The following is a 286,005-nucleotide window of genomic DNA, read 5'->3' on the forward strand; positions in this document are numbered from 1 at the left end:
TACAAATTGCCCTCTAAATGATTCCAGTCTCCTGGGAATGGCAAGATCCTATTTTTGGATGGTTTTCAATGTGTTCCCCAAATTCCTCCAAAAGTTGTATAGCATTCCCAACGTGTTGATGAGTTTAAAATTAATTTATGAGATCACTAGTGGCCTCTGGAATGTGCCAAAAGTGGTCCCAAGTTTCTGACTGAGAGCCCAGAGGGCTGTGGACAGACCCATAAAGGAAAATAAGACAACTGGATGTGGAGCACATGCCAATTGGATAAAGTATTTAGACTGTATACAAGCCAAAGAAAAAGCACATTTGCGTTTGGAGGCTGTGTGGGGCCCTGCAGGGATTGAGAGGGGTGGGCTGCTCCAGCTCTAAGGAGAGCAGTGGAGTGTACAAAACCTCATCCTATCCTGCCTGCCCTTTGCCTGGGCCTGTGTTCTTGGGGGAAATGGAGACTGTGGCACCAGCTGCACTGCTTTACCCTGTTGCTAGAATGGCTGGGCTCAGGCCCCAGCCAGGGGAGAGATGTCACACAGAGCAGGACTACAAGCTGGGGATGGGTTGGAGCAGAGCTGCTTTTGCAGACTTGGGCGCTCCAGGCAGGTTGCCACTTGCCCTCCCCAACTCAGACTAAATATCCAGCCCTGCTGGTAAGTGAGAAATTCTTGGCCTCAGCCTGCCCAGGCCTCTCTGGCTTAAAATATCTTTCCTTCATAGAACCAGGGCTGCTGTCTGCCCTTGGCCTGTTTTTCCTGTTCCTCACCCCGGGGACTCGAGCTGATTGGCAGACTTATCCAGGCATGGAAGTCTGGGGCATTGGCTTTGGGAAGCAGCCAGGAAGAGAGAGGGAGTGAGAGCCAGGGACCTGGGACAGACATGGAGTCAGAGAGAATGTCTGAGAGAGAGCCAGGCAGAGAGGAAGACAGGCAGTGACGTGAAGACGAAGAGACTGACTGAGAAACAGAAACAGAGAGAGACAGAGAAAGGGAGAGGGAGAGAGAGACAGAGGGGAGGCAGGGAGAACAGAACTATCCCATTAGAGTGCAAGATAAAAGATGCAAAGCCAGGAAAAAGAAGAAAAAAGAATGCAAGAGAAAGAGTGGCTTCTGGGGCAAGAGGGATGGTGAGGAGAGTCGCTTTGCCCCTCACCCCTATGCAAGGAAAGTGCTCTCAAAGGTGGGCCTGAAAACACTGGAGGAGGGACTTCAAACTTCCCCACATCTGCTTCCCATCTGCATCCCCACTCATGGCTGATTTGCATCTCCAGGCTTTCTCTCCAGAGCCACAATCCATTTAAAACAAACCATAGCTTTTCATTTGAATCTGCAAATCCATGCAGATATCTGCAGCTCTCCTGGGTTGCCTGGGGCCCTGAAGGCAACCCAGAGCAGAACCAGAGCTGGAGAGGGGCAGTTACAGAGTAAGGAGAAGGGGAGTCTTGGGAGGGGGAGAGAGTGGCCCCTGGCTCTGACCCGGTGAGGACTTGGAGTCCTTGCTGAAGGTCTGCTGGGAGGCACCCCAAATCTACTGGACCACCTACGTCCTTCCCCAGGGGCTGCACCTGGTGTGCTGGCCATATGGCGGGTGTGTCCTTCCCAAATCGCGGAAACAGGATGTGCCAGAGAAGAGCCCTCAGCTGCCAAGACTGGCCACGTCAAAGCAAGATGAACAGTGACCTTGACAAATAGCACTTGTATTAAAAGAAAAAAAAAGAAAAGAAAAGGTTTTTAAAAGCTCATAAATAAATCTGTAAAAGAGCACAGGCCCAAGCCCCAGTTTTTGATGTAAACACAAGGTTGAGAGATCTGGTGGTATCTTGTTTGTCCTGTCCCTCCTGCCATCCAGCCATGGAAGCTGCTCCATCCTCTCCACCTGTCTCCTTGCGTCTGCTCTGCTTCTCTCCTCTCTGACCTCCCTCCTGCCTGCTCCAGGCACCACCCCCTCTAGAGTTTTTTAATCCTTTTGCTACTCCACCCCAGTTCTATTACTACCTCTTCTCATTTGTCTGCTCATCCATCTGTTCATTCACTTATTCATTCCACTATTCATCCAGATTCATTTATCCACCCATTCATTTCTTCCTTCAGTCTCCATTGAGCACCATGCTAGGCTTACAGTCTAGTCAGAGGCAAGTCTTACACAGAGTGAAAGTTAACATGAGAGGAGTTAGAGAAAAGCTCAGGAAATGTCATGTCAATGTATGATTCAGTGGTTTAAACAGTAAATTCTCTAGAATTTTGGAGAGGGAAGATGGAAATCTTCCCAAAGGAAGTGGAATTTTGGTTTTCCCTGGCCTACCCTTAGGACATAGCTTTCTAACAGGACATTGAGGTGGAAGAGCCAGAATATCCTTGAGGCATCCCTGAAGCTGCCCAGGCCTGGGGTTGCAAGAAGACAAGGGATAGATTAGGTGGTGAAAGCAGGTCCTTCTAAGGTGTGAGCCTCAGTGTGATTCCAAAGGTAAGTGGGGTTTTCCCACTGGCCATTTGGGAATAGGTAGTCGCCTCTGGTCCACAGAAGAATAGGCTTGGAAAGAAGAGTTTGTGAGGGAAACAAGGTGGGCAGGAGAGAGGGGCTCCAGCTCTGTGTCCTTAATTGAATTCTTGAAGGATTCAATTACGTTCAGGGCTCTTTCAGTAACAAATAGTAAAAGGGAACACATTGGCTTGTGTAACTGAAAGACCCAGAATAGGATGTATTTCAGACCTGTTCTTGATTCAGAGGTTTGAACAATGCCATCCCAACTTGTTTTTCTTCCACTCTTGGCCCAGCCTTGGGTAGTGTAGGTTTACGTTCAGGCCACCTCCACCCCCACCCTCACCACCCTGCAGCTTTAGCTCACATTGTACCCATCATTAGGAGCCCCTGCAGCAAAGCGGGGCAGTCAGACTTTCCCCACAGTCACAGCAAAAGTCTCACTGGTTCTGGGTCATGTGTTCTTGCCTGAACCAATCATTGGAGCCAGGGCAAAACAATGTTTTGATTGGTCAAGGCCTGAATCACATGATACCAGAGGGTGGTTCCCAGAGAAAAAGTGATACTCTTATCTGGAAACAGAAATGGGGAATAAAGGCTGGGTGGCAAAAATGTGGCTCTAAGCATCTCCCACCAGTATTGTCTTAAAAGGCATTACAGTCTTTTGTACTGTTGGATTATTTTTGTTCCAGGAGAATGTAAGCTCCATGAGAGCAGTGCCTATTTTGTCTCATTGGTTCACTGCTGAAACTCCAGCACCCTAGAGCATGCCTGCTGCAGTGTAGATACTCAGTACACAATTAGTGAATGAATTCAGCAGGCTGAACTAATTGCTGAAAAGACCAGACTCCTGCTTAATGATTTTTGAATGATTACCGTGCACCGGGAACTGTTCTAAGCAATTTACACATCTTAACTCAGTCATTACACAATTCCACAGCAAGTAGCAAAATAAGGATTCAAATTCAGGCTTCTGGCTCCAGCACATATACTTTTTGTTTTTAAAGCAATTTTGTTGAAACATGTTCATACACCATATAATCCATCCAAAGTACACAATCAGTAGCTCACAGTATCATCATATAGTTGTGTATTCATCACCACAATTTTAGAACATATGCATTACTCCAAAAAATAATAATAATTTAAAAAAATAAAAAAGAATAGTCAAAACATCCCATACATCTTATCTCCTCTATTTATATATATTTTTGTGGTTATTTTGTTACTCATCTTCCCATACACTGGATCCAGGGAGTGTCAGTCACAAAGTTTTCATGCTCACATGATGAAAGCTATATAGTTATACAATTATCTGCAAGAATCATGGCTACTGCATTACAGGTCAACAGTTTCAGGTATTTCCTTCTAGCTATTCTAATACACTAGAAAATTAAAGAAATATCTATATAGTGCATAAGAATAACCTCCAGAATGACCTCTCAACTCTATTTGAAATCTCTTAGCCACTGAAACTTTATTTTGTTTCATTTCTTTCCCCATTTTTGGTCAAGAGGGCATTCTTTTTTTTTTTTTTTTTTTTCCATTTTTTTTTCATTTTTTTATTATTCATTTTATTGAGATATATTCACATACCACACAATCATACAAAACAAATCATACATTTGATTGTTCACAGTACCATTACATAGTTGTACATTCATTACCAAAATCAATCCCCGACACCCTCATTACTACACACACAAAAATAACCAGAATAATAATTAAAGTGAAAAGGAGCAACTAAAGTAAAAAGAACAGTGGGCGCCCTTGTCTGTTTGTTTGTTTGTTTCCTTCCCCCACCTTTCCACTCATAAGAGGGCATTCTTAATCCCATGATACCAGGACCAGGCTCATCCCTGGAGTCATGTCCCACATTTCCAAGGAGGCTTACACCCCTGGGAGTCATTTTCTATATAGGGGGGAGGGTTTTGAGTTAATCTGCAGAGTTGGCTTTGAGAGAGAGCCCACATCTGAGCAACAAAATAGGTTCTCTGGGGGTTACTCTTAGGCACAGTGATAAGTAGGCTCAACTTTACCACTGGAGAGATGTTTCTTAAGGGCAAGCCTCTAGATTGAGGGCTTGGTTTATTAAATTGGGAGCCCCTATTGCTTAAGAGACTAGCAGGAATTCCCTAGAGGGGGAAGTTCAGTAGTTCCACACTTTCCCCTAGTCCCTCAAGGGGACTTTGCAAATACTTTTTTTAATTTTCTACCCCAAATATTCTGGAGTTTTAAAATATACTTGATATCATCCTTTACCCTGTATTTTAATTTACCTTAGTCCTGACTAAGTCGGTCTCATTCATGTCTCTAATTGTAGTCTGATCTCTTTTTCAGTTTTTTTAACAGTTGCTGTGGGGAATAATGCTGACTTTCAGAGCTGCAGAACTCTAATTATGAGTCTCAGATGTCACACAGGTACCCAAATTTAAAGGGAACTAAAGGTTTTACACAAAGAGCTCAGCAACTCAGAATTTAGAAATAACGGTTAAAACTCAGGAATAGGTGTGACTGCTGTAAGAGCTTACAATCTAGGAACTTTTACAATAAGACTTATTGAGCATTCTGTACTCCTTAATTGTTGATTGCTCAATGTCTGACCCCATTCTATCCCAAGATAACCTATGCCCTTGAATTTAATTCTCAGCATTTGCTCATTATAGTTTGTTTATATTAGTGAGGGCTTACATTATTTGTCCCTTTGTTTTTGGCTTATTTCATTCAATATAACATCCTCAAGATTCAGTCACCTAGTTGCATGCCTCATGACTTTAGTCCTTCTTGCAGCTGCTCAATATTTCATTGTATTTATACACCACATTTTGCCCCTTTGTTCATCCACTGATGTACCCTTAGGCCACCTCCATCTGTTGCACATCCTCTTTCAACTATACTCTCACTCAGCTTTGTTCATTTTACTTACAGTATTGTGCTGCCATCAGATGGTATTGTGCTATCCATTTCTGTATCTTTACAATCAATCCTGTTGAACATTCTGCACTCCTTCAGCATCAAATGCCCAATCTCCACCCTCTTTCTATCTCCTTGTTACTTGTGTTCTTAACTTTTAAAGGCAATATTTTCTTCCACCATTTTGTCTTTTGGATTTGGTATGCTATATCTTATTTTTTCTCTCTCTCTTTTTACCCTTACTGATGATCTCCATTTCTACACTTTTCTCCAAACCTCTCCCTCCTGTCTTTTGCTATCTGCCTGTAGTGCTCCCTTTAGTATTTCTTGTAGAGCAGGTCCCTTGTTCACAAACTCTCTCAGTGTGTGTTTGTCTGAAAATACTTTAAACACTCCTTCATTTTTGAAGAACAGTTTTGCCAGTTATAGAATTCTTTTTTGTTGTAGTTTTTGTAATGTCTTTATTAAAATATAATTCATATACCATACATTTCACCCATTTAAAGTATACAATTCAGGGCAGATATAGAATTCTTGGTTGGCAGTTTTTCTCTTTCAGTATCTTGAATGTATCATACTACTGCCTTCTCATCTCCATGGTTTCTGCTGAGAAATCCACACATAGTCTTATCAAGCTTCCCTTGTATGTGATGGATTGCTTTTCTCTTGCTGTTTTCAGAATTCTCTTTGTCTTTGACATTTGAAAATCTGATTATTATGTGTATTGGAGTAGGTCTATTCAGATCTATTCTGTTTGGGGATGCTATGATTCTTGGATCTGTAATGTTATGTCTTTCATAAAAGTTGGGAAATTTTCAGTTATTATTTCCTCCATTATTTTTTCTGCTCCTTTTCCCTTCTCTTCTTCTGGGCCACCAATGACACTTATATTCTTGCATTTCATGTTGTCATTCAGTTCTGAGACTCTGCTCATATTTTTCCGTTCTTTTCCCTTTCTGTTCTTTTGTGGGTAAGATTTCAGATGTCTTGTCTTCTAGTTCACTAATCCTTTCTTCTGCCTCTTCAAATCTGCTGTTGTTTGTCTCCATTGTGTTTTTTATCTTTTCTGTTGTTTCTTTCATTCCCATAAGTTCGGCCATTTGTTTTTTCAAGCTTTCAAGTTCTTCTGTATGGACACCCTGTGTCTTCTTTATATCCTTCATCTCTTGGGCCACTTTTTCTTTCAACTTGTTGAATGGATTTAGAAGATTTGTTTGAACATCTTTAATTAGTTGTTTCAAGTCTTGTATCTCGGTTGAGGTATTAGTTTTTTCCTTTGGGCAATATCTTCATGCTTCCTAGTATGAGTCATGATTTTTCGCCTGTGTCTAGGCATCTGATTTCTGTGATTAGTTTATTCTAGTGATCGTTTTCTCTCTTTTATCTAGGGTTTTCTTGTTGTTCTCTATCTGTTCTTTGAAATTCAGTTCAACTTATTCTAGACCTCTAGCATAGCTTCTGTTTAACTGATCAGAATTTCTCAGCCCTTATTTTTCTGGTTCTTGCCCTGTCTATGTGGATGTTTGTTTTGCTTTTTTTTTTTTTTTTTGAGGAGGGGTCTCCCGGGATAGGATCTACCCCACCCCAGATTTCCCTGACAAGACAGGCCCAAGAGGGTTTAATTGGTATCAAGTTTCCCTGGGAAGGAGACCCTGCAAGGTGTCAATATTTCCTGTGAAAACTTCTTGATTCTATGCTTTTCCTATCCTGCCCAGCAGGTGGTGTTTGTCAGCCCACACTTCCCGCCAGCCTAAAATGGTATGGTGCCATTATTCTCATCAGACCCTGCCCCTGCCGGGGTGTGGTTTAGTCAGCTGAAGTAGAGGGCAGGCTTAAACTGTTTCTGTTTTCCAACCCCTGGGGTCTGGATTCTCTGAATGAGAGCTGCCATTAGTGCTGAGCCTTGCCCCACCCCCTTTCTTGGAAAAGATAAGCCCATCAGGGAATTCTCTCCTTCACCTGTCTAGTTACTTTGTCAGACATACCTTGCCTGGGGGCAATGCTGACAACTGAAAAAGCCTGCTGCTTGCTTTATGCTAAAATGTTTTTTAAAAAAAATCCTTTTCAGACCTAGTCCCAGGCCCCAGGTTTGCCACTCAAGAGCCAGAGTAGGTACCTTGCTCTATGTGCCCCTTTTCTTGGGGCACAGCCCTTTTCCAGTATTCTGAGCTCATCCATTTCCAAATACCTGTGTTTTCTTTCTTTCTTTTTTTTCCATCAGCCCCACCTCCTCTCTGCTGAGGAGCTACCTGTGGGTTCCTTTCATGCTTGCTCTGGGTTTGTCTGTATCTGGAGTTTGTATTCAGCAGTCTGAATCTGATAATTAAATCCACAATTGGAACTTGCTTGAGCTCTCCTTCCCTTACTCCTAGTAGAGGCTGCTTTTTTTCCCTAGGGGAGTGACTCCAAAACAGCTTGTCATGCCTGTGGGGGCACCAGCCTCCAAGCTTGGGAGACTGACTTACAGTTGTATGCTGCAATCTCAGCCCTTCTACCCATTCCAGACTGGTGTATGATGTGTGTCTAGTCACAGAAGTCCCCCGAACAGTTATTCCAGACAGTTCTTGGCTGTTTACTAGCTGTCCTAGAGGATGACCTAAATTCCATACCTCCCTATGCCACTATCTTGCCCCATCTGTAGTCAGCACATATACTCTTTTTTTTAATTAAATTCAGTTTTATTGAGATATATTCACATACCACACAATCACCCATGTTATACAATCAGTTGTTCACAGTACCATCACATAGTTGTGCATTCATCACCCCAATCTATTGTTGAACATTTTCCTTACACCAGAAAGAATCAGAATCAGAATAAAAAATAAAAGTAAAAAAGAACACCCAAATCATCCCCCCAATCCCACCCTGTTTTTCATTTAGTTTTTGTCTCCATTTTTCAACTCATCCATCCATTCTCTGGATAAAGGGAGTGCGATCCACAAGGTTTTCACAATCACACTGTCACCCTTGTGAGCTACATTGTTATACAATCGTCTTCAAGAGTCAAGGCTACTGGGTGGAGTTTGATAGTTTCAGATATTTATTTCTAGCTATTCCAATACATTAAAACCTAAAAAGTGTTATCTATGTAGTGTGTAAGAATGTCCACCAGAGTGACCTCTTGACTCTATTTGAGATCTCCCAGCCACTGAAACTTTATTTTGTTTAATTTCACATCCCCTTTTTGGTCAGGAAGATGTTCTTAAGCCCATGTTTCTGGGTCCAGATTCATCCCAGGAGTCATATCCTGCATTGCCAGGGATATTTACACTCCTGGGAGTCAAGTCCTGTGTAGGGGGGAGGGCAGTGAGTTCATCTGCCGAGTTGGGTTAGCTAGAGAGAGAGGGCCACATCTGAGCAACAAAGAGGCACTCAGGGGGAGACTCTTAGGCACAATTATAAACAGGTTTAGCCTCTCCTTTGCAGTAATGAGCTTCATAAGGGCAAGCCCCAAGATAGAAGGCTGGGCATACCAAGCCATCAGTCCCCAGTGTTTGTGAGAACATCAGCAACAGTCCAGGTGAAGAAGTCCAACCGTTCTGCATTTTCCCTCAGCTCCTCTGAGGGGCCCTGCATATATGTTTTTATTCTCTGCCAAAATTACTTTGGGATGTGTTGCTATTTCACTCTAACCTATACAAACGTACCATATCTCACTTCCTATTCAAAGTTCCATGTAATTGTGGTGTTTGAACAAACTGACTGTAGAAGTTATATTGTTTAGAAAATATAGATCCTGCACCAAATAAACATCTCGTCCCTTGGTCTCACATGGAAGTTGAAGTTTTAAAATACAGTTTCAACCTTTACCCTTTGGCCTGATTTGCCCTAGTCTTAACCAGATCTGGCATGTATACTCTTAACCGTGACACTGTACTGCTTGGTAGATGTGGGAGGTCTATGAGTGGGACTTTCAGGGCAGGCCAATTTTCTAGCCTATAGTTTCCACAGATACTGTCTTCTGGTTAGATGTTTCTCCAGCTTTCCTTGACCCCCTTAGGGGAATGGAGGTGAGGGATTCTATATTGCATCAGAACATCTCCTGTCCCTTTTCTCCCCTGAGATTGAACACAGCCTCCTAGCGGGGGAATCACAGAAAGGCTGAGTTTATATACCTGTGCCTTCTCTTTCATTCTACCATACATCTGATCAAAACTAGTTATTGAGCAAGACAAGTTTGGAATATTTTGTGGAATGAGAAAATAAGGAAGTGCCTGGAAAAGGATGGGGCGTGCCAAAAGGACAAGAGCCAACTTGAAGGAGCTCATAATGGCTGAAACAATTAGAGCAACAATATAAAATAGTAATAGTACTGGGTTATAACTTACAGAATAAAATAAATATCCATGAGTCCCTATTGATATAAATAAATAATTGAACAAAGAAATAAATGTGGAAGAAGGGACAGTCTTTCTTTACAGAAGAATTTCAATTGATGAATGTGGAAGGAATGAAGGAAACACAAAAATCACCATTAAGCAAACACAACAGTAATAATTGTTGTAGACAAGATCCATCAGGGATGTATACTAAAATCAGTGGGAGAAAAATTGAGGAGAATGAGGATGTTTGCATAGTCTCAAAATATCTCCCCCAAGATGTGTATTAATTACAAAGAGAATGGCAGCAATTTCACAGTTGGAGAAACCCAACAGACACAACCTTCACCAAGTGATCAAGGTCAACATCACCAGTAACAAGATATGTCAACATCATGTACCCCTGAGAAGGGCATAACTTCACCTCTGTGATCTTCTTACGAAACATTCACGACCATTATGCATAACCTCAATCTAATTATGAAGAAACATCAGGCAAACCCAAATTGAGAGATCCATCTACAAAATGATGAGTACTCATCAAAAATGTCAAGATCATGATGGACAAGAAGAGAACATAGGAACTGTCACAGATCAGAGGAAACTAAGGAGACTAGACAACTAAATGCAGCAAGGGATCCTGGAACAGTAAAAGGACATTCGGGGAAATGTGTGAAATTTGAAAAAGGTCTGTTGTGTAGTTAATAGTCTTGTATCTGGGTTAATTTACCTATGCTAATTTGATAATTGTACTATAGTTATGTAAGCTGTTAACATTAGAAGAAGCTGGGTGAAGGGTATGTGTGAATGCTCTGTACTATTTTTGCAACTTTTCTGTAAGTTTAAAATTATTTAAAAATAAAAAACAATATTATTTATTTATTAAGCACCTACTTATTGTCAAGCAAAAGCTTATTTGTAGAAAGATGACTCAGATAAGGATCTTGCTTTCAAGTAGCAGTGCTTCTCAAAATGTAATGTGCACTCAATCACTGAGGATCTTGTTAAAATATAGATTCTGATCCAGTATGTCTTAAGTGGGGCCTGAGAGTCTGCATTTCTAACAAGCTCTCAGGTAACGCTAATGCAACTGGTCTGTGAACCACACTTTATGTGACAATGGCTTGAAGTATGGTAGGAGGGCAAAACAAGCACATACATGCCCACAGTAAAAGTCAACTTACCATGTAGCGAGAGGTAGAGATTGCACGTGACAGGGGCCATGGGTTTCTCACATGGGGTACTGAGTGGCAAAGGATCCATCAAGCTTCAAGCTCCTTCTCTCCTTGGCCTAGTTCTTAGAAGTGTCCACTAGTTGTTTTCAAGGTCAGGCCAGGCTGGAGCTAAGTGAAAAGGGACAAGTATAGAGTTACTGACACACTCAGAAAGCTCACTGGTGCCTGTGAGAGCCAAGCCTGGGCCTGGGGCTGCACACATATTCCCATTCAGGCCCCAGCAGGCCAACACTGGCCTAACTTTCCCAAGAGCTGTCCTTCTGACCAGCTCCCAGACAAGGAAGTGCTTCGGTAATAATACATTGCTTTCCAGGGCTGACTGGGATCAAGAAATGTGCAAAGACACAGCCAAAAAACCCAGAAGCATAAATATACATTGTTTATATAGATAAACCTGTATGTTCCCACAGATATGCTCACAAAAACTGTGGAACGATGCTAAGCACCCAATTACTAACTTAGGCCACATTCTGCATAGTGGGGCCATTTTGTTCTGATTCTCAGTCCTACTGAGTGTGCCTATGGCAGCCCCTCCCCAGCCAATCTTCAACTCTGCAGATTTTCAGAGCACATTCTGCCCCTCATGGCATCTCAGTTCATTCAAGGTCACTGCTGGCTTTAAGTCCAGTCTGACCACACTTTAGGCCACTGGGATCCTAGTGGGAATGATCTTCCCACCTAGTTCATCTCTGCTACCCAGCAAGGTTTTAACACACACTCACGCAAGAGAACAGTGTGGGGAGAAGTATATGCTTATAAACCAAAACAACTTGGAAGGCTGGTGAATTTTGAATCTACAGCGAAGCAAGTGAATTCCCAAGATGGGGCCTGGAGAAAATTGAACTATGATGATAGCTTTAAGAAGCACTTGCCACAGACCAGTCCTGTCTCATTTGACCCTTCTGGCAATGCCCTCAGTGGGAGGTGGGGAGGGGATGACTCTAACACTGCTCTTAGCTGGGAGGCTGCCCACCCTTCATTACTGGGTGAAATTCCCTTACCCCACTCTTATGGGTTGAATTGTGTCCTTCAAAAAGACATGTTCAAGTCCTAACCCCTGGGACCTGTGAGTGTGACCTGATTTGGAAATAGGATCTTCAAAGATGGAACTAGTTAAATCAAAACGAGAACATATTGGAGTAGGGTGGGCCCTTCATCCAATATGACTGCTGTCCTTGTAAGAAGGAGAGAAGAGACATAGACAGATGCAGGAGAGAATGCCATGTGATGACTGAGGCCAGCATTGAAGTGCTGCAGCTGCAAGCCAAGAAATACCAAGGCTTCCTAACAAACCATCAGAAACTAGGAAGAAGCAAGGAAGAATTATTCCCTAAGACTTCAGAGGGAGCATGGCCCTGCTGACACCTTGATATTGAACTCCTATCCTCCAGAACTGTAAGAAAATAAATTCCTGTTGTTTTATGCCACCTAGTTTGTGGTACCTTGATACAGCAGTCCTATGAAACTAAAAATTGTCTCTTCCCGCTTACCACAATCCCCTCTACTGACCCCCCATCCCCCACCAAACTTTTATGGCTTAAATGAAGTTAAAGCTTCTCTCTAAGACTTCTGTGACCTCCTACAGAATTGCAGGCCACCACAACCAAGCACAATGTCCCCAAAGCAAATTTTGTGGTCAACGTGGAGATGACAGGGAGGTTAATCGACTCTGGTTGATCCTATGCCCAGGGCCTCCCAGAGGATCTGTTGCTTTTCTCCCTCTCCATTCTGATGCTAGAAACCCAAGCCCATAGATTCCTATTAAAGATCTGAGAACTTCCCTGGACAGTCAAGTTGGCCCAATGACACTGCTTCAGAGGGGGAAGAATCCTTTGTGTCCCAAAGAAGGGAGACTTCCTGATGTCCCATTTTTGGGTCACATGAGACTTCAGGGATCATACTTCAGCTTAAAACCTCTCTCTCTCTCTACCATCTTGTCCTCCTGCAGGGCCCAATAGTGCCCACCCCCTCCAGGAAGCTTTCTGTGACTACTGCAGCACAAATGACATCTTCCTTTGTTGACGCCCTGTAATCTTATTGTCGGACTCATCGCCACAGGAGGTAGTAGAGAGTAGAGGTTATAAGCATGGGTTCTGGATTTGGCTTTCTAGGTTCAAATCCCACTTTTGCCATTTGGTAGTTGTGTGACCTTGAGCAAGTTATTTAGTATTTCCAGGCCTCAGTTTCATCATCTGTAAAAAGGAGATAAAAAATAATCCCTATCTCATTGAGTTGTTATGAAGATTGAATGAGAAAATGTATGTAAACAACATAGGACAAAACCTGGCAGGTAGTAGGTGCTCAGTAAGTATTACCTATCAACAGCTCTTGATAGCAACTATTCAGTTTAGCACTTCCTTTTAACTGGTTTATACCAAGGAAGTCAAGGATCACTTGATGGTATCAAAGTCTCTCTGTAACAATAATTGCAACAACTACAGTATGTTGAGTCCCAATTGTGTCAGACACTGGGTTAAAGTCCTCACTGGTTTTACCTCTGGCCTTTGGGAACCATCAGCCCAACAATTCACCAACTAAATATCCTGGAGATTAAAACATGGCCTGAGGACAATTTGAAAGTGCAAATACAAGGGTTTTAATTTATTGGTTTTTTGCTTTTGTTTTCTTTTTGTCGGCATAAGTGGGGACTAGAAGACAGAGAAGATACAGCTTTGCCAAGGGTTTTCCAGTCTTGTCTAGGAGGAGAGGTGTTCTGAATCTCTCCTGAGCAAAAGCTGAAAATTTACCAGATGGAGCAGTTGGGCCAAACTAAAGCCCCTTCAGTTTAGGATCTGGATAGCTCAGTCAAATCCCCCCGTCAGACCTAAATGAGGACTGAAATCAAGAGGCCTGTCTGCTTGGAGGGCTGTACTGACCGTGCTTGTCTCCTTTATTTAGGTTGTTAAGAACAAAGACTGGTTTAACTCCTGGCTCTACTCCTCATGAGCTGGACAAGTTGCTTAACCTCTCTGAGTCTCTGTTTCCTTGTTTGTGAAATGAAGATAACAATACTTGTCTCACAGGTTACCTTTGAGGATCAAACAAAATAACATACTCAAGAGTATATTATAGTGTCTGATACTTGACACAAATAATAGCTCATTACTTTCCTTATCTTAGGACATAAAAATTGCTTTGTAAACTCCTCCCTTCCCAGATTCTTCACTTTTAATTTTTAAATTTTGTTCAGTTTTCTTCTGTTTCTGAGATAAGCTTCTTTTGAAAAATTCTAAGCATGTCTTGGGAAAATGAGTATGTCCAGAACTAGAATGGTGAATGAGGCCTGCTCTTGAGTCCAGCCACAAAGCAGTTGAGAATCTGGGGAAACTGAGGCAGACGGTGAGGTAAAGTTGAGAAGTGGGCTATGTGGGATGGTGAACAGTTCACATTTTGTTCTCTTCTTATGTGGAGACATTAACCTATGGTCTTGCTTGCCCAACAAATGTAAGCCCCCTGGTTAGGATTCTTAATCTCTTTTTGGCTTCAGTTTCCCTATTTGTAAATAGGAAAAATAATGGTATCAGCCTGGCAGAGTTGTTATGGGATTAAATGAGATAATACACAGAAAGAACTTAGTGAAAAGCCTGTCAAATAGTTTGTGCTCAACAAGCTTTTACTCTTTTGTAGTTTCTGTGATGCCTAGCACTGCAGGCACACGGAGGGCTCCCCGAGTCCCGCATGTCACCCCCAGGAACCGGTGCTCTCTGCTCTGACTCCCTGCGGTCCACCCTAAATTCAGACCTACCTTGGTGATTCAATCGGGAGCTGATGTAAGCAGCTGATGCTGTCTGTTTGGGTTCTCTGAATTTTTTCTGGACATTGTATCAGCAGTGTAAAGGAGGCCAGGTTACAGTCATGCTCAATGAAGAAAACAGGCGCTAAGCGACTGCCCGCACGCAGCAGAGTGCAGAGAAAACCAGCCCTTCCTCTGGGAGGAGACACTGCCTGCCAGGCCTTAGGCAGACGCCTGTGGTGAGAGCTGACTTCCCTCTTCCAATTTTCTTTTTACTAGAGAATAACTTTCCCTACCTCAGGCCCTTGCCACCCACTATCCAGCCTAGCCTCTAGCTTGGAAATGGGATTTGAAACTTTTGGAAGCTACCCCCACCCACCAAGCATCCCATTTTGAAAGTCCAAAGGTCCCCCAATACTTTCCCATTTCCCCCTTCTCTCACCCTGATCCATTAGGAGTATCCACAGCTAATCAAATAGGAGCTAAGATCTTTATCTTCATTTTCTCATTCAATCATTTCTACAGCCCTACGAAGTAGCTCTTGCTTATTCATCTTGTTTTCACCAAGGAGGACGCAGAGTCTCAGAGAGGTTGAGATCATGCTAGAGATCACACAGCTAGAATGGGGAGCAGCTAAGATTTGAATTCAGGTCCTCTTGTTCATTTATACTTGTACACACCCTGGGGGATGGTGGCAGGTGTGGATGCTCACAGAGCTGTGTGCCCAGATGAGGGGCAGAAAGGAGACATGGAAAGAAAGAAGCTGTTGTTCAATTTTGCCTCAATCCAGCCTTAGCTGATGAAACTGCCTTCCAGGCCCCAAGGGACTTCTCTCTCAGGTTGCTATTAACTATCTAGCCCAGAGGTGACTGCCTCTGCCTCCTTCTTCATCTTCAGAACCTTCCCACCAGCAGGACCTGCTAGGCCTTTGACCCCTCACAGGGCCTCAAGGGGGCTGGCACTGCCTGCACTGCCTGCCCCCATGTGGGGGCTTTTGCTCAGCTGCTGTCTCCAGGCTTGTGGCTGGTTTGCCTTCTGCCCCAGGAGCTGCTGGCAGGCTAGGATGGGTCTCCAGGGAAGACAGACCCCAGGGTTAGTTAGATGAGGTCCAGCTGGATCAGGGCAGGAAAATCCCAGCTTTCTCTGCAGGCAGACGGAGCCTCAGCTCAGACTCCTCCCATGCACCCCGCTTTCCCATCACCAGCTCGCTACTTGTATTTCCTTGGCTGAAGCCATTGGTAGACTCCAGGCGCTTCCTCCCAGGAGCCCTTCCCGGCAGCCCTGCTTTGAGGGCCAGTTGACTGCTCTCCTCTCCATCCTGTCTTCCCTGGTAGCTGCCCTTTCAGCTGCGGGTAGTAGCTGTGGATGTCAGGAGGCGCCGCCGTTCCCCAGGGCTTGGGAAAATATCCCCCTCTTGACCCTGACCCCTGGGTGGAGAGGAATGTTGAGGCCGGAGCTGGAGTGGGATCTGCTGTCCTGGCAGGCGGCCTGCCTGTGCCTTGGGGTGAGTGATGGGGAGGGGCCGAGGGGCTCAGGCACTCTCTCAGTATGGGAGTGGGGGGGGGGGGCAGGGGGAAGGGAGACTGAGGGCCCCAAGGACAGGCAAGGGGCAAAATCTCATCCCTGGAGGCCTGTCCCTCATGCCAGAGCCCCGGGCAGGCTCTCGAGGCCGCTCTCCTCCTTCTCAAAATGCTAAGATGGGCAGTGTCCTGGGAGTCTGTCAGGATCACTCCCAGGCCAGCCTTCTCTCCAGGGAGGCTGGATTAGTGGCCCAGAGTTTACAGAGAGGGCACCAGGGGTGGGTGACCCTCCAGTCTCGGCCGGATTAGTGGTTCTCTGTGTTCTAATAAGCCCTGGGTTCCTCTTAGGTGCCTCAGAGGCTTCAAGGCAAGAAGGTGTGTGTGTGTGTGTGTGTACGTGGGAGAGATGCTGTGGTGTGCAGGGCGGAGGGAGGGCCCTGAACTCTGCCCTTCTTCAGCCGAGCAGCTCCCGGGTGGCTTGTTTTCATCTGTGAATCTGGCCTGTGAGGCCCTGGCCGTCTGCTCCCTGCATCCTTCAGCCGTCCTCTCATACCTCCCGGCTCCCCTTGCCTCACTACAGTGGCCTCCGGGAACTTCCTCAAACACAGGGGTTTTCCTTTCTCAGGGTTTTTTCTCCTAATCCTTCCTGCGAGGACCTTTCTTCTTCCAATCTCTTTGCTCCCCTCAGATCTCAGCTCAAACGTCACTTCTTTGGAGACACCTTCCCCAACACCCCCAGTCTATAGTAGTCACCTGGCCATGTACATCTCTGGCTCAGCTCTATTTCAATTGTAATTCATTATTGCTCTACTTATCTAGTTATTTGTTCACTGTTTCTCCACTGGACTGAAAGCTCATGAGGGTAGGAATCAGGTCTGTATTGCATGCTGCTGTATCTCCTAGCACAGAACTTGGCACACAGTAGGTCCTGAATAAATATTTGTCGACTGTTTAAAGACTGCACAAGCCTACAGGTTTATGCTGCTTGGGATGAAAAATGTGTGTATATGTGTGTGTGTGTTTTCCTGGCTTAGAGGCTCTCTAGGACCCTCCAATTCTGCATTCAAATTCTTAAAACTCAGATGCAGTTACTTGGCCGCCAAAGTATTACCAGCTCTCCCTATTAAAACGTTTCCTGGAAGCAGGGACCCAAACAGATATTTTCACACCGATGTTCATAGCGGCATTATTTGCGGTTGCCAAAAGCAACCCAAGTGTTCATCAACCAATGAATGTATAAATAACATGTGGTATACACATGCCACAGAATATTATTTAGTTCTAAGAAGGAATGAAGTCCTGATGCACGCGACAACATGGATGAACCTGGAGGACAATATGTTGAGTGAAATAAGCCAGGCACAAAAAGCCAAGTATTGTATGATCTCACTGATAAGAACTAATTAGAATAAGCAATCTCACTGAGTTAAAATCTAGAATATAGGTTTCCAGGGGATAGATTGGGGGTAGAGAATGGGGAGCTGATGTTTAATTTGTAAGAATTTCTATTTGGAAAAGGATGGTGGTGACAGCAGCATGTTATTGTGAGTATAATTAACAGCACTGAACTATGTATGTGAATGTGGTTGAAAGGGGGACTTTTGGGTCATGTTTGTTACTAGAATGAAAGTCAGAAGATAAAACATGAGACTGTATAACACAGTGAACCCTGTTGTGGATGATAGACTAAGGTTAAGAGAACAAGTATAAGAACGTTCTTTCATTAATTATAACAAATGTACAACACTAATACAAGGTATTAATAATAGGATGGTGTATGAGAAAAATATACCTAATGTAAATTACAGGCTAGAGTTAATAGTACTATCTTAATATTCTTTCATCAATTGTAACAAAGATACCATACCAATGCAAAGTGTCAACAATAGGGGGGCATGTGGGAACACTGTAGTTTTTAAATGACTTTTCTATAAACTTACAGCTTCTCTAATTAAAAAATAATAATAATAATTTAAAAAACATCATGCTAAGTGAAAGAAATCAGACACAAAATAGTATATGTTGTATGATTCCATTTATATAAAATGGAAATATAAATATATCTATAGAGACAGAAATAGATCATTGGTTATGAGGGCTGGGGAAAGACAGAGGGATTGAGAGGTGACTGCTAAGGGGTATGAGATTTTTCTTCTTGGAGTAATGAAAATGTTCCAGAATTGATTGTGGTGATGAACGCACACTTTGGTGAATACACTAAAAGCCATTGTTTGTACACATTGGATGGATTGTATGGTATATGAATATATCTCAGTAAAACTGCTTTTAAAAGAAACAAAAAGCCTTTCCTGGGCCCCTTCTTAACTTCTAGGGTGCTCAGAATGAGGTGAAGTGGACAGGAATGGGAAGGAAAATAAAGGAATCCCAAGAAAGGTAGGGCAATCGCCCCTGCCCCCCACTGGAAAAATGGGCGGGAGCAGGAAGGACGGCCATGTGCTGGAGGAAGAGGACAGGGCCCAGTAGTCAGGTCCCCTGTCCTTTCTGGGTCACAGAGGTTTTGCTTGTTCCGGGGCACACCTGTCCCACATCTGTCAAGCTGCTTGGCCCCAGTGACTACAACTCTCAAGGCCAGCTGTTTCCTTGCCTTTGAATCAGTGGCTGACCCTGTGCTGTCCCCAGCCTGTTCCAGGGAGCCTGGGAGACTTCCAAGCATGTCTTTTACAGGCCAGATGTGTATCCACTGGCTGTGAATTCTTGCATGGAGAACAGGTGGGTGGTAATTACTCTAGCAGGAGCCGAGCATGACTGGAAGCTATGGAGACAATTCTATCATGATGTCAAGAACAGAAACAGCATTCTTTCCCTGAACTTGCTTTTATAGGGGGAGAGGGAGATGGAATTCAAGACTGGAGCAAGAAGAGCCTTGGCCCCTTGGCAGATTCTAAAGTATCCTGGAAATTCCCATACTCCACCCCATGCATCTCCCTCCTCTCTAAATTGACATCCCATGTGTAGTGGAAATTTGTTCTGTGCCCAGTACTACTTCCCCTTCCTTGGGTAACAGAAACTCAATTTTCCTATGGGGAACTCCACCTTCCCAATTCCATGGGTTCCTGGTGGGGCTGCCAACCATGAGGACCCTCTCGCTCCTCCACCCACAAAAGGTGGGCCCAGGATTGAAGGTATGTCCCTCAAACTCTTCCCTGGGGAGTTTGAATCTAGAGTGAAGTCACATACTGACAATGGAAGGCAGGTGGCTTAGAATCATCCTAAGGTCTTGCCAAGGTCCACCTGAGGGTCCTGCTTCCTGGACCCCTGGAGCTGCCCTGATCCTTCGTTTCCTGGTCCAAGGAATGGTTTCCTGGTCCATTCCTGGTTGTTGAATGCCTCCTTCAGAATCCTGTATCTTTCCAATAAACTGTTCTTCCCCACTTAATTCTGCCAAAGTCGGCTTCTGTAACTTGTAACCAAAGCTGATACATTTCCCATTTGCTTGTAGCCCAGCCCCTTTTCAGCGCTCTCTCTTCCTCATGTTCTACCTGAAAACCCCTTCACGTTCACCATGCCCTGGAAACCTTTATGCCCCCTACCCTTTCCTCCTGTCAAGGTTTACTCTCAGGAAAGGGTCCACCCCCATCATTTATGCTTCAGAGTGAATGAAAACTTTATGTTCACTTTCTGAGGGGCAGATGCATGTCCAGCCCTATTTCTAAGTTTTGGCTGAGTGCCTTTGCCTCATGTTTCAGGAATCAGAAGAGGTGGAAGAGATACTTCAGGGGACAGAGTGTACCTTCTTAATACACCCCTGAAATGAGTCCTGAACACTTCTCCCCTACACTCATTAATCATTTGCGTGCAGTGGGAATTGCCTTGTCCCAGCACTGGTGGATCTGTTCAGTAGGTGTTTATGTCTGTCCTCCATATGTTATCCCCTGATACTCATTAGGTTTTGTCTCAACTGGAGTTACCTGTTTGAGTCTGTAAAGACTTGAGTCAATGCATGTGAGCACTTACAGTGTTAAAGGTCCTCAGCCGAGTGCCTGGATACAAATGTGTGTAAATTGTCAGTGTTCAATCTTGAGCAAACAGACCCTGCCCTACCGTGTCTCCTGCATGCGCTGAGTGCTATGGAAGAGCTGAGTCAATTGCCCTTGGACCCCACAGGAAGGACGGCTACAGAGAGGAAGGGCAAAACATCCAATCCACCTGACTTGCTTTCTTAGTTTGTATATAAATTAGAATTCTGTGTTTGCAAACAACAACAAGGATTTTTGACTCATTTGTACATAAAAAAGGAGTGGAGTGTTTTAATTTTCCAGCTGCTAAAACAAATACCATACAATGGGTTGGTTTAAACAACAGAAATTTATTGGCTCACAGTTTTGAGGCTAGGGGAAGTCCAAACTTCAGGCATCAACAAGGTAATAAGTTCTCTCCAAAGACTGTAGCATTCTGGGGCTGGCTGCTGGTGATCCTTGGTCCTTATCTTTGTCACATGGCAAGGCACATGGCAGTGTCTTCTTTTTTCTCTTCTGAGTCCATTGACTTCCAGCTTCTGGCTGCTCTCCGTGGCTGCCCCTTCTGTGTCCGATTTCTTTTGCTTATAAGGACTTCACCCTTGAGTCCATGGATCCTGGATCCTGGATCCTAGGGAGGAAAAAAACACCTGCCGAAGTGATCTGATATCTCTGTAGAACTGTGCCCAGCTCATGGCTCTCACAGGGCTTTCTGAGCTGTCCCTGGGACTCTGAAAGTGACCCAGTCCCAGAGGCTCAGGAGAGTCTGCTGCATAGAATGCCAGACTCAGGCCTCCCTCTTTCCCCTGCCTTGCCAGGCCAGATCAGATCCCTGCAGACCCAGGCAAGCCCTGTCCCTCTTGGTGTTTACAGTCCAAATACTCATGACCATTTCAGCCCCTCTGGCAAGGCTAGGAGGTCTCAGCCACTCTGCCTGCCCTTATTCAAAGTCAGATGACTGTCAAGCCTTCTCTCCTCAGAGGCCTTCACCTGCCACTGACAAGCCCCCTGAGGGCTCCCCTTCTCCAGGGCTGGCAGGGTGCCTTTGCCGTCCCTCTGTGCTCTATCCCCCTATACCACAGTCCTTTGGCATCTTTCTAATCCCCTTTTCCCTCACGTCCCAGCCCCTTCTCCTGGAAGTTCCAGCCTCTGACTTGAGAACCCAGAGGGGTCAGGCCCTGTTTCCACACCACTCGGTGTTCTCTGCTCCAGCTGGCATGGAGAGGGCCTCCCCTTCGCTGGCCCTCACATGCTGGGCTGTTTCCGCTGGCGTCCAGCTCATTAGCGCAGGTTTGATAGGAGCCAGGCCTGCCTCCTGCCCAACGCTGAGCTCACAGCCCCTGCTCCAGCGGCCCCTCCCGCTGCCCTGCCCCAGCCAGCCTGCTTCCCACCCAGTCTAGCGCATTTGGCACTCAGCATGCAGCCTGCCCCCCTCCAACCCCTCCCGGCACAAGTCCCTTCCCTGTCTCTTTGGAAGGCTTTCCCTGGCCTGGCCTTCTTTCAAGATTCTGGAAATGGGGAAGCCTGTCTGCTTAGGGATCTTATGGATTTAGCCAAATCTTCCTCAGCGAACACCAGGCTAGGGTGAAAGTCCATCTGCAGGTTTTGTTGACGCCAGATGAAGAGTCATGAACCCCTAGGGTTCCTGGGACCTCCTCAAGCCATCCAGTCCTTCCTCTGTATTCAAGAAAAACATTAAATTATCCCAGACTGACAAGAATTTAACCAGTTTTTAAAAACAGATGTCTTACTCTCTTACAAAAGGAAACATCACATGAACCCATTTTAATTTGTAAAATCTCTTGCTGCCCTTGCTCCCTGCACACACTCACCCACAAATCCTGTGTCAGACTGAAATCTTTTCCCTTGCGCTTGTAGTCAGCTGCTGTTTACACCGTCCTCAGCAAGCACAAAGAGAACTAGTCACTGTCTTCAACATTAATCAAACAAACAAAGCAAATGCCTTAATATGTATGAGGACCTGATGGGAGCTTCCCTTTGCCTCCTTTTCCTCCAGCCTGAAAGGGCATCTTCTGGCGTAGAAATTTAGCATCCTTTTTGCTTCTTCACGACTTGACCTCTTGATTGGCTCTGAGCTGTCCTGACCTCTGTCCAGGATGCTGGTGGCTGAGCCTATACCTCTAGCCTAGGTGCGTGTTGGCATTTGTTAGTGGGTGGTGAAATTAACTTAGTGAGGAACAACCATCATTTTAAAACCAATGAAGTAGAAGAGAGAGGAGAAAAAACATGGGAGTGCATCACATATAACAAGGTGAGTTGTTTTAGTTATAGATATTGTCAACCTCTATTGAGTGGTGCTGTAAAATGCACTTCTTACTGTGGGTGGTGGTTAAAAAGTTTGAAAGCCACTGTTACCAGCTGCTCTGAGCTGCTGGTGCCATTTGGGATGGGAGGGGGTCACAGCCATGTGTGAACCTGATGGGCCCTAGGACTCCCTTGGGTTCAGCGCATGTAGAAGGAAAGACCAGAGAAGGTGAAACCTGGAGCACGCTGTCTAATGGAATCTGTGGGTTCGATGATGGTTGTTGGGGGAGTGGACGGGCTGAATGCTACATAACCCCTGAAGTCCCTTTTGGCTCTAAGATTCTGCTGAGGTGGTATTTTTGTTTCCTGGCTACTAAAACAAATACCATACAATGGGTTGGCTTAAACAATGGGAATTTATTGGCTCATGATTTTGAGGCTAGGAGAAATTCAGAATCAAGGTGTCAATAAGGCAATCCTTTCTCCCTGTAGACTGTGGCATTCTGTGGCTGGCTGCCAGTGATCTTTTGTCCTTGGCTTTTCTGTCACATGGCCATGTACATGGCAGCATCTTCTCCATTCTCTTCCAGGTTCCTTTGACTTGCACCCTCTGGCTGCCCCCCATGGCTTCTCTCTGTGTCTGAATTTAACTCTGCTTAACCAGTAATACGGGTTAAAGCCCAACTTGTTTCAGTGGGGTCACACCTTAACTGAAGTAACATCTTGAGGATGTTACAATGGGTCCACACCCACCAGAACCCGGAACAAAGCCAAGAACATGTCTAAATTGGGGTATACAATTCAATCCACACAGGCCCCAACCCAAAACTCCTCCCACAGGCTGGGAGAGTGACCTCAGGTCCCTTGGCTCTGACTCCTCGGTATGAGGAGCCACAGCTCCAGTTGCTCGTCACATGGGACACCCCTGTGGCAGGGCATGCAGCAATCTTGTGTCAGCACTGTCATCCACACAATGGGAAGAGCATATCACTCCTCCAGCTGCGGATCTTGTCCGGAGACGAGAAAGACGGAGCATTTGGTTGGACTCCATGAGGCAGGCCCAGAAGCACACACTTGATTCTTCTTCCTCCATCTCCATTATCCACCCCCGTTGGCCTATTCCTTGGAACTCTGGGACAGTTTCCCTCATACCTAAGAATGAACAGATTCAAGCTCTGTGAGGAGGCCTGGCACATAGAAAGTGCTCAAGAAATGTTTGCTGTGAGAATGAATCATTTCTTGAGTGTCTTTTCTTGTGACCAGGCAGCATCTTAGCTCCTCAGGTCCACTCTTGGGTTGTTAGAAAGGATGCCTGCTCTCTGCCGTGGGAATCAGGGTTTATGCTGGAGGAATAAAGACAACTGTGGTCATGACCATCGGCAACTCAGGCTGTGCAGAAGCTCACAGTTTCCACAAGTCCTTGAAAACAAGACCCTTCTGACTTCAAGAAATTCCAATGTTGGCTCTTATATCTACACCATGGTGGCCATTCCCAGTGGGTAACTAAGATAGGATATCGGGGACGAAAAAGTCCCAACTAAGAAAGCTGCATTAAATTCCTCTCTGAACTTACTCACATGACTGGATTCCCCAGTTCCCCTTGTCCTGAGGGGGTGTGCAGATAAAGAAGAGACTGGCCCAGACTCCAAAAGGTAGTCATATAACTTGCATTGTATCTTCCCCTTTTTCCCTCCATATGGTTGTCATGAACTTTGTTTGCATCCTCTGCCTTTCCAAGGCAGCTATGGGATTGGCTTTTAGGCACACACTTAAAAGAGAGTCTCTTGTCAAAATAGTTTCAGTGGCTGAGAGATTTCAAATGGAGTCGAGAGGTCACTCTGGTGAACATTCTTATGCACTATATAGATAACACCTCTTAGGTTTTAATGTATTGGAATAGCTAGAAGTAAATACCTGAAACTACCAAACTCCAACCCAGCAGTCTGGACTCCTGAAGACAATTACATAATAATGTAGATTACAAGGGGTGACAGTATGATTGTGAAGACCTTGTGGATCACACTCCCTTTATCTAGTGTATGGATGAGTAGAAAAATGGGGATAAAAACTAAAGGACAAATGGGGGGGGGATGGGGGGATGATTTGGGTGTTCTTTTTTCACTTTTATTTTCTATTCTTGTTCTGGTTCTTTCTGAGGTAAGGAAAATGTTCAGAGATAGATTGTGGTGATGAACACATAACTATGTTATCATACTGTGGACATTTGATTGTATACCATGGATGATTGTATGGTGTGTGAATGTATCTCAATAAAACTGAATTTAATAAAAAAAAAAAAAAAGTGAGTCTCTTGTGCCATCTCCCTGGCCCTTCAGCCTCTTTTCTCCTGGTATTCCAGAATTACTCAGTTCTCACTGACTTTGTTGACACCCATTGCTCTGTGACCACTGGCGGCTGAGCTCATTGCTCAAGGGAACCTGCAGTTGTTGAAGGACCGCTGGCCAACAGCAGTGAGGACCCTGGGACCTCAGGAGGCAGGGCCACTCTGTCTCTCCATAGGTCAAGCTCTCAATGTCTCAAGCAAGGAGCCCAAAGCCAAGGGTGGAGAGGTGACCTCGGGCCAGAGAGGTAATGCAATCTTAGGAAAACCCTGGGTCTTTAATAGAATCAGACACTCCTCAGAGGTTATCTCAGATGGTCTCCCTTCTGTATAGAAATCCTTTCTATAACACCATCTCCAGCCTCTCTTTGAATACTCCCAGTGTCAGAAAGCTCATTACTCAGCAATAGGATCTGCCCTGCAGTTGGACAGCTCCAAAGGTTGTGTATACTGTAAGCAGATCTGTCTCCATGTTTTTCTCATTACTGACCCGGGGTCTGAAATCTTACTTTGAACCACACTGTGGCAGAGACAATGAACAATGTTCCATTTTATGTGACATCTCAGTAACATTGAATATAGTTGTCTGTGTTTTCTTTCTGAAATCTCTTTCCTTTGATTCTGTGCCATTTATTCCTTCCACTATAGACATTTCTTTATTGTCTCCTTTGCAGTATTATTCTCCTTTCCCCAAACTCCAAGTATTGAACCATTAACTCTTTTTTAAAAATAACATTATTGAGGCATATTTTGTATAGCCCATAATTCACATTTCTCAGTCATTGAAAAAAATCAGTGATAGTTTACTAAATTTACCAAGTTGTGCAGCCATTATCATAAATCAGTTTAAGAACATTTTTATCACTCAAATAAAAATCTCTCTTTCCCACTTACTGTTAATCTCCACCCCTCAAATCCCATCCCTGTCCCAGGAAACCTCTAATCTGGTTTCTAGCTCTGTAGCTTTGCCTTTTCTGGATATTTCATATAAATGGAGTCATACAATGTGTGGAATTTTGTGACTGGCTTTTTTCACTGAGCATAATGTTTTTGAGGTTCATCCATGTCATCACATGTACTTCTACTTTGCTCCATTTTTATTGCCGAATAGTACTGCCTTTTATGGACATACCAGATTCTGTTTGTTCACCAGTTGTTATTTACAATTTGGGGTTATTGTGAGCAATGTTGCTAAGAATATTTGTGTGCAAGTCTTTGTGTGGACATATTAAACCCTTATTGCATCTCACTCCTAACTTTCCCCCTAGGCAGTCTCTTCCAAGCCCACAACTATAAAGCCCAAAACCAAACCTCATTTCCTTTTTCTCCTAGGCATACAGTTCTACTATATTTCCCAGACCCCTTGTTGTAAGGTGTGGCCACATGGCTAAGTTCTAGTGAATGGAATGTATTCAGAAGGGACGTTTGCCTCTTCCAGGCATTTTCCCTCAACTCACTTTCTGTGCAATCCCCACATTGTTTTTCTCTACCCCTTTGTTGGCTGAATCCAAAGGTGGAGGAGTCTCTGTAAGATATTTGTGCTCTGTGATGGAAGGAACCTGGGTCCCTGAATGGCTAGGTGGATCAGAACCCTTCCATCTCCCTGATTGACATGAGCAAAAATAAACTTACTCTTTGGGGGTTGTTGTTACAGCAGTTAACTTGCTATGACTAATGTAAATACAGAACAAACTGAATCCATCTGTAACTCAATAAACTTTCAATCACTGAAGATTGCCAAAATTTCCCCACCAAGATTTCTCTTCTCTAATATCTCAATTGCTCCCTTGGATGTATTTATTTTATATTTATTCAGGTCGCCTTCCCCTGGCATGATTAGGAACTCTAATAAGTCGTCTAAAACAGGGCATCAGAATTAAGCACAAAACTTCTATGGTGTCTGAGCAGCTTGGAGGACACCATTACCCTCCCTGTTGTAAGCCTGGATTCTATCCAAAGTGGCACTAGATTCCTTGGAATGTTGCATCGTTAGCTTATTTCGAACCAGTGGCTAACCAGGCTCTATCTTTTGATCAGGCTCCTCCTACCACCACCACTCACCTTCTCCAAAATCAGGTCATTTCCCATAAACTATTATCAAAGCAAGACTCCCTCATCCTTAACATTATTGATAGTTTTTGGACCAAGATACAAGACTTTTTCACTTATCTATCAAATCTCAACTTATCTAAATCAGTTTATATCTTACTTCTGTCATCCAATTTTATCATTTATTCCTCCAGTTCTACATCATGTGAAAATTAGATAAGAATGCCTTTTCTGACTTCATCCAGACTGTGTGTAGAAGTCTTGTATAGGTCTTGGTTCTGTGTCACATACTCATGTAGATCTCAATGACCTCCATCCATTCAGCAATGTGGGGAATGACTGGTTACACATCTATACATCTATCTCATCTATCTAACCGCACTAACATGTGCTCCACTTTTCCCCAGCCTATCCACATTGAATAACATTTGAAACTTTTAAAAAATATGGCAAGATTTCTCTGATCAGGAATCCCATTCAGAAAAGAACTGTGGTAGATCTGAAGTGGTTCAATTCTTGTGAACCTGGCTCCAGTCATCACTGCTTTGCCTCTTCTTCCCCTCCCTTACATCTTCTCCAGGATGAGCCTTGTCCAGTCTTCAAGACCCAGCTCAGGTAGAACCTTCTTTAGGACCTTCCCTTGCAAATCATTCTATTCTCTCAGTCTTGGTTGGGTGCCCTGTACTTGCATTTGCTTTGTACTCTGAGCTTATCTCCATCATAGCATTTACCGTGACATATATTATTGGCCTTGCTCACAATATTGGAAGCTTCTCAAGAATAGGAACTAAGACTTGTTCTTCTTGGCAACCCTGATGCCTGACACAGAGCGGATGCTCAATAAATGATGGCTGAAATCCTATGCACTATCTGTTTGCCATCAAGCATATGTGGTTTATCTATCTGTGGAGCAAAGCTACAAGGAAGGCTGCAGAGCAGGTGATATATGTTGTGGCACCCAGGCATGATGTAACTTCAACAGCACGACCTTGTGGGATTGGGGAGAACCTGGGGCCAAGCAAGAGGGAGACTGGGGACAGGAGCCTGACTGGGGAGGCCGGGTCCCCAGAAGAAAACAGGGGTCCAGGGGGAGTAGGCAGTTCAGGAAAGTGGAGGTACCTGGGGAAAAGGTCATAAGGAAGGGACACTAGGCCAGATCTGCCACATCAGTAGGTCCACAATTTCCGTAAGAGAGGGGCCATGTGGATGGGAAGACTGGTTGGAAGTGGGGCTGGGGAATCAATTTTAAACATGGCAAGCTTACCTGCTTTATATCAGTTGATGTTTATGTAGGGTGACTTTGTGTGGGTTAATGGAGATTTAGGGTGTGTCCACCCCTTCTCCCATGCAAGTGACCCCTTGGGGTTGCTGTTGATCAGAAGACATTAGTTTCAGAATTCCAGATGAATAGTCTGTCCATTCCAGGGCCAGCTAGTGGCTTGGATGTGGGGAACAGGTTCATCTTGCTGAGAGAGGGAGCTGATTAGAATTAAGTCCCCCAGAAATTGGCCCCAACCTACCTCTCCAGTCTCATCTCCTTCCACAACTCCCTCTCCTATCTAAACTCCAGCCACACAAGCTACTTACAATCCCCCAGATAGCCCAGGCTTTGTCTTAGCCCCATGCCTTTACTCATGCAGTGCCTTCTCTTTGGAATGCCTTCCTCACTGCCCCTTCCTCTGTATGGTGAACTCCTCCTTAGCCTGCAAGATTCAAGTCAAGGTCATCTCCTCTGAGAACTGCTCCTGAGCCTACCCCCTACCCTGCATGGTTAGCAGTTTTTCAGTGAGCCTGAAAGACGGTTAATTCCTCTACTGAAGCACTTAATCATCACACGGACAGTGAGGCTGTCCCATCCGTCCCTGGGTCCTCAGTGCCTAGTACAGTGCCTGGCACATTTTGGGTGCTCAAAAAATGCTTATGGAATGAGGGCACAGCCAAACAGGCTGAGCATTAGAAGGTGGGCAGATGCTTAGAGCCAATTCAGGCAGCAAAAGGAATTACAGACCCAGCAAAGATGTTCCTGAGAATACAAATAGACTTCTTGAGAGTGAGGCTGCAGGTGGCAGGTTTCAGCAGCCAGCTAGGCAGGGGTGAACAGTGTGTGTGTGTTTGTGTATGTGTGTGTGTGAGAGAGAGGCAGAGAGAGAAAGAACAATTCTTCATAGAGCAATGACTCAATCAGAAATGGGGGAACCCTTCTCTGTTTCTCTTTGACAATCAGAAGGGGAGACATACTGACAGCTTACCTCCAGTGTTCCCTGCCTTGTCCCCAACCCCAACCCCATCCCTCCCGCCAGTGGCTTTGGCACTTGCACTTTCCCTGTCGGAGATGTTCCCAGGCTCTGAGGCTCCACTGTTGACATGCCCAGCGATTCTTGGCTTCCTTGGCCCAAATGGCCAAAGAGCTCCCGGCTTCTTGGGGTTGTTGAAAGAGAGAGAGTTAAAAGGCCTGGGAGTCAGGAGACCCTGGTTCAAGTGCTGATGCTGCCAATAACCAGTCATGTGTCCTTGGGCAAACATCTTTTCCATTTTGGGCCTTAGTTTCCTCAACTGCAAATCAAAGGGAGTGGGTTAGCTGGTCTCTTAGGGAGGCTCCCTCCAGCATTCACATTCTGTGGCTCCTGCAATTACTGGATCCATGTCTACCCCTTGCCTGTCTGCTCCTCGAATAAAAATCCTCATGTTGACAGGGAACTCCAAGTTCATCCAGTAAAGTCTTTTCTTTTTACAGCTGTAGAAACTGAGGCCCAAAGAAGGGAAGTGGCTTGATCAGAGAGACACACTGGAAGTAGTCTCAGGGCTAGAACAAGGGTCTGTGCTCCCTGCCATGATTTGCCCTTGGCCTTTAATGACTGCTTTGAACGGAGGAGCCCTTTGCTCCAAATCTGCCCACATGCTGAGTATAGCTTGATGCATTGTGACTTCTCAGTCTTCTTGAGACAGTCAGCTCAGAGCCACATACCCTTTGAGCCTGTAGCTGGGGACAAACACCCTGGATCAAATCCCAGCCTTGTCCAGAGAACTGAGCACTGCCCTTCTCTGTGTTACTGACAGGCTGTGTGACCCTGGGCAAGTCACTTCACCTCTCTGGCTTTTTTGTTCTGTGGTTATATGAACTCCCATTGGACTGTGAGCACCACAGGACAGGGAGTTGCCTATTCTTGGCTGTCAAAGTAAAGTCACGTAGTGCCCATTGTCAAGAGAGAATCTGATTTGCCCGGCAACCAGTTAAGAGCAGTGAAGAGCAAAGAACACTAAGGTCACTGGCCAGCTACGGAAAGGGCTGCCCTTGGTCAGGGGCTCAGCCTCGGACCAGTCATTTGTGACCTGGAGTACAGTGTAGGGTCATTGGTAAATGCAGTTGCTTTCTCCCCCCTGCAGGTGCCATGGGTAGAAAGACAATCATGACAATCTCTGTTCCATTGTGGAGGAAGCTGAGGCTCAAAGAGGTTAAGTCATTTAGCTGTGGCCACACAGCTGCTAAATGAAGTGCTGAGGTTAGAGCTCCAAAGCCCCGTGCTCTTCCCACACCTCCAGGATGGGCAGCTGTGACCGCTCTTGCAGGATGGAGTGAGGTGTGGCTGGGAGCTACAGGCGTTCAGTCGAGGGAGAGAGCTTTCCAGATTGAGGAGCCTGGGAGGTTTTCTCGGAGGAGGTGGCCTTGAGACGGGACAGGCTTGTAACACAGAGACAGGTGAAGAACATCCCAGATGAGGGAAATGGTGTGAGGCAAGGTAATGGGATGAGGGGAGGGGAGAGAAGAAATTGGAGGGATTTTGAGGGAATGAGACTGGGTGAGTGTCAGCATACACAGAGGGGAGGGGTAGGAGACAAGGTCATGTGCTGGGCCTTGGTTGTGAGGTTTGTTGTGCAGGTGAGTGACCTGATCGGAACTGTGCTGCCAGGAAAGGTTTGGTTGGTTGTTTACAAGTCTGTTTCTCACTGTTGTCTTCGTAGCCCCTCCCACAGGGCCTGGCACGGAGCAGGTGCTCTGTGTGAACAAGGGAACAGAAGAAGGTGAGTCAGGCAGAAAGAATGGAGTGGAGCTGGTGGGGGCCACCAGCTTCTTCCATATAGGACCTGAGGGGGAGAAGAGAGAGGGCAGTGGCCGGTGCTTCAGGACAGACTGGATGTGGGGGCGAAAAGGAGGGGGAGTTGCTGGAGACGCCTTTCCCTCCTCCCTTGGCCAACGGCGTCCGCTGGCTAGCGGTCTGGTCTGGAGAGGCAGAGAGCAGAGCATGCCTCTGCTGTCTGTGTGAGTTCCTGAGGAGTGAGATCTTTAATTTTTGTCTGCTGAGCCCTAATGGGCAAGGGGCCAGCCTGTGTTACAACGTCCCGGAGGCCCCTGGGCCAAGGCACTCAGACCAGAGTGGACAGAAACAAGGAATGAATCATGCAGATGGGTTGGGGCCCCCCCGGGATCTGACTGTACCTCACTCCTCCCCTGCCCCTCCTCAGCCTGGTGCTGGTTTCCTTTCCTGGGAGTTCATGGGGTCCCCACCTGTCCCCTAAAGGCTTGGAGTCCTAGAGAGTGTTTGGGGGCACCAGGACAAATGCCACTGAGTTTCCTCATTCTCAACATATGATGCAGTTAGATGGACTTCAGGAGATGATGGCAGAACGTGGTACCCCCTTTACTGACTTGATGATAAGGGGTGGGGCAGGAAAGACCCTCCAGCAGCCCCCCTTCTCTGCCCCACAACCCCTATCCCTTGGAGTGTGAGGGATGTCACCATGTCCCTGCAGGCCAGCCAAAGTGGGGAGAGGCTGGGAGTCCCCTCTGAGAGCTGAGGGAAGTTGCTTCCTGCTCATCTTGTCCTCAGATCCCTGCACATCATCTCCAGAATGCTGGAGAGGCCTGCACAATCCCCCAGCCCATAGGGGTTTCTCCCTGAGGATTTTGGGAGGATAATACAATGTGTGATTCCTCTCCCATCCAAAGACTTCTCCCCTCACCCCCAGTGAGCACATGAAGTCCCTCTGGTCTTACTGGGAGGAAATAAAAGGAGGTGGCCTACTTGGGTGCTCACACTGCTGCCCTGCTCAGGTCTTCAGAGACTCTGCTTGGGGAGAAGTTATGCTTCATGTCCCAGGAGTTCTAGAAGTTTCTGTCCTACTCAGAGACTGAAGGTATTTATGCAGGTAAATAAAAAATGTTGTCTGAGCTTACAGCTAAATATATGGGGCTTTCAGATCAGCCCACCTTTGTAGCAGAGACTGAACGTGAAGGGAAATGGAGTGAAATAAGTTATTGTGAAGAGCGACCCATTTCACATCATTGCAGGACAAACTGGAGCAAACGCAGCGCACTGTAGTGGAATCGGCACGGACTTTGGAACTGTTCACACTTGTGGGTTGAATCCTGGCTTGACTCCTATCTGTGTGAGCAAGAGACTTCACCCTTCTGGGTTGTAAAATGGGAATTCCAATGCCTATCACAAGGGCTGCATAGATGCTCTATTTATGCTGCTTTTCTTCTCCAAAGAGGGAAGCTGAGGGGCGAGGCTTATTCAGCAATGTGCAAACTGCTTGCTTTAGGGTAAGCACGATTCCCTTCCTTCTCCTTGTTGGGTGGGAATCAGATCCACTGAAACCTACCATGGTGACTTCCATCCTCCTCTGACCCACAATGTACCCCTAGCTTGTAAACAGGCCTAAGGGGGGTGGTGGTGGGATGTGCTTGGAGGGAGGGGGTGGGGGTGAGGGTGAGACAGGGGTGCGAAACTGTGACAGCAATTCTGTGTGGCCATTGGCAACCCCCACTACACCACAATGAGCTGTGAATGCTCCTGGTTCCTAGAGAAACACAGCTGAAGGTGGCCCCCTTTCCCTAGAAGCTGGCATTGGTTGAGTATCTGAAACCAGACAAACCAGGAGTGAATCCTAACTCAGCCACATACTAGCTATGTGACTATGGGTAAGTCACTTCACCTCCCTGAGTCTTAATTTCCTTATCTGCCACATGGTGAAATGATAGTACTTCCTTCATAAGATTATTGTGAGGACTCAGCGACAAACACTCAGCACAGTGCCTGGTACATTTTAAGTGCTCAAGAAATACCAGGTGGTAAATGGAGCAGTTAGTGGTCATTGATCCCCTCCCATGACACAGTGAATAGGGCTGGTGTCTAATCTGCTCTGAAAGTGGGGTGGCCAGAACAGTGTCATTATCTCCATTTTCAGATGTGGAAATAGAGGCCAAGGGTAGCTCAGAACTCTGCACCTTCACCTCTCGATGAGTGTTTGTGGGGACCCTTCCCAGAACATTCTGCAATAATAGGCGGCTCACCTGAACCCTGCATGGGCCATTGCATTATGGCTGCCACCACCCAGCCAGCACGTCATGCACACCCGGAGGAGACGGGCATGACAGACCTAGGCAGGGTGGTTGTGAGTTCTGGGGAGAAGCCAGGCTGAGGTGTCTGAGACGGAGTGGTCTTGGCAGCCTCTGAGGACCTTCAAGGCCTTGTGCAGGAGGGAGCCAGGGCCTTTCCACGCAGACTTCACCTTCCAACTGGAGGCTGCAGCTGCACAATGCAGGGGTCTCAGCTGGCCAGTGTCCAGAGCAGGCATCCGAGCCCGTGAACTGCTCTCATCTGGAAGGCCGGGGGCTCAGTTAACCTCCCTGCGGGCTGTTCTGCCCACTGATTAACCGATTGTGTGTTATTTGTTCTGAGCAGGGGAACAAGCTCTCCAGGGGAGAGGAATTCAGGGCTGGAGGTCCAGTCACTTCCAAGGAAGAAAAATCCTTGGAATTCTGTTGGGAGTCTGGGTCTGAGCAGAGGAAGCAGAAAAGCCATCCTTGTTTTTGGTCCTCATTTACCAAATTAGTTAAGGTTCTGGTAGTTCTCTGGCTGCTAGCAGTATTCCAGCAAGACACGGGAAAGCAGTTAGGTTGCCCTGGGTGTCCAGCAGACTGTCATCCCCTCTGGTGATGCATTGGGTCCTGGCAGACTTTTCCCTGCTGGAATCTCTTTATCGACCCCTCCAGATTCTCTCTGCAGGGCTTTCTAGAGATGTTCTCCTTCCCCAGACCCAAGAGAAGGGTGAGTAGGCTCAGCATCATTCTTGTGCCCCTTTGGGGAGGAAGCTGGGGTCAGGGTGGGGAAGTGACACATGGTGAGTCAGGGCCATTCTGGAAATAGTTAGTCTCTCTCTTCTTTTACTGGGAGGAAGGGTAGAGGGGAGTAGAAAATTCTGATATCTCTGGGTCTCCAGGGATTTGAAATATGGGTAAAGGAAAGGGCATTTGTGAATACCTGGTGGAGGAACATTGGTGGGGGTGGCAGTGGGGCTGGCTGGGTGTACTACTTCAGTTGTGTGGAGGGCCACCTGTTCCAAAGCCCAGACTTGAGGCTAGATGGTGCAGTCTTAAAAGTTTGGATTTGGGTGGGAAATGATGGAGGTTTGAATCCTGTTACTTAAAGCTTTGTGATCTTGGGCAGGCCTGTAACCTTTCCCAGCCTCAGTTTCCTCCTTTGCACAATATGGAAATGATAATGCCTCCTTTGTTAGAGTAAACAGGGGTCCATTGATGGAGCATGCTTAGCACAGTGCTTGGGTCATAGTAGGTTCCATAAGTTTTGGCAGCTTGAAAAAAAACCATACGCAACTCAAAGTGTTTATGGAATTGGAGATTCTGAAGAGCCGCATTAACAGGTCCCAACAGTTTCAGGGAAAGGGAGTGATGGAAGGTGGGAGGTTGGGGCTGGGCTGGGGGTGGGAGTAGGAGATGCTTATCTTTGGAGCTGATTATCCAGGCTATGGGTCCCCAGGAGAACAGGGTGGGAATTTCCAAAGGCCACTTATTCACCAAGGAGTGGGAGGGGCACCTGGTGGTGAGGGAAGTTATGTCTGTGTGAGGGTTTTGGCTGAGGCCGAGCAGGGAGACTGAATGGGTGGCAGGTTTCCAGAAGTGCAGACAGAGGAGACGGAGCAGTAATAATGACTTGGACACACGGGAGGAAAAAATAGCTCAGGGACGAAGATGAGGCCAAGGTTTCTGGTCTTGGGAGACTCGTGGGGATCTGAAGTGAGCGTTGAGGAGTGAAGAGGAGAGCTCCTGCAGGAACTTTTAGGCAAGTTGTGGGGAGAAGATAGAAGCCTGGAACTAGAGTTAGGCAGATATCTGGGCAAGGAGACAGAAGTGTGGAGCTGAGGTTTTCCCATAGTCATGAAGGAGCAATGTCTCTGGAGAGAACTGAGCATTCTGGGAATGGAGTTGGCATTCGTCCCAAAAAGCAAGGTGTAGCATTCAAGGATCTTCAAGGCTAGACCAAAAGGCAGCAGGCATGCGAACTTGGGCCAGAACCTGTTTTTCTCTCTTAAAATGGGTCTGATGACACTAGCCCTCCCTACTTGGTTTGTTCTGTGAGTCATTCACTTAACCATCCATTCGACATGTATTTCTTGACTGCCTATTAGAATCAAGCACTGTTCTAGGGGAAACAGTTGAATGGCAAACATTCTTTTAGAGCTATCATTTTGGTTTGGGAAGTCAAACAATAAGCAATTTTGTACATTGTTGAACAGGACTTTTCCTACAGTTTTAGAATTTCTGTTGAAGCCCCAAAGTCTAGAACAATAAGGGCTAAATATCCTTACATTCTAAGGAGAAGTCCTACACACTTTACCATAGGCAGAACAGGTTCAATGACAGTCAAATCCCATCCCTCAATTTCATTCTACAAATGAAAGGGATTGAAGAAAGTCACTGAGGTGGAGAACTATTGCCCTGGTAGGCAAGGCTGAGATCTCCCCTCAGAGGGTACTCCCCAAACGCAAACCGAGCAAAGGGGGCTCTCAAGAAAAATAGTCTGAGACACTGGGCCTATAAGAAGTAGATACTGGTATGATTCCCCATAACTTTACTTCCTCTGGAGCTGGCCAAATTGCTGGAAACTGAAGTGCACCAAAACACAGCAAGAAAGTTCTTGGGAGAATCCAACATATGTCTTTAAGAATTGAGGGTTGTACATCAACAAAGAGACGTAAGTGCACTTCCAGTCTGGAGAATTCTGACTACAGAGCCTCCCTGGAGTAACTTCTATGCAGGGTGAGGAGCACCCAACTCATGAGGGGTTTGCCTTGCTTGGATGTGAAAATCCCATGGAGGGGCAGGGGATGCAGGGATCTACAAAAGGTTGACCAGAGAGTGCTTTGCCACGGCAGTGTGGGGTAGATGTCTGCAGAAAACCTCCCAAGAATGCACAAATGTTCTCCTGTGGCGCCAGTCACAGGAGACCTCACCACTTCTCCTCTAACACCTGTGCCCCACCCCTGATATGGAAAAGCCACAGTAGAAAAGGAAGATCAGAAAAGCAGAGCACACCCCACACACATCCCTCCACCACTGGTTCCTGAGCCGAGGGAGCAGCCTGTGGGAGGAGGGGAAGGGTTTTAAATTACAAATGAGGTTTTAATTTGGAGAGGTCCAGACATTCTAGTGCCTGAAAATTGGTCTTCAGTACTGAAACGAGACTGTTCTTGTGACAGATAGGGATAGGAAAGATGTGGACTCTGCCTGAGATGTCATTAAGGGTGGGGAAGAGAAATTCACCATAATAGGGCAGAAGGCAATGGGTTGAGAAAAATAAAGGCATTCCCTCATCCCTCTTTAGGTTCAGCCCATTCAATAAATCCATTACACAAGTAAACAAATAAATGAAGATAATAAAACAGGGTGATATGTTAGAGAATGACTTGGTGGAGGTGATATTTGAACCGAGAGATGAAGTAACCAAGGTGCTAGTTCTAGAAACATCTTGGAGAAGAGTGTTACAGGTGAAAGGAAGTGCGTATTAACCTGGCTTGTTTGACTAGCAGAAGGCCAGTGCAGCTGTGGTGGTGAGTGGTGAGATTGGGGGGTGGGGGTGGGGGGCATGGGGCCAGTGGTGTAGAGCTTTGTAGGTCAAGATCAGGAGTTGAGGCTTTATTCCAACACTGGGTGTTAACTGTGCATGCCCATCCTTTGTGTGGCATGGAAGTGGGCATTGTAAATTGCTGTCTTCCGTCCTGCTCCTTCATTCTGCCTCTTGACTTAGGGAACAGTAGGCTTAAATAATGCACCAGGAGCAGCCATGCTTTTGGCCAGGGCTTTAGGCATCATGGCAGGGGCCATGAGTGTGAATGATGAGCTGATTGTTGAGGGTACACAGAGGAGTGGCAGTTGGCATTGCACCCCTCCCCCCTTACTGCCAACACAGGAAGTTGTGAGTCCACATCTCTCATCTGGGCTTGATCAATTAGAGGCTCATGAACCACCACCACCACCCCGCCACCCCCCACCCCCGCCCCATGTCGAAATTCCCGAGGGAGTGAGAGGACAAGGGGGGCAAGTCCAGAGGATGGACCCCGGAGCCAGAGGCAGGAGGCTGGATTTCAGCCCCTTCTTTGACACTCGCCGTCTCACTGAGTGGCCTTATTCAAGAGGTTCCAATGCTTATTCCTCTGTGAAAAGAGGACACCTCTTCCAGCGTCAGCCATCACCACCCCAGACCCAGGCCCGACCCTGACACAACAGAAAAGGGATTAAGAACCAAGAGCGAAGGAGTCGAAGGGCCTAACATGAAGGGGATTTGGGCCGGCGGCGAGGGTCACTGGGGAGCTTCCCGTCCCACACACCCCGAGGCCACAAAGTTAAGTCTCCCGCTCCGCTCGCCACGGGACGGCCAGGGACGCGGCCAACTCCGCTAGGGGGCGCGCGCCTCCAGGCGACCTGCCAGCGCCCCCACGTCCCGCCGCCGAGGAGGGGGGCGAGTGCCTCGGTGTTGCCCCAGCGCCCACCGGCACCCGGCGTCCCCAGCGGCCGGGGCGGGAAACCAAGGGGCCGGGCTCCCTTTCCTCGGACTCTAGCCATGTCATGCAGGTCTCGGTACCTCTCTCGGCTTCCTTCAGACCTTCAAGTCTTCATCCTTGGTCATCAGAGCGGGAGTCTGTTTCTGAGGTCGAGCGAGAGATAAACTTGGGACGGCTCGCAGCTGGAGCTTGCCCACCGCCGGAGAGCGGTGGCTCAGTTCCCGCTGCCCCGGCAGCCGCCCTCTTCCCTAACGGCCCTCGGGTCAGCTCTGCGCCTCCCCCAGCTCCTCAGGAGTTAATCCCCCTCGCCGCCCGCTTGCTGCCCGGTGCCAAAGTGGGTGTTGCTGGAATTCCTCTCTCCGTCTCCCGTAATGAGGGGGCTGAGCTGTCCCTCCGAGGAGGGGGCATGGTGTGGATAAAAGAGACGAAGAAACCGGGAGGTTTCCAAAAATAAAACTCTCCGGTTCCGCTTCAAAAGGCTACAGTGAGCTGGGAGAAGGCGCGAAGGTGCAGCCTCTCTCCGCGCCCAGCTGGAGACCCAGAGCGGACGCGAGGCGCAGACCCCGGCGGTTACACCGCCCAGCCCTCGCTCCGGGGAGAGCCGCTGTCGGCTGATTCCGGGCCTCCCTAGACGCGGAGCGCAGCCCGCCGGCAGCTCCGGTGCGCCGACTGAAAGCCGGGGGTGATTCCCCGCGCGCGCCGCTCCCCCGCCACCCCCGGCGCCATGAGGCCGCCGCCCGCCGCCCGCCGCCCAGTGTGCGCCCTGCGGAACCCCTGGAAGGGTTTCCTGCCTCTCTCCCTGGTTCTCTTCGTGGGCATGGGTCATGCCCAGAGAGACTCCGTGGGGAGATACGAGCCGGCTGGCAGGGACGCGAATCGGCTGCGGCGCCCTGGGGACAGCTACCCCGCGGCGCCCGGAGCCAAGATGTACAGTCTGTTCCGGGAGCAGGACGCGCCAGTCCCGGGCTTGCCGCCCACGGAGCGGACTCAGCCGGGCAGGGGGAGCCCCAGAAGTCCGACTGAGGTGGGGACCAGGAGGCCGCCCCGCGCGCAGCAGCCGCGCCGATTCCAGCCACCTGCGCAGATGTGGAGAGGCAGTCCCCTGGGCCAGCAAGAGCCCGCACCCCGCGCCCGGGCCGCCACGGTTCTGCCGCGCCTGAGGACCCCGCCGAGGCCCGGGACTGCGTCCCCAAACCCGCCGCGAGGGCGGCTCACAGGGTGAGCACGCGAGAGGGGCCCAGGGGGGTGTGAGGACGAGGAGTGAGGGTCGGGGCTCGTGTGCGCGCGCTGGTGGAGCGGTGGGCAAGGGAGAGTAGAGGGTGCCGGGCTTGGCCCTTCGACCCCTGGCCTCAGTACTGCGGGGATACAGCACCCAGATCCCGAAGCCGAGGCTGGGAAATCTGACCCGCTGTTCAGGACCTGAGAGAAAAGACCCTTTGGCACCAGCTCTCCTGGAGCCACGATGTGAACTTCTTTCCCCAAGGCGCCTCTTCGTTCGCCCGCTCTCCTTAGCCCTTAGCTAATCCGTGCCAGCAGAGCCGCAGCGCTGCTGGGATCCGAGAGGAAGTGCGGTGGGGGCGGCGGAGCGGGCACTCGATCTTAAGCCGGGATGTGAAAGATTGAGGGGAGGGTTTGGGGGCGCAGCAAGTGAAGGGCGTTCGGGGAGCTAGGGAGGGAGGCAGATGGATCTTCTAGAAGGAGTTGGCAACGGAGCCGAACGTGTTGGGTTGGGGCGCGGGACGGCCTGGGCACGCGGAGGGCTGGGCATGGGAGTGGGGGTGGGCACGGGCTCCCGGGCACGTCGATGTGGCTGCGGCACGGTAGATTTGTGGGGAATTGCATCTTTGTGCACATGTGCATCTAAGTGTCGGCGACTCGCGCACTTTGCAAAGCTAAGCCTCCCCCCAGCCCGGCGATTTACTCTCTGTGGTCCCCCTGGGCACCAACCGCTGCCCGCCCGGAGTGCTCTTGCAGCTTGGGGAGGCTTCCCTCGCCCGCCCCGTAGGAGATCATCTTGGCTGCGGGGCTCTCGACATTGCCTGAGCATGACAAATGTCTCCGGAGTAGAGGGCTGGGTGGGGGCGTGATTGGGGAGGCTGGCAAGGGCTCTGACCCAGGTCTCCATCTGTCTTGGGCTGGGTTTAGTCTGCTGCAGAGCCTGAAGGACATGTGTAACCCCAGTTGTACTCCTGAAGAGGTTCCACCTCAGGGCCTTTGCACTGGCTGTTTTCCTTGCTGGAACACTCTTCTTCCATATTTCAGCACGATTCATTTCCTCTCTGCTCAGAGAGGCCTTCTCTGACCAGTCCTGCTCCATCTCTCCCTTCACCCTGCCTTATGTTTCTTCATAGCACTCATCTCCATCTGGTATATTATATATCTATTTGTTTATGTGTTTATGGTCTGGCATCCCAGCCCACAGTGATGTAAATTCCATGAAATCAGGAACTTTGTTTTGTTTATTGTTGCGTCACCCCATTGTCTAGAACAGAGCCTGGCCCATTGTTGGTGTTCATTAAGTACCTGTTGACTGAGTGGATGGACTCCCTGGAGCCCTTCGAAGGCCCAGAAAACCCAACTTAAAACAAGCAGAGAGTAGAGCCATGCACTGTCGAATCTCTTACCAAGTTTCAGTTTTTGTTTTTGTTTTTGTTTTTGTTTTTTTTTTCCTGACGTGAGCAAGTGAATACATGCTTCCTAACAGCTTGTGTACAGAGAGCATGGGATAGGGGATGGGGACCCAGAGACAAAGGCATTGTCCCTGCCGGGAGAGCAGGTTACTTCAAATTGAATTGGAGAAATGAACAGTTATGTACTAGTGAACGTGCTTTCTAGTACTGGAAGCTTTATGCTAAGTGCTAATTAGTGGGATGGATGTGGCTGAGGAGGTCAGAGGAGAAGGAGACCCTGTGAGTGGGAAACCCCCACCCCACCCCACCCCAAGCTTGATTGGGCAGTAGGTGAAGAAGCAGAGAGGAAAGGGGAGGTGGCAGGAGTGGGGCCCAGAGGTGAGGGTGGTGTGCAGGTGCGGTACTGCCCAAGGCAAGGCCTTCTCATTGCTGGTACTTGCCCAGGGGCAGTAGAAGAGCCATGGGGGCTGAGACTGGAGGGGTAGATTGGGCCAGATCATGGGGGACTTTATGCTATAGGTGGGGGAAGGGGGGTAACAGAAGGGAGGGTGTGGAAAATGGGCTATTAGAAGTCTTGAAATGAAGTGGTGGTAGGCAAATCAGATCCTCGCCAGCATAGGGCTGGTGGGTGTGCACATGTGTGTAAGGGCATGGGCTGGGAGCCACACACAGGCACCTGCTAGATGCAGGTGCACACATCACATCATGTGCTGAGCTTGACTACTCTCCCAGATTATCTTCTGTAGCTTTGGTGAAGAGCGGGTTCCTCTAGCACTCCAGCCAGCCGCTCATGTCAGCCAGGGAGGTGCTGAGTGGCAATCTTGTCCATTGGCTTCCTCTACCCAGGTCCGTTCTGGTTAATGGCTTCTGGCCAGACTGACCAGTATGGCCATTGCCTTGCTTACTGGTCAGGGCCAAGGATCAAGTGCCATCTGGTGGTGAAGCTGGGAACTGCCTTACTACTGTTGGAGAGTCTTTCATTTATTCAACCAATGTTTGTAGAAGGTTTCCCATATGTCAGGCACTGTGCTGCACCCTGGGAATATAGCAGTGCCCAAGACAGAGTCCCTGTTCTTATGAAACATGCAATGTAGTAGACATTTATTGCACACAACAAAGATTTATTAGGTATGTGCTAAATGTCTGGCATATAGCAACAACTAGAGCAGGAACAGTTCCTGTACTCATGCAACTTACAATCTACAGGGGCCTTGTTAAGCCAGTGTTTCCCAAACGTCAATGATTCTCAAACCAGCCTCACAGCATGTACCTTCACATTTTTCCCTTTCTCCCTCTTGTTCGTTCTGTTATGAATATCTTTCTTTAAATTAATACACTAAAAATTACAGGATTTTGTGGCCTATTTTGAAAATATTTTATATTACAAAGTTTTACAACATACAAAAATTTGTGGAAATAATGGAACTCACAATCCAATTTTATCAAGCCTTAATAGTTTGTCATTTTTGCTTCAGCTTTTTTAGTTGACATTTCCTTTATAAATACGCCACTCTCCCCAGAGTTAACCACTACCCTTAATTTACTTACAATTCCCATGTATTTTTCATACCATTTCTAAAGATGCATGGATCCATAAAAATAAACAATGTTGGTTTTGCATATTTTAAACTTACAACAGTGGTACCACATTGAATTGCCCTTCTATGATTTATTTTTTCCCCTTCTCATTTGACTTTTAAGATTTAACCATGTTAATATAATTAGCCCAAGTTTATTCATTTTAACTGTTGTATATTATTCCATTGTCTGAATCAACCATACTTTATTTATCCATTCTTCTGTTTTTGGACAGCTAGGTGAGTTTTTTGTTTTGTTTTTGTTATTACCAACACTTGACTCATTTTTCTACATAAATAAATTTATTTTAAAGAGAAATTTTGTATCACTATCATAAGCTGAAAATACTACCACTTGACATAAAGAGAAGGTAACTGTAGGAAAAGTTGAGATGAAAACAGAATATCCTAAAATTCTAATCAGAAACCATTATCTTAGGAAGCTCAACCCTGCGGCCTGTTTTCCCTGTTGAAAAGGAAACTGGTGGGTGTTGGAGGTGGCTCTGCAGTGAGGACTCAGCCTCAAATGGAGTCTTTCCACTGACCTAATCAGGCCCGAAAGATCACTGAAAAGGGAATCACTTTCTCAACCATGTGATTCAGCACTGTTGAATGCTGTGATCGTGTAAACCTAAAACCCCCTTTCCTACCCTCAGTGCTGCTCATCCCACTTATTGGGACTCACTGGATTAAGTGAAACAAAGATTATTAAACATATACCATGTGTCTGGCACTGTGTTAGACCCTAAAAGCACAAAGAAGTATAAGAAAGAATCTTTAAGATACCCAAGGTAGAGACAGACACAACCAACAACTGGAGACAAAACAGTGCTAAGTGCTCCCAGCAGATGGAGAATGGGGAAGGCTGGATAGACTATGTCAGAGGAGGTTTTACCCAAAGGAGGTGACATTTGATCTGGAAGTCTTGGAGTATGTGAAGGATTTCAATCAGCAAAGAAGAGAGGGATGGCATTCTAGGCCGAGAGAGTAGCTTAAGCAAAGGCATCAAAGCGTGACCATATATGGTACAACTGGGGAGTGACAAACTTTGTATCCCTGGAGGGCCACAGCCTTGGTTTTGGATGGTTGTGGAGACAAGGGAAGGGTGGTGGGGACAACAGGCAGGTTGGCTTTGTGTAGGCAGTGGAGAGCTGTGGGAGGTTTTTAACAAAGGACCAGTATGATTGGATGTCCCCCAGGTGGGACAGCAGCTGTCCCTGTCTGCCTGCTAGGATCTTAGCCAGATGTTCCCCAAGGGCTGGACAGTGATGCTAGATGTTTGGCTAATGTTTGCTGAGTGGTGTCACCTGGGAGATTGGGCTCATGAGCTCTGAGCAGTACCTACCTTCCAGCAAGTCAGAGCTGCTGAATTGGATGCCTCAACTACTCGGGCTCATTTGCTCTCTCCCCCTGCCAGACCCACTGAATGGTCATCTCCCAGGTGGTCACCTCTCCAGACCTGTACCTGGGCTCTGCTCTTGGCCTAGAATGGATGCTCAAAGGCCCCCATTGGGTACCGAATCCCTCTTGAGTGCCCTCCCAGCCCCAGCCTGCCTCCTCAGCCTGGTCAACTTTCATTCTGGCCAGTCCTCACCCTGGCCCTGCCATCCCTTATTGGCAGGCAGAGCATGCCGGGCTGCTGCTTCCCAAAGGCAGCTGCATCGCCGTCCTGAGGGTATGTGGGATGACAGCTGGCTCAGGGGACCTCCTGGGGCTGGGCTCCATGTCATGACCTCCCTGGCTAGGTGGGCTCGGTCCATGCTGTCTGGGCTCCCACTGGCCCTAGTTCTTAGAAAATTCCCACAGAAGGCAGCTTGTTTCCTCTCACAGACCTCTTTTTTTTTTGCAAACCTCGACCCTCCCTAGCTCCTTTCCCTGCTTTATTTCCCCCAATGTGTCCATCACTCAGGTGACACATTTTTAAACTTGCCTTATTTATCTTATTTCCTCACCCATTCCTGGAACACTGCAGGTCTTCAATATATAGTTGTGGAATGCGTGAATGAGTGAATCCCACCCCTGCTGTTTGCTCTTTCCGGTACCCAGTCCACTCTCTACCTCTTGTTGCTCTTCACAGCTGACCTGCCTCCAAGCTGGTGCTTGTCACCCCCCTGCTGTGAAAGCAGAAAGCAGAGCGGGGGTGAGGGCAGAGACAGAGGGGCCACCCGACCTGGGCTGGCTGCGGAGCAGGGGCTGGCACCTGGAGGCCCTGGACCCTGACAGGTGAAGCAGAGGCCTGAGTGGTCGACCAGGACAGAGGGCCTGGGTGGGGCTCAAGAGCCAGGGCAGGGATGCCAGCCCCTCCCGATGAGGGACCAGAGTGTGGAGCCAAAGGACAGGCCTGAGGCACCAGCCAGGGAGCAGGAGGGCCAGGTGGGCAGCAGGCCCACCATGAGGGGTGAGCTGAATCCATCTTCTATTAGGGTACACACTCAGAAACCCTGACTATGGGAACCAGTCCCTTCCTAGAACCTGGTGACTTGGACCCTGGTGGGGAGGAGGGCTTCCTGGGGCCAGAAACAGCTGAAGGCAGCGGTCCAGAGAGGCTTCGAGGTGGGCAGGGTGGGGCTTGGCTCTTGGCCAGGGCAGGGGGGCTGTGCTGGGTGCTCCCTGAGAGGCAGCTCCCCACAGCTTGGGACCAATGAGCCAGGACTGGGCCTCAGCTTTTCCAAGCTGCAGGAATTTATTTTGAATTCTTTGTAAAGCTCCAAAAAAACCACACAAGCTTTGGGGTCCACTCCAATGTTAAACAGACTCCTAAACAGGACCAGATGCTCGTCATGCTGGCCACAGCATTCACAGGAATGGCCACTCTGCTTGGGCCTTCACGTCACTCCCAGGCCTTGTACTTCTACTCTGTGGTTTAGATGCCTGCTGGGTAAACAGTTTCTGATGATGATGATGATGATGATGATGATATCCACGAAGACAGAGCCAGGCCCGGCAGGGGTCACACAGTCATCCCCTAGAGATTCTTTGGGAAGAGCCCTTCTGGGAAGTTACCTTGGTGCAGTCATTTGGGGTTTTAGCTCAAGAATCCAGGCTGGTGAACCCGCTGGTGGGGCAAGGCTGCCAGGAAGGTCTACTGGCATTGACCCTGGTTCTGGGGGACTCCCCAGATACCAAGCAAACACTGAAGGCAAAGTTGGGAAAAGCGTGGGTGCCCTCAGCACCAGCACCAAGGAGCAGCTGGGGAAGGGACCCTAGCCTCCACAAACTCCCATTAGCCTCCCCAAAGCCTCCCCAAATGAAAAGAGCGTGCTCACCATGCAGAGGCAGCGTAACCCAAGTCCCCAGCCCGTTTTCCTCCCAGCTTACCGTTCCAACTTAAACAGAAAACCTAGACCCCTGTGCTGGTTTGGATGTGTTATGTCCCCCAAAATGCCATTATCTTTGATGCAATCTTGTGTAGGCAGACATATTAGTGTTGATTAGATTTTGGAATCCTTTGGGTGTTTCCGTGAAAACGTGATTCAATCAACTGTGGACAGGACCTTTGGTTGGATAATTTCCATGGAAGTGTTGCCCCGCCCGTTCAGGGTGGGTCTGAATTGGAGTACTGGAGCACTATATAAGCTCAGACAGAAGGAGTGAGCTTGCTACAGCCAAGAGGGATACTTTGAAGAATGCTTAAAAACTGAGAGAGTAGCTGCAGATGGAAGACAGTTTGAAGAAGGCCGTTGAAAGCAGACTCTTGCTCTGGAGGAGCTAAGAGAAGACAAATACCCCGAGAGCAACTAAGAGTGACAATTTTGAGGAACTGAAGCCTGGAGAGGAATGTCTTGGGAGAAAGCCATTTTGAAACCAGAACTCCAGAGCAGACGCCAGCCACGTGCCTCCCAGCTAACAGAGGTTTTCCAGACGCCATTGGCCATCCTCCAGTGAAGGTACCCAATTGTTTATGTGCTATCTTGGATGCTTTATGGCCTTAAGACTGTAACTTTGTAACCAAATAAACCCCCTTTATAAAAGCTGATCCATTTCTGGTGTTTTGCATTCCAGCAGCACTAGCAAACTAGAACAATCCCCTATTCCTAAGTCCCCCTCACAGTACCATGCCCCAGCCTGCCTGAGCACTAAGGCTCTTCCTTGGGTGCACTTGTTGGTAGGTGATGCATATGCACGTCCTTGAGTCTATTTTCTGTGTGTCTTCCAGGTTCTCTTGGATTGTCAGCATTGGCAGGGCCGGGACCCTGGTGTCTATATTTTGGTGAGAGTCACTGTGGCGTTAGAGCCTGGGCTTAGAGTTGGGCCAACCCAGGTTGGGTAGCCTTGGCCAGCTGCTGGAGCTCTCTGAACTGCTTGTCTATCATCTTCATGGTCACTGTCACTGCTCCTGTCAAAGGCTTTCTTCGTGTCTGGTACTTTACATCTCCATCTCATTGACCATCACAACACAATTAGGCAGGTCTTATTATCTCCACTCTACAGATGAAGAGAGTGAGGGTGAGGGGTTACTGTACTTTTCCGATGGTACACAGAGAATGGCAGAGTCAGGATTCAACATTAGATACGTCTGATCCCCAAGGGCCTGCCCCTGGGCCATGCGGCCTTCTCTACAACAGGGACAGTCTTCCTGGCCTCACTGTGTCACCTGAGGCCCTGCCTGTAAAGGGCAGGACCACCAGATGGGCTCTGAGTGTCCCTGTGCTGACCGGTTTTGGTGACCCCACAGGAGGAACGTCTGCGGGGGAAAGTGCTGCCCAGGATGGACGACAGCGAACAGCACCAACCACTGTATCAAACGTGAGTGCCCCCCGCCCCATCCATCGCCCCATCTCCCTTGGAGGTGGGCCAGCCTGGGGAACTCCAGACCCTGGAACAAAACTGCCTTCCCCAGGCTCTCTCCTGAAGATGACATCCCTTCCCCGGAGTGGAAGCAATGTGTGGCCGGACGCAGGGGAGTCAAAAATGCCTCCGACCAAGAAAAGCTTCTCAAATGAAATTCCCACTCATGTTCTTGATGTTTTCTGTATTCGCCTTCTGCTGCCTCTCTGTGTCCGGCCCCTTGCCCTGCTCCTAGGGTCCCTTTGGTGTCCACATACCCTTGTGATCTGCAGAACACACCTGGCCCCAGGGCTGCCTCATCGCCCGTTTCCAAGGCCCATTCATGGCGTGTGCTATGGGAACCCACTGCCCCCCTGCCACCATCCCCAACCATCCTGGCCTCTGTCAGGCACCCTCCCCGGATGGTCGGATGAGGCTCTGCCCCCAAGTCTGAGGCAGTCTCCCCTTGGACTGCTCTGAGCCTGGCAGGCCGGCCAGATGAGAGAAGAGAGCTATATGGGAACCAAGGGGTTGAGAGCTAGGAAGAGCTGGGACCTCTACACCCAAACTTTCCACCCATGGTGCCTGAGGAAGTCACAACAATGACAATGATGAGAGTCTATTCCTACATAGCACTCATCTTGTGCAGGGTGCACTTTACATATCCTATGAGGCAGGTGTTACCACTGTCCATTTGGCAGATGAGAAAACTGAGGCATAGCAGTTAGGTCACTTGATCAGGTCATATAGCCAGAAATGGCAGAGCTTGGATTTGAATACAGGTAACCTGACTTCAGGGTCCCTCTTCTTAATCACTACATTCTGCTGCCAGATGTCTTACCTTATCTTTCTGGGCCCCACTTTTTACATCTGTGAACTGGGATGACAGTATACTGCTACTATTCCTTCTCCCCACCTCCCCTCCTCCTCCCCAGCTCCTCTTCCTCTTCCTTCTGCTACTTCTGCCACTACCAGCAGCTGAGTATCTGCTATGCACCCAACACTGTGTAGGCTCTTCATATACATTACCCAATTAAAACCCTCAGTAATCCTACACAGTTGGTATTTAGTTATCACTCCTACTTACAGATGAAGAAACAGGCTCAGGTTGGCTAGGAAACGTGGCCAAAGACACCCTACTGAGATTGCAGGAGCTGGGGTTGGATCCAGAAGTCTGACCCCAGAGCCCTATACCTTTATCCGTGGGGCTTTTTTCCTTCCCAATGCCAACTGCAGCTGGGGCATTCTGGAGTTTGGGATCCCCACACGTGTGGGGTTTTGAGAGAGCTCTTTGGATCTTACTCCTTTGCATCCCAGCTCTCCAGATCTTTATGACAGCTCCAGGAGGGCTCTGCCCAACTGTCCCTCCTGTAGCTGCCACTGCCTTCTGCCAGGCCCAAAGCTGTGAGGCTGCAAACTCTGTCTTGCCAGCACTCTTCCTGCCTCAAGATCAAGTGCCCAGGCCCTTTTCATCATGAAGATGACAGAGTTTATGGAGTTCCCGGAGCACTGATTGAATGCCCCCATCACTGGTTCTCCAGATGCCTCCGGAGATGGGGGTGGGATGAGAGGCCACCAACTACTTTCTTTTCTTGGGGGGATGGGAATGCTGGTTCACCGTGCTTTTGGGTTCTGCCTCAGGTACCATGTCCCTGGCCCTTAACCTGTCTGAAGATGTGGCTCAGGCAGAATCTTGGGTCTCTCTGAGGACCTCCAAAGAAAGAAATCAAAACTCAAAACCCCAAACCAAACAACAAAACAGAACTTCTGCCTCAAAGCCCTTTCCTTTCCAGGGAACCTGGATTAATGGGGAGCTTTCAGATGACATGGCCCTCTGTGGGTAGGGGCAGGGTTGGGGAAGGGACACTCATCTCTCATAATTTTACAGTGAGCCTTGAAGAGCTGGTGACTTGCCCAAGGTCACATGGCTCATTAGAGGAGGATCTGGGGCTCAGAGTCGGCTCTGAGTGACTCCCCAGGGCAGAGGAGCCAGGGATCTGGGTGGCCAGGTGGTTTTACGCTAAGCAGAATCTCTGAGGTTGGGACCTGGGCACTGACATTTTTTTAAAGCTCCCTAGACAATGCTAGCCAGGGCTGAAAAGCACTAAGCAGATCTGGTTTGGGGTCAATCTTAGGAAGATCTGCGTCAGGGCCCAATTCAAACTTGAGTGCTCCCAGGAATCCCTTGGGGATTTTATTAAAGTGCAGAATTTGTTTCAGCAGATCTAGGGTGGGGCTGGAGATTCTGCATTTCTAACAAGCTCCCAGGGGAGGCTGAGACTGCTGGTCCAGGGACCACACTTTGAGTTGCAGGGCCTTCCAGGACTCTGGAGGCCTGGAAAGGGATTGGGGTGGGAGGTGAGATGAGGGTTGGTATGTTCTAGTGAGCTAGACCTTTGCCAGGAGGCAGAGTTGGCTGGAGAGAGTGTTGCTGAGATTTGAGTTGAAGCTGGAACAGGGTGGCTCCAAGGGGGGGAGGGGGTGCATCTCACCGGCTGCCCGAGGGGGTCTAGGCACAGGCCTCAGGCAGGCCCTCAAGCCCTGGAGGTTCTCACTTTCCCAACTTGCTCGTGACTTTCCAGTGTTAGTCTCTGCCAAAATGGAGTTTCAACACTGGAAACTCGGGGTTGGGCAAGTCTCCAGATTGTCACAGTCCCACACTGTGTGTGCACCCTTGTCTCAAGCCGGGTGCTGCTCCAGGATGCTGCCAATACTCACTCCAGACTCACTCCCTCCACCCTGGGTTACTTGCCCCTGTTGGTTCTCTCCCTGACCCCCTCATCCTGCTGCACCCCGGGTCGCCCCACCCCTGACCTGGGCACGCAGGCTGGCAGCTCTTCTGGAGCAAATTGCCATCGGGCATCAGGCTTTCCTACACAGAGCCTGCTTGCCCACTGATGGACTGTGTGCTAATTAGCTGGCCCAGTGCTGTTTGCTTGTTGCTGTTTTGCTGCTAATGAACTTAACAAGAACCACGTGGGTGGCAGGGGTGTTGGCCCCGGATGGCTGGGTCCAGAGCTCTGTAGAACATGGGGCTCTTGGCTCCACACCCCATCAGCTGGCTCCCTTGCTTCCCGCCGTGGCTTTGTGTCTCCCTCTCCCCTCCCCATAGCTGCCCTTCTGGCCTGAGTGGAGACGCCGATGCTGAGCAACGCTCGTGGTTCCATCTCAGCAGTTTCACACACATGGGGTGCCTTCCCAGGCGGCAGGAGAGGGGGGCTGACAAGGAGCAGTGTGTGACATTCCCCACTGCCGAGAGTGAAGTCTAGTCCCAGAACAGTGTGGTCTCTTCCAGATATCTGCAGGGTGCAGCCCACTGCCCTTGACGAGAGAGTAATGGCCTCTCCCCACCCCCTCACCTCCTCCCACGTGATCCTAGATGGCTGGGACACACCAGCCCATCCCTCCCTCTCTCCTTCTCCCTGACATCCCCACTCCTGCATCGCTGCTCAGTCACCGGGCCTCGGGGAGCACCCGTGTCTGCAGGTGCCATGGCTGAGGCCTGCTCTTCCTTCTACCTTGGTGGTGTCTTGTGAGCTGCGCTCTCGGTGTCTGCCTTTCCCTCTGGCTTTGCCAGCTCTCCCGAGTGATTTACGTGTTTGTGTATTTGCACAGGCAGCTGACTCTGGAGCCTGCCTGCCTAGCTCAGCTGAGAGGAAGGACCCTAGGGTGTGGGGTGACAGTGTCCTATCTTCCTGTTTATAGTTGCTGCTTTCGGATGACTGTCCCATCTTCCCAGACTGGCTCACCCCCGTTGCCACCCCAACAAACACGCAGTTTGGGGGCTTCCCCTAATGCTGGGGAAGGGGGTTTTGAGAACTCCCTGAACTCTCATTTTATCTCAGCCTAGTTGCATGGGGGCTGGGGATGCTGTGGCAGGATGGGGGGTGGGGGACAGGCTACAGAAGAAGGTCCCTGTAGCTGTTGAGGAAGGGTCTAGACCCAGGTGCACCCTCAGCCCCGAAGCAGAGAGGCTCTGGATTAAGAACATGTGCTCTGGATCCTGTGCCAGGTCCAAGAAGACTTGGTTTGAGTCCCAGCTCTGGGACCTCAGGCCAGTGACTCATCCTCTCCTAGCCATAGAGCCTCATCCATAAAATGGGTTTAATAATCTCTATATAGAGTTGTGTTTTAGGATTGAAAGCAACAACACCCCAGCTCTTACTTTGTGCCAGGCACTATTGTAAACACTTTATATTATCAATTTTTAATCTTCACAGCAACCCTATGAGCTAGATTTGATTCCTATCCCCATTTACAGATGAGGTTAGCTGTTTGCCCAAGGTTGTGCAGCTGGGAAGCAGTGGCGCCTGGCTGTGGATCCAGGTAGCCTTTCTCCAGAGTGCCAGAGCCTAACACTAGGCCCTCTGCTAAACGAGCAGATATGTGTGGAGAGCCTGGCACAGCTAACTGGAGAATTTAGCTGGTGTTTTTACTGCTAGATCCAGGAGACTGTGCTGGACTGCCCAGGTTTAAACTCAAACTCCACCACTTAGTGGCCGTGTGACTCTGGGCAAGGCGCTTACACTCTCTATATCTCAGTCTCCTCTTCTGTAAAATGTGGCAAATATTAGTCCCTCCCTCACAGAGTTGTGAGGAACAAATGAAATAACTCAGGTCAAATGTTTAGTTCAGGGCTCAGCAACTTCTACGTGCTCTACAAAAGTCTGGCGTTGCTTTGAGGGCAGGGGCTGTGTCTCACTGTCCCCGACATGCAGCCAGTGCCAAGTGTGTGTCCCTTGGGCACAAGGTAAAGGCTCAGTAAGTGTGTACTGGATAATACAGGTCCCTTCATAGAGGACCCCTTCTGCTGCTCCAAGTTCTATTAGACCTTCCAGAAAACACTCATGGAGCTCAGGGGAACCTGGGGATAGAGATGCTGGAGCCAGCCTGGGCCTTCTTGCTCCAGGGCCACCGTGTGCTTGGTGAGCATTGGAACTCCTTGCTCAGCATTTTCACCTCTCAGTCTATGAGGACCCCATCTCTCCTACGTGGCCTCCTCCTTGACTTCCCTGTGGGAGCTTATGAACCTTAAAATGACCCCCATCCCAAAGGGGAAGAATTTGTCAAGGTGGGTAAGAGCACAGCTTTGGAGCCTGATCCCCTTGGGTTCAAATCCTTGCTCCATCACTTATGACCACAGTGGTCTCAGGCAAGTTGCTCAACCTCTCCAGGCTTCAGTTTCCCCCTATAGCAATTGGGATTGAGACTAGTACATACAGTAGTTATGAGAATGAAGTGAAGTGATACATGTAAAGCAGTCAGCCCTGCTGTAGAGGTAAGTGCTTAACATTAGGGAAAAGGATCAGGGCAGGGATGGGATTTTCATGCCCTTTACCGACTTGCTGGGAGCTGCCAGGAGCCAGAGACTTGAATTTATGGGCACCCTAAGGGAGTGGTGGAGATAAAGGTGGGAGGTGGCTAAGGTGGATGATTATATGGTCTCAGTGGAGACCCAGCTAATATGAACTGTGTGGTCCCAGAAAAAGGCACCGTCCATCCCCCTCCTCTCACCACCATGTGGTGGGCACCTGAGATCTTCCTGGTGGGCAATGTGTGTCCCCCTGAAGCTCTTTTGCTCAACAGAGTCTTTAGGGGATGTCCTTGCCAAGTGCTGGGCCCTGTTCATACCCAGCAGAGTGCCCGGCTCTCTGAACAGACTGGTGTGTTAAAGGACTGAATGAGCAAATGTGTGGCCTGGTTCCCCTATCTCCTGAGTTCCCAGCTGCCTTTTCTCAGTCTCCTTCAGTACCCAACATCTAAATGGGACTTTCCCCAGATCTTCCAAATACCCCACACCAAGGAGGGGGTCCATGGGAGCCAAGCCAAGCAGTACTTGCCACCATTTATTGAGCACCAGTAGAACTGCACCGGATAATTCTGTGCCAGGACTGCGATAAATCCTTTCATTATCCTTCCACCTGAGAAGGTGGGCATCTTGTTACCCTCCATCTTAGTTCCCTCCTGGATTCCTGACTGCTACTTCTCCTCTATCCAAGAACTAAATGTTGGGTTTCCTAGGAGTTAGTCCTGAGTCCTCTTCTTTTCTCACCACACTGCTCTGGAATGATCTAATGCATTCCCATGGATGTAAACACCATCTCTGGGCTGATGATGCCCAGATTTATGTGTGTGTATATATATATATATCCTCAGCCAGACCTCTCCTCCAACCTCCAGACTCATACATCCCACTGCCTACTCAACATCCACACTTGATGCCTCCCAGACATCCCAACTCCAACTTATCCAAACAAAACTCACGATCTCCCTCCCTCTAAGCCAACCCTCCCTCTAAGCCAGCCCTCCCATCCAGGTCTTCCCCTGTTAAATGGCACCACCATCTAACTGACTGCTAGAGCCAGGCCCCTGGGGCTGTCCAGGACCCCCTTCCTCTGGCTCAGCCCTATATCCACTCCATCACTAAGCCGTGTTTGCTGTACATCCTAAACCTCTTATGAACCTATTTGCTGCTTTCTGCTTTCCCTGCTACCTCTCCAGTCCAGAGCACTGTGCTGGCTTTCCTGGGTGACTATAGCATCCTGCTGACCCTCTCCCTCTGCCACCATGCCCAGAGGTCTTTCTCTGTATTAGATCCTGACACATCCCCACCTAAAACCCTTCTGGGCTGAGGAACGTGGCTGGCTCCCAGCTCTCAGCCCCTGGCTTGTTGAATCCAGCCTCAGTTCCTGGAATGTGCTGCCTCTGGGCTGTTGCACATGCTGCCTTCTGTGTTTGTTTTCCCTCATCTCTTTATGTGGCTGGCTCCTTGTCATCTTTCCAGTTTCCATTTCAGCACCCCCTCCTCAAAAGGGCTGCCCCAAAGCTGTCCCCTACCAGCCTTGTTATTCTGGCTCTCAGCGCCTTGATGTTTCTCCTCCTGTAGCTTATATCACAATTTCTGTTCTTCTATTTGTTTACTTGTTTAGTGATGGTCTCTCTAATTAGGAAGATCCCATAAGGAAATAGACTGTGTCTGTTGAATTTACCATCCTAGGCAATTAGTAAATACTGAATACATGGCCATTTTCTAGCTAAGACCCGGATGCTCAGGGAAGTTAAGAAACTTGCCGAAGATAACAGAGTTAGAAGTCAAACGTAGATCTCTTTGCCTGCAATGCTGCATACTTCTCAGTGATCCATCCTGGCTTTGGCTGGGTTGTAAGTGGAATGGTGTGCTCCTTCCCTCCTGACCCTGCCAGGTCCTGGACATGGAGCTGGTGCTGCTGCAGAAGGGATTCCATGGCTTCATGTCAGCCATGGAAGCACCTTTCATGCCCTTGGAGCTGCTCCCCAAAAAGGCCCAGGCCCCAGGCTTGTCCCTGATGGTGGAAGGCCCGGGACCCCATTCCATCTTTCTCTCATCTCCAGAGGCACCTTTGGCACTGGAGCCTCCAAAGCCCTTCCTCCTCCAGAGAAGGCCCTCAAGCTCTGGGGATGGACAGGTGACTCTTCTGCTTTGGGGAAGGAGCTGGAGATAAACCCAGGCCTCAGCCCTGGGCCAGGAGCTGCACCCAGAGTTCTCCTTCCTCGTTCCCGATGGAGCTGGTGGGAATCGGGGCTGCTCGCTGCCCCAGCCCCCGGCCCCCAACTGGCCCAGCATTGCAGCATTTGTTAATGCAATTAGCAGGGTGCTCCACACTGAGGGGCTGGGGGCCAAGGTCTGACTCACACCTCCCCTTCCTCCCCTTCGGCCGCCAAACGGTAGAGGGCCGCTCGGCCTGCCAGACGGCGTCTGCAGAGAGCGCGCCAGGGCCAAGAACAGCATCTTTCTCTCATTAGAGGCTTTAATGTGAACACAACTGCTATTTTGGAGCTGGGCACTTGTCCGGGCCCCTGAGCCGAGTGCTGTTTCCAGCCGTCCCAAGCCGCGGCCCCGGCACAGCTGTGGTGGGAACTGGGTGAGTCCCTGAGGCCTTGGCTTGGCCCCTGAAGTCGGGACTGGGGGACACAGACCCCTGGGCAGAGTTTGGGTATAGAGAGGATGAGCCCCAGGGGATCTCAGACATCAGGGTCCCTTTTCTGTGGAAACTAAAGATTAAAGCTGTGGAGAAACAGCTCAGGGCCCCCCCAGGTGTACCTCCTCGTGAGTGAACTCCAGGGGCAATTGAGGCATCTGTGAGGTCTAAGGTGGGGTGCCCAGAGAAGGGCTGAGGTGAATATTGTCGGGGGGGTAGGAAACTGTCCTGTCTGCAAAGGCCTCTGTGTGTGGAAGGGCACATCGCCCCGGCAGTGGGGGAAGAGGGGACAGGTAGGAATCCGGTAGCTCAGTGGGTAGGTTCTTAGTGTTCCATTGACATGGATTTTAGGAAAGTTGGAGGTTTAATCTGGGGAGCAGCTGAGCTTCAGGTGTGGGGTGCTGGGTCCTGAGTCTGGAGTTGAGGTTCATCTCCCAGATAACAGGGTGTGGTGCTGAAAGCCTTGGAGAGGAGGGCAGTGGCTCAGGGGGCCCACCCTGAAGTTGGTATCTCATCGAATGGGTCACATATGGAGGAAGGTGTTTGTGGGGCCCAGGTGAGAGAGCTGATGACAAACGTGCTGCCTGAGGATGGGGTGGGTGGGGGCAGGGGGGGGCTAGCCATATTTAATATCTGGAAAGCAGCCCTGTACCACAGTCCTTCGTTATCTATCTCTCTAACCGTGGCCTGCGTCAACGCTGCCTTTCCCTGGACAAAGGGTCACGGCAAGAAGTTCAAGCGCCATCTTGCCTCTGCCCTTCAGAGGATAGTGGTTTTATAAAGCTTTCTGTGGTGATAGAAATGTTCTATATCTGCACTCTCCAAGCCATGTGTGGCTATTGAGCACTTGAAATAGGGCAAGTACAACTGAGGGAATGGATTTTTTATTTCATTTAATTTGAATCAATTTAAATGTCAATAGCCACATGCAGCTCATGGTTACTGTGTAGGATGGCGCAGCTTTAGAGAGTACAAAGTGCTTCTACATCCATGAGCTTCATTAGGTTGACAACTCTCCAAGGCAGGAATATCAGCCCCATTTTATGGATGGGTCAACTGAGGCACTGGTTTGATGTTTCATTGAGATGAGGCATGCCCAAAGCCACACAGCTGGGATGCAGCTGAGGCGGGGTCAAACCAAATCTTTCTGAGCCCTGACCCTGTGTTCTTTCTGCTACCAAGTAGCTGATCCCCAGAGACTCTGAGCAGATGGTGGGAGCAGCCCCCGCAGTCAGAACTTATTTCCGGAATCTCCCCCAGGCCTGCCCATTCCGAGTTTGGTCTCCTCCCAAAGGTAGGGGTTTTGTGTGGAAAATCTGAACAGACTTCTAATCGACTGCTTTGGAGCAGAGTGAAGGTAGAAGGGGCACAGCCAGGAAGGTGGGAGCTGGGGGAACAAGACCTTATGTTTCTTGCTTTCAAAGCAATTTTAGGAGTTTTCTTTTTATTTCCCCCCTCCTTTTGGCATCCTGCTAACTCCACAGTGCTGACCTCCCAAAGCTGAAACATTCCACATGTCCACTCCTCAGTGAGGCCCTGGAAGTGATGGAAAATAAAGGGCTCAGAAAGAGCCCAAAATATGAAAGCCTAAATTCCGGCACAGGGAGGCCACTGGACAACATGGCCTTTCAATGTCCGAGGGTCTGTCCTCCACAAGGAGGGTTGGGGTGCATTCTTTCTAGTGAGGAGCAATTTCTGATGGCTGAACGTGGAGTTGGGTGCCATGCTTGATAACCCTCTGCCGATAATCAATCAACCAAGATCCGTTACATCCACACACCCCACACCAGCTTGATTCCTCCAATACAAGGCGTGATCTCTGCTCCTGAGGAGAAATGGGAGAAGGGAGCCTTTGCAAAACGTGAAGACCTGCTGGCCGCCATGGTTGGGGTTTTCTCTAAAATGCCCACAGTGCCCCATGGCCCTGCCTCTCCAGCACCCTCTGCATTTCCTTTTTGCTTTATGCGACAAGTCCCTGTCACTCGTGTTTCTGAGATGGCCGATTTCTTTTTGACACTTCTGTTTTGAAATCTGTGCTCACTTGACATGGGAATGTTTTCTCATCTCCTCTACACCCTCCAACAGGGTCCCAAATTTTTGGATTTTCTGTGCCAATAAAATATCTAAAAATATCCTTAGGTATCAATGTATGTAGTCAGCTTTTCATTTTGGAGGTTAGGAAGAAACAAAAACAAAACTACCATTTGCCATCACCTTTAATTCAAAAAGAACATTTTAACACCAAAAACATTGGAAAGACATTATCCTAGAATGAAAACAGTCCTTTGAATGGGGAAAAAAATAATGTCACAAAAATTCAGAAAAATGTATTTATTTTCCTCATTTTATGGCAGACTAGTTTAAACCACCATAAAAATGTTCCCTTTCACAGACAGGCATTTGGAACCACCATAGGGGACCGTTTGGGAGTATTTATTGGGGGAGTGGAGAGAGGCATGTATGCTCCATTCCAATAATGCATATGGCCACAGGCTGGGCCCAGAACAAAAAACGTGTAAACAAACGCTTTGGCGAGGAAATCAGGTAGTCACCAGTGTCTTGCTGAGACTTGTGAAAACGACACCGGGGAGGATACAAGTGAAAAAGGCATTAAACAGTGAGCTGGTGAGGGCTGGTTCAAAACCTTTGGAAACATGAAACTTGTCTGAGGATCTGCCTCAACAGATCAGGCCTCTGTGGAAAGATTTCTGAGTGGTTATCTTCCCAAAATCGGGCTGGTTTGGAAATGGATGACATTTAGAGCTTTTATTTACCATGCCATTATATACATACATAAAATGCCATTTTAACAGTGTTGCCCCAGCTGCCCATTTCCCAAGGGTCATTCATTGTACCAACCGAAGTTTGCCAACTGGGTCCCTCATTGAGGACTCAGCTCCCTGCCCGGCAAGGGGCTTCCATGGTTGGGAGAACATGCCACTGGGCAGAGCTTCCTCCGTGCAGGGACCAGTGATGTTTGTCTTTGTACCCAAGCACCGAAGAAAGTGTTCAATAAATGTTTGTGGAATGTATTAGCAAACAAGACAGGACTGGAGTCACAATGAGTCATGATGAGGCACTGGGACTCAGCCTGTGGGAGCTGGATTTAGGGTCTGGGTTTCTAGAGAGTGAAAGATCTTATGTTGAAGTCAAGGATGGACCGTCCTTGAGGCTTAGGAAGGAGGGATCAAAGCTAAACTGTTTTCCAAAGGCCACCGTATGGGCAAGGACCACCCACTCACATAGGGAGATTGCAAAAGGCTGCAGGATCTCTCCCCTCACTCATGCCAGGCTTGGGTTCGAGAACCTCAGAGTAATGCAGCATTCACGATCCACTCAGAAAACTGCTCCGGCCTTCTCTTTCTACTCCTTCCTCTGTTTCAAAAAAACAAAACAAAACAAAAAAGAAAAAAAGAAAAAACAAACAAACAAACAAACAAACAAAAAAAAACCCATCTCTGGCCAAGACCTGTCCTGGGTACATCTGCTTTCAGCTGTGTTCTCTGGCTGTGATTTGGCTGTGTGGCCACATTTCTTGCAGTGGTGACAGAGTCCTGTGGGTGGGTCAGGTGGGGTCTAAGTTGTCTTTGGCAGATGGAGTGCCAGCCAGGCTATCGGCCAAGTCCTGCCATGGTTGCAGGTTGTGTTTCAGGACGTACTCTAGGTTTCCTTCCCCAGAGGCCCTGAGGAAAATGCTCTGGACTTGGGATCCAGCTAGTGGTTGGGATCCTGGAGTGGGTCTTGTCATTTCTCTACTCTCACCACTCTCCATCCCTGATGAGGTAGACTGGCCTTGGCGGCCTGAAGTGGGCACAATGCCTACTCTACTCAGCATCACCTCCTCCTGGAAGCCTTCCCTGACTCTCCCTACTCCCTGCCTCAGCTGGGTTAGAGGCTTCTGCCAACACAGTGGTGAGTGCTTCTGTGTCAGATACCGTGCTTCTTAATAGGGGTAACTTCTTTTTTGCGAGCCTCATACCTAGTTCATTGAATAATTGTATGAGCTGTTAAATATCCTCCATGATCATCTAAAATTACTGTATGAAATTCAGAGAAGGATGGGGTCCTGGGGTCTCCACCATAGGGCCAACCTGGGCTTGCAGCTTCCCAGGGCAGGTCTCCTAAGGGCTGATTGGTGGCTGACTTGAGGCCTTCAGGTCCCTTTTGTTTCATCATCAGCTCCAGGCTGAGTCTCCGGGATGGTAAGGAGGAAACATCCCAACCCAGCCTTAGCCCAGCCCCTGGAGGTTCAGCAGGATGGAGAGGGTCTGGGCTTTTCCATCTACCAGACCTGTGTTTGAATCCTAGCCCCACCATTGACTAGCTGGGTGACCTCAAGCAAGTCTCTTAACTTCTCTGAGCTTTGGAGGCATTATCTGTAAAGCGGGAGACATAGTGACACCTGCCACATAGGACTGTTGTGAGGATGAAATGAGACTGTGTGTGCGAGCACAGTGCCTGGCGAGTCTAAGCACTCACTGAACAGTGGCTGCCATAATAATAATAATAATTCTTATATCACAATTAAGCACCACCCTAGGAGGTGTAAGGGATGATTACTACATTTTGAGGGGCTGATCATAACAGATGGGGAATTGAGACACACGTCAAAAGCCTGTTGCACTAACGGGCACACAGGGCAGGCCCACTGGGTGGTGTATACAGTAAGTGCTATTTCTAGTTGTTCAGAGGAGGGAGCAGTCACTGAGAGGTGGGTCATCAGGGATGGGGAGGTGGGCCTGGAGGGAACAGTAGGACTTAGATGAGTATGGAGAGGAGTAGGGACAGGGTTCCAGGAAGGGGGCACAGCACAGGCAAAGGCAGAGAGAAAAGGAAACAGAGCTCTCTGGGAGCTGTCGACAGCAGGCCAGTTGGGTGGAGCAGGTTTACTTGGAGGAATTGTTAGAGAAGGATCAGACTGAGAAAGTTCTGCATTGCTGATCTGTGGACTTGAACCCTAAAGCCCTGGGGGCCATTGAAGGTTTCTGAGGGGAAGGGGCCTGTACCAGGTGGAATTTGGGGGAACTTATCCAGACCGGGTCCTAGATTTGGATTCTAGGCCTAATCTCAGAAAGGAGAGTTCAGTTCACAAAATCCCAGGACCCTGGTCTAGGAACTGGTATCTGGTGGTTTTGTCACTGCACTTAGGATAAACTCCGGACTCCTCACTGAGGCTGCCGAGGGTCTGTTTATCCTGCCTCCTGCTTCCCTCGCTGACCATGCAATATGCATCCCGTCCTCACCAGCTGCCAGCCTTCTTGGATTTCTTGAACTTCCTCAAACATGCCAGGTTTCTCCAGGGTCCAGAGCTTTGCACTTGCTTCTCCATCTGCCTGGAAAACTCTTCCTCATCGTTGCCCATCTGCCTCCTTTGCATACTCACGTCTCACCCTTCAGAGAGGATGCCCTGACCACCTTCTTGGCACAGCCCTTTGCATGATCTGCTTTAATTGTGTTCACAGCTCTTGGTACTGACTGCAACTACATTATGCTACTGTTTAGTTGTCGCTTGTCAGTCTCTCCCACTTGACTGCAAGCTCCATGTGGGCAAGGACTTTGCCCCCAGTGCCTAGCACACAGTAGAGGTTCAATAAATGCTTGTTGAATGAATGAGTGACGGATGAGACGTTTGGGGTTAGAGGGTCCAGTAAGAGTCAGACCACACTTTCCTTCATTCACACCTGTCCCCCACATGAAGTCATGGGGAAAGGTGGGGAAGGGCCTTGCAACCCAACGTGGGACCCTGCGTGTGGCTCTAGCTTGGTCACTGATGACTGGATGTGACCCCAGATTTTGGAAGAAGCTGAAGGGCAGCAAAGAGAGAAGTCATGGCCCTTAAGACTGGAAGCTGCTGCAGAGTTAGGGACAAGTTCCAGGCTGGACCCAGGATAGGGGAGCATCCTGGTTAGGAGTTCCACCACTTGCTCAGGGGTGGGAGCTGGAGAGCAGATGCTCTCTCTGACTCAGGTCAGGCGAGGAGAGACTGCCCTGCTGAAGATGCCTTCCAGAGACCCCTAGAGCTCCCCCAGCACTCTCAGCCACTCCTCACATGATTCACAGCTCACGACTGAGAGAAGACACCCAACCAATCAAACCCCCTGGCTTTCAGGCCAACGCTTAACCCTTTCCCATAAAATAGACTGCTTTTCTTCCTTCATCCCTTCACTCATTCACTCATTCAATATTTATTCAGCATAGACTGTGCAACAGTGTCAGTGTCTGTTCTATGTTCTGGGGCTGCAGGAGGGAACAAAACACAGCCTCTGCCCTCATGGAGCTCCCAGTCTGGTAGGAGAGATAGATGACAAGCCAGGGAACATTTAAGTATATAATACAACGTCAGGCACAGAACTTCCCCCTCAGGGTGTCCTGCCAGAAGTGTGGTTGTCCAAAGATCAAAGACAAATCTCCCCCTGGTGGCCTGGGAGTGAGGGAAAGTGGGAAATGGGCCAAGGGAGCCTTCCTGCTTGATTGGGGAGGCCAAGCACCACTCACACTCTCCACGGACCCTGAGAGGAGGGTCCTGGGGCAGCCCCCACCCTCACCCCCCTCCCTGTCTCTGCAGCCGTGTGCCAGCCTCCGTGCCAGAACAGGGGCTCCTGCAGCCGGCCCCAGCTCTGCGTCTGCCGCTCCGGCTTCCGTGGAGCCCGCTGCGAGGAGGTCATTCCTGAGGAGGAATTCGACCCCCAGAACTCCAGGCCGGTACCCCGACGCTCAGCCCAAGTTTCACCCAACCTGCGCAGGAGCAGCGCGCCCAGAGAAGGTGCTGTGGCTGGAACACGGCCACTGGCCCCACAGCTGCCACCGGCCACACAGCTGCCACTGCCCAGGTAAGACCCCCTCCTCTGCGAGACCTCTGGGTCCTGGGGGTGAATTCCTCTCTGCAGGAGCTTCTTCCTCAGGGCCACGAATCCCTCTGGCATTTGGAGAAGATCTTGGAGGAGCCAGCTGGAGCTGCCCTTCCTTCCCCCTCCTCTGCCCTCCTCCCCTGTCCCTACCCCTGCCACAGGTGTGTACAGGAGGTACTGAGGTTGGCACAGGCTTTGCCAGGCTGGATGGGAGGAGAAGTCTTGACCCTTGAGGGCATGGAAAAAGGCTGCGGAGGGTGTATCTCTGGGACCGGGATCTCTTGTTTCCAGTCCTGGTTTTGCCACTTCCTAGGTGGGTGAACTTGGGCAAATTACTTACCTCTCTATGCCTTTAGTCCCTCATCAGTAAGGCAGGGACGATGATAACACCTACTTCATAGGTTTAGATTAGCTGATAAAACCTATAAGAAAAGTACTTAGAGCAGTGCCTGGAGCATAGTAAGCTCTTTATAAATGTCACTTATCATCATTATTAGCTTGTGTTCTCTGTGATGTGGGGAGGCTTCCTTTGTCAGACAAAGCCCCTTCAGTTCACTCACCACCCAGCTGCAACCTCTCTCCTTGGAGGGGAAGAGAAGGCGGGTGTGGGGAAAGGGGTAGAATAAAAAGTGTGCGAGAGGAGTATTTGTGGGCAGCCGGCCCTGGCCTGCTTACCAGCCAATCTAACTAGACTTTTTCTAGCTCAGAACAGGAAATCTGAACTTTGTAAAGGGGGCCATTTCTAGTGGCTGTGTTTTCCTTTTGGTTTTTCCATTCATTTCCTACCTAAGACATTCTTTTAGAATACTGCAATCTTGTCTTGCTGAACTAAGGGGAAAAGGATTTGCCTTCTTGGGGGTCTGGAGAACCAGGGAGAGGAGGGATCTGGAGGTCAGATGTCCAGCAGAAAAGCTCAGCAGAGACCGGCTGAGTCGGGGGTAGATAAAGAGAAGGGGATTGAGGTTGTCCAGCTCCTCTGAAAGGGGGTGGGGCCAGGCCGACCAGGGTCTGGGTAAGGCCTTGCCCTTTCTGAGGGCAGCCAGGAGCCAAAAGCTCTGAAGGATGGACTCACGTCAAGGTCTAGGGAGCTCCGAGGTCAAAGCCAGAAGAGCCAAACTCTGTGACCAAGGCCCGGTCTACTGAGGCAGAAAATAAGGGCAGAGCCAAGGGGTCAGCAGCCAAGTGGACAACATAGGGGGCAGGGCGAAGGGTCGGGATCGGCTGTGAGCCTACGGGCAGGGCCTGAGCTGCAGGTCTGAGGTGGGTCTGCCTGGTGAGAAGGCACTTAGAGGAGCAGCTGGGGGGGCAGCTCAAGGTTCAGCTGAGGGCAAGGTGGGCGCAGGGTCCTTCCAGCTGGTTTTCCTGCTGCAAGCTCTCCTTTGACTTATGAGATCCATTCATTTCGTTCATTTTATAATGGATTAATTGTGTGTGTGTGTTGGAGGGTGGTTGCTGGACAATTTGCTCCTCCCCTCGCACCCTTCAAGCAGAGGTATTTGGAATCCCCTACCCCATCTTCTCAGCCCTTCCAACGCCTCCCCATTCTTAAAGGCCCAATCCCACCTCCTGAAAGCCCTCCCTGATCACTTTGCCCCAGCTATCTGACCCCTGCAGCCCTTACCACCTGCAGCGCGCACTAGGCGCAGTTGTGTGGGTCTGCATCTTGCATCTGCAGTCACACTCAGTGTAGCCTGCGCCCTTGCAGGCAGGGACTCTGTCTTATACTCCTGATTTCCCCACAGCTCCTCCCACAGTTCCCAGCTTATAGAAAGTGCTCAGTGTATTTGCTATCTGACACGTGGTCCAAACTGAAGAGTTAGCCTAGAAAAAGGGACGGCTTGCATTGAGTCCCCACCCCATCCTGGGAGGTGAGGCTCCCCTGCCAAGTCCCACAATGCTCTGTGCCTCCCCAGAAACGCACTATGCACCGTTGGTATGGCCCCTGCATTTGTCATCTGTCTCCCCCACTGGACTAGGAACTGCCTGAGATTGGGAACTGTGCCCTTCTTGTTAATTAATCTATCTTTGGTACCTAACATAGGGCCCGGCACATAGTAGGTGCTCAGTCAACGTATGTTAAATGAATAAATAAATGAGACTAGATTTTGGGGAGAGAAGGAGGAGGAGGATGTGAGGGGAGGACAGAAGAGAGGGATGTGAAGGTTTCACGTGGTGCAAGAGGCAGTGGAGGGTGCATGCCCTGGGCGAGGTCTTGAACCCACAGTGGGCTGTCATCTTTGCATTTCTCAGGCTCCCTGGCCAGGGGCTACTGTGATGTTCTTAATGAGCCACAGCCTCCAGGCCAGCCCAGTCCCTCTCTGTCCTGGGGCCTCAATGCCATGAAACCTGGGAAAGTCCAAGCGGCCCTGCTGTTGGCCCAGCTGTGTTTTGCTTTAGGAGGCCAAATCCCACTTGCCTGGTGGTGTCAGACATTTCCTGTGAGCTTGGCCAGGTTTCCCAAGCAACTTCTGGTCTCTCTCCTGATAGCAACTTGGAAAGGCCCTTTGTGTCCAGATAGAGGGAGTGACATGACCCGGAGGGCAATCTAAGAGTGGGAGGGGAGAGTAAAATGTCCAGGGAGGAGAGACACTGCAGGGATTGGTGATGGCCAGAGGCCGCCTTCAGGAGAGCACTACACAGGCCAGGAGACTTGAGTCCAAGGAGGAAGGTGAGCAGGAGTGGCCAGGAGAGTCCCGAGCAATGGGCAGGATGCCCTACCGAGAGCAAGATGTGGACTGATGTTGTGCAGCTGCAGCCTGAGCTGAGTGCAGGGTCATGGAGCCTCCCTCCAAGCCCCCAGGCCCAGCCTTCTTTCCCAAACCTGGGCAGAGGGCCTGTCCCACCTGGGGAGCAACAGCCAGGCAGCTCTTGAGAGATGGGAAAGTAGTCAGGGAGGTGTCTTGGATTTGCTCCTTAGCCAGACCCGAGATCCTGAAGGCTGAGCTCTAGGGATACCCTAAGCAGGGAGGGTTACAAGAACCTGAGATCAGCAGACTTTGGAAAACAGTGGTTTTAACCAGCATGGCTTAAATGTCAATGGGCACGTGAATCACCTAGGATCTTGTGAACATGCATATTAGATAGGTCTGGGGTAGGGCCTCAGATTCTGCATCTTTAACATACTCCCAGCTGATGCTGATGCTGTGGGTCCACAGACCACACCTTGAGTAGTGAAGGATCGAGTCTGGCTTTGGATTCAGACAATCCTGAATTCCAATTCTGGATTTCCCACTTACCAGCTGTGTGACATTAGACAAGTGTTCTAACCTCTCTGAGCCAACAGTCTCCACCTGATAGGACTGCAGGGAGGATTAGATGAGATCATATGAATAGAGCACTTAGTGTGGGGCCTGACACTAGTAAGTGCTCAGTAAATGTTATCCCTCAGTGAGCTGTGCATGTGCAAAACCAGGATGCATGTGTGTGTGTGTGTGTGTGTGTGTGTGTTTGCATACAGACCTATTCTGGGGAGAAGTTGGAGCCCTGGATCTGGCCTTAGGGGAGATGTGAGTAGCAGATCCTGCTCCAGTAGTGGCTTTGACAGGCTTAGGACATTCCTCCGGGACCATTCTCACCAGCCCTACGGAAAGTAGTCAGGGAGGTATCTTGGCACCTCCTTTGGATTTGCTCCTTAGCCAGACCCGAGATCCTGAAGGCTGAGCTCTGGGGACACCCTAAGCAGGCTTGGTCAATACTTGGGCAACAAGGGGCCTGGAGGACAGTGCTGGGCACAGAGGTGTCTGGGAAGCTCTCAGCAGGCTGCTCCTCTAAGCCTTGGCTGTGGGGAGGGATTGCATGTGAGCTAGCGTGGCCTGTTAACACTGCTCCCCCCAAACCCCAGGGCAGGTCATGTTGGGGAGGCCTCTCTCCACCTTCCCCACACTGAGGTCCTGGGTCTGCCTTCTTTTTACCAGCCCGGCCTCTGCCTCTCCTTCTGGATCCTCCTCTCTGCACACACCCCACCTCTTTACTCACTGTATTTGTTTTCTATCACTGTTGTAGCAAATTACCACAAATTTGGCAGCTCAAAACAATGCAAATGTATTGTCTTACAGCTCTGGAGGTCTGAAGTCTGACATGGCTTTCACTGAGTTAAAATCAAGGCGTCAGAGGCTGTGCTCCTTTCTGGAGTTTTCAGGGGAGACCCTAAATCCTCGCTCATTCTTAGGTCATTAGCTGAATTCAGTTCCTTGCAGTGGTGGGACTGAGGTCACTATTGCTGGCTGTCACCTGCATGCTGCCCCTTAGTTTGTGGCCCCCTTCCTCCAGCCTCTGAGCCAGCAATGGCAGTGGCATCCTCACTCTGTGAACATCTTCTCTGCCTTGCTCTTCTGCTGCACCCCCCTTCCTGACTCTTCTGCTCCCCAACACCTCTAGGGACCCTCGTGATTACATCAGGCGCACAGGAATAATCCAGGATAATCTCCCTAATTTGAAGGTCATCTTAATGACATCAATTTCCTTTTGCCCTGTAATGTGACATATTCCAAAGTGTAACACCAGGAGCCAAAGGTCATGGGGGACCCACCACACCTGCCCACTGTAGCCCATCCCAGCTGGGATCCTCTTCCTGGAGTATAACAGCTCCCCCTGATCAAGGGCCTGCCACAAGGGAAGTCCTACATGGTCTGGTCCTCAAAACCTTTCTGACATCTCTGATGTCAACTCTCATCACTTGCTGCCCCTTCCACCCCACTCCTGCCGCACTGGCCTCAAACATGCTGGGACACTCCCACATAAGGCCTTTGTATTTGTCCCCCCCTACCCCCCCCACCCTCCATACACTCTTCCCAAGGCTCCCTTCCTCTCCCCTTAGGCCTTTCCTTCTCAGCAAAGTCCTCCGAGTTCACCAGATTTAAAGCTGTACCCATCCCCAAACCTCCCTATCCCCCTACCCAGCTATTTGTCTTCTATATTTTAGTTATTTATTTGATTTAATGTTTTTCTTACCCCAGTAAAATGTCAGGTCCAGGAAGACAGGGGTTTTTGTCTGTTTTCTTCACTGATCTATCTCCAGCACCTCAAATACGACTCAGCCCAAGGTCTTGAGTGAATATGAGCTGGGTGACTGGGCTTGGTCTGTACTCACATTATCTCCTTTACTTCTCACAACTCTGCAGCAGGTTCCCGAATGTTCAGTTCCATTGATGAGAGGTGAAGTAGCCGGTCTCCACTCCCACAGCCCGGCCCAGACCCCAGAGCCTGCACCAGCAGCCGCTCTACACTTTAGCCTTTGGCCCTAACGTAGCTCTTGCCCAAGGTCCCACCTTGAGCAGCGAGTGCCGGGGAACCTGTGGAACCTCTTCTTTGGAGCAGCCCCTTCCCAGCATCCACAGCAGGACTCTAGCCTTGTTCGCATGGGCGTTCTTCAGGCCCCCACCTCTCCACCCCGGGCCCTCTTGGCGCTTCCTGACATGCTCCTGCTGAGAGTGAGCCCACAGGTTTCCCGTGGGGGTGCAGCCTCCCTTCCACCCCCAGCCTCCTGGGGGCTATGGGGACTCTGCCTCCCAGCGGGTGGTCTCTACGAGTCTCTCAGCAGATCTCTGCAGCAGGAGCCACTGCTAGGGAGACCCAGGCATCCCTTCCCGGGGGGACAAAGGGTGTGGGGAAAGCAGCCCAGAATGGCGAGGGACTTTCCCAGAATGGTGACGCTGATTCAGAACTTGGTACCAGGGGAGAAGAAAGCTGGGAACAGATGCCCCACACAGTCAGTCAGTTTGGTAACTTGGAAATCATGCTCACTTCCCCCAATACCAGCCACCAAGTGGTCTGGGGGTGGGGGTGGGGGTCAGGAAGAATATAAGACAAGACTTGCTGCAGGGCTGCTGTGGACAAGACTCCCAAGATTATGAACCTAGATTCAGGCTTGGCTGGCAGGAGGGAGGCCCCGTGGCGTTGGTATAGGGGAAGTGCAGACTGGTCCCTGGCTCGGGGCAGTGCTGGGGCACCTGCCCAGTGGAGGAAGCGACAGTGAGGGGGATGCCAGGAGGCAGCTCTAGTGTGTGTGTGTTGGGGTGGGGGTGGGGTTGCTGGGCTTTAGTGTCAGCAGAAGGAAACCCTGGTGCCCTCATGAACTAGTTATATGAATCTCTTTTCCTCACTGGAACTTGGTCTTGGACTCTGAAGTGGGAAGACGAATGCTCATCTCATAGGGTGGTTGGGAGAATTAATTGAAATCATGCATGTAAAGCAGTGGGCTTACCTACTATGTGGCACACAGTTGGTCCAATACATGCTAAACCTCTCGCCCTACCTGCCTGCTCCCCATGCCTGTGATAGATCAATGAGGGATACTCCCCACTTGCCAGGATGGGTTTTTCTCCACTCCACTGCCTAGGTTTATGGATGGGGAAACCGAGGCAGGGTGAAGGGAGGCAGTTGGCTGCCAGACTGACAGATCATTTTGGGGAATCCTAGGAACCTGAGAGATCCTGACTCCCAGGAGTCTGAAGACTTGCCCTGGCCCTCTGAGCCCAGCCCCTGCTCCAGCTGCCCTCCACCCACTCCTTCCCTCACTCTGGGCTTTGAGTGCCTTCTGCTTGCTCCTTGGGGCAACACGACTCCCTAGTTGTCCTCCCTCCTCCTTGTTCAAGCCCCTCCTCGGGGCCAAGATAAGTCTCTGATTCAACCAGGACATGCCAAGAGACCAGCTTGTGCTAGGAGACCTTGGAGAAGTCCCCTACCCTCCCAGAGACTCAGGTTCCACATTTTGTAAATTGGAGGAGTGGAGTGGACCATTTCTAAGGTCAAAAGCTAATGGTCCCAGATTCTGGCCTCCAGCCTGGCTATTTCCCGTCCCTGACAGTGAAATGTGCTTACGCTCCCCTTTGCCTCTTTCCAAGGTCATGACAAGGACATACGATGCCTTTCATCAGGGCAGACTTTAGCTGTTGCTGACACTCCGGCCTCCTTGGCGAGGCTGCAGGGGTTAAGCAGCCTGCATCTTTCATGCTGTGTCACCCCCTTTCTTGTGGCTGTTGAGTGGTGCCTCCCTGCGGGGTTGACTCACCCCTACAATCCTGGCTGAGTCAAGCTTTCCGGGGCACCCGGATGATAAGCGTCTGCCTCCTTCTCCCTTTCTCTATTTTTTTAAAAGGATTTAGTGGGGTTTTTTTTAACTTGTTTTTATAACTCTGAGTGTCAAGCATGCTCCCTGGGGTTTTCTGAAATTCCCCAATCCTTAGAACTTTAAAAAGATTATTTTTTAATAGACTTGGAATCAGGAGACCCAGTTTTGCTCCTAAGCTCTGTCGCTAACTAGCTTTGTAATCTTGGCAAATTCCTTAACTTCACTAAGCCTTAATGTCCCCATCTGTAAAATGGGAAGAGTAAGTATTACCCTTGATGGTGTGTGCAAAACACTGCTTTGTAAACTGTAATGTGCCTTGCAGAAGCTTGTTACTGTTGTTACTTAGCTGTCTTGCAATAGCGTGGGGTATTGGCTTGTGTGTTGTGTGTCGTGTGTCGTGTGTCGTGTGTGTGTGTGTGCGCGCACAGGGGTCACTTTCATGAAGAGGCCCCTCAACAAGGCGGTCCCTGACCATCTTATTTGATACTGTAAACCCCCTCATCTGGGTCATGTACAGCTTTCTAACATAGCATATAATTTTCTTATTTATTGTGTTTACTATTTATTGTCTGTTTCCACCCAGCTACAGTGTGAGCTCCTCAAGATCAAGTAATGTGTTTGTTCACTGATTATTTCGAGCTCTTAGCACTCAGGAAAGGCCCACTGAGCGAGCATCCTGGCAATGCTTCCTCTCTCATAGCCCAGAGCAAAGAAATGTGGTCTTTGGCCCATTCCCTTCCGAGCTGACACTCAGCCTATCCCTCCCAACAGGTGTGTATGTGCCCACCCTGTACCCCTCGACCTTGGGGAGCTGAACCAGGGCAATGAACCAGGGCAAGCCAAAGGGCAAGGCCTCTCTCCTGAGGGTGGCCAGAAGATAGCAAGAGCAAGGCTTAGCAGACCCTTAAGAGTTTGGTAAGGAAGCTGCAGCAGCTGTAAAGCGGTCTCCATGAACCCTTGGGGCTCGGAGTTTGGAAAAGGAAAGGCTCAGGGAGGAGCAGTCGGAGGGAGACACTCAGAGGCCTCCAGACAGACCAAATGAACAGGGTTTTATTTTCCTAAGTTTGAAGCTGCAGAAGCCCTGCTGCTGATTTTTGAGGAGAGTTGGAGGGGAGAAGAGACCTGTGTATCAGCCCAGAACTTTCTTCACCAGCCACCGCCCCCCTCCTGCTGCCTGCGGGGGTTTCTGGGAATGTAAACAGGTCGCGTGTAGGTTTGTAGGGAGCCCTTCTACACTAAGCCCCCTGCTGGCTCAGGCACACCCTGCCCCAACAGGGCCCACTTGGAGTGACCAGTCTGAAGCATTCCTTTCCAACCTGAGGGAGGAGGCCAGGTGGGCCATTCTGTGGTTGGACCTTTCAGCTGCTGGTCACAACACCAGGGACCATCCTTTGCATCATAATCTTGGTGACAACTACCCTGAGAGTTGTGCAGTGTACAACCTGTGCAGCTATACGTGATGACCCTGGGCCGGGCTTCATCCTAGAAGAGAGATGCCGCCCATTTCCTTCACAAAGCATGTCACTGCAAGTCAGAAGAGTTAGTCCTCTCCAGCCAGGACTGGCTGCTGAGATTCCTTCTTGGTTTCTCTGAAAGAGACGCAGCCTCTGAGGTTTGTAGACAGTTAACATACAAATACCCAAGAGCTGCAGAGCTCAGGGCCTGTCTGTGTGTCTGTGCTTTGAACTTGGGCCTAGTGGTCATGAGGAAGGTGGGGGCCAGTGTGCCTCTCCCATGCAGCACGGCCTGCAAGCCTCCTCCTTCTGCCATGCTCAGTTGGCCCAGTGCAGACACGTCTGAGTCAGTGCAGAAGCCGAGCTCAAGCCTGTGCGTGCTCAGAAGAGAATGGGGTACTGGGGCCTTCTACCATCTCTCCTGCTCCTACACAGGCTAACTCAGCAGGTTCAAGGGAAATGGTGTCTGCTTCCCACAACTTCCTCCCACCTTCCTCCCTTTCCTGTTTAAGCTTGAGGGTAGACATCTGGCCTGAGGCTCCCTGAAAGCTCTGATACAGGCTGAGTGACTCCCTTTTCTAGGATTCTTCCAAAGCTGTGCATAATCAGGGCCTCTCTCGGGTTGGTTCCAGGGGGAGCTTCCCTCGCAGCCCAGCCCCAGCCTTCTGCAGATCTCTGAGATGTGAGCTGTGCACCTCCTATCTGCCCACAGCCTTCAGTTCAGTGATAGCAAAAGCTACAATCTCCTTCCTCTTCTTCTCCTTCATCATCATCATCATCATCATCATCATCATCACCATTGTCATCAGCAGGACTGATTGCTCCCCTGCTGTGTTTCAGCTGTACGAGATGCTCTACCCTGCTCTACCCTGTTCCTTGGTCTCCTTGTCCTCCCCAAAAGGGGACGGGGGAAAGGGGATGTTGCACAGACATCTTTTGGTCAGTAGTGTTGAGTCCTTGAGTACAAGCCACTAGCGGGGTAGAAATCAGCACCCAAAAGCAGAGGGGCAGGGAAATTCCCCCAGGGCCAATCACAGCCCCGGTCCTAGCCCTGACGGTTGTCTGGAGTCAGGCTGAGGGGTCAATGTTGGGGTTCGGGATGGGCAGGACTAGGGTTGTGGTTAAACAATACGGTAGTGGTTAGGGTAAAATGAGAGGTTTAACTTTAATGTGGTGTTAGGGTGGGGTTTTAACCTTGGGGTTGTGGTTAGGCTTGGATTAAAGTTATGAAGTTATGCTAGAGTAGAATTTAGGACCGTGGTTTTTTTTTGGACTGCAGTGTGGTGGTTGTTTTCACCGGTGGTTGGGGAGTCTCTGTTGAGTAAGCAGGCCCGGCTGCGTGAAGCCCTTCACAAGCTCCACCTAATTTGGTTTGGGGGACAAGTGGCATAGTGGTAACTAGCATGAGCCGTGAGTCAGACAGAGCTCAGTTTCATCTGATTCTGTTGCTCACCAGATGTCTGATGTTGTGTGAGTTTTTTCACCTCCCGGAGTCTTGGGGTATATTGATGATAGTAATACTGCTTGTGTGGGGTAATGGTCAGAACAAAATCAAAGAAGGCGGTTGAAGTGCTGAGGCACGTAGTTAAGTGCTCAATACTCAATAGCCAATATTTTTTCTTATCAGTATCAGTCAGATTCCCAGCAGGAAATAGGTGTTACACTCCATGGGGACAGTTTAATAAAAGGTCTATTTACAAAGATATGGACAGGGTGAGAGGAAAACAACAAAGGATGGGGGAGTATCCCAGGAGCAACAACATGGGAAAGCCTTAACCCTTGAAGCCTAAAGGGGCAAGGTGCCAGTGGTGACTGGAACCCAGAGAGTAGCTATAGCTGTAGGAGACGGTTGTGGCCCCTAGGTAGAGGAACACAGCCACTGCCTACCTGCAGGGACCCGGAGGGACTGAGAGCCTAGGGACCTTGACTCATTGTCTTCCTGCCCTCTGACCTCTTGATGGGGTCCCCCATTGACAGAACCAGCCTGGGAGGCAGAGGTTGTAGGGACCCCGTTGATGCCTTCCGCGCTGGTCAGCTCCTGCAGCCCAGAGTGGGCTGGAGAGGGGTTGAGAGGGGTTGGCAGGGCCGAGAGGCAGAGCTCCAGCATGTTAGCCAGTCCTCACAGTGACCCTATCAGGAGGATATCCCATTGCCCCTGCTTCACCATGAGAAAACTCAGGTAAGGGCGACTCCAGCCCGACTTGCTCTCCCCTGGGGCCTGTGCTCTCAACCACTTTGCAAACCAGCAAAGTCCAGAACAGATTAGCACAGCGGACGCAGGAAGGGGCAAGTTTGGCTTGGGAGCTTCTAGGACCAGGTCAGTCAAGGCGTCTAGTGTCTTTTCAGAAAAACCCAGAGCCCATGTTCCCCTTGGGTGGGGAGTGGAGGGCAGGTTGGGCTCATTAAAACATTAATGTATGCAGTTTCCAGCATCTGCCTTAGAAGAAAAAAACAGTAACAACAAACATTTTAAGCCTGTAGCCATACTCATGGCATTTAACTGATTTAAATCCTCTCTATGATTTCTGTTTGAAAGGAAAAGGCTAGGGGAGAGATGAAGCAAGAAGGGCATGGAAAGACAGTCAAAGCTCTTTTTCAGATGCCCCAGGGAAGGCCCAGCCCATCTGGTTGCTTTGTACAGAATTCTGGCTACTCAATGAAAGTCACCCTGTCTGGTGTGTGTGCGCGTGTGTGTGCAAGCCTGCGTGCGTGAGATGGAGCGTGGGTGGAAGGCTGTGCCGGGATAACATGCCTCAAAAAACATAACGGAGATTTTTCAGGCCCCATGAATTCTCCTTTTGAGCTCAAGGTTTTCAAATATAGATCAAGTTTCACCCCTTGTCGAGACGTAGAGGAAGTTTCTGATTTATGAGTCCAGTAGTTTTTCCAGTTATGCAATCTTTAAATCTGCCATCAGCTAATTTGCCACTGTTGGAAAAGGCACTGCAAGCTGCCCAGGTGAAAATCACTTTACCAAAGTGAAGTGGCACGCTGATAACAGGAATTAAAAAGCGACACTGAAGCATACAGTTTTTTCCACTTGCGACTCTGAATCAGTGTCTCCGCAGCCCTCCTTATCTGCGCACGCACTGGAGCGGTGCTAAGGGGGAAGATTGGAGCCTTGCAGGATAATTTCCAAGAAAAAGGATTAGAAAGGGAAAGTGGGCTAAATGTAAAGTCATCTGATGACCTTGGTTATAAGATAGGCTGCTAAGGACCCCAGAGTGGGGCGTGTGCATGTGTTTGTCCATCTGTCTGCTTGCCTGCCTACGACATAGTTAAGATCGCCAAATGATTTCCAATAATGAAATATGAAAACACATAGTTCTTTTGTTAGCCACATAGCTGTGGTTTTGTGTCTGTGATTCATTGTGGAAGTGAGTAGCTATGACAGGCATTTTGTGGGTTTTTTCCCTTCTTATTTTTCCTAAAAAAATATTTGTGAAAGGTCTAAAATTCAAGGAAGTTGAGTGCTTTCTGAAAAGAAAAATCCCCATTCCTTGCAAAACAAAGGTTACAAATCAAAAGCTTTGGAGCTACCACATGTCTGCTTCCAATCAGTGCTGACACCGCCCCTTCCTCTGGACCCTCGGCCACTGCCTGATGTGCCCACCCACGCGGTACTGTGGGCACACAAGATCCTCTCGAGACCCCCGCGCTCCAGGGCCCCTTCCTTGGAGAAGAAACTGATTCCACAGTCCTTTCTTTTTTGATGTTCTTGTGTCCAGGTCAGAGCACCTACAGGAGACAGTAGTGCAGGAGGGAGGAATTGTGAAATAATTTACTTGTCAAATAGGTTTGAATCTCAGCTCTCCCGCTTCACAGCTGCCTAGAGCAAGTCATTTGAGCTCACCGAGCCTCAGTTTTCTCATCTGGAAGATGGGGGTGAGAGCACTATCTTATAGAATTGTCTGTGGATGCACCTGGCAGCTTTAGGTCTTCTAGGAAGGGCTAACCCAATCTCACTTGTCTCTTGATCTGGGGTTAGCTGAGCCTTTTGTTTAGATCAGAAAAGCAGTGGCAGTTTTCCCAGACTGCCTCAGGCCTTTCTGGCCCTGGTGAGGTTTTTTGCCAAGGGCAGCAGCAGGGTGGGGAATGTCATCCCCCAAAGGTACCCAGACCCAGGACCCAGCGCTTCCCCACGGGGGTTGACAACTTCTCTGGTCGCTCCTGTATCATACAATTGTACTAATCAAGCGAGGTAACAAATGTGAAGGGGCTAGCAAAACAATAAAATACAAAGCGCCTATGGCAGGTGTCTGGCTCTTCATCGGTTGATCACTGCTGAATGAAGACTTCTCAGGTTGGAGTTCTAGTTCCTGTAGAAGTCTCCTTTTGTTTATGACCCCCAGGGGAGATTTCCAGCCTGGAGGAAGGGCAGACCCACTGCAGGCTTCCAGGGTTTTGGCCAGCAGACCCTGAGGGGCTGCTTTTGTCTACAGGGGCTTGTCTGCACAGGACCAGGAGTGGGGTGAACTCGTCTGGAGTGGTAAGCCTGTGTTTGCAGTGGATGCAGCAGGCCTGCCAAGCTCGTGGCACGGGGTGGGGGTGGGGTGGGTCATGTAATATGGGGGGCAGGGGAGTCCGAAAGCCTACCAGCTGGAGGCTTAAGGTTCAGGAGACGGAGGCATGAACAAGTGGGTGGTGGTAAGAGGCCCCCCACACCCGGTTCCCCATAGCTTTGGGAATTGGTCCTCTCTCAATCCCCTCAGCCTCAAATTCTCTGCTCTTCCTCCTCCCCTTCCTCCTCCTCCCCTTCCTCCTTCTCCCCCTTCCCTGCTCCTCCTCCTCTGAGCTCCTGTGGCACTTGCCAGGTGCCGAAGGCCCTGACTTGTATTTTCATTCCCTTTTAATGGCCTTGCCTCTCCACCCACTTCTTTTTTAGATACTTTTCTTTGTAACTTATACAGCACAACCTTAGCTGCTGGGGTGAGACTGAGCCAGTGGTGGAAGGAGCGTGATGGGTTTAGAGGCCAGCAGACCGGGGTGAGACACTCGTGAGGCATGAGCTTGCGCCAGCTACAGGAATGCTGGGATAGCGAACCCGACCTCTCAGGTCGTTGGGGGAAGTGTATGAGATGATGCTCAGACCGTGCGCAGCAAGTGCAGCTGTCAATTGATCCAGCTGGGCTGCATGGGGAGCATTGTGGTTCCAGAAACTTCACTGCCTCACCCACCCTTGCCACCCCTTTGGGAACACAGAGAGACCCAGCAGAGGAGACACAGCTGCACCTGTCTCCCCATGGGCTCATCTCTGCCCCTCAGCTCAGCTGGCTTCCTGTCCGTGGACTTGGGCAGGAGCAGCCCCTTTCTGCACAGGCAGGCGTGTCCTGATCCAATAGCCTTGGGAGGCCAAGACCCGATCTGGTTTCCAGTGGCGTGTTCCCTGAATGTCCCCGGGTGTCTGCTCAGACTGGAACCCCCCAATTAGCTCCCTTAGCAGCATTCCCCCAAGAGACAAGCAGTAAGTCAGGTAAAATAACCCTCTCCTTGTGTGACTCTCACTCTCCCTCTTCCCTCTCTGCCATTCATTCAGTGTGTATGCAGGAGGGATTTTCAGGCCAGTTAGAAGAAAAGATGCTCACAAGAGGTGTTAACTCTGAGCCAGGTGTCTGATGAGGACTTGGTTCAGGCTCAAGTATGGAGCCCACCTTCCTTCCTTCCTTCTCACCTACAGGGCCCAGGGCCAGGCGCAGAGACCACTAGGTGACTTGGACCCAGGCCTTGCCTCTAAGAGTGTGACTCCAGCCGAGGCAATCAGCCATCCCAAGTAGCTGGAGCACACCCAGCCCATGGGAAGGCTCTGCGAGTGGTCCGGGCAAGTGCTTGGGAGCAACAGCACCCCTGGCCGGGGAGGCGTGGGTGCTGGGGGCAGGCAGGGGGCCTCCAGGGAGGAGTTCTCTGTGATGTCTCCCCTCCAGCCTAGCCTCATGCTGTTGTCGGTGCACACCCCTAAAATACTATTTTAACCCTTGTTACTTACTGGTAAAAATACTCCCTTTCAAGTCTTCCCTTTTATGCAAGACCCAGGCTCCTGGTCAGGGAAGCCTTCTATAGCCCAGATGCCAACTGTAGTTCTTAAGCCACAATACAGTGTAGAAGGTTCGAGTGCAGGCTTTGCAGCCAGAATAGCTGCTGGAGATCTGTGTTTGATTCTGGATCTGTTAGTCGTTGGTTCTGTGACCTTAGACAAGTTACCTAGCCTCTCTGTGCCCCGCCTATAAAATGGGGATAATAATAATACCTATCTCCTAGGTTGTTGTGTTGATTAAATGACTTAATACATGTAAAGTACTGAGAACAGTACCTGGCAGATAATAAGCACTATGTAGCTATTTGCTATTATTATCATCCTGGGCCCCTCCCACTTTCCCTTCCAGACAGGCCCTGTTACCCCATCACCAGCATATACCTGTGTTTGTCCCTTTGTGCTCAAGGTTCTCTGGGCCTTGGGTTTCCTAGGCCTTAGGTTCGCTATGTCCCACCCCTTCCTGTAGCTCATATCACGCAATCTCTGGGAAGCCTTCCCCAAGCATCCAGCTCTAGGGCCACACCTGCCTCTGGAGGCTTGCCTCATCTTGGCTAGACAGCTCACCTGGCCCTGAAACCTGGCACCTGCTGCTCTCCTGCTTTCCCGCTCTTGGACTGTTATGAAACAGTCACATGCAGGGTCTTGTCCCAGGGCCAGCTTGCACGGGTTCCCCACCAGCTGACAAGTCTTCCTGAGGGAACTTGGAACCCAAGGCTTCAGATGGCCTGCGGGCAGTGGCTGGTTGTGGAGCGGGGCTTGTCTCCGGTTTTGGAAATGGCTCCAGTGAGGTGACAAAGCTGGACTCTACCATGGAGAAGTTCCACGTTCAATGGGATAAGTATTTGGAGGCAGCAGTGTGTGCCCAGCCTTGGAGGATATAAAGTGGGGAAGATCCCAGTCCCTGCCCCTCTGGGGGTTCTGTGACCCTGGAGGAGCTACAGCCCTTTAGATGGTCCTGCCCAGCCCAGAAGGAGGAGGAGGAGCTCTTGGATGGGGGTGGGGGTGGCTCTTTCTCCTGGTGGGAGGGAGAGGGCTATTGCCCCAGCAGTGTGACACTTGGACAAGCTAGGTAGAAAATGAGGGGCGTTTCCTGGGGTCCTGGCAGCCCCTCAGAGCTATCTTCTCCTGTGCCTCTGTCTCCTGAGGCACCCCAGGTGTGATCCTGGTCCCTGGGCAGCCTGTGCTGGCTCTCCTGCCCTGCTTTTCTTGCGCAGCCAGGAGAGAACAGAGGCGATGCAAGGGGCGAGGGCTTGGCAGCCAAACGCTGGGCAGGCTGCTCAGTGGAAAAGTGTACGCAGTCGGCCAAGGCGTGAGGGTCCAGAGGGTGGAGGAAAAGGGTGAAGCCTAGAAGAGCTCCCAGACCTTCCGGGGACTGAGGCAGGACCCACTTTGGGTCTGCTTCTGAGGCGGGGATCAGGCCTCCGGCCAGGGCTGGATGCACCATAGACGTGCCCCAGGACACCCAGACACCTCCCAGTGCCTCTTAATGAATTACCTGCAAGGAAGCAGGAAGGCTGCGTTCCCTCCCTAGCTGGCTGGGAGAGCAGAGCCAAGCGCAGTTCTGGGCAGGAGAGACTTCCCCAGGACTCCACCCACTCCCCACCCTCCACCCTGGCAGAGGCAGCCCCTGGGGTCTGTCTCCAGCCCTCTCAGACCTGGGTGTGGCCCCGGAAAGAGCTAGAGGGCAGAGCTGCTGAGCAGGGGAAGGGGGATGTGACTCACAGGCCGGGCGGGTGCCGCGGGCTGACCAGTGAGAGTTGTGGGAGTAAACACAGCTGGAACAGCAGCAGGACTGGTCTTGAGACATCTGGGGAGGATCCGCTGCTGGGCTGGGTGGGAACCAGGGAATGAGGGTGGCAGCGTGGACAACGCCTAATCATGTGCCAGGCGGCTGGTGGTGCCAGGTGCTGACCAGGCACAGTGCCGCAGGTATGCCACTCCCGCCCACTTGTCTCTTAGAAGTCATGAACCCAGCACAAAAACAAAACAAAACAAAACAAAAACTCCCCTGAACAGGAACGCCTCTGCTTCATCCCTGACTGGCGGGAATGCAACCCTACAGACTCCAGTGACAGGGAGCCCCTTTCATGCCAGGGGTCACTACTTACTCTCAGCTCTGGTTCTTCAGAAACCCTTCCTCAAGCTGTGCTGAAACCTACATCCCCGTGACTGCTGGTTCTGTCCTTTGGAAAGCCAGTCTCTCTCCGGCACCACAGCCCCTCTAATATCTGATGACCCAGAATGCAGTTTGGGGGCAGAACCCCAAGCCTTGGGAGGATGCTGATTCCCCCAGGTCAAGACCGTCTGGGAAGGCTCCAAGGGAAGAAAGAATGCGGGGTGGGTGAGAACGGGGACCTTCTGATCACAGTTAGAGGCCAAGGTAGACTTTCTGAGCTCATATCCCAGCTCCTTCATTTTCTACATCTGTGCTGTCCAATATGGTAGCCACTAGCTGCATGTGGCTTTTTACATTTAATTTAACAAGTCCCTTGTTCCCACCAGCTGCATTTTCAAGTGCTCAAAAGCCACAAGTGTATCAGATAGCATATTTTATAGAGCATTCCTATCATCACCTAAAGTTCTATTGGACAGCACAGTTTGAGATGAATGACTTATTTAATCTCTCTTTGCCTTTGTACCTGGCCCCAAAGGTTGCTGCAAAGCTGAAATGACAATGCAAATATAGCACTTAATTCTCAGTTCTTAGCACAGAATTAGTGTTCCATAGATGCTCATTATTACAGTCTAGGACAAGTGGGGCAGGGCTAAAGAGCCTCCCCTCCTCACAGTGACACCACGGAACCCACCTACCTGGCAGCTCTGAGAGTGACGGACGCTCCGTCTTAGCCTAGGTACAGGGGAAGCCTGGGTCTCACCTGCTCAGTCCCCAGACACTCCCCAAGCTCTCTATCCCCTGTAATCAGCTGCCCTCTGGTCCTGTGCCAAAGGCACAGTGTCCCTTCCCTTCCCTATCAGGACTGGGTGCCCCCTTGTTCCTTCCTGATGCAGGGCAGGCCTGGGGCCAGGGTGCCAGCTTTTGTCCCTGCGGCAGGACACTTGGAGTTGCTAACAACCCTGTCTTAGGTCCTGGGGGTTCAGCACCCAATGCAATGTGATCCTGGCCTGAGTGTGTGCCAAGAGGAGAAAAAAGTGTAAGGGCCTCCCCTGGCCTTGCCAGCACCCAGGTCTTCAACAGGGACTGAGCCACTTGTGAGGTGCCAAGGGGTACAAACCTTGCCTGAGCTGGGCCTGCTGGAGGAAGAGATAACAGGCAGGTACAGGAAGAAGCAGGCTCTGCGCCTTTTGGCCAGGAACAGACAGAGAGTTCTGGAAATGCCCTCATTTCCCTCCTACCTCTCTGGCTGCTACTTCTCAGACGCCTTTGTAGCCTTTTGCTCCACCTGCGCCTTACGTGTTGGAGTTCCCCAGAGCCTATTCTCAGCTCTTCTTTTTTCTCTTTACTCCTATATTTCTCAAAGTGTTTAGGTGTCAAAGCACCTGGAAGTCATAAGATATACCACAAACTATCGATCTAGTTAATTCCATGATTAGAGCTGGGAACAGTTTTATTAGCAGAAACTATGACGATCGTCTGTGTGTGCAAAATAAAAACCTGGCCACAGGCACCCGCATGTGTCTATGAAAAGAACAAGCCGTGGGACAAAGTGTGGTGGGCTGTTGCCACGTTTTTCCATTAATATTCACTTACTGCTTGTTCGTTTGTTTTATCACGTGCTAGCAGGCAAGTGGTAGCAGGAGCCGAAGGCTGGGGAAGAATTTATGGGAGCAAACCTTAAAACTGAGATCTTTCTGTTCATTAACACATTTTTCCCACTTTAAATTGGGAAGTGCTTCCAGAGTTAATGCCTCAGTCCAGCCTGAAGTGTAGTTTGTTCTGTGGACTCCTCTGGAGTGATATCACCCACCCCCTTAACTCTGTAATCACCACCCCTACACCTAAGTCTCCCCTGACCGTATCTGCAGCCCCCATCACTCTCCTGAGTTCTGGACCCGTAGAACCATCTGCCTCCAGGGCATTTCTGTCCTGAGGTCCCACAGGCATCTAACACTCAACATGTCCAGAACTGAGCCCATCGCCCACTTCTTGGATCGGATGATGAGATCTGGGCTCCCGGAACCCCCTAGCCAAAGCTAGCTGTTATCTATGCCTCTGTCTCTTAAATGTCTCTTGAATCCATGCCGTCTTCTTGGTCCCATCCCTGCTTGGGGCCTTGACCACTGCTTGCCTAGACTGTAGCCAGAGCCTTCTAAGCTGGCCTCCAGCCTTCCCCTCTTGGTGCATCTGCCACCAGGTAATATTTCATCAGCATAATCATTTCTAAATGCCCATCCTAGACCCGCTTGAAGACCATGAGTGTCTCAAGACTAACCTGTGGCTTCCCAGGGACCCCACCTCTGCTAGAGCACTGTCCTTTTGTCCAGCCTCCATGTGAGCTTCTGCAGGGTAGAGAGGGTCCTTGCCATCTTTGGGCCCCAGTGCCCGGCATGTGGCAAGCACTTCTTAAATGAATGACAGGTGGGCTGCTCCTGGGACCATACCAGTTCCCTGCTCCAAAATCTCCAGGGACTCTTCCTTACCCTTTTGATACAGCCCAGATGCTTCCCCCTGATATTTCAGGCCTTCCACCGTATGGGTCCAAACTTATTCTTCAATCTCTCAAAGCCTCAGTGTTTTCATCTGTAAAATGGCAAGAAAGAAATGAAAGATCATGGGGTAGCTTCAGGATGAAGTTACCTGGTTTGGTAACTCGGCTTCTCCACTTCAGCAAGATAAATACATAACCTCCCTACACCTCCATGTTCTCAATTATAACATGGGGATATCATGTATCTAACAATTGTTATAGCGATAATGCACTAAGGTTGCGGATAAAGTGTGTGACATGCATTCTTGGCAAGGGGGCTGGCACAGGGTAAGCATTCATCAAATTGCGGCTATCCACCCACTACCCACTCCCTCTCCCCACATAACATGGGTAACCACTGTTACTAATTTCCAGGATACCCTTCCAGGGTTGCTTTATGAATATGCAAATAATTGCAACACATCTCCTTTTTGCCCCTATTTTTACACAAAAGTTCCATGCTCTACACAAGGAGCTGGCAAACTTTCCCATCAAAGGCCAGACAGTAAATGTTTCAGGCTTTATGGGCCATGGTTTCTGTTACAACTCTGGCATTGTAGAGTGAAAGAAGCCAGAGACAATGAGTGTGGCTGGGCTCCAATTAAACTTTATTTATGGAAACTGAAATTTGAATTTCATATCATTTTCTTGTGTCACAAGATATTATTCTTTTGATTTTTTTTTGACCATTTAAAAATGTAAAAAACCATTTGTAGCTCACAGGCTGCACAAAAAGAGGGAGCAGGTTGGATTTGGGCTGTTGTTTATTTTTATTTTGCAATATATTTTGGTGACCTTTCGCTATCTGTGTATAAAGAGGGGCTTTGTTCTGTTACTAGGGCATATTACTCTATTTTGTGGCTGTATCCTAGTTTGTTTAACCAGTCCCTTACTGACATTTAGGTGGTTTACAGTCTTTACGAACTATTTTGCTATTGCCAAGTAGCACTGCTATGAATAATCTTAATCAAACATCATTTTGGACATTGACAGGTGTCTTAGGTCAAGTCCCCTAGAAGTGGAAGAGGAGACAGGGATGCTGGGGTGTGTGTGATTTACTGGGGAAGTGCTCCAGGAGAAATTTTAAAGTGAAGGAAATGGAATGGAGAAGTGTATAGGACCGAGCCATGATGTATTCTTAGCCTGACTGGGAGTGGAGTTTAATCACACTGCAGAGTTGCCTCACCTTGAGGCTATGGGGCTGGGGCTTCTGAATTCTGATTTCGGGTAATCACGGCCTGTGTTGGGGGTGGGGAGAGGAGAGGAGACTGGTGGGAAGAATCTCTCAGGTGGCTCTTATGACCAAGGGCAGTTCTCACGAGTGAAGGTGTAAACCTTTAGCCATCACACTTGCAAAGGCTGGGTGGTGCTGGGACCTGGGTAGGGCGGCAGCACCAGCAACCACAGCTAATTTACCTGCAGGACAGGTAAAGTCTTAGAGGTGGTACTACCAGGTTAATGTAGTTGTGTTGGGATTGCATAGACATCACCAAGTTGCTCTCCATAAGCTTTGTATCCATTTACATTCCTCCTGTTGACAGAGGACTGCACCCTTTTCTGCACCATCTTTCTAAACAAGCACATTATCGAACTTGTGGGGTTTTGCTAATGTGAGGTCTAAAAAAGTTATCTCAGAGTAGTCTTCATTTCCACGTCTCATAAGAGAAAGGTTGAGCATATTTTCATGTGTTTAAGAAACATGTATTTCTTTTTTCCCCTGTGATCCATTTATTCAGAACCTTCACTGATTTTTCTTTTAGGACTACTGGTTTCTGTCTTTTCCATTTCTAGGAGCTCTTTATATATTAGGAGACTGGTCCTTTGTGATATGAGTTGCAAATATTTTCCCATTTTGTCTTTAGTCTTTTTGCTGTGTTTAAGACGGTTTTGACCAAATGAGGTTTCTGACCAAAGGGTTATCTGGATAAGTAAATGACATGATACACAAACTACCTAGCAAGATACCACCTCCTGGTAGGCACTGAATGGATGTTATTTCCCTCCCCTGCCCCCACTTCCATATTCTATGCTTCCTTAAACTTGGCTCGTGCTTACAACTCTGTGCATTTTCTTATGTTAGTTTTTCATAACCCCCAATTCAAATGTCACTGAAGCTTTTCTAGGATCCTTCTCCTAGATGTGGTCTTTCTTATATCTGAATCTTCCACCTCTGCTGGCTGCCATTTGTAAAAAACCATTTGTAGCTCACAGGCTGCACAAAAAGAGGGAGCAGGTTGGATTTGGGCTGTTGTTTATTTTTATTTTGCAATATATTTTGGTGACCTTTCGCTATCTGTGTATAAAGAGGGGCTTTGTTCTGTTACGAGGGCATATTACTCTATTTTGTGGCTGTATCCTAGTTTGTTTAACCACATTTTCTAGTTGTTTTTACACATTTTCTGAGCCCCAGGTTGCTTATATATAGGTTCCTTACATATAGGGGGAAAGAGAAAGTTTTCCTCAAAACACACACAGAAAAACTGGAATTGTACTATCCATATTATTCTGCAACTTACTTTCTTCACTCAACAAAATACCAAGGGCAAATTCCATCCCATACAAGGATTCTATGCACTGTGTTGTGATGTTTCCTAACTTTCTGTTAGCAGCAGAACCCCTTTTAAATGAAATAATATTTGGAAGCACAATTTATAAATTAGAGTGGAGCTGCCAGGGTAGGGTAAAAGTGGATGGGGTGGGGTACACAGATCCCTTAACCCACTTACCTACCCATCACTGCTTGAAAATCCTTAGTGTGTTGGGCAAGTTGTGAGTGCACTGTTTACATTAAACCGAGTGGCATCATCAGCACACACACTCTGCAGGCTGTTTTCAGTTGAGATGGGAATTTTTTTCTCCCCAAATTGGTTGAAAGAGGCCCAGAGTCTTGGGCAGAAGGAGGCCTTGATGGATCATGTGGACCAGTGGCTCCCAAACCCCAATCCTTGCATGGGGTGGAATTTGCATTGGTCCATGAAGGCATGAAGAAAACAAAGCCAATGTGGTAACATTTCCATTAAGTTGAGCTTATTGAAATGTTTTTCTTTGGGGCATTGAAATATCTTTTCTTTCATGAAATTATGGTGATAATAGTTGATAGTCATGTGTGTATTTTGTTTCAAAATTTTACTGACTCATGAAATCCAAAGGTCTGGAGACCACTATTCTGGTCCATCCTGGCAGCTTTGCCAGGACTGCCCTGGAGCAATCCCAGAGAGATAGCAAGTTCTCTTCTTGTGCTGCACTAGTTTGGAAAATAGTTTGGAAAATGCTGTACTTTGATGAAATTGCAGCAGCTCCTCCAAGGCTAGTAGTAGACAGAGCCTCCCCACAGGGGCCGTTGTCTAAAAAAAGTCAACTTTTAAAAAAAATAATGTTCTTGCTTGCCTCTTTTGCCATCACTCTGTTGTCCTTAAGGGAGCACTGCCCCCTTTGGACCACTCTGGGCCACACATGGCGTCAGACCCATCTCTTGATGCCCCACAATGCAGCTGAGACTGGGATTGGAGGTGCTACCAGTACTTGGCTAAAGGCTTGTGATTCACTTAAGAAAAATGAGCACAAAGAAAATTGGGCTTACAAACTCCACAGCTCACCATCTCTCCCCCATACGAGCTACCTTCCAGGTGGTGATGGCAGCAGCAACCAGCTGGAGAGCACCTGGTGTGGGGGTGGCGGGGAGGGGGTGAGTAGAGGTGAGCTGAGGCCTACAGCCCTCCACACATGGAGAGCCTCCCTCCCTGGTCACCTCTGAGGACTGGGCTAGAGTTTGTGAAGAGAGATAGCAGTTTTCTGTTAGGGGTGCTTTTGGTGTAAGATTTGGGACCTCTCAAAGACCTGGGGACTTCCTCCTTTACTCAGCTGCGAACCCCTCAGAAGGCAATGCTTTTTAATTCTTGATGTTTAATCCAGAAGTCCTCATCAAGTAGTAGGTGACAATGGATGGGAATCAGAGAGCTCTGGTTATAGAAAAAATGTGTTGCCCTTTATATATAAAACTGCTAGGACAGCAGTAATGAAGGTTTTCTTGGAGTCTTTTATTCCCCTTAGATGAAGAATTTTTAGTGACCCAGCCACATTTTCTTGTTTGGCTTGGGGAGAGGTATTTTGTCCCAACTGTATCTAGCACTTTATTTTTCTTTGTTCATGTGATTTTTTAAAATTCTGGCACAGTTTTCAACCTGTGATCATTTTTACTTATATTTGCAAATTAGTCTCTCCCCAAAGCACGGCATTTTGGTGTTCATGCTCCATTTTACACGGTCTCACTGTTTCTCTTAGTCCTCACAGCAGCCCAGTGAGGTAGGGATTGTTATTTCCATTTTACTGTGAGGACTATGAGGCCCAAGGAAGCTAACTGACTTGCTCAAGACCGTGCCACGAGTAAGACGGAACTGACGTCTGCCTGGCCTGAATCCATCCTCTCTCCTCTGTATGGTCAGGTCCTCTCTACAACAAGAGAATGCAGGATTTTTTTTTCTTCTTCTCTGCAAATCACTGGCCCTTACAGGATTTGAACTCATGAATCTTTGTGCCATTACATTTAGTTCCAATAAGAGAAACGAGCACCCACAATAACAACAAAAATGACAACAAACCACCAAGAAAGAACCAAAGAACCCTTTAGTTTTCATCTTGGCTAGACTGAAGAGCTTTGTCAGGGTCAAATTTGAAAATATGAGAGGTGGTGCTGGGCAACCTCAGAGGTAATCAAACAAAGGGACATGAAGGCAACACTGAAGTACATATTCTTAATCAATTAGCAAAGTATAAAATATTAGGAGGCGGGGCAAGATGGCGGACTGGTGAGCTGTATGTTTTAGTTACTCCTCCAGGAAAGTAGGTAGAAAGCCAGGAACTGCATGGACTGGACACCACAGAGCAATCTGACTTTGGGCATACTTCATACAACACTCATGAAAACGTGGAACTTCTGAGATCAGCGAAATCTGTAAGTTTTTGTGGCCAGGGGACCCACACCCCTCCCTGCCAGGCTCAGTCCCGTGGGGGGAGGGGATGTCAGCTCCGGGAAGGAGAAGGGAGAACTGCAGTGGCAGCCCTTATCGGAAACTCATTCTACTGATCCAAACTCCAACCATAGATAGACTGAGACCAGACACCAGAGAATCTGAGAGCAGCCAGCCCAGCAGAGAGGAGACAGGCATAGAAAAAAACAACACGAAAAACTCCAAAATAAAAGCGGAGGATTTCTGGAGTTCTGGTGAACACAGAAAGGGGAAGGGCGGAGCTCAGGCCCTGAGGCTCATATGCAAATCCCGAAGAAAAGCTGATCTCTCTGCCCTGTGGACCTTTCCTTAATGGCCCTAATTGCTTTGTCTCTTAGCATTTCAATAACCCATTAGATCTCTGAGGAGGGCCCTTTTTTTTTTTTTTTTTTTTAATCCTTTTTTCTTTTTCTAAAACAATTACTCTAAGAAGCCCAATACAGAAAGCTTCAAAGACTTGTAATTTGGGCAGGTCAAGACAAGAGCAGAACTAAGAGAGCTCTGAGACAAAAGGCAATAATCCAGTGGATGAGAAAATTCACTAAACACCACAACTTCCCAAGAAAAGGGGGGTGTCTGCTCACAGCCATCATCCTGGTGGACAGGAAACACTCCTGCCCATCGCCAGCCCCATAGCCCAGAGCTGCCCCAGACAACCCAGGGTGACGGAAGTGCTTCAAATAACAGGCACACACCACAAAACTGGGCGTGGACATTAGCCTTCCCTGCAACCTCAGCTGATTGTCCCAGAGTTGGGAAGGTGGAGCAGTGTGAATTAACAAAGCCCCATTCAGCCATCATTTCAGCAGACTGGGAGCCTCCCTACACAGCCCAGCAGCCCAGAACCGCCCTGGGGGGATGGCACTCACCTGTGACATAGCACAGTCATCCCTCAACAGAGGACCCAGGGTGCACAGCCTGGAAGAGGGGCCCACTTGCAAGTCTCAGGAGCCATACGCCAATACCAAGGACTTGTGGGTCAGTGGCAGAGACAAACTGTGGCAGGACTGAACTGAAGGATTAGACTATTGCAGCAGCTTTAAAACTCTAGGATCACCAGGGAGATTTGATTGTTAGAGCCACCCCCCCCTCCCTGACTGCCCAGAAACACGCCCCATATACAGGGCAGGCAACACCAACTACACACGCAAGCTTGGTACACCAATTGGACCCCACAAGACTCACTCCCCCACTCACCAAAAAGGCTAAGCAGGGGAGAACTGGCTTGTGGAGAACAGGTGGCTCGTGGACGCCACCTGCTGGTTAGTTAGAGAAAGTGTACTCCATGAAGCTGTAGATCTGATAAATTAGAGATAAGGACTTCAATTGGTCTACAAATCCTAAAAGAACCCTATCAAGTTCAGCAAATGCCAGAGGCCAAAAACAACAGAAAATTATAAAGCATATGAAAAAACCAGACGATATGGATAACCCAAGCCCAAGCACCCAAATCAAAAGATCAGAAGAGACACAGCACCTAGAGCAGCTACTCAAAGAACTAAAGATGAACAATGAGACCATAGTATGGGATACAAAGGAGATCAAGAAGACCCTAGAAGAGCATAAAGAAGACATTGCAAGACTAAATAAAAAAATGGATGATCTTATGGAAATTAAAGAAACTGTTGACCAAATTAAAAAGATTCTGGACACTCATAGTACAAGACTAGAGGAAGTTGAACAACGAATCAGTGACCTGGAAGATGACAGAATGGAAAATGAAAGCATAAAAGAAAGAATGGGGAAAAAATTGAAAAAATCAAAATGGACCTCAGGGATATGATAGATAAATATGAAATGTCTGAATATAAGACTCATTGGTGTTCCAGAAGGGGAAGAAAAGGGTAAAGGTCTAGGAAGAGTATTCAAAGAAATTGTTGGGGAAAACTTCCCAAATCTTCTAAACAACATAAATACACAAATCATAAATGCTCAGCGAACTCCAAATAGAATAAATCCAAATAAACCCACTCCGATACATATTCTGATCACACTGTCAAACACAGAAGAGAAGGAGCAAGTTCTGAAAGCAGCAAGAGAAAAGCAATTCACCACATACAAAGGAAACAGCATAAGACTAAGTAGTGACTATGCAGCAGCCACCATGGAGGCGAGAAGGCAGTGGCACGATATATTTAAAATTCTGAGTGAGAAAAATTTCCAGCCAAGAATACTTTATCCAGCAAAGCTCTCCTTCAAATTTGAGGGAGAGCTTAAATTTTTCACAGACAAACAAATGCTGAGAGAATTTGCCAACAAGAGACCTGCCCTACTGGAGATACTAAAGGGAGCCCTACAGACAGAGAAACAAAGACAGGACAGAGAGACTTGGAGAAAGGTTCAGTACTTAAGAGATTCGGTATGGGTACAATAAAGGATATTAATAGAAAGAGGGGAAAAATATGACAAACATAAACCAAAGGATAAGATGGCTGATTCAAGAAATGCCTTCACGGTTATAACGTTGAATGTAAATGGATTAAACTCCCCAATTAAATAGATTTGCAGAATGGATCAAAAAAAATGAACCATCAATATGTTGCATACAAGAGACTCATCTTAGACACAGGGACACAAAGAAACTGAAAGTGAAAGGATGGAAAAAAATATTTCATGCAAGCTACAGCCAAAGAAAGCAGGTGTAGCAATATTAATCTCAGATAAAATAGACTTTAAATGCAGGGATGTTTTGAGAGACAAAGAAGGCCACTACATACTAATAAAAGGGGCAATTCAACAAGAAGAAATAACAATCGTAAATGTCTATGCACCCAATCAAGGTGCCACAAAATACATGAGAGAAACACTGGCAAAACTAAAGGAAGCAATTGATGTTTCCACAATAATTGTGGGAGACTTCAACACATCACTCTCTCCTATAGATACATCAACCAGACAGAAGACCAATAAGGAAATTGAAAACCTAAACAATCTGATAAATGAATTAGATTTAACAGACATCTACAGGACATTACATCCCAAATCACCAGGATACACATACTTTTCTAGTGCTCATGGAACTTTCTCCAGAATAGATCATATGCTGGGACATAAAACAAGCCTCAATAAATTTAAAAAGATTGAAATTATTCAAAGCACATTCTCTGACCACAATGGAATACAATTAGAAGTCAATAACCATCAGAGACTTAGAAAATTCACAAATACCTGGAGGTTAAACAACACACTCCTAAACAATCAGTGGGTTAAAGAGGAAATAGCAAGAGAAATTGCTAAATATATAGAGACGAATGAAAATGAGAACACAACATACCAAAACCTATGGGATGCAGCAAAAGCAGTGCTGAGGGGGAAATTTATAGCACTAAATGCATATATTAAAAAGGAAGAAAGACCCAAAATCAAAGAACTAATGGATCAACTGAAGAAGCTAGAAAATGAACAGCAAACCAATCCTAAACCAAGTAGAAGAAAAGAAATAACAAGGATTAAAGCAGAAATAAATGACATAGAGAACAAAAAAAGAATAGAGAGGATAAATATCACCAAAAGTTGGTTCTTTGAGAAGATCAACAAGATTGACAAGCCCCTAGCTAGACTGACAAAATCAAAAAGAGAGAAGACCCATATAAACAAAATAATGAATGAAAAAGGTGACATAACTGCAGATCCTGAAGAAATTAAAAAAATTATAAGAGGATACTATGAACAACTGTATGGCAACAAACTGGACAATGTAGAAGAAATGGACAATTTCCTGGAAACATATGAACAACCTAGACTGACCAGAGAAGAAATAGAAGACCTCAATCAACCCATCACAAGCAAAGAGATCCAATCAGTCATCAAAAATCTTCCCACAAATAAATGCTCAGGGCCAGATGGCTTCACAGGGGAATTCTACCAAACTTTCCAGAAAGAACTGACACCAATCTTACTCAAACTCTTTCAAAACATTGAAGAAAATGGAACACTACCTAACTCATTTTATGAAGCTAACATCAATCTAATACCAAAACCAGGCAAAGATGCTACAAAAAAGGAAAACTACCGGCCAATCTCCCTAATGAATATAGATGCAACAATCCTCAACAAAATACTTGCAAATGGAATCCAAAGACACATTAAAAAAATCATACACCATGACCAAGTGGGGTTCATTCCAGGCATGCAAGGATGGTTCAACATAAGAAAATCAATCAATGTATTATAACACATTAACAAGTCAAAAGGGAAAAATCAATTGATCATCTGAATAGATGCTGAAAAAGCATTTGACAAAATCCAACATCCGTTTTTGATAAAAAGACTTCAAAAGGTAGGAATTGAAGGAAACTTCCTCAACATGATAAAGAGCATATATGAAAAACCCACAGCCAGCATAGTACTCAATGGTGAGAGACTGAAAGCCTTCCCTCTAAGATCAGGAACAAGACAAGGATGTCTGCTGTCACCACTGTTATTCAACATTGTGCTGGAAGTGCTAGCCAGGGCAATCCGACAAGACAAAGAAATAAAAGGCATCCAAATTGGAAAAGAAGAAGTAAAACTGTCATTGTTTGCAGATGATATGATCTTATATCTAGAAAACCCTGAGAAATCGACGATCCAGCTCCTAGAGCTAATAAACAAATTTAGCAAAGTAGCGGGATACAAGATTAATGCACATAAGTCAGTAATGTTTCTATATGCTAGAAATGAACAAACTGAAGAGACACTCAAGAAAAAGATACCATTTTCAATAGCAACTAAAAAAATCAAGTACCTAGGAATAAACTTAACCACAGATGTAAAAGACCTATACAAAGAAAACTACATAACTCTACTAAAAGAAATAGAAGGGGACCTTAAAAGATGGAAAAATATTCCATGTTCATGGATAGGAAGACTAAATGTCAATAAGATGTCAATTCTACCCAAACTCATCTACAGATTCAATGCAATCCCAATCAAAATTCCAACAACCTACTTTGCAGACTTGGAAAAGCTAGTTATCAAATTTGTTTGGAAAGGGAAGATGCCTCAAATTGCTAAAGACACTCTAAAAAAGAAAAACGAAGTGGGAGGACTTACACTCCCTGACTTTGAAGCTTATTATAAAGCCACAGTTGCCAAAACAGCATGGTACTGGCACAAAGATAGACATATAGATCAATGGAATCGAATTGAGAATTCAGAGATAGATCCTCAGATCTATGGCCGACTGATCTTTGATAAGGCCCCCAAAGTCACTGAACTGAGTCATAATGGTCTTTTCAACAAATGGGGCTGGGAGAGTTGGATATCCATATCCAAAAGAATGAAAGAGGACCCCTACCTCACCCCCTACACAAAAATTAACTCAAAATGGACCAAAGATCTCAATATAAAAGAAAGTACCATAAAACTCCTAGAAGATAATGTAGGAAAACATCTTCAAGACCTTGTATTAGGCGGATACTTCCTAGACTTTACACCCAAAGCACAAGCAACAAAAGAAAAAATAGATAAATGGGAACTCCTCAAGCTTAGAAGTTTCTGTACCTCAAAGGAATTTCTCAAAAAGGTAAAGAGGCAGCCAACTCAATGGGAAAAAATTTTTGGAAACCATGTATCTGACAAAAGACTGGTATCTTGCATATATGAAGAAATCCTACAACTCAATGACAATAGTACAGACAGCCCAATTATAAAATGGGCAAAAGATATGAAAAGACAGTTCTCTGAAGAGGAAATACAAATGGCCAAGAAACACATGAAAAAATGTTCAGCTTCACTAGCTATTAGAGAGATGCAAATTAAGACCACAATGAGATACCATCTAACACCGATTAGAATGGCTGCCATTAAACAAACAGGAAACTACAAATGCTGGAGGGGATGTGGAGAAATTGGAACTCTTATTCATTGTTGGTGGGACTGTATAATGGTTCAGCCACTCTGGAAGTCAGTCTGGCGGTTCCTTAGAAAACTAGATATAGAGTTACCATTCTATCCAGCGATTGCACTTCTTGGTGTATACCCGGAAGATCGGAAAGCAGTGACACGAACAGATATCTGCACGCCAATGTTCATAGCAGCATTATTCACAATTGCCAAGAGATGGAAACAACCCAAATGTCCTTCAACAGATGAGTGGATAAATAAAATGTGGTATATACACACGATGGAATACTACGCGGCAGTAAGAAGGAACGATCTCGTGAAACATATGACAACATGGATGAACCTTGAAGACATAATGCTGAGCAAAATAAGCCAGGCACAAAAAGAGAAATATTATATGCTACCACTAATGTGAACTTTGAAAAATGTAAAACAAATGGTTTATAATGTAGAATGTAGGGGAACTAGCAATAGAGAGCAATTAAGGAAGGGGGAACAATAATCCAAGGAGAACAGATAAGCTATTTAACGTTCTGGGGATGCCCAGGAAATGACTATGGTCTGTTAATTTCTGATGGATATAGTAGGAACAAGTTCACAGAAATGTTGCTATATTAGGTAACTTTCTTGGGGTAAAGTAGGAACATGTTGGAAGTTAAGCAGTTATCTTAGGTTAGTTGTCTTTTTCTTACTCCCTTGTTATGGTCTTTTTGAAATGTTCTTTTATTGTATGTTTGTTTTCTTTTTAACTATTTTTTCATACAGTTGATTTAAAAAAGAAGGGAAAGTTAAAAAAAAAAAAAGAAAAACAAGGAAAAAAAGATGTAGTGCCCCCTTGAGGAGCCTGTGGAGAATGCAGGGGTATTGGGCTACCCCACCTCGATGGTTGCTAACGTGACCACAGACATAGGGGACTGATGGTTTGATGGGTTGAGCCCTCTACCATAGGTTTTACCCTTGGGAAGACGGTTGCAGCAAAGGAGAGGCTAGGCCTCCCTGTGGTTGTGCCTAAGAGCCTCCTCCCGAATGCCTCTTTGTTGCTCAGATGTGGCCCTCTCTCTCTGGCTAAGCCAACTTGAAAGGTGAAATCACTGCCCTCCCCCCTACGTGGGATCGGACACCCAGGGGAGTGAATCTCCCTGGCAACGTGGAATATGACTCCCGGGGAGAAATGTAGACCCGGCATCGTGGGACGGAGAACATCTTCTTGACCAAAAGGGGGATGTGAAAGGAAATGAAATAAGCTTCAGTAGCAGAGAGATTCCAAAAGGAGCCGAGAGGTCACTCTGGTGGGGACTCTTACTCACAATTTAGACAACCCTTTTTAGGTTCTAAAGAATTGGGGTAGCTGGTGGTGGATACCTGAAACTATCAAACTACAACCCAGAACCCATGAATCTCGAAGACAGTTGTATAAAAATGTAGCTTATGAGGGGTGACAATGGGATTGGGAAAGCCATAAGGACCACACTCCACTTTGTCTAGTTTATGGATGGATGAGTAGAAAAATAGGGGAAGGAAACAAACAGACAAAGGTACCCAGTGTTCTTTTTTACTTCAATTGCTCTTTTTCACTCTAATTATTATTCTTGTTATTTTTGTGTGTGTGCTAATGAAGATGTCAGGGATTGATTTAGGTGATGAATGTACAACTATGTAATGGTACTGTGAGCAATCGAATGTACGATTTGTTTTGTATGACTGCGTGGTATGTGAATATATCTCAATAAAATGAAGATTAAAAAATATATATATATTAATACTGCATGCCGGCAAGGTGGCGCTTGAAATGGTACATTTATACACTTTGGTGCAATATACCAGCATGTATCTGTAGTCACAAAGGTTTGTCATCTGTGGTAGTCATTCTATTCCAATAAATCAATCCTAAAGTAATAATCCTCTTTAAATTTTTTATTATGAGAACTTTCAAACATACAGAAAAAAAACTGAATAGTTTAATGAATTTCCCTACACTAAGGGAATACTTTAACAAAAGAAGAAAAATCATATAGAAAAGTATGTCCATGGTAAAAAATTGGAACAATCTAAACATGTAACAGGAGAAAGTCTGAATAAGTTGTAATCCATCTTTGAATAAAATATCATGCAGCAATTAAAATGATAAATTGTATAAAGTATGGTCTAATGTTAAGTGAAAACCAGAATTTAAATCGCATGTATAGTTGATGACAGTATAAAAACATGTATGTGAGAAAGGTTGAAAGGAAATATGCAAAAATATTTGCTGTGTTAGGGAGAGAGGATGATGAAATAGTTTTTTTTCTCCTTGAATACTGTTGTTATATTATTTTAAAAATAAAAACAAATGAAAGGGAGATTTTAGGCTCCTTCCCTGACTCAATCCATGAACATGTATTTGTTGGGAACCCACTGCAGAGGTAATTGTATAAGGGGTTATATTCAGAAGTGACAGGCGGTGAGTTTTTGCCCACAAAAAGTTTTTCCTCTAATTGAAGGAAGTAGAGGACTTGGTTTTGAGGCAGTGGCTGGTCCACAAATGAGCTCTTAAAGACTCTTAGAAAGTCAGGCAGATGGGAATAGGTTAACACTTACATTTTGCACTTGAGGGGCCTGAGGCCCAGAGAGGCTAAGTAACTTGCCCAGGACAATCCAGCAAAAGCCTGGCTATTCCACAAAGTGGTCAGGACTCCCATCAGGCTGGCTGGCCTTAGATCAGTTCCCCCATCCCAACCACCTCCACCTGCAAGCACCTCCATGTCTGGGACTCAGGCACGCACTGGGACAGAAGTCCACCAGAGCAGAGAGCACCATTCCAGTGCAAAGACAGGGACATGGGTGGTGCCCAATGAAGGCTGGCACAGAGAAGCTGCTCCTGGATGCAAACCCCTGTGCCACAATTGTCTCCGCAGGACCCTGAGTGGGCTCAGCCAGACCCTCCCTTCCCAGCAGCACGTGGGGCTGTCTCGGACCGTCCGACGTTACCCGGCTGCTGCTGCCAGTGGCCAGCTGACCTCCAATGCCCTGCCCTCAGGACCAGTCCCTGAGCAAAGAGACAGCCCCCAGCAAGCAGCACATCTGGACTACCTTTCGTCTCCCTGGGGTAAGGATGCCCTGTCTCAAGATCCTAGAAAGCTCTGACCTCTCTTCTCCCCACCTGTGCTTCCTCCTTCACTCTCAAGGAAGGGCTGAGCTGTCATCTTGTCCCTCATTCTTTTAGCCAGTCAACAAACAGTTGTTGAACATCAGCTTTGTGCCAGGCTCTGGGGATCTGAAACCAAGCTGACTGGGACTTTACCCCGCTGAGCTGTTAGAACTTGGCTGCTCTGTTTGTGCCCAATCTGTCATCCCTCTTGCCTTTGCTTCCTTCGTATCCAACTTTGATCCTCAACTCCCTGGCCCTGGTCTTTCCATCTCATCCTTCCTGCAAACTCCAACCCTCCAGGATCAACCCAACCAGCTGCTTTTTTAGCACCTACATCTGGGCCTCTGCTTCCTACAGGAGAAAACCAAGCATCTATGTGGCTGCATGCCATGGGAGATTGTTGCTCTCCCTGCCGCATCCACCCCCTGGTTGTCACCTGACAATCCTTTCCTGTGTGCCTGGACACTTTCTTACCACCATTCCTCAGAGCAGCTATTCCAAGCTTCCCCCACTTCCCCAGGTCCCCATCCCAATGCCTTCCTCTTCACCCCTCCACTGCCCAGAGAGTGCCTCAACTTCTTGCCCATTTGCCCCACTCTCGCCCATGCCATACTCTTACCTAAAACTGTGCCCAGTTGACTGCTCTCCTGGCAGTCTTGAAAGGGAAGGACCACTTTCTTGCCTGGAGCACATCCCTCCAACTTTCTTGTTTCCCTGGGAACTCTTGACAATCTCTTGTGCTCTCCCTTCTGTGTCTTCGACCTGTCCCTTTCCCTTCCCCATAGATGCCTGCTTGCAGCTCTGCCATTAAAACACACATGCACACAAATACACGCCCAGGAAGTTACTTCTCCACTTGCGTCTGGCTTCCTCTCTCCTCCCCTCACAGTCAAGCTTCTTGAACACGTGGTCTATGTGTACTTTCTCAACTTTATCATCTCCCATTCCCTCTTCAACCCTCAGCTTACTGGCGCCCCTGTCTACCTCCCCTTCCTCTGCATCTCCACTGCCAACATACTTAATAAACAATGACCTCAGCTCCTTCTGCTGTAGTGACCTCCAGACTGGCCACCCTACCTCCTGACCAACCCTCCACATCACAGCCAGGGTGGGACTGAATCCTCCTACACTTCCTCTTTGATCTCCGCTGAAAACCTCTCAATGGCTTCCACACTACCAACCAAAGCAAGTGCTTGATCTTTGTCCTGACAGTCAGGGGCCCCCAAAGCCTAACTAATAATTCTTTGAGATTGTATCTTCCTTAACATCTCTTAGGAAACTCTCCAATCTGGCAACCCCAAACCACATTCCATTCTCTGCCCCTGCATCCAAAACCCAGATGTAGCACTTGCTAACTGTGGGACTTGGGACAAGCCATGTAACTTCTCTGAGCCTCAGTTTTCCTAACTGTAAAATGGAAATATTAGATTGAATGTGTAGCACTTGCCGATATTCAACCATGTTTGACCTGCAAAAATGGCAATTTCTAGTGGTTCAACCTAAAATAATACCCACTCAAGGGTAGAGAATTAACCTAATGTGTCTAAAGCATGAGCTGAGTGGCTGGCACACTGGCTGCCCTCGATAAATGTTGGACTGTGAGCTGCTCAAAGGTATTACCCTGATGCCCCCTCCCCCTGCCATCCCCCCATGGGACCTTGCATGTAGTAGGTAGTGAGCAAAGGTCCTTGGGATGGATTCACACCCTGTCCCGCCAGCCGTCCTAACCAGGCTCTGGAGGTCGCGGCTGCGCCTCTCAGCCCTGCCCCCTGGACCCAAGCCCTCTCTCTGCAGGGCTGAACCTCACGGAGAAAATCAAGAAGATCAAGATCGTCTTCACTCCCACCATCTGCAAGCAGACCTGTGCCCATGGGCACTGTGCCAACAGCTGTGAGCGTGGCGACACCACCACCCTGTACAGCCAGGGTGGCCACGGGCATGACCCCAAGACTGGCTTCCGCATCTGTGAGTCCCTGCCCCTCTCAGATGGCTCTGGGCTGGCCCTGAGGGCCACAGCTGGAGGGACAGGCCTGCCTTGGACTGGAGCCCAGCTCTTCTGTAGGAAGGACACCCACTGCTTTTGTCCTGGGCCCCCCGACTTGTCCCAGATCACATGGGGACCTCAATCCTCACCTAGCTCTGCCCTGGCCTCTCCGTGTGACCTTGAGCAACTCGTGTAACCTCTCTGAGCCCAAATTTCCTCAACAGAGAAGTGAGGAAGATTAATAATAATGTCATCACCCCCCTGTCTCCCAACTTATTGTGGGAGGAAAAAAGCTGCAAAAGGGCTTTCTAGAAAGGCAAGGGCTGATTGTTATCTTCCCTTCTTTACTCCTGGCTTTTCCAAAAGTCCCTGCATTTCAGGGGTGCTGGGCTTCCCATGCCATCAGATTCGGGGTCTGCTCCGCCTGCTTCTCTCCTCTCACTTGCCAGCCACTCGGCTCTGTTCTTCTACCGCCGGTCACCTTGGGGTTGATGTTGTAGATTTCTGCCAGATCCCCTGCCTGAACGGAGGCCGCTGCATCGGCAGGGATGAGTGCTGGTGTCCCACCAACGCCACCGGCAAGTTCTGCCACCTGCCTGCACCGCAGCCTTCAGAGAGGGGCTCCCGCCATGGGGCTCTGCTGGAAGGCCCCCTGAAGCAGTCCACCTTCACGTTGCCTCTCTCCAACCAGCTGGGTGAGTGCCGGCTCAGAGGGGCAGTGCTGGGCTGGGAGGGCGCCGGGAGAGGGCAGATGCCGGAGGGGGGCAGGGGTATTTTTTTTTTTTTTTTTTTTTTTTTGCCCTTATCTGTCCTAGGAACCGTGGGAAAAACAAAACAGTATAAGGGCAGGGTCCTACACTCAAGGAACCCACGGTCCTGAACAGTAGACTTGAGGATGGCTGGGAAATAGAATAGCAGCCTAAAACATTTCCTTTTCCCTGCCTTCCATTATGAGATGCCAAAGAAAGAGTACAAAAAATACAGAATTCTCTAGGTGCTCAGGGCTTGGAACACCCCTGAGCCTGGAGTGCTCAGGGAAGGCTGCCTGGAGGAGCGGACTTCAGTTAGACCTGAAACAATGGGTAACACTTAGCTGAGCATTTGGTAAAGGCTTTTCACACCTTTCCTCAACCCCACAATGACCTGGGCAATAGAGGGGCAGGGGCCATGAGGATGAGGTTCCCCTGCCTGAGGGACTGGCGTGAGCAAGGGCACGGAGGGGGAACTGTGCAAGGGGTCCATTTGGCTGGAGCTCAGGGGCTCTCCAGGGTTGCAGGGGGAGGTGAAATCAGGAAGGGCACTCGGGGCTTGGTAATGAAGGGTGGGGAGCGATAGTTTGTATTTCATCCTGTCTTCACTGGGAAATTGTTCCAGGGTTCTGAGTGGGGAGCAAAGGAAGGGAAGGAGAATTTGGGGGAGACACAGAGCCCACAGCCTACCTGACACAGAGCCGGCCAGCAGTCTTCACAGGGTGGGAAAGTGAGGGTGGGGCCCTGTTTCCCCTACTCTGACCCCAGCCCCTCCACCCAGCCTCCATGAACCCCTCCTTGGTGAATGTGCACATTCGGCACCCGCCTGAGGCCTCCGTGCAGATCCACCAGGTGGCACGGGTGCGGGGCGAGGCTGAGGCAGCCCGGGAGGAGAACAGCGTGGAGACCCGACCCGCGCCCCGGCTCCCCACCAGCCCCGGCCACCGCCATTGGGACAGCAACAGCATCCCCGCTCGGTCAGCAGAGCCCCCACGGCCACGGCCCCCAGCGGCACCCAGGCCTCAGGGCCTGCTGGGAAGGTGCTACCTGAGTTCTGTGAATGGGCAGGTGAGAACTCAGCTCCTGCCCCTGCCCTGGAAGCATCCAGAACAGAGCTCATTCCCCATTCTCCCCCTCCACCTGCTCTTTCCTCCACATTTGTTCTTACAGAATGCGAGTGTCTGCAGTCTCCTATTTTCCAGATGGGAAAACCCAGGGCATAGCATTGCCTGAGCATGGAGAGGCTGGGCCCCCTACTGGGCTGCTCAAGTTCCCCTCTAGAGGGGCTGTCACCAGCATCCTTAGGCAAAGGTAGCCTAGAGTCTGGTCCCAGTAAATCCTGGGCCCTCTGGGAGCTGAGCCTAGGACACCCTGGCACATGGAGCTGTTAGGACATGAGGAAAACGAATCTGGTACCCAGTTGAGATTGGGGTCACAGAGATGTAGAATCAGCACATACAGGTTAAACCCTAAAGCCCTGGGGATGCAAAGATGAGAGTCGCTCCCTCCCCACCCTGGAGGCATCCATAGTCGGCGAGGGAGATCAGGTGAGCTTTTCTGAGTCCACCTAAGACTGGGGGCTAGGCCAGACCCAGGATGGTTTTTCTTGGGGTAATAGTTTGCTATCTCTAGAAACTCCTCTTGATGTGTGGGAACGGGAAGAGATAGAGGGTAACCAAGGGATAAAGGCCTGAGCCTCCAGAGCCCCCCTGCCCTCTCAGCTCATGCAGTCCCTGAGCTGGGCCCCTGCTCACAAGATGGGCCTGCAGTAGGTAATACTGGACGTGGAAGGTGGCAATTTGCAGAGCTGCCCACAGCAGGTCTTGCATTGGGGTGTGGTCCTTCCAAGTCGGCAGGGTCTCTGGGGTCTGGCGGGATGGACCCGAGATTTTTCTGTTTCGCTTAGGGACACTGGCTGTTTCCCTTCTCCCCTCCCTTGGAAGGTGGGGGGTGGGGGCATCCTCTGGCAGAATGTGGAGGGGGGTGAGCTCTGTGTCCTAGGCTTTCCTAGGGCCTCCGTGCACAGCAGGAGGGAAAGGAGGATCATGGGTGCCCATGGCCTTTCTCCAGTGTGCAAACCCGCTGCTGGAGCTGACTGCCCAAGAGGACTGCTGTGGCAGCGTGGGAGCCTTCTGGGGGGTGACCTCATGTGCCCCATGCCCACGCAGACCAGGTGAGTGCTGGGTGCCAAGCAGTCAAGGGTTGTGGGAGGGGCTCTCCCTGGGGCCTGAGGGTGTTCTTGACTGGTGGCCGAGACTTCTGGGGGCAGCATGGCCTACCTGCTCTGTCTGATTGCCTGTGAGGGGCTCCCCCTTCTTGCCAGTTGTTTTTGCTCAGATTTCGGGGGCCGTATCCCCTGCTGAGCTCCCTCCCAAATCTCAGCCCTCCACCCAATACACCCCTACCTAGGCACCAGGGGCCCAAAGGTGTCAATTTGGTGACTTGGTGTCTCCCTCATGCTCTCCCTGGAGGATTCCCTGGGCCTCTCCCCACCACAGGCTATCTCCCTGCACCTCCCGCTTCCTGTCTCCCCATCTCTGAATCAGAATTGAGTGCCTGTTCCAGTGTGTCCCCAGCCTTGGGGCATGGGAAACCCAGTATGCCGACTTCTGGATGGTGGGAAGAACCAGACATGTATTCATCCATCCAACCATCCGTCCATCCATCCATCCATCCATCCATCCATCCAACACTCACCAAGTTCCTTGCATGTGCCAAGCACTGGGGATTCAGGGGTGCCCCAAATGCCTGCTGTCCTGCTCTCATAGGCATTGATTTTACAGCGGGAGGGGAGTGCAGAGATGCCCGTGCCTGGGTAGGCCTCTGCCCACTCAGCCATGTTCCCCTCCAGGCCCCTTTCCTGGGCCTGGGCCTGGGCCTGGCATGTATTTATTTTGCCTGTCAGCAGCTGACTCGGTAAGTCAAAGAGGTTGCCTAGAGATGGCTTTGTGGGGGGCCTGGACTGAGCCCAAAGGTGGGACGGGCAGGGCTGTTCCCAGCATCAGACTCAGCTGGGGAGCAGTGACCACATTGTCCAAGCTAAAACTAAGGGTAGCTGGTTTCACAGTGTGATAGAATTTTTGCTGAATTAGCGAAGAGTAGTATTAAGCTCCCAGTTCTGGCCCCTGACCTCTCTCTGCCTCGGTCTTCACGTCTGTGCAGTAGAAACAGTAGTGCTGGCCTTGCAGTGCTACTCTGGGGATTAGGTGAGATGATGCATGTGCTCCGCAATGCTGCTTAGCAAACAAATGGTAGCTTGTGCTATTCTTATCATTATCATTATCGTTATTAGAAAGTAGCCCTCATAGAAGGGAAAAGCGAAGGGAGCCACTGCCCCCATGAGGAGGAGTACATTGAACTGCTCAGCTTTTCCCCTTCTAGGCCAGAGATGTTTCTGTCACTTTTCTTCTTTCCTTGTTTCCCTTCCATCTTCCTGTCAGGCTAACTCTTGAGACATCCACAAACCATATCCCATTCAGTCAACAAATATTTACACCAACTAAGCACCCATTTGAAGTGAGCATGGTGTGCAGGCCCTGACAGACAGTGGAGAATAAGATAGAAACAATCCCTGTCCTCCCCCAGGCTTACAATCTAAGGGGCTGCTGTAGAAACAATGGTCATGCAATGACTGGATATGCATTGAGGGCTGTGGAAACACAGACAGGGCCACCAGAGTCACTGTTTGGCCCTGGCACCTTGTGCAAATTAGAAAAAGATGTCCCAGCCAATTGTTCAGAACAGTCTTCATAAATATACACATCTTGGATGCCGATGATTCCCTTTAGATGTGGTACTTTTGTGCAGTGCACAACTTGCACATCTGTACACCACGGGGCAGGGAATCTTTGCCCAAGTTGGCTCAAGGAAAGCATATTAGAGGAGGTGATCGTTCAAGATGAGACCTTAAGAATGATTAAAGTAGGCCAGTCAAAGAGATGGGAAAGAGCTTAACAACTCAATGAAACTGCATATACAGGTGAGACCAAGAGAGTGAGCAACATTTCCTAGAGCCCCAGCATGCCTTCTGATGGCCCCTGGCCAGCCCTGCCTCTTCTGTGGGAAGGCAGGCATGTCAGAAGGGCTAGGTGGGGTCAGGACTCCCAAGGCCCTTATCTGGGCAGGTTCTGGTTCCCAGGAGCTGGCTCATTCAGATGGGTGGATTCCCCCTATCCCCCCCATCACCTCCCCGCCCCCCATCAACCCTTCAGGGGGCATCTGGTACCTGCTGCTAGCCAAGGTGCTGAACTGCTCAGGGACCATCTGATCCAGCAGGGCTGGCCTAGAAGGGAGCTGGCTCCGCTGGGAGCGAGCAGCAAGGTTTCATCCAAGTGGCAGTCCAGGAGCCTTAGAAGCTTCTCCTTGTCCCGAGGTCCAGAAGTCCTGGAGTCTGAGACATAACGGAGGGAGAAGGGCTGAGGGTGGTGGAGGGATGGAGCAGAGTGGTGCAGCTGAGAACCAGGGTTCTGGGGAGGGTCTCCAACTCCCCACCTCCCCAGCATACTTCTTCGCTGCTGGTTTCATGTCCTGCCTTCCTCACAGCTTAGGCCTTCTCCTCAAAATATTCCTCTGGGTGACTGTCAGGTGCTGAGGTGTCCAAGGTTTGGCCACCAAGTACAATGCTGAACCATTGACAGGCAGCCCTCTGGGTGGGGGGACATTACTTGGGGTCTTAGAGAGTTCTTAGGGTCAGCATGTCCCCTCCAACTGGCTAGGCCAACTTGAAAAGTGACCTTAGTGGCTGGAACCCTGTCAAATGACATTAGTGGGAATGAAAACAGAAGCCACCCTGGATTCTTCATTCAAATGTCCCAGCCACCACCTACAGCATTTCAGTGGAGAATGGGAGCACATGAAACTTCTTCTGGGATGTGGGGGCCCATCAGGGTTCCAGGGACACGGGGATATGGGGATGCAGGCTGTGAGGCCCACAGCCAGGAATCGATGCTCTCAGGGATAGGTCCTGGGCCTGCTCCCCTCAGCCAGGCTAACAGGCACAGTGACCATGGCCCCGGACCTTGGGATCAGTTTTTGTTTGGGGGCAGGGGTGGGAAGTCCTTGGCCCTCACTGGGAGGGTGGAGAATGGGACAGAAGGCCAGAGCCTGCATGTCAGGGGCCGCCTGCCTGCCCAGCTGCCCCACGCCTGGTCCCAGCTGTGTGCCAGCCTCATGATCTCAGCCCACTGATGCCCGAGGACCCTGCCCTGCTCCCCCATTCCCAGCAGAGCTGCCAGCTCTGTTTAGGCACGGCCTGGAGCCCAGTGCTGGTGGGCATGGGAACAGAACTCTATGACTTGGGTAAGATGCTATGCAAGGACATGTGGGTACAGAACACCAACTGCCATCCCTCCACTCCCCATCCCCACACAGGGCTCAGCCCTCACCCATCTCTGCACCCATCCTAGGTAGAGGCCTCCCCACCATCCCTCTTTACCCCTGCTCCATCAGTGTGCAGACCCTGGAATGTCAAGCATTTGAGCACACCCGAGCAAGAAATAACAAAGACCAGGGCAATGTAAACATTTAAAACACATTAAAGTGCAGCTGGGTGTTGTACAGAGAAGGGGCAAGACGTTGGGGAGCCTTGTTTGTGTTGGCAGGTTACCAGATCCCTAACTCCATGCCTGAGCCTGGGGCTGGGGTAGGGGATGTTTCTTTAAGCAGGCATGACAAGCAAGCTACTATACAAGGAACAGAGATGAAGAGGAAGCTGCTGGGGCTGGTTTGGGGCAGGTTAGCGAGACCTCAAGTTCTAGAACATCTTAGCCTTAGTGATGTTGCCTCCCTGAGCCTCTATTTCTCAGCTGATAAAAATAGGGCTGTGTTCCTTCAGAAGGGCTTTGTTGGGCCCAGTGAAGTGATCTAGCAGAATCAGATCATGATGGGAATAATAAAGCCAGCAGCTGGAAGGAATGGACTTCTGGCCTCCATTCACTCCATCCACTCAATCACCTTTAGGCTTTGGGGCCCTGAGCTAGGCTGTTGAAGAAGGTCCCTGCAGAATGCTGCTATCTCTGACATGGACAATGACTGCCTTAATGTTTCGGTTACATGGCACAGACAAATCCCTTTTCTTCCAGAAAAATTCCACGGAGCCCTCTTCCTTGGGGACGTGGCTCAGGGAATCATCTAGGGCAGCCTTTGGTCCCTCCCTTCCCCTTGTCATCCTGAGTGACAGGCACAGCATGTGCCCAGCTGACCTTCCAACCCTCAGCCTCAGCCATGTCTTCTTGATCACTTGGGATTTATCCAAGGTGCCAGCTCAGAGCCGCTGCAGTCCCCCTGCCAGCGTCTGGAGAGCACACGGTGCTCTAAAGCCACTTGGATTGGAGCCACATTTTTGAGTTTTCATCTGAGAAAGACAGACATCTGTGTTGACTAGAACATTGGCTGCTGCCCCATCTGGCTCGGCACTGGCTGTGTCAACCCCAAGGCCACTTTGCGGGAGCGAGCAGGGCTGGCATATGGCTCACTTCCTGTGCTGGTGGACTCCAGCTGTTTGCCACGAAATCGTCTTTCCCTCTTCCTGGTGCTGGCTGAGTTCACCTCAGAACCCAGACCCTTCCCCATATCTCCAGGGAGTGCTGACTCTCCTGCTCTGCCCTCCAAAGAATTCTGCATCGTTCCCTCTTAAAAGCAGAAGTAGCCCCTTGTTGAACTTTTTACACTATATGGGGCCCTTCACCTGCATTACCTCATTTAATTTTCATAACCACCTGCAAGCTAAGGATCTTTATCCCCATTTGACAGATGAGGAAAATGAAGCTCAAGGAGGGCTAAGGAACTTGTCCAAGGTCACACAGCTAGAGAAGGTGGAGCTGGGATTCAGACCACAGTGATGCGGATTCTCAGCTGATCAGGATCTCCCTTATCATTCTGGGGAGGCCTGGGCAGGCTGAAGGCCACAAAAATCAAGGTACTAGACTAGAATTTCACAGCCAGTTGGATGCACCCCAGGCTTGTCCTTCATGAGTTACTTGTGTACGAAGAATAATGTCTCTAAAGAAGACTGGTTGAACACACAGTTGGGATAGTAAGCCCCCAAACCAGGCCCAAGAATTCACAGAGATGTGTTGAAAGAATTATACTGGTAGAAGGGATAGGCTTGCTCTGTGTGGTTCTGGAGGGCAAAGGCCAATGTGGGGAGGCTTCTGGGGAGCATAACTCAGCTTGAAACTCAGTGCAAGTGACAACTTAACAGGAGCTGCAGCCTTTCAGGGGTAAAATGGGTTGTGCCTAGAAGTTCTGAGCTCCCGTCATGAGTATGCCTAGCAGGACTGGGTTTGTAGAAGGAGTCAAGGAAGGAAATTGATTTTTGGGGGAATGGGTGTTTATATATATTTGAAATTTACTTGAAACCCTCAATAGAAAGCAAACTTTGGTTTGGTTTTGCTTTTTATAGCCCTTGCCCATGAGGAGTGTCACAGGTGTAGCTCTGGGATGCCAGCCTGTGTGTGTGTGTGTGTGTGTGTGTGTGTGTGAGAGAGAGAGAGAGAGAGAGCTGTGGGCATAAGGGCAAGGGCAAATTTGGAGCAGAGAGCAGAGAATGCCAAGTTACAGCAACAACATTATTATCATCACCATCATCATGGTTATATGCCGGGTAACACACTAAGCACTTCCTTGTTTCTTTGCATCTGAACAATATCTCTAGCTGTTGGGTGCTGTTATCATCCCTTTACAGATGAGAAAATTGGACCTGAGCCCCAGGTCTATCTGACTCTAGACTCCTGCTTCTAACCGCTCTGTAATTTGCCTCCCCTTGCTGCTGCTTATGCACTTGGCTCAGGCACTTGCTAAACTAGAGGACCCCGGCTTGAGAACAGATGTTTTGGGATGGGGTGCTCATTCTCTGGGACTCTGAGTCCCCTGCCCTAAAGAAATGGGATTTTCAGAATTCTAGTTGGCACCGACGAAGCAGAGAGAGCTCCTTCCCTCCTTCCAAGGGACTTGAAGCCTCCTGGGAACTGGGTCCCTGCCTGAATTTGCACCATTCCTACCCCAGTGGGGGTGTCGCTGGCACCACGGAATCTGGGTAGGGGTGGGGGGATGCTGGAGGGGCGCCTGCCTGAGCCAGGGGTCCCACCAGCCCCCTTTCTGCCTCAGTGTTTGTGGTGACCAAGACGCCCACTTTGGCTTCTAGTGGAAGCAGTCAGAGCCCATCCTGGGGGGAGTTTCCATCATTGCTGGGGACATTCATTGGCACTTGGTCAAGGAGGAGAATCTGGAGTAGTGGACATTATGATAACTACTAACATGTGACAGGTGTTGTATTAAGAGTTTTCCCTCTTATTTAGTGTTCACAGTAACCCCCTGTTTTCATCCCCATCTTACTGATAAGGAAACAGAGGCTCAGAGAGGTTGCGTGCCTTGCCCAAGTCCATCCAGTTAGTGAGGGGCAGAATAGCAGCTTGCTGTCCTCAAGCCTGTGAATCTGGAAGGAAAGAAAGGGGAACAACCCCTTGTCTAGAGCCTCCAGGGGCTGTGCCAGGCGTCGTACTAGGTGTAGCCAACATACACTAGTTCAGTTAAGTTAATCCTCACGACAACCTCACACACTAACAGCCCAGTCTCCATGTCTACAGATGAGAAAATTAAGACAGAAAGAGGTAAAGAGATGTGCCCTGGTTCACACTCACACTGTTATTCTGAGCCAGGAATGGGTCCGGCTGCCCCTGTTCGCTCGCTCTTTCTACCGCCACCTCCCTTACTGCTGCTCTGGGGAGTAAAGCTTCTCTCCATGTTATCAGCTGGAGGTTTGCAAATTGGGAGTCCACCTCCAGCTTGCTCACTTGCCCCTCGCATGCGGGCTCAGCCTCGTGCACACGTGTGTGTCTGTTCTCCGGGGCAGAGGGGGCTGTGCAGGGGAACCGCTTCAGCTCCCTGCCACAGGCACCTGTTGTTGCAGGCCAAGATCATCGTGGCTTGTGAACAGCCCTGTGGCCGGACACAGATCTCCAGCCTCTCCTCCCCAACCTCTATTGGTGCCAAAACTGTCTCAAATAATTCGTTTGCTCTTGTTGAGGCCTTCTTAGGAGTCCCAGTGGCCAAGGGGGAGAATTAGCAGGGCAGGGACTGGCTATAGCCAAGGAGATCCTCAGCTTCTCTCCCTGGTCCATGGACAGGTCAAGGTGCAGCAGTGGGTGGGCAGGGCTGGGGTCAGGGGTCAGCAGACCTGAGTTCTAGGCTCACTTGGCTCCCGTTTCCTTGTCAGGAAAGTTACCCACATCTGCTCTACAAGCTCCACAGTCATTTGGGGACATTCAGACTCCGTGGAGTTCAGGTTGATCCTGACTTGGCCCCTCAGCAGCTCCTTTGTTTTCTCAGCCCTATGAGTCGCAGCTGCAGGGGTCCTTAGCCACGATCTCTCTCAAGAGCCCCTCACAAATTCTCTTCTCTGCTCTCTCTAACCCCTGTTTTAACCTTGATCTGGCTGAGGGGCCATGAGAGGTAGGACAGACTCTTGACCATTTTTGTTGTCATTTCCAAATGGCACTTTGGCATCTGAACTCTGTCTTAGCCATTGAAACTGAAGCAGGCTACAAATGTTGCATGCATTTGGGAGCATATATCAAGTGTCTGATTAGTTCTTCTGGCCTCCCTCTGCGTATCCCTGCCCTCTCTCTTCCTCCATTCACTCTCCTGATCCCTTGGGAAAAATGGGGTTCCTAGGAAGGGCACTAGGTTTCCTGCTGGACAGACATCTCCCTGTGGCCTCTGGACCCTAGAATCCTTGGCCTAGACAGCTCCTAAAGCTTATCGTTAATTAATTCATTTATTCATTTGGAGGCAGTGGAGAGGAATGGTTCAGAAGCTTCTAGAACCAGACTGTCTGGGTTCATAATCCCAGCTCCACCACCTACCTACCAGCTTGGTGACCTTGGGTAAGTTTCCTAACCTCCCTGTGCCTCAGTTTGCTCATCCATAAAATGGGGATATTAGAAACTCTGAAGATTAAATGCGTTAATACCTGTAAAACCTTTATAATAAGGTCTGGCTCATAGTAAATGCTGTTTTAGGGTTTGCTGTTATTATTCATTGCAATTTTTATGGAGCCCGTGACCCAGGAGCTGCACGTGGTACTCAAGACATATCAGTGACTAAGAAGGCAAGCCCCTGTCCTCAGGGAGCTTACACTTTAAGAGACAGACCAGCACCTGGCGTGGGTGACAGTCACACAGCAGGTGCTATGATGAGGGAAGGCCTGTGTGTCAGGAGCTATCGGGACCAGCACCCGGCGTGGGTGGCAGGGACGAGGATACCTGTGTCCCATCACTGTGAATCACACAGCTTGCTGCTGCTGAACTCCCAGCCCGAGCCAGGATTCTCTCTCCCCACGTGACCATCTCAACTTCTACTTTCTTTTCTCCAAGGAGATTTAAGCAGATTTTCTGAATTGAATGCTGCACTTGCTCTTTTGGAAGCTGGGAACTAGCTCCTTGTGGAGGGCTTCTGTAGGAAGGAGCTGAGGGCCCCGGGGTGGGGAGGCAGCTGCTGCTCTTGGCTATTGGCAAAAACTAGGAGTTTCCCCAGACACAGAGGCTTTGGCATTTGTTTCTCTCGAGAGGCCTGACTTCTTGAAGGGTTGTCCACACTCTTCAGACCAGCAAGAGGTCAGAGTCTCCTTCCTAGGGGAGGAAATCACTTTATAGGAAAAAAAAACATGTTTTCAGGCTAATGAAAGAATCCAGCTCTTCTTAGCTTAGCACATTCCTCAGGTTCTCAGAGTTTCCTGCCGGCGTCTACAACTGGTCCCACCCTCGCTCCCAGCTCTGATCCAAAAACTCTCTGCCGCTCCTCTGCAGATCACTAAAGAGGCAAAGTGCTTCTGCCTGATTTCTTCCTCTGAACATCAAAAAAGGGGTTGCTCTGCTGGTCTCCTGGCTCACCCAACCCCCTGAGCTGCCCCTCTCCCTCCCTCCCTCTCTCTCTCTCTCTCTCTCTCAGAGATGGGCGCTGGGTGGAGTGGGAAGGACCTTGCCTTCACAGCCAGAAGCCTGGGTTTTAAGCCTGACTTGGCCTGATCTTTAGCTCTCTTCCTGGGCAAGTTACTTAACCTTTCTGAGCTTCGGTTTTCTTATCCATAAAATGGAGATATTCATCCCAGCTTTGTTGGGCTATTGTCACGAGAAGCAGACAGGATAATACGCACCCATGTCTTTGCTACTCCAGAGCATCGTACAAATGTTAACTTGTTAGTCCTTGGCTGTCTGGCATCAGCCTTGTATAATTCCTTCCCACCTTCTGTTCCTCATAAGGTTCACGGGCTACATCTGACTGGCCTGCTTTCTGAGTTTCCCCAAACAGCTTCTTCTCTTCTTCCTGTCCTCCATTCATAGCTCCAGGCCCTTGTCCAGGGATGCTCACATTTCCCAGCCTCGTTCCCATCCTCTGTCTCAATGTCAGCATCCTCAGAATCACCTTTATATCCACAACAGCGGCCTTTTAGTCTAGCGCCTCATCCCTGTGGTGGGACGTGCAGATCCCAAGCAAGGCAGTCCACAATAGGAAAACAATATTACAACTTTGGTTTACATTTTTTAATCTCAGTATGGCAAGAAAAATTAAACTTTGCTAGTTTGTGTCCTCACTTGGTCTGTCTACCTGTCAGACTATCGTTTGTCATGTTTGGCACCCAAGGTGTCTTCAGGGAAGAATGGGGGTTCCAAGAAAATGTATTTGTCTTCGACATATTACAGCATAATGTAATTCACAGAGCTCAGTTTACGAGCTCCCTTAGAGCTTCTCAAGAAATTTAACACACTAGTGTGTCCCTCCAAAGTGAAAGAGACATTTTACCTGTTTTTATTAGTCAATTGTTAAAACAAGCAAACAAAAAACACTCCTATTTTTTCTGTAAAGTATGGGGGAATGTTGTGAAGTCAAATCAGTACCAATATGATGAGACTCATCTCCTTGTTGGTAAATCTGCAATCAGACTTCTCCCTCGTCTTGTCTGCTGTAAACTTCGAGCAGGGCTGCTTTTCAAGAGACTTGTGCTATGGAAAGAGCCTTTTGAAAATGGATGTTTGGAAACAATTCCATCATTTCATGATTTTGTTGCTGTAATCCATTTGCACACTTGAAAAATGGAATTTTCTAACTTATTAAAAAAATCTTCCAAGTGCAGCACTTCCATGGATTTGAACCCATTTGTTAAAAAATAAATAAAAATGCAACACTCTGTTGAATTTGTAAGAACAACTAACCAACCTCAGGGAAGATGGAAATTGACTAGCCAAATTTCAACAAAAGCATTGCCTGGTTGGTAGATTGGAGTGGAAATAAATAACATGGTTTTATAAGTGCAATCACCGATGAAGTTCTTCCATCTTGAACTAGGATACTTTGTCAGCTAAGACAGCCATGCAAATCAAGTATCAAAATAAATATAGAGGATGATTGTATGGTATGTGAATATATTTCAATAAAATTGCAAATAAATAAATAAATAAGAACAAAACTTAGAAACTGGATGATGGGTACATGGGACTTCTCTGTACTATTCTTACAACTTTCTGTGAATTTATAATTGTTTCAAAATAAAAAGTAAAAAAAAAAGCTCAGTCACGTACTTTATAGTATAACATGAATATAGTATGATATATGTCATATGCAATGTTGTAACTATGTATCACATATGTAATTAGTAATAGTTTTTAGTAAAAGCAAGGCAGGTGAGAGGAAAGGAAGGGATTGCAGTGTAGCCTGGTGGATGGGAGCCTGCAGCTGCTGAGCGGGCTGGACATCCAGGCTGCACCTCACTTCCCAGCAGGGGTGACAGAGGAGCCCAAAGGCCCTCCACTGAGACCCTTATCTTAACTCCTCAGCCTTCCCAGTGATTGAAAATGGCCAGGTGGAGTGTCCCCAGGGGTACAAGAGACTGAACCTCACTCACTGCCAAGGTAAGGCCGGCTGGGTCAGGGCTGGGCTGGCGAAGGGTGACAACGGGGCCTGATGATGTGTCGGACCAAGCCCCACACCCAGGCAGGAGGAGCATCTGTCAACGCCTGAGTAGTGTCTTCTGGGCACTTCTGAGCCCCAGCTCGGGGGATCTTTGGGGGACTGCTGGTTCCAGGGAACGAAGGAAGTCAGGGGATTTGTTTGAGAGTGAAAGAGGAGCCACAAAAGGGTCTGGGAGCCGAGTCTCCCCTCTCCTCCCCATCTCCACCCACCAAACATGGGCCAGGTGCAAATCTAAGGCTGTGAGGTGTCTGAAGGGTGGCACTCCATCCACTGCACATCCACTCACCTCCTGGGCTGCTCTCCCTGGAACATGATGGCTTTTGCCTCCAGCGTGGGAGATGATGTCAGCCTGAGATAGTGGGGGACCTCTATGAGCTTTTCCCAAGAAAGCTCCTTCAGCTGCTCAGGGCTCCCTCCTACCTGCCTCAGCCTCCAGCCAGGGGTGGGAAGGGTAAGGGGGGCAGGGTGGGGGGGAATATAAAGGGCAGCTCCTGCCCTGGCCTTGCCAGACTGGCTGGCGGCGCCGTAAGGCCAGCTGAGTCCTAGGGTGGTCTGCATTAAAGAGTCCACAAGGAACAAGGCCAAATTCCCCTTGGAACAGAGGGGTGGGTTGGGCCTCAGCTATGGCTTTTTCACTCTAGGGGGTTTGAGTGAAGCTGTGAAAAGGGCCAGAAGCCTTCACTGGAGGGGCAGCTGCTATACCGAGCTGACTGGGGCTCTGAGCGGGGAAGCCCTTACTGACTGAGAGCCTGGCACTGGGTTGAAATGAGCTGCCTGTGAGAGGCTCCTGGGACTGGTCAACACCAGTGGGAAGCTGAGGGATCTTCGCCTTTGCAGAGCTTTGAGATCTGGACAAACACTCATTGGTGTGGTTTGCTTTGGATTAAGCCAGGTTAGGGACAGCAGATTCGCCCAGATGGCTTCCTAGTTGCCCTCCCCCCTGGAACTTTCTTAAGGAGACAGGAGTCTGGGGAAGGCCTGAGGTTGCTGGGTTATCTACCTGTGGGGTTCCAGGTGTCTACCTGTGGATAAGAAAGGGTGCTCAGACCCAGGGTCAGACTCCCTCAGGGCCATGGGCCAAGGGCCGAGGGGACAGTAGCAGTGAGGAGCAGTTGGTACTTTTGCAATAGAGGTGTCCACATCTAAAACTGTCCCCGGTGGCCTCTCCTCCTAGCAGGTTTCCCAGTCAAGAAGGTTAAGGTTATTCCCAAGGTCTCAGATAAGCTCTGCCCTTCCAGGATACCAAGGGCCCCCCACCCGCACCCACAGGAGGCCCTGCCCCTGAGACCATTCCCTTCCCATGTCTGGGGCCATGGTCCCTCCCGCCTTCCCTCTGTGCCCACATGTGCTTTCCTCTTCTCTTTCTCCATTCCCCCCAACCCCCTTCCCTCCTACTTCCTAAGAGTACTGCTTTGGATTTTTACCATGAGCCACATTATGCTGGGTGCTGAGTACATGGTGGTAGATAAGATGCAAACAGACGCTTAGACAATTACACACAGTGAGAAAAGTGCTCTCGAAGGAAAGAAGCACAGGGCGCCATGGGATCCCACAGTGGGGCACTTCCAGACTGGAAAGATCCCAGAAGCCTTCCTAGAAGAGGTGATACCTGAGCCAAGGGTTGAAAAATGAGTACGAGTTAGCCAGCTAAAGGGCATTGCAAGCAGAGAAAGCAGCAGAAGCAAAAGAACAGTTTGGGCTTGTGGAGAGGCACGCAAGAGCACAGTGTGTGCAGGGCCTGGAGGAAAAGGGGGCTGAATGGGGCTGAAGGATTCCCAGATGGTGGAGGGCCTTGGGAACCAAGTTAGGGTTTGGGAGCTCCCTCTAGAAGGTGATGAGAAGCCCAGAAGCCTCTCAAGCAGAGGGGAGGCAAGTCTGGGGGCATATGGAGAGGTTCCCCCTCCCAGGGGCATCTTCCTGGGCACCTCCCTCCCAACAGGCCATCCTACCAAGGAGTAGCTCCCCTTGGTGCCTACGCTGGGTCATCTTCCAGCCCCTTCGATCCCGTGCTCAGTGCCAGTTTCCCTAGAGCTTGTGGGTGAGCAGCTGGCTCTGATGACAGTGGGCTGCCTTGCTTTAACAGCTTATTATCTCCTCCAAGAGGTGGCATGTCCCCCTGAGGTCAGTAGGGAGCACAACCTCCTTTGTACGTCCCCCTGGCCCTTTCACACTCCTCACCTTCACTGATCGTCAACAGAGGCCATCATCAAGGAGACCCCTGACTTCCTGGAGCCTAGTGTGTGAGGGCTGGGATTTCCCTTGGCAGGAGGAAGTTCCCAGGGTTAATGGTTTGTGGGATCACACAGAAGAAACGTACCTCCCTTATTTGAAGAAGAGGATGAGCATCCACTGGTCTTAGGGGGGTGGGATGTGGCCTGCCTGAGGCAGGGATGTCCACAAGGACCCGAGGCTGTGGCCTCATACTCCTTTGCCCCATGTCCACCCTGGCTCCAGTCCCCATCCCTCCCTTCCCCAGCCTCTTTGGTGCCTTCCTCCTGCCTCCTCCTTCCTCCTTCCTCTCCAGCTCAAGGCAGGTGTGTTCCCAGAGTCCTGGGCCCTGCTTTGGGGACCTTCTAAGGAAGGCTGGAAAGGAGGATCTCAGCTGCCTACTCTCGGCCCTCCCACCCAACCCATCCCCTTTTACCTGCTTCTCTGTTTGCCTCCCAGCAGGCCACTTTGGGCTAGTTACTCCGGAGCCTCGGTTTCTTCACCTATAAAACGAGGATGAGAACCTACAACATAGACTTGTCTGTGAGAATTAAATGGGGCATCATAGGTAAAGCACCTAGCAAGATAACGGCATACAATAGGCGCCCACTAAATGTTAGCTTGTACTATTACGCTCTGATTCCATGCCAATGTTTGGACCAAGTGATTTGTAATTTTTATCTTTTGTCCTCATAGCAACCCTACCTGGTAGGTTCTCTCATTATCCCCATTTTACAAACGAGGAAACGAAAGCACAGAGATTTGGGGGTCACACTCAATAAATAGCAGCTATTTTATTGTTGTTGTCGCCGTTTTCCTTGGAGAAAGTATTGGAAGCGCGCTGCTCCAGCCCCTCTCCTCCAGCAGGCCCTGGTGGGGCGGGCACTTGGTCATCTCCTCCAACCCTGCAGATATCAACGAGTGTGCAGCCCTGGGCCTCTGCCAGGACTCGGAGTGTGTGAACACCAGGGGCAGCTACCTCTGCACGTGCAGACCTGGCCTCATGCTGGACCCGTCACGGAGCCGCTGCGTGTGTGAGTGCGGGCCGGGTCCGGGGGTGGGGGGCACCGGGAGGCAGGATGGGACCCTCAGGGTCCACGGGCCAGGCCCATCACCCCCCACTCAGGACCCAGTGTCTGCCCTCAAACTGGCGTTGAGCCCAACATTCAAAACCTGATCTGCCCCTCCTGCTGGAGACGGTTACTGCTTCACTTCTACTTTAGGCATTTCTTTTGGGGTGTTGCAGTTTGGGATTAATATTTCCTATTTCTTCTTTTGTGTCTCTAAGCATTTCTGTCCCATTTGCTGTCTCATTTTCTTTGGGGGTGTCTGTGTTGCCTATTGTCTGGATGAGCCATTGCTGCCCCTGCTGGCCCTGAGCTTAGCGGTCCGGTCACTGAGCTGCAGACTTTTCTTTAAGGGCCGCTGTGATACACAGGGCCTGACCATTGCCTCAGTGGTGCTGCTTCTTGGCCCCAGGGCCTTTCCCTAAGGCTGTGGTATCTCGTGGCTCTGAAGTTGTCCCTGCACCCATGAACATATGCTTGTCATGAGTCTACATGCGTGCGTGCCTGGACGCTCAGCTCCGTTCCCAGGGACGTCTGTGTTTTGCAGCTGGCAGAGGCCTGGGCGGCAGGCATGGCACCCCCACAGCCCCCCCAACATGGTGGAGCTGACACCATGGCCCAAGCGGGGCTTTCCTTGGGCAGGGAGGACAGACCCAAGCTGAACGGAGCCAGTCCTGATCTGTCTCTGCAAAGCAGCAGCCCAGGGCGGTGTCAGATTGGCCAAGAGCTGGGCCCAGCTCCCATCACCCGCCAGGCCCCCAGAAGGCAAACTGCCTGGGGCTGGGGCTGGGAAGGCCAGAGGGATAAACAAGACTCCAGCACGGCCACAGCCAGTGCTCACTGTGAAGGGGAGATGATTCTGGGCCCAGTGTCTCCAGCGAGAGGAGCCCTGAGGAGAGGACACCCAGGGAGTGGGGGGCCCGGAGAGGGGAGAGCACGTCAGGCCGCTTGCAGGAGGCCTCGGGGGGGTAGAGGCCTTGAGGGGCTGTCTCGCTTCTTCCTCCCCACCTCACTTTCCTTTCCTTTATAAGGCAGGAGTGGTGAACGTCTGAGGTAGCTTTAATTTATTAGTCCCAGAAAGAGACGGTGTTTCAGCCAATGCAGGGAAGCAGAGATGGCCCTCCCAGTGTCACTCCCTCCACCTCCTGCGATGACTCATCTCCTGGGGGAGGCAGGGGGCATGAAGTTTCTTTTCCCTTCCTTGCCCTCTCTCCCTGCCACCTGGCCAGAGCCAGAGCCAGTAGCGCGGTCTCCTGGGGCCCCTCTGTGCTGGTGCAGCCTCCTGATGTCTGCATTGGTCATCTCCACTCTGGGGCTCAAAGGTTTCCCAAGGGAGTTGGCTGCTGGAGGCAGAGATTGCATCTGGAGATCCAGGGGGCTCATGGACTGAAAAATTTACCCATGTAGATCACGTGACCTTGTACAAGGCACTTTCACGTATGTCACTTTATATCATCTCCACGGCAACACAGTGAAGAAGGTTTATTAGTCAAGAATATTTGGGTAGCAGGTAAAAGAAATCCAACTCAAAGTACTTTCAGCAAAAAAATAATGCATTGCGCCACATAGCCAGGAAGTCCAGGGGTAGGTGTGGCCTCAGGCTTGGCAAGATCCAGGCACCCAGGGTGTCTTTAGGCCATCTCCTGCTTGGTTTCCTCTGTGTTGGTTTCATGGTTCCTTCAGAGGTGGCCACCAGACACTCCAGGCCTACCTCCTACCAGCTTTGCAACCTCGGTCAGGAGAGAGCCCCTCTCTTCTCATAGTAGAGGAAGTCCTGAAGCTGGTGATTATTATTGGGCCAACTTGGTCTTATGCCCAGCCCTGACCCAATCTCCGGGACCAGGGGAATGGACTACACTAATCGGTAGTGTGATCCCATGCCACTCCTAGAGCCAGGAAGTGAAGTCAAGTCCACTCCAATCATTTGGAAAACTAGGATGTTGTTTCCAGGATATGGGGGCATGGGTGCTGGGCAAGCAGAAATACAGTAGTCCACAGCCCACGGAATTCTCATAAGCATCCTCGTACACAAAAAGAAGCTGAACCCAGGTAGGTCATGCAGTTCATGGTGGAGCAGGGCCCTGACTGGGGCTTCCCCAGGGTCCCTAGTTCCCCAGCTCTTGTCATCTTAGGGTCCATCCAGCCCTCGAAGATTTCCATCTCTTCCAACCTGGTATGGCCTCCTCATCTTCCACTGAGACAATTAGCAAAAGAAATTTCTTTAATATTTACTATCAAAGCACAAGAAAGGGACTATGGCAGTGGTACTATTCTCATTTAAAGCCAGTGTTGCTCAAACTCACTGGGGTACATATTGATTCATTGGCTCCATTTTGATTGATTCATTGGTCAAGCCATCCATCCGTCGAGTCAACACGCATTTACTGAGCATCCACATTCACTAGACACTGGGAGGTACCTAGGTGACAAAGACAACCAAGGCAGGGTCCCTGTCCCCAAAGTCCCTTCAGGCCTGTGGCTGTCACCTCATCTCATCTCCTCAGGGAGATGGCGGCCCTCTGAGTGCGCTGCTCCCCACCCAACCCCGGGCATACATGGGCTTTGGGTAAATACTTACAAACTCGACACCTGGAGACATGCAGCTCCATCCTCATTTCCTACTCTCAGGTTCTCCCCACTAGGGTGGGGAGACGGGTCTCACCATACAGAAAACACGAGGTGGTGCCATAGTGTCCCACTGCAGCTATCCTTCCTGAAGTCCTGTGAGCATTTTGAGGGTCCACCCTTCCCCTGGTGCACAGGCCATACCTGCCCACGTCCTTCCCGCCTGTGCTCTCCCCCTCCCACTGGTCTCCTGTCCATCTCCATGTGCTGTGTCTGTTGCAGCGGACAAGGCCATCTCCATGCAGCAGGGACTGTGCTACCGCGCGCTGGGGCCTGGCGCCTGCACCCTGCCTTTGGCCCAGCAGATCACCAAGCAGATCTGCTGCTGCAGCCGTGTGGGCAAAGCTTGGGGCACCAAGTGTGAGAAATGCCCCCTGCCTGGCACAGGTAACCCTTTGTCCCTATCCCAGCTCTGGCCCCAAAGCAGCATCCTCAAAGCTAATGTCCATTTTCCCCAGCCTGAGGGGGCCCCCTTCAAGCCAGGAGACCCCCAGTCTTGCCTCCCTGCTCAATCCCTCACCCCCGGCTAGATCTCCCTCCTTGCCACCACAACTGCTGTGTCCTCCAAAGGGAGGGGAGGGAGGGCCCTGGTTTCCTTCAGGGACAGCACCTCTCAGCTTCTCCTCTGACTGTTGACCTTGCAGAGGCCTTCAGGGAAATCTGCCCTGCTGGCCACGGCTACACCTACTCGAGCTCAGACATCCGCCTGTCCATGAGGAAAGCCGAGGAGGAGGAACTGGCCAGGCCCTCCAGGGAGCAAGGGCAGAAGAGCAATGCAAGCCTGCCCAGGCCAGCGGAGAGGCAGCCACTCCGGGCGGCCACTGAGACCTGGCTGGAGGCCGGGACCATCCCTGACGAGGGTATCTGGGCTGGGGCAAGATGTCCAAGGGATTCGCCTTTCACCTAAGTCTGCAGCATACCAAAGAGCCATGGGATGTTTATCCTGGGTCCTTGGGGATCCTGTCTCCAGGACCTTAGGGAAGGGAGCTCGGAGCAACAGCAGCCAGCCCTGGGAACCCTCTCCTGTGGCCTGGCGTGACAGGAGGGGCTCTGCTCCCTCCCTTCCCATATGGGGTCAAGAAGCATCCACATCCCAGGGAGTTGCTTGTGGAGGTGGGAGAGGTCAGCGGAAGCCCCCACCCCAGCTGGTCAGGCCTCTCCATCCCCCTGCTCCCTGCCATGCATCTCCTGGGGCTGGTGGTTGCTGCAAGCCTGGAGAGCTGGCAGGTGGATCCTGGGGAGCCTGGGTGCTTTAGACCCCCTCCCCTGGCCCAAGAGTCAGAGAGCTAACTCCAGCTCAACTGCCTTGGCCCAGGAGGCATGGGGTTGGAAAGAGACTGGGTATGAGGCGCCCCTGGCAGATGCCCTGGAAAAACATGGAGAAACCATGCCCAGGTTTCTGATAGCCCTGAGTTCAGGAAGTCAGGAATGTATTAGGACCAGGTGAATTATGTAATCACTAAAATATGCTCCAGGGGTGGAGCAGAGAGACAGGGAAGGCAGGACGGTGTCCCATTATGGGAACTGGACGCTGTGCAATTCCTCTCCTTCCTGGAACTGGTTCCCCTAGTCTGTAGCCAGGGGCTGTGTGTGGCTGAGAGGCTTGGGAGGGAGGAGGGAGCAGTGCAAGGAGGTGAGCTCAGCTGGGACTGGTGGGGTAGGCTGGCATGGGAGGGGATGAGATCCCCATCTCTGGGAGGCATTGAAAGGAAGCAGGAGGTTTCCTCTCACCAGATGAGAGGCTGAGCTGAGCTACCTTTTAAGGCCCTCTAGAGCTGGGGATTCTAGGGTTCTGTGGTGGTCTGGCCCAGCAGGAGGCATGGAGGTGGGGGCAGGAGGCAGGTAAGAAGAATCCGAGCTCTCTGCTGCTGACCCTGCCAGGGACAAGGCGAGGCAGGTGCAGACTCTGAGCCAGCCCAGGCCATGGGCAGGAGGGGAGAAGAAGGCCACAGACCCTTCTCCTTGATATCATGCTCTCACCTTTCCCTCCCCAGGTGATTCTCAGGCAGCTGGTCAGGTGAGTGAACTTTCAGGTGAGTGGGCAAGGGTGGCAGAGAGCAGGAACATGGTAGCCATTGAGGCCCCAGGGCTGTGTCCTGTGGGACAAGAAAGGGAGAAAGAGGGATTCGTGTAGGAATTTATTTGGAGAGATGAAGTGGGAGGGAGCTGAAAGGACCCAGCATTACCCTAAAAGGAGTAATGACAACAGCTGCCATTTGTCAAGCAGCTACTCTATGCCTGGCGTGGTGCAAGCATCCTCTCAATTGAAATCGTCTGGGGACCCTTCAGAAAGGAAGCAGGAACATGTCCCGTTAATCCTGGCTGACGTTGTGAGCTTTAAGCACTACAGGCAAGGTCTAAAGCTGGTTCCAGATTTATTCTGGATTCAGTACTTTCTGAGCCTGTTTTGCTTAAACCTTGAGGTCTCCTGTGTGAGAAGCCGATGGGGAAGTAGAGGCAGAGCTGTGAATAACTTCAAACTGCTTCCCTGAGAAAGTGGACCCTCCCACTTCCATACTCAGGAATCCTCTGTAAAAACAAACAAACAAACAAATAAATAACAAAACAAAAAGAAACCCACCCATCCAACCTGCCTACCTGACTGTCCCCAAATACTGCCTGTCCATTCTCCCATCCCAGCTCCAGAATTTCCCCTCCTCTTCTCTCTGCCCAAGTCTCTAATTCCATGTCCTCATAGACCCCAGCCTGGTTCCAGTTCCTCTGTCGTCTTCTGCCTATTCTCTTCCTGTTTCCCCACAGCCAGCTTCTCTGCCTCTGTCCCTGGGCTGTGGTGAGGGACACCAGGTGTGGCCTTGCTCCTGGCTCCACCCCACTGGCTCTGTGACCCTAGGTGGGCTCTAGAGCTTCCCTTTTATTACCTGAGATGTGGAACCATAGCCTCATTACCACTGCTTGCTGATTTCTACCATGTGCCTGACATTGAGCTCATTTCATCGTTACAACACCGGGGAGGGTTACTCTCATACTACCCACCTCATAGGATAGTCAGGAAGATTAAATAAGACTGTGGATGTAAAGTGCCTAGCAGAACGCCTGGCACATGGTAACTCATCAGCACCTGGAATGAATGAAAGAGCGAATGTGGGTTGTTCAGGAGGGCTGGAGGCTGGGGGTGAGTGGTGGAGGAAGTGCCCCATGGGGGTTGACAGAGAAGCCGAGACTGATGTCCTCCCATTTCTGTTCAGGTCACGGCCATTGCCACCCATGTACCTGCCCAGGTCCCAGGTGAGTCCCTCCTCCTGGTGATTCCCAAGGAAAGGAGCAGGGAGAGAGGGAAGCACCCCATATCTGGTGGTGGAGTTCCTGTTCCCAGGCCAGTCCTGAGGCTCAAGTCAGATGAGCTCACGCATGACTTGACTTATGTGAACACTCTTTCCGGGAGCTCTATTCACGTAAGATCTGTGAGGTCAGCAAGAAGCACTGTGAGGCTTGGCAAGTATTTTCCTAGCCACAGAACCCTTCCTGAATTCATGTTGCCACTCAGTACATAAGTCAGACCAATGAGGAGGCAAGATGATGGGAATGTAAAATGGTGCAGCCGCTGTGGAAGACTGTGTGGCGGTCCCTCAGGAAATTACCATAGGACCCAGCAATCCCACTTCCAGGTATATACCCAAAAGAACTGAAAGCAGAGACTTGACCTGATACTTGTACACCAGTAGTGGCGTTATTCACAATAGCTAAAAGGTGAAAACAACCCAAGAGTCCATCGGCAGATGAATGGATAAACAAAAGGCAGTACATGCATAGAATGGAATATTATTTGACCATAAAGAGGAACGTAGTTCTGAGACATACCACAACAGGGGTGAGCTTTGAAAACATTATGCAAGTGAAATAAGCCAGTCACAAAAGGACAAATACTGTCTGATTCCACTTATATGTTATATCTAAAATAAGCAAATTCATAGATACAGAAAGTAAAGTAGAGGCTACTGGGGATTGGGGGAGGGGAGGCAGGGAGGCGAAGTTATTGCTTAATGGGTACAGAGTTTCTGTTTGGGGTGATGGAAAAGTTTGGCAATCAGTGGTATTAGCCGTAGCACAATATTTGTCCTGCTGCCTCTTAGGACAAATCAGGTATTGATCATTGTAAACCAAGCACTGTAAACCGTCAAGTGCTTTGCAAGCAGAAGGAAAAGAATGCTGACCTGGGACTCAGGAGAAGTGTCCCCCAGCTCTGCCTCCAGCAAGCTGGCTGGCCTTGGACATGGGGCCATGCCTGTGACCCTCCACGGAAGGTGGGGCTGGATGTGCCCCTAGGCCCCTTAGAGCTCTTGGGCGCTCTGCCTCTCTCTGGGGCCAGGGCAGGTTTCAGGGGCTGGGAGCCTTTGGCTCAGCCCCTGGTTCTTGGGTGTCTGAAGAGCAGGCAGGAGGGAAAGGCTGCTGCCAGCAGCTCTGGAGGGACAGCCCGCCCAGTGACGGCTAAGAGGCCCCGACTGCTCCCCTTTCCCCTCTGTAGGTGATGCCATTGGAAGGCCAACTCCCCCAGTGCCTGGACAGGTGACTCCGGAGACCCATGAAGAAGAGCAAGTGACACCGGCTGCTGAGGTGCTGGTGACCCTGGGCCCCCCAGGTACATGCAGCCAGCCCTTTGAGCATTTTTGGCCACCTACCCCGTGAGGTCTGGCTGTCCAGAGCCAACTCCAGGGCAGGGGTGTGTGTGGAATCCCTCATCTTCCTCTCCAACTAGACAAAGTCTCCAGCCAACTCCCTGCCAGGCTCAGGGTCCCCGGCCTGGTCAACCAAGAGCGTAGGGTACCCCCAGTGAGAACAGGAGCACCCGTTGCAGCGCCGCCCAAGTCCAGGAGGGGAAAGCGGGTGCTTTGGGGAGAGTCTTACTCAGAGCCTCCAGGGAAGGCAGGGGTCTCCCAGGAGAAGCCAGGGAACCCTCTTGAGGAGTAGGGTGCATGGAGCTGGGCCCCAAGTCAGCTGAGCACCCTGGCAGCTGGCAGTCTCCTGCCCACGGTGAGGGCCAATTTTTTTGGGAAGGAAAACAGCTCTATTTTTCAAGGTTGTTTACCTGCCTGAGAGCCTGCATTCCTCTCCCTCTGGTCGGCTACAGTGATGCGGCGTGCGGAGGGCAGCGTGGGGAGGGCAGAGTGGGAGAGAGCCCTGGCAAATCCACCTAGCTCTGGAATGTGCCTCCTCAAAGGCTCATTGTGTGGAGACTTGGTTCAAAAGAAGCGAGGCTGGCGTCGTCGCTGCTGCTCCCTGTGCACGCGTGCACTCACGTGTGTGCACATGTTTGCCTCCCAAGGCCCTCCCCAGGGCCCGGCTGCTCTGTTAACCTTGCAGGCTGAGCCCCCAGGTACCAGCCAGCCCGGGAGGGAGTTTCTGTATTCCCTCTGACAACGGGTGAGACCGTGATGCTGGAAGGTACCGTCCGGAGAGTGTGGGATGGGCTAGGTCTGGTCTCCCTGAGCCTAAGCCAGGGCGGCTGCACTGCCGTCTCCCAGGACCTCTCTCCTCTGGGCTCAGAGCATGGCCTCTCCGCTGCTCAGCAGGCAAGATGAGCCAGGCTAAGGGCTCTGCTGGGGAGTGCTGTGGTTTAGGAGAGGAAGATGGGCCTGGAGGCAGGGGCAGGGGGCATGTGGGGGGCTCCAGGCCCGGCAGAGCAGCAGCAGCTCTCCACAAGGTGGGAATCTCCCCTCCCTCTCCCACCCTCACCACCCAGCATGCCTTTTGCCAGATCCTGCTCCTTCTCCCCTGCCACCACCCAACCTCACTCCTCTGAGTGCACATTTACAGCCTGGCCAGGGGGTCCCCAAAGCCCCCATGCTGATGCAAATTTGGAGCCAGCCCAGGGGACAGGGTAGCCCTGCAAGTGGGCCATTGTGCACATCCAATTCAGTCCAGTTTAGCAAATTTTGCTGAGCCCCTCTGTGGCCAGCACAGGCCCCTTCCCGAACCACTCCCTCTGGGTTATCTGAGGGCCTTGGGGGCAAAAGGGCAAGGTCTTGGTATGTGGGCTTTGGGCTAAGACCTCAGGGTGGACCCAGAGGCTGAGCATCATTCATTCATTCGTTCATTCATTCTAAGCTCATTCTAAGTGTCAGGTACTTTTCTAGTATTGGGGATACAATTCAAAAAAGCTAGAGTGTCTGCCCTCTGTACAGTCTTAGCCCTGAGTCCAGATGTGTCTGCCTCCAGAATGTTTCACAAGTCAGTGTATCTCCCCCCTTTCACCCCATTACCAGCACCCAAGGCAATCCTGATAAATCATTTCAACAGGTTTCTCGAGGCTCCCGGTGCTTCCCGCCCCAGGCCATCGCCATCTTGCTGCCAGAGCGGCCTTTCTGAGACAGCTCTGAGCTCACCCCCACCTTCTATGACCCCCTTGCTTACAGGCTGTTCTCAACAGGCATTCCAGGCCCTTCTCTCCTGACCCTACTCACCCCACTCACCGAATCTGCCTGTCTAGAGGAAGATGGGCAGCCCTGGGCACTGTGGGTGGGAGCAGTGCCCATGCCCAGGGTGAGGTCGGGCTGGAGACCTCGGCAGGGGAGACCCCTCGCTCGGAGGCCTGGGTTTCTAGGCCCTACTGTGTCTCGGTCAGGGGGATGCGCTGTTGTGAGCCTCATCCCGGGTAGGGCACAGGGCCCTGGGTGGAGGTCCCAGCGGGGTCTTAGATGAGGCCATACTATGCATGGATGTGGGAGGGCCTGGCTAAGGGTGGGGCGAGGCTACTGCTGATCTTCTGAGCCCCTCTGCCCTGCTTGCCTACTCTCCCCACCCCTCCCTGCTGCCTTCGCCCATCCCCCGCCCCACCATGACCTTTGCTTTGCTCCATCTCTCACAGGCATTGATCGGTGTGCCGCAGAAGCCGCCAACATCTGTGGCCCTGGAACCTGTGTGAGCCTCCCAGATGGATACAGATGCATCTGTAGTCCTGGCTACCGGCTGCACCCAAGCCAGGCCTACTGCACGGGTATTCGCTCCGGCGTCTTAGGCTTACTCAGTGGCTAGGTAGATAGGAGCAGGGGCAGCGGGAGATGAAGCAGTGCTGCGTGGTTGATGGATTTAGCAGTGCAGTCCCCATGGGCAAAGCCAACCTTAACCTTTGGGGAAAGACCAGCCACCATGAGCACCATCTGGTGAATCTCAGGACTCTGGGAAAGTGGGAATCCACACCCACGCACCCCAACAATTCCCTGGTGGCCCTCAAACTGGTTATCTGGCTACCTGCAGAGAGGACCAAGGCCTGCTCTTGTTGTAAATGTCTCCACTAGAGCCTTCACTGGGGCAGGGTGGGGCTGGGGGGGAGGGCATTGGGGCCAAGGCAAATCACCAAGTATGGACCCAACCCTCCCCTTACTGCCAGTATATTTATGCAAGAGAGATCTGATTAAAATGAATATTGGTTGTGGTCTTGAAGGAGAAAAGATGTGATCGCTGGCCACTGGGGGAGAGGGGCATGGAGCAGGGAAGAGGTGCTTGGCAGCTGCCAGGCTGTTGGTGCCTGAGTGGGCCTGAGGGCCCAGGGGCTCCATCTCCCAGCCCTGGAGAATTTTCAGCTCCTTGGCCTCCCCTGTTCGCTCACCGCCTCCTTGCTCCACAGCACCATCCCTTGCTCGGCCCCCTAGAGTGCCCAAATAAAGGAGCTGCTGGCAGCCCTGACCTCCCGTCCCCTCCCTCTGGCTCAGATGATAACGAGTGTCTCAGGGACCCCTGTGCGGGGAGAGGGCGCTGTGTCAACCGCGTGGGCTCCTACTCCTGCTTCTGCTACCCCGGCTACGTGCTGGTCACTTCGGGGGCCACGCAGGAGTGCCAAGGTAAGCAGAGTCCACGCTCATCCCTGCGACAGGCTCTCCTCGCTGTGCTGCCCCACGGGGAGGTGACAAGCCTGGCTGCTGCATGACCTGGCCCCCCAGGAATCCTTTGTTCATTCCTTCCTTCGCCGGCTCTGCCAATGCTTGTGGAGGGCTGCTCCTCGCTGGGCAATGGGTGCCAAGCTGGCACGGGGCGCGCTCCTTCCAGTGTTGGGGAGGAAAAGGACCCAGGCAGTTCCAGAGCCCTGCCACGGTGCTGTAAGATGGGGAGTGTGGAAGCCCAGGAACAGAAAGGAGGGCCCTGACCCAGGCCTGGGCGGAAGCAGAAACCAGGCTGAGACGGGAAGGAGGAGCAACACAAAGCCCCAAGCAAGAGTGGCTGGAGCAGAGTGTCAGGGGTCAGGGGACCAGTCTGGAGATGGGGACTTAGCCAGGTCCCAAACTCTGAGAGCCGAGGATCTGCTTCCATTTTGGGGAGGGAGGGTGTTCCTGTTTGCTAATGCTGCTGTTTGCAAAACACAAGGAATGGATTGGCTTTTATAAAGGGGGTTTATTTGGTTACAAAGTTACAGTCTTAACACCATAAAGTGTCCAAGGTAAGGCATCAACAATAGGGTGCTTTCACTGGAGAAAGGCCATTGGCATCCAGAAAACCTCTGTTAGCCGGGAAGGCACGTGGTTAGCGTCTACTTGCTCCCAGGTTGCATTTCAAAATGGTGTTCTCCAAAATGTCAGCTTTCAAATTTCTTCAAACTGTGTCCCTCAGCTGCAGCTCTGAGGTCCTTCTGTTTGCAAGTCCATTTATAAGACTGCAGTGAACTAATCAAGGCCCACGCTGAATGGGCGGGGCCACACCCCCATGGAAACATTCAATCAGAGGTCACACCCTAACCAAAGGTGTCACTCACAGTTGAGTGGGTCACATCTCCATGGAAACAACCTAATCCCAATACCCCATGAGATTGGATTAAAAGATCATGGCTTTTTCTGGGGGACATAATATATCCCAACTGGCACAGAGGGGAACCTGTGAGAATGCCAAGTGGGGACTCCCAGCAGACTGGAGAGCAGGGAGTGCCTCTGAGAGAGGAACACAGGTCCCCAGCAGCTTGGAGATGCCTGCAAGGCTTTGAGCTTCCCTGGGAAGGCCTGGTCCACTGCTCGGGAAACCTAGGTAAAGACAGCCGCCAATGCAAACCCATTAATATGCAGTATTTATGCTGTTATACAAAACACTACACATATATTCTTATGAATGAGTTCACAAAGAATATATAATGCCACACTTCCCAAGCTGTGCCTTAGAGTCATAACCCAGTTGGAATCCTTCACCCAGAGAATGGCTCTGGCATCCTTGGGGGCTCCCATACGCTCACATCAATGGCTGTGGCCGAAGCAGCCAAGAGGGCACCCACAGCCCCTCCCTGGAGGCCCTGGAAGCTGCATATGATCCCACTGCCAGAGCCCCTTGGGGTTCCAACCCCCATCCATGTCTGCCCAAGGACCTGCTCTCAGAGACTGAGACACCAGTCCTCTCACTTGACTGTGGGGGAAGTGAGGGAGTGGGAAGAGACAAATCACCTAACTTAATCGAAAGGTGGGAGAATTGTGTTTGTTCATTCATTCATTCATTCATTCCACACTTGAGCCCTGAGTATCTGCTATGTTCCAGGCCTATATGAGGCACTGCGGAGACTGAGGGGAGTAAGATGTGAACGGTGACCCTGTAGGATCTACAGAAGGCAGCTGGCTCCATGTGGAAGAATTAGGGAAGGTTTCCCCAGTGGGTGTTTGAGCTGGGGCAGGGTAGTAACAGCTGCCATTTGACGAGCTTCACTACAGGCAGGCTCTAGCATGATTGTGGGGTTGTTCATCATCTCAACCGGTGCAGTAGCATCACTATTCCCATTTTACAGTTTAGGAAACAGAGGCCCAGAGGGGGAATTGAAACATCCGGGGATCTCACACCTAGCTGTGGCAGAGCTGGAAAGGGAAGCAAAGTCATTCCCGTTCCACATCATGCTTGGCCTCCTCTGACATCCTCCCTTCCAAGCAGGGCATGGGATGCTCCCGTGGGGCATGAATAGGAATGGAGGGTGCAGAGGGTATTCCAGGTAAAGGGAACCATTTCTGCAGAAGGCAATGCAGTGAACAGGCCTGGCATGCTCTGGGAACAAGGATAAATTCAGTGTGACTGGAGCGTGGGGTACAGGCAGGAAGTGGCAGGGGTGGGAGCCAGTTCGTGAAGTGTGTTGAATGCCAGACTGAAGTGCTTGGACGGCGTCCTGCGGGCAGTGTGCCGTCAGGGGAGGTTTGTAAGCAGAAGGGTGGCAAGCAGTCAGCTGGCTGGCACGGGAGTGACCCAGGCTATGGTGCTTAGAACAGGCACGAGGGGTGAGAGGAGAGGCTGGGGCAGGGGACTTCTCTGTGCCTCAGTTGGGGTTGTGGGCCAGCAGCTCTGCTCTCTGCAGGAGGAGCTGGCCTGGGAGGAGCAGTGGCTGCTGCGGAGAATGGTGTCTCCGGGCTGGCCCAGACGAGGGGTTCCGGGATAGCCCAGGTGCCTGGAAGGCCTGTGCCAGGGCCTGAGGGCAGCTGTAAGTGCTTCTCCAGTGGGCTTGGCTGCCACTTGAGGAGGCCTTGTCCAAGGTACTATTGACTTTCTAAATTTTGCCAGTCTCATAAAGTGTTATCTCATTAGTTTAATGGTTACTAGTAAGTGTGAGCATCTCTTTATACATGAGCCTTTTTTGAGTTCCCCCTCATTTGTAAATGCTTGTTCTTATCTTTTTCTCACTTTTCCACTGGTGGTTGCTTTTATCCTTGCTGCTTTTTTGGACTCCCTTCTATATTCTAGATTCTTTGCTGGACTGAGATATCGCAACTCTCCCATTCCGTCTTCTGCCCCTTAACCTTATCCTCATGTCGTTCCTTGAACAGAAATCCTTTTATGATGTATTGAAATTCACCTTTTTGCTGTCCTGTTTATGTTTCTGAAGCTTTATTTAAAAAGTCCTTCTCCACCTTTCAGTCACAAAAAATATTCTCCTAAATTTTTCTACTGAAGTTATACTTCCAACTTTCATGATTATGCTTTAGTCCACTTTGAATCCACCTTTGTATGGTGTTAAGAGCCCAGTTTTATTTTTCTCCGAAGAGCAAGTCCATTTTGCCAGTACTGGGTGTTAGACAATTTCTTGGTCCCATTGATTTGTGGGTTCTTTATCAAGTTTCCACACATGGCTCCACCTCTCAGTTCCCTGCTCTGTCCGCTGGGGTTAGGGTTTCTCAGAGTGAGGACCAAGTATCTCAGAATTGCCTGGAGTGGTTTTAAAAATGCAGGTTCCTGGGCCCACCCAGTACTGCTGGGTCAGAATCTCTGGCTGGGAATGTGCATTTTCATACATTCTGCCAGTGACCCTCCCACTCTCTGAAGTCTTACGGAGTACTGCTTGGATGAAAACATTCTCCATAAGCAAATGACTATTCAATTCACTCAATAAGCCCTTATTGCAGCACAATACACACCAGGTTCTTTGCTGGGCACTGGGGATGCTGACACAGTAAGGCAGGAGAGGCAGGCAAGTAAATAAACAGTCACTAAAAGGGCTGGGTCCTGAGGGATGAATAGGAGACAGCCAAGTGGGTGGGTGGGGAAGGCCATCCCAGCAAGGGAACAGCATGCACAGAAGCTCAGAAGCAGGTCCTGTGTGTGGGAGGCAGGAGCCGAGACGGAAGAAGTAGGTAGGGTGAGTTTAATGCTAGAATAATAATAGTTAATAATAATAGCTAACATTTCTTCATTGCTTACCTCGTGCCAGCACTGGATTATCTCATTTAATCTCATTTAACTTAACGACTCCATGAAGTGGTTAAACATGGGAGGAGCACAGGTGAAGCAGAGATTAGTTTGATGGTGGGAGTAAGGGATGGGGGTGGTCAGAGCTACCAATTTATCAAAGAGTTGATAAATTGAACTAGTCCTTGAAATGGCAGTAGGAACTTGCTGACTCCCAAGGTGAGGAAAGATACCTCAGAAGAGTTTGTGTAAGAAAGGCTTGAAGGTTAGACCAGTGGGAATGTGGGATAGCCTCGGCTATGCCAAGGGGTGCACGGGAATTAGAGACTAGAGCCAGGCTGTGGCTGGGTGGTGGCAAAAGTCTTGTGAGCCAGGCTGAAAGCAGGAATGGAGGCAGTGGGGTGCCCTTGTAGGGGTTTAAACAGGGGCGTGGCATGCCAAGGTTGTGCTTTAGAGCCATCATGGGGCAACTATGTGGTTGGACAGTGGAATAAACCATGCCCTGCAGATCCAGGGCTGCTGTCTCTTACTAGCTGCTTAATCCCTAACCTTTAAGAAGTTCTTTTTTTTTTCTTTTTTTTTTTGCATTTTTTAATTAAATTCAGTTTTATTGAAATATATTCACATACCATACAATCATCCATGGTGTACAATCAACTGTTTGCCAGTACGATCATGTAGTTGTTCATTCATCACCACAATGTATTTCTGAACATTTTCCTTACATCAGAAAGAATCAGAATAAGAATAAAAAATAAAAGTAAAAAAGAACACCCAAATCATGCCCCCCATCCCCCCCTATTTTTCATTTAGTTTTTGTCCCCATTTTCTACTCATCCATACACTAGATAAAGGGAGTGTGATCCACAAGGTTTTCACAATCACACTGTCATCCCTTGTAATCGACATTATTATACAATTGCCTTCAGGAGGCCAGACTGCTGGGTTGGAGTTTGATAGTTTCAGGTAAAGAAGGTTCTTAACTCTAGGAGAACACCCCACAATTACAGTAGGAGCAAGGAATTGTTACCTTTCACCAGCTGCTTTGGTGTCTTTAATTTTGATGACTGGGGGCAATTGCTAAGGCTAGGACTCAAGGTTAGTGATGAATGCCTAAAAGAATTAGACTTGCTCAAATGCTAGTCCATTCTTTCTTGTTAAAATGCTCAAAACAAGTGTCATTTCTTCTCTGTTGTGCATATTTCTCACAAATTCAGTCCTTTACTTTCTCATCTATGAGTAGTTTCTAAGCAAGCAAAAAACGAATTGTAACTGCAACTATTTTGATGTACTTGGCTTCAAAGCAAATCTTTTTCCTGTCTAAATCATAATTGTGATGATGCATAAATGATATATAATGGAGTGTATTCTTTCAGGGCGTGGATTTTGTTTTCTGGTAGATTACTCAGTGTGGTCTTTTGTATGTTTTAATTTATAAATTGTTTTATCCATTTCTCACAGAGTAATTTCTTTCAGTTTCTTTTTTTTTTTTTCCTTTGTCAATGCTAGTCTTTATTTATGTGTAAGATCATAAATATGCATTGGGGCCAGGGGGAAATATGCATTGGTCTTCTTGAGTCATGCCACATGGCTGCCACTCACCCAAGGCTCTGAGGGCCAGATGAGTCCCAAGAGCAGCTCTCCCTGGGAGGAAGGAGCTCAGGGGGTTAGCAGGGGCCTGAGCTGGATGGGTGTCAGCCCTGGCCTAGGAGCTCCTCCTGCCAATCATGACTGCAGCACAGATGCCTTCCCCACCTGGGCCTCAGCCCCACATCCTTGGCCTTGGCCTCTGGAAGGGATGCCCCAGGACCCCCTCCAGGCCTGTCCCCAACTCTGGACTTTTCTGTATGTTCACAGATATAGACGAGTGTGAGCAGCCAGGGGTGTGCACAGGGGGGCAGTGCACCAACACGGAGGGTTCATACCACTGCACGTGTGACGAGGGCTACATCATGGTCAGGAAGGGGCACTGCCAAGGTAAGGAAGGGCAATAAAGGAGGGCAGCCCGCCAGCCCCCTGCCCTGCCCCCGACTCCTGGTCCCTCCCGACTCACTCCGACTACTAACTCCCTTCTGGCTTGTTCTCAGCTGGGCCCCTTGATGCTGACCCCACCCCTATGGACAGAGACGTATGTGGGAATTCTTGAGCCTTTCCATCCCCTCAGTGATATTTTGGTGTCCTGCATGCCCCCTGCAGCAGGGGAGTACAAATAACTTCATCTGCAAGAGGTCCTGCCATATCTTCCTCTTGGCCCAGGTCTACCCTAGGATATCTCTGTCCCTTATCTTAAAAAATTCCACTGTCCTTGTGTGGCAGAGGGAGAAGGTTTGTCTGTCTGGGAGTCACCTAGGACCTCAGCCTTGGCCTTCTTGCTAAAGCTTGTTAGACTGAGCTCCTTGGGCTGAATCATATCCTTAGACAACCCATGCATGGATGGATCTAAATATTTGTTGAATGAATGAGAGCCCAGATCCTCCCCACCCCCCTTTCCTGACCCAGCAAAAAGGTGGCTACCATGTTGCCAAGCACTGGTTTCCTTGCAGACTGGCTTTAGCCTGCCACTGTCATCCCAGCCCTGAAATCCTCCTGGCAGCTCTACCCTACCTGCCAGGCTGAGGTGTCAAATGCTTGGAAGAGAGCTAAGCCATGTGCTCTCAAAACAGGAAAAAGTGAGGATAAGTCAAGGCTTTCTCTGGAAAGAAACCTGCCCTGGGTCTGGGCTTAGACCAGACTCATCCCAGCTTCCAGATTTCCCCCAGCCAGAATTTGCCTGGTTTTAGAGCATCCTGGAGGTGAGGGACGAGCTTGTATACCTTGCGAAGGGAGAGCCCCCCACCCCTCACTGCCACTCACATGGAAGGGAAGTCCAGACTCTCAAAGGTCTTTGCAAAGGAGAGAGGTAGGGGTGCAAGACAGCCAACTCTCTGTCTGTACCCCCCCAGCATCTCACCCTACACTAGGGTCCTCTCAGTGCCTCCCTCTTGGTGCTTCCCCTTTAACACTCAGGCCTAAACATGACTGTTTCAGTTTCGTTGGCTGCTTAAAGCAAATACCACAAAATGGTTCAGCTTGAACAATGGGAATTTATTAGCTTACAGTTCTGAGGCCGAGAAAATGTCCAAAGCAAGGCATCATCAAGGCAAAGCTTTCTTCCTGAAGACTGCTGGTGATCCTTGGCTTCTCTACCACACAGCCAGGCACATGGAGGCTCTACTGGTCTCTCCCTTCTCTTCTGAGTTTCATTGCTTTCAGCTTCTTGCTTCCTTGGCTCTCTCCTCTCTCTCTGTATTCATTCTCTGTATAAAGGACTCCAGTAAGAGGATTAGGATCCATCCTGAATGAGGTGTATCAAACCTTAGCTGAAGTAGCCTCATCAAAAGGTCCTACTTACAATGTGTTCACACCCACAGAAATGGATTAAATTTAAGAACATGTTTTTCTGGGGTACATACAGCTTCAAACCACCATCACGACCCAAGCCAGAACTCATTCCCCTTGTCAGCATTAGCAAGATGGAGACGAGACAGCCTGACATTTTCCTAGAAAATGGAGAGTGAAGGGAGATAGTTTGATGGATGCCTGATATGTACCAGGTACTTGCTAAATTACCTCATTTTAGCATCACAGCAACCGCATGAACTTGATGTTAGAATGTACTAAGAAGAAAGGAAAAGGCAAACTAAAAGAAATGACCCAAGAAAATACAGAATGCCAGAATGTTGGAAACGTCTGGCTCCTGAAGTACGAGCTAACCAGTCTGTGTTAAGGGCACAGGCTCTGGTGGAGACAGACCTGGGTTTAACTCTCATGTCCACACCTGAAGCTGGGAACCATAGCGTCCATCCCAGAGGTGCTTGTGAGGACCAAGTAACCTAATAGACGCAAAGTGCTTGGCATGGGTCTCCGGCACAATCAGACCTTCAGTAAATAGTGGGTGATTTTGCTATCTGAGGGCCCCATTCTTTTTCATATTTACACTCCCCCCACACCCCATTCCAGTCCTCTGGATGGTTCTGTTTCCTTCCAGAGGAAAGGTCTAGACACACGCCTCGGCTGAGAGGTCAGGCTGAGTTCCTGGCCCAGGAAAGGCACTCTGAGTCTGTTGAAAGAAAGAATGATGTAGCCCATACACTTCTCCAGGTTTCCATTGGAAACCACAGACCTGGCCCATCACCCTGGGAGCCCAGTCAATTTCCTCTCCCACTTTCTTCTTTCTCCAACTAAGAAACCACTCTCTGCACTTAAAACCCAAAGTCGGGTTAAAGGACGAGCAGCCTGGAGAGCGGCCCACCCAGCAGTCTCGGTGGCATTTCCATTGCACCAAGATTCCGGGTTCTCAGGGACAGGAGCTGGATTTCCCTGCAGGCTGTCAGGGCCTTTACTGTCCTCCACACTCCACCACAGCCAAGGTCACCTGAGCTTCTGGCCCCAGTTTGAGCACCCTCCCTCAAAGTACTCTCTCAAGAATCAGAGGTGGAGGCCCTGACATTTCCTCGTGCAAAGGCTGTTTTAAGCCGTAGTTAGAGAAACTCCAGGATCTTCACAGAGCACACACAGCAGATCAGGCAAGTTGGTCCCTGGGGTGACTGTTCCCATAGGTCTCCTGGGGCCTCTTCAGCAGCGTCATACCAAGAGGGCAATGGGGGAAGTTTTAGGCACCCAGTCCTCTTCTTTGGTCAGCAAACATCTTTTGAGCTCCAGCTGCGTGCAATAAAAAGACAGCTAGTTCCTGTGCCCAGTGAACCAGAGTACTCTAACTTACCAGAACATACCATAATTTTAGATAAAATTCAAACCCAGATGAGGCAGAAAAACCTGCACCCAGTCACTGCCCCCAATCCAAGCACCAAGAGGCTGGTGGAACTGCCTCAGGTTATCTGGTGACAGACTCCACTTGATCCAGAATCTTTATCTGGCTGCTTTTGATTGGCTTGGTTAATGGCTCAGTTATCTCCACTCCCATTCAGAAGAGCTCTTCTCTGGCCCCAGTGGGGACCAAGGGGTTACTTTGATCTTCTGCCTTCCCTCTCCCTCTTGCTGAGAGAACCTCTAACATTTCATAATCACTGCCTGGGGCTCTGGTCTGTGGAGGAAGCCAGCAGTGGTGTGCCCGGATGAGCTAGGGTGTGCTGTATTAACAAGTAACCCCCAGCCTGAGTGACTTAAAACAGGAAAGGTTTAAATCTCACACATGCTTCTTGTCCATCAGGGATCAGCTGGGGGCACGTTTCCTCACTCTAGAACCAGGCTAAAGGAGCAGCCAGCATCTCGATTGTCTTCATTTCCAGTCTCCATGGAAGAAAAAAAAAGCACCCTGGAAAGTTACACACAATTAAATGCTTTGGTCCATTGGCCAGCGCTAGTCCCGTGGCCCCACCCAACCACAAGGAGCCAGGAAGTAAAAGCCAATAAAGTCAGAAGATGGAAATACTTAGTAAACAGCATTAGTGAGCACCACATGTCTCCTAAATGCCCAACATAAGACCCTTCATGCACTGCCTCCAGAAGCTGTGCTGGGACAGGACAGACTTCAGGTTCCTGGCCCTGATAGACCTAATCTTCCTATGTTGCCTGATTCCTGGGGAAGAAGTTCAAAGGCTTCCTTTCTTCGCTGGGTGGTTTCCAAGGAGGATCCTTGTCCTCAATCTCTTTTTTCCCTGAGGCCTTGCATTCCTGAAGCAGGGATTAGCATTGGGAATGCATGTCTTTCCCAGTGGCTCTGCCCATCCTCCTCCCAGCCCTCAGCTGAGGCCCACCAGGCCTGGTGCTGGCTGCTCCCTCCTGGGTGGCCAAAGTTGGTGTTCTAGGTCCTTCATTCTCTCCACCCCTGTCTTAATCTCTCCATCTCTGCCTTTACAGAAAACTTAGAGTAGTTTTGTGTGGTATCACCGCAGCCCAATGTGGGGCTCTTGGCTGCCCTCTTCCCAGAGATGATCCTTATCTCAGTGTCCCCAGTATTGCCTCCATCTGTCATGGAGAGTTCTGGGTGTCTCCTAGCAGAACTCTCTGAATGACTACCTGCCCTATGGGTATGTTCCTATTCTGGACCCTCTTTGCACACGGGCAGGTTGGCAAGAGCCACCCTCACCAGGGAGAAGCTTTGGGCTTGAGAGGACCCCAGTCCTGACTGCTGTCTGCAAACCAAACAACCTTAGGGGGACTCATTTTCATCCTCCACTTTAGGGTCTCTGCCCTTCTGCAATGACAGCTGCTGGGCTCTGTCCCTTTGCAGAAAACCTATAATCTGACCATTGGCCCTGTCTCCTGCATTCTGGAAGTGTGTCCTTCTCTTTTCATCCATGGGGGCTGAGAAGGTCTTCCTCCCAGGGAGAAGGGGCTCTTAGTCCGTACAAGCTAGTGGACTTCCTCCAGGAGAAGAATAAATCCTCCTGCTACCTCTGGAGCTCAGCCAATCTACCGGTCATGAATAGTGACCAGGAGATACTATTGGTGTTGGGCTGGAGGAACCCAAGGCCCTTCTGCAATTCTGGCCTAGAGGCCAGCTCCTGGGATGTGACATCCCTAACTCAGACCCAGTGCCCTGGGTGCCTTGGGGTGTTTGCTCATGATGGACTCCCCAGTATGCCAGGTCTTGTCAGGAAGAAACCTGCCCTGTAGCTTCTAGTGATAAGATTTCCTTCCTCCTCCTTCTTACTCTCCCAGGACTGGCTGCTCCTCTCCCTCCTCTTCCCCTGTCTGTCCAGTTGGTGCTCAGGCTCAGCCTTTCTGGCTGACTTTCCAGGGTCTCACCAGAGTGGGACACATGAGTCCAACTGTGTTCTTGGCTAGAAGAAAGGTCTGACAGCTCTCCAGCAGAGGAGCCTTGCCAACCTCCGCCCTAAGTCTGTACTCAGCCTCAGGGCCAGTCTTGGCCATATCCAAGATGCAGACTCATCCTTGGTCCTCATTTCCTGGTGCAGGGAAGCCCATTCTGCATTCACAACTGGGCCAAGCATGTCCAATCCCACTAATGATCATCACTGTAAAGGAACAGAAGTTCACTAATGGAGATATGAGGGCCCATCCCAAAGAGTCCAGCTGTCTGATCCTCCCAGAGCTCATGGTAACTACAGCCTATTGCACCCAACCAGGGAGTCTTCCTTTCTAATTTTAAAGTTCTTCCATCTCTCTGTTTCGTCCAGGACTGTGGGTGGGAGGTGGAGTTGATGTCCAGGGCTTGAGAACAGGACAACTCTGTCTTTCCTAGTTTCAATCTGCGGAGAAACTGACATCCCTCTTTCCAACCAAAGGCAGGGTCAAGGATACGCAGTTCCCAGAGATGACCAAGGGAGGGGCTGTTATTTTGCAGATATCAACGAATGCCATCATCCTGGCACCTGCCCTGATGGGAGATGCGTCAACTCCCCCGGCTCCTACACTTGCCTGGCCTGTGAGGAGGGCTACAGGGGCCAGAGCGGGAACTGTGTAGGTGAGAGCTGCTTGCCAAGGCTCTGAGAGGGCTGTTTGGCCTTGAGACCCCCAGTGGAGCCCACACACAGGGCAGGAGAGGGGTGGGCAGAGGGAGGCAGCTTGGAGGCTATTGTCTTCTGTGATCCAGCTGGGCTCCCAGATGACTGCTGGCCGTGATGGGTGTGTACTTCAGTTACCCGTGCCCTGCCCTCTGAATCAGCTGGGGCTGGGGCTCTTCTGCTCGTTGGCCATAACCATCCAGGAGCTCCAAGCCCCAAACCCCAGAAGCTTCCGTGGCTGGATCTTGCTGGGCGAGATGGGGTGCCAGGCATCTTAGGCAGAGGCTGACTCTTCCCCTAGGACAGCCAGGCTTTTCTGCAGCTCCCAGGGGGTTCTTTGGTTCTCTTGCATCTGAACAGCAGTGCCTGCCTGAACAGTGCTCACTCTTCTCCCTTCCAAGTGGGCTGCATGTCAGTGGTAGTAGGGGTGTTTTTTCCCCTCGGTCCCCGCAGGAAGAGAGGCCCAGAGTTCAGAATGCCGGGAGGAACTGAGTTTTGAATGGATGCTTTGAGGCCCTGGAGAGGGCAGACTGTTCCCAGGCCCTTGAGACTGCCTCTCGGCCACCCAGGCACGGCCTGATCCTCCTCCCCACTGCCCGCCCACCTGTTGAAGCTGCTGATGGACTGGGAACCTGGGCTCATATCAGTTCAGTGGGCAGGTAGAAGGCCAGAGAGGTTCAGACCCTCTGTAAGGTGAGCCAGGGGTCTGGGACACCTCACCCTGGGTGTCCTCAGATAGGCCAGAGCAGCTCTAGGGTTGGGGGCCTCCTCTCCTAGGCTGTGTGCAGCCCTAGATAGGGCTGAAGTGAGCACGGGGGGAAGGGTGGGAACAGGAATGAGGGATCACGGCCTCACGGCCTCCCCAGAGCAGCCCACAGCCCCTCTCAAGTCTAGTTCCCTGGCCTCACAATTGAGACCTCGAAGCCTGCCCATGGGGGCTGCGGGACAGAGAGAAGGCCAGCCTGCCTTCTTGAAATTCTCGCCTACAGATGTGAATGAGTGTCTGACCCCAGGAGTCTGTGCCCAAGGAAGGTGCATCAACCTGGACGGCTCCTTTAGATGCTCCTGTGGACAGGGCTATGAAGTCACCTCAGACGAGAAGGGCTGCCAAGGTACAGAGGCTGAAGCCCCCTTCCCTGTGCAGAGCGGGCCAAGTCCAGCCCGTGGCCCCTTCCCCTCTGTACACACATACCCAGTCGGCACCGAGTACTGCATCCCTACCCGTACTGACTGAACACATCCCTCCTGAGACCTGCTCCCCGTCAGTCTGGCTGTGCTGAAAGAGCCCCACACAGAACCCGATGGCCCGTTTCAGATGTCGATGAGTGTGCCAGCCGGGCCTCGTGCCCTACCGGCCTCTGTGTCAACACCGAGGGCTCCTTCAACTGCTCGGCCTGCGACAGCGGGTACTGGGTGAATGAAGACGGCACTGCATGTGAAGGTAGTTCTGGGAGCAGTGGGTGAGGGGGTCAAGAACACAGGCCTTCATATATCCCAAAGAACATTCCATGTATCGCCAGCTTTGGGCTGACCCCAGATTAAAGCCCCCCAGAGGAAGGGCCATCCCTGATGCTGAGGGTCTCTAGGGTGGGCTGAAGGACGCTCCAAATGGACCTGGCCCCAAGTAGAGCTGCCATTGTTAGAATTCCCAGGTTCACAGGGAGGAAAAGGGAGTCACACAGATAAAGGGAAACTGAGGGTAAAGGCTGCCCCTGGAGCATCCTGGGAGGGTGCTGGGGTTGCCTTTTAGAAAGCCCACAGGCAGGGCCTGCCCCTCCCCGGGGTCCCGGAGGGTGCCCTCCAAGCTCAGAGAGGGAGGCCAGAGGCATGGGAAAAGTCCTGCGTCAGGTGGAGGAAGCCCTCCCAGCCCCCTGGGTGACCGGCTGTCTGACCGCCCAGACTTAGATGAGTGCGCCTTTCCTGGAGTCTGCCCCTTGGGTGTCTGCACCAACACTGTCGGCTCCTTCTCCTGCAAGGACTGTGAGGAGGGCTTCCAGCCCAGCCTGCGAGGCCAGACCTGTGAAGGTAAGAGACCTCTAGTGGGGGAGGAGAGCTCAGGTGGGGATGCAGGAGACTAACCCGTCAGCCTTCCAGAAAGGAGGAACAGAGCACAGCAGGGGCTGTTTCCAGGCCAGGGGAGCCTCTATCCCCCTAGGACCATGGGCTAGCTGGGGACACCTATTCTCACCTGTTCTAGTTTGCTAATGCTGCCGGAATGCAAAACACCAGAGACGGATTGGCTTTTATAAAAGGGGGTTTATTTGGTTACACAGTTACAGTCTTAATGCCATAAGGCGTCCAAGGTAACACATCAGCAATCGGGTACCTTCACTGGAGGATGGCCAATGGTGTCTGGAAAACCTCTGTTAGTTGGGAGGGCACGTGGCTGGCATCTGCTCAAGTTCTGGGTTCAAAATGGCTTTCTCCCAGGAAGTTCCTCTCTAGGCTGCAGTTCCTCAAAAATGTCACTCTTAGTTGCACTTGGGGTATTTGTCCTCTCTCAGCTTCTCCGGAGCAAGAGTCTGCTTTCAATGGCCGTCTTCAAAATGTCTCTGATCTGCAGCTCCTGTGCTTTCTTCAAAGTATCCCTCTTGGCTGTAGCAGCTTGCTCCTTCTGTCTGTCTTATATAGTGCTCCAGTTACTTCATTCAGACCCACCCTGAAAGGGTGGGCCAACACCTCCATGGAAATTATCCAATCAGAGTCATCACCCACAGTTGGGTGGGGCGCATCTCCGTGGAAACACTCAAAGAATTACAATCTAATTAACACTGATAGGTCTGCCCACACAAGATTACATCAAAGATAATGGCATTTGGGGGGACATAATACATTCAAACTGGCACATCACCCTTCCCTGCAGATCTGGGCCTGGTGGGCCAGTGAGCCACTGGTTCCTGAACTTCAGAGTACAGAAACATCTCTGGGAGTTTGTTAGACATGCAGCTTCTGCGGCCTTACCCAGGCCTACTGGATTTGACTCAGAGGGAGGCCTGGGAATCTGTTTTCTAACAACCTCCCCAGTATTCCTAGTGAGGGTGGGTGCCAGGACTGTATTTTGAAACAGTCCCCTTTACTGGGCGATCCATAGCCCCACTTGAAGAATCTAGGATCTGTTACCTTCTCAGTTTATTTCTCATTTGTTTCCTGTTGCTTCTGGGTGAAATCTAAGCCATCTCAGCCCCGATAAGGACAGGGGGGTCTGACCACTCCAGGCTGGGGTTGCTGGGAAAGACAAAGTGTCCCCAGGGTGGGCAAAGTGTGGGCAGCCGCAGAAGCCAGGCCAGAGGCAAGGGCACCTCCTGGGGCTGGGGCAGACGGGGTTAGAGCTGCAGAGTCATCCCAGCACCCAATCCCCAAGGCTCCCCCACAAGCTTCTCCCAGCTGCACTGTTTATAAGGATCCAGTTGCCTTGAGCAGGTGAGGGGTCCTCCAGAGACCTCCCCCTCGGTTCCTGCTCTGAGAGCTGCTGCCATCGGTGGCCTTCCTCTCCCTGTGTGGCCCTGCAGACGTGGATGAATGTGAAGACCCCCAGAGCAGCTGCCTGGGAGGCGAGTGCAGGAACCTGGCCGGCTCCTACCAGTGCATCTGCCCCCAGGGATTCCAGTTGGTCAATGGCACCGTGTGTGAGGGTGAGTGGCCCAGCCTCCCCACTAGGCAGGGGGCAGGGGGGACATCCCCAGGAGACACCCATTGCCCACCTTCTCCCTGCAGACGTGGACGAGTGCATGGGGGAACAGTACTGCGCGCCCCGCGGCGAATGCCTCAACAGCCACGGGTCCTTCTTCTGCCTCTGCGCACCCGGCTTTGCCAGTGCAGAGGGGGGCACCAGCTGCCAGGGTGAGAAGCCGGCATGGCCATGCCCACCAGTCAGCAGCAGGGGGTGCTAGAGACTGTCAGAACAGAGTCCATTTTAATACCAATAGGGAAATAAAATGCTCAGGGCCCCACCCAGGAGTGGGAAGCTGGGACAAATGAGAGAAAGAGCCTCCGGGAGGGACTCAGAGCCCTTCACCAGGCCACTGTTTGTGCCCTCTCCGAACTCTTGAGTGTCCCCTGTCTCCCCTTGACAGATCCCTATTCCAGTGTCTCTCCCTGCAAACTGGCCTGTGGCTGCCAGCTCTGGGCCCTCCTGCTCATCCCCCAGCCCTTTCCTGTCCCGAGCCCCTCCCTCGCCCTCCTCTGGAAGCTCGCAGAGCCCTAACAGGGAAAGGCCCCGCGGCCGGGTCTGCTGACAGCCTTCTTTCCTAGATGTGGACGAGTGTGCAGCCACAGACCCGTGTTTGGGAGGGCACTGCATCAACACCGAGGGCTCCTTCAACTGTCTGTGTGAGACTGGCTTCCAGCCCTCCCCAGATGGCGGGGCGTGTGTGGGTAAGAGCTCTGGGGGGAAGTGGCCAGGGGGCTGCCCCACGCCTGCCCACCTCCACCACTGTCTGGTCCTCCTTTCCCTGGGGCCAGGAACTGCAGCTTCCCAGGCAGCCGGCACTTTCCACAGCGTGATCATCTGATGGCTAATCCATTGATTGGGACTCTGCTGCCTCAAGGACTGTCTGAGCACCACAAACCAAAGACAGTCATAATCCTTGTGCTGACAGAGCACACAAGTCTAGTTTTAAATGCCAAATTGATTCAATGGACATTTATTGAACACCTGCTAGGTTCAAGGTCTTTTGCTAGGACAAATAAGAAAGTTATAGAACATCAAGAAATTGAACAAGACAGAACAATTCTCTGTAATACACTACTGGGAAGGTTTGTATAAAAAGAAATGTAAGTGTCTGCAGGTGGAGAGAGTGTGGTGGAGGAAAAGGAATGTCACAGAAGGATGGGAGCTCAGCGCTTTCCTAAAGAGCACAGAGCGCTCTTCCAAGATGCCCTAGCCTGCTGGGTCAGGGGAAATGATCCTGAACTTGATGTGCCAATAATTGGAGATGAGGCCAATAATTTGGACCCGATCAAGGACCCCAGTGGTTGTGGGACAAGACCTCATGACTGAGGGGTGGCCAGAGCAGTGACCTGCCACCCTTCCCCCATCTCTGCCCCTCTCATGGCTCCGGGGACAGACGTGGACGAGTGTGAGGACCACGGAACCTCGGTGTGCGGGGCCTGGAGGTGTGAGAACAGCCCTGGCTCCTACCACTGTGTGCTGAGCTGCCAGCCTGGCTTCCACATGACCCCGACTGGGGACTGCATTGGTGAGCGGGAAGGGGGTGTCGGAGGGCTGAGGATCCTTCTTTTTCTTGTGTTGATATGGAAACTCTATTTTCTCCCAAGGACACTGTTTTTGCAGCTGTTTGAAGTTTGTATATTTTCTGTATTGCGGAGCTTACAAAAAAATTAGAGGAATTGTAATTTTCAAGCTGTCTTATCCTGTGTTTAGGGGTTGTTTTTGTTTTTGTTTTGTTGCATGTGTGTGCAAATCTTGGTATTAATAGAACAGATAAATAAATAAGTATTCCCAGAAAAGAGAGAGAGAGAGAGAGGGAGACAGAGGGAGAGAGAAGGAGAGAGAGGAAGAGAGAAAGGAAGAGGAAGAGAGAGGGAGAGAGGGAGAGGGGGAGGGAGAGAGAGGGAGATGGAGAGGAAGAGAAGGCTCTTTGCTTTAGACTCCGCTACACTTTGGTCTCCACTGTCCCACAGACATAGACGAGTGTGCCAACGACACTGTGTGTGGGAGCCACGGCTACTGCGACAACACCGATGGCTCCTTCCGCTGCCTCTGTGACCAGGGCTTCGAGACCTCGCCCTCGGGCTGGGACTGTGTTGGTGAGACGCCTGTGGGCTCCCCGGACTCTCGGCCAGGGAGGGGAAGGCCCTTGGGCCCTTCCATTTCTGCAGATCTTGGCCGTCCTGGATAGAGGCCTGGGGCCCTCCTGAAATGTTCGTGGTCACGTTGCTCCATAATGGGTCCCCATAGGGTGGGCAAGGAAGGCTTCCTGGAAGAGGGAGATTTCCCCTCCACCCTGCAGCCGCGCCTTGGCCGGGCCGGCAGGGGGCGCATAGCCGCGCGCTACCAGCAGGGGGAGCAAGCGCGCTCATGAGGACGCCGCCTGCCCCGGAGACCTCGGGGTCCAGAGGCACAGCCTTTGGAGAATGTGTACAGGGGGAGTAACCCTTCCTCTGTCCACTTCAGTGGCCCCCTTTCTCTGCCACCTTCTCTCACCCTTCCCATTCCCCCCGCTCCTCCTTCCTGCTAACTCGACCCGCTTTTGCGTCTTCCCCCAAGGCCCAGCCTGTGTGTTTGGGGGGCTGAGCTGAGGCCCCGCCTGCTGGGCTGGAGTGAGGAGCAGGGGCAGGGGCCGCCTTTCCCGGCCCACGAGCCTGTCCTCCCGCCCGGCAGACGTGAACGAGTGTGAGCTCCTGCTGGCGGTGTGCGGGGCCGCGCTCTGTGAGAACGTGGAGGGCTCCTTCCTGTGCCTGTGCGCCAGCGACCTGGAGGAGTACGACGCTCGGGAGGGGCGCTGCCGCCCGCGCGGGGCTGGAGGTGAGGACCCCCCACCCGTCATGGTCCGGGACCACGCTGCGGCTTACAGGGGCTCCCACAGCCCTCGCAGCCTCACCCTCACCCTCGCCTTTGAAGCCGGTAGGCAGGCTCGAGGGAGACTGGGGCTGGGGCAGGGTGCGTGGGCGCACTTGGGAAGGAACCTGCAGGGCCAAGGAGCCTGAGCTGGGGTGGGAGGGGGGTGGTCGGCGTCAGGCCAAGGAGTGTCCATAAGACTGCCTGGCTGTGACAACCCCTCAGGAGGCTCTGGGGCTGACTCAGGGTGCTGCAGGGAGCTCAGACTGAGCCTTGAAGGGCCCCTGAATCCATCCGACCCCGGGGAGTCCACCAGGTGAGGGAAGATTGCAGCTGAGCTGAGCTGGACTCCTCCTCCCACTCCACCCCAGCCACTGGGTTCACCTCTCACCCCAGGCTGGACTAGGACTCCCCTGGCCTTCGCTGACATGGGGAAAGGAAGGCCAGGTCAGCTCAGTCAGAGGAGAAAGGGGACCCAGAACAGGGAAGGGTGGTAAGTGGGAGGGGCTTGGGTCCATTGTGAAGAAGAATGGAGCAAAGGGCCAGGGGTGGCTCACTATAGGGGAGAAAGGCATTGTAGTGTGCTGGAAAAAGCAGGGGCTTTGGCATCAGAGGGACGGGGGTCATATCCCTGCTAAACCATTTAGTAACTACGGGGCTGTTCCAAGTGACTTAACTTCTCCAAGCTTCAATTTCTTCAACTGGAGAAAAGAGATGATAATAACATCTACCTCTTAAAGCCTCAAATGAGATGATATAGGTAAAGAATTTGGGGCACTGTAAATTGCTACATAAGTGTTAAATCTGAAGATTAAACTCAAGGGCTGGGATACTTCAGGGGCCATAAACAGACAAAAACCACATACAGGTCAGAGTGTCGCTGAGGCCCCGACAGGGGACCAGGCCCCTGGCCCCGTCCGTGGGGAGTGCTACTCTGGGCAGAACAGGCAGCCACCCTGCTCTGGCCTCCTGGGCCGGAACACCACGCGGGCAGAGTGCTGCTGTACCCAAGGCATTGGCTGGGGAGATACCTGTGACCTCTGCCCATCTGAAGACTCAGGTAAGGCCCCCTGAGGTCCCAGGTCCTCCCAAGGTCAGCTTTGCAAGGGGGCACTGAAAGAAGGGGAGAGGGGAAGGGGACAGAGCCCTTCACTCTCTGAGCTCAGATGCCTCCCTGCACAGTGGAATTCAGCGAGATCTGCCCTAGTGGAAAAGGCTACATCCCTGTGGAAGGAGCCTGGATGTTTGGACAGACCACGTACACAGGTAACCTCCATGTACACACCTTCCTCCAACTCCTTTCACCTGAGCAGACCCCAGCCTGGTCCTCCAGGAGGCCTAAGAAAGGTCTGCACCCAGCTCCAGCCTTCCAGGTTGCTTCATCCTTTCTGCCTGACTCCCTGCAGATTTTTAGGGAAGTTCTGACCTGAGCTCTTCCTAAAATATTCTGCTCTCCCAAGCCTGCACCTCCAAGAACACACTATGATGTTCTGACTGACAGCACTCACTCCCAGCCACATGTGGGCATGGGGACAGGGTGGGGTGGACTGCTGTACAGAGGCTAGAAGCATCTGCTTATCTCCCTGGCCCCATTTACCAACCCAGGAACTTGGGGGAACCCACACTCATGGGTGGTTCAGGTGGCCCCTCAATGGAAATAACAGAAACAGAAGCAGCTATGTGCTATACACACTATTTTAAGCACCTTACATATATTAAAACCATCTAATCCTCATAACAACTATAAGAGGTAAGAATTGTTATCCACATTTTGTAGGTAGGAAACTGAGGGAAGGGAAACTTAAGCAACTTGCCCCAAATCACCCAACTAGCAAGTGGCAGAGTCAGGACTCGAACCCAGAGTCATGGCTTTGGAGTCCCCAGTTCTCAGCCTCCCCTGCCATCGGCTCTGCCCTCCCACAGATGCTGACGAGTGTGTGCTGTTCGGGCCTGATCTCTGCCTGAATGGCCAGTGCCTCAACACGGTGCCTGGCTACATCTGCCTGTGTGATCCTGGGTACCACTACGATGCCTCCCGCAAGAAGTGTGAGGGTGAGAACACACACCACCCCTCCCGTCCCTAGGCCCACAGCTGAATGCTTTCCCACCCCTGCCTTCCAGTCACAATCTTGCTGGAAGTTTCCCTTCTGGGTTAGACACCCACTGCTGCAGGCAGGTCTCAGGTAAGGGTAGCTGTCAGGGATGCACATGGGGACCTGTTTGAAAGGCCTCCCTGGGGAGGAGTCTCCCAGGCTGGGCCAGGGGGTGGGGGGGAGAATGGAGGGTGCTACCTCCTCCACCATCAGTTACAGGAAAACCCCCCTCCACGAAGGTCAAAAGTGGATGAGCCGCCCTGGTGCTGCCTCCCCACTTTTCTCTCTTCTTCCTGCCACCACAGATCACAATGAGTGCCAGGACATGGCCTGTGAGAATGGTGAGTGTGTGAATACGGAAGGCTCTTTCCACTGCTTCTGCAGCCCTCCCCTCCTCCTGGACCCCAGCTGGCAGCGCTGTGTGAACAGCACCAGTGCAGGTGAGTGGGCCCGGGCTGGCAGAGCAGAAGGCAGAGAGGGTCTGGGCTGGGGGTTCACATGCCTCTGTGCCCTGTGCTACCAGATGACATCCCTGACCACGACATCCACATGGACATCTGCTGGAAAAAAGTCACCAATTACGTGTGCAGCCAACCCCTGCACGGACGCCGCACCACCTACACAGAATGCTGCTGTCAGGATGGCGAGGCCTGGAGCCAGCAGTGTGCTCTGTGCCCCCCCAGGAGCTCTGGTGAGAAGGGTGGCCTGTGCCTGGCACGCACAAAGGGGAGACACACACAGAGCTGAGCTGGGCCCCCAGCTAGGGGTCTGCCCACACTTCAGTGGGTGGGGATTTAGAAAGGAGTAGGGCAATCAGAGTGGCCCCGTCTTCATCCCTGTTGTTTGGGGACAAAGAGAGAGAAGTGGGGGGCACTGCAGGAACTCCCAGAGGGCACTAGTCCCAGCATGCTCCCTCTCTCCCTGGGGGAAGTGAGCCCCTGAAATATCCAACCAGGCTTTGGCTACCAGGAATGGGGGCCCAGCTTTCTCTCCTCCTCCCTGACAGAGGTCTATGCTCAGCTGTGCAACGTGGCCCGGATCGAGGCGGAACGGGAGGCCGGGGTCCACTTCCGGCCAGGCTATGAGTATGGCCCTGGGCCTGACGACCTGCACTACAGCCCCTATGGCCCCGATGGGGCCCCTTTCTACAACTACCTGGGCCCTGAGGACACCGTCCCTGAGCTGCCCTACGCCAACACAGCCAGCCACCCAGGGAACCGCTCACCTGTCCTTGAGTCTCCCTTGCAGCCTTCAGAACCCCAGCCCCACTATGTGGCCAGTCATCCAGGTCTGTGTTGCTGCAAAATTGGGGACGAGGTGGGCAGTTTCACTTCCATCTCCGCCTGCTAATCATAATGTCACTCAGGGACAACTCCAAGTGCCTGGGTCAGACCCTAACGACTCCCTAAGATGAACTAGCACAGGAAGAACAAAGAGGTACAGATACCACCTTGGCCCCTAAAAACTTCCAGATGGGAGTTGAGAGAGCAAGAGAAACTGGGTACACTCTGGGTCTGTTTTTCTCGCTTGGTTTACATAACCTCCTCACCACTTAAAGCAAGCAGAAAACCTGCTTTAAGGAAATCCAGCGTTCAGACTTGTGATGTGAAATGTGAATTAAGGAGTTCTAACCACCTTAAAGTTCCTTTCCAATGGTTTGTTCTGTAAATGGTGACAAGACTCAGCACCTGCAATTTGGAGTCTACCGAGGTCAGGCCTAGCACCTGTGCAATGAACACGGCACCTGCTACAGGTGTGGCCGTCAGATCAGACTGATAAGACTGCACTCGATGCAGCATGGAGTTTTTTTCAGGAGGTGGGGGACTGCTAGGGATAGAAGAGTATTAGGCAGATCTGGTAGAAGTTTTGCTGTGTTGAGTGAGGGTAAGTCCCCTTTGCTGACAAACCCTCACCCCCCAAAAAGAACAAGGTAAAGATTTAAATAGAGCAAGCCCCCTATCCCCCCCACACATAATGGAACCGAAAACTGTATAAAGGCCCCCCTGCTCAGGAGCCCTGGCATTGTGGAAACAGTGAATGCCAACCTTCCTGAGGCTTCTTTTGAAGCATAGCACTTCTCTCCCACCTAAAACAGCACATACTTATATTTTTAAGGGTATTGCCTTTTGTTTTGCATCTTTCTGTGAGAATTTCATGACCCCCCACCCCCACCCCAAGAGTCCATCAGGGCAACTCTTTTGTCCCAGAGGGTGGGGTCCCAGGGTTGGAGAGACAAGTCTGGGTATAAGGTGTCGGCCTCCTTCTCTCTCTGACTCCCTCCTACCAGAGCACCAAGCTGGTTTCGAAGGGCTTCAAGCAGAGGAGTGCGGCATCCTGAATGGCTGTGAGAATGGCCGCTGTGTGCGTGTGCAGGAGGGCTACACTTGCGACTGCTTTGAGGGCTTCCAGCTGGATATGGCCCACATGGCCTGTGTGGGTAAGTCTGCAATGCCCTGATGGCATCAGGTGGAGGAGGTCAGCCTGGTGCACGTTTACTCCAGAATTTATGGTGGCTGGAAAATCCAGTGCTGCCCCCTAGTGGGGCTGCCTGGCATCAGCCAGGGGGTGAGAAAGCTCCAAGGGAAGGTTTGTCTAAAGCTGTGTTTAGGAAGCTCTTTCCATGGAGATTCCTAGACAAAAGAAAAGCAGGAACAAGAGAGAGCATAGTCCACTCTTCTGGGCATGGTGTGAGCTCACTACCACCTGCTGTGTGTTCTTGAGCTGCTTAGTTTTGAGAAGTAACTTCAGCCTCTGGCTGCCATAACTAGAATTCCAGGGCTTGGTTACCAGAGGGGCAGAAGCTGCAGGCTGGGGGGACTTGAGCTCCCTACAACTCTCCTCTCCTTCCCTCCTCTTAGACGTGAATGAGTGTGATGACTTGAATGGGCCTGCTGCACTCTGCGCCCACGGTCACTGTGAGAACACAGAGGGCTCCTACCGCTGCCACTGTTCCCCAGGTTATGTGGCCGAGGCCGGCCCTCCACACTGCGCCACCAAGGAGTAGCAGTGAGGTGTGTGGGCAGCTACGTGGAAATGGCCCCAGCTCCAGGCAGGAGCCTTGGGGATGCTGTCCTAGCTGGGAAGACACCATGATGTCATCAGGCAGGAGGCACTGCAGCCCATCCCCCAGCCAGCCTTACCTGCCTTTCACCTCTCACAGCTCAGGCTCTGGCCGTGAGCTTCTGGCACCGTCTCCATGCTGCCATGTCCTTGCTTGGCTCAAGCAAGACCAAATGCTTTAATGCTTCAGCCACTGGCCATGAGACCCAGTCTACCACCTGTGCTGGCCTTGCTATGGAATGCTTACCCAAGGATGGCCCTCACCTCCACCCCCTCATACTCTGCAAACTCGCAAGGTCCTTCAGCCTCACACTTTCCAGCCATGATCACATATCATCCTGAGGATTCCACAACTGGGACAGAGGCTACGTCTGCACTGGGATGGTCCTTCAGAATCTGTGGAGCAAGAAAGCGTTAGGGGCAGGTTTGGGAGTAACCTCAGTATCTCCTCCCAAGAACCATCATTGCCACTCAGCCACTGACCTGGGCCCTGCTTTTGCCACATCTCCATCATGTAGCCAGTTCAGTGGCCTCAGGGAGGGGCAGAAGATCCCCTCATCTCAGAGAAGCAAGACTGATACTAGCTTGCCAAGTGTAAGAGACACAAATGAAGAAGAGCAAAGAGCCCAAGAAAACAGCAAGAGGGCACTATAAAAAGTATGGGAGTCACTAAGAAAGGGGGAGCCAGGGTTTATACAGGTCTAAGAAAATACTCAGCAGCTTCAGGTAAAAATCATTCAAAATCCACCTGGCTGTAGCCCCTGTGTGCCAGGAACGAGGGCTGCCACAAGACACGGCGCCCACCTCCAAAGACCTTTATTCAGTACATACCTTCATGCCTGTGCTCTCCTACTGGGAAACCAGTTTGATGTGCTAAAAACAAAAAGGTCTCTTTTCTAGCTTATGAAATATGTTGTGGTCTTGTTCAGGGGAAGGCAAATTTCCAATGTTGTTTTTCCCCTCCATTCAGAAGCCCCTGCCCTCTTCCCTTCGTGGAATGGCTGGCTGGCATCCCTGAGTTTACAAGTAGAGACTCAGCTCCAACCCATGTGAGCTGGGGGTTGAGAACCATGGCAGAATAAAGACATGTACATCTGGGTTTTACTAATCTTGTTTTATTTCATATTAAACCAATTTACCAATTTGGCTAAGTATAAATATTAGAGATGAGGCTGTGCCTATCCCCTCACCAGCTCTGCTGATATTGAGATCCATGGAAAAAGCTTCTTTACTATTCCAAGACCAAGGAAAGCTCTGACTTTGCATTTCTCTGATGAACGGCAGGTAAATGAAGAAGGCTCCGTGTGAATGGAGACACGGAGATGAGCGCATTCTTAACTTAAGCACATTCTTAACTTAATCTGGACTGTCCTACCAGCTGCTCTGATTGTCAGCCATCCCCTAATAATTTATTGAATGCTTGCTACATGCCAGGCACTGTTTTGTGTGCTGTACATAAACTTCATTTAATCATTCAACAACCCTACTATTTTTATTCCCAATTTATAGATAAAGAAACTGAGACACAGGAAGATTATAAAGATTAAATCATGCTCTAGGTCGAGATGCTTTCAGCAAACAAAAATAAATGGCTCATAAAATATTGACCTTCATTCATAATAAAGTTAAAGCCACACTGAAATGCTGTTTTTTAACTATTAGATTGGCAAAAATCAAAACGTTTGATAAGACTCCTATTTGGCAAGCATCTGGGAAAAGAGACACTCATACATACATAGCTAGCTGATGGGAGTATAAACTGGTACAAACTCTGAAGAGGACAATTCCTTTCAGAATTACAAAAGCACTTACTCTTTGATCCAGTAATTCCACTTTTAGGAATTCTCACCAAGTGTGAAATGACACATGTAAGAGGTTATTTATTACAGCATTATTTGTAATAGCAAAAGATTGAAAAGAATAAATTGCTACGGAGTCCTAAAAAACAAAAAGCTGCTCTAAATACTTTGTAGGAAAGATATCCAAAATAGATTAAGGGAAAAACGGAAGGTATATAACAGAGTGTAACATATGCTGCTATTTGTCTAAAGGGAAAAGAGAAGTGGATATCTGTTAACTTCATCCTTGCCTCTCCACCTTACACCCCAAAATTCAGAGAAATTATCATTCCCCAGATATATATCCTTCCCGTTCTGGGCATCGTTCCTTCCAAAATGCTGTTTCCAATGCCCGCCCCCAGCCCCCACCTTCCTGCTCACCCTTCCAGAGGTACTGCATGCATACACACAGATTTTCTTTTATTGAAAACACAGATGATAGTATAGTATACATACTGTTCTGGATTTTGCTTTTTCACTTTATACTTGCACATGTCCATTGAATGGATAATTTAATCCATTTAAATTTAATTAAATTTAATCTATTTAATCAGCACCCTAATGATGGATCTTTCCATTGTTTCACACTTTTTTGCTACCACAAATTATGCTGTAATGGGTATTCCTATACATACATTATTTTACATTATATGTATGGGATTACATCTGTGGGATAAACTCTTAAAAACAATGGTGGTTTGTGGGGAGGGTGAGTGGGTAGATGGGGACAGGATTGGAAGACTTCACTGTATTCCCCTCTGCATCTTTTTGAATTTTGTAACATATGTATACGTTTTCAAAAAAATAAAATATTTTTAAATACAGCAGCTGGTCACAAACTACTTAGATGCTCCCTCTCTTTATGTATTTGCCCGACTTTATTTTACAATTAAAGTGAGGTGATAATTATTTTAAAACATCTTAGAGCAAACCTTGTTTCAAACAGCCCTGAGCATTTTTGTGAAGAATGAAGGGCAAATAGGGATTTTTAAAAGAGCAATCGTAAACGTCAATGCTAGGTACCTTGCATGCACAACCATGGTAGTACTGCAGTGGACGGGCGTTCAGCCCTGCCCAATGCCAGCTGCATAACATCAGCTTGGGGCTAGGGTTGAAGGGAGGGCTCAACATCCAGAAGGATCAGCCACCATCAGTGCTGCCCACTTCGCTGTACCAGGATGCTCCTGCCAAATACTTACCCTCCACTCTGATGCTTCATAATAAAAGACCAAAAGAAAAGGGTTCAATTCTCATAAGAAAGTGAGAGGGGGAAGAGTCTATCTTCCTACTAGTCCTTCCTAATCCCTTAATTGTGAAACTCCTTTCTCCTAATCCTTTGTAATTAGTCAACATTCCCACACAAAAAATTGTTATGGGAAACCAAGGTGGGTGGGATACATACCTCACATACCACTACTTACTATCACCACATAACTCAAGAGTGTGATTCAACAATGACTAAGAAGCCCACTATTGGAGCCCCCAACATAAAGCTGATTCACAACATTAAGCAGATTCGGGGCTCCCTGTCTTTGATTCTTACACTATTACATTTTGCAAAAGCAAAGGTATGTTGCCACAGACACTGGCTTGCATATAAAGTTAAATAAAATGAATTCTGCAACAAATAAAGCCTTGAAAACCTCCCCTCAAAAGTAATGGGAAGCAAAAGATCTTCCCATTACTACTGGAAGAGCACAAAGTTTTCCTAAATGAATGTTCATAGTGAATAAAATTTGTGAAAACATCCACTGGCTTTTATGGCCTCCCAGGAAAAGGACATAAGGTCAGAAAGGGCCTCCAAAAGATGCTAAAACCATTTCACCAATTACTGTTTATTGCAAGCAAACTGCCCAAGGTCTCCTTGGTGCTATCATTCCAGGTCCTGTGTCCTGAAAATATCTACATCACCTGCTCACCCTCCAACAGAAACTTCTTTTACCACTTCAGGTTTCCCCAAGAGGCTTTCTCAGTGTGATGAAGTAATGTGATTTCTCCCAAACCCACCCTTTATAAGACAACATTCCAATTCTCCCATTGGAATGGTACCCACATTTAGGTTTTTTCATTCTAAGGGACTGTTTCTGCCTAGCTCACCACTGCAATTTAATTATTTACTGAACTAAAGCTATTCTGAATGTGCTCAGTAGGAGGTGTAAAATCACCAAATCAATAAATAATCCACAAAAACCAAATCTGGAAGAATAGGTTCTAACATTCAGAATGTAGCAAAACCTCTTTTCAAGGAGGATGAACGAACTTGTTCTGAGCTGAAAATCTTAAACCCAGGCATTGGCAGCAAAATCAGTGTATTAGTAACTTTACATGCAGATGCTTCCATGGTCTGCTGCTTTCTGCCTTTGGTTTCTGAGTGTCCCCTTCTTTCCTCTAATAACATCAAAGGTTTGCTTTCTCTAAGTCTTAGGTTTTCCCACATTGGAAATGTGAAGCATCTGTCTCAGATACTTTGTCTCTAAGTTGTCTAATTCCATTATTTAAAATGGTAAATTGTCTTACAGAACGATCTCAATTCCAATACAGCCTAGAAATGCAAGTTTTTGCTATAATGAACTTTCAGGCTCCTGAGCCGAGATTTAACCAATATCTCCTCCAGAATCAATTTGGTTGTAGTTTGCTCAACATTTGCAGTAATAAATCATTTTGTTGTTGCTGCTGTTGTGGATTTTTTTTCCTTTAGCTGTTTGTGTCACCCTGGCTAGGTTATGGGGTCCAGTTGTTTGGTCAAACACTAACCTAGCTGTTACTGTGCAGGGATTTCATAGATGGGATTAGCATATACAATCAGTTGACCCTAATTAAAGGACATTACCCTCTATTAATGGGGGTGGCCTCATCCATTCAGTTGGAGGTCTCAACAGCAAGAACTGAGAGTTCCAGAGAGTAGACAAATTTAAGACCACACCCTCCACTTCTTCCTGAGTTTCTAGCCCAAGGAATTTGGACTTAAGAATTCAAGATTACTCTCATCAGTTTCCAGCCTCCACCCTGCCCTAAAATTCGCACTTGCCAGTCCCCATAACTGTGTGAATCAAATATTTTTAATAAACCTATTTATATACATATATATGTAATATTGGTTTGTTTTTCTGGAGAACTCTGACTGATTCACTACCCACACTATTCTGGCTCTCCCTGCCCTGTCAAACAGGGACTGTAATTATTTCAAACTCTACCTGATTTAAGTGCCATACCCAAACAGGTACTTTAAAATTCACTGGAATTTGTGGCTTAAAAAGATTTTTTCCAGTGACCTAAAAGTAGGGTTGCTAGATATAGTGAATAAAAATGCAGGCTACCCAGTAAAATTTGAATTTTAGTTAAGCAACAAATTTTGTTTAGTATAAATGTCTCATGCAATATTTGGGACATGCTTATACTAAAAATCATTCCTTGTTTCTTTGAAACTCAAATTTAACAGGGCATCCTATATTTTATCTGGCAGCCCTACCTTTAAAAAAGCCCCTAAGATCTATTATCTATATTAACAAAGGGACCATTTCCTGCTCATGCTTGAGACCAGAGACATTTTATACCATAAACTGGATGAAGCAATACATCCTGGAAAGATTCAGTCATTAAATGATCACAGAAATCTGAAATGTCCATATGAGTATGGAGGCTATTTTTCAAACAATTCAGGTATCAATGGGGGTTTGGTATAAGCTTTTTGGGTGACAGGCTCTTGGTTTTTTGAATCTAGAAGATCCATGAGCAGAAGGGGAAAATGTATTTGCCCAAACAAATGGAGGGCAAAATAAGAATATGCATTTTTACATGCAAAATAAGAATAAGTCAAGTATCAAGTGGCACTGTCACAAAGATGAGATGAAAAGTAGAACATTTCATTTGTCTTTCTCATCCTCTCTGACCTAGCAACCACTGTTTAAGCTAGCCAATCTATCACCCTGATCCAAAACATAAATATATAAGGATTTTCTTTTAAAATGAAGACTTTATACACAGCTATACACATATGTACATGCAGCTCTGAAAGTCAGGGCAGTAGTTCCAAATTCTGGAGCTCTGGGGGCTCTATAAATTGATTATACTGGGTTTCAACCAGTGATTAAATCTGAGGTAATAGCATCTGGGGGCTTGGCCTCAGAATTGTGAGGGGAAAATAAGGCCAAGAGCAAAAGCTTCACATTCTGAAAACAATAGTGGCAAAACACAACACTCCTGGGTTGAAGGAAATAAAATTGAGAGAGGACCGTGATTAGAAGGAAACCTCTAGAATTCTACTAACCCCAAGTGTCTCAAACTGGTAGGCCTGGTGGCAATCTCTGGGTCACTCATCAAAGTTTGACAGAGAAGGACGACCCACAGGAGCAGCCTTGCTGTGCTTGAGGATTGTTCAACACTTGAAATGAGCTTCGGATTAGTTCTTGGCTGAAGTCCACCTGGGCCCCTTTCACGAAGGCCAAGCTATCAGAGTCAACCACCACTCTTGCCCCACCCTGTTCAAATACCCTGAAAGACAGAAAGAGGGCGTTAATTAATACATAAATGCTAAAAACATGACACCCTCTGAGCTCACAGATGTATACCCTCCATTCTCTGAAGTACAGAGGGAGCATTCCTTATTACTTCTAAAAGATGCTTCTTTTATTTGAGGCAAAAATAAACAATGAAACAAACACTGGGAAATGTTTAAGGATTTAGGCCTGGAATCTAGTAGTCTGACTACCTACTAAGTCCTATGATCTTGGGCAGGCCTATTTTCTTCCTATAATTTACAGTTGTTGTGAGGCAAGACAACAAATCTTCACTGCATGCACCCCACTGTGTGGACGGTGTTAGCCATCTTCATCAAGCTTTTAAAATCTGGCATAAAGGCACACCTTAAACTGCAGACACTTTTATCCCTCCCGTACGTTCTCTGAGGACCCACCCCTTCCTCCGCCTTGCCTGTCGTCGGGGTTGGTAACTGTATCCAGTGAAAATTTGTACTGGAATCCGGAGCATCCACCTCCCTCCACCTGCAGTCTAAGGAATTCTGACCCTTCGGTGATTTCCAGAAGCCTCTGAAATGCAGGAAGGGGAGCGGAGGGGATGGAGAAAGGAGGGCGAAGGGGAAATCCCGGCATTCTAGGCACTCGTCCGGGCACCTCCTCCCCGCGCCCGGCCTCCTACCTGGATGCAGCTATGGGTGAGGCGGATCTGCCCTTCGCCGGCCTCGGGATTGGAGGACGACGCTTCCCGAAGAGCCTGAGGCCGTGGAGAGGCCGCGGGGAGCCTGTTGCGCGAGGGAGGAGGAGAAGCCTGGTCTGCCGAAGGGGCGCCTGGCGACCCCGGCCTCGACAGCCTCACGCCAACCCTCCACCTCCCTTGCAGCCTTCGTTTCTCATTTGTCCTGGAGCCGCAGGACCTAACACCCTTCCCAGGAGCCCTTCTAAGTTTGGTACCTGCTCTTCGGCCAGGGAGTGACCGCTCTCAGCGCCGCAGCCGTTAGGGATAACCTCAAGGAGGCTGCCATTTTCCCCCGCAAGCCCCGCCCCTCACGTCGCCCCAGCCCCTCCTCCGCTTGGGCCCCGGGAGGCGGGGAGAATGACCCAGGGGGCGGGACCGCAAGTTACCACGCCCTCGGGCAGAACTATTGGGTAGTGTGAGAGGAGGCGGGTCTTGATTGGCTAGAATTGTTCCAGAAACGCCCCCAATAAAGTCCCGATGGAGTGCTGAAGAGGTGGGCAGGGTGGGGCGGAGATGGATCAGAGCCTGGCGGGCCTCGGAGCGGCGGCGATGGGCGGGCGTCAGGGCGGTACCAAGCCTGGCGTGGCTTGCTAGAGCTGGGGGCAGGGCTCGGGCAGGCCTCGGCCCGGTTGGTGATGACTGGTCGCATGACTGGCTTCCTCCCCCGCCCCGCCTGGACAGCAGGTTTATCTTGTGACCGTGGCGGCCTTTTCCTTCTTGCTCGCGCTTGTACGGTGCTTGGCCGCGATGCGTTTCCTGGCCGCTGCGCTCCTGCTCCTGGCACTCAGCGCCGCCGCCCTGGCCGAGCCGGTGTATTTCAAGGACTGCGGTGAGCCCCAGGGCAGCCCGAGGTTCCCGCGCCCCCTGCGGGCGGGCCTCGCGCTGAGCTCCCGAGGCTGGGCTGGGAGGGTCCCGCGGGCGTCCAGACTCAGCCTCGGACCCCGTGTGGTGCGGGCTGGAGTAGACTGAGGTCTGGGAGAGAGGGCTTGCCTCGATGAAACCCGATCGCTCACAACTTGTCTTTTTCCTTGAAGTGCGAGTTTTGGGGAGTTCCTGAACACTTCTGGGGGTGGGCGTTTTGCTGAAGTTTTCTAAAGGTTGTAGAGCACCGCCAGCGCTGAGGGTGAGGGAAGGGGCGCTGGGCTTCAGTTTATTTTTTGCTCTGTATCTCGATAACCGCCTTCTCCCACCCACCCTCTCCATTTCCTTTTCTTTATGCTGACAAGTTAAAAGTCAATTCCCTTTTCTTGATTTGTCCCGTTGGAATTTTGTGATTCTGAATTCAGTTTTTCCTTCTATGAAACTCGTGTTTCTAATCCCAGCATGTGATATGTAACCACCTCTGGCCGCTGTGGTTGGAATCTTTGTTGGAAAATACAGCCAGGAGTAGAAATCCTGAGTGAGTTCATTCCATCAAGTGAATGGAATTAATTGTTCTAGCGGAACTTTTCTAAGGTGGAGAGGTACAATGATCTATGAAAGAGATATGAAACTGATTTTCCAAGACTTTTGAGCTGAAAGAAAACCTGGAGATTATATAGTCAGTCGTTGAATTCCAGAGATGTTGGGTGACCTACCCAAAGTCACCAGTAGAATGGAAAAGTTTGGGAGCTAGGAGACAGAATGGATTAAGGAATGAGGACTGCTGACCTGTTAACACTTGCCCCAGTGAGCTAGGAGACAGGTGCTTGAAATTTATTCCTATTTTGGACTTTCCCACCATTAAACTTAGTGGCCAACATTTGGATGAAGATACTGTATTAGCTTTAACTCATTCAATCCTTATGATCTATTTTACAGATGAGGAAACTGAGACACATAGAGTAACTTGCCCAAGGTTCCAGCTAATAAACAGTAGAAAACTGGCAGTTGTTCATGAGCCACTTTGAGTTTAACTAACATTTTTAAAAAAGAAAAATCTAAAGAAAATAAACGTGGAAATTGCTCTACTTGTTTGAAAAAAGCAGGCAACACCTAGGAGAAGAACTTCTTAAGGGAAGGAGGGTTTCGGTTACAGATTTTCAGTTTACATTTTAATTGGGAAATACCATGTAAAATCTTCAGAACCCACATCAAAAGAGCTTTGAGTCCCACCCTACACTCACCCACCGCCCTTCCTGGGGGGGTAGGATTTCCTCAAGTGAGAAATGGGGCCAGGCAAATTTTAGTTTTGCAATGTTTGCAGGTTGGGGCTGAAGGAATTTATTCTATTGACATTGGAAGTCTAAAAATCTTTTCTACATCCAAGAAACTGGCTGAAGGAGCGACAAGTACTACCTTTTGCTCAGTTCCTACTAAATCATGTGACCCAAAACAAGCAGAAGTTGAACATTGAAAGCTTTAGCTCAAGCTCTGATTTTCAATAGTTTGTGCATGTTTTTCCCTCTCCATAGAAGATTGGGTGGAGTATAACAAAGTGCTTCTCAAATAGCTTCTGATGCCTAAAGAGGAGATTTCTTGCGTGTGCAGTTTGAGAACTTTGCCATGGAGAAGCACACTGGGGCATGAGGGACTTTAAGGTATTATTTACAGACTTACTTGGAGCAGTGGTGGTCGATATGTTGAAAGAGCTAATTAAACAAACTATTCCACCCAAGGGTAGGCACAGGCTGAGAAAGCAAAGTGCATCCACTGAACATTTTTTCGGTGCTGAACTTATCTGGTAATTGTAAAACATGTTCTCTCTACCTGCAGTTTGCTTTCTGTCTTCATGAATTCATTCTACTTTTGAGACAAAAATAATCTGTTTTGTTGACTAGACTGGTAATTTCTATCCACAAAGTATATTTGAAATGAGAGGCCTGGCATCTGGATCAAAAGGGAAATTGCTAACCCACCCAGGAGCAGCTATTCTAGATTAAATGCATAGACTGAATCTGAATATGATGATGATAATAGTGGAAACTTATGTAGCACTACTATATTCCAAACACTTATCAAAGGGCTGCTTTACATGTGTTAACTCCCCTACCCTCCGAGGTAGGTACTGTTATTATCCCCAGAGAGGTTAAGTATCTTGCCTTGGCTTTACACAGTAAAGTAGTGCAGTCATTCAGATTTTAAACCCAAGGTGTCAGGCCCCACAGTCTGCCTCTCCAATGATGATTGAATGGCAGAGCTTAAGTTTACTCTCTCTCAGACACTTAGTAGGCAGGTCACTTGCATCCACTTCCATTTGGCTGCCATTTTCTGGGACCTTCGTGAGGTAATGAGATTTTTAAAGACTTGAACTTAAGTTTTCTTCATCAAGTATTTATTGTGTATAAACAGCATTTTTGTGTTTGTTTAGACTGAGATTTTTTAGAAAAAAGACTCCCTACTCTCAAAGCCAGTTATTTTGAAGAACACACATTTCCAAAGTGGAATCTATTTCTGTATGTTGCAGATGCGTACTTAAAATTGTTTTCCTTGGTAGGAGTGTACTGTCAAAGTTGGGACAGCCGTGACAGAGAACAAAACAGTAGGACGTGATTGAAAGATGGGGGGTGGGGGGGGTGGGGACAGGTTCGGGAATAGCCAGTCTTGAGATTCCAAATGGAAATTGTGGAGCTAGGGCTTGAGCCATTGCTTGTGCCAAATGGGAATGTTGCTTTTCCATAGCTTGCCCAGGAAGTGAGCAGGGGAGCTAGCTAATTTGTTAAATCCCCTTTCACCCATCATTTATGAAATTTTGACAAGTATTAGTTCACAGATGGAGGAGACGTAGAGCCAATGTCTGGTATTACTCCTCAGTGCTTTTTCTCTTCTGTTAGATGGCTCCTGAGCTAAGCTTGAGTTTAAGTCATAAATCAATTTTTGAAACTTCTCAGAAACAACACTGGCAAGTCAGATTAATCCTAGTTCTCTTTTCCTACTACTTTCCTGCAGGTGGCCCCTGTTTTTTAAACATTTGTAGTATTTCTAAGTTAATTATTCCAACTGCTGTATAGATATAGGCCAAATAAGTATTTCCAGGGGGAAAGAAACCTACACTCAGGTAGCAGCATACCTCTGCCATCTTTGCTATGTGAATCTGCCCTGTTTGGAGTTGAGTTTTATTGGGGCCCTAAACTTACATTGGAACTACAAAGACCTTGACCTTAGTTGTCTTCTTTAAGAGTTCAATCCTCTGATCCTTGAAAAAAAAAAATCAAGGTCCTTATGACTTGGTCAAGATTCAAGATACTGCCTGTTATTTTTCCAGTCAAAATATTTCATGATGCATAAGTGGACCTTTAAGATGTCTTCCCTGAAAGAAATGACTAAATAACTGAAGAACACTCAAAGTACAGGAGGAATAGTACAGTTCCCAGAACAGAAATGGCAGGCACTTCCTCTTTCAAGGGTTGAGATGATAATTCCTCTTAAATTCCTTAGTCCACTTACTCACAAGTGAGTCAACTTCTGGAATCAGAAGCCAAAAGCCAAAGCAGAATATTCTGATGCTTTTCATCTTTTCCCCCTATACCTTTAATAGTTCTGCTCTTTTCTTTAGGAAGCCAAGTTGGTACTAAAGAATGAAGAGGTTTCAGGAAGATAAAGTGCTGGGCAAAGGATTTGCTAGGAGTTTGGGGAAGGGACATAAAATCTGGCAGAAGATATATCTTCATCTTTGAAAATCACAAAGGATATGGGAATTGAACCTGTAGGATAGAAAGAGAATAGAGGTGAGGAATAAGGAGGTAGTGCTGCTATCAAGAGACTTGAAAAGGTTGTGTTATATATATAATATATATATGTATAAACTTTTTTATTTTGAAATACTTTCAAACTTACAGGACAGTCACAAAAATAATACATACCCCATAGAGAACTCCAACATACCCTTACCCCCCAACCCCAGAACACTTGAGTGAATGTAGATTGTACACATTATGCTCCTGAAACTCTTAGTACTGGCTTGTACATTTCCTAAGAACAAGGATATTCATTTATGTAACTACCTTAAGTACAGTTATCAAGTTCATGAAATTTAACGTTCATGTAAAGTTTACAGTCTATATTCCAATTTGTTTTGTATGTCCCAATAATGTCTTTTTGAGTCTTCTGTCGTCCCTTGTTAGATTCCATCCAGGATCATGTATTACATGTAACTGTCATTGTCTCTTTATTTGCTCTTCCTTTATTATTATTTTTTTTTTACAAGGGAACTGTATGGTTTATACAGGTAAATGCTTATAAAGGCATTTGATTCTAATTTATGTTTGTCTGTATTTCTCCTCTTCCTTTATTTTTAAAGTTGTGGGAGCATGAATACAACTTTCCCATCTCAACTCCTCCCAAGCATACCATTCAGTGGGACTCATCCCATTCACAGTGTTGCAGAACCCTCACCACCTTCCATTACTAAAACTCCCATCTCCCCAAACAGAAACCCCTTATGCTTTAATTCCCCATTCTCCCTGCCCACTGCCCCTAGCAACCTATATGCTAATCTCTGTCCCTATGAGTTTGCATATTCTCTGATGTTCTCTTTGTAGTTACCATGGGGCTTAAATTTAATATCCTAAATCTATAACAATCTCATTGGCTTTGATACAAACTTAACTTCAATAGCATACACAAACTATATTCTTGTTACCTTCCATTGCCCCACTTTTATGTAGTTCTTGTCACAGATTACATTTTATATGTTTCAAGTCCCAAATTGCTGATTTATCATAACATTTTATGTATGCATGTGCCTGGAAAGGCTTTGTTTGGTTTTGGTTTTGGTTTTGGTTTTGGTTTTGGTTTTGGTTGCATTAAAAGGGCTTGGATCTTTACCCAGAGTCTTCAACTAGTTCTTAATCAGAAATTTCCTTGGGGTCTCCTTCCTTTTGTCACTATGGCTCCTTACAGCTTCATTTAGGTTCTAGTGAGGTTCTTTCCAAGGGCTTCAGAGTCCTCCATCTGCCCTTTCTTTATAAGCAATGTGACCTTGGACAAGTCAACGTAATCTTTCTGCTCTTCTGTTTTCTAATCTCAGACAAGAGTGAGATTTACACTATACGGGGGGTTCTTGATAAATCACAGTTCTTCCTCTTCATTGGATTCCTTTGGCCATCATTTTCCTCCAGATGCCTTAACTTTCTGTTGTTCTTGCTACGCAAGGTACAATTTCCCTGAGGACTAAAACACATGACTTTCTCAGGCCTAAAAACTCCTGGAGCCAGGGACTCCAAATAGGTTCTGTCTGTTCTGAGATCTGGCAGGCTTCCCAACAAATAGTAATATAAATCAGCACTTACTGTTGTAGAAGTTGGGGTGGAAAGATGATTTAACTTATCTTGTCCCTACCTTCTTGGAGTTACAGTTTCCAGTTTGCCTTATTGCTATTTTTGTATAAATGCAATTTTTCCTCTACTGATAAACTTTCATCAGATTTGAGTACCTGTCTATTTGCTGGAAAATGAAAGGGGAAACAGGAATATTTCAATTAAAAGGACGTCTGAGATAAACAATTTTAAGATTTAAATTTGAATTGTGACCCCTTACCATTCAGAATGAAAGACAAGAACCTAGGAAGTTTGGAGTTCCTGTGATTGTAGTTTAACTTTCATCTCTTTTAATAATGTTTTGTGGACATAGTATCTGGATATTATTGAGTTTGAAAAATAATTACTTCTCATGGCCAAGAAACCAACTAGCCACCCCTACCCCCTTTCACCTGATTTACAGGCTATGATTTTAGCAGTAAGATGACTCAAGATTCTGGTTTTTAATTGGACATTGTCTTAAAGATTTCGTCTCAGGAAGGCACTCAGGAGAGAACGAGCTCTCACCCTAATTAGGAGAACTAAGCACCTTCCCCTTGGGAAGGGGGCCACTTAGGTGGTTGATTTTCCCTCCTATTCCAATTCATTTTTCTTCTGCAGGTTCTGAGGTCGGAGTTATAAAGGAACTAAATGTGAGCCCATGTCCCACTCAGCCCTGCCAACTGCACAAAGGACAGTCTTACAGTGTCAACGTGACCTTCAGCAGCAGTGAGTAAATGTGTCATTTTCCCTCAAATTCATCTTAAAGTATAACATAAATCTCAAATATTCAGATCAGCAGGGCATGGGATGAGGGGGGTCAGGCAGGAGTTTTTTGACTGTGTAAAGGTAGGATCCACTACAACTGTAGACACCCTTCTTATACTGGGTTCCCATTTGCTGTTTTCCAGAGTCCATGGCTGCTAGACTTCCAATAGGCCAACGAGGAGATTTCCTAGTGTTCTCACTGTTGTATAACCCCTTAAAAAGTGATGTGTTCACAGGTTAGAAAAGACAACTTAGCTTTTTTTTCAGTCCTATCTTGGCCCATGTGGCACAGTAGGTTTTTATGGGAATGCCAACTCTGTTTAGCTACAGACTCTGCAGAGTATTAGTAAAGGCCCCAATTCTATAAACTTTGGAATGCCTCCAAAATGTTATTTCAAGCAGTGGACCTTTCATCTAGTGAGTCTATGACTTGCCTGAAAACAAAGGTGTAATTAATATTTAATAGCCTCTGTATTGTTTAGAGAACCCACCAGGGACCCAAGAAACAATCAAGAAATCTGAGCTTTCTTCTTCAGTTTAAAGAAATATTGTTGGAACTTGTTGTTCCTTGTACTATTCATCCTTCTCAGATTCCCAAGAATCTAGACAAATATAAAACATTTATTTCTGGGAAGGGCATCTGCCTCAAATCCTTCCTCATTTTCTATCCTATCGAACTAGATTAGAAAATCTAATAAAAAATATTAAAAAGTTCCTGTCATCTCTTGTTCTTAAGCCTAAAGACAGCTTCAAGTACTAGCTCCCTGATTGTTCTCCTGGGCTATACCCTGATGGCTCCCACCCCCACTCCTACAGTTCCAAACCAAAAAAAAAAATGCCTTCTAAACAATAATCATCCTCCAAAAAAGCTTCTGGGATGTCGTCAACATGGAGACACAGGACATCCCCTGAAAAAACCACCCCAGAGATTCAGCAAATATAAGGACAAGATCAAGATTCCCAGAGAAGGAACAGAGGAAAGAAAGTTTACTCTTGGAGGTGAAACAGTTACACAAAAACTGCAAACTTAAAAATTGTACTGCCTATCCAGGGAAAGAATTGGATGAAGAAAGGCTGAGAAGGTCTGCTTAAACTTGGGCTTATTCTGAAGGTCCAGAATAAGTTGGACCACACATCAAAGAAGAGCCTTACCACAAAGCCAATCAATAGTAAAACCCTGGACAAGAGGGAAGCTGATCTTCAGAGTTAACTCACCAGGATAATTGGATGCCTAGACATCAGCAAAAAATTACAGACCATACTAAGAAACAGGAAGATATTGTTCATTCATGGAAACAAATTAAAAATTCAGAGGAGAAAGAATTTGGAAGAACTAATTGAAGATGTACAAACAAATTGTGATGCTTAGATTCATGTGTCCACTTGGCCAGGTGATGGTACCCAGGTGTCTGGTCAAACAAGCACTGGCCTAACCGTTGCTGTGAGGACGTTTGTGGCTGCTTGATAAACCAGAAGGCTGGTTTGTTAAATCATCAGTCAATTGGCTGCAGCTGTGACTGATGATGTCAGTGAAGGGCGTATCTTCCACAATGAAAGAATGCAGTCAGCTAGATTTATCCAATCAGTTAAAGACTTTTAAGTGAGACAGATAGAGGACCTTCACTTCTTCGGCTGACCAGCAAAGCATTTCCTGAGAAGTTCATCAAACACGTTCATCAAAGTTGCCAGTTCGCTGCCTGAGGAGTTCATTGAACATCTTCATTGGAGTTTCCAGTTTGCTTCCTGCCCTACAGAATTTGGACTCGTGCATCCCCACAGTTGTGTGAGACACTTTTATAAATCTTATATTTATAGATATCTCTTGTTGATTCTGTTTCCCTAGAGAGCCCTAACTAGTGCAACTTGGTACCTGGAGTGGTACTTGAGAAACAGAATCTTGAAATGGGCTTTTACACTTTGTTTTCTACTCTGATTAGATTCAAAGACACTAATGACTTCATTTCCAATAATCAAGATGGCACCAACAGTCCATGGGGTGAGTTGGCAATGGAGATACGCAAAATAGCACCATCTGATTCTCCTAATCATACTCTTGTATGAAGCAAGGCTTTGGGTGACAGTGTTTTCGACACCTTCACAGAGTTTTGCAGAGTTAAGAAGTATAATGATATTGGCTGGTTGTTCTTAGATATGCTGGATAAAGTTATAAGAGAAAGGGAAGAGCTAAAGGCTTCAAATTTAAAACTTAGGTGCCCTATGACAGATGTAAAGGTTTCTACATGTGCCCTGAAAGAAAATCTTATTTCCTGTGGCCGCAGACTTGAAATTTCTGAAAACCAGACCCAAAGTCTCATTGTGCGAGTAGCAGATTTACAACATAAACTAAAATCTCAACCTTGCAGGGTGTCTGCTGTTAAAGTAAAGGCATTGATTGTAAAAGAATGGAATCCTGAAACTTGGGATAGGGACATATGGATTGATAATAATGGCAGTGAGGACATTGGAACCCTGGATTCTGCTGAGTCATTGTTAGATATACCTGTAGTGGTCTGCCCTGAGGAGCCTGCCATCGAGACTCTACCTAAGGCGATTAACCCTTCCGTGCCTGCTAAACCTGTAATCACCTCCCCTGAGGAAGCAGCCCTCACTCCTCTAGCTGGAGAGATTAATCCTGTTTTATAAGATGAAACTGAACAGAATGTCCTGAGCTAAATGGCTTGAGGGATACTTCTAATTCTTTTCATGACCCACCCCCACCACCAGTCTTTGCTTCAAGACCTATAACTAGACTAAAGTCCCAACAGGCCCAGAAGGGTGAGATACAAAGTGTGACCCATGAGGAAATACGCTATACTCCAAAAGAACCGTTTGAGTTTTCCAACTTATACAGACAGAAACCAGGGGAATATGTGTGGGAATGGATAATAAGGGTATGGGATAATGGTGGAAGGAATATAAAGTTGGATCAGTCTGAATTTACTGATATGGGTCCACAAAGCAGAGATTCTGCATTCAGTGTTGCAGCTTGAGGGGTTAGAAAGGACGGTAACAGTTTGTTTGGGTGGTTGGCTGAAACATGGATCAAAAGGTGGCAGGCATTACCGGAGGTTGAAATGCCGGAACTGCCCTGGTATAACGTATAGGAAGGGATTCAAAGGCTTAGAGAGATTGGAGTGTTAGAGTGGATTTATCATGGAAGACCTGCTCACACACCCCTGGAATGTCCAGAGGACACACTTTTTACCAGGACTGTGAGGAATAAATTTGTGAGACTAGCTCCATCATCCCTGAAGATCTCTGTAGTCGCCCTTCTCTGTAGGTCAGATATTACTGTAGGAACTGCTGTCACTGAGCTGGAATCCTTAAACACAATGGGGATAGTTGGATCCCAGTGGGCAGAAGCCAAGTGGCTGCAGTTAATGGCCACAGACAAGGTGGGCATGGCTACCATAATGGAAAACAGGCCCAAAGCAGCAGTCACAATAATCTGACTCGCAGAGACTTATGGCATTGGCTAGTAGATCATGGAGTACCTAGTAGTAAAATAGATGGGCAATTGACTAAATTCTTGTTTGAACTATATAAGCAGAAGAATTCTAGGTCAAGTGAACAAAAGTCTCTTTCTTAAATTACAAGAACAGAGAGTCACGACCCCTTAATCAATTCCCAGACTTGAGACAGTTTACAGATCGAGAGCCCCTTGAATGAGGGGAAGGCTGGGTACCCTTGGGGAAGGACTCTGTTACACTGCCCAAAATTTATACTGTTAATCTTCCTCCCAGCCTTCCCCAGGGGGACCTACAGCCTTTTACCAGGGTAACTGTGCATGGAGAAAAGGAAATGATCAGATATTTCACAGATTATTAGACACTGGTTCAGAAGTGACATTAATTCCAGGAGACCTAAAACATCACTCTGGTCCACCAGAGTTGGGGCTTATGGAGGACAGGTGATCGATGGAGTTTTAGCTCAGGTCTGTCTCACAGTGGGTCCAGTGGGTCCCCAAACCCATTCTGTGGTTCTTTCCCCCAGTGCCAGAATGCATAATTGGAGTAGACATACTTAGCAACTGGCAGAGTCCTCACATTAGTTCCCGGACTCATGGTGTGAGGGCTATTATGGTGGGAAAGGCCAAGTGGAAGCCACTAGAACTGCCCCTGCCTAGCAAAATAGTAAACCACAAGCAATACTGGATTCCTGGAGGGATTGAAGAGATTAATGCCACTCTTAAGAACTTGAAGAATACAGAGGTGGTGATTCCCACCACATCCCCATTCAACTTTCCTATTTGGCCAGTGCAGAAAACAGATGGGTCTTGGAGGGTGACAGTGGATTATCATAAGCTTAACCAGGTGGTGACTCCAATTGCAGCTGCTGTTCCAGATGTGGTACCATTGCTTGAGCAAATCAACACATCCCCTGCTAGCTGGTGTGCAGCTATTGAGCTGGCAAATACTTTTTTCTCAATAGCAGTTAGTGAGGACCACCATAAACAGTTTGCATTCAGCTGGCAAGGCCAGCAGTTTACATTCACTGTGCTACCTCAGGGTTAGATCACCTCTCCAGCCCTATATCATAATATTGTCCGCAGGGATCTTAATAGCTTCTCCCTCCCACAAGACATCACACTGGTCCACTATATTGATGATATCATGTTGATTGGACCTAGTGAGCAAGAAGTAGCAACTACTCTAGATTTGTTGGTATGCTATTTTGCGTGGCAGAGGATGGAGATAAATCCAACAAAAATACAGGGGCCTTCCACCTCAGTAAAATTACTAGGTGTCTAGTGGTGTGGGGCATGTCAAGGTATCTTTTCTAAGGTGAAGGATAAGCTGTTGCATCTGGCCTCTCCTACGACCAAAAAAGAGGCACAATGCTTAGTTGGCCTCTTTGGATTTTGGAGACAACATATTCCTCATTTGGATGTGCTACTCAGGCCCATTTATCGAATGACCAGAAAAGCTTATAGTTTTGAGTGGGGACCGGAACAAGATGAGGCTGTGCAACAGGTTCAGGCTGCTGTGCAAGTTGCTCTGCCACTTGGACCATATGATCCAGCTGATCCAGTGGTGCTGGAAGTGTCAGTGGCAAATAGAGATGCTGTTTGGAGCCTTTGGCAGGCTCCTATAGGAGAATCACAATGCAGGCCCTTAGGATTTTGGAGTAAAGCTTTACCATCCTCTGCAGATAACTACTCTCCATTTGAGAAACAGCTGTTGGCCTACTACTGGGCCTTAGTAGAGACAGAATGCTTAACCGTGTACCACCAAGTTACCATGAGACCTTAGTTACCTATCATGAGCTGGTTGTTGTCCAACCCACCAAGCCATAAAGTTGAGCAGGCACAGCAGCACTCCATCATAAAATGGAAATGGTATATACGAGATAGAGCTCGAGTGGGTCCTGAAGGCACAAGTAAGTTACATGAGGAAGTGGCCCAAATGCCCGTGGCCCCCACTCCTTCCACCTTACCTTCTCTTTTCCAGCCCAGAGCTATGGCCTCTTGGGAAGTTCCTTACAATCAGTTGACTGAGGAAGAGAGAACTCAGACCTGGTTTACATATGGTTCTGCATGATATGCAGACACCACCCAAAAGTGGACATCTGCAGCATTGCTGCCCGTTTCTGGGATGTCCCTGAAGGACAGTTGTGAGGGGAAATCCTCCCAGTGGGCAGAACTTCGAACAGCGCTCCTGATTGTTCACTTTGCTTGGGAGGAGAACTGGCCAGAGGTGCATTTGTATACTGATTCATGGGCTGTTGCCAATGGTTTGGCTGGATGGCCAGGAATTTGGAAGGAACATGATTGGAAGATTGGTAGCAAGTCTGGGGAAGGGGTATGTGGATAGACCTTTCTGAGTGGGCAAAAAACATGAAGATATTTGTGTCCCATGTGAATGCTCACCAGAGGGTGACTTCAGTAGAAGAAGATTTTAATAACCAAGTGGATAAAATGACCTGTTTGGTGGATTCAGCCTCTTTCCCCAACCACTCCTGTCATTGCCCAATGGGCTCATGAACAAAGTGGTCATGGTGGTAGGGATGGAGGTTATGCATGGGCTCAGCAACATGGACTTCCACTCACCAAGGCTGACCTGGCCACAGCCACTGCTGATTGCCCAGTCTGCCAGCAGCAGAGACCCACACTCAGTCCCCGATATGGCACCATTCCCCGAGGTGATCAGCCTGCTACCTGGTGGCAGGTTGATTACATTGGACCACTTCCATCATGGAAGGGGCAGTGATTTGTTCTTACTGGAATAGACATATACTCCGGATATGGGTTTGCCTTCCCTGCAAACTTCCGGATATGGGTTTGCCTTCCCTGCCAAAACTACCATCCGTGAACTTGCAGAATGCCTTATCCACTGTCATAGTATTCCACACAGCATTGCTTCTGACCAAGGAACCCACTTCACAGTGAATGAAGTGAGGGAATGGGCACATGCTCATGGAATTCTCTGGTCTTACCATGTTCCCCATCATCCAGAGGCAGCTGGGTTGATAGAATGGTGGAATGGCCTGTCGGAAGACTCAATCATGGCACCAACTAGGTGGCAATACTTGCAGGACTGGGGCATTGTTCTCCAGGCAGGAGGCTATGTATGCTGTGAATCAGTGTCCACTCTATGGTGCTGTTTCTTCCATAGCCAGGATTCATGGGTCCAGGAATGAAGGGGTAGAAACAGGAGTGGCACCACTCACTATCACTCCTAGTGATCCACTAGGTAAATTTTTGCTTCCTGTCCCTGCAAGCTTAAGCTCTGCTGGTCTACAAGTCTTTGTTCCAAAAAAAGGAGTGCTTCCACCAGGAAACACAACAATAATTCCATTGAACTGGAAGTTAAGACTGCCACCTGGCCACTTTGGGCTTCTTATGCCTCTGGATCAACTGACAAGGAAGGGGAATACTGTACTGGCTGGGGTGATTGATCCTGACTATCAAGGGGAAATAGCACTGCAACTACACAATGGAGGTAAAGAAGAGTTTTCCTGGAATACAGGAGATTCCCTAGGGCGTCTCTTAGTGATTAAAGTCAATGGAAAACTGCTACAACCCAATCCAGGCAGGACTACCAATGGCCAAGAAACTTCAGGAATGAATGTTTAGGTCATCCCACTAGGCAAAGAACCACAGCCAGCTGAAGTGCTTGCTGAGGGTAAAGGGAACATGGAATGGGTAGTGGAAGAAGGTAGTAATAGGAACTACGGCCGCGTGACCAGTTACAGAAATGAGGATTATGATGGCATGAATATTTTCTCCTTGTTTTGTTATGAATATGTTTGTATTTGTCCGTTATGCAAATATCTTTGCTTTCTTCTCTGTCTTATCCCCTTATCATATGACATAAGCTGCATTGTTCATTTTGCAGTATTTAAGTAAAAGGAAATCAATTTTAAGAGTTAATGTCACCCAAGGACTTGCACCCTATTCTGGAGAGATATAGTGCATTTCTGGTTGTACGCTGGACAGTGGAGTATTGTTACGTGAAATATTTGTCTGTTATTGTTCTCTACTTAGAGCTAAAGTATGGTTTTAGGTGATGTGTATAACTGCCAAGTTGACAAGGGTTAGACTGTGATGGTTAGGTTCATATGTCATCTTGGCCAGGTAATGGTACCAGGTGTTTGGTCAGGCAAATACTGGCCTAAACATTGCCGCAAGGACATTTGTGGCTGCTTGATAAACTAGAAGGCTGGTTTGTTAAATCATCAGTGAATTGGCTGCAGCTGTGACTGATGATGTCAGTGAAGGGATTGTCTTCCACAATGAGAGAATGCAATCAGCTGGATTTAATCCGATCAGCTGAAGACTTTTAAGCAAGACAGATAGAGGACCTTTGCTTCTTCCGCTGACCAGCGAAACATTTCTTGAAGAGTTCGTTGAAGTTGCCAGTTCGTTTCCTGAAGAGTTCATCGAACATCTTCACTGGAGTTGCCAGTTTGCTGCCTGCCCTACAGAATTTGGACTCATGCATATCCACGGTTGCGTAAGACACTTTTATAAATCTTATATTTATAGGTATCGCTTGTTGATTCTGTTCCCTGGAGAACCCTAACTAATACACAAATCTAAATTAATTCAAGGAGATGAAGGAAAATATGCATAAAAAGATAAAGTATATTAAGACAATGTGTGAGCATAAAGAAGAATTTGAAAGTGTAAAAGAAACAATAGAAATTATGGGGATGAAAGGCACAATAGTAGATTAAAAGTACACAAAAGACATACAACAGCAGAGTTGAACAGGCAGAAGAAAGAATCAGTGAGCTAGAAGACAGGACAATCAAAAAAAAAGTCAGAAGAACAGATAGATCAAAGAATAGAAAAAATTGAACAGTATCTCAGGGATTTGAGCACAGCATGAAACACACAAACATATATGTCATGGGTGTCCCAGAAGGAGAAGAGAAAAGGGGCAGAAAGAATATTTGAGGAAATAATAGCCGAAAATTTCCCAACTCTTATGAAAGACATATACATTGTCCAAGAAGCACCATGTACTCCAAACAGAATCCTACTGCAAGATACTAGTAGAAGAGTGCTCTAAAACAAATGTGCAACACTAGTACAAGGTGTTAATAATAGGATGGTATATGGGAAAAAACGCACCTGTAAACAAAGGCAACTGCTATTTTTGAAAAAAGGTACAATTATTAAAAAGTGCTATCATCAAGTGAAGCAAATATTCCATACCAATGCAAGGTGTTAATGGTGAGGCAGTGTATGGGAATCTGGTATTTTATGTATGATTGTTCTGTAAACCCACAATTTCTCTAATTTAAAAAAAAAAAAAAGTCATCACAACTTAGAGAGAAAGAAATAGAGCCAATACACTGAATCTCCAAAATACCGTAATAGCTCATAACTCTGGTTGGCCTAATTTTATAATACTTTTATTTCTCCTGCCAAAGGTCTTAGCCTGTCTTGTCATATGAAGGATGGAAGTTGGCCGGAAATGTAGCTCTTTCTGGTCTTATGATCTTAACCAGTTTCTAAAAGGTTACCTCTTTCACCATTGTTACAGCCCATGGCATTTCTGTGGAGACTCCTTATTCCCTCTTTCCATTTTGCCTTCCTTTGTATTTTTATTTATAATGGAACCCTCTGGGCAGGTATAGAACAGATGAAATTCAGAGACCAGTCTCCTAAAACCCTAAGGCATACATTACACTCTGACAGAAACTGATTATTTTACTGCCAAAGTTCAGTTGCCTTGTTGGGGGAGATTATTTATCCAGATAATTCCGATTGTCTTGAGGAACTGAAAGCCGGTGAAGAGCAAAGAAAATAACCCCTGTTGATTGTTCCATTTTGCATGATTCAGTAATTTTTTCAAATTTTGGACTGAATGCTTGCTTTGTCCTAGGAACCAGGTAGAACTACAAAGAGAAATAGACAGGCTTTCTGATGTGCTATCATAGAAACGCCATTGCTTGAGAATACGTCTGAATTTTTGGTATAGAGTTTGGAAATAGACTGTTTCCTTCACCATCTAATTTTCTTTATTTTCTCTGTAGAAATTCAGTCTCAAAATAGCACAGCCTTGGTGTATGGCATTGTGTTTGGTTTTGAAGTTCCCTTTATGATTCCTGAACCTGATGGTTGTAAGAGTGGAATTAAGTGTCCCATCCTAAAAGACCAGACTTACACCTACCTGAATAAACTGCCAGTGAAGAGCGAATACCCCTCTGTAAGTGACCTTGTGGGGGAGGACACTGGAGGCCTTGTGGCTGGATTAGAAATCTGAGGGGAGGGGGCAGGAAGCAAACACTGAGGTGTGGGAGTCCCAGGATCCCTCATCTGTTTGATGAGGAAGCCAAAGCCTGCGGAGAGGAGACAGATTTGTTGGGAGTTATATTAGTCAGGGTTCTGTAAGGAAACAGAACCGACAGGAGATATCTGTAAATATTATGAGATTTTATAAAAGTGTCTCATGCAACTGTGGGGATGCACAAGTCCAGATTCCGTAGGGCAGGCTGCACGCTGGGAACTCTGATGTAGGTTTTCAATGAATTCCCCCAGGAGATGCTGACTGGCTGAAGTAGAGAGGAAAATTCTCTCTTCTGACTGCTAAAGTTATCTCCTTTTAAAGCCTTCAAGTGATTGGATAAGACTTCTCTCATTGCTGAGGGCAATCTCCTCAGCTGATTGTAGATGTAATCAGCCACAGATGCAATCAACTTTACTGATGATTTAAGTCCATGAAATGTCCTCACAGTAATGGTTAGGCCAGTGCTTGCTTGACCAGACAAGTGGGCACCATAACCTGGCCAACTTAACACATGAACCTAACCATCCCAGGAATCATGGGCAGATGGCTTTCAATATGCCCCTTTGTTCTTTGACTGTGACCTAATGGTTAGTCTTCACCTAATGATGCCATTTGTATACACAGTATTTTTACATAATATTTCATATTCTCACGGCCACCCTACAGGGGGGTGATATATACCAGTTTACAGATGAAGAAATTGGAGCCTCAAAAGGTATATGATACAGCCTAGATTTAGATCTGGCTCTTGTGACTCCCAAGCCAGTGCAGTGCCCAAGCCAGATACCAAATAGTTCGAGATCTAGTTGTCTTAGCATTGTAATCAGAAAAATCTGATTTCTCCATTAATCTCTTAATAAAAAAGCAGTAGTTTGTTAGCTTCATAGCAGAGAGGTAGTTTTTTCCACTCTTCTTTCTCTCCACTATACCACGTCCACCTCTGACCCACTCTGCTCTACCCACTTCTTTTTCTACCAAGCACTTGCAAGATTATATGCTGCTTGAGTGGGTCTTGTGTTAAAGGCACAAATCTTGATAAGAATGGAGGAAGTAAAGCGATTACTTTTTTTCAAAAAAAAAAAAAAAAAAAAAAGCTGCATTTCTTGAAAGAAGTCAAGTAGAACCCAGGCACATACTGGCCATTTATTTTCTAGAAAAAGCAAGTAATTTAAGGACATTCCAAAAAGTCGTTGATAGGTAGCATGTGCTTAAGGGATGTTAGAGACCATAAAGTTCAGGAACAGATTTGTAGATTAATTCATGGGGTGTTCACATAATTGTGGACATTTCTGAACCTCAATTAAGTATGAGAGTGTATAAGCAGGGCCCTATAAAGAGTAGGTACTTAATATATGGTATTTTTGTTTTTTAAGTGAATTACATTTAATTTGAAAAACAGCTCAAACTGTGTTGGTATAAGAACCAAGTGAAGCAGTAGTTAATGTGTACCAATCTTGAAAAACTCACAAAAAAAGTTTCAAGAAGCTGGGTATCATTGTAATGCAAATGTTGCATAGTGAAGAAGCATTTGAGTACAGAAGAGAAAGTAGTAACTAATGACAAGTAAGCTAATATCCACATAAGAAAGGATGGGCAAAATGTCAGTGAATTATTAAGAATTAGAGGGGACATGCAATGGTATGAGTGTAACAAGGCAAGACAGAGCTCTGTAACAAGATATATTATTAGAAAGTTAGGAAAGTTAATTGTAACTATATTGCAACAAAGGGTTGTTGTCACCGAGATGATTTGTATAGCCCTAAACTGCTTTGGATCTCCTTCATGCTTTGACATTTCCATTTCCAGCTAACAAAGTTTCCTTATACTTAATCTAGCTTTTTATAAGTGTACAATTGGCATTCAGTGGCATTAATTACATTTATTATGTTGTGCAACCATCACCTCCACCCATCACCAAAACTTTTTTGTAACCCCAAATAGAAACTCTACCCATTAAGCAGTAACTTCCTCCCACCAGTTGTAGAAATCTCTACTCTTTCTGTCTCTAAGAATTTGCTGAAGACTCTAACCTTTCTATTCTCTGATCTTCATGGTTACAGTTGGAAAAGGATCAGATTGCCCAATATATGAGAAATTGTTAAAATGTAAATTATTTTTTTGTGTAAGTTTCATATATGTACCATTGCTCTGAGAGGGAAAAGAGTCCTTCAGAAATTGTATTTAGCCAGTTAACTAGATTAGTATGTGGTGCTAGTAACACCAATGTTGGGTATAACTTGGCTTACTCTTCTAAGTTTGAAGGTCACAGGCCCAAAACCTAAGCAGCCTTCACAATGACATAATTCAAAGAGAAGTATGAGGAAGGTAGACAGCTTGTTACAATCTGTAGCTGGGATACCTAGTTACCAATGATAGATTAAGATCAGGTCACATTTTCATTTTTCCCCATCTTTTTTCTCTTTCTCCAGGTTAAAGTGGTGGTGAAGTGGGAACTTAAGGATGACAAAAAAAAGTGTCTCTTCTGCTGGAAAATCCCAATAGAGATCACCTCCTAGAGCTACCAACAGATCTGTCTCGGGGGTGGGAGGGCATGAGTGGGGGTGGGAGAAGAATGGGAGGAGGAACAAGACTGAAGCTAAATCGGTGCCATAAAATGAAAGGAATGTCCAGATTACTGTTTTCTGCCTCTCAACCTCCCAAAGCATCTACAACCCTGTTACCTGAGACCTCAGAACTGTTTCCCTTAGTATACCATTTGAAAAAAGGTTGAAGGAAGGAGCGAGAATGAGCCTGTAGGACTAGGGATTGATTGTCATCTTCAGGGTTTTTTGCAGTTGGAATGGGGGGGGCCCAACTAGATAGGATCTGAGAGAGGTTGCTTAGGGATATCGGATAACCTGCCCTAGACTTGTCTGTCGGCCCTCACAGTGGAGGGGGCAGTCCAAACCACAAGTTCCTCATCTTCAAGTGCCTCACTGAGCTCACCGCATCTGGCCAACGAGTCTGCTGACCCCTGAGAGCACCTCCAGCCCCATTGCTTCAACCGTACAGACTTCCTCTCCACTAGTATCCAGTGTTTCATTGAAGGCAAAGTGTTCTACGACAGAAATTCAACTCTGAACGTCCAGTTCTCTGTCTCCTTTTCTGTCTTAGGTGACTTTATTAAATGCAACACTTGTTTAGCAGATGTTTGATTTTTTTAACAACATTAACTTGTGGCCTCTTTATGCACCTAAAAATGTGCCGGTAAATAAAAACTTGTCAGGCGTATATTTGCCTTTAGGCCGTGGTCACCTGCTTCTTTTCAGACCATGCATTTCTGCAGGTGCACGGGAGGCAAGCATCCAGTTCCCAGTGGAAGCCCTGGACTGCGCTGGGGAACTGGGAGGTAGGGGTTACAAGTTGGGAGGCACAGGGATCTTTGGGGAACCCCCTGCCATGATGAAGAAAGCCTAGAAGTTAGATGCCATAGAGCCAATAAGAAAATGAAATATTGTATCAAGTACTGGCTAAATTCTTTGTGAAGTACAAGTATAATCATATTGTATATCATACAAATATTTTTTGTCTACTTTGACAAAATATGCTATCAATTGACTTTTAGCTGTCAAGGGGATTAGAACCCAGTTCACAAATGAGTTGTGTGGACCTTGGAAAGTTGTTATGTCGGGAAAGAGAAGAAGAAACTAGTTTTTTTAGCTGTGCTCATACAGAGTGCCTCTGAAGCAAATAACTCATTTGATTAGCTCTTTTCATGCTAATGACTACACTAGACCCTTGGATTTCTTTGTCCTCTGAGTTCCCCAGGAAAGCCACCAGGGGACAGCAATACATCAAGCAAACGGTACTTGACTGCCAAGGTTTACCTGTTAATTCCGGGAGCCATTCAGCTACACACTATCTAGCTAAGATCTTTTGTGTGTCTTATCACATTGCTTCTAGAGGAAGTGCCCACCCTGTGGCCAGATGCCTCACCCTAGGAACTGTGTGCATCCCAAAGGTGGGTGCCTGGCGGTTCACTGCCTGCGCCTCTGCTTCAGACTTCCTGTGCTTGAAACATGGCTCCACCAAGGAATGGGACTAACGGTGTGCTCTTTAAGTCACCTCATCTCTCTACTTCAGTTTCCTTATCTATTAAATAGGGCTAATAACAGGATGGTTGTGAGGCTTAAGTGAGAGGATCCATGTAAAATACCTGAAATGACTGCAGCACATAGTACACACTCAGTAAACGTTAGTGTTATACCAGAAGACAGACATCGTCCTCAACTAGAAACAGGAGGAAAATCAGAATGTTCCGTCTGATGGGTGATGATGTGTCTCAGGAAAATGAGGTTCTCCTGTGCACAGGAACTTTCAGAGGTGCCTGGTCCCAGGGCTCAGTTCTGTGTGTCTGCTAGTGCCCTATTCACGGAAGAGTCCTCATAGCATCTAACTCCGTTGAGGCTAATGGCAACCTAAACCGTGTTTCATCCTCTTCTACCCTCACATGTTAAAAGAAGACAAAGGAAAAGCAGTAGAGAGCAGCAGCATAAGGCAGCAGCTTGTGACTTTGCTAGCCATTGTGAGGCCGTGTGAGCTTACAGCAGTGAGCCAGGGGAGGGCTCCCACGGTGGGGGGGGATTAGTTTGAAAGGTCGTCTTCTTTACGGACAATTCACAGGAGCTGCCCGAGTCATTAAAACACTGAAAAGCACTGTATCTTAGGCTATTTATATTTAAAAGGTCATGCAACAGTCTCATGCTTTTCTAGTCCACTGAGCAAGCCATGGAGGTTTAGGCACAACTCTCATGAATTCCAGGGCAAATAAATCACAGGCTCCAATTGTTAAAAAAAAAAAGAAGAAAAAGAAGAGCACTGCTGTGTAAGGAATAAATGGAACCCAACACTAAAACCCCCAGCTTGGGATAGTGTTGTGTGTGAGGCCTTAGTCACACCATCTGCATGCTTGCAAAAAGCAATAAGCATGAGGTAGTTTTCATAGCCTGTATATTTGGTGTTGAACTCTTTGTTGATTTTTTTGAAGAAAAAAATATGTTGACATAAATGTCTATTCCCTGAGAACATCTCCCATTTGTAGGAAGGGTGGCTTGAAATAGATGAAGTCCAAGCCAAGGAAAGATAATCTGGGATTAGCCATTTTCAGATAATCCAAAGAAGAAAATAATGCTTAAATGACTGGGTAGGGATGAAGACAGAGTCATGGTACAGAGGAATGCCTTGACACACAGAAAGAGTTATGTGTGATAATTGTTTGCCTGGGTTGCTATAGTGACAATCACCTGAACAAGTGTTTTCCACAGATGTTGCCTAAAGGTCTTTAGAGGAGTTGAACTGTTTAGGATGGTTGTATCATTTTCCGTGAAGAGAATCCCCTGGCCTATCCCTCAGATTCTACACTGAATCCTGTTCACTTACAGCTGTCAGTTGACTAGCAACTAAATGGGCTGGGTGTTGGTTGCCATGGAAACAGCTAAAAGGCCCATTGCTATGGGAACCTACCATGCTTTCCACACCAGGGGTTTGGTTCCTAAAAAAGGGGTAACAGGAAGGGTGGAACACAGGGGATGAGCTGCATAGGTGGCCTGGGGGGTCCAAAAGAGGGTGAGCAATGGACTGTGGCAGTGTGGGTGAGCTGGGTGGCCTGCTCCTTGCAGATGGGGCAGTGGCCTTCTCTTTTTCCACTCTCCAGGCATTCTCTGCCTATTCTCTGTTGCCTAGTGGTAGCCACAAAGCATAGATATTTGCTGTCCCAAATGGAGAGTAAGGACACGAGATTTGGGGGGGTGGGTCCAGCATGTTAGTGCTGTGCCCTCATCTGCAGGAACTCAGAGGGAAAACCTTGGCTCACCTTTGGTAGCTCTTATCCACTAATTATGTGTCCCAGATGAGCAGCCAGCAGGTGAAAGGATCCGCCTCGCTCTGCCCGCCAATGGGTCAGGCTGTAGGAGCCCAGCAGACACAATGGATGAACATAGCAGAGGTGCTGGGGGGCCCAGATCAGAAAAGCAGAGGGGCAGGCCAGCAGCAGGACTCTCTGTTCTCAGCATTAGAGAAATGCCTTACTGTGCTTTCTACACCCCCTACCCACCCATGTGGCTCTGCCACAAAAGGGGGTACTGCCCGAAGATCAAAATATTAAAGACAAGGTCTGACCGAGATTCTCAGTGTATACTCAATGGTCATAAGATTCTTTCCCATGTTTTGCAACAAAGGTAAATAACTCTTTAATCAGTGTTTGGTGGTAAGACGGCCTTGTACTGGAACAGAGAGAAAACATCTTAGTGGCTCTTCCACTAACTACTTACTGTTGATGTGTATGTAACTTTGTATTGGTTGAAGGAATTGGACTAGATGATCTATAATGTTCCTTTCAGAACTAACAGCTTATGATTCATGGAAAAGCAGTTTGAGCACCACAGCAAGAGAACGCAGACTAACCTCTTTTTCCATTTATTCCTTCCTGTGAAGGCAGAGAGAATCCCCGGAGTCCAGAGGGGCCTAGGCCTGAGGTGAAGGCCAAGACGTTTGATTTAGGGACCTTCTCGGATACGTTTGGCCCAGAGGACTTTCATCTTTTTGTCCAGAATTCAGAGATGTGTGGTTTTGATATTCTCTCTTCATCTTGCCTTCCCTCCACCTGGGGTTGCTTCTGTGTCTAGGAGCCTGGCACCGGGCAGAGGGATGCCAGCCAGCATTTGGCTGCTCCACAGGGCAACTGAACATTTCCCCAGGATCTGTGGGGAGGTTTTCACTTTGGGAACACAGTAGTTGCTTATGGAGTTCTATGACATTTAGATTTTTAAATATAAACCTGGGTTTGTATGCCACCTCTCTCTCTTTCCAGCTGGTTAATTAGGATAAATTACTTAATCTCTTAAGGCCTCAATTTCCTCAGCTGTAAAATAGGGATGATAAGAACACTCACCTCCGGGTGTTTCTAATGATGACAGGTATGTAAATTGTACACTGTGGTGCCTGACTCATAACAAGCACCTGAGAAAGGTCGTTATTATTATCATCATCATCATAGATAAGAAAGGAAGACTGCAGCCATGATTTTCCACCCCTGGAAACCACTCAGAGGCCTAGAATCATAGCATTTGCCACGAATTTATCTTTCAAATTTAATTCCTGGAGCCTTTTGAGGCTGACAGCCTCTGATGCCCCTCCCTGTGGTTTGCTTTCATTAAGCCAGATGCTAATCCTCCCTTTATCAGGCTCAAACACATTCTTTTTCACGTGTAGTTTTTTGTGTGGGGCTTACCTTCCTACTAGTCTATCAACATATAAGCATCTTTAAGTAAATGCCTATAGCTCAGCAATTATTAATTTTTTTTTTTTTTTTGATATGAAGAAATGCCATGATTCTTGGGGTTTTGAATCTATTTAACCCTCTGGCAGCCTTTAACTCCAAAGGAGAGGGAATAGTAACAGTTGACTTGGTTCCATCATCCTGAAGCAGGGCACAGTGCCACCTTCTCCGGGGCAGGCAACTCTCCGGACATGGGCTCACGTCTACCAGCCAGCTGCCATCTGTGCCTAGGACCCGCGGAGCACGCTGGCTCGCCTCCAGCCTGAAGGAGCCCTGGCCCTGGGCTCAGGCGGAAATGGCGGCCCCTCCCCTCCTGGCTGCTGCCTGTCTTCAGTTCAGCAAGACTCCTGACTGCTCCTGCCTGTTCCTGTCCAGCTCACGATGAGGGCTCTAGCTGCTCTGAGAGACGGCGAGAGAAAGCGGATCTGGCTTATCCAACTCTCTCCCCTCTCTGGCACACTGCCTCTCCGCAGCCCCCGGCAAGGCCCACCCCCGGCAGAGCCCCCTCGGCTTCCCACCAGAGCTTGCCAATGCTTGGCTCAGCAGAAACAAGGCCCGAAGAGCTGTACGGAGCATCCCCCAGATTGCAGCTGCTGAGAAGCATCTCCCGTCAAGGTGGGTAACAGGGAAGCGGTGGGGATGAGGACCAAGGCAGCAGCACTTAGAGAGCCTCTAGGCCTGGTGGATTTGCTGTGTGGCCTTGGATGAATCATACATCCTCTTTTAGTTAAGTACCTCCTAGAGGTGTTGTATGGAAAACGAAAGGATGGGTGTGCACATGAAACTGGAAACAGAAAGGCTATTTGTACCCAGAATATTCAATATCCTAGGCTAGGGCAGGGGGCTGGCAATTAATCCCTTGGACTTTACTGCTTAGATTCTGTTGACTCAAAAAGTTGGCTGCAGGACCCACAAAAAACAAACAAATAAAAAACCAACCGAGGTCCTGGACTTGATCACCATAAGAACAAGTTTAAGGTTGATACAATAAATGCCTTTCTTTGGCCACAAAACAGACCTCAAATGCAACTGGCTCTCCTGAAATGTTTGCTTTTAGTCCTGAGGGTATGGAAGGCTTAGGGCACCAGCCACCCTCTGTCATCCTGACCATCATAGAGGCTAGTTGAGTTCACATGGCAGGGAGGTGTGCATTCCTGCCTTCGAGGAGCTCAGCGTCTAGTGGGAGAGGCCAGTGGCAAACCCTCGGTGTGAGTCAGCGGGACGATGACTTGACAGTCACATGTCCATGTCAGTCTCCTTTCAGTTCCTCAAATTGGCTGTGACCCCTTCTGTCACATGCCATTCCCTCTGCCTGGAATGCTTCCCCTCACTCCCACCCCCTTTCATTTATTTAATTCTACTCCTCCTCCAGATTTCTACTGAAATACCTCTTCCTCTGAGAAGCCTTCCGTGACCACCTCCCCAGGATATTAAACTCTCTCTTAGCATCTGGAACTCTTTCTTTTCATGACAGTTCCAAGCACCCTTTTCTTTTTTTTTTTTTTTTGCTACCCAAAACAAAAACAAGGACCAGAACCGAACAGGGAGCCTACCCCAAGACCCCAAGAGAGGCACAGAAAGAAGATGAGGTGGGGCAGGGATGTCCCAGAGCAGCAGTTTGAAGCAGTGGAGGGTCCAGGGGGGAGCAGAAAGAATGGAGCCCCCTGAAAAGGGGAGCTCAGGCCTGGGGGGTGGTCTGAGAAGGAGGGAGAATTCTGAAGCCCTGCCATCCTGCACCTCTCTGCGTTTGAAATCAACAAATCTGTATCTATAACCCTGATTCTCAGGAGGTACTTGGTTCCCTAAGGGTAAGATCAAGTGTTCCAGGGATAAAAACGACAGGATAAAAGTAGCTCCTTTCCCCTGGTGCTTCAATGTTATAAAAAGGCTTTAGGGGGTGCAGGGTTAGGGTCTCCTAACCTAGGGATCTTTTTATATTAAAACTAATCCTGATACAGTGTAAAATACAAATTTCATTTGATTACGAAACTCACACGAGATTTTTAAGATATTGAGCACTATAACTTGAGAGGTAGTTCAGTGAAGGTAGTTGCTGAGAAGCATTATTAGTACCTCCAAGAGCTATATTCCAAAGGATTCTGTGTTAGTTGAAGTTCTGTAAATCAAATATTAGAGACACATGGAGGACATGCTCTTTAGAAGCAAAACTTTTTCTGTTCATTTTGTACCACTCACCACTCCTGCTGAGCTCAGTGATCAGTAGTTGCACATTAAATGCAGAATCGAATCCAGAGCAAACAACTCACTCCTAGTGTGGTCTGTAAATACTTCTTTGGATTTAATCAAGATCCCTCTGCCTACCGCCTGCTCCAGGAGATCTGGAGCCACTCCCAGGTCTGTCTGGAGGGGATCTGGAGAAATGAGCCTCCAAAGAGTATTGTGTCCAGACTATTCCAGGACAAGAGAGCTAGCCCTAGGGAGTCGTGGGGAGACAGTGGGGAGCCACAAATGAGATGAAAGTCTAAAGTAAGAAGAGAAGTTAACTTCCTGCGATTGCCTGTGAGGAAATTGCTCTCTGGTTTCTCTGTATGTTTCCATTGTTATCTGTGTTTACTTTGACTCCAGGAGAAACTGTGAGCTCCTTGAAGACAGGCTGTGTCTCTCTTTAACACTTGGCTCCTTGAAACCATCTACAACAAATACGTGCTCACTGATGGTCCCTGGGAATCCCTGGGACCAGAGCAGATAAAATTGTGGGAAAGATACCATCCAAATTACAAAGTCAAAAAGCAAAGTTCTCAAGAGGCAGTAGTCACAGAACGGAGGAAATTGGAAGAGCAGGTGTCCAAGGAAGACTGGGAGGTCCTTTCTCCTCTCCCCTAAATTACCTAAGGAACTCCTGAGCTGAGCCTTGAGGGGCAGCAACAGTGATAGGAGTGGTGATTAGAGGGATTGATTCTCAGCAGGGGCTGAGATGAAGGAGGCAGTGTTCTCAGACTTAATCGCTGCTTTTAAACAACACGGACATAATCTACTGGTCCCTTGCTGGTGCCGGTCAGAGTTTCCACCCCCAGACCCTCCACTTTGCCCACCTGAGCAAATTCTTTCTGGCTTCTCAGCAACTCAGCATCTCAGATCCACTTCTGCCCCTTCCCTTTCCAATACATTGTGTGTCTATCCATTCATTGTTCAGGGGAAGGAGACAAATGAAGCTGCTTGCTGGCAGTCTGGATATTGTTTCCAGATTGTATCAGATCAACACCCTGGAAGCAGCTCTCCGACAAGGGATGAGCCCCACCCAGAGTCCAGACAGGCAAAACAGGGCAAGCCAGGGGTCCTGGATGGCAAATGCTTGGGAGGTGCCTGCAGGCAGTGATGCAGTTTGAAAGCAGTGAGCCAAGCTCTAACCATGTCACGAAAAGGCTGGAAATAAACCAAAAAGAGCAGAGAGGAAAACCGGAATCATCTGCAACAAGAAAGGGAAAGTAGAGAGCCAAAGGCACAGACTTATCCCCTCAGCCCCAGAGAAGTTAAAGCCGAGGACAAGATCTCCTAGCGACACTTTTCTTCACTCCCTCTCTACTGCCTTTTCTCCTTTCCTCATAACCTCCTCAATTAATCACCTGCAAGGTGGAACCACTGAGCTGGCTGCACGCACTTGCAAGCTGCAATCTGGCAGCCCCAAGATTGGCATTCTTTGTCACGAATGACAAAGACTGTCTTTGTCACGAAAAGCAGAATTCTTGTTTATTTTGGTAAATTAATTGCTGGCACAGAGGGCTTTTCATTTTCCAGCCCGAGCAACAAAAAGAAATTGCAGGGTTGGAAAGCACCTAAAGGTTACTCTGGGCTAAGTTGCCAGACCAAGCAGCAAATACACACTGTTCTTGGCATCTCCGAATTTGAAACCACAAAGTAGGCCAAGATTATGTGCTAAGCTGAATCTGTGCACATAAGCAATCCCCGAATCTTCATCCCTTAGCAGTAGGCAGGTACCCAAAACAAAGCAGACAGCCGTTCAGGTGACGGTGACAATGCCCACCCCTCATCTTGGGACAATCCCTGACACCATTTGCAAGTGATGGGTGCTACAGAGTGAGATTAGATGGGACACCCTGTGTCTGTGTTTTAGTGAGAAGGCCCTGGGAAGCCTCACTGTCATAAAGGTTGTCATGGCCACGCCGCCTGACGCTGTCCTGCCATCTTCCTAGACAGGAAACCTGACCTGATCATCTCCCTGCAGCCCGGCCCAGTCGCACTGTAGGGGAACCCCTGGGTCCGGTCCCTTTGGACCCTCCAAGGACTTAACAAGACACACAGACACACCTTACCTAGGCACACACTGCAGAGACACCAAACCTGTTATATTCTAGAAAGTGTTCGAGTAAGGGAAGGACTTCAGGGAAGGTTTCCTGGAGGGGAGGAGAGGTTTAACCAATTATTGGAAGGATATTTCATTGATCCAGCAGAGAGAAAGGGGAGGGCATTTCAAGTGGTGGGTGAGGGATGGTTTGGGGGCAGGATGAAGTAGAAAGTGGAAAGCCCGCAGAGGGGCCTCATGTCAGGGTTGGCGCCGAGGGTGGGCAGGTTGTGAGATGCACTCTTGCGGGGCAGCTCGGGCCTAACGTGGGTTGCACACCCGGGAAGTCACGCTCCAGCCACAGTGACAGGGGTTCAGCTGGAGCTGGGAAGTGGGACCAGGGGTTCAAACAGGAACTGCACGTTACTGGGAGCTCAAGGCGGGAGGCCTGCACCAGGGAAAGGCCGGAGGAAGCAGGTGGTGGTGAGACGAATGCCTTTGAGAGGGAAGGAGCAGAAAGTTCAGAGGGGAAGCAGCCCCTGGGCTGGCTGGAGCAAGCTTAGAAGAGCAAGAGGAAAAAGAGCCTAGAAAGAGGACACTGCCAGCCAGACCCCAGTGGCGTTGGCCATTGAACAATACCTTGTGAAGCAGTTTTAATATTAAAAAAAATACATACAAAAACAAACCCCCAAAACCTTCATATTTGAAAGCTGATTTGATCAGAGTACCCGTTTGATGTCGGAGGGATCCAGCATTAACTCTATGTAAAAGGAGGAAATGGCGGCACCTAGAAGTTAAGGTGATTTCCCGAAGGTCCCAGTCATCTCCCATTCCTTTCATAAGGCAGGCAGGAGGGAAAACGAGGCGTCAGGTGGCCTGGGCCTCCCTTTCCACAGGGGAGCCTCCTGCCATGCCAGTGACCTCGCTCCCAGGGCTCCGCTCTCCGTCTGCACCTCCAGGCCGGCCACCAGGTCCCCAGGACACTAGGTCAGGAGAACCTAGTGGATCCCTCTCCTGGCACCTCCCTCGGGACAGTTCCTTCCTCAGGTCTCCTTACCAGCTCCACATCAGGGTGTTGCTCCCATAGGTCCAGCTGAGGGTTTGGATCAACCCCGAGGCAGTCTCTTCCAATCCACTCTCCTCCCCGCCTTCAAAGGCCTCCCCTCTGCCCTTTCTCAGCCTTGCTGGGGCACTTCATTTTCTTTTACTGGAAAATTTTTTAAAAATGACTGTGTGGGAGTTTGCCAGTGTTTTATTGCACAGTTAAGGAAATTTCATATGAGTCCTGATGAGAGGCTTTTGGCCCTCAGCTGCAAGAGGCAATTTTCATTTGGCTTCTCAGTCTGTATGTACTCGGGAAACTGGGATTCACTGTGGGAGGGAGGGGGAGGGGTGGAGTTGCTTCATAAGGCTGAACCACCTGCCCCTCACCTGGGGCTGAAAGGCGCTGACCTAAGCTAGGTGGGTGGGAGCAAGGTGGAAAGGACCTTCATTTTAGGAACTAACCCTTATCCTGGAGAGGCATGGGTGGGAGGCTCTCAAGCTTCTGAAAGGAAATAGCAGCAGGGTGACTCATTAAGGAGAAAAGGTAGTTAACTGTGTTTACACAGCCCCCACCTCTGAACCCAAAGCCAATAAACCTGAAAATGTCCTACAGGCAACCTGGCTCAAAGAATTCTCCCCTGTTGAATGTGAGGGGCTGCTGGGGCAGAGGAGACAGGAGTATAACCCAGGGATCTTCACTATTCCCATCTCTAGTAGAACTTGTGCTAATTCTGGAGTCGCCTCTGGAGCCGGCCACGGTAACTCAAAGAGGGCTAAAAACATTTCTAATGCAAGATTGAGCCACAACTTCCAAGGGATTCTAGAAGCAGGGAGAAACCTTGAAGATTGTCTAGCCCAGTGGTCATAAGAATCTTGTGCCAAAGGACCCTTTGTCTAAAAGAAGTCTCTCCAAAAGCTCAATATTCAGAATTGATAAAAATGGCTCAGCCCTGATGGAAGGGGTAGGAGAGCCTTGTCAGTTCATCACTCGCCTTCCTCCCAACTCAACCACAGCAGCATTTCCTGGGTTGTGGGGTAGAAAATGGTGAGGAGGAGGTGGCATCAGTCCATGGAAGCAATCTGGAAAACATTTCTCTAGTCCCATTTGGCAAATGAAGACTCTGAGGCCAGGAGGGGCTGTCACTTGCCCAAGATCACACAGAGTTCCTTCAGGATCCATGACCTAATCTATGTACCATGAAGACCCTACTCTCATCCTCTCCCTTGGGGGCCTCTGCTCCACCCAGGCATCATGCATCCTTCCATCCATCCGTCCACCCAATCACCCATTCAACCAGTGCCAGTGGAGCTCTGTGCCCGCCACTGCACCCGGGTCATGGGATACTGCAATGAAATGACATGGGTCCTGCTCCTCCCAGTCAATGCTACCTTTGCAGCAAACCTGGTGGTGGCACATGGTTTTTCCCACCCCGGCACAAGCTCCCACCCTGCCTGTCACTCAGGCTCCCAGCAGCCAGAGCTAAAGATAGAATTGAGGGCAGCATTTTAAGTCAGCAGCAAGCAGACCTGGCTGGCCGAGTGGGGAGGGGGAGTTAAGCTGAGCGGGGAGCCCTCTGCAAAGCATCCCTGCTGCATTGCTCTGACACTGGACCATTCCCATGAGCCTGGCAATAACTGCTACCTGCTGCTCTTCCTCCTCCTATGAACAAAGCCCTGGACACACAGCCCTGGTGGAGTCTCAGTCTGACCCACCCTCACCCCAGATTCCAGCCTCCCCTGGGCCTCAGATATGTTTCTTCTGGATTCTTCTCCACTGTACCCACTGCTTCTCTGGCCCTGGGGCTTTGATTATTCCCAAAGCCAGTGAGAACCCCACTTGCAGATATGTTCAGCCCTCATGCTGCCATCCACAGATTAGGGTTAGGGCCTTAGGGAGCTGGAAGAGGAGGCCCGGCGTTGGGGGAGGGTGGGGCCCTCTGCTGGAGACCCACAGGGCTTCCAGCCTTAGACATTCTGCTGGCTGATAGAGCCTGGATGGTGCCTCCAGAAGTTTGCGATCTCCTTTTCTGAATCTCCTTTTCCTACTTTTGGGGCTACCTGCTTCACTTTGGTGCTCCCTGGTGATGGGCCGGCTGATGTTACGAGCATTGTGCTTGCAAACCAGGGAGGTGAGAGGTGTGCAGAAAAGACCTGGATTTATTCCCACTCTCCAGGCCTGGGGGGCTTCTGGGGTCATGGGAAGAAAAGTAGGAAGAGAGACAGGATGAGCCACCTCAAGCTCAGAAATGCAGAAGAGGAATCAGAGCTGTTTCCCTTTGTGCCTGGGACTGACAAAATGAGCTCTGAGTCAGGTGGGTCTAAGGAAGATGGATCAGAGGTTCCCAGGGAGGCAGGCTGCCCCAGGATTTAGCCCAAATTCTGAGACATGTTCTGACCTCCCTGGGAGGTCACCTTGGCAACACCAGGACCCCTACCAGCACCATGAAGCGTTCAGTGAAGTGACCCAGAGACCAGATGCCACCTGCAGCTCTCCAGACCCTGGTGTGTTTCTAAGTCAAAGGGTTTGACGAGAGCCCCTAAGGATGGGCAACTGGAGGCCCAGGGGAGGCAGGTCTGCCCTACAGTCACCCTCATTCTCCCCCCACCCCTCCAGTGGCAAAACAGGGATTACCACTCCAAGAACCTGCTTTCCAGGTACAGAAATAGTATGGAAGGGTGGGGTGCGGGGGCTGGGGCTGCCACATGCTGCTTTTCCCAGGGTATTCTGGGTAAGAATAATAATGAGCCTATTAATAACTTCTTACCTCTGTATAAATCTGAAAGACCTTTCTCAAATTGTTTTCACCGCCTGCACACCCATTATCTCATTTGGTTTTCAAGACAACCCTGTGAATCTGGGGGATCACTATCCCCATTTGATAGATGAAGAAACTGAGGCACAGGGAGGGGATTGGTATGTGCTAATGAAGTCACACTGCAAATAAGTAGCTGAGCAGAGACCGGAACCCAGATTTCCAGAGTTGTCTCTCTAGTCCTATGGAAATATGGTTCCAGAAGGCCAGGACTTTCTGCCGGACTACTGCGGAGTTACCCCTGAGGGCAATGCAGTAAAAGTCCCCCCAAGGCAGCGCCTTTGTTCCCTAGATCAATTAGTCAAGACCGGTTTACCCAGTACTTCCCATGATCTAAATCCTGAGCTGGGTCCCAAAGACAGCCAACAACAAGCACAGTTCTCGCCCTCACGGTGTTCAGTTTCGTGAGGAGAGAGACACATCCTTAAAGAGACCATCGCAACACCACAGCATTCATTTATGGACCAAGGTAGCATAGGGTGTTGTGAGAGCACAGAAGAGGAACCCTGAGCCAGCCTGGGGTCATCAGAGAGGGCTTCCCGAAGGAGGTGTCACATTGACCACTTCCTCAGCTTAGGCTATTTTCACCCTGATTGTGCTCCTGCCCTAACTGCCAGCCTATGCCCTTCCTCACTCCACTCCTCCCAAACCATAACCCCAGCCGCTGGCCTCTTTCTGGACTGGCACAACCGAGCAGCAGTAGCTAGACTTCTCGGACCCTGCAGGGCCAGAGCCAACCCATCCTGCAGCCCAGGGGTTGCCAAAAGCAGACTCCACTGCAGGAAATGCACGAGAGACGGTTCTGAGCCCAGCTGTACCCTAACTCACTGCTCCTGCAGCCCAGGAAAGTATAGATCCTCAGGTATGGCTGATCACCCAGTCCAGCCACCTACCCTTAGCTCGGTCTACCCAGGAATCATCTCCAATGCACAGAACCCTAGCCTACTTTAGAAATCCTCTGATCAGATACCACATTGCTCTAATTTCTGGCTTTTAATGCTTTTCTCAGTCTCTAACCTAGATCTGTCATTTCTGTTATTACTAAAACTTAGCTTTTTCCTATCTGGTCTTCGGAAGAGACAGAGGACAGTTGGTCATATTTCTCAAAGCAAGGGGCCTCCTTAGACTTAAAAACCAAAATCAAATCGCTCCTCAGTTGTCTCTATCTGAGGTTGGTGAATTTCAGTTACTGCTCTCATTTATTTATGGCCTCATTCTTACTTCCCCTTAGGACCTCTCCCCCTCCTCTTTGGTTGAGGACAAAGAGGAGCCCCAAAGTGCTGATCAGAAATGATGACAGTGAGAAGAGGGCAGGAGCCATGGGATATTCTGTAGGGTTGGGAAGTACAGTATAAGGGGGTGGGGTGAGGGAATGTCAGGAGACAAGGCCAGTAAAGCCAGATGATGCAGGGCCTTGTTCTCCATGTTCAAAGAAAGGCATCCCTACGATACTCTGTGGTCCTCCAACACTTAAAGGATGGACAGATGGGTGAAGAGAAGCATGGGAACACAACTGAGGAGGGGCAAAAAGGTAGAAGAAAACCAGGAGCATGGGATGTCACAGGAGCCAAGGAAGAAAGTGCTGGGCGAAGGAAGGAATGCTCACCAGGGTGGAAGAGAGGTCACGTAAGGTAAGGACTGAGACGTGGCCATGGGCTTTCAAAAGAAGGAAGTCTTACGGACTCGGTGAGAGCAGTCGGAGTGAAGAGGTGAGAGCAAAATGTGAAGACAGACTGTACTTGTCTCCTAGGGTTGTCATAACAAATGACCACAAACTGAGTGGCTTAAAACAATAGAAATTTATTCTCTCATAGTTCTGAAGGCTAGACATCTCAAATCAAGGTTGCGGCAGGGTTGGTTGCTCTGGAGACTCTGTTTGGTGCCTCTCTCCTAACTCCGGGTGGCTGCTGGCAATTCTTGGCATTCCTTGGCTTGTAGACCCATCACTCCAATCTCTTGGTCTGTCTTGATCTTCACATGATGTTTTCCTCTCTGCCTGTATCTGTAATCTCTTCTTGTAAGGTGATTGGATTATGGCCCACCCTGATCCAGTATGACCTCAACTTAATTTAACTAATTATATCAGCAAAGACCCTATTTCAAAGTAAAGTCACATTCTGAGGTTCTGGGTGGCATGAATTTTGGGTGCGCTCTATACAACCCATATACAGCAGTGTGCACAACTCTTTGAAGAAGGCTGGCCGTGGAGGGGGCCCACAGAACGAGGGCTGGAGGCCTCCCACCAGCAGCCCCACGAGTGAGCCCAGATGGAAGCTGACCTTCTGGCTCTGTGCAAACCTTCAGGTGACGGCAGCCCTATCCTTGCTGCAGCCTCAGGAGAGCCCCTGAGCCACCTTGCTTAGCTGCTCCTGGATTCCTGACCCTCAGAAACTGTATGAGATAATACATGTTTATAGTTTTATGTGTGTTGTTTTAAACTGCTAGGTGTGGGGGGTAATCTGTTATGCCAGCAGTGGGTGACAAATACAGGGGGAGGAAGACAAGTAGGAACTAGAAGGGGCTGTGGGGATAAGGGAGCAGATTTTATTTTGTTTTGTTTTTAAAGGGTCAATCGCAAATATATTTAAATACTAATGAGAAGTGTGCTGGTTTGGATGTATGATGTCCACCAAAACATCTTTGATGCAGTCTTGTGTGGGCAGGAAACGTATTGGTGTTGATTGGGTTGGAGACTTTTGATTGGATGTTTCCGTGGAGATGTGATCACTCAACTGTGGGCGAGATCTTTCATTGGATAATTTCCATGGAGATGTGGCCCCGCCCATTCAGTGTGGGCTTTGATTAGTTTACTGGAGCACTACATAAGCTCAGACAGAAGGAGTGAGTTTGCTGCAGCCAAGAGGGAGGGACCCTTTGAGGAATGCACGGAAGCTGTGAGAGGAGCTGAAGCTTACAGAGACATTTTGGACACGGCCTTTGAAAGCAGACTTTTGCTCTGGAGAAGCTAAGAGAGGACAAACACCCCAAGAGCAACGAAGAGTGGCATTTTTGAGGAGCTGCAGCCTAGAGAGGAATGTCCTGGGAGAAAGCCATTTTGAAACCAGAATTTGGAGCAGATGCCAGCCACATGCCTTCCCAGCTAATAGGTTTTCCTTATGCCATTGGCCATCCTCCGGTGAAGATATCAGATGGCTGATGTGTTACCTTGGACACTTTATGGCCTTAAGACTGCAACTGTGTAACCAAATAAACCACCTTTTATAAAAGCCAATCCATTTCTTGTGTTTTGCATCCTGGCAGTATTAGCAAACTGGAACAAGAAGAAACCAGTGGAAAGGAAGAAGTGGAAGATGAGAGAGAAGTGGATAGAAAATCAACTGAATGAGATTTCCAAGGAGAGGGGGGGCCCAAAGCACAGGAGGAGATGTTAGCCTAAATTCTTGGGTGGCTCACCCGGACCACTACCACTTCCACTGAGGCTAGAAAGGAAAGGATAGGTTGGTCAACAGGGTGTCAGTTGAATTCTGCCCAATGACTCTTATTTGCTGAGAATGTGGAAGGAGTTGCTGGGGAGGTGGTGACTTGTGGGAGTGAAAAAAGTTGAAAAGAGCTGATGGTGAGCTCCAGAGAGAAGAAAAGTAGGGGCTGCTTTGAAATTTGGTTGTGATAGAGCCCTGATTGCGTAGCTCCCTCAGTCTGTGGGACTGCGTGATTTTTCTCCAATGGCACCTGGCATAGGTGCAGAGGAGCCAGATAATTAAATTAACTTTGGGTTGATGCCTTGCAAAGAGTGTTACAAAAAGATAAGAGGGCAGTAGAGCTGAGGCTATTAGTATGAGAGGAATTTGGAAGAAATGGGATACAGGCTTCAGGCTGGTCCAAGATGGAAGGGAAAATAGGAGGGGCCAAAACAGGGAGAAAAGAAAAGGCCAAGGAAGCAGAGGACTAATGAAGTCACAGGACGGTTGGAGGAAAGGCTGAGGAAGAGCACAAAGGGTGTGAGAGTGCCACCTCCCAGTGGGACATTTGGATGTAACCTTCCAGAAGTGGGTATTTCCCTGAGATGACTAGATTTAGGGGGTGATCATGGAGAGGGGCTGCAGTGGAGAAATGGGGGTCAAGGCCTGAGAGCCCAAGCTGTTGGGACAGCAGTTCACTTAGAGGCAATGTCACCCCAGTTGATGGCTGGACTCACAGCTGCCATGGTTTTCCAGAGGACAGGGAGAGCAGTGTCTTCCAGGAACGAGGCTGACCCAGGGCAGCATTAAGGAAGAGCAGAATGTAAAGCAGGTGGCAGGAGCCCCCACCAAGCCAGGTTTTCAAGAGGGAGGGCTGGGTGTAGTGGCTTGTTGAGTCTTGTCTGCCACCCCACCTCCTGAGACCCTGAGGGCTACGAGAGAAGAGGCAGCCTCCATCTGAGAAGGCCCAAAGGGAAGCAGTGGCCTCAGCAGGAGCCATAGACCATCAGGTGGTAGAGGTGAGGGGGGGACAGAACTGACCCCAAAGGGAGGGAGAGAGAGGAAGGGGAGCCATGGAAGGTGGGAAAGGGGAGGCCCAGAGGAGTATGGGGGTGACAGCAAGGGAGAGCCTGGCTGGCAGAAGGAGCTACATCCTGGGGCACAGTGGCTTTCGCTGGCTGCAGATTTTAAAGGAATCCATGTGGGCAGTGGGTTATTGTGGCTTGGGAGAACTGGAGCTTCTCTCAAGGGGTTAGCGATTGTTGCAATCATTCTCCATACTTCTTAGGGGCTCTGGGCCTTGTGCACAGGCTGGTGCCACAAGTCCTTGAGAAGGAACTAGCAATGGCCTCTGGTGGCTTGGGGGATGGGAGGGGGTGGCCTGCTGGTACGGGTTAGCAAAAGCCTGGAGGTTCCTGAACAGGCTCTTGGACCTGGGGACATGGGTACCAAGCGTGGTTTGAGAGGCGATCAGTTTGGCCTGAGGTTGGCACAGAGTAAGAATAAGTCTTTGCTAAAATCTTTGGCTCAGAGCCCCAAGCTCAGAAGTTCAGTCATGCGACACACTACAGCACTTCTTACGCATCCCTGTTTCCTGCTGGTCTCTGACCAACTGCCAGCTTGCCCACAATCTAACCCGGAGTGCTTTCCCCACCAGGCTCCCTTCTTTCCCAAGAAAGGGCAGCTGACTCAGGGCGTCCTGCCCATCTCAGAGCTCATTCAGGCTGCTCCAGATAACTTCTCCATTTGGCATTTCACCCCATCTTCCAAGATGCACGCTCATGCACACTCACACTCACTTCCACATATGCATACTCTCACACATCCACACTCACACTCACTGACACATCTCATCATGCACATACCCAACTCACACACACAGTCACACTCATTGCCCATCACCCCCGCGTACTAGCACATGAAGCAGGTACACTTCCTCGTCCACTGCAGACAGGTGGAGGGCAGGCAGGACATGAGGATGCAGGGGAAAGTGGAGAAAGCCTCTGTACTCCAGAGTTTCCCAGACCCAATTTTCTAGGTCTCAGTCTCCTTATCCGTAGAATAGAGCTAATCAGATTTGCCTTCCTGCTTCAGAGCAGGTAAGTAAAAATCAAATGACATAATATATGCATAAAAATTTTATCAATAGAACCATTTAAAAGTGCCCATTTAATTATTTTCTGGGTACAGAGGAGGACGATCTGATGCTGTAGTGACTTTCTGGGCTTGTACATGACAACTAAATAACAAAGCCCTTTCATAGCCACGCTTAAATGAAGTCGTGTTTGAAAATTCCTAGTGTGGAGTTTGGCTTACAGAATACACTCAATCAGAGGTAGCTGCATCTTCTTGCTCAGTGCTCACAGCTCCATTTTATAAATGAGAAAACTGAGGCTCAGAGAGATTAGTGGTCTTGGCCAAGTTTCTCTCAGAATTAATCCTGAAACTGAAGCCTTCTGATTCCATAACTTTGGCATTTTAAATTGCATCATGTGCTACTGCAGGAAACTGTAGCCCCCTTTCCTCAACTATCCTAAACTTTGGGGAGAAGTCACCTGGGAAGGCAAAACAGTGCAAGCACCTCTTATATGCCCCATTCTGCAGGACAATCCTGATAAATAACTCTAGAAAACCCAAGTCCAGGAACAAGTGGAGAAAGGCAGTAGGAAGAGGGGAGAGGAAGAAAATAACCAAGCTGAAGACAGCCAGAGAAAGCAAATGTGACTTGTGAGGCAAAAAGCTGATGGATGGCTGTGTCTCCAGAGAAAAGGCAGGGCCCAGAGGGTGGAGAGAGTGAGCGAGAGGGCCAGGCAGGGGCTGGGAAAGCAGTTCTTGGTGAATCAGGCATGCAAGGAGCTGTGTGTTCCTTCTCAGGGAAGGATATCAATAGCTTATTGACCCAACCTTGGAGAAGGGTTGCCACGGGAGGAGGGCGCTTAGGGCTGGCTGTGGGGAGTTGGGGGGCAAGCTGTGGGTAAGGGTGCAGAGGGAGGCCTGGGCAGGGAGGTGAAGGCAGATGGGAGGACTGATTTGAAAGGTGGGTGGGGTGACTCCTTGCAACTTGGGAAAGGGCATTGGTCCAGCACCGGCCTGGTTGTCTGCGGTCCCCTGGGGTCTCTTGGGTGACTAGAATCCACCAGCGGCTCTGCCCTGCCCACCCCACCCCGTCACAGCTCTCTGAAGGCCTTGGATGCCGCAGCCCAACTGACAAGCCCACGCTGCTCCCAGATGCTTAGCATGCATCGGACAACAGCCAGACTGTTGAGACAAAATTAGCCAATTTCCCAAACCTATTAAATATGCCTCCTGATAGCATCTCTCTCAGGGCCATTTTCAAAAGCGTGAAACGCCTGGGGAGGCTTCCCTGAGACTAGTTCTGGGGTCTACCGGGCTCTACTGGCCCCCCTCTTGCTGGCTCCACAGACTGAGCAGTTTCCCTCTGCAGCTGGGGCAGGGGCATGGCCCTGGCTTCTGGAATCCCACTGCCGAATTCACAGCGGCCTCCCCGGGAAGTCTCACTGAACTCGCTCAGCCCTGACTGACGGATGCTGCAGTGTACCAGGCTCCCGGACTGTGGGTGCCAGCTCCAGCTCACAGCAAATTGGTTGAGTGACCCCCTCTGAGCTCCAGTGATCCTTCTTTTAAGAAGGAAAAAAATGAATATATAACTGATTGAGAAAATTAAATGGAATAAAAAAAAATCTGTATGGAAAAAGGATCTTTAAAATAACCTAGTGTGCCCTCCCCATTTTATATATAAGAAAATGAAGGCTCAGAGAGGGCTTGAGACTGTCCAGTGTCACACAGCTATTTGGCAGCAAAGCTAGGAAAAGAAGCCAAGACCCTGACTCTGAGGGTCCCATTCTTTCAGGGCTCTGTCTGGTGGAGAAGACTGGGTCAGCTCCGAGATAACCACCCAACTCCAAGAAAGAGTCTTGGACTTGGAGTCTGAAGACCTAGGCCCAATTCCCAACTTTGTGTCTTACTGGCTATATAACCTTTGACAAGTTATTTGACCTCTGCCTCAGTTTCTTCTTCTATACCATGGGGAAAATAGTACCTCCCACCAGGATTTTGTGATCACTGTAAGAAAAGATGGCCTCGTGCCTGGCACTTAACAGGTAACAATAATATTAGTACCCCTCCCCACTCTTGTACTCCTTTCTCTCCTTTTCCGTAAGAAATTCTACCTTTAATTGGATTACACATTCTTCGAGGGAAAGGGCTGGGCTTTCTTCATCTTTGTAATCCTAGTGCCCCACACATAGTAGGACCGCAATAGAACATTCAGAAATGCTGGGGAAACCCCAGCACAGAGCAGATCCTCTGTCCGTCCCTGTGGCTGTTGCCACAGTTTTCTCATTAGGAATTTTCTCAGGCTGGTGCAGCAGAGAGGGAGGGAAGCGGCCACACAGCTGTATCGAGGGCCTGAGGCTCCTCGGCTCCTGCTGGCAGTGTGAAGTCCACTACACCCGCAGCAGTTAACAGGGCGCAGACCCTGGCGGGAGATGGACATCTGGAGAGCCATACCCCACAGGCCACGGGGTAGGAGCAGCCAGGGGAATCAACTGACAAGAGTCACCTCCCTCTCCCTGGAGGCAGGAACCAGAAGAGGCACTCAGTTCAGCACTGACCAGGAGAAAAGTACAGTTTGGGGGAAGGGCACTAAGAAGGGGGCTGAGAACTGCAGGAAAAGGGGGCCTGGGGGAGGAAGGGGGTCAGGCGAGGAAGGGAGGGGAGGCTGGGAAGAAAGCAGGCAAATAGTGAACCCCAAATTAAACCATGGACTTTATTTAATAGTACAATTCTTAAAATGTGCTGTCATCAGTTGTAGCAAATGTTCCACACTCAGGTGTTGGTGATGGGGTGGTGTATGGGAATTCTGTATTTTATGCCTGATTGTTATGTGACCCCACAACTTCTCTAATAAAAGGGAAAAAGAAAGAGAAAGAAATCAGGCAGGGAGTGTTAGCGATGAGGTCAGACTGCGGAAGAGGGAGGGCTGCTGGCATTTTCTGCTGCAGTCGGGCGAGGTATGCCCAATTCCAGGGCGGTGCAGGAACAGGCAGGTGTTCTCAGCCAGGCTGGCCTCCTGCCCCGTTTTTTCATCCCCTTCCAGGGAGATCACAAAGAATAGTGCGAATATACAGTCCCAGGGGAGGGTGTGTGTGACATGAAAGCGTGAAGTGCAATGTAGCAGTTAGGTTATCCCTGTGCTCTGTCTACACCCGGGATTCTCAGCTGCATATTAGAATCACCTCGGGGAACTTTCAAAAAATACTCATGCTCCAGCCCCACATTCCAGAGATTCTGATAGAATTAGTCTGGAGTAGACCCGAGATACTGGACATTTTTAAAAATATTCCAGGAGGCTCTAATGTGCAGCCAGGCTAAGAGAGGATATGAGAGACATCTTTAAATGGACTCACTTTTTAAACTTAACCTCATCCTAGGCAATGATATTTGTGAAATTAATGGTTTGATATGCCATTATAAAGCCATTAATAAGTTTGAAAAGATAAATTAATGGTATTTCATGTTCTCTCATTTCTTGGAGTGGCCATCCTTAGGGACCACAAGCAGAGCTGGGGCCATCGCCATGGACAGCTCCAGGACCCCTGAGTGGCTGAGGAAATTCACAGCTGGACTGGAAATCAAGTGGCTCTGCCCCTCATTTGCTCTGGGTCCTTGGGCGAGTGAGTTCATTGCTCTAGCATCATCTGGAAAGAGGGGGTGCACTAGACAGGATGCTCTCCAATGGCCCTTGAACTATTCTTGGGCTATGACTTCAGAAATGATCAACCTCGTGGGGGCTGCTTTGCTTCCCTTTCTTGTCTCCACCCTCCAAATGGTTAGATGAGTCCCAGAGAGGTGGTAGTTTGCCCACATTTCTTCATGGCATTTCCGTTCCTGATATCACAGAGGTGGGGTTCTTCATTTGACCCACCCGGCCCACCATCTCTCACTTCCCTCCTCTCCAAACACTTGCTTCCTTCTTACCATTCTTTAAGAAGGAAAGTTGAAGAAGTGGGTAATGCATGGGTGAATATTTTTTCCTTTTAATTGATATGTATTCATTTTAAATATTTTAGGAAAATTTTAACAGCTTATCAAACCATTGATTTCACAAACATTATTGCCTAGGATGAGGCTAAGTTTAAAAAGTGAGTCCATTTAAAGAAAAATAAATTAGTAAACAATAGTACAGGTGGTACTTGATAGGACAAAATTCATGAAGGTATTATCTCATGACTGAAATCTGGAAAACAATGATGATGTTCAACTTATGTTAAGAACACAGGCTTTGCGTGGGACGGAGAACATCTTCTTGACCAAAAAGGGGATGTGAAAGGAAATGAAATAAGCTTCAGTGGCAGAGAGATTCCAAAAGGAGCCGAGAGGTCACTCTGGTGGGCACTCTTATGCACACTTTAGACAACCCTTTTTAGGTTCTAAAGAATTGGGGTAGCTGGTGGTGGATACCTGAAACTATCAAACTACAACCCAGAACCCATGAATCTCGAAGACAGTTGTATAAAAATGTAGCTTATGAGGGGTGACAATGGGATTGGGAAAGCCATAAGGACCACACTCCACTTTGTCTAGTTTATGGATGGATGAGTAGAAAAATAGGAGAAGGAAACAAACAGACAAAGGTACCCAGTGTTCTTTTTTACTTCAATTGCTCTTTTTCACTCTAATTATTATTCTTGTTATTTTTGTGTGTGTGCTAATGAAGGTGTCAGGGATTGATTTAGGTGATGAATGTACAACTATGTAATGGTACTGTAAACAATCGAAAGTACGATTTGTTTTGTATGACTGCGTGGTATGTGAATATATCTCAATAAAATGAAGATAAAAAAAACAAAAAAAAAACACAGGCTTTGGAATCAGACAAATCTGAATTTAGACTTGTTCTGCCATTCTCTATGAGAGCTTGGACAAATTACTTAATTTATTTCATTAACTTCTACTCTTATCTTTGTCATTTCCTTCTTTCTTTGTGTTTTTATTCAGTTGTTCTTCTAACTTTCCCTTTTAAACAGCTTTACTGAGGTATAGTTGGCATACAATAAACTGTGTACATTTAAAGTGTACAATCTAAGTTTTGACTTATGTATATACACATCCATGAAACCATCACTGTAATCAAAATAGCGAACATACTCATCCCTCTCAAGTTTCCTAGTGCTCCTTTGTAAATCTTTCTCCTTGTTCCTCTCTATCCTCCCCTCCTCACCGGGCAACAACTGATCTGCTTGCAGTTACTGTAGATGACTTTGCATTCTCTACAGTTTTATATAAATGGAGCAATATGGTAATTATTCTTTTTGTCTGGCTCTTTCACTTAGCATAATTATTTTGAAATTCATCCATGTTATTGTATGTATCAATAGTTCATTCTTTTTTATTGCTGGGCAGTATTCCGTTAAATGGATAGAGTCTACATTTATTCATCCATTTATCAACTGATAGATATTTGGATTGTTTCCAGTTTGGGGCTATTACAAATAAAGCTGTTTTACACATCCTTGTACAAATGTTTGCATGGACTTATGCCTTCTTTTCTCTTAGATCATATGGTAGGTGTATATTTAACATTTTTAAGAAACTGCCAAACTGTTTTCCAAAGTGGTTGTGCCATTTTATATTCCCACCAGCAGTGTATGAAGTTTCAGTTCATCCACATCCTCACCAACAATTGGTATGTTCAGTCTTTTCTAATTTTAGCCATTATAGTAGGAGTACAGTGATAGTTCATTGTGGTTTTAATTTGTACTTCTCTAAAGACTAATCATGTTGAACATCTTTTTAGTGCTTACTTGCCATCTCTATATCTTCTTTGGTGAAGTGTCTGTTCAAATCTTTTGTCCATTTTGAAAAATGAGTTGTTAGTTTTCTTATTGAGTCGCAGCAGCTCTTTGTATTCCTTATACAAGTAGTTTATCCAATATATGACTTGCAAATATGTTCCCCCAGCCTGTGGTTGTCTTTTCATTCTCTTAGTGGTATCTTTGAAAGAGCTGAAGTTTTAATTTTGAGTAAGTGAATTTATCATTTTTTTCCTCTGGATGGTGCATTTGAAGTTGAAACTAAGAAATCTTTGCCTAGCTCAGTATCACAAAAAGTTTTCTTTTTTTCTCCTATGTTTTCTCCTAGAAGTTTCATAGTTATAGGTTTTATAATTAGGTCCATGATCCACTTTGAGTTAATTTTTGTATACGATGCAAAGTATGTTTTGTAGTTTTATTTGTTTATTTTTAATATATGGATATTCAATTTTCCCAGAGCCAACTATCTCTACTGAATTGCCTTTGTACTTATGCCAAAAATCAGTTGACCATATATGTATGGATCTCTTTTGGAACTCTCTATTCTGTTCCATTGATCTATTTTTCTATCATGATGCCAATACCACACTGTCTTGGTTACTGTAACTTTCTGAGTCTTGAATTCAGGTAGTATTAGCCCTCCAAGTTTGTTCTTTTTCAAAGTCGTTTAGGCTACTCCAGCTCTTTTGTATTTCCATATGAATTTTAGAATCAGCTTGTCAATTTATACCCCTCCAAAAAAAGCCTGCTGGGCTTTTCATTGAAATCCCAGTGACTCAATAGATCAATTTTGGGAAAATTGACATTTTGAACAATGTCTTCTGGCCCACAAACAAGGTATACTTTACTTTTCCATTTCTCTCAGCAACATTTTATAGTCTTTGGTGTCTAGGTCTTGCACATCTTTTGTCAGATTTACCCGTAAGAAATTCATAGCTTTGATGCTGTTGTAAATGGTGTGTTTTTAAATTTAAATTTCTGATTATTTGTTGCTGGCATATATAGGAATACAATTGATTTTTGTATATTGATCTCATATCCTGCAACCTTGCTAAGCTAATTTATTTCAGTACTTTTTATCAGATTTTCTACGTAGACAGTTATGTTGTTTGCAAATATAGAAAATTTCACTTATTCCTTTCCAATATAAATGCCTTTTATTTCTTTTTCTTGCCTTCTTGTACTGGCTGGAACCTTAGTACAATGTTGAATAGAAGTGGTAAGGGCAGACATTCTTGTCTCTTTCCTGATCTTCAGAAAAAAATTCAGTCTTTTCCCTATTAAGTGTGTCATAGATTTTTCATAGGTGCTTTTTATTGGATTGAGGAAGTTCCCTTCCATTCCTAGTTTGCTAAGATTTTTAAAATCAGGAATGGGTGTTGGCTTTTGTCAAATTTTTTTTCTGCCTCTATTAAGCTGATCTTTTCTTTTTTAAGTTATTAATATGATGAATTATGTTTTTTTTACAAAAACTAAACCAACTTTGCCTTCCTGGGATAAACCCCACTTTGTCATGATGTATTATATATTGTTGGATTCAATTTGTAATCATTTTATTTAGAATTTTTGCATCTGTATTTATGTGGGATATTGGTTTTCTTTCTTTGTAATTTTTTTGATTTTGGTATTGGGATAATGCTGGCCTCATAAATTGAATTGGGAAGTGTTCCCTCCTCTTCCATTTTCTGGAAAAGTTTGTATAAATCTGGTGCCAGTTCTTTATTAACTGTTTGATAAAATCCATCAGTGACATTATCTGGGCCTGGGATTTTCTTTGTGGGAAGGTTTTAAGCTACAAATTCAGTTTCTTCAGTAGATATCAGGTTATTGGTGTTATCTATTTCTTTCTCACATGAGCTTTGGTAGTTGTTGCCTTTTAAGGAAATTGCCCATTTCACCTAAATTGTAAAAATTACTGGCATCAAGTTGTCTTAATATTCCCTTAATATTAAAAGGATTCTAATCCTTTTAATATCTGTAGAATCTGTAGTGATGTCGCCTCTCTTGTTCCTGATTATTGGTAATTTGTGTCTTCTCTCTTTTTTCTTAATCAATGTGGCTAGAAGTTTATCAATAATATTGATGTTCTCAAAGAACCAAACATTTGGTTTCATTGATTTTTTTTTTTTCTGTTTTCTGTTTCATTGATTTCTGCTCTGATCTTCATTAATTCCCTTCTTATGCTTATTTTGGGTTTAATTTTCTCTTTTTCTAGTTTCTTAAGGTAAAAGTGGAGGCCATTGTTTTGAGACCTTTCTTCATTTCTAATATATGTATTTACTGCTATAAATTTGCTTCCAAGTATAGCTTTCTGCAAATTTTGAAATGTTGCATTGTCATTTTCATTCAGTTCAAAATACTTTCTAATGTCCCTTTTTATTTCTTTGACCCATGGATGGTTTAGAAGTATATGTTTAGTTTTCAAATATTTGGCAGTTTTCTAGATAACTTTCTGTTATCAATTTCTAATTTAATTCCATTATGGGCAGAGAACATACTTTGTATGATTTGAATCTTTTACATTGGTTGAGACTGTTTTATGGCCCAGAATACGATCTATCTTGCCAAATGTTCTGGGTGTTCTTGAAAAGAACATGTATAGGGAGGGGTAGTAAAATTTCCAACTATACTTGTGAATTTGTCTATTTCTCCTTGCAATTCTATCAGTTTTGATCCATGTTTGTTTGTTTGTTTATTGTTGTTTTTGTTTTGTTCTGTTTTTGGAAAGAAGTAAATATGCCTTTATTGAAAGACAACATGTTCTCTTATGTAGAAAATCCCACGGAGTCTACAAAAGAGCCACTAAAACTATTACACATGTTTAGCAAGGTTGTAGGATACAAGATATTTTAGACGGGTCCAATCTACCGCTAACCCTTAAGGAACTGTCCAAAAAATTTTCTTCCCTGATCTGAAGCAAGGCCAGTAAGCCACAAAAATCCTATTTTAGTGTTGCTCTTCTCATACAAACTAAGTATTTTGGCATTAAGCCGACCTCGTGATGACAAAGGATGTGGAGAAACCAGAATTGTTGTAGGAGGGCACAATTTCTAGCAAGCAATTTTGTACCATAGATCAAGAGCCTTAAATAATAAATAGAAAATATTTAACTCAGTAATTCTACCTCTTGGAATCTATCTTAAGGAAATAACTATTCATGCCAAGACTTATATACCAGCATCCCACTGAATCATTACCTATCATAAGGGAAAACTGGAGATGATTTAAATGGTCAGCAATTATATCATAAGGCCTCATTGGTACATCCATTCAATGTGTTTTTGCAGAATTTTCAGAAAGAGGAAACACTCATATTAAATGAAAACAATCAGGAAAAACTGAATGATAAACTCCCCCCCCCCAAATTCTCCATTATATATTATTGTTATACATTGAAAATGGCCTTACATTACATAGCACTTTACCTTGTGCTACTTGGATATCTGAATCCCAGAACCTCCCCTCCAACCCGAAAACAAAGGCAAGAAAATCTGGAGGTGCAGTAGTTGAGAAAGAAACTCAGGCAGGGAATTGTAGCTTGTTTTTATTTTCTGCAGCAAAAAAAACTTTTAAGCACCAAATAAAATGAGTGGGCCCCCAGCATCCAAGGGACAGTGTAGCTAAAAATTAGGCTCCAGTAAGAAAGTGGCAACTACTCTAGGAATCAATACCCTAGGGAAGGGGGCACTGCCCAGGAGGGGACATGAGGTCAGGCTTCAGGCCCTTTTCCTGGCTCAGAGTTAGTGGGAAACAGAGGGCCCAAAGCACTGCATGGTCTGCACCACTGCAGAAAGCTGGTGGAGAAAGTTCAGGACAGAAATTTGGAGGAGATGAGGGTCCTCAGCAGTCCTCTGGACAGCCACTGTGAGCTTCTTCTGAATCACCCCTCCATGGGGCTCAGCATCTGGGGCCAGGGATCCACAGGCTATCTCCACAGCCTAGGAGATGGGAAAGGGACACTGAGGGAAAATTTGTGTACTGGGCTTTTTGGCCCCTCTAATCACAGATGTAGCATCTCCACCCAACCCTGGGGCATGCGGTGCCCGTGTGACCTGGGGCATGCCACTGACCATGGAGCCCACCAAGCCCACGCTATTGTGGCCATCCTGGTCACTTGCACCTGCGTCTGCCACTCCATGGTTTTTGAAGCTCTGTTATTATATAAATGTTTAGGATTGTTATTTCTTCTTGAATAATTGACCCTGTTATCATTATGAAATAACCTTTATCTCTGGTACATTGTTTGCTCTCGTATCTACTTTAATATAGCCACTTCAGCTTTATTTTGACTAACGTTGCCATGGTATATCTTTTTCCATCCTTTTGCTTTTTTTTAAATTTCAGTTTTACTGAGATATGTTCACATACCCTACAATCATCCACAGTGTACAACTGTTCAGAGTACCATCATATACTTGTGAACTCATCACCAAAATCAATTTTTGAACAATTTCATTACTCCAAGAAAAAAATAAAAATAAGCATCCTTTTGCTTTTAAACTGTGTGTGTCTTTATATTTAAAATGCACATCTTGTAAACAGTGTAAGTTTGGCCTTGTTTTTTGTTTTTGTTTTTGTTTTTTTTAATCCAATCTGACAGCCTCTGCCTTTTAACTGGAGTGTTTAGACCATTTACATTTAATATGACTGTTGGTATAGTTAAGTTTAACCTATCATCTTAGTATTTATATTCTATTTGTCCCATGTGTTCTATTTTCCTTTTTTCCTCTTCTTTGCCTTCTTTTGGATCAACTGAATATTTTTATGATTCCAACAAAGTCTCCTTTGTTGGCTTATTAGTTCTAAATTTTATTTTTTTATTTTAGTCCTTGTTTTATGGTTTATAGTATACATATTAAACTTACAAATCCACCTTTAAGTGATATTATACTACACCAAATAGAGTATAAGAACTTTATGATAGTATACTTCTGGCCTTTATGCTGTTGTTGTCATACATTTTACTTATACATATGTTGTAAACCACAGAATACAGTTTATTATGTTTGTATTCTTCACTTTTTGGTATAATGTTCTGTATTTTCCCATAAATCAGCTTGTTATTTGTGTTTTTCAAATCCTCTATACTTTTCTTGAACTTTTTGCCTGCTTTATTTATCAATTATAGAGAGAGTATTAAAATCTCCCACAATGATAGTGAATTTGTCTATTTCTTCCTTGTAATTTTGTCAGTTCTTCTTTTTTTTTTGAGGCTATGCTATTGGGAACTTAAAAGTTTGGAATTTTTGCTGTTATTTTTTGACTAGAGGATTAAAGTTTTTATCAATATGCAGTGACTATCTTTTTCTTGGGTTATGCTATTTTTTTCCTTTTGCCTTAAAGTTTACTTTGGCTATTATTAATATAGCTATAGCAGGTTTTTGGTTTCTGTTTGCTCAATATATTATTTTCCAGTCCTTTTTGTATATTTTATGGTTTAGATGTGTCTCGTCTCTTTTAAACAACATATATCTGGGTTTTGTTTTCCAATTTAATTTGAGAAGCATTTATTGGAGAATTTAATTCATTTACATTAATAGTAATTGTGATAAACAATAATTTCTACACTGTATTTTGTACATTCTAGTTGTCTCATCATTTCTATGTTTTCTTTTCCTCTCCTTTCCTGACTTCTTTTGTGTTAATTGAATTTTTCCCACTGTATTTGTTTCTGGTTTGGAGGGTATGTTCTCTATAGTTTTTCTTTTGATGGTTTTCTGAGAAAATTTCTACATATTTAAATTACTGAAATCTAAAATTAATAATATTTTAACCCTCTTCTCTAACATTACAAAGATCTTTGAATACTTATACTTTGTCTCCCAAGCCCTGGGACTCTGTAAAATACTCAATCTTAAATTAACCAAAGTTGAACAGACACCCAGTGTGAAAGGCAGCTTTAGTGATCTGCTCAATACTTTGAGTCCCTGCTTTCACTCTGGATTTCTTACTTTCTTGCCAGATCACTGATGCATTAAAGATATGTTACCCATCATTTTTAGTCATTTTCAGTGCAAAGGTTGTTTAGGGTATTTAGACTTTCATAATTCTAGAAATATAAGTCTACTTAATCTTTCGAACCTCAATTTTCTTGTACATTAAAAATAGATAATAATAACTACCTTAAGAATTATTTTTGAGGAGTAATAAAAAATATAATAATGCAGTTACATAATATTTGTAGAATAGTTTAAATCAACTTTATATATATATACACATATACATATATACACACATAGGTCTATATAAAGAGACAATGTGCATACTGACATTTTAACATGTTGGTGACAGCTTGTTCTCTGGACTAGCTTATTTTTGTACAGAATTTACAATAAATGTCCTTCTGCAATCTCTGATTAATTAAAGAACATCTTGAGAGTGCAAGATAACACTGCTATTATTTGCAATGACTTACATGAATGAATCAAGGTGTGGGGGTTCTTTTACAATCAAAGCAAAATAAAGAAGTGATTGCTAAGGCCAATAGAACTGCTTTCCATCATTTTACTTCATCAGAGCAGCTTCGATTCTCTCATTTACTGATCTTATAATAAATAAATATTGAAAAATTATGCTTACAAAATAGATTCCTTCCCATAAATACCAGTTATCTGTTTCACTTATCGAAGGTCTCATATAATCAATTACTAGATGACATAAGACTCTAAGTGCTATGGGAGTTGAAAGAAGTCAGTAAGTTGAAGTAGTTGATGAAAACTTCATGGAGAGACTGAGACAAGCTCAAGGAGAGATTCCCCTGTGGTTTGGACCTTCAGAGGAAAATTAGTTTTCCCCACCCTTCACCCCCAACAGTTATGACTCTGCTGCCCTTCCTACCCCAGGACCATGTGATTCCTGAAGAAAATAACCTCAACCTCTTCCCTTCCCAGCTATCTCCTAGGTCTCCCTTCTAGAGTGTTTAGAGCATTTTGTAGTTCTAGAATGTAAGCCTCACTGTCATGTAGAAGTACTAAAGTCAGGTATCTAAGCCTTTCAAACAATTCATGTCTTTCTTCCTATGACAAACACCCTTAGTCCCATTTACTCAGGGTAAACACTGCTCTAAGCATTTTATATGTATTATTTCACTTAAACCTCCCCAAAATCTCAGGCAACTTCTTGGTCTCTCACATCCCCTTCACAGTGATCACAGTCCTCACATCCCACTCACTTCAACCCTGTTTTCCACTCCATCACTCCACATCCACAGCTGCCATTAAGGTCATGTGCCAGTTTGGATGTATTATGTCCCCCCAAATGCCATTATCTTGATGCAATTTTGTGGGGCAAACATGTTGATTAGGTTGGAATCTTTGATTGTGTGTTTCCATGGAGATGTGACTCAATCAACCGGGTGAGAGCTTTGATTGGATAATTTCCATGGAGGTGTTGCTCCACCCACTCAGGGTGGGTCTGAATTAAATCACTGGAGTCATATAAAATTGCTGACAAACAGAAGAAACTCAGAGCAACTGTGAGTGACATTGTAGACAGCATCTGAGAGTGACGTTTTGAACATGAGCTGCAGCTAAGAGGACAAAACGCCCCCAGAGCAACATTTTGGAGAATGCCATTTTGAAACATAACCTGGGAGCAAGCAGATGCCAGCCACGTGCCTTTCCATCTGACAGAGGTTTTCAGACGCCATCGGCCATCCTTCAGTGAAGGTACACTTTGATGTCTTACCTTGGACACTTTATGGCCTTAAGATTGTAGCTTTGTAACCAAATAAACCTGCTTTATAAAAGCAAATCCATTTCTGGTGTTTTGCAGAAAGGCAACATTAACAAACCAGAACAGGTCACAAATGATTTCTATGCTGTAAAAGTCAATGAACATCTTTCAGTCCTCATTTTACTTGACCTTTTATCATCTTTACACACAGTTGAGCACTCCCTCTTTCATGAAACACTCTTAGCTTGGTTTCTCCCTCATCACTGTCTCCTTTTCCAGTCCATTATTCTCACCCAACCATTAATTATTGTATTTCCTTATGGTTGAGATCCAAGCCCTCTCCTCTCCATACACTCTATTTGGTTCACAGGGCATCTCATTCATATGCACAGCTTCAATTGCTGTGCCTGCTAATTTTTCCCTAATCTGTATTTCCAGGTCAGGGTTCTGCTCTGAGCTTCAGACCCACATATGCAGCTGCCTGCTGAGGAGCTCAACTTGAATGTCTCAAGGGCACCACAAGCCAGAGGTTCTAAATCATTCAGGCTCTTTCCCCCATATCTGCTGCTTTTTTGAAGTCCCTCTCCTGGCAAAGGCACCATCAGCCAAATGTCACCATCAGCCATCCAATTGGTCAAACCAAAAACCTAGGCCTCCTTCATGACAAATTCCTCTCCCTCGCAATCCCCCCAACCTGCCCCATCCAATCTATCACCAAGTCCTGTCAATTTTATTACATAAATAGCTCTCCAATCTGTTCACATCTTTCAAACTACTTCTCTCCCCAGCATTCTAAGCTACCATCTTATTTCACCCTGACAACAGTTGTGGCCTCCTAGATGGTGTGCCTACAGTCATTTTACCACCTCCCTCTAAATCTATTCTCAACTAAAGATCTCTTCTAAAAGCAAATCTGATCATATCAGCCTCCTGCTTAAACCATCAAGGAACTCCCACTGATTTTAGAATAAAGAAAAAAAAAAAAACATATCTTAGATTATGTTCATTTCTCCACACTTACTTGGCCCATGTTCCTTTTTATTCTTTTCCCTCCAGCCTCACTAAACCTTCTTTCTTATCTGCCACCACAGGGCGTTTGCACATCCTGTTTCCCCTCTTATCTAGTTAACTCATTCTTTTGTGCTTAAAGCAAGTATCACCTTCCCAGGAAAGCCTTCCGTGAAATCCCTTACCACCCTGGATCTCTTGAAGTAGGTTGCCATTCTTAGAAGCACTTGTATCCATTGTGATTTTATATTTGTTTGGTATGATTATTCAATTATTGTCCATTTTCCACACTGGACTGTAAGTTCCATTTGGGTTTCTCTCATAGTTGTATCCCAGTATCTAGCAGAGTGTCTGGCTCATAGAGAGCACTCAATAAATATGAATAGTTCCAACATGATAGGTAAAACAGGTAAAGATAAGTAGAGACAGGCACTATGTTTAAGATAGGTACTATTATTAATCCCATGTTATCTAATAAGGAAATCAAGGCTCAGAGAGGTTAAGTAATTTTCTCAGCTAAGAAGTGGCTGAGCCAAAAATTGAAACTTCCTTTCTGACTACAGAGCCTGCAATGCTTAAGCAGCACTCTGCTTCCCGACAGGACCAGACACCAAAACCATACTAACCAGCAGTTTTCTAGGTACAACAGCTTCCCTGCAGCCACATCTGCATAGTCTTGGAAATCAAAAGCAGAGTCCTAGAATCCTAGAGCTAGGTGGGATTTAGAAATTCTCCAAAGTCACACAGCATGATGGTGGCAGATTTAAGTTTAGAATGTCTAACTCCAAACTCAATCGTTTACACCCTGAATTCTATACACTCACCCTGACTTCTCTTCCAGGGAAGAAGCTTAGTGTCCAAGGTTCAAGGTCCAGTCTATGGAGAGCAGAGCAGTGGCCTCCAAACTTTTTTACTTTGGTCAATTTGAGATGGGGGCAAGAAATGAAAGATGCCTAGACTCACCTATTCTAAGTTATCAATTAAGGGCTATCCTACAAACAAATTTATGGAGATCCTCTATATATCTGCTTTAGCAGTGGATGTGTGGCTGCTTGAGATGTGAACTAAAATAACTTACACCAGGCACTGTGCTAAACCCTTTGACTGTCTTATCTCTTCTAGTTTATACAATTCCAAGAGGGAGTTACCATAATTAGGCCCACTTTACAGATAAAGAAACTGAGACTTAGAGAGATTAATTTATCCAAGGTTGCAGAGTTTATGGGGGACAGAGTGGGGACTTAAATCCAAATGCTCTAGCTCTAGACTCTTAACCATTATGCAATGCTGCCTCAAAAAAAGAAAAAAAAAAGTCATATATACGTATCTTAGTCTAGTAATTAGAAATTTATTCCTTTCACTACTGTTTGCCTGTTTGTCTAATACCCTTAACATTCTCATTAAAAAACTAGTTTAATAAAAAAAATCAGTTATGCCTCATGTGCACATATGAAAAGATGACTATAATATATTATTAAAGAAAAAAGCAGGGGTATACCTAATGTAAATAATTGACAATAGATAGAACTATTTTAAAAATCTTTCAACAATTGTAACAAAGGTAACTACTGTTAAAAAAACACAATTATTTAAAAAGTGCTATCATCAATAGTAACAAAGTTTCCATACCAGTGGAAGGTTTTGGTGGTAGGATGGTGTATGGGAGTCCTATATTTTATGCATGATTGTTTTGTGAACTCAACTTCTCTCATCAAAAAAAAAAAAAGCAGGTGTACAGTACATATACTATCCTATATGGATTAAAAAAAAAAACCAAAACTACATATATGCTTCTGGAAGGACAAATAAGAAACCATTAGTCTATTGGGAGTGAGCCTTGGAAAGTCATAAACAGGAAGCAGCCTTTTATTCTACACTTCTCTACTTCATGAGCAGTAATTATTTGCAGAATTTTTTAAAACTTGAAAAATATACTGTAAGTGTAAACATGAATCATTTCACAGTATACTTAACTAAAAATCCACCAAAAACTAAATGTATTCAAGACTTACTGCAATTTAATCCCCTCTATTCATGTTCAGGCAAACACCCATGACAGTGAACGCAATGTGAGAGAGTGGTGAAGCAAGGCAGACACTAGAGTCAGACTGATAGGGATACAAATCCCCTGATTCCACCATTTGCTGGTTATGACTTTGGGTAGGTTATTTAATTTCTCAGTTTCCTCATCTATGAAATGGGAATAACTCTGTCTCACAGGGTAGTGGTAGGAATTAAAAGACATAATGCATGTCAGGTGCTTAGCATAGAGCTTGGCATGTAGTAAGCAGTAAATCAGGCTAGTAGCCATTATTAGGCACTGATAACAAAACATTCTTCCCCAGCACAGAAATTCCAACTATGGGCTCCTGACTGTGTGATAGGAGATGTGAGAGTGCCCAGAGTCAAGGAACACTCAGTCTTGTGGGTAGAAAAAAGGGCTTTTAGTGTTTTGTTTTGTTTTTTTAATCTGCTTTGCTTGGCACGCATGAGGCTTCCCAGTGGGCCTCCAGCTATATTTAAGGATTATTAGTTATTTTTCCTGAGAAGCAAGTTATGTTTGTGAATTTTTTTTTGGGGGGGGGGGGTGAGGGGAAGGATGATTCAAGCTGATTTTCTATGCTTTAATTCCATTCCTCATCCATCCTCTGACTCCAACCCACAGCCAGGAAATTTGCAAGCCTAGAAAGTTCAATCACCATGGGAATTTTTGCAGGTCAACTTGACCCACGGTGGGCTAGAACCACCAGGGGCCCACAATCCCTTAACCAAAAATCAAAATTCCAAAACACTAAAACCAAAAGCTTCTTCATAAATCTAAGGCACATTCTTTTGGAAGAAGACCCTGACATGAACTGCCAGGAAGCTATTTAAGGTCTTTATTGATCACACCTGGGATGACTAGTCATACATTTTGCTGGGGAAATACTGATGTTTGTTTATGTGGTGCTGCTCCAGACCCCAGTAAGGGTTTTACATAATATGTAGCAGATTTCTAAAAAAAAAAAAAAAAAAAAAAACAAACCTGACCAGGGTTTTGGATAATGAATTGTGGACCTGTATTTTTGTATTTTCAGACAGGCTTTGGGCACAGCCCAACTTCTTTCAGTCATTTATTGGCAGCGTCTTATGTGGGGGCAGACCAACCTGGCTAAGACTCAGAGGCTTGGGTCGCCATTGAGCCGTCAGCACCACGGACAGCAACATGGCCACTGGGACAAACTTGCTAATATACCTGACTCAGTTTTTCCTACAAGCAGAGAGACAGTGACACAACGAAGCTTGCCTGAAATATGCAACCAACTGTTTTCTTAGAGTAAAACATAAGATGTAGGGGTGGGGGTGGGGGTGGGGGCAAGGGCAACAATTGATGTGGTCCAGGCAGAGGAAACAAATGCGTTTCTTATCTTTTTCCTCCAGCTGGTTCCAGGCTCCTCTGCTTCTGACATTATTGAAAACCTGACAGGTAATGTGAATGTTAGTTTCCATCAAGTTTACTTGCTATTCTAATCTGCAAATACTTCTGGCTAGTTTTTTTTTTTTTTTTCCTTGAGTGTTCTGTGTTGTCTAGTCACTGAGTTTTCCCAGCCTCACCTGCCCAGCAACTATGGAAATGGGGAGAAACTTGTTAAGAGTGGACAGGAAGTTCTTAATGGGTTTCTGCCAGCCCTGGTCATTCTAACAAAAGGGATGTGAAGTAAAGCACAAATTCCCACTGTTGTTCAAGCTCAGGTTAACATTAGGTCCTAGAGGAAAAAACGAGGGACACTGAGCGGGGGGGGTATTCACTAATAAGTGAAGTCATGCACAGCCTGAATGAATTTGAGACCTCTGTCATTGAAAACAATATCTCAAATGATGAACATAAAGTCACAGAATGTTAGAGCTTCAGGGGATCTTAGAGCTTATATGGTAGAGACAGTGGAAGCAAAGAGGTTTTTTCCTTTATTCAACAAACATCTATTAAGTGTCTACCTAATTTGTCAGGTGCAGACTAGGTACCAGGGATGGCAAATACAGCCTCATCCTCCTCCCAGAAGCTCGGAGTCAGGTGGGAGAGAGAGACAAGTAATATTAAAAAGTATGGTGCACTGAGTGCTGTGGTAGAGGAAAATATAGAATATTAAAGCAAGGCGGAGGAAGGGCATCCAACCCAGGCTGAGGAGTCTGTGAAAAGAATGCCTGAGAAGGAAATATCTGAGCTGAGCTTGCAAGGGTGCATAGTTGGATGGGGTAAGGGATTTCTAGGAGGCAAAACAGCGCATATGAAAGCAGGCCTCTGTGAGAGAACCTGGACATGTCACCTCTTTGTATTTGTATAGTTTGGGCCCTATTTCACAGTAAAATAATCCTGTTTTTGAGGACTAGGACCATGTCTCATATCACTTTGTATCCCCAGAACCTATCCTGTTCCCTGTATGCAGTTAGTGCTCAATCAATGGTTATCAATGATAATGGGTATAAGGTTTCACACCTCAGAACTGCAGTCATGCAGACAATTTCACAGTAGAAACCACAATGTAATAGTAGAAACTTGAACACACTCACTCTCTGCCTTTAACACTTGCTGTGCTGCCCTAAGGAGGAATTTTGGCCTGAGGGCTCCAGTAATTTCAGAAATTGGAATTGCTCCTGACTTCAGAATCGCTGAAACTTCCTCCAGAAGGTGTATGGCCTAGCAGCAAGCTCCCTCTACACATTTCTTGAGAAGATTTGGGCTGAGCCCCAGCTCCATATTCAGTCAGCCCAGTGATGCTGGGAGACCCCATGACCTCTCAGAGCTGCTGTTTTCCACCTGCAAAAATAGAACTTGGTCCTGGGTGACCTACCTGATGGCATATCATGAGGGTAAAGAAGGATAGTCAGACTCACAATAAGCCCTTTGAAAACACAAAAGCTTACTTCATATTATAAGCAATTGGTCTACTGGGTGAGGAATCAAAAAGCCCAGAGTTTTCAAATGCCAACCAGCTGTATGTCCTTGACTAAGTCTTCTCCCTCTTGGGGCCTCATTTCTTTCCCTGTAGTTGGATTCTACAGATGACCCTCACAGATTTCACATTGTTCGTGATCTTTTTAATGCTTTGGTTTATAAACTAAAAACCTTAGGCAGCCTTGACAAACTGTTTGAGGACAGCTGGGTATTAATCCCTATGTTTATTTCCTGATTCATGTTCATTGGTACCAAAGACCCCTATATTGGCTGGTTGAATTGCAGCAGTGATAGGTCTGTTTGTCCCTGGCAAATTGCAGTGGCTATAATCCAGAGAGGGGCTTCTTGGCTGGAACCTTGAGGAATTCGGTGGGGGTGTGAGGGGTGTGGAATTGCAAGGCTGGAGGAGGATTCAGGTTGCATGCTCAGGGAAAGGCTTTCCCTAGATTGAAGCAGGGAATAGTTTCTGTAACATTGGGGCAATCCACTGCAGCTCAGCAGGAATCTTGGTGGATGAAAAGAATTAAATTTCTTACCAGTTTGATGTGTTTTCTCTTTCTCTGGTCCTCCTTTCTGCCCTCTTTTTGTCTTGCTTCATCACTCATTCACTTTCTCCCCTCCCAGCTCCCAGACCCTCCTCAAGGCTCCAGGTTTCCTTCATCTCTTCGGCTTTCCCCCACCAAGCCCTCTCTTCCACCTCCTCCTTCTCTCCTGCCATTATGTTTCCCATTCTCTGCATCCTCCCTGCTGCTTTCTTCTTTGCCTTCCTTTTCTCTGTGAGGATCTCTGGGGCCTCAGTTCACCCAGCTGTAAGGAGAACATAGCCTTTAGAAATGTGACCTCATTTACTAAAATTCTCCCACTAAGGCAGGCTGGGGGTAGGGGTTTCACACACACACACACACACACACACACACACACACACACACACACACACACACACACACCAGCCCCACTGTATTCCTGCTGGGAGTGAAGATATTAAGAGACAATGAGACTTCAAGGGGCACCCAGCATATCAATCGTTCAGGAACTATTTCTTTTATTTTAAGTTTTAAAATAGTTTTAAGTTAATGCATGAACCTTGCAGAGAATTTGGAAAATACAAAAAAGGATAGAGAGGAACATTTAAATGAACCCTAGTTGCTCCCAGTAGAGACAACACTTAACAGCATTTTATTTTAATTCCTCTTACTATTTTTGCTGGACTTTTTTGCATACTTGTGGCTATATTGTTTGCAGTTTCATAGGCTGATTTTTTTCCCACTTTATTTTATAACATAAGCATTTCCCCCATGGTATTATAAATTTCTTTTAAAAACATTATTTTATATTTACTTAATCATTGCCCTGTTTTTGGACATTTAGATATATTACAAATTTTCTGCAATAATAATTAATACTGTGATGGCCAGTGTTATGTGCAAAGCTTATACGGTCAGTAGAGTATAGGGTTGAAGAATACAGCCTTGGCCAGGCCGTCTTGGTTGGAGTCTGCGCTCTGCCACTCATGAGCCATATAGCCTGGGTAAATTATGTGTTTCAGTTTTCTCATCTGCACAACAGCAAGAGTAATAATGGTACCTATTATGATACCATCATGGGGTTGTTAGAATTAAATAAGATAATTCATCTGAAGCAATTAGAACAGTGCCTGCCACATAGTAGTTACTCAATAAATTTTAACTATTGTTGTTATTTCCTTAGGATAAATTCTCAATAGTGGAATTACACTGGGCCTTGATACATAGTGCCAAAATGCTTTCCAAAAAGAAAAAGAAAGAAGAGGGGAGGAGGAGGAGATGAAGAAGAAAACTGTATTAAGCTCCCAGCATGATTTGAACTCAGGTCTGCCTGATGTCAAAAGTCATGCTCTTTCAACTAGCTCCCCTCCCCCCAGCACCTCCTATGGCAAGGGCTAGGGATCCCTGCAAAAATTGTTCTCCTAGCATGGAAGAAAAGGAGTATTGTAAAGACTAAATGAAACAGTATATAAAGCATCTGGCACAAAGTCTGGCACCTATTAAATTATTTGAGAATGAATACAAGTTACCTTGTATGGTGAATGCCTGCTTCATGGATTTAATGTGAAGATTCATTGAGATAGTGCATTTAATGCTCTTAGCACAGTTCTGGCACATGATAGACACTCAAAAAAAAGTCTGTCATCCATCCATCTACGGTGGTTTGGAGGTTTTATGGACCCCAGAAAAGATCATGTTCTTAAAGCTAATCCATTCCTGTGGGTGTGAACCTATTGTGGGTGGGACATTTTGATTAGGTTATTTCAGTTGAGGCATGCCCCAGGTGGGTTTTAATCCTCTTACTGGAGTCCTTTATAAGAGAATGAGGAACAGAGAACTCAGAATCACCAGTAGCCGGTCTTCAAAGAGAAAGCATTGCCTGTTGATACCTTAATTTGGATATTTTCACGGCCTCAGAACTATAAGCTTGTAAGTTGATAAATCCCCATTGTAAAAGCCAACCCATTTCTGGTATATTGCATTTTGTCAGCTTCAGTGAACTGAAACACCATCCACCCCTCTTTCTATCTTCTTTTGTTTCTCTGTCTCATCAGCTCTCCCAGGGCTCAACCTGGCTCGCTGTGCCTTCACTAGTCTCATTGTTAACAGTCTCACTGACACAGCAGAGCTGTACTATATGGTATGGTCCAGGCCCATGGCTTGCCCTGGAATGACAGGCATGGGAGCCAGAGCAAGGGGACTGTATACCAGCATGTGTGTGGATGGGAGATGAGATGCAGGCTGCAGTGGAACCAAACGTGCTTGCTGTGATGCAGGGCCTTATGTGGGTACCCCAAATGCTGCTGGGGTCGTGGTGGGTCAGGGATCAGGAAGCTGGCATCTGCAAGTAGCCTGACCTCTGAAGACTCTTCCTTCTCTCTCTCTCTCTTTCTCTCTCTCTCACACACACACACGTACTCCTTCCAGGCCAGGAGAAGAGAAGAGCTCTGGGGAGTGGGCATTCTGGTAAGAGGGAAACAGCAGCCCAAGTGTTTCATTTTCTCCCTAGGATTCTTTTCATCTCCCTCTCTGCTGGCCCACCCTGATAGCAGTGCCATGGCTTCTCCTTTCCCCAACTATTCACTCTTAGGTCCCCTTAGTCCAGCTCAGTCCAGTTGAGATCTTCCAAAGGAGCATAAGTAAAAATTAAGGCAAACCAAAACAGAAATAAACAAAGAAAGCACATTAAGGTTCTCAGCCTTTGAGTTTGGCAAATACATGTTTCTGATCCACAGAGAATTTGGGGCCTTGTGTCTTTCCAATTCCACCTGAAGAGGGATGTCTGTCCAGCGAGTCTCTTTTTAAACTTTTTGGTTTAAAAAGAGACTTGCTTCTTTTTCTGGTTCCTCATCAAATGCCCCCAGTCCCTTGGACCATGATGGGGATGAGTAGTGTTGCTGGGGAAGACAGTGAAAAAGGATCAGGTGTGGCATCAGAAGACCTGGCTTCAAATCTTGCCTGTCATTGCCTGAATGAATGAACTTGGCACATTAACTTAACCTCCATGAGCCTTGATTTAAAGCAACCTGATGGGTTGTTTTGAGGATTAGAAGATAAAAGTGTCTGACACAGAGTAGGTACCCAGAAAGGGCTCTCTCTTTCTTCTCCTGGACTGAAGAATGTAAAAACCTCTCTAGCCTCTCTGGAAATATTTTCTTAGAACCAATAGCCCTTTTGTCTTCCAGCTCCCTGCCCTTCCAGACCGTGGTCTAGGGAGGAGGGAAGGGTCATTTCTCTCAGCTGCACATTGGACACACAGACATGTGCAGCAGGGAGGCAAAAGGAATGTGTCTTCCTACACACAGAGGGAAAAGTCCTTTCTCTGCTCAGGTAGTCAACCCTGGGGCAAGAACACATGACCCTACACCCCCATGCAGAAGGCAGCTGTTTTGGGTCCTGGATCTTAGCTCTTCAGAGGGCCCCAGGGCAGGGCCACCCTACACTCTCTCCATTCAGAGTAAAAGCAAAGGAGAACCCCCTCTGCAAACCCCACCTGGCCGACTCTGGCTTCAAGGGCAGGGAGAAGGGGGGATCATGAATTGGTTTCATTTCTTTTTCCTTTGGCTCACTCTTGCTCTCTGACTATTTTTCCAAGTTGGAAGTTATTTACTGTCTTGGGGACTCATGTTTCTCATCCATAAACTGGAATTGATGCATGTTTATGAGAATCAGATGAGATAGTAGCAGAGCAGATGCTTCAAAAACTGTAGAGTGTAAAGCAAATGTAAAGCGTTCTTGTCCTCATACTTGTTTTCATTTTCATTACTGCATCAGGTGAAAGTCCCCTACCATCTGCTTGCCACTGCCGATAACCCTCATCCCCAACACCTCCCGTACCCTCACACATACTTTCTCGGGAAAAGTGGGAGAGTGCCAACAGCACAGGTTTCTCTGCCAGTGAGCAAATGCTCACATGCCCCCGAGGCAGCCCGTGGATGCCAGGGGTGATGTTGATGGAGCTGAGCAGGCTGTGTGCTTTGTCTTCAGTCCTGCAATCTCCTATGGAGAGAAGTGAGAGCTGTGGTAACATGTCTCCACAGCCCCCTAAAGGAGAATTTTAAGAGACAGACTGCAGACCCCATTACTGGGAGGGGTCTGCCCCTGATGGAAGGGCCTAGCTTAAGAGCAGCAAGCGTTTCCAGGGTCCTCTCAGGAATCCAGAGTCAAGGATTGGTTCCCACTGCCTGCTTACCTCCTCCTTGGAGCTGGGTCAACCTGGAGCCACGTCCATGGGGGCAGAATTTGGCTGATGGGCAGCCCAAATGCCCACCTGTCCCTACCCTCTGCTAGTTCTTACCCCCACCCCCGTTACTGGAGGCTTTGGAGGTCCAGCCATGTGACTTTGACCATGATCTTGACTCTGAGGTATTGGGCTGAGGCTGGGGGTGGGTCTCATCTTCATTTCTATGGGAAGCATTTCTTCCAATGTGTAGCCTCTTGAAGTAGAGCGTGATACAATCTCCCCATACTTGGTACTGATTTACATTCCCTAGGGAACCCCATGAAGAAGTTAACCCCTTGTAAAATGAACTAAGAGATTATGCAGGAAAGAGCTTATGAAGGAAGCCCCCAGGTGGAAAGGGATTAGCAACCCGAGGTGACTCCAACAAAAACATAACTTGCCATGTCGCCGCCATGTGGGATCCCACTGGGGGAATTCAGAAAGGTGAGAGCAGAGCAAGTGATAAGGGCATCTCCTCCCAGGTTTTCACCCAGTGCCTACTCTGCCCCAATCTACAGGCCTTGCTTTGATCCCAGCTAGGAGAGTTGCTGCCTCCGCCAGTTGGGCTTCCAGGGCTCCCACTGAGCTCTCCTGGCCCAGACTTGGACCTATCCCCCTTTCAATAAGATAATCAAGTTAATGTGGGGGGGTTTTTTTCCTCCTAAGGAAAATTTTAGGAAACCAAAGGGAGAATGAAACTGAGAAAAGGAGTGTAAAGGCCTAGAAATAGGGTTTTATGGTGCCCAAGGGCATCACCCAGAGTAAATAGAGTTTGCACCCCTCCCAATGCCCGCTGATTGGTGGCATCAGCTTCTCTGAAGCTGGAGATCCCAGTGTTACCCTCAACACCCTGCTTTCTTCTCTACAACCAATCTCTCCTCTCAGTTCTCACCCAGAAAGGTCTCGAATCTTTCCTTATTCTCTATCCCACTGACCCTGTCTTCTTCAGGTTCTTACTATCTCTTTCCTGGATGCTGTGTAGCTTCCTTAGAGACCCTCCAGCCTTGTCCCTTCACTCCAGCCTCTCTACCCAGAATTCCCTCCTCCCTTGGGCCTGCCTTGTGAATGTCTCACCCTTTAATAAAACTCGGCTCAAATGTCACCTCTTCTGGGAAGCCTCCTGGGACTCCCCCAGGCAGAGTTAGTTGTTTCCTCCTCTGCACTTTACCTCAGTGTGTTGGAATTGCTGGGTAACACGTCTATCTACCCCTTCAAGGACCTGGACTGTGGCTTATATTTCTTTGCATTTTCAGGGTCCAGCAGAGCGGCTGAACTTCATTACATAACAAGAAATGCTTGATTGAGAAAGGAGAGGAGGGAGAAGGGGAGGAAATGGAACCTTTGCATAGTTTAAGATTCTTCAGTTCCTAAGCCACCCCCTATATCTTGTGAGAGGTAAAAGGTAGTTTCACTAAAAGAAACTTTCTGATTTGTCAACCCAGTGTTCTCTGTCACAAATCTCATACGGTGCTGATTGTCCTACAGTTTCTTCAAAGCTGCTGAGGGGGCCTTGCAATCTTAAAGAAGCAAAGGCCCAGAGAGATCAGGCAACAGCCTAAGTTCTCACCGCCAATCAGTGACAAAGACCAGTGTAGAATCCGGGTCTCCTGATGCCCAGGCCAGGGCCCTAGACACCACCCCAATAGCCTCTCTTTGAGTTTTCCCTCCAGGCAGCAGCATATAATTATCAACATTAGTATTTGGAATTTTTATATGTGGCTTTTGCTTCAGTGGCTTTCTTATTATCCTTTCGATTAGCAATTCGGTATGTAGCCCAGGCATGGTGCAAAGCCAGGGTAGGGAGGGGAGAAGCAGAGGGAGACCCGGGGCAAGTGGGGAGCTGTGAGCACCTGTGAGAGGGAGGCCAGAGGGGAGCAGAGGTGCGGGAGGGTGCACAGGCTCAGGGGCAGTGTCTGGCATGTGTGTAGGGGGGTGGTCTGTCTAGATGCTGTATAGGCCTCAGATGAGTGGTCCATCAGCCTTTCTGGCCTCAGGGGACTTACACTCTAATGAGATGCAGGAGGAGCAAGAAGATATATAACACCCTGCAGGTGAAACACCAGTATTAGCCCCGAGACAGACCACGAAGTTTAGGGAGGCCTCTGACTAGCGTTGGTGAGAAGAGGCCCCAAAATCCATGACAGGGGCTCCTGGCTCCTACAGTGCATGTGGGGAGCAGAACAGAATTGATGCCAGATGGCCCAGGTCATGTAGGAGTGAGGGGGGCCCCAGAGACACCACCACCCCCATTCACCTTCAGTGTGACATGGCACCCTTGGGTCAGAGGAGGAAGGAATCCCAGTGCCTCCTTCAAGTCCTAACCTTGGCTTCAGCTGTTCTAGGGTTTCCTTTGCAGGCCCCTATTTTCCCTCGGAAATGAGATTAATGCCCCCTCCCTACCCCCTGGTACTGTGATGAGACTGGGGGCTTGTAAAATAGCCTCATCTTTTCTATACTCATGACGGGGATATGCCCATGCAAAAAAGAAAAAAGAACCTGAGGTTGGGGGAATAAAGTATGGGGTTGGGGTGGGCAAGGCAGGGGTTTGGGGGGCAAAGCAGTAAGGAGCCTGGGCTCAGATCTCAGGGATCCCACTGGGAGAGAACTGAGAAGACTCACCCACCCAGGGCCTCTTGGAGGCCAGAGTGTGACATATGTCATTTCACTTTGTCCTCACATGATCCATGCCACAGATTGATACAACAGCCCTATTTTGAGAATGAGAAACCTGAGACTTTGAGAGGTCAAATAACTCACTCAAGGTCACACAGCTAGTAAGTGGGACACTAGGATGGAAACTTAGGTCTATGGGCTTTAAAGCCTATGCATTTCCCAACATAGCATGGTTATCTCTACATCAAGAGATTTTCACCTCTTGGAGACCAGCATTCTCAACTGTAAAATGAAAATAATTACATTGCTTCATAGGGTGATGAAGAAAACCAAATGAGATTATGTTGGCTTAGTGTTCGGTATATAGTAAGTGCTCAATAAATCTTTTTTTCTTTTTAGGGCATATCAATATTAAAACTCAGGGTTTGGGAGCCTACCAGCTCCAAACTGCTTCAAGACGCCCGGGGGCCGCCCACCGCTTTGGGGTTGAGGGGTGGGGGGAAAGGGAGGAGGGCTGGAGAGAGGGGCCAGGAGCCAAAGCAAGTCGGTTGCAGCCGCGCGCCCCTCGCTCCGCCGCCGCCTCTGGGCTCCCCTGACTTCCCGCCCCGCCCCGCCCCGCCCCAGCAGGGTCCGGGGCGCCTGGGGGGCTGGTTCTGGAGCGTGAAAGGGAGCACGGCGGCGAGAGGGCTAAGGCGGCGGCGGCAGGCGAGGAGGAGGGGGGACCGTCCTCGCTGCTCTCCCTAGTCGGCGCGGAGCCGCCTCGGGTCGGGTTGAGGGCTGCGCGGCGGCCGCGGGGCCGGGCCAGGATGCGGGGCTCCCGGGACCGCGCCGGGCGGGGCGGGCGGCGGCGGCGGGCGGCGGGCGGCAGCTGTCCGCGGTGCTGAAGCGGCGGCGGCAGGGGCCCGGGGCCGGGAGCCGGGGAGCCCTCTTGGGAGCTCCACTGCGGCCGCGAGGAGGGGGCGCCGTCGCTCGCCGGTCCATGCCGGGCCCCCGGGCCCCGCGGAGGAGGCGGGACCGTCCGCGGCCGGACAGGTAAGGGGCCGTCTGGGGGCGCAGTGGGAGCGCAGAGCTAAGTGCGGAGCCGGGATTGAGCCGGGGAGGCCAGTGGGACCCTGCTCAGGGCTGTAGGCTCTGACTGTCCGCTGACAGCGTCTTGCCCTCCGCCAGTGATCGCGTCACGTCCATCCCTACCCCTCACCCCGCAGGCTGGGGATGCCGGGAGGGGCCGAGAAACTGGAGCCAAGACGGACACCTGGGAACCCTGACCTCACACCACCAGCCTTGACCCCAACCTCAGGTGACTCGGAGACACCGTGCCCATTGACCAGTCTCCCCCCGGTCAGAATCTCCCTGATGCCCTGATATCCCAGTCCCCACCGGGTCCCTGGACACTAACAACCTCTGAGCAGGCTTCACTAAGTTCCCCTCCCCTCCCACCCAAGCCTGCTCACCAGGTGACGGGGGTGGCAGTGGTCCCTCCTGCCCTGAGATCCCATTGCTCTTGGGCAAAGGAATGGGTCAGGCTCCTTGGGACTGCTTAACCCATTTCTCCAGGGAAGGAGGGAGGTACAAAAAGATACCTAAAATTTTCCCTGCACCTTCTTGATGCTCATGGCAGGAGGCCAGTTTTGCATCGAACTGTTCAGTGCCTGAGGACAAAGAGTGTGGGGACCAGGGTCCTGTTTTTTATTTTGTGCCTGGATGCTGGTGACCCTATATAGAGCCTCCATTTGGAATTCTCCCTCTCTTTGGCAAGAATGTGCTGAATGAGCTCATTCAGGCCTGCAAAGTGCTTCCAGTTCTTTAGGACAGAGTTCTCTGGGTGGCAGAACATAGTGATCAAAATAAAACTGCGTAGAGGAAGACTGGCCTGTCACTGTGGCTGACCACTGCTTTGCAGCTCTCCACCCTCCCAACTCAGCACAACTTCCCATCCAGTGGTAGAAAGAGCACTGGACTAGGAGTTTTGGACCCTTGCTAGCATTTACTGGTGACATGGTTTTAGGCAAGTTACCTGATATCTCTGAAGCTGTTTCTTCATCTCTAAAGTGAGAATAAGGTAGGTGCTCCATTTACTGCAGGGAACTGCCCTGGGAGTCAATGAAACAATGTCCCTGTTCATCTTCACCCAAGTGTGAGCTGCTGTCACTGTTCCCATCCCCCAGCCAGGCCTGCTAGCAGTGGCCAGATCATTGTCACCTCCAATACCATTTCACCCAATCCAGCCATGGCTCCCTTTATCCTTGGCCTTCCTAGGGTCCCAGAATCAGTGAAAACTAACTTCATTCCTTTTAGGAGTCAAAGGGTTAGAGTGGAAACCCTTCCTCCTTCTCCTCCACTGTCACGTAGAGAAGAATATATAGGGTGAGAGTCTGGCTCACAGTTTCGGCTTTTTTACCCCTCAAGAATCAAATTTGGGAAATAGCTCCATGAAGTCAGGACTAGTGTTGTTTTCATCTCTTTCCCTACACTGTCATCCACCCATAGTGGGGACTCAATAATTGAGTGTAGAATAAGGAAATGAAGTGTTAAAATGTATTCCCCAAAAGAAAAAAAAACATTTCACTGGGAGACAGGAGTCCTGTGTTCTGGTCCCAGCTCTGCTACTGTCTGGCCTCAGGCAGGTCCTTCACCTCTGTGGCCTTCAGTTTTCTCATCTGTAACAGAAAGCAGTTGGTCCATATGAGCATTAGGATTCTGAACCCCAGTGTTCTGTGTGGTTCTCTAAGGCTGCCCTAAACCCACAAACTCCTCAAGTTCCCTATAACACAGGGCACCAGCTTCATTAACCTGGTTTAAAGAGTAAGTTAATGTCCTTTCATTGAAGAACTGGATTTTAAGAATGGGTGGAAAGGAGCAATAGGAACCACAAAAAGTCAGTTGTAACCTAGTGTTTACTTAAGATCCCCCTCCTCTTCCTTGTACCCCTGAGAAAGCCATGAATATATACAGAGTGGGTGAGCTGGAGCCCTCAGCTGGGGTCTGTGTGGGGCCCCTGAATCCAAGCCAACAGGCCAGGAAAGCCTCCCCCAACATCCCTTGTGAGTAGCCAAGGGTCAGGAACCCAACCTTTGACCCTCTTCTTCCTGCCTGACAGAAAGCCCTCTCTCAAGACTGGAGGAAGGGACAGTCAGGAAAGATCCTTCCCTGGGGAGAGTTTTTTTTAATAAAAACAAAATGAGATTCCCTGACAATAATTTTCCTCAACTGTGGCAGGTCTAGCTGATGCTCAGAAAAACCTTAGCTAACTGGCATTCAGTAGAGCTGAGTAAGCCCCACCAGTGGCCTCCCCAACTTACCCTGCAAGCGCCCAGCCAGGGTGGGGGACCAGCACCTCCCCCCACCACTCCCCACTGTCAGTGCTTTCTGGCTCAGCTGTTGGTGCAGTACTGGCAAGAATCAGCTCTCTGGAGTTAATGGACAGTCACTAACCCTCATAGCAAAGTGGTGGCAGCAGCGGCAGCAGCAAGCAGAGAGGGGCTTTATTTTCTGCAAAGCTGGTCTGTGGGGGTGCTAGCCTACTGCTGGGTGAGGAGAAAGTACGATTGGTCTTTCTGCAGCTATCTGGGTGGACACCTCACTCCCAGAGATGTCAGGGTGCAGAGCATCTCTAGTTCCCCAAGCAGACCTATCTGGTTCCTCTCTCAGTTGAGGCCAAAAAGGAGAACTATCCACCGGCCACTTCCTGTGTTCCCCTCCAGGCCCCTTCCTGCTGAGGTTCCCACTCTGGCCTCCTCTGCCTCCTGCAAGGCCTCAAAGGGAAGCAGGGAGTCAACCCTGGCACCCAACTGAGTGATCGTGGTTATCTGGGGCAGAAGGAGATCTGAGGAAGAACAGAAGATAAATGTGACATGGTCATTAAGAAATGTGTGTGCGTGTGTGTGTGTGCATGTGTGTGCATGTGTGTGTGTAAGAGAGAGATTGAAACATTGAAATACACATAAAGCACAGACACACAAAATATCAGAGGCAGAGAATACCTAGAGATATTTGCACATTATTAATTACCTTTGAGTTCAAAGGCTGATTCAAAGCCCCTAGAGGGGCTTTCAACCCCAAGGTACATCACTCCAGGGAGAAACCAGAAGAAACGGCCTTCTCTCTGGGGAAAAGAAATCTCCCAGTTCTCCAAACTTTCTTTATTTTCCAATCCCTTTCCCTTCCCAGGGACCCAGTCGGCATCCTGCCTGGGGCAAGGTCCCTCAGCTGCAAGCCAGGGGACAATAAAGACTGACCCTCATCCTTCCTCTTTGTGTGCATGCCTTCTCTAGCCTCCTCCTTTATTTTCTTTTCTCCCTCCTCCTGCAGCTGCCACCACCACCACCCCCAAGCAAACTAAGCAGGGAATGAGGGTCTGATGCTCTACCTCTCCATTAGGTGTATCATCTTCTGCCATTAGACATGCTGTTTGCCTCTAAGTGGTCGGGAATGAGCTGCTTCAGTGGAGAGACAGGTTGTTTCAGCAAGAATGAAGATTTGATTTCCACTTGAAAATGGACTAATTTGACTAGCAATGCCACCAATCCCAATCCTCCCACAATTTTCACCCTTGTCAGCCACAAACCCATCCCCCAGGCAGGTGGATTACGCTCGGGGGAGAGACCAGTCCCTCTTGTGGGAACCCAGGGTGTAGGGGATGGAAAAGATTGTAGACAGATGCTCCCTGGAAAATAGCAACTAAGATGTCTCACGTGGAAGCTGAGAAGTGTCCTAGCTGTTTCTCTCTCTTTCCTGAGTTCCCTCAGTAGTCCTCCCCTCCCCTCTCTTCTCCTCTCCTCTCCTCTTTCCTTTTCCTCCCTTTCCATAGGTCTGCTGATGATCCTTAAATCTATGTCCAGCCCTAACCTCTACCTGGGGCTTTAGCTCCATACCTCCAATTGGCAGGTGGAGTTTCTACCCTAGTAACCCAAAGGTGCTTCAAAATCAAACTCATCTGTTTCCCCTCCCACCTTTCTCTTCCTGATGTGTGTACACTCGTGTTTTGCTTTTTTCAGCTTGGCATCTGCTGGGCCTTTTCAATCTAAAATTCCTTTTTTTTTTTTTTTTTTGGTTAAGTTTAGGAGACACTTTCTGCTTTTTTAATTACTACGTTTTTTCTTCTAGTCGTTCTGAAACTCATATTAGGTGGATGTTGGACCTCTTCATTGTCTCAAGTTTTTTTTTTCATAAGTTCTATCTTTTCGTCTTTTGGCTCTATATTTTGGGTAATTTCATTAACTTTTTCTTTTACATTACAAGGTTAATCTTCAAGTGTGTCCATTCTATTATCCAGTCTCTTCATTGAATTTTTTAAACTTTAGGCAATTATTTTCAATTTCCACAACTCTTTCATGTTCTTTGATTGCTCCACTTTCATAGAAGCCTTTTCTTGTTTTATGGATGCAATGGCTCTTAATCTCTCTCAGGGTGTGAAGTTTAAAAAACTTTAACTATCTTTTCTGTAACTTGAATGCTTGTAGAATCTTATTAGGTCAATTGTTCTATTTGTTTATGGTAATCCTTTTTTATTTTCTTGTAGTTGTTTCTCATTTTCCTTTCTTATCCATTCATACTTCTGAATGAAGAAAGGTGTTTACTACTGTAGGTAGCCAGTGAGGATTTCATCTGCAGTTGGAGAGGTTTGTCTCCTCGACAGTCCTCTCCCTTGAATGGGAATTGTTCTTTCCTTTGGTATTTGGGGCCACAGACTTCCGTGAACTGATTTCTTCACCAAGCAAACTCATCTGCTCTTTATCTCCCAGGAATCCCTCAACATTTCTAGTCTACTGATATAAGTCTTTCTTGTTTCCCAATTTTGTTATGATTTCATTCATTCTTTTGAAAATACATGTCCTGTCATTTCAATAGAACCTTCAGAAGGAGGAGAGAGGGTCATCTGTGCCCAGGCTGTCCTCCTGAACGAGCAGCCTCTCCCTGGTTGTTCTCAGTTGCTGACATCGCCTACCACCCCCAGTTGACAAAGACAGGAATCTGGGAGTCATTCTTGGCTCCTCTGTTCCCCTCATTTCTAGTCAACCACAAAGTCCTATTCATTTAACCTCCTAGATACTCCTCAGCTCTGACTCTTCCTCTCCACCCTTTCTGCCATAGAGCACAGGTCAGGTCCTCATCCTCTCCTGCCTGCATTTCTACAGTAGTCTCATAACAGGACTTCTAGCCCCCATTCTCACTTATAGCAAATTCTTTCTGTCTGCTGCTACCAAATGTCATATCATGCCACTTTCCTGCTACAACCATCACTGGCTCCCTACTGCCCACAGAACAAAACTTCTCTGCATGGCAAAGGAGGCCTTTCTACTTCTCCCACCTCATTTCATCAAGGCCAAACCACCTTGGCTTACCCTCCATACCATCACTCCACGAGCCTTTCCTCGTGCTGTTTCCTCCACTGGAAATGCCCTTCTCTCACGGTCTCACCTGGGTGACTCATATTCCTCTGTTGAAACTCAGTTCTAATGTCGTATCCTCTGAGAAACTTCTCCCTAATCCCACCAACACCTCCACTTGCATCTCAGGGTCCCGTTTTGGTGCACCCATAGCACTCTGTGCATGCTGCTAGCACAGCTTCGTCCATTGTATAGAAATTTTGTATTTTCCAGTCTGTATTTCCCACCCCTCCTCAAAGTAGGCCCACTTCTTTATTTTTTCACCCCAAGAAATGGCCTGAAGTAACTGCTCAAGAAATGTTTGTTGTGCGGAACTAAATTTTCCCCAGCCAGATGTGTTTTAACCCACATCCTGGAAAGTACTTTCTTACTGGGGAGACTCAGCACACTCATTCATTCACAAGATCACTCATTCATTAATTCACTCATTCATTCACAAGATCAACAGTTTACTGAGTGCTTACTACATCCAGGCAAGCGAGTGCAGGAGTGAGCAAGGCAGCCACGGTCCCACCCTCCTGGAGCTCACAATCTGGTGAGGGAGAAAGACTCATCAACAGATCACGCATATATAAATAGAGACGGTGATGAGCACTTTGAGGGGAAGAGCATGGAGCCCTGGAGAGCAGATAACCAGGGGACCTATATCTAGACTGAGGATTGTGGAGACAGCTTCCCTGAGGAAGTAGCTTTTGAGCCGAGATCTGAAGCTTTCTGATATGAGTGGAGACAAACCTTCTGGGAAACATGACTGTGAAGAGGAGGAGTGAGAGGGGACGGAGCTGAAGTGGGGAAGGGGCACTGAGGATGTTCCCATAATTTATTGCTGCCTAACTACCCCCAAATTTAGATATTTTATTATATCTCGCTACTTGGGGCATGAGAAAATCAGGCCGGGTTTAGTTATTCTGTTCTAGGTGACATTGACAGAGGCCGCCCAGTGGTATCCAGTTGACAGGTGGGGGGTGTTGAGAGTCCGAGATGGCCTCACTCACACATCCGGCACCTTGGGTGGAGGTGACGGGAAGGCAGGGTTCAGCTGCCTCCACTGACCCCTCCAGCGTGGCAGCCTCGGGGTAGTCTGACTACTCACAGGGCAGCTCAGGGCGCCAAGGTGAGTGCTCCGATGAGCTAAGGTGGCCTCAGAAGTTACATAGCATCGCTTTTGCTGTGCTCTGTGGTTGAAGCAGTCACAAGCCCACCCAGACTCGGGGCGAGGGACAGAGATCCCACCTCTCCGTGGGAGAAGTGGCAGGTCTTCTAATCACCAGAATGATTTTATTTCTTAATGAGGGAGACTACAATATGTATAAGTGCCATTGGAATAAATCAGGAGTTAAGGGCAGTTGAAGACAGAGGAAGGAGAGAGGATAATTGTGTAATGTTCCTATTGAGGCAAACTGAAGCAAATAAAGCTGTTTCCCCACTTTCTCCTGATTCTGCTCAAATAAAGCTGTTTCCCCACTTTCTCTTGATTCTGCTCATCTCGCCTCTCTCCCCACCCTTGGTTCTTTCTCCCTTGACTGTCAAATGCAAGCTGTAGCCAATGACTCCAGACTGGGCAATCCAGCCCCCAAGCCACCTAAAAACAGCTACCACAGTCACAGCACTTCACAGTTTGCAGAAGTTTATATCTTATCTGACGAAAAGATGGTCTAGCACCTTAAAGATTTCACCTTTTCCCTGGATTTTAATCATTTCTATTTAATCTGCCCTGCTAGGAAGTTCTGGCTTTTCTCTTTCAGTTTAAAAGCAATCTCTCATGTTGCACGGAGAGATAGTGGTCTGTGGTTTGGCCTTCTCACAATGGCTCTTTATTTATTTGAATCTAGACCCTAAGGTTATCTAGGTAGCCTCCCCTCCAACCCTACCCCACACTAGCTGCTAAATCACTCCAAAGTTCTTAATCTTTTTTCAAAGTTCCCATTTCTGACCCCCTTCCCTCCACACACAGGCACACTCCAAAAGGTGTGGCAGGTGAGAGTGCCGGCTTTGGAATCAGTCATACCTGGATTCAAATCCCATGTCTGTCATTGTTTAATCTTGGGCAATTTCCTTAACCTTTCTGAGTCTCGGTTTCCTCACCTGAAAAATGGGAAATAATAACCAGCTTTATTAGTCATTGCAAAGTTTTGAGATAAAGTATCTGAGTGCCTGGCTCCTGTGAGGACATGATAAATAGTATCTGGTACCATCAGACAGGGTTTTGATAAGGGTTGGCTCCGTTCTGAGGATATGACCCAACTCCTTGTCACACATCACACGGTCCCTTTGGCCTCACTCTAACAGCAGTTACGATGCCTCCTCCCAGGCACTTTTTGCCCACCAGAACTAAACCTGGAGAACTTGATCCTATTTGGGCCTGCCCATTTATTTTATTTCATTCTTCCATCCCTACTTCACCGTTCAGAGGTTAAAAGTGTGAGCACTTGGCCAGAACAGACCTGGTCTGATTGGCCTCTACCACCTTCCAGCTGTGTGATCTCAGAAAACATATTTAACCTCTCTGAGCTCCAGTTTTCCCACATGTGAAAGAGGAGGGATTAAATGAGAAAATGCGTTTGAAGCACTTGGTCTGGTGTTCAGGGCAAAGCCAATTCGGTAAATGTGGGTGATACAGAGTGGCACTAGAGCATAGTGACTCCGGAGTCAGATTTCCAGGGTTCACATCCAGTTCATCTCTTTATCAGCTACATGCTGGTGGGCACTTATACCTTTCTTATGCCTCAGTGCCATTAGTTATAAAATGGGGATAATGATGGCATAGACTCCATAGGGTTAATGAGATAATACATCACATTTGGAACACAGTAAAAACTTAACAAGTGTGGGGTGTTATTATTCCACCCTTTTACTTTCAATGTCTTTGTATTTTTACATTTAAGATACCTTGCTTGAATTCATAGAAACAGAAAGAAGATTACAGGTTACCAGAGTGGGGGTGGGGAATTGGGAGTTAATGCTTAATGGGTACAGAGTAACTGTTTGGGATGATGGAAAAATGGTAATGGATGGTGGTGATGGTAGCACAACATTGTGAATGTAATTACTCCACTGAATTACATCTTTGAAGGTGGTTAAAATGGAAAATGTTATGTTGTGTATATGTTACCACAATAAAAATGTCCTTTAAAAAGATGCATGTCTTATAAGCAGCATATAGTTGGATTTTGTTGCTGTTTACAAAATCCAGTCTACCTTTATATTTTTTTAATCAGCTTTGAGGTATAATATACCTACAATAAAATTCCTAAATTTTAAGTGTACAATTCAGTGAGTTTTGTTAAATATATAGTCTTATAGCCACCCCTGCAATCAAGTTACAGAACACTTCCATCACTCCGAAAAGTTCTCGTGCCCTTTCACAATCAATCCCACCCCCAACTCCCAGCCCTTAGCAACCGTCAATCTGCTTCCTTTCACCATACAATTGCCTTTTCTAAATTTCATGGAAATGGAATAATACACCACTAACACACTATGTGACTTTGTCTTTTAATGGGCAATTTTATCCCATTTACATTCAATGTAATTATGTATATAGTTGGGTATAAGTCTAATGTTTTCTTATTAGTTTTCTATTTGTCTCACCTGCTCAAAATTCCTTTTTCTATCTTTTCTTGCCTTCTTTTGGACTTGTCAAGTGTTTTCATCACGCCATATATAACATCGATTATCTTATTGGTCATACATTCCTTCACTATTCTTTTAGTAATTACCAGGGCACTGGTTCTCAAAGTGTGTTCCCTGGACCAGAAACAACAGCATTACCTGGGAACTTGGTAGAAATGCAAATTCTCAGGCCCCACCCCCTCAGAATCATAGACGCCGAGGGTGAAATCCAGCAATCTGGGTTTAACAAGCTCCGCAGGTGATGTTGATGCATGCTAAAATTGAGAACCTCTGCCTTGGAGACAATTCTGTTTCTAGCGGGCATCTCGGCTAGGTGCAGCTCACCGTACGTCATATAGGGGTGGAGCCAACTCAAAGCCTGGTTTCAGTCATGGCGTGGGCTTGTCTATTTCTGGTTTGCTCCTACTCCCAGAGTGGAGCTCTAAAGACGTCCTAATTGAAAACCTGGGGGCTTTCCCGGGGCTCCTCCTCCTTAGCAGGCCCAGAACTCCAATTTTTCTCCCCAGCCCCTGATGCTGCTGGAAAATCTGCTCAGCTTCTCAGCCTCTAGGCTGCCACTACGAGTCAGAAAAGGGCTCAAGGAGACAATGGTAGCAGGTTCTCCTCTCTGTGTTTCCCTTTACTCTGGGCCCTTGGCACTTTGAATCCTCCAGCCCTTGCTCCCTTGTTGGTTCTGCAAGGTCTGCATATTTTTTTCATAGCATTTCCAGCTATTATTGGCAGGCGGTATGGTGTGACACAAGTTAGTTGGCCATAGCTGGGAGAGGAAGTCCCCTATCCTGTTGTTATTCTCCCATGAGAATTATAGAGTCAAAATGAGCATTTAGGACAGTTCAGTTCCTGGCACATGGTAACGAGATTAATAAGTGAACGTTCTTATTCTTCTTCTCCCAATAGGATCCTAGAGTCATATAGAGCAGAGCTATTAAAAATCAACCCCTGCTGCCCCTTCCAAACATTGTATAGACAAGCAAACTGGTGCTAGATTGTATGATTCTCTGAATTGGAAAAGAAAGGTGCAATTGGACTCCAGGGGATTCCTAGGTGGTTTGCTGTGCCCGGGTCTAGACAGTTGCCGTGTACTCTCCACCCCCAAATCAGGGTGTGGAAACACTTAGGCGCAGAAGGAAATGACCCAGGGGCTGTGGCCTCCCAAACAGAGGCAACTTCTCTCCTTCTCTTCTTGTGTGGCCCATCCCTGCAGCCCCAACTGCAGTTTGTAGCAATCTTCTTAGCTTCAGAATCCCAGGCCCTCTCATGTCTTTCCTTCCCGGACATGAGTGCACACACATGCAAACGCATACACACATGCACAGGCACGCTCACCAGCAGGCACACAGGCAGCGCACACGGAACCTGGAAGGCACCCGTGGTTCAGGTGACACCGGGCAGCAGAGGTGGAGATGATAAGGACTCTGCATTGAACACTTGTCCCTTACTCCATGCAACAGGCAGAGGCAGCCCTGAGCCAGGCCAGGCCCAAGGACAGAGAAGGTGAGGTCTAGGGACCTGGTGCCTCCTCTTTCTGGCCACCCCTATCAGGTCAGTGAACTCCCCATGTGGCCATGGGGGGCACTAGGACCTGAAAAGAGAAACATGCCCCTCAGCTGGACCAGGATGGTGGCTGCAGCCCTTAACTTTGGACGCCTTGTAGAAGTGGAGGTGTGGGTATGAGTGTGTGTGTGCGTGTGTGTGTCTGAGTGTGGGCATGCTTCAATGCTGTGTGCTCAGCTGCCAAATCCAGAAGAAATCCCCAGCCTGGGGAGTTTTAAACTGATTTTAGATAATTGGACTCCAAAAAATCTATGCACTTAAATTTTTTTTCTGGTTTAAAAGTAGTACAGGCTCATTGTTAACAAAAAAAAAAAAAAAGGTGGAAAACAGAAAAAACATGGCGTGAAAAAGAAGATGGAAAGCACCTGTGCTCCCACCCTAGCGATAATCACTGTTATTTTGGTGGAGTTGAGATTACATGCACACACCGTTTTCTTTCTCACTGAATCTGCAGTGGGAATTTTCTCGTGTCATTACTCTTTGGAAGCCTATTCAAAGGCCTCACGCCACCATAAGTGTTGTATCATAATTTATTTAACATGTGCCCTGTTGTTGGACATGCGGGTGGCTTTCAGCTTTTTAAACGCAGGATCGTACATCTTTATGCCTGAAGGACTGCGGAGGCACATCAGCATGCGAGGGGGGTAATCCTGGAACAGTTGAGTGTGGCTTGGATTGAGGAGGCTCAGCTGGGTGTACCTTGGTCAAGAGAGGGTGGCTGGCAGGAGTGGGGAGGGGCTGTGAGCTGGGACCCTGCTGCCCCTGTCTGCTTTGAACAAGTGCCCTGCAAGTGCCCCGATGGTCCCCAGGGTTCCAGGAGGATCCAACAGGGGGGCAGGCTGCCCACCCTCCTCTGGACCCCTGCATGCCTCTGCCCACATGGTGGCAAGACAGGGCAGGGCTGTGGCCGATGGATCCTTGAGGTTTTAGATCAAGGAGGCATAAATTAAGACCAGCCAGAGGAGAGGGGGGACCTTTGAGAACCAACCCCTAGACTCCCAGAGGGTGGGTGAGATGGGCAGCGGGTAGAGGGGCAGGGTTGGGACTGGGCCAGCACGGGGTGTTGGGAGGCCAGGAGTCTGACTCCATGGCTCTGCCTCCCTCCACCTGGCCCAGGGACTTTCACTGGGCTCTGATTGGGCACATCTATCCCTGACTCTGGAAAGAAGGAGCTCGTTGAAGCTATGGGATCATGGAACATTAGCGCCTCTGTTGATATCACAACTGTTTGATCCAACCTTTCATGCTACAGATGAGGGGGAACTGAGGCCCCAGGTCAAAAAGCAAGTAGGGGGTGGATCAGGGATGGATCCCCAGTGCACCTAGCTCCCAAACCCATCAGCTCCAAACCTTCAACTCCACACCTGTGGGTATGGAGGGCTGCCGCAGAGGCTTAGAAGCTGCCCTTGGGGGTCAGAAGAGACCAGTTCTGCTAGGAATTTGCCCAGAGGAGCACAGTGAGGCCTCTGCCCCAGCTCCCCACCTCTAGGATAAAACTCTCCAGAGGGCCATAGTTTGGTGGGATCCCTGGCATTTTTGGCCCCCAAAGGGGGAGGAGGAGGGAAAGTAGTGAGGCACCTGCATTTGTGAATACCAGAGAGCAAGCACCTAAGCCAGCAGCCCCAGCCCCAAACCTACATGCCCCATGTGCACGTGTGGAGGTGCTTCTGCCACAGCTGGGTGGCAGCCCAAGTGTAACTTGTGGCTGGGCAATATGCCAGCAGGGTCCCCAGACACACAGCAGCTCAGTATCTCCAGCACCATCTGTGACCTCCCTGGGCAAGGAGTTAGGCTTTTGGGCCACACCCCCATCTTTGCACCCCTTCCACAGTTCTTTGAGACCCTCTTGACTCACAGCCCCAGCTCCCCAAGTCAGCCCCTCTATGGTCTCCTGGGCAGCCTCTTGCTCCTTTGCCCCCATGCAGGCAGAGCCCACCATCCTCCTGTCAGCAGCTCAGCCAGGGGAGCCCGGCCCCCCATGTACAAGCCACAGGGCCCTCCCCCTCACTCTGTCCCGCTCCCTAGCCATTATTCCTGGGGCCATGCTCTGTCTTTTGGTTTCCTAAGAGCCAGCTTTCTAGAGTCCGGTCGTTTCTCTTGGGGCAGAGATACAAATGACCCTTCCCCAGGTTTAGCTGTGGATTCTCGATGGAGGATAGGACCAGGGAGGGGCCTAGAGAAACCCAGTCCAGGGAGCAGAAATCTCTCCCCATGGTTTTCCCCTGGACCGTTAGCAGAGTCCTGGGAGGAGGCCAGAAGGGGCAGTGGGTAGGATGAGACAAGTTCTGGAGCCCAGAAGTCAGGCAGGCAGCCCTTGCACACAGAATCTACAACACACTTTCTTCTCAGCCACCTCTGTGGATCCTCAAAATGACCTTGTGGGGCAGGCAGGGATTATCATTCACACTTTACAGCTGAGGAAACAGAGAGGCAGGAAATTTTGCCCAAGGCATCCAAGCCAAGATGGAAAACAGAATCTTCAGATTATAAATCCAGGGCAAGACATGACCCCGTTCCTCTCCAGCTGCATGATAGGCCTGGCAAGAGGAGCGTGGGAAGTCCCTGCAGCCACCTGGCCTGCCCTTCCTTTCTCTCCACATCCCACTTCCACCTGCTGCACCCCAGAGTATGTGCAGGTCTGTTGCCGACATTCTCGAGGACTGCCTTTCCCCCTCAGCCCGCCCTGAGCACCTCCTGTGTGCCCTTCCCAGAGGTGCTCTCTCCAGGGACCTACACCTCACAGGAACCTCTCAAAGACACAGTTTGCCTTAGAGGGGAATCTGGCCCAAGGTGCATTCCCCTAAGACCTCACCTTGAAGGAAATGTCCTCTCGCAGTAAGAGCTGAAAGCTGTGAGCACTTTCCCCATGCCCAGCTCTGGGCTAAGCATGGTGCCATTCAATCCTAGACCAAGTCTTCCCTGAACCCAATATCCCATCTGCCACCAAGTCCTGTCACTGTCTCCCAAGGCCTGACCCCTTTCCTCCATCTCCATCACCACAGAGTCCCAGTTACCCTTGGCTTACCTGAAGCCATACAAAAGTCTCCTACTGAGCCTCACAGTCAACCCAGCTGTCTCCAGTCCTCTCTCCATGCACAGCCATGGTGACAGCTTCAGGCCCCAGTCTCAACCTGCCACACCTTTAGGCCCTGCATCTCTAGCACCCATGTCCCATCTTACCCTCTCTCCATGCTGCAGGCCCTCAGCCACACCAGCCTTCTCTCAGGCTCTCGCACCCACTGCACTTTATCTGGCCACAGGGCCTTTGCACACACCCTTCTCTTGGCATGATGTGCACTCCCTGTCCCCTTCGCCTTCTTAACTTGTAGTCTTCCTTCTGATGTCCAATGCCTTCCCTGCATCTCTTGGTCGGGACTGTTCATCGTACATCTTACACCCACATGCCATATTTCTCCTTGGAGCAGAGAAGTGATTTTACAATTGACGTCTCCACCAGACTGTAAGCTCCATGGAGACAAAGGGTGCATCCCTCTTCCTTCCCCTGCTTCCCGTCTTTCTCACCATTGTACCTCCAGCTTCTGGTACAGTGCCTGGCATACAGTTGATGCTCAATAAACACGTGTTGAATGGACACATGAATGAACCAACTATGTGAGGTAAGTCCTACGCTATCCCCAGCTCACAGACAAAGAAATGGAGGCTCTGAGAAATAGCTGGCCCGAGGGCCCACAGCTGGCCAATGGCAAAGGCAGGTTTTGAGCCAAGTCAGACCGTGCAGCCTGTGCTCTTAACCACTTCCGACCCTGCATTCGGCAGCCAAGGCACAATGTCTGTTTGTCTTGCTCTCCCGGCAGGCTCTCTGAGGACTGCTCAGCCACCCTGGGCCCTCTTCTGGGCAGCTGTGCCCAGGACCATGGAGAGTCTGAGTGAACTCCAGAACCCGCTGCTGCCTAGGAGCCCTGCCCACCTGCACGGCCCCTATCGCTACCTGGAGGCTTCGCCCAGCTGGCCCTGCCAGGAGAAGCTCTACTCCTACCTCCTGGGTGGTGCTGGCCCTGCTCACGCCCACCAGCTCCTGGACCCGGGGTCCCTGCAGCTGGCTGTGGAGGCCTGGTACCGGCCCAGCTGCCTCCTGGGGAGGGATAAGGCCAAGGAACCCAGGGCAGGCAGCTGTGAAACCAGCTTCACAGAGGGCAGGGAGCCCCAGGCTGGGTCTGCAGAGCAGGCCCCAGGGCCTGGCCAGGCCGAAGAGGATGTCACTATCCAGACTGTGTCCTACAGCATCCAGGACGAGCTGCAGGGCCGGGAGGATGACCAGGAGGAGGAGGAGGAGGAGGTGAATTCACCAAGAAACTGTGAGGGGGATCTCAGACTGTGCCAGGCATCCAGATCACCAGGGGTGTGTGTTTAAAATGCAGATTCCTGGGACCCACCTCCAAATGCTCAGATTTAATAGGCCTCGGTTAGGGCCCAGGAATCTGTATATGAACAAATACCAAAGGCATTTTCTGACACAGGTGCTGACCACACTCAGAGAAACACTAACTGGGGCTGACTAATTGAATAGGATTTATTGTTCTTCCTTTCTTAATTTCATAAGTAATTTAAGCTCAATACAGATAGCCACTCAGGGACAGCATTATTAATATTTTGGTGGATAATATTCCAGTCTTTTTTTATACATGTGTTTATTCCCACCCCTGTTCCCCCAAAACCAATCTTACTGTACCCAGTTTTATTACCTAAACAACATATTTCAGTATTTCTCCATGAAATCTGACATTTTTCTACAATGTGATTTATAATGGCTACATGGTATTCTATTGTAAGCACCTTCAAAATTTATTAACTCAGTCTCCTGGGACATTGGGCATTTAGGTTGTTTCTAAACGGTCACAATTACTCTCCCATATTGAACATCCCTCTACGTCTATACTTGCATTCTTTCCTTGTGATAAATTCCTAAAATTTATTGGGAATTATTGGGTCATTGTTAAGGCTTCGGTAAAGCGTATAAGCCCAACTTCCACTCCCACCAACAACTGATGACACTGCCAGTTGTCCCCCATCATGGCCCACTAGGTATTACCTTCAGTTTTTTTAACTCTTGCTGATCCGGGGTGATCCTGGGTCTGGTCACGAAACCCTATTGGTGTTTTGCAGAGTGATGTGACTTCAACGGAGAGTGAAAGTGAAGACCACTTCCTCACGCTGCCTCCCAGGGACCACCTGGGGCTCAGCATCTTCTCCATGCTCTGCTGCTTCTGGCCGCTAGGCATTGCCGCCTTCTACTTCTCCCAGGGGGTAAGAGCTGCTGGGGCCCCAGCCTCCTTCTCCGGCCACCTTCCTCTCCTGGAGGAAGTGGCAGAAGTGTATAGCAGGATGGGAACAGGGGCCTGTTTTGCTGGGTGTGGGACACTCCCTTTCATCAGCTCCTCTCTCTCCCTAGACCAGCAAGGCCATCTCCAAGGGGGACTTCCGCCTGGCCGGCACCACCTCCCGCCGGGCCCTCTTCCTGGCCACGCTCTCCATCGCCGTGGGGGCCGGTCTCTATGTGGCTGTGGTGGTGGCGCTGGCCGCTTACATGTCCCAGAATGGCCACGGCTAGTGGCCAGTGGGGCCTGGCAGCTTGACTCCCCTGCTCCACCCGAGGAGGTAGCAGGGCCAGGGGTTGCAGACTCTGGAGAGCCATGAACCCCGGCCCCCTAAGACAATTCATGGGAGTGGCTCGTTGGGAGGAGGCCGCCCAGTCTGCAGGTAGCAGCGCTCAACCTTCCCTTCTTCTTGCCCCCTGCTCCCAACCCCAGAGTAGGGTCAGGGGGTACCACTCTGAAGCCCAGGCTGTTGAGGGGGAAGTGGGAGAAGGTAGGGCCGCCCCTCAGGCCCTCCAGGCAGGGACCAGCTCTTGCTTGAGGCAGGCTGGAGGCTCAGCTAATGCTGCCCGTTCCCTAGATGCCCTGCAGGCAGCATACTACCCACCTCCACCAGCCTCCCCACAGCGAAAGAGTAGGAGATTACGATAGGGGTCAGGGGGTCTGACCTGGTCCTCCACCCATAGGAGCCTCCACTCTGGGGACCGCTCCACTCTCTGGTCCCATGACACTCAGACCCCAACCAGCCAGGGAGGACATACACAGAGACACAGCGGCCCTTGTTCTTTCTGATCCTGGGGTATACTTGGTCTCTACTGTGGGTTTGTAAGACACCGTCAACTCGAGATAGAGAAGAGGAGTCCCAGGCATTTAAACTCTGAACCAAGAGCAGGTTCTTTGAGCTTTTCTATGCAGGAGTGAAAGACCATGTGAAGACAGAGAGAGGGAGAAAAACGGGGACTGGAGGACCCTGAAATATTGCCCGTTCCCTGCTCTGCCCCCCTGTTCCTTGCTCCCATGATCCTTCTCTTAGCTCTGCCTGGAGGTCCCTGAGCTGGGGCCATCCCAGGGAAAGAGAAGGAGCATCATCAGCCCAACAACCACTGAGCTCAGCACCCTAGATCCAACCCTGTTGGAAATGCAGTGAAGTTCAGACCTTGGGGAGCGATGAGTCTAGATGAGAAGAGAGACACGGGATGGGTGTGGCCCTGCTGAGTAGTCAGCAGTGCTCGGAAGCCTTCCTGGAAGAGGTGTCCCTTGAGCAAGGCCTAGAAAGATGGTTAGAATTTATCTAAAAGATCTGTTTTCACATATCCCTTAGTATTCGTGGGTGGAGGTGTGGCAGGCATCCTCCAAGGTGGTTCCAAGCTGTTTGGATTCTGCTGATAGCATCTGGGCTGGAACCAAACTGCAGCCATCTCTGAGGGCTCCAGCCATTTTAGAAGTCAACGGGGAGGTCAGGTGTCTCAGAGACCAGCAAAGTATTCCCATCTGTGAAAGCTGGGGTCTGGTGGGTTGGCACTGCTATCCTGGGGAGTAGGTCCCACCCCAGCCCCAGGCCTGCTTTGGAGCTTCTTCACTAACAGCACCACCTCAGGGCTGATTGCAATACCTCCAGCTGCTAAGGAACATCCAGAATTTTTGAGAGATCCAAGCAGAGGGGCAGCCCCTCAGGAGAGCAGGACCGTTTTGTGCATGATCTGGGGACTTGTCATTCCCGTGTCCCATCCAGAGCCCAGGCTGTGGATTCACCACTGACCATCCCTTGTCTCACTGCCCCCTTCCCACACCTCCCCGCCTGCCATGGCCCTGGCCCAGCCCTCCACACCCTGCCTCTCCTTAAGTTCCAAGGGCCCAGGATCAGTGATTTTACTGTCCTGCTATTGTATATATTTATCCTTGTAATAAACATTTCTCTAACACCTGGGCCTCTTGCAGTCCTTGCCTGCCCCCATCTTTGCATTCTTTCCTTCTCCGAGGCTGACTTCCATCCCCACGTCTGCTGCTCCTGACCCCAGCAGCCTTCTTGGGAGGAAAAGCCCACGTCTGGGTTTTGGGAGGAGAGGAAGGATGACCAGAGTGTCCACACCATCCTAGGAGCAGCCTGGATGTAGGGTGATGGGGTGCATTTGACTCCATAAGACAAGGCAAGATCTGTATCTGGAGAAAACTCCCTCTCAGGTTCAAGAGCCTTGGAGGGCAGGGAGAAAAGTGGTGTGAGTCTGGGTGATTGAAGCTGCAAGGAGCTGCCTGGAGCTACCCTCCCCTGCCCTGCAGTCCATTCTTCTCCCTCCCCAGGGCGCTCCTGAATGGTGCAGGGAAGAAACCATCTCTGCCAGGCTCCGGACCCAGCCGCGGCACCAGATCCCCAATATCCTCTCAGTCCCGGGTCCCCAGGAGCCGGCAGGTGGCAGAGAACTGGCCTGGCCTCTAGGACCCTGTGCACGGAGGACCCTGGGGGATGGAGCATGCAAACCCCACACCCTACATGCCCTTACTGGTAAGACCCAGCTACCCACACATGCACACACATGCTGCCGTGACTTGGGTCCCCTGAGACAGGCATTAGGGAACAGACGTTTGTTGAGGGATAACACGGAAGGCAGGAGGAGGAGCAGGACTCAGCAGCAGGAGAGGTCAGGCTGTGGTGAGGCTCATCCTGAGCCAGAATGCCCTTCAGTATTGACCCAAGTTGGGCCTCTATCCCCCCTCACCCACTGGTCTCTGGATGTGGGCCTCCCAGAAGTAGGGTGCGACCTCAGGCCAGGTAGCTTCAGCTAAGGCCACCCCCAAAGGGGACTTACACTGAAGGCTGCCTTCCAACAGCACCTCCAGCAGCTGGAGGACCAGGTCCCTCATTCCTGAAGGGGACCGGAGAGGCACAGCCCACACCCACGTGGTGCGCACCTGCCAGTGCCCACCCAGCTGCCCTCTGCATGCACATCATACCGAAGGCTGCTTCCTGGGAACCCCTACCGCCACCCTGGCAGCCTTCAATCAATGACTAATGTGGAGTTGGTGGGTAAATACCCCAGCTCTCTTGCCCCATGGAGAGGAGCACTCTAGTCTGGTTCTGTACTGGTTCCCAGAATTCCCCAGCAGGGACTCTGCCTGCTAGCATACACTTCACTGGCTGCCTTACTTTCTCTGTCTTCATCCCAACCCCCTTGCTAGGCTTCCTGGGGTCACCTCCCAATAAACTCCCTGCAGTTGAGTCCTGGTCTCAGGGTCAGCTTCTTGAGGAACCAAACCAAGATGCACACATGCACAAACACATGTTCCCAGCACATAACACACATATGCACACACACACATGCACTAGTGCACATGCATGCTCGCACAGGCATAGGCACGCAGCCATGCACACCTTTGCACGCAAATACCCATGCACACACCCCACACATGCACAAATACTGCATGCACACACTCATATACCCACACATGCAGCTCGTGCACATGCACGGGATTGGGGGTTGGTGCAGAGGGAGCTGAGGAGTCACACCAGGTCCTGTCCGCCCTGAGATCACGTCCCTTCACCAGCCTGGCTCTGGGCCCCAGCAGGGGCAACGGGCAGCCGGCACCCCAGCCCAGGCCCTGCTCAGGTTGCCTCAGAACCCAGAACAGTTCCCAGCCCCTTCCTGGCTCTCCAGCACGCTGCTCCAGGCCTTGTGAAGAGAGAGAAGCCAAATGATTTCCTGCTTTCAATACTTGTTCTGCACATACACACTCCAGCTGCAAATTCAGGCTCTGCAGGAGAAAATGGAATCAGAAATGGAGTCTCTGGGGGCATCCCCCCTGCGGCCCCATGGGCAGAGCCCTCCTGTGGAGCCTGGGCTTGTCCGGATCAGTCCCTGAAACGCAGGCAGTCACGCCCACCCCCTTCCCAGTTGAGACCCGCCTCGGGGCATGCCTGGGGCACTGCAGACCTCCTGCTTCCCTGCTCTGCCTGTGCCTCACAGCCCGAGGCTCCTGGGAGGCACAGAGCTTGCAATTCCTCCCCTTCAGGCTGGCAGAGGGAGGCTGGGGGCAGGGACGGTCCCCCGGGGAAAGGTTCCCGTGTCGAGCTGCAGTGCCAGCACATCTGTGCAAATATTACCAATTATTTTCCTCACTATAAACACCCAGCAGGAAGGCAAGGAGGCAACCAACCCAAACTGTTTTAAAACAGAAACTGGAATTGCTGCACAGGGAAGTCAGGCCAGCCAACAGCAGGGGCCCTGCACCAGGAACCTGGGGCCCCCTTTCTCCAGCTGCCCTTAAATTGCACCTGCCCCCACCTCCCCAGTCCTCCATCCCCACCTCAACTTCCTTGCCACTGGCCAGGCAAGAACCGGATGGGAAAGGTCCTTATCTAGGGGGTGGGGGCATAGTGGGGTGCCAGTTGGGGGCCCTGAGCATGGGGAGGGAAGATGGCTGAGCAAGTCCAGCCACGTGGGAACTGGGAGCTGAGGCCGCCTGGCCTGTGGTCCAGGGCAGCTGCTGGGCAAGTTCCCACCCTGGCCGGGCCGTGGAGCCACGAGCACTATGTGGAAAGAAGGGGAACAAAAGCTGTCCCCCCACGTCCCCTCTGCACCCCAGCAGCAGGGGAGGGTGGCAGACCCGGGGCCGCAGGAGACTGGCCCAGGTGGAGACAGTGACCTGCCACCTGCTCTGAATGAAGGGAATTTGTCTGATGGTGGAAGTGGGAGACACCCGCTCCCAGCAGCCTTCCCTGTCCCTCCTTCCCCACAAGTAGAGCTGAGAGACAGCAGGTTGGCCAAATACAGTCACATGGGTCATTGAAATGCAGAAATGCTTCCTTACCAGCTGGTACACAGGCCCTGCCCCAGCCCCCCCAGATGCTTCCCTCTCCTGCCTCCCTGACCTCTCCCCAGGACCCCCAGACCTCCCCCCAGGAAATAAGGGTTAACAACCTGCACGGTAGCCTCCCCGCCCCTAAATGGGTCAGTCCATGCCTCTGCCATCCTGACCAATGCCACTGCCCACAAAGACCTAGTCTGCGTGCCCACAGCCTCTCTCCCTAAGCATGTCCCTGGAGGAAGGGGCTCTAGGTGAACCCAACACTCTTCAGTCTGTTCTTGCATCCCTGCTGCTTTCCAGAAAGTCTCAGCTCATTTCCTGGGCCCAGCCATGCCTGAGACCCACTCTGAGGGTATGTGTGGGTGGGATGGGGGTAGCTGGGGGCTGGAGCAGAGATAGGGCCATTTTATCCTGGAATGTTGCAGCAGGAAGGAACCTGGTAGGTGATGTCATCCACAGTTCTCACGCTGTAAGTGAGACAAACTGAGGCCCAGAGAGGGGAGGTGAGTTGCCCAATGTCACACAGTGAGTTAGAAGGCAAGCCCAGGCCTGGCCTCCCAGGCCCTGGAGCTGCTGTGCTAGGCTGGCCATGCCTCTGCCTGCCACGAGGACACAGAAGACGGGGACATCTGCTGCTGCTGCAGTGAATATTAAGATTTCCTTCCCTCAGCCTTCCCCTCCCAGGCTGTTTCTTCAAAGGCTTCTCCAGGCAGCCCCTCCCTGGGGCTGAACCTTGGCCTTTCTATTTTCAGTGGCGTGGCAGGGGTGGGCCAGGGAGGTGACAGCTGGCCACGTGCCCACTGCAGCCCCCGAGCTCTCACATCCTCTCTGCTTCTCTGGGTGGGGGCATCCTCATGGAGGCTCAGATGTTCTGAACAAAAATAAAAGCTGCTTGTGTGGTCCATCTGCATTCCAAATACTCCCAACTGACATCCCTTGAACTGCTTTTACCTCTCTCCCTCCAAAGAACCGGGCAGGCTTCAAAGCCACTTGAGGAAACGATGGAGAGAAAGCTCCCAGAGGGCAGCCCCCACCCCCTGGGGCTGCCGGGAAGGGGATGACATGACAGGGACAGCAGCATGTTTGCACCAGTGGGCAGGGCTGGGGGAGGTTCACACCTGCTCCCTCCACCGCTGAGACAGGTGCTCCTGTCCCATTTCACAGAGAGGGAGCCGGGGCCGGCCAGGCTGTCCCACCTCCTGGTTCCACAGCTCAGTGAGCGGTACGCAGGCACCTGGGAGCCCGCTTAGGTTCTGCCCTCACCCCTTCACCCCCAATTTCCCATCTGGGGCCAGCTCCTGACCACTGTCCCTCCTTAACTCCCTCCAGCCCTGTCCATCACACTTCTGCTCAGAGCCAGCTGCAAGAGGTTGAAAGCATGGACTCTGGAGACAGGTTGCCCTGTTCAATTCCTATTCCCTGCTTCCGGAACCTTGGGCAGGCTGCTTCTTGGTGTTTTTCCATATGGAAAATGGGGATCAGGAGGGCGAATGCTGCCTAGAGTTACTGTGAATAATACATACATAAATATTTGAATAGTGTTGGATGTATGCTAAGTGCTATATGGAAATTTTTAAAAAATCATTTCCAGCTGAACACCACCCTAAATGGCTTCCCTGCCAGAAGTCCCTCACCTCCCTCCACCCTCATCCACTCCAGAGCCAAAGTCCTGGTGTCCGGGGGGTCCCTGCCCAGGCAGCACATCTCTGGCAGCAAACTGAAGACCCGCGTCTCTTTCCCACCTCCGTGCCTTCGCCCAGGTTGTTCCGCCTGCCTGGAATTCCCTTATCTGCCTCCACCCCCTGTCCTGCTTTTCCTCCAAACAGATAACAATCTCCCAAGACACAGTTCAAGAAAATCTTCTGACTTTCTCTTTCTGACAACTACCTCCCAACCCCCTGTCCTGAGCCACCACCACACCTGCTCAGATTCATAGTGCAGCCACATCTGCCTCACACTTGTCCCTCCGAGGGTGGGCTCGTGCCTGGTCTCGGCTCTGCTGGTCTGAGGCAGGGCAGCCTCCAGTGGATGCTCCACACATCCCCTGGTGCTGAAAGAAGTGACTTGCCTGGGGTCGCACGGCTGGGGAGGGTCGGGGTCAGGATCCTTTCTCCCACAATTTCTCTCTCAGAGGGGAGCATCGCCCACTTCTTGGGGGAGCTGAGAGCTGGGGAGGGCGTCCCCAGGTGGGAGGGGCTTCACAATTCCAAGTAGGTGAAGCACACCAGGGACAGCGGGGACAGACCCCTGCGGGACCCAGCCTGGGGCGTCCGAATTGGGAGACAGGGCAGAACCCTTCCACTCCTCTACCACCTGTCATCTGGGACACCAGGAAGACCCATCCTTCCGGTGCTGTGACATCTGTGCTCCGTGGGAAGATACAAAAAGAGAGGAAGAAAGAAGACAGAGTGGCTGCTCACTCCTCGTCTCTTCTGGTCTCCGTGAGGCTCTTCCCCAGGACAGAGTGGATGTTCTTTCTGTTTCCTTTGCTCCCAACTCAGACCCAGGGGTCCACTCCCACCCCCATCCCAGAGGAGCCCACAAATCTGAGAGCCACTGGCCCTGGCCGCAGCCCCTCTGGAGATCAAGGACAGAGACAGGCCTGAGCCCTCACCTTCCCGTCCTTCTCCACATCCTGAGATTCTGCCCTCAGCTTCACGTCCTTCTCCAAGTCCGGAGATTCTACCACCCCAAATCTCCCTGATTCCGTCCACTTCTCTCCTTCTCTGTGGCCAAGCCCTAGTCCAAGTCCCCATCAGCTTTGGCTCAGGCTTCCTGTGATAACTGCCTAAATGGCCTCCCCACTTCCTCCCTGGCTTCCCTTTACCCAAAATGCACTTTACAAAAGGCAAGGCTGGGCGAGGCAACCTCCCCTGATTAAAGCCTTCAAAGGATACCCATTTCTCTTAGGATGAAAACCAAGCTCCTCATGAAGTTCTGATACATGCTACAGTGTGGATGAACCTTGAAAACGTGATGCTATGCAAAATAAGACAGACACAAAAGGACAGAATTGTACGGATCCACTTATATGAAATACCTAGAATAGGCAAATTCATGGAGATGCAAAGTGGATTAGAGGTTAAGGGCTAGAGGTGGGGGAATGGGACGTTAATGCTTCATGGGTACAGAGTTTCTGTTTGGGGTGATAAAAAAAATTGGGGAATAAACAGTAATGATGGTTGCACAACATTGTGAATGTAATTAATGCCACTGAATTATATGCTTACAAATGGTTAAAATGACAAATTTTATGTATGGTATATTTTACCACAATAAAAATTAAGAAACAAAGCCCCTTAACTTGCCTGCAAGCCCCTGACTGCCTTCCAGCTCCATCTCATACTACTTGCACCCAAGCTCTCCATACCCTGCCATGTCTGTCTTCCTTCAGCCCTTCTAATTTGCAGGGTCTTTGCACATGCTGTTCCCTGCTGTTCCCTCTGCCTAAAGTGCTTTTCCTTCCCTTCTTGGATCAGTTAACTCCCATTCATCTTCATATCTTGGCTATAGAGTCCATTTCTCCAGGTAACCCTCCCTGACTAGCCTGGCTGGTCTCTCCGCATTATTATGCATTCTCTGAGCCCGTATGCCCCTTCAAAGCCCAGATCCCAGCTGCAACTGTACATTTATTTCTGGGAGTATTTGATTCACGTCTGTCTCTTCACCATCAAGATATGGGAGACCATGTCTCTCACCACTGTAACTCCAGTGCCCAGGTAAGTGACAACTTAAGCAAACAAAAGCAAAATAACTGTCAAAGATATGTATGACCAACTACATAAATTGAAACATAATAATAAAAAGATATTGAGTGCTTACTCTGTGTCACTCTGTCCTAAGCACTTTACAAATATTAATATTAACCTATGAATCCTTGCAACATCCTTAGGAGGTTCTATTAGTATCCTTGTCTTAGAGACAAGGAAACCGAGGTTCGGAGAGATGAAGTAAGTTGCTCACAGTCACACAGCTAGTAGCTGGAAAGCTTGGATTTGAACCCAGCTAGTCAGGGGGAGTTTAAACCCAGGCTGTCTGACTCCACAGCCCACATGCCTTGGCCACTACCCCACCCTGTCCCTCACACCTGATGCCACCAGAGTCACAGGTATGTCTCTCTTTGTTCTCCTCACTTCCTCCATTGCTTCTTTCCTCTTCCCTTCTCTGAAAGGCACTGAACAAGGGTGAGAGTCAGGGAGAGAGGACCATGTGTTTTTATCCCCAGAATATTTTAGAGTATCTGCTCCCCGCTACCTGAAGAAGCCCAGTAAACCTGCCTGGCACCTGTGAAGTCACCTGATGGGTGATGAAGACCAGGAGTAGCCTTTGATCCTCTCCAGAGTGGCCACTGAGAGGTGAAGAGGACAGAGCCATAGCAACCCATAGCCCACCTTGATGGGACCAGAACTCCTAAAAAGGGAGCAGGAATCGTGAGGCAAAGAACCACCAGGGCTGGTGGAGAGGCATCATGGCCATGGGTGCTGGTGACAGCTGGTACCCAGCCAGAGACACAGCACTCATGCTGGCGAGGGCAGGCTCTTGCTGCCACACGCCTTCCCCACAGTGCTGCCCCATCCAGGGAGACGGGTCACCCTGTCATGACACTGGCCTGTGTGTTGAGAAGGGCTGCTGGAAAGACAGTGCCAGGGCCAGAGGTTCCCCAGGGAGAGTTGCCCACTCAGGTCCGAGGAAGGAGAAATGAGTTTCTCTCTTTCCTACCACGGACAGGAAATGAGGCAGAAATTGGACTTGGATTATTGAGTGCCACCATTGTCAATGACTGTGCTCATCCTTTTTTGTATTAACCCAGAAGGAAACGGAGGCTTAGAGAGATAAGTTAAAGTATTCAATTAGCTGGCAAGTTGGGGAGTCTTGAAATCCATTGCCAGGTCTTCGGTCTCTAAATCAGCCTTCTGTACCTTAAACTTCATCTACCCAGCAAGAGGGTGTCCAAAAGAGAAATTAAAAACAGGAGCAGGGACTTAGCTTCCACTCTCACCTGAAACAATTATTCATTTTCTTTATTACCCAAACCTGGGAAAGAGCTGGGTCTGATTATTAGAGCAAGAAAATATCTGACAACTTGCCAGCCCTCAGCCCAGCACAGAAGACCCCCTTACCTCAAACCCCTTGCAATCTCCCATTTCCCACCCCCAACCCCCTTCCCACCCAAGCCTGCAGGTGGGGGGCCATGAGCAGCTTTCTCCAGCTGCAACATCTCCCTGGGGTGGTGCCTGGGGGATTCCATACCCTGAGAAGACAATTAAGGATCATCAGCTTGGAAGAGCTGTTCAAAGCCCCATCAGGGGTTCCTCCTGGGATGCCTTAGAGAACCACCTGCCAGTCGCCCCCTACCCAGGGGCCAGGGACCAGGCCTGAGTGGGGCAAGGAGCTGTCTGTCCTTCTCCACCAGCCAGGAAACTTGTGTGACTCCAGCTCCCAGCTCAGACTCAGCCCAGGCCCCCAACTTCTTTCCATCACTAAGCATCAATTAAATGGTTACTGATCATGCATTAAGCATCTCAGAGTTTACTATGTTCTCTAGGGCACAGAGTCTCTTTGCTTCAGAAGCGAGGTGAGCAGAGACTGCCTCCTTGCTGGTCCCGGAAACCCCCAGCAGGCCCCCACCTCGGCCTTTGCACTTGCTAGTCCCTCCCCCCAAAACCTCCTTCCCCCAGATATTTGTGTCACTTGCTGCCTCATTTCACCTGATCATAGAGATCCACCCAGACAGACCCGTCTTAAATGGCCTCCCCACTCCTACCATTTGCCTGCTGTATGCTTGACCTGCTATTCCTACGTGTTTGTCAGCCTTCACCCATTAGATTGCAAACTCCATGACAAAGGGACTCCCAGGTCTTGTTCAGTGCTTAGAATATGTCGTGCCCATGGGGGGTTTTCAATAAAGATTTGTCCCGTGAACAAATGAGTAGAAAGATGGGGACAAAAAGTAAATGAATATTATGGGGGAGGAGAGGTATGGGATGATTTGGGTGTTCTTTGTACTTATATTTTTATTCTCATTTTTCGGAGTAATGAAAATGTTCAAAAATAGATTGTGGTGATGAATGCACAACTATATGATGATACCGTGAACAACTGTTTTACACATTGGATGACTGTATGGTATATGAATATATTTCAATAAAAAAAATAAAAAAAAAAAAAGATTTGTCCTGTGAATGCGATCTGGGTTCTGGCTCTATTTCAGCCGGGACAAGCTCTAGGACCCCTGGACAGCACCCCACCCCACCTCCCAGGGCCTCAGTGTCCCCTTTGTAAAGTGAAAGGATCTTTGATTCCCACCCATGGTCTTAATCAGGGTCCCTACGGGTCAACACAGGGAGAATGAAGGTCTATGAGCTATTTTTAAAACTTTCCCAAATCTTTGACAAGCCCACATCACCCAACTAAAATTTGTTTGGTAAACAAGAGCCTCTAACAATATGGAAAATTAACAAAAGATGTGCTTGCTGGAAAAGAGCTGGGGAGTGGCAGGGCCTGATTCCACAACTCTATGTAAAATAACGTGGCCGGCTCCAGGCTCCACCGGCACAGCCTCAGTCACCAGGGTGTCCCAGTGGGCGCGGCACCCTTCTAAACACTAGACGGGCTTCAATTCCTTCACTCCTCACCCTCAAGCTCTGCCTGTTCTGTAGATGAGGCAGCTGAGGCTAAGGCAACCTCTCAAGGCCACGGGGTTTATAGGTGGTAGTGTAGAAGCCAGTGGTCAGGGGCCTGGAGCTGGTGTCAGGTGCTAACAACCTACCTCACCTGCTTGCTGTTGGGATACTTAAATGAGCTCAGGTATGAAAATGCTTATCTTAGTAGGTGTCACATACAAACAACTACCATATACTGATTGCAGGGGGAGGGGGCTCAGCTTATGAAAGATGTAAAACAAAGACAAAAGATAGAAAACAGAGATGAAAGATCCTGGGCCTCAAAGAATGTGTATTCTAAATGCAGAGAGAGATCCAGACCAGAGACCACGATGAAGCCACGTTCGTTGTTGGGAGTTGGTTCTGTCATCTGTAAAATGCCCCCATTACCTCCCACACATACCTTCATTAAAGCGCTCAACTGATTTTAGTCGTTTGGTTTTGTGCCTATCTCCTGATTAACCTACTGTGAGCTCCTCAAGGGTAGAGACCCCATCTTTTTGTCTGTGAACCCCTTGTGCTAAGCACATGCCCATCATGGACCTGTGCTTGTTGAGAAAATGTGTGTGAAATGAGCAAATAAATGCAGAGAGCCCTGGGTGAACTCTGAGGCCCTTTCCAGCTCAGAAGCCTTCCAAGTCTGAGATTCTGGTTCATGTGCAATGCACATCCCTGGGGACCCAAAAAGATAAGCCAGCAGTAGCCCTCCAAGAACTCTCCCTTCTGGGAATTCATGTTGCAGTTATTCCTGCCCATATGCCGAAAAATATAGGCTCAAGGATACTTGCTAAAGAATTGGGTTATGATAGCATTAAAAGATTGGATCTAAACACCCATTTATAGAGGGCTGGCTACACAAATACAGCTACAGGCATCTAAAGGAATTCTATGCAGGCATTTAAAAGAGAGGGACAGGCTTAGCTATACTAATATGATATGATCTCTTTTGCATACATAAATGAATTTGCACAAGTCTTTAAACATATACATATGTGTATATAAATGCAAAGACTAGACCCAGTACTGTGCTAACCAATAAGATTATAATGTAAGCCACAAATGCAAGCCATACGTGTAATTTTAAATATTCCAGTAGCTCCGTTAAAAGATTAAAAGAAACTGGTGCAATTAATTTTAATATGTTTTATCTGATCCAATCTATCCAAATACTGTCATTTTAACATGTAATCAATATTTTAAAATTATTAATGAGATATTTTATCACAGTTTTATTCACCTACCATATATTAGTGAGATTTTGTATTTTTTTTATTCTGAGGCTTTGAAACCTGGAGTCTATTTTCCATGTACAGCACTTCTCAAAGTGCTCAATAGTCACAAGTAGCTAGAGGTTACTGTATTGGACAGGGCAGTTCTGGAAGGACCTCAAAGGGTGGTAACAACAGTTGTGCCTTGGGGAGAGATTTTGGGGAACTGAAAATCAGGGCAGGGAGGAGATGTAATTTTCACTGTCTCCTCTTTTGTTCTGTTTCACTTTTTTTTTTTCCCCATGTGCATACATCACCTGTTTTTTTTTTTTAAATTCACTATTTTAAAGGTAAGGAAAAAGCCAGAGAAGCCAGAGAGAGAAACAGAACAGCAGTCATCCTAGAAATAGGAGATTCCAGATAGGCAGGTGTAAGGCCAGGGAGGTAGGAGAGGGAGGGGAGCTTTCCAGAAGATGAGGAGGAGGAGGTTCCCTGAGGTGACACCTGGGACATGGCTCATCACTCATCGGTGACATTTGAGAGCTGCGTCGGAACAGGGAAGGGGTGAAACGAGGTCAGGAGAGGGAGGAGGCGGAATGGGACTGTAGCAGGTTAGGAGGGGCGGCAATAGGAGTGGCCTCCGTGGAGAGAAGACCCCCAGACTCAAACAAGGGAGCCCAAGAGCCGCCATCAGGTTCAGAGGTGGCCCAGAAGGTAAGTGGGTGGGGAGGACATGAGAGCAGGCAGGTGGAGAGGATGTGATTTCGGCAGCAAATGCTGGCTTGGAACAAGGGCTGAGCTGAGGAGTGGAGAGGAGTGGGGCCTCACTGGTCCCATGGAGGGCTCTGATGGAGCAATAATAATCTTTAGCTTAGCTTACAATTAACATTTTAACCTCTTTGGGGACACAGACCCCTTTGAGAATTTGATGGCAGCTGGGAACACCTTTCAGAAAAATGCACACCTGCACACACAATTTTCAGGGTACACCCAGAGCCTCTGAGGGTCACCCCCAGGTTACAAACCCTGATGAACTGCAGGGTGTGGCTCAACCCCCTCAGCCTACCCTTCACAGTCTGGTCCCATCACCTCCTCTGGCTTCATCCTCTGCCCACATCTCACCTGTCTCCCAAGAGCCCTGCTGGATTATCTTCTTCCCTTTATTCTGGGGGTTTTCATTCTAGGAGGTCCTTTCCTCCCAGGAATCCTTCCCCCTCCTACTCATGGTTCAGAAGCTGCCAGCCCCAACTCTCCCTACTCCCACCCAGGAAAAATGTAATTGCGTCTTCCACCTTGTGCAGACTTCCAGAATAAATGTTTCACATCACAGTTTGTCAATCTGATCTGTTCCTACCTCCTCCCCACGCAGGTTTTGTGCAACCTGAAGGCTGGGACCAAGTCTGATCCATAGAAAGTACTTAATAAATGAATGGACCCAAATATCACCAGTATTACCCAGGAGTCCCTGAAAATCCAGGGAAGGGTTTTTAGGGGCTTTGGTGGGATGTTGGACCACGTTCAAAAGTTTCTCTTTGAGATGATGAAAAAGGTTTGGAAATAGACATGGTGATGGTTGTACAACATTGTGAACATATTTAATGCCACTGAACTGGGTACTTAAAAATGGCTAAAATGGCAAATTTGATGTTATATATATTTTAGCACAGTAAAAAATAATAGTAATAAAAAATGCTATCTGTTCACTCCTCCTGACAACAAGCAAAGGAAGCCAAGGAGACTAAGCCTCATCATTGCAATATGGCCAGACTCTGGAGAAGGAGCTTTAAGCTGGATCCAGAAGTTTCCAAATCAGCCTGGGCATGCCCAGAGCCTCTGAGGGCCATCCCAGGTTACAGACTGGGAATGGAAGGGCCCCAAGGAAGGAGTGAATACCTAGGACTTTCCAGCTCCTGAACGGTTTTCCCAAATATTTTTCTCTGATTTTCCCAAAAATCCCAGTTCTAATGTCCCCAATTCGTGAGTGGGGAAATTGAGTATCAGAGAGCTGAAATGACTGCCCGAAGCCACACAGTTGATCAGTCCTCTGTGGAGTGGGGTCGGCACCAGGCCTTCTGAGCTCCCCACCCCCAAGCTCAGTGCCCTCTGGGATGGAGGGGAATGGACCTTTCATGCCCTCTCCAAGCCTAAAGACCACAGGGCTGCAGGAGGACCAGCCCCCCAGATTACCTTCCTGCGTAACTAGGCCCACTGGGGCTTCCCATGGAGCCTCCGACCCCCCATCTCCTGAGATCCTGGGGACACAGAGTAGAGCCCATCTGCATCTAACCAAAAAATGAATCTTATTGTCTCTCGTGCCCCTACCTTTAATGGAGTTTACACTTCACCCCCAGAGTCTCCCTTCTTGCCTCCCTCCCCATTCCCAAACTGAATTTGACACCAGTGACACCTATTTTATTGTATTTTTTTATAACATTAACATCGTTATTATTGAGGACATTGTAGCACATTTATATCCATCCTCTCATTGAACTGTTCAACTATTCATTCAATGAACATTTGTTGTATTTGTTGAGTGCCTACTACATGCCAGGGACTACATTGGCCTTCAGGCAGTGGTTCTCAGCCCTGGCTGCATGTTACGACCACCTAGGGAAGTTTTTAACATTCTGATTCCCAGTCACATCCCAGACCAATTGTCACAATCTTGGGAGAGGAGATCTAGGCATCATCATCTCAGTTTTTGCTTGGTTGATTTGTTGCTTTATCTTTCACTTATTTCCCATTTATTCAGTATAGACTATGACATCTTTAGCTAGCAGAGCGAAGTAGGACAGACTAATAATCTGCTTCTTTGACATTTAAACACCGTCTTTGACATTAAATGTTTAAAAGTGGTATACATTAAGTAAGACCCAAGACTTCTTGGAAGAGACTTCATTAGGATATTTTATTTTCTTCAATATTTTGTTATAAAAAAAATTCAAGCATACAACAAAGTTGAAAGAATTTTACAGCAAACACCCAGTTGGAGTCTCCCATTATCATTACCCTTTCCACCTATTATCCCTTAGCATGCATGTTACTAGAGTTCAATATTTGGTTTTAGTTAGGTTTTTTTCTTTCGATGAAAATTTGCATTGTAATGAACTTCAAAAATCTTAAGTGTACATGTGCTGAGTTTTGCAAATGCATACACCTGTGAAACCCAAGCCCTATCAGGACATAAAACATTATCATCACTCCAGAAAGTTCTCTCAGGCTCCTTTCCTATCAATCTCTCCCCCCAAGAGGCAATCACTGTTCTGTTTTTTTTACTCCCACCTTAGATTGGATTGGCCTGTTCTAGAACTTCAAATAAATGGAATCATATAGTGTGAACTCTTCTGTGTCTGGTTTCTTTCACTCAGCATAATGCTTTTGTGTGTGTCAATAAAACTTCCTTTATGTTGCTGAGTCGGGTTTCTTTGTATGAATGCACTACTGTTTGTTTATCCATTCTCTTCCTGATAGACATCTGGATTGTTTCCAGTTTGAGGTTATTATAAATAAGCTTCTAGGAATATTCTTGTACAAATCTTTTTGTGAGCATATGTTTCCATATTCGAGTCTGGCTAGTTTGAAAAGTCCCCAGGTGGTGTAATTACAGCCAGGGTTGAGTTCCACATCCTGCCCATGGCTTGCTCCAAAAGGGCCTCAGAAGAAAGCTTCTGAGAATGTCAAGCTGAAGCTGCTTGGTATCTCAACGGACACACAGAGATGAAGATGGAATTGTGGGGTCCCCTGCCGTCCTCCCACAGTCCCAAGAGAGCTGACAACAGCTCCAGGCTGGCAGGGGAGAGGAGGATTGGAGGGCTTGGGGAGTGCTCCCCATGGGATGGCTTCCCCATCAGGATCACAGGGACAGTGGGAGATGAGCAAGGGACCACCCCAGCTTCCTCTTGGGAAAGGCAGCCTTTCTTAGAAGAACCCCTTAGCCTGACCAATTTCCTTTATTTGAAATTGGCATATTCATGGTGTGAGGTCTATTTTATTCCTGATGAATAACACATTTTGCCACAAGTTGTTAATCCACTTCTCTCCCCCTGAACTGAAATACCACTATTTTATTAAGGTCCCATAAATACATGCTTCAAGCCACTGATCTATTTGTCTACCCCTACGTCATACTGAGTTGTGCTGTTTTTTTTTCACCAACAGTTTCTCATCATTACACTACTGTTTCGAATTAAAGCATAACTTACATAGAAAAGTGCAAAAGTCTTAAGTACACAATCTGATGAAAGTTTATATAGCACACCATATTGTTTCAACTGTAGCAGCTTTCAAGCACATTTTAATATGTCTGTGCATGTTCCCACTCAGAGACACTATTAAAGTAAAAACTCCCAAGCAGCTAACGTTATCATGAAAAAAGTCATACCCAGTACAACCTTCTGGGTAGTGGGACCGTCGGCACGAGGAAGCCCTTATAACAATAAAGCGCCTGCTGATGGTTGTTACCGGTTGTCTTAGGGCAACAACAAAGTATAACAAAACGGGTGGCTTAAAACAGCAAAAACGCATTATCTCCCAATTCTGGAGCCTGAAAGTCCAAAATCAAGGCATCAGCAGGGCCAGGCTTCCTCGGAAGTCTGTAGGGAAGGAACTGTTCCATGCCTCTCTCCTGGCTTCTGCCAATGGCCTCAATCCTTGGTGTTCCTTCACTCCATAGCTCCAACCTCTGCCTCCATCTTCACATGGCACTCTTCTCTCTATGCCTGTCTGTGTCCAAATTTCCCTCTTCTTATGAGGACTCCATTTGTGCTGGTATGGATCTGTTATGTCCCCCAGAAAAGCCATGTCCTTTTAATCCAGTCTTGTGGGGGCAGACCTATTGTGGGTGGGACCTTTTGATTAGGTTGCTTCCATGGAGATGTGACCCAGCCCATTCAAGGTGGGTCTTAATCCCCTTGCTGGAGTCCTCTATGAGAGGATAAAAGACAAATGAAAGTGAGAGAGCTCAGAGATGCTAAGAGAGAAAACACCCAGAGACAGTTTGGACAAAGCCATGGAAACCAGAAGCTAAACCTGAGGGAGGACCTGCAGACATCGCCATGTGTCTTCCCATGTGACAGAGACTCCAGCTGCCATTGGCCTTTCCTCAGAGAAGGTATCTTCCTCTTGATGCCTTAATTTGGACATTTTCATGGCCTTAGAACTGTAAATTTGTAACCTAATAAATCCCCATTGAAAAAGCCAACCCATTTCTGGTATATTACACTTCAGCAAACCAAAACACCATCCTATTGGCTAAGGGCCCACCCTAATCCAGTTTGGCCTCATTTTAGCTAACTTCATTTTCAGAGACCCTATTCCCAAATAAGGTCACATTCTTGGGGCCAGGGGGTTAGAGCTTGAAAGTGTTTTTTCAGGGGTCACAATTTAGCCCATAACACCAATGGTATTCACCCCCTCCTAGCAGCCCTGGAAAGGGTCTCTACCCTCTCTTCATCAGTTCTCTTGCCCATCCCACCTGCCGCATGACCTCCCCCGTTGCCTGCAGCATCTCCACCTCCCACCAAGCATGGATCACAGCAGCCCCAGCAGAAAGGGCAGCTGCTCAGAATGGTGGGGCGGGGTGGACACTACCTCCGGGAGGGCCCCACTCTGGCTCTGACCCGAAAGCGCATCAACTGCAGGAGCCGCCACCACCATCCCAGTCTGAGAAGGGAGGAGAAAGAGGTCTCTGACCTTGAGGAATAGGCTTCCTGTAAGAGATCCCCTACAAGGCTCCTGCCTGGTGTCCTCAGGAACCCTGAGAGGCCCCCCAGGGACAAAGAAGCCAAGGAAGGCTTCACCAGGCACATCTGCCTGTGACATCCTGGCTGTCACTCCTCTGCCCAGAACCCCCTTCCCTAGATCTTCATAGGCTGGTCCTTGTCAGTCCTTCAAGTCCAAGTAAGTCACCCCACAGAGAGGCCTTTCCTGGCCCCCGTCTTAAGTCAGTCTGGGCACTATTCCCGCATCCCCTCCCAGCTCTTCTCACCATCTGAAATTACTGTTTTCTGGGTTACTGTCTGTCTGCCCCCCGTGGAATGCAAGTCCCCAGAGAGCAGGAACTCATCCGACTTGATCACTGCTTTATCCCCTCTAACTAGACTAGGTTCTCGTGCATAGCAGATACTCAAAAATATACTCATTGAATTAAGAAATGAGTGGGTTTAAAGTAGGAAACTGAGGGTCTCCTCCCAGACACTGGGCCAAGGACCCCCTGTGTTGGCCACGATGGGGGTGCTGGACAACAGAGCAAGAGAGGCAGCCTGGGGCTGGGCTCTGGCCTGCTCTGTGCCCAGGCCTGACAGGGGATGACAGGGAAGGAAAGTGAGGGGAAGGCCCTGTTGCTCTGGGAGCTGCTGAATGGGACAAGGACAGGACAAACCCGTCAGATCCTTACTGGGGATAGGGATGCCAGATTTAGCAAATAAAAATACAGGACACCCAATTAAATTTTAATTTCAGATAAACAATGAATTATTTTTTAGTATAAGTATGGCCCATGCAATATTTGAGACACGTTTATACTGGAAAAAATTATTCATTATTTATCTGAAATTTTAAACATAACTGTGCGCCTGTATTTTATCTGGCCACCCTGCTTAGGGCATTGTGCTAGTGAATGTTTAACAGCCAGCTCTCTGAAGAAAAAAGAATCCCGCTTTATGGGAATTGCCCATTGCCATGGTGTAAATACTCCCATCATAGCTAATTTTGAGGCACCAGCCTGAAGTCATCCTTGAGAGCCAGTGCAAGCAGGCTCCAGTACACACTGGGTGTCAATTAGAAACCAGAGAAACAGAGAAGAAGGGGGAGCCGTAGAGAGGCCAGTTACAGGGAGGGTCCACTACAGCCACCAGCTAATGTCCCTGGATGCCCTGCAGAGGTGGCCCTTCCTCCCCAACCATGAGCTGAGTCCATCCCTCTGTCCTTGGCTTCCATCACAACAGCCTCCCTAACCTTCCAGCCTCATCTACTCTGCCTAAAATCTAAATATCACTCACCTGGAAGATCAAGGGTAGGCTCAGAGATGGGGTACAGAAGTCTTTTATTCACATAACTTAGTAATTTTAAAGAAGCTGGCGTTTTAAATGGATTTAGGCCTCATCAAAGTGCCTAGGTCAAATGGCTGTTCAAGATCCTGCCCGCATGAGGTCTTTCCCAGCTCCAGGCCTGGATCCTCAGCTCCCTCCTCCCCTACCCCTTCACTCACCCCTGCCTGGGTGCTCTGAAGAGTCCTTTAGGAGGCTCTTTTGGAAATCCTTCCCCAATCCTGCAGCAGGTGCCGCACACCCCACTGACTTCCCTCTGTTTCAGCTCATCCATAGCATATCACCAGGCCCTAGTTCAAGAAAACTGACTTTAAAAACTGCAGTCTTATTGCATAAAAATATCCTGGCAGATTAGCATTGCAAAAGTGCAATGTCTTTATATCTAGTGAAATAAATTAAGGTTATCATCCAAAATTCTAAATGAAGATATAAAATTGCGAACTATACTTACTGAGCCGCTGAGAATCTTTAAACCTATGATTGAGAGCAAGTTATATAGTCAATATTTATAAACAATTCCAGGAGGGCTAGATTGTTCCAAGCTTTATAATCTTCTGTCCCTCTCTCCTAGGGCTCAACAAATATGAATTGGATGAAGGCAGAAAAGAAGGAAGGAGGGAGGGCAGGAGGGAGGGAGGGAGAATACCCCAAAGATGCCAGCCTTCCTCCTGTGCCCATAAGGTGAGGTCTGAGAACGGGCAGACTGCACAGCCATCAGGGCCTATCCAGCTATGCCCACGACACTCAAAAGATAGCTCTGGCCCCAAGACAGGGGGTCTAACTGTGGGGCTTGGCTGAACAGTCAACACCCACTGGCCATGAACCTGGATGAAATCTGGCACCGCTTCTGTGCCAGGCTGGACTGGAGGCAGGAGAGAAGACCCAGAGCTGAGGGCTTTCCACGTACCTCCCTGCCTCCCAGCAGCCTGTGCTCTCCCTCCTCCTGAACCCTGGCCTCCCCCAGCCTATATCCTGGGGATACAGCCTGGAACAGGACTGAGGTACTACAGAGGACCTTAGCAGCACTCCTGCCTTCTGCCCTCTTCCATCCTAGTGGTCTTGTCAAGCAGAGGGTGGCCCGTGAGCAGCTGCCTGCCCAGTCTCCATCTGGCTGCCTTCCTATCTCCGTTCCCCCAGCTTTCTCTGCCTGGCAGGGAGGAGCTGCTGGAGCTAAGCGGATTTCATGCTAGTTTCAAAGTCATTTTCCATGGAAAAATTTTTTCCCATGAAACCTACTCTCTGCTGCTTCTCATCTCCCTGCTTTCAGCTCCTCTTCTTCCTCTTCTTCCATGAGATAAGCCAGTAATGGGGACATTGAAGAGCCTGCTGATGACTCCCTGCAGATCTCTTGGGGTGTTACTAGTGGTGGATTGGAGGGGGGCGATCACACCAGGAGACCCTTCCTGTTGAAAGTTGGTCCAGCAAGGGTGGCCAGACAACACAGGGGGCTATATTAGGCTCCCCCTGCACTGGCTGCCTGAGCTTTGTTTCCTGGACTTCCAGCCCCATCCTAACAACTACCTTGTGTGAGGGCCCCTACTCCTTAGCTTCCCATCCTCCTGGGACAGCTGTGAAAGTGGGGTGTTTTACAGCCAGGTACCAGGTACCCCCAGGCAGCCAAAGTTTCTCAGAGAGGAGTTGCCCCTAAGAAGCTATGGGGCAGGTAGTGGGTCAGGATGAGATGTGAGATGCCAAGCAGAGCCGGCACATCCTGCCTTATGCCCCCAATGTACTTTTTTGTGCCTTTGTCATGTTGTCACAGCACAGCTGCTTAAACTGAGGTCATTGCAAGAAAAAAGCCACATGGCTCCGTATCCTCAGCTAAAAGCACAGGACTCAGCCCATCATAAGTTGCCGGGTAGAAACCTATCGCATCTGCCAGACTCCCTTGTGAGCAAGGCTGGCTCAGCACCTTGGTTGTAGACAATTGGATCATGCTCTGGCTGGCCAGTGGCCTCAGATGGGGCCAGGCATGAGAACTGTGTGTAGGAAAAAGGACGGGCATTATGGGCCAATCAAAAAGTCTCTTCTCTGTGATAACCCAGCAGCATAGAACCATGTGAGTCTGCAACGTTCCTTGGGTACTGCTGGGATGGAAATATGGGAAACTCCCAACTTTCTGGCTGGTTCAACTGATAACCTAATACTACAGCAACTGGGGTAGAGAATACTGGGAGAAGAGTGGGTTGGTAGAGATGGGAGATGAGCCCAGATTGGCGCTTAGTGAGATTTAGGTGCTAATACACCATCCAGGAGGGGCAAGTTGGGTTGTGTGGTGGATGTTAAAAGTCCAAGGGTCACCAGTGATGCTGTGAGGACAGACTCCAGAGAAATATTTGAGGAGCAGCCTCATGACATCATGGCAGACAAGATGATCTCCACCCAAATACAGGACCCCAGGGATAAATCTATGATAGACTATTGTTTAAAAGTTATTCCTTTTTCACCTGATTGGTCTTTTAGGATGAAACTTTTACATTTTTCATTTTTAGAACCAGTTGTTTTACAACTGCACAGAATGTTGGAAGAAGATGCAAAGTTAACCTCACACATTCTGCTTTCTTCCTTTATTCACACATTGTTCACTTCACTAGAATTTCTTTCTACATCTGCATCCAAGACAGAAATTGGTGCAAAAAAAAAAAAAAAACCGTCAACTTCAAAATCAGCATGAAGTATTCCTAGCAAATATGGTCACAGCTTAGGTATCCTTGCCTTTCTAAGCATGATAAAGGAAAGTTTTTCTACAGAAGAATAATATATTCATACTTACAAAATCTTCCCCAAATCAATAAATATGACATATAATTTTATCTTAATATTTTTCCCAACAGAAGCTAAAATATCTACCTATGGGCTTGGAATTCAGTGCTGGCATCTGGCAAAAAGACCTTTCAATCTTGGGATAGGATTATCTTTAATCTGGAGGGTAGCTTTGAGCAAGAGTCTCCTTGGGTACCAGCTTCCTCCTAGGAAACAAGAATGAAACTCTCAGAGGTTCTCAAACTGGACATCATTATTACTAATGGCAAATGCTTATCTAGCACTTACTAGGTACAAGGTACTATAAAATAGGCATTACTGTAATCCCCATTTTACAGATGGAAAAATTGGGGGCAACACAGGATTAGATAACTCATCCATGTGCATACACTACCTCTGCAACTTTTAAGGTGGAATCCATTCCTACTAAGCTCCAGGACCTTCCAGCTAGGTGGTTTTAGACCCCACTGTGAGACCCTGTTCTAGGCATTGGACGGCCTGCTCTGGTCTGAGAGCACAGAGGAGAAATGAGAGAATCCAGAGCCCCACCAGGGCAGTCCTCAGGTGGGAGGCTGGTGCCACTCCCTGAAGGCCAAGGCGGTAAGAAGGGTGAGCTGCAGATGGGAAACAACCAAATAGGGTTGGGCCTACTTGTAAGCCAGAAGCTTCGCCTCTCGCTGCACCAGATTGCCATCTGCAGGTTGTGGGTGGCTATTGCAGAACAGTTACACCAGATGGTGATATCACTCGTCGACCCCTTCTCCAAACGTTAAGGGACTACCAAGCAACTACACTGTGCCAGGTGCTGGGGCTTCAGCGGAGACCAGGATAGACCCAGCCCTGCCCCAAGGAACTCTCAGGCAATCATTGGCAATGCAGTGCGGTTTCATAAGGCAGAGGAAAAGCAGGCAGGGGCCAGGGTCAGTGTGGGTGGGAAAGCAGAGCGTAGGAGGTTAGTCATAGGAGCCAGAGAGGTAGGTAGAGGCCAAATTCAGTTGGGCCTTCTTACAGAATTTGCATTTTATGCTAATGGAAAATCCAACAAAGAATCCAATTCAGGTGTTGGTAAGATCATTTTGGCCGTTGCCAGGATAGGAGGGGGTAGTTCAAGAATCCACTTGAAACCATTGTAGTAGCAGAAACTAAATTACACAGGGTAACAATAGGAAAGGGATAGTAGCCCCATTTCATTCATTCCTTCTTTCAACAAACTTCAGCTCCCACTATGTGCCAGGTAGTAACTACCTGCTGGAGATACAGTGATGTGAGCAAGTCAGGAAAAAGCCTTATTGTCATGGAGCTAATGTTCTAATTAAAGTTCAGGGAGGGGAGGGGCAGGCAGTAATCAAGTAAGAAAATTAGACCGTGATTAGCACCACATGAGGAATTAAAAAGGGTGCTGTGATAGCGACCCCCAGAGATCTGAATGGTGAGGAAACCGCCATGGAAATCATCCTAGACCAAAGGAACAAATACAAAGGCCCTCGGAGTGGGACCAGGTCTCTCCAAGGCCAGAGGCAGCAGGTGAGGGCAGGAGTGGGAGCCGAGGCTGGAAGAGGCAGGACCAGATGATGGAGGATTCTGGAAGGCAGCACAAGACACTTCAAGAATCAAGGGAAGCCACAGAAGCACGTGAGGCAGGAAAGTGGCAGAATCCATCTCTGGCTGCTCTCTGGAGAATGGACTGTACAAGAGGAGGTAGGGAAGAGGCAGCAGGTAAAAGGCAGCTGCGGTGAAGCCCAGGAGTGGCGGTGGCAGGAGAGGAGAGAAGGTGGAGTCTGAATATATTTTGCAGTTAGAGCCAATAGGAATTGATGGACTGAATGTGGGGGTGAAAAAAAAGAGTGGCATCAAGAATGACTCAAGACCTCAAGGCTGACAGCTACAGCAGGAAACCTAGGCAGCTAGAGAAAGGGCCTAAGGGAACATCTTCCCTACTGATGGCTCGTTCCAACAAGCAAAGGCCAGGCTTACAGCTCAGCCCCCAGAGGAGGGGCATGCAACCTAACCATTGAGGGTCAGTTTTCTTGTCGGTGCAGGGCCAAAGCCTGCCTGAGAGCATGGCAAGGATTAAATAGAATGTTGGCTGCACACTTGACCTCCAGTGCTGGCCTAGCCTCTGAGCACTTGAGTCCCAGTTTGCTCTGATGGGCGGGAGGGGTCTTTCCAGGCAGTCCCAGCCCCATCCCAGCTGGAGAAGCTGCCTGGGTTACTTCTAGACCCAATTCTAAGCAGAGTCCCCAGGGTATCTCCCTCCATCCTGAGTATGTCCCATCAAGAAAGAAACTGTCACTTTCCGTTCTCTTACACCAAAAAGGAAGGTGGAACGGGCAATCACGTCTTGGGAAAACATACACCAGAGACCAAGGGCTGCGGACACCACGTCACTTTATTTCTTTGGTTTTCCAGCTTTACTCTTGGACAAGGCAAATTCAGTCTCCCGTCTGCCTGGCAGTTGTGTGGTCCCTCATGGATGATGGGGGGTGGGGAGGCTCTGAGGAGAGACTCAACAGAAAGGCAGGGGTCCCCAGAGGCCAGAGGTTAGTAGAGGACTGAGGGGTGTGTCCACTGGGTCCTCCTCTTTGCCCTAACAGGGCCTGCATCTCCCCCTGTCAGGCCCCCCACTGGACCACACTCCCTGTCAGGGGCAGGCCAGCCCCTCGGCGATCTGACCCCTGGCCTACCCTGAGAGGCCCTCCGTGGTTTTCACTCTACAGTCTGCTTCTGCTCAGGCTGGCCGGGCACCCTCTTCCTTGGGGACACCCAGCAGGAGCCACTGGCCTGCTCCACATTCAATTCTAATATCTATTTGGGAAACATCTTTGAGTAAAGAGGGTGCTGACCCCCAAAGGAACTGAGGACGATGGACATGTTATAATACTCCTTTTGTCCCCAGGAAAAGCAGCTTTAGCTAACCAACCCTCCTGTCCCCCACCCCAGCCCCCACACATATAGCTTCCAACACAAGCAAGGGGGCTTAGCCAACCCACTTAAATCAAAACAGAAAATTAAAACCGAAACACAATAAAAATTAAAACGGCAATCAACTGAACAGGACCCCTCCGATCCTGTGGCTCTCTGCATGAGACCAAGTGGCTGATTTCTGGCTCTCCCTGCCCTGGAGCCAAGAAACAATACAAATGCTAGCCGGACCCAGGGGAGACCCTGTGGTGGCCAGAGGGTCACCCAGCTCCCTGCCCCGTCCACCCTGGTCTCCTTTCCTCCCAGCCCCCATGTGTCTCCCCCTTCAGCCGTCCACCAGGGTGAGGCCGTCGTAGAGGGCCCGTTTCCACATGTAATAGGTGGAACGGGCAGTGAAGGGGAACAGGGCACTGAACTCCTTGTAGGAGGGGAAGCTCTTGGACTGGAAGCGCTTCTGCAAGAACAGCTTGGCCTGGGCCTTGAACTTGGTGGTGGCGAGCATGTCCATCACCAGCACCTGACCGTCCCTGCCGCCCACTGCTGCCGCCACAGGGTGGCTGGCCAGGGACTCACTGGAGGAACGACCCTGGGCTGTGCCCTCCTCCTGCAGGGCCCCCTCTCTGGAAGGCCCTCCCTGGGCCTCCAGGGCAGCCTCTCCCGAAGACGCCCCTACCTGCTGGGCCCCCTCGGGTGGGGCCATCACAGCTGTGACATTCCTGCCAGCTTCCTTCTCCAGCTTCCCCTCAGCCTCCTGCACCCCTTTGCCCAAGGTGGGAGCCTGCAGTGGGAGTTTGGACAGGCCTCTGGGCCAGCCTTGGGCAAGACTCTTCCAGACCCAAAAGGTGGAAGGCGATAGGCTTGGGTAGCGGAGACGGAAGCGACAGAAGGGGAGATGCCCACTTAGCACCTGTTTGCGGGCAGCCCGGCGCAGACGCCTCTGCCAGCGGGACAGGGGCATCCTCAGGGGAAGGGGCTCCCGGGGGGTGGGTGGCTCCCCACCCACGGCCTTCCCTGACTCCTTGCCCGCCTCACCCTTCCAGGGGCACAGGGGGCCTTCCCCACCAGATGTTGGTTTGGGAGCCCCATCTGCTGGGAGGGCTGGGGCTGGCTTGAAGCCGGGGTTCCTTCGGAGGGCCTTTCGGCGCCAGTTGTAGTAGGTGGACCGGGAGATGCCAGGGAACCTGCGTTTGAAGCAGCGATACGGGACCAGCATGTTCAGGGAGATGCAGTGCTCCAGGTACAACTTGGCCCGTTGCATTAAGACCACTCCGGGGCTTGACGCCAGTGGGGGGCACCCCAGCCCCTTGGCAACTCGCTTCTCTGGCATCTTCTCCTCCATCGCCTGGGCCTCCGCGGGGGTCAGGACCTGGCAGGTGCCCGAGCCCAGCAGCTCGTGCTTCCAGGCGTAGTAGGTGGAGCGGGAGATCTCGGGGAACCTCTGGAGGAACTGCTGCAGCGGCACGACACCCCCGCGGTGGAAGGTGTCCTGCAGGAAGTGCTTGGCCGAGAAGCGGGTGGCCACCTTCTGTCGGTGCTCCTGGGACTGCCGTCGCCAGCGGTAGAAGGTGCTCTTGGTGACGCTGTAGCGCTCGCAGAGGTTGGAGTAGCTGAGGCCCGGCTGGCGGTTGAGCAGCTCCAGGGTCTTGGCTGGCGGTGGCAGTGCTGGGGGAGCCGGTGCCGGGTTGGTGGCAACTTCGGCCTCCACTTCCTCCAGCCCCACCACGGGGGCAAAGTACTGGTGGCGGAAGAGGTGGCCGGGGAGGGGCTGGCCAGCCCACATGATGTGCAGCGTGGAAGGCGTGTGGTCACAGCGGCGGGGCCGGATGACGCGGTTGAAGTACGGCCGGATCTTGAGGTTGCGCATGGGGTAGATGGAGTAGATGTTGCGCTGCAGGACGGAGGCGAGGGCGTACAAGTGCCACACGTTGGAGAAGCTGCTAGGGAAGCAGGTGGCCTTGACGTCGGCGTCGAAGATGGCCTCCAGCGTGGCGGAGGGCAGGCTGGTCATCTCCGGGGACTCCTCGGAGCACAGGGAGTAGCGCACTGCCTGCAGCATCACCTTGGAGTCGATCATGCCTTGCAGGTAGTAGTGTCGGTGCAGCAGCATCTCCACCACCGTGCGGGCTCGCAGCTCCAGGCTCAGGCTGGCATCGCCCCACAGCAGCATGCTGGCCGCCTCGAACAGCAGGCTGCCCTCGCCCTTGCACACGAGCGGCAGCATGTTCCGCGGGGCATCCTCTGGGTACAGGCTGAGGGCCACTGAGTCCACCTCCAGCACCTGGGGGCCCGGGCCCCCATCCCGACAGCTGGGAAGGGTGAAGGAACACAGAACCCGCTTGGCCTCCATGGCAGCACCGATGAGCCCCTCCAGGCCCTTGGACTCCACGGCTTCCTGAAGTTCCTGTAGCACCTGCTGCACCAGCTGGTCCCGAGAAGTCATCCTGCCAGGGCAAAGGATAAAGGGCAGAGGTCAGGATGAAGGTACCCCAGTAGTGGTGGCCTGTCCACTCCTGCCCCTTCTCCCCAGAGGCAAGGTCCACCATCTCCCCCATCCCCCCACAGCAGATCATCACTAATTGCCTCCTTGGATCTGTTTAGTTATTCAACAGCACCACTGACGAGCACTGTCTCTGGAGCCTCGCTTTGAATCCTGCTGATATTTGCTGGGTCACCCTGGGCAAGTTACGTAAACTCTCTATGCTTGCGGACCCTTATCTGTAAAATAGAGATGGTAATAAAAGTATCTACCACATTGGATTGCTATGGGCATAAATGAGACAATGAAAAGAAAGGATGGAGATACAGTTAGCTTTTACATATTTAGTATAGCTGTTAACAGTTGTGCCTCTGCACTTTTAGAGGCTTACAGTCCTAGTTAGAGAAAATTGGTCTGCCTTTCCCTGGAAGAACATATTCTCAAAAGCATGGTCCACAGACCCCTGAGTCCGCAAGTTAAACTATTTTCATAATAATACTAACATACACTACAACAAAAATAATAAGACATTTGCCTTTTTCATTGTAATGATATTTGGGTAAAACTTGGTATATTGGCATAAATTGAGTCATTGGCATCAAATTGTACTAGAAGTCAGATTTCTCCCCACCACTTACTCAGTTTAAAAAAAACAGCTAGTTTCACTTCAGAATGGTCTTGATGAAGCAGTTAAGACTTTTAATCTTATTAAACTGTGAGACCCTTAAGTACAAGTCTTCTCAATATTTAATGACTGAATGAGCAGGACTCATAAAGCACTGCTGTGGCCAGGCCTGTGTGATTGCTTGGGTCGTGTGATGAGCTAGCAGCTTTTTTCATGGAATACCGGTTTACTTGAAAGAAAGGCTGACAGACCCTGATCATTTAGACTTGGGAATATTTGGTAGACATTTTCTCAACAATAAATGAGATGAGCCTGTCACTTCAAGGAAAACAACAGATAGTATTTTCTGCCCATGATAAATTAGCGTAAATAAAACTAATTGGAAAAACTGTATCCCTTATAGCAAGCTTGAAGTTTCCCAATACATACTTTTCTGATGAGATCAGTGATGCTAATAACAAAGGTAATTTTTTATGCTATATTACACAACGGTCAACATTTGGGAGATCTGCATAACTCAGCGAACCAATGTTTTTCCCATAACTAGTATTGGATGTTACAAAGTCAAGCACAGGTAAAAGATCTATTCAAAGTACAAGATAGAACAATAGACTTCAATATAACGGGGTCCAAAAAGTTCATTAATATGGTTTCAAGAGTCCAAATTTTATCAAACTTTGCAAAATTACCACTTGTCGAGTTTTGGTGTAGTTTCAAAGAAGAATATCACTGAAAAGGCTACTAAAATGCTCTTTATTTTTCCATCTATATATTGATGAAGTTGGATCTTCTACAAATACTTCAATCGAAACTATGTAATGCAACAGACTGAATATAGAAACAAATGAGACTACCTATCTTCTATTAAACCAGGTAATTGAAATCTCTTCAAATTAAAGAAATTTGAAAAAATGAAGAATAATGTACTCTTCTTACTAAACTTTTTTTGTCCTGAAAAATTGTTTTGTTCTTTTTTCATTAAAAATGTTATTTATGTTACTGTGTAACAGGTTATTTTTAAATAATTTTTTTAAAATGTCTCAGTTTTAATTTCAAATACAGTATGCCTTGATAGATATAACCTACGTAAACAAAAGCCTTTTGGGGTCCTTCACTTTTAAGAGCACACAGGTATCCTGAGACCAGAAAGTCTGAGACCTGCTCTTCTAGAACAAAGACAGTCTTTTTATGAGGGTGGCAAATAAACACAACCTCAGCAGCAACCTCACAATCAGTGCTCTCACTGTACTGACACAGATAAAATAACTACTGAGCATTTACTATTTGTTATGTGGTCCTAAGAGTTTTACACTTTTTCCTGACAGCAACACTTGATCCCCAATTTACAGGTGAGCAAACGGAGGTTGGACAAGTTTTGGTGGGGCCAATAGTTGAAACCAGATGCCCTTTAGGCCTCTGATTCATGTCCTGCTTCAACTGTCAGCCACCTTTTCAACACCAACTAGTCATCCTAATTCCTAGTACATTTTCAGTGTGGAGTTGAAAAGTCCTATTCCTTTATGGAAACTATTTTAAATTAGAAAGGAGACGATTATCCTTTTTGATTTCTTAGATCTTTGTTCTCAGAGTTTGAAAAATTGCTCTAGATTAGCCTTCAGTTTAAAAATTATGTATTTGGGTGCATACATTTGTCAGCTCATCAGACTGAATATTTAAAAGGGATGTGTTTGTTAAGTGTAGATCATGATTCAACAAAGATAAAAAAAAAATTTAAGCACTAAAGGAACACCACCAGAATTTTACTTGATAATCATACAAATAAAACTTTTTAAAAGATGATAACCAGAATCACCTCTGATTAGGCTATAGTTTTTACTTTTTTAAATTTATCATGACAAACCTGGTATATCCACTAGCCAAATTTCTCTTTGTACTATGTTATTTGACCCAGGAATTGGGCTTTCAGTCCATTCATCTAAAAATGCACTTATATTTATTTTTTTAAAAACCCTTTTTTTTTAAGATTTAGGAGATAACTTCACCTCAGTCCTTATTAAAAAAAAAAAAAGTGTTTCTCTTATGCAATAAAAATTGAGCCCTGAAGAACAAACAGTACAGAGATGAACTTATTTCATTGTGGCAGATAATCATCCCAACAAAAGATGCTGTTTTTTTGTTTTTCTTGCACAGTGTTACTGGTTGAACATTGCTATGCAGCTGCATATGAATGAGTGCTCAGCTAGGTACTTTGCAAACAAAATTATGAAGACAGCCACCATTTTACTGACTGCTTACTGTGTGCATTTAACTTAGGTAATTCGACCAAAATCTCATAAAAATGTAAGAGGGAAAAACAAATTTAAACTGTGTGGGTGATTCTTCCTGCCCTTTCTCTCAACAAGCCGATTTCCTTGAAACAGGAGCTACTCTGTGGGCTTTTCATGGGGTGGGCACTCGATTGCAGGCTTTTCAGAGGTGAGGTTGTTTCTCTGTGGTTCTCACCTTCCCTCCACATGAACCACAGCTCCATCACACCTGCATCATCGCAAAGATCGCTATTCCCAATTCATACCCAGGGCAACGGAAGCTCAGGGGATGAAAGCAACTTTCTCAAGACCACACCACTACTAAAACCTAAGCAGCCTGAGTCTGGAACCCACCCCCGCACCCCCCAACCACTGTAATTCCACCACCCAGGGGAATAAATCACCTGATGTTCTCATCATCAAAAGTAACCAGAAACACACAGATTCTTGGAGCTTTGAAACAAACCTAGCTGCCTGGCAGATAAAGAAACGGAAGCCCAGAAAGGTAAAGTTGACTTGCCTGAATTCACGCAGCAGTGTCAGCAGGATCCAGATACCTTCCAACACAATATCCAGATTTACACCTCCTCAGGCACATACCCCACCCCTCCCACCCTGTCCCACCCTACCTATCCTTCCCCGTCCCTCTTCCTCCCCGCCCCACCCTATCTCATTCCTTCCTTTTCCTCAGAGGTAAGAGACGGGGGTAGGAAGTAACACCCCACTTAGGGCTTTCCCAAAAACTTGCTAAGAAAAAATTGGTTCCCCTAAGACGCTCTCTGCTCCACCCCACCCCCAGGGCAGTGGGGAAAGGGCAGGGGCTGCAGGGGGAAGCCAATCGTTCTTAAGTAGACAATTGGTGATGGGGTTCAGGTGTAACACAGTCTTTTGGGCAACGGCTCCCTTTCTGCAATGCAAAGCAGGTATGGCGGTTGCCAGGTGCGTCCAGGGAATAAGGCACGTATAGAAGCTAACCTGTGGGTTTCACCCACATGGCCTCACCTGGCCTCCATAACTCTTGGAAAGGAGCTGAAAAGGCATGAAACCGAGGAGGCAAGACCCTCACGATTATACAGACACCCAGGCTACTCTAGTTGCACCACTCAGGAGTATATGCTTGAGGTTAAGGGGAGGGGGGTAAAGACGGGGCATTCTGAGGGTATCCAAAAGCATCCAGCCTAGCTTAGCACCTAGGAAGGGCTCCAGAGTCAAGGAATGAATGAATGGATAGATGGACACAGGCAACTGCTGAAGATGCAAAGCCTCACCTTCACCGGAGCCAGCTTCTCTCTTCACTCAAGCAGGTAACGTCTCAGAGCCCAGGTCTGGCCTCTGTCCCCTGCGTTTTATGACAGGAGAGCCAGGGCTCTAAGCAAGGCAGGGGAAGGAAGAGCCAAGGAATATGATGTGCTGCTGGTAAGTCTCAGAGCAGTACCTCTGGCCTCTAGAACAAACTCCTCCCCTACCAGCCCTTCCTGGGCTCCAAGGACCGCGTGTCTCTCCCGGGTCCTCCCTTTTCCCATCCCTCCCAAAGTGGACCCTGAGATCTGTACGGTCAACCAGGCCCAACAAGCAAGAGGGCCACATGGGTCTCCGCCCTCGGTGAGGCCCTGGGGTTTGATTCTTTTCTGGACGGCCAGCCTCTCACCTGGGATGGCTCCGGCCTCCCGGCCCTGCCTTCGGCTCCCTAAGTCAGCCATCCCGGCTGCCCAGGCTGTGTCCCGCTGGGGCCGAGGGAGCGCCAGCCATCTTGGCTCCCTCCCCAGGAGCCTGGTAGCCTAGTAGGGCCCAGGTGGCCACTGGGGCTTACTGGTGGCGACTGCAACTTCCCAAGGACCCTCCGGCCACCAAAGGCACCAGAGTAGGCCTGAGGCCACCGAGTCAACCCTGCAGCCTGGAGTTCCAAGTTCAGCGGCAATACTGGACCACGTGTCCGAGGGGCAGGAGGGGGGTGGGGAGTGAGGCCCACGAGGGGAAGCGGCAGGGGTACCAGTCACCCCTTGGGGTGCCAGGAGGCAGTGGGTGGCCAGGGAGAGCACAGGCTGCCCCGGGGCAACTGAGACTTGGAACCCAACCCGGCAAACTCCAAGAGTTTGGGGAGGGGCCGAGACCAGACCATTGTGTAGGGTGGGGACGGGAGATAGGCGGCGGGTGGGGGCAGGGATGGGCCTGGAGGTGGGGGTGGGGAGAAAGAGAACTTGAAACAATGCCTCACCTCCCGGCCCCACACATACTCACACCCACGCTCAGAGCATCTTCTTGGGGTCTTCTGGACCTGGGCCCCTCAATGTCCCCAGGCTGCCCCTCACTCCCCTGGGCCTCCAAACTAGAAGCGCACCCATCCTTCCCCACTGAGATTGGGGGCTTCCCAGCTTACTGACCTCAAGCGTGGCCCACAGCCCTGGGGGCTTCCACTTCTCTCTCCACCTTCCAGCCTTGGACATTTAAGTCGCCCTGCGGGGAAAGGCCTTCCCAGGCAGCCTCCCCAGCTGGGCGCACTCACTCCAGCATTGGTTTCCTATCTGTGGTGGACCATTGAGCATGGACTGTCTACAGCCAACTGGCCGGTGGGGAAGCGGCTTAAGCCACTCCCCCCAGGAAATCGCCCACCCTCAAGTGCTCTGGTCCCAAGATGAAAGAAGTGCAAATTCGGGGGTCACTTCCAATGGTAAAGTGATAGCAGCTATTGTCTCATCCACTCTACCCAGCTGGGGGTGTTAAAGCGCCCTGATCAAGCTCTGAAATAGACCCCAAACTGCCCAGGGAAAACTTGAAAGAAAGTTGAAAGATTTCCAAAGAGTTTGGGGGGAGGGGAGGGGAGGGGAGGAGAGGAGAGGAGAGGAGAAGGTTCAGATAGAATGGCCTAAAGGAAGAAAGTCTGTGGTCAGGCCAACCCGGGGTGGAGAGAGGGGCAGGGGTTGCCGAGAGCAAAGTTGGAGCCCAGAAACTGGCCTTGGGTGGCTGGTTAGAGAGAACTCAGGGCTCTCTGAGGCAGCTCCCCCAGCCGAGCCCTGCAGAACCAGGAGAACCAGAGAGGCTGGAGAACTACTCACCGTCCCCCATCTTCATGCAGGCCCTACCCCCTTCCAGAAAGGCCCCAATTTCTCCAAAGGCCGCCAACACCACCATTCCCTGAGCATCCCCCAGCCTTGGGACTCAACACGTCTCATTCCCAAAGCGTGCCTGGGTCAGAGCAGGGCCTGTCGGGGGCCAGGGGGCCTATCAAGGCACCTAACTCTCTGAGCCCCACAAGGAAGGTGGGGCGTGTGGTTCCTGGGACTTTGGTTCCTCCCCGCGGCTCACCTCAGCCCAGGGGCCTCAGGTAATCCCAGGAGGAACCAGTCCTATCCGCCCGTCCAGTCCTTGCTGGTGGGGGAGGTGACTGCAGTGGGGATTGCAGCCTTCAGTGGTAGCTTCCCCCCAGGGGCTTTCCTGCCTGGTGTTAACCCTTTGGAGGGCTGTGCCGCTCTCCCCGGCTTCTGGTTCCATTTTCTTATCCTCTTCCTTACCTTGCCCCTGGCAACCAGTATAATTTGCCCCCAGTGTGGATTATGCCCTGACTCTGCTATTATGATTTTCTCTTCTCCCAGCCATGAGCTCTACCCTTATCACCAAGGTCAAAAATCTTTTATCAAAGGCCCATTCCCAGGAGCACTGGACAAGGGCTCCCAGACTCAAGTCCAGTCCCTGCATCCTAATCACACAGCCCCACCCACCATGGTGGCAAGGCACCCGAGGCAGTGGTTTAGACCCGGCTCCTGGACTTGACTTTGAATGCCAGCCTCGAGCAAATCGCCTAGACCTTCGGAGCCTTGACTCTGGTTACTGAGGGTTGCTGGGGAGAGTCAACGAGAAGAAAAATTTAAAGCTTTTTGAACTGTGCTTGACACAAAGGAAGTTTATTCCAGTTCTCGGCCCCTCCCTCTGGTGAACTTGAAATTATTTTTGAGTTCTTAATTTAAATTCAGTATTTTAAAAGTTTTGAAGAATACTGGTTATCTCATAGGACATGGAATTACGAGGTACGTTTTCTTTCTACATTGTATCTCTCTGTGTTGTTTGACATTTTAAAAGGAATTTGCGTTACTTGCTATCATTTTACAAAGCATTGAAGTAAGATCGTTTAAAGTTCTTTAAAAGGCTAATGGAATCTTTTAAAGTATTTTTGAAAAGTAACTATAATGGGGAAAAAAAGGTTTGTTGGTGCTTCTGTTACAAAAGTAAGAGTATTTATAGAGTAATTGGAAAGATTTTAAAAGTAGAGAAGTAATGAAATTTTACCTTTAATCTCATTATCTAAAGACAGCGATTGTGAACATCTCCACATATTTCTTTCTGAGCTAGTTTTTTTCTTAGATGTACACAAGTTAAGCATTCTCTTTATAAAAGACTCAAACGGTACAGAGTAAAAATTGGAGAGTAAATTGAGTAAGACCTCCCTGTCCTGTCCCTGACCCATTCCCCTGGCTGTCCTTGCCCTATTTGCCAGCTCTGTGCATTTTCTTCTATTTATTGTAAACTCATAAGTATTTTCCCAGTCCTCTATGAATATTTTGCTACTGTGTTAAACATGTTTCAAACCATTTTTTGCTAAACATATAGTCAATAATCTTTGGTTTAAAATTTAGAAGTTACAAAAGAGTTCAGGATTCAAATTCCAGCCCTGTTCTCTGGCTACCCTTTTCCTCTCCAGAAGCATCCAGTATTATTTCTAGGGTATTATTCCAGAGGTATTTTAAGCAAGCACGTCTATGTATTTTTTTCTTTTCTTTAATACACACATGGTGGTATACTAATCACTCTTATGCACCTTGCTTTTCTTGCTTGTTTTTATTCAGAGCCCCTGTTGTACAATAGAAATGTGATGTGAGCCACACTTACGCTTCTACATTTTCTCATAGTCACATTAAAAAAGGTTAAAAGGAACAGGTGAAATTGATTTTAATAAATTTATTTGAACCAATATATCCAAAATAATATAATTATAGCAGATAATATAAAAATTATTAATAAGATATTTTACATTTTTCTTTTTTTGTACTAGGTATCTAAAATCCAGTGTGTATTTTATACTTACAGCACATCTCATTCAGGCTAGCCACATTTCAAGGGCTCCCAAGCCCCATGTGGCTGGTAACTTCTGTATTAGCACAGATCTCAACAGGACAGAGCAAAATGCACAAAACATCCTTGTTTTTTGCATGGCTATGCAGACTCCATTTTATGAATGAGTATAGTTTAGTGACCCAATCCTCTAGGAACGTGAACGTCGTTTCCATCTTTTGGTATTTAAACAATGTTACAATGAGTAATCTTGTACATACATAATTTTGCACGTGGATACAGATAACTGTACCTTCAAAGTGGTATCAATGGTGGTAATTTGTATAGATTTTTGTCAAATATTCCTCCTTCCAAATTATACCAGTTTATTTTACCAAAAACCAGAGTATTGTTGCCCCAGTATTTTTTTTATCTTTGTCAATATAAAATGTGAAAAATTAGTCCCTCAGTATAACTGGTTTTTTTTTTTCATTGTGTGGAATGCAGAGTATTTTATATATCTAAGAGCTATTTGTGTTTCTTTCCTGTGAATTACCTTGGTTCGTTCTCTGCTAAGTTGTGGGTCTTTTTCTTATTATGAGAATGTCACATATATCAAGGCAGTTAACTGTTGGTCTATGATACAAATTATAAATATTTATCCCCAGTTTGTGGTTCATTATTGGACTTCGCTTATGGTGGTTTTTATCCTGTAGATATCTTTTTATCTTTACATATGTTGAACATGTCCATCTTTCATGTATTCTGCATTTGTATACAGTTTCTTTAAATTTTTTTACTTAAATGCAATTTTTTTGAGATATATTCACGTAACATACAGTCCTTCAAAGTGTACAGTTTTTCAGTGTCATCTTATAGTTATGCATTCATCACCACAATCAATCTTTGAACATTTTCATTACACACAAAAAAAACATTAAAATTAAAATTAAAATAAAAAAGAACTTCCAAAACATTCCATTCCCCTCCCCCCACTTTATTCATTTACTTTTTTAAACACTCATTCATTTTTTTTAACTTTATCAAAAAATTAAAAAACAAACAAAAAAGAAATTTCAAAAAAAACCAAAACAAAGGAATAAGAAAAAACAAATAACCTAAAATAACCACATTTCTGCAAACTTGTTCCTACCATACATCCCAGAAATTAACAAAGCATAGTCATTCCTGAGCATTCCCATAACATTAAGTTTACCCTCCGTAACTTATCTGTTCTTATTAGATTATTGTTCCCCCTTCACTATTTGCTGTCTATCGCCAGGTCCCCTACATTCTACAATATAAACCATTTATTTTACATTTTTCACAGTATTCACATTAGTGGTAAGATACAATATTTCTCTTTTTGTGCCTGGCTTATTTAACTCAGAATTATGTCTTCAAGGTTCATCCATGTTGTCATATGTTTCACATCATCGTTCCTTCTTACTGCCGAGTAGTATTCCATCGTGTGTATGTACCACATTTTGTTTATCCACTCATCTGTTGAAGGGCATTTGGATTGTTTCCATCTCTTGGCTATTGTGAACAATGCTGCTGTGAACATCAGTGTGCAGATATCTGTTCACATCACTGCTTTCAGGTCTTTCGGGTATATGCCGAGTAGTGAAATTGCTGGATCGAAGGGTATCGCTGTATCTAGTTTTCTAAGGAACCACCAGACTGTCTTCCGGAGTGGCTATACCATTATACAGTCCCACCAACAATGAATAAGAGTTCCAACTTCTCCACATCCTCTCCAGCATTTGTAGTTTCCTGTTTGTTTAATGGCAGCCAATCTAATTGGTGTGAGATGATATCTCACTGTGGTCTTAATTTGCATCTCCCTAATAGCTAGTGAAGATGAACATTTTTTCATGTGTTTTTTGGCCATTTGTATTTCCCCTTCAGAAAATGTCTTTTCATATCTTTTGCTCATTTTATAATTGGGCTGTTTGTGCTATTGTTGAGTTGTAGGATTTCTTTATATACGTAAGATATCAGTGTTTTGTCAGATACATGGCTTCCAAATATTTTTTCCCATTGAGTTGGCTGCCTCTTCACCTTTTTGACAAATTCCTTTGAGGCTTTTAAGTTTGAGGAGTTTCCATTTATCTATTTTTTTCTTTTGTTGCTTGTGCTTTGGGTGTAAAGTCTAAGAAGTGACCTAAGAGTACACAGACTGAGGAACAGAATGGTGAACTGTGGTGTATGCATACAATGGAATATTGAGCAACTATGAGGAGTGAAGCTGTGAGACACGCAACGAGGTGAATGGATCCTGTACACAGCATTTTGAGTGAACTACTCCAGAAATAAAGGCAAACACTATAATTCCTCACCAATATGGACTAATTACAATGTGTAAACTCAGAATTGAATCTTAGAACACAGCCTAATAAGGAAACGATTATTAATGGTCCCTAGATTGTAAGCTCTTACAGCAGTCAAATTATTCTTGAATTGTAATGGCTATCTCCAAACTTTGAGATGCTGGTCCCTTAGTGTATAACCTGATTGGTCTCTGGAACAATGGGTATCTCTGTGACACCTGAACTCAGAGCTAGAGCTCAGCAGATATGAATGTCAGTATCAGCACATACAGCAACTGTAAAAAAAAAAAAAAAAGCTGAAAAAGAGCCCGGACTGCAACTAGTGATATGAATGAAGCAGATCTGGTTAAGACTAGGGCAAACTGGGCCAAAGGGTAAAGGTCGAAACTGACTGTGTTTTAAAACTTCAACTTCCATGTGCAACCAAGGGAAGAGATGTCTATTTTGGTGCAGGATCTATATTTTCTAGGCAGTATAACACTACAGTTGGTTTGTTCGATCACCACAATTACATGGAACTTTGAATAGGAAGTGAGATACGGTAGGTTAGTGTAGGTTAGAGTGAAATAGTGACACATCCTAGAGTAATTTAGGCAGAGAATAAAAATATATTTACAGGGCCCCCCTGAGGAGCTGGGGGAAAGTGCGGAAGTGTTGGACTTCCTCACCTGGACTGATGCTGATGTTGTCAAAAACATTAGGACTGGTGGTTTGATGTGCTGAGGCCTCTATCATGGGACTTGCCCTTATAAAGCTCGTTACTACAAAGGAGAGGCTAAACTTGCATATAATTGTGCCTAAGATTCTCCCCGTGAGTGCCTCTTTGTTGCTCAGATGTGGCCCTCTCTCTCTAGCTAAGCCACCTTGGCAGGTGTCTCACTGCCCTCCTCCCTACGTGGGACCCGATTCCCAGGGGTGTAAATCTCCCTGGCAATGCAGGATATGACTCCAGGGGATGAATCTGGACCCAGCATCATGGGATTGAGAATATCTTCTTGATCAAAAGGGCAATGCAAAATGGGACAAAATAGTTTCAGTGGCTGAGAGATTTCAAATGGAGTCAAAAGGTAACTCTGGTGGACATTTTTACACACTATATAGATAACACCTCTTAGGTTTTAATATATTGGAATAGCTAGAAGTAAATACCTGAAACTGTCAAACTCCAACCCAGTAGTCTGGACTGCTGAAGATGATTGTATAACAATGTAGATTACAAGGGTGACAGTGTGATTGTGAAAACCTTGTGTATCACACTCCCTTTATCTAGTGTATGGATGGATGAGTAGAAAAATGGGGACAAAAACTAAATGGAAAATAGAGTAGGATGGGGGGAATATTTGGGTGTTCTTTTTATTTTATTTTTATTCTGACTCTGATTCTTTCTGATGTAAGGAAAATGTTCAGAAATAGATTGTGGTGATGAATGCATAACTATATGATTGTACTGTGAATAGTTGATTGTATACCATGGATGATTGTATGGTATGTGAATATATTTCAATAAAACAATTTAATTAAAAAAAAAGTGACCTCCTAATACAAGGTCTTGAAGATGTTTCTCTACATTATCTTCTAGATTTTTATGGTACTGTCTCTTTTATTGAGTCTTTAATCCATTTGAGTTAATTGTTGTGTAGGGTGTGAGGTAGGGGTCCTCTTTCATCCTTTGGATATGGATATCCAGCTTCTTCCCAGCCCCATTTGTTGAAGAGACTGTTATGTCCCAGTTCAGTGGTTTTGGGGTCCTTATAAAAGAACAGTCAACCAAACATCTGGGGGTCTATTTCTGAATTCTCAATTCTATTCCTTTGATCAATATGTCTATCTTTGTGCCAGTACAATGCTGTTTTGACTACTGTGTCTTTATAATAAGCTTCAAAGTCAGGGAGTGTAAGTCCTCCCACTTCATTTTTCTTTTTTAGAATGTTTTTAGCAATTCAAGGCATCTTTCCCTTCCAAATAAATTTGATAACTAGGCTTTCCAAGTCTGCAAAGTAGGTTGTTGGAATTTTGATAGGAATTGCATTGAATCTGTAGATGAGTTTGGGTAGAATTGACATCTTAATGAGATCTAGCCTTCCTATCCATGAACATGGAATATTTAGATAACACTTTTTCCATCTTTTTAGGTCCACTTCTATTTCTTTTAGTAAAATTATGTATTTTTCTATGTATAGGTCTTTTACATCCTTGGTTAAGTTTATTCCTAGGTACTTGATTTTTTAAGCTGCTATTGAGAATCTTTTTCTTGAGTGTCTCTTCAGTTAGGTCATTTCTAGTGTATAGGAGCATTACTGACTTATGTGCATTAATCTTGTATCCCGGTACTTTGCTAAATTTGCTTATTAGCTCAAGTAGCTGTGTCATCAATTTCTCAGGGTTTCCCAGATATCAGATCATATCATCTGCAAATAAAGACAGTTTTACTTCTTCTTTTCCAATCTGGATGCCTTTTATTTCTTTGTCTTGCCAGATTGCCCTGGCTAGCACTTCTAGTACAATGTTGAATAACAGTGGTGACAGTGGGCATCCTTGTCTCATCCCTGATCTTAGAGGGAAGGCTTTCAGTCTCTCGCCATTGAGTACCATGCTGGCTGTGGGTTTTTCATATATGCCCTTATCATATTGAGGAAGTTTCCTTTGATTCCTACCTTTTGAAGTGTTTTTATCAAAAAAGGATGCAGGGTTTTCTTGAATGCTTTTTCAGCATCTATTGAGATGATCATTTGATTTTTCCCTTTTGCTTTGTTAATGTGTTGTATTACATTGATTGATTTTCTTATATTGAACCATCCTTGCATGCCTGGAATGAACCCCACTTGGTCATGGTGTATGATTTTTTAAATTTATCTTTGGATTTAATTTACAAGTATTTTGTTGAGAATTTTTGCATCTATATACATTAGAGAGATTGGCCTGTGGTTTTCCTTTCTTGTAGCATCTTTACCTAGTTTTGGTATTAGAGTGACATTAGCTTCATAAAATGAGTTAAGTAGTGTTCCATTTGCTTCAATGTTCTGAAAGAGTTTAAGTAAGATTGGTGTTAGTTTTTTTGGAAAGTTTGGTAGAATTTCCCTGTGAAGCCATCTGGCCCTGGGCATTTGTTTGTGGGAAGCTTTTTTTTTTTTTTTTAAATGTATAAAATTGAGTTTTATTGAGATATAGTCACATACCATACAATCATCCATGGTGTACAATCAGCTATTCATAGTACCATCATATAGTTATGCATCCATCACTCCAATCTATTTTTGAACATTTTCCTTGCACCAGAAAGAATCAGAATAAGAATAAAAAATAAAAGTAAAAAAGAACACCCAAATCATCCTCCCCATCCCACCTATTTTTCATTTAGTTTTTATTCCCATTTTTCTACTCATCCATCCATGCACTGGATAAAGGGAGTGTGATCCACAAGATTTTCACAATCACACCATCACCCCTCATAAGCTACATTGTTATACAATCATCTTCAAGAGTCAAGGTTATGAGGTTGGAATTTGATAGTTTCAGGTATTTACTTCTAGTTATTCCAATACATTAAAACCTAAAAAGTATTATCTGTATAGTGCATAAGAATGTCCACCAGAGTGACCTCTTGACTCCATTTGAAATCTCTCAGCCACGGAACCGTTACTTCGTTTCATTTCTCATCCCCCTTTTGGTCAGGAAGATGTTCTCAGTCCCACGATGGCAGGTCCAGATTCATCCCCGGGAGTCATATCCTGCGTTGCCAGGGAGATTTACACCCCTGGGAGTCAGGTCTGTGGGAAGCTTTTTGATGACTGATTGGATCTCTTTGCCTGTGATTGGTTGGTTGAGGTCTTCTATTTCTTCTCTGGCCCGTCTAGGTTGTTCCTGTGTTTCCAGGAAATTGTCATTTCCTCTACATTATCAAGTTTGTTGGCACACAGTTGTTCATAGTATCCTCTTATAATTTTTTTAATTTCTTCGGGATCAGCAGTAATGTTGCCTCTCTCATTTATTATTTTGTTTATTTGAGTCTTTTCTCTTTTTGATTTTGTCAGTCTAGCTAGGGGCTTGTCAATCTTGTTGATCTTCTCAAAGAACCAACTTATGGTTTTATTTATTCTCTCTATTGTTTTTTGTTCTCTATGTCATTTATTTCTGCTTTAATCCTTGTCATTTCTTTTACTTGGTTTAGGATTAGTTTGCTGTTCATTTTCTAGCTTCTTCAGTTGTTCCATTAGCTCTTTGATTTTAGCTCTTTCTTCCTTTTTAATGTTTGCATTTAGAGCTATAAATTTCCCCCTCAATACCACCTTTGCCACATCCCAGAGGTTTTGATATGTTGTGCTCTCGTATACAGTTTTAATTTACTTTTATTTATATTTTCAAGATAGGGTGTCAGAAAATTGAGAGCCTAATCATAAGGTATCCAAACACCAAATATCCCACATTCTCAGCAATCATTAAACCAACCTCTGTAAGTAGACATCTTCAGTTAATATGTACCTTGTTTTGAACAAAATTCAGATTTAGGAAGCAGATGAATGGGGTAATCCTTTACTTATAAAGGGACATACAATAGAAAAGCTTCCTTTAAATAACGAGCTGAGTTAAGTAATTAATTATGTTTAAATTTACAGCTTTCCAGGGGTTGTATAAGAGGAGGTTCACCTGTAGTTGCATCAGCTATAAAAAGCAAGTCCTGTATTGAGTGAAGTATTTATTGAGCACTGACTGGGTAGTGAAGAAAGTGGGCTTTGGAGTAAAATGGTGGGGTAGAAATTCCAGCTCTGCCCCCATGTGGCATTGAGCAAGTTTCACACTTCTCCCAACCAAATTCCTCACTTATAAAAAGATGTTTATAACTACCTGAGTGGTTCCTTTGAGGATTAAATGAAAAAAAGCTTGTGAAATTCTTAGCACTGAGCTAATAATAAAATTTTCATAAACACAATGGCATTGCTATTGGATTTAGTTCCCTTTCCTGCCACTCTTTTTCTATGAGACATGTAAAGATTAAAATAATTTTTCCATCTGTCCATTCAAATAATTCATCCACTCAATGACATTAAATAATTATATGTTAGTCCATCAGTCATTCAATAATTTAATCAATCATTCACTCTGTCATTCACTGAACAGATATTTCAGCCTCTGATACGTGCTAGGTTTGGGGCCAGCCCTGGGGGATGCAATGGTGCCTACATACCGCACTCTAGATTCTAGAATCTGAAGATTGAGGCTCTGAAGTCTTCTCGTTTATTCCATAACTCAACAAACACCTATCGAGTTCACTGTACCCAAAGGTCCCAAACCCAGTGGCTGCTGATCTTACTTCCATGACATCACACTCTCCTAGTTTTGCTTCTTCTAGAGCAACCTTCTTCCTCCCACGCCAGTGGCTTTAAAGGTGATCCCTGGTCTCAGCATCAGCATCAACTGAGTCAGAAATTCTAGGGATGGGCCAGCAGTCTGTTTTAACAAGCCCTCCAGGGGATTCTTGTCCTCCCTAAACCTTGGGAACTACTGCACTGAATATTGGAGTTCCTCAGGGCCTTGGTAGCTGTTCTAGTTTGCTAATGCTGCCGGGAAGCAAAACACCAGAAATGGATTGGCTTTTATAAAAGGGGGTTTATTTGGTTACACAGTTACGTTCTTAAGGCCATAAAGTGTCCAAGGTAACACATTAGCAATTGGGTACCTTCACTGGAGGATGGCCAGTGGCTTCCGGAAAACCTCTGTTAGCTGGGAAGGCATGTGGCTGGTGTCTGCTCCAAGTTCTGGTTTCAAAATGGCTTTCTCCCAGGACGTTCCTCTCTAGGCTGCAGTTCCTCCAAAATGTCACTCTTAATTGTACTTGGGGTATTTGTCCTCTCTCAGCTTCTTCAGAGCAAGAGTGCTTTCAATGGCTGTCTTCAAACTGCAGTTCCTCTCTCAGCTTCTGGGTGTTCTTCAGAGTGTCCCTCTTGTCTGTAGCTCCTCTTAAAAACAGCACTCACAGCTGCACTGAAATCCTCAGCTGTCAGCTCATTTATACAGCTCCACTGATCAAGGCCCACCCTTAATGGGTGGGGCCACACCTCCATGGAAATATCTCATCAGAGTTATCACCTACAGTTGGGTGGAGAACATTCCATGGAAACACTCAAAGAATTCCAATCTGATCAGCACTAAAATGTCTGTCCACAAGATTACATCAAAGATAACGGCATTTGGGGGACATAATACATTCAAACTGGCACAGTAGCTTTTTCCTCTTGAGGTTTCAGCTTTGCTCAAAATGCTAGCCAGTTAACACCCATCTATTTATTTACTTCTAAAATATTGTCCTTTCCTGGCTACTGCTCTGTCCACTCCAGGTTTCTTTGTTCCTGGGTGGTGTGCTGGAGCCAGTTTCTACCATCTCAAGCAGACCGTTAAATGCTCAGGAATTTTGTGAACCTGTTGTCCAAAGATTGGTAGCTGAAAGTCTGTCAATGTGGGAATATTTAGACCTTGGAAATCAGCAGATGCTACAAATGAGGGATTTTTTTTTTTTCTTGGAAAGTCAGTTTACAGGTACTGAACTTCACCAGATTTGCCCCTAATTATGTTTTTAGTGTTTTGTTTTTTTCCAGGAAGGGACAGAAATAAAAAACATATGTGTCCCATCAGTTACATTTCACCAGTTAATCAAACTGTTTAATGTGTGAGCAGCATGACAGCAATATCTTCCAGTCCTGGTATGGTGCTTCGGTGCTTCACGTTACAGAAAAAGGTTCAGTAAATGTTGGCTCTTGTGTTAGTTTTGCCCAAGACCATTCTCTCTGAGCCCAAAGCCCAAGCCCACTTGGGCTCTCAGACGGGCTCTCACTCACTCTCTTCACTCGCTCAATCGGCTCGCTCTCTCTACCACAGCTCTCCTGAGTAGCTGTGGAAAGGTCATCAAGGGGGCAGCAAGGTGACCATGTTCACCCCACAATCTCCTTTCTTTTTCTCTGTTCCTTTTCCCCCCTCCTTCATCTTTTCCCTTCTCCCCAAGTCTTCTTTCCCACCTCCTTTTGCCTCCCCCAGGTCTCAGGCCTCTACCACCGCACCAGAGTCTCTTGGAGATGACCGAGAGACAGATGACCACTCAGATTATGAATCAGAACAGCCTGAGTCAAGTCTCTGCTCCTCCACTTTCTAGTTACGGGTCTTTAGACAAGTCTGACCCTCAGTTTCCTCATCTGTAAAATGGGGATAATGATACCCACTTGGCAGGACCAATGAAATGATTGAATGAAATAGTGATGGCACTGCTTGACCTTAAAGTAATAATGCCTGGGAGATATGATTATCAATCAAATCACCATCAGTTGAATGTCTTCTCTGTGCAGGCATTACGCTCAGGCTAGAGCAGATACACAATAACTAATGTCCTCTTGTCCTGTCAGAATTCATAGCCAGGAGGACACATGTAAATGCTCAGTAAGAGCCACCATCACTTGCTGTTATCAAGGAAAGTGACAAGCCTTTCTCAGAGATGCTTTGAGAGGGATGTCAGGCTGATGCTGGCTTCTCTGGTTTTATGTGCAACTCACTCCAATCTCACATTATTTCTGGCTTTAAAGTAATTTTGATCTGTGGTATACTTGAATATAGACTGGGTATTAGAGAGTATTAAGGAATTAATGTTAAATTTATTAGGCATGTTAACAGTATGATGGTTATGTAAGAAAATGTCCTAATATTTCAGATATATATGTAAAAATTCAGGGATGAAATGATAGGATGCCAGAGATTTGCTTTTAAAAAGTCAGGACAACAATTTGACATGCACATGGACAAAAATAGCCTATTAGCAATTTCCACCTCTTAGGTCCAGCATCCGATCCCAGAGAGTTTTGATTGGTGCAGTCTAGCCTGTCCATTGGGTGTTTTGAGTCAGGTGCCCACTATGGAAAATTTTTTTTCATTGGTGTTAGCTGAGTTTCAGGTGCCAGAGCCTTAAAAAATGTGATTCCTATGATATTTTATGTAATGTTTTTCACCCTACCCCTCACCTGGAACTATTTACAGAGTTTAGAAATGTCAGGACTTTTAAAATCTGATTTTTTAATTAAAAATATAACTTGTATTTTTAAAAAGTCAGGAAAAAAAGAAGGAAAAGAAAAGTATAGCTGGCAAAATGTAGCTAATTATTTAATCAGGGGTTCTTATCTTTATGCAAGTCATTGAATGTGGTTCATGATACCACTCTCTCAATTTTGGTGTGTTTAAAGAAATCTCGTAAAAGGGAAAAAACTGTTGTTTAAGATCATCTATTTTTAAAATTTCTAAGGATGTTAGAAAGGTGATGAGGGACATTGGCTTCAGAATCCAACAAACGTGGGTTTAAATTTCAGCTCTGCCTCATGGTAGCTGGTCCAGCTAACCTCTCTGTGCCTCTATTTCCTCATTTGTAAAAGGGTGATTATAATGGTCATCACCTCACAGGGCTGTGATAAGGATTAATTGAAGAAATGCAAGTAAAACAGTGCGGTGACTGGCATACAGAAAAAGCTCAGTTAATATGGTTGGTTTTAAAATAATTATCATTATGAGATTAAATCAGCCAATCAGGAAGGTGCACACTTGAACCATGTTATTTTGCTACCTCTAGACCAGCTGTGGTGTGAAGTCACCAATGTTCTCTATTGAAAGGATCCAGGCCACAGAACCACCTGCTGTACCCACTTGCTCAGGAGGGGGCTGTGTATACCTGAGGGAGGGTCACATGACAAGCCCCAGCAGAATTTCCATGTGTATTTATATTTTTCACTCTTTCTTCTTAATTTTCATATTTTGTTTTTTTATGATGTACATAATATATTACTTTATAAGTGCATGTATATAATTTATATGATATTTATAGATATACCTATTGGGGAATTTAACAATTTTTATTGATGGGATGCTAACCTATCAAGTTTGAAAAATAAAACCTTCTTTATGAGTTCTCTCAGACTCAAAATCACAAAAAGCTGCATTTCTCCCAAACAATTGGTTAGTTGTTTCTAATGAACCAATCACTCCTGTAACTGAATGTCTTTCCTTCTTGGCTTCAGCTGCTAGAAACCTCAGAGGCAAATTTGCAAATCAGCTCTATCCACAGAATGTCTGTACTTGGCATTCAGAGGGCCATGGTTAAGCACAGGCTCTGGAGACACACTGCTTGGGTTCCAATCCCATTTACCACCAGCAAGTTACTTAACCTCTGTGCCTCACCTCTTTCCTTGTCTTAAGATGGTGATTATAATAGTAATCACCTTATAGGATTATTTTGAAGAGTAAACAAGAATGATACATGTAAAGCAATCAGAATAGTGTTTGGTACTCAAGCATAAACACTCAAATATTATATATTTTGTCATTGTTATTATTGGCTTTGACTCTATAATTTCCTTACCCTTTTTTTTCTTCAGCCCCATTTCTGCTACTCTCTATATTTTTAGGAAGGTATTTCAAATCCTTTTTCAGAAAAAGTATAAATAAACTTAAATATTTTTTAAGGTCCCAGGAATTGTGTTAGATGCTAAAGAATACAAAGATAAAGAAAATATTGTTTCTGCTTTCAAGGAAAAGCTCACCGTCTAGCCAGGTAGACATGCATACAAACAAGCATAAGCAATACACGCCATGTGGGAGAGGTGTCCGCTGCCATGAGGACACAGAAGAGCTGAGGTCTGTGTTTCCTAGAGAAGGTGGCAGGTGAGACATGCTGCCCAGAAGCCAAGGATCCAGATGGGGGAGCAACGGGTGAGCCGACACAGACTTTCCTCTGGGACTGATGTGCTACCCACACTGCTGGATACCAGTGGGTGCTCAATAAAATCCCCATTTTTGATTAATTGATTCAAGAGGTGTGAAAAGGGGCAGGAAGAGACAACAGAACAATGCCAAGGGCATCGGTTTTCAGGGGAAGTGAAAAAGAAAAGGTTAGAACAGAACCAAATCCTCTGAGGAGGGAAGACAAACTTGCTCTGACAGGGCAGCACAGGTGTAAAAGCCAGGTAAGTATAGCACAGAACTGTCATATGACCCAGCGATTCCACTGCTAGGAATAAATCTGTTCTGGTTTGCTAATGCTGCCTTATGCAAAATACCAGAAATGGATTGGCTTTTATAAAGAGGGTTTATTTGGTTACAAAGTTACAGTCTTAAGGCCATAAAAGGTCCAAGGTAACACATCAACAATCGGGTACCTTCACTGGACGATGGCCAATGGCGTCCAGAAAACCTCTGTTAGCTGGGAAGGCACATGGCTGGTGTCTGCTTTCAATGGCCATCTTCAAAATGTCTCTCTAAGTTGTAGCTCCCCTCTCAGCATTCTTCAAAGTGTCCCTCTTGGCTGTAGCAAGCTCGCTCCTTCTGTCTGAGCTTATATAGTGCTCTTGTGAACTAATCAAGGCCCATGCTGAATGGGTGGGGCCACACCTCTATGGAAATTATCTTATCAGAGTTATCACCTAGAGTTGGGTGGGTCACATCTCCATGGAAACACTCAATCAAAGAATTACAGTCTAATCAACACTAATACATCTGTCCACACAAGACTGCATTAAAGATAACGGAGTTTTGGGGGACATAATACATTCAAACTGGCACAATACCCAAAAGAATTGAAACAAGGACTTGAACAGATATTTGTTCACCAGTGTTCATAGCAGCATTATTCACAATGGCCAAGAGGTGGAAGCAGGATTTGGAGTTGGACAGAACTGGTTTCTAATTCTAATCTCTGGCATGATACTAACCCAGGTAAGCCTCAGTTCCTCATCTATAAAGTGGGAATATCAGTGTCTGCCCCATAGGCTTGCTGTGAGGACACATGATCATCTCCAAGTTCCCTCAATTCCTGAAAATGAATAAACTACAGTTTACAGAGCATCTCTACTTGATCTGTGTTCCTGCTTTTCTGTGTCCTTCAGAAAGTGGCAACAACATGGGCTCTTACCTTTCTTTCTGCTTTGAAGACACGATCTCCTGAAGTCAAATGGGAACGACTTCAAAAATGTCTCAGGTCTAAATAAAAAAAAACAAAAAAAAAACAAAAAAAAAGTAAAAATGTCTTGAGGTCTAGTCAGAAAGTTTGGTAACCCTAAGGGCTACACTTCAACTACTCGGTGCTTACGTAAGTTTAGTAATAATTTGAGACCACCCCAGGCCGTTTTCTCTTTCCAAGGAAAGTAGGGTAGGTAATATCAGAGTAGATTTCTTGTAGAACAAACATGAACAAAAAAGAATATTAAAAATGTAAACAAAACTTATTTTTCTAAGTCAATCTTTCTTTCCTTCTGTTACTTTATGGCAGTATTTTTCAACTTCACTGCTCTTTGGATCGCCTGGGGAAGTTTAACACTGGCTGAGGCCTCGGTCCCACTCCCAGAGATTCTAAAATGATCTGGAGTGCAGCCTGGGCCCCTGATTTTAAATCCACAGATATTCTAATGTGCAGTCAAGATTCGAGCCACTGCCCTAAATCCTCAGGTTAAAAAATATATACATCCTAAATACATATGTATACATATAAATGTGTTTGTGTTTTGGGGCACGAATTATTGCTTAATGGGAGCAGAAATTCTGTTTGAGGTGATGAAAAAATTGGGGTAATGGATATTGGTGATAGCACAATATGGTGAATGTAATTAATACTACTGAAGTGTACATTTAAAAGTGGTTAAAAGGGGAAATTTTGAGTTGTATATATGTTATTAACAGTAAGTAAAAAAATTGGAAAAATCTGCTTTTTATTTATTGTGGTAACAAAATCAAACATAACATTTCCCATTTTAACCACTTTCAAGTATACAATTCAGTGGTGTTAATTGCATTCATGATGATGTACTACCATCACTATTTTCTATTTCCCCAAACAGAAACTCCTGTACTAATTAAGCATTAATTTCCCATTCCTAACCCACTGCCTCTGCCCCTGGTAATCTGTAACCTAATTTCTGACTATGATCTTGTGTACTCTAGTTATTCATATAAGTGAGATCACACAATATTTATCCTCTTGTGTCTAGCTCATACACTCAACATGACGTCTTCAAAGTTGATCCATGTCGTAGCATGTATCAGAACTTTATTCCTTTTTAAGGCTGAGTAATATTCTGTTGTATATTGTGCCCATTTGAATGTATTATGTCCCCCAGAAAAAGCCATATTCTTTGATGCAATCTTGTGGGGCAGACATATTAGTGGGGATTAAGTTGGAACGTTTGGATTAGGTTGTTTGCATGGAAATGTGCCCCACCCAACTGTAGGTGATAACTCTAATGAGATATTTCCATGGAGGCATGGCCCAACCCATTCAGCGTGGGCCTTCATCAGTGGAGCCATATAAACGGGCTGACAAACAGAAGGAACTCAGTATAGCTGCAGCTGTGAGTGACATTTTGAAGAGGAGCTACAGCCAAGAGGGACACTTTGAAGAAAGCACAGGAGTTGCAGATGAGAGACAGTCTGAAGACAGCCGTTGAAAGCAGACTCTTGCTCCAGAGAAGCTGAGAGAGGACATATATCCCAAGTGCAACTAAGAGTGACATTTTTGAGGAACTGCAGCCTAGAGAGGAACTTCCTGGGAGAAAGCCATTTTGAAACCAGAACTTTGGAGCAGACGCCAGCCATGTGTCTTCCCAGCTAACAGAGGTTTTCTGGACACCATTGGCCATCCTCCAGTAAAGGTAC

At 47.9% G+C, this 286,005-nt stretch overlaps 5 protein-coding genes across 9 annotated transcripts; 3 read left to right on the forward strand and 2 right to left on the reverse strand.

The window, feature by feature from the left end:
- Window positions 1–37,818: 37,818 nt before the first annotated feature.
- LTBP2 (latent transforming growth factor beta binding protein 2) lies at window positions 37,819–151,401 on the forward strand. The gene is made up of 36 exons (XM_037832298.1): window positions 37,819–38,843; window positions 46,508–46,578; window positions 61,123–61,387; window positions 94,332–94,522; window positions 96,359–96,529; window positions 97,049–97,243; window positions 98,079–98,365; window positions 99,368–99,470; window positions 110,128–110,202; window positions 113,383–113,505; window positions 116,386–116,550; window positions 116,808–117,023; window positions 118,158–118,180; window positions 119,370–119,409; window positions 120,647–120,760; window positions 122,987–123,115; window positions 123,831–123,959; window positions 129,610–129,729; window positions 135,062–135,181; window positions 136,211–136,333; window positions 136,537–136,662; window positions 137,121–137,246; window positions 138,731–138,853; window positions 138,936–139,061; window positions 139,473–139,595; window positions 140,288–140,419; window positions 140,865–140,990; window positions 141,565–141,708; window positions 142,610–142,801; window positions 142,924–143,007; window positions 143,665–143,793; window positions 144,140–144,274; window positions 144,358–144,525; window positions 144,841–145,122; window positions 146,122–146,271; window positions 146,693–151,401. Exons 1-36 carry the CDS (start codon window positions 38,350–38,352, stop codon window positions 146,836–146,838), a joined length of 5,466 nt encoding a protein of 1,821 aa, XP_037688226.1. The 5' UTR covers window positions 37,819–38,349; the 3' UTR covers window positions 146,839–151,401.
- Window positions 147,994–154,240, reverse strand: ISCA2 (iron-sulfur cluster assembly 2). The gene is made up of 4 exons (XM_037832299.1): window positions 154,159–154,240; window positions 153,887–153,989; window positions 153,662–153,777; window positions 147,994–153,223 (listed from the first exon to the last, which is right to left on the reverse strand). Exons 1-4 carry the CDS (start codon window positions 154,227–154,229, stop codon window positions 153,049–153,051), a joined length of 465 nt encoding a protein of 154 aa, XP_037688227.1. The 5' UTR covers window positions 154,230–154,240; the 3' UTR covers window positions 147,994–153,048.
- Window positions 154,241–154,524: 284 nt separating this feature from the next.
- On the forward strand, window positions 154,525–173,897 carry NPC2 (NPC intracellular cholesterol transporter 2). The gene is made up of 4 exons (XM_037832300.1): window positions 154,525–154,772; window positions 160,780–160,887; window positions 170,413–170,585; window positions 173,096–173,897. The coding sequence occupies exons 1-4, from the start codon at window positions 154,691–154,693 to the stop codon at window positions 173,180–173,182; spliced, it is 450 nt and encodes a 149-aa protein (XP_037688228.1). The 5' UTR covers window positions 154,525–154,690; the 3' UTR covers window positions 173,183–173,897.
- A 4,201-nt stretch (window positions 173,898–178,098) lies between these two features.
- On the forward strand, window positions 178,099–237,116 carry SYNDIG1L (synapse differentiation inducing 1 like). Of its 5 annotated transcripts, none has more exons than XM_037832305.1 (5): window positions 178,099–178,557; window positions 209,417–209,462; window positions 233,677–234,221; window positions 234,986–235,126; window positions 235,272–237,116. In XM_037832305.1, the coding sequence occupies exons 3-5, from the start codon at window positions 233,736–233,738 to the stop codon at window positions 235,428–235,430; spliced, it is 786 nt and encodes a 261-aa protein (XP_037688233.1). In that variant the 5' UTR covers window positions 178,099–178,557; window positions 209,417–209,462; window positions 233,677–233,735; the 3' UTR covers window positions 235,431–237,116. The 5 variants fall into 5 exon arrangements, with proteins under 5 accessions (XP_037688233.1, XP_037688229.1, XP_037688231.1 ...); XM_037832301.1 differs by lacking the exons at window positions 178,099–178,557; window positions 209,417–209,462 and adding exons at window positions 219,153–219,320; window positions 219,494–219,585; XM_037832303.1 differs by lacking the exons at window positions 178,099–178,557; window positions 209,417–209,462 and adding exons at window positions 219,153–219,320; window positions 219,494–219,585 and having other exon boundaries at window positions 233,677–234,158.
- Window positions 237,117–260,920: 23,804 nt separating this feature from the next.
- VRTN (vertebrae development associated) lies at window positions 260,921–263,035 on the reverse strand. Its single transcript, XM_037835405.1, has one exon. The coding sequence runs from the start codon at window positions 263,033–263,035 to the stop codon at window positions 260,921–260,923; it is 2,115 nt and encodes a 704-aa protein (XP_037691333.1).
- Between the last annotated feature and the right edge of the window lie 22,970 nt (window positions 263,036–286,005).

This window comes from Choloepus didactylus, chromosome 4 (genome assembly GCF_015220235.1).
Source record: "Choloepus didactylus isolate mChoDid1 chromosome 4, mChoDid1.pri, whole genome shotgun sequence".
In the NCBI taxonomy this organism is placed as follows: domain Eukaryota; kingdom Metazoa; phylum Chordata; class Mammalia; order Pilosa; family Megalonychidae; genus Choloepus; species Choloepus didactylus.

Coding starts and splice junctions, on each gene's coding strand:
- SYNDIG1L (XM_037832301.1), top strand. CDS start 219,268: ATGCCGGGCCCCCGGGCCCCGCGGAGGAGGCGGGACCGTCCGCGGCCG. Junction 219,586..233,676: donor AGCCTTGACCCCAACCTCAG/GTGACTCGGAGA, acceptor CTCTCCCGGCAG/GCTCTCTGAGGACTGCTCAG. Junction 234,222..234,985: donor AGGCATCCAGATCACCAGGG/GTGTGTGTTTAA, acceptor GGTGTTTTGCAG/AGTGATGTGACTTCAACGGA.
- LTBP2 (XM_037832298.1), top strand. CDS start 38,350: ATGAGGCCGCCGCCCGCCGCCCGCCGCCCAGTGTGCGCCCTGCGGAAC. Junction 116,551..116,807: donor ATGCCCCCTGCCTGGCACAG/GTAACCCTTTGT, acceptor TTGACCTTGCAG/AGGCCTTCAGGGAAATCTGC. Junction 119,410..120,646: donor TGTACCTGCCCAGGTCCCAG/GTGAGTCCCTCC, acceptor TCCCCTCTGTAG/GTGATGCCATTGGAAGGCCA.
- ISCA2 (XM_037832299.1), bottom strand. CDS start 154,229: ATGGCAGCCTCCTTGAGGTTATCCCTAACGGCTGCGGCGCTGAGAGCG. Junction 153,990..154,158: donor ACTCCCTGGCCGAAGAGCAG/GTACCAAACTTA, acceptor CTCGCGCAACAG/GCTCCCCGCGGCCTCTCCAC. Junction 153,778..153,886: donor TCACCCATAGCTGCATCCAG/GTAGGAGGCCGG, acceptor CCTGCATTTCAG/AGGCTTCTGGAAATCACCGA.
- NPC2 (XM_037832300.1), top strand. CDS start 154,691: ATGCGTTTCCTGGCCGCTGCGCTCCTGCTCCTGGCACTCAGCGCCGCC. Junction 154,773..160,779: donor GGTGTATTTCAAGGACTGCG/GTGAGCCCCAGG, acceptor TTTCTTCTGCAG/GTTCTGAGGTCGGAGTTATA. Junction 170,586..173,095: donor TGAAGAGCGAATACCCCTCT/GTAAGTGACCTT, acceptor CTCTTTCTCCAG/GTTAAAGTGGTGGTGAAGTG.
- VRTN (XM_037835405.1), bottom strand. CDS start 263,035: ATGACTTCTCGGGACCAGCTGGTGCAGCAGGTGCTACAGGAACTTCAG.